We start from the raw sequence: 272,814 nt of genomic DNA on the forward strand, positions 1-272,814 counted from the left end.
GTCAAGTCTTATAAAACATGAAAAAATTCATACCGGAGAGTAGCCACACATGTAAGGACTGCAACAAATCCTTTAATGTGAGTTCAAATCTACAATGCATAAAAAAATTCATGCAGAAAAGAAGCCTTACAAATGCAAAGACTGTGACAAATCCTTCAGTACAAGGCCATGTCTTACAGTGCATCAGAAAATACATACAGGAGAGAAGCTCACACATGTAAGGATGAGACAAATCCTTTTTATTATGAAATCGAAGCTTATGCAGCATCAAAAAATATCATGAAAAGAAGAAAAGAAAAGAAAAAAGGCCATGTCTACAGGCATAAAATACATACAGGAGAGAAGCCTTACACATGTAAGGACTGTGACAAATCCTTTATTATGAAATCGAAGCTTATGCAGCATCAAAGAATTCATACAGGAGAGAAGCCTTACATGTAAGGACTGTAACAAATCGTTTGTTGTGAGGTCACATCTTATACTGGCACCCAGGAGAATTCATACAGGAGAGAAGCCTCACAAATGTAAAGACTGTGACAAATCCTTTACTATGAAAACAACTCTTACAGTGCACCAGAGAATTCACACAGGAAAGAAGCCTTACACATGTAAGGACTCTGACAAATCCTTTGTTATGAAGTCAAAACTTACTCAGCATCAGAGAATTCATACAGGAGAAAAGCCTTACAAATGTAAGGACTGTGAGAAATCCTTTGCTGTGAGGCCAACTCTTAGAGAGCATCAAAGAATTCACACAGGAGAAAAGCCTTACAAATGTAAGGACTGTGAGAAATCCTTCACTGCAAAGTCAACTCTCACACAGCATCAGAGAATTCATACAGGAGAGAAGCCTCACAAATGCCAGGAATGTGACAAATCATTTACCACATGCACATATCTTAGAGAGCATCAGAAAATTCATACTGGAAAGAAACCTTACAAATGTGGAGAATGTAGCAGATCTTTGCTACACCACATATCTTAAAAACATCAGAAAATTCATACTGGTTAGAAACCTTACAAGTGTGGAAAATTTATCATGTCCTTTTATCTAGAGTTTAAATCTTAGAAGACATCAGAAAATCCATACTGAAGAGTAACTTACACATGTCCAAAATGAGAAAATCTTTTACTTCCAAGAAAAAACTAGTACACATCTGAAGGTACATACAAATGTCTGGAATGGACAAAACCTTGACCTACATCAAGAGTTCACACTGGAGAGATGTAAGGAATGTAAGAAGATGTTTTGTAGCTGCTAATATCTAAGAGCATATCAGAGAGAAACTTTACAAATGTTAAGACTGTAGCATATCTTACATCCACCTTTCAAATCTTAGAAGATATCAGAGAGTTTATCCTGGACAGAAAAGACCATTGTAAATCATGTGACATACATAATATTTATACAGTATTCTTGACTTACAAATCCCAGGTATGCATAATGGAATCATTAAGATAAGGAACTTCTGAAAGCCTTTACTGATGTTTTAAACTTAAAAAAAATAACAGAGTTCATATTGAAATAAAATTTTGCAAAAGTAATGTTGAATTCATTTTAATGTGTGTGGGTATCTGGTCTACAAGAAATTCTGTGCACTGTTTGTTGATGACTATGGAGGCCAGAAGAGGGCATAATATTCCCTGAAGTGTACTTAAAAACAGCTATGAGCTATGTATCTAATTCCACATCCAAAAATTGAGAATAACTTCATGCAAGGTGATATACACCTTCAATCTCAGCACTCGGTAGGCAGAGGCAAGTAAATATCTGTGAGTCTTAGGCCAACCTAATCTACATAGTCACTTCTAAGGCTGTCAGGACTTCCCCAATCATCATCATCATCATAATGATATTGACAAAATACAGTAACATAAAAATGTGGCAAATACCTATAATTGGGCTATATATCATGTAACTCATATTTCTAAAAAAACACATAAATTTTTACCATATTTAAAACCTATGTGTCATTGAGCATTAGAAATGATACCCACCAAACACATTCAATGTGGTAAATCCTTTGCTTGGTGCTCAAATTGCTGACAAAAGCAAATTCCACCCAAAACTCAGCACAAAAACTGCCCCATTAATATCTCATTGTTTGCTCACTTTCAAGATCTTCATAGTAGAATTAAACTTAAAAATAGAAGGAGAAAAAGTGTGAAGAGAGAAGATGTCCATGCTAGCACTCACATTTCTGATGGGAATGGTGAAAGACATTAATTAATCCAGCCCAGCATCTTGACCGAGAACAAGCAAAGCTGAGCCACATGGTGCCCTTGACCTGACTTTAGACTTTGATCTCCATATCTTGCATGCTTGGTGTAGTTCATATTTATACATACACCTTGAGGATACTGGATTTATGGAAAGTTGTTATGAATCATTTATGACTTATCCCAGGAGTACTGCTTCTAATATTCCCCAGGAAGATCATGTGCATACTGTTAAACGTAAATTGTGAGGATCCCCAAAGACCCACAGGTAAATAGACTCACCAAGCTGCAAAAGCAGGTTTACTGTTTCATCCGACCATGACAGGGACTCCATCTAGCAAGATGACACAGTAGCTTCCAGAGGGAGTGGAGTTCCTGTTTACTGGCTTAAGACAATCACAGGATTGCATCAGTCGGTAGTGAGGGGCATAGCTTGGATCCTGATTGGTTGACATTTGGGGAAACAATTAGGGGAATTCTCAGAGTCGGGCAACTGGTTTGCTAGCATTTTTGATTGGTTGGGTACAGATGGGAACATTTGCAGTTTCTTTGACTTTTCCGCTACTTTCAGGTAGTCTGTTCTCATTGGTTGGTGCTGGGAGCATTCTATAGTTTTTATGGCTTTGTCTGTCTCTTGGAAGTGGTTTGTTGCTAAACACAGTTTCAGGTATTAACAGGAAGGATGTCTTGGAGCTTTGCTCACAAACACAAGAACTAGAAGCTGGGTTTGTTCTGAAGGCTTTTTCTACAACCTTTATGTTTATATAGTTTCTCTCTAGTATGACTAATAAGAGTTGAATGACTTTGTCACATTTATGCAATTACTCCCATTGTGAATTAGAAGTAAAGCCTTTGAGTGTAGCTTACACCTTTCATTTCCTGCTCTTCTCTATAGGTAACCCAATCCTGGGTTACTAGTGGATTGTCATCTTATCCCTTATGTAAGGGAGTTTTCTTTGAGTTAGCACCAAGAAAGAAGCAGAAGGTTTAGTGTACCTATTTGGACCCTGGAAACAAGATATTCCTCAATTTGGTGTGTTACTTTCCCCTCAAATACCATGTGACTCAGAATGCTGCTAGGTTTGTGTAGTGCCTGGAACAGGAGAGAGTTCTTTCTCTCTCTAGGCTGCTGTGCAGGCTGCTGTACCCCTTGGACCATATTATCCTGCAGATCCCATGATACTTGAGGCATAGGTGGGCAGATAGGGCTGCTGGTTGGAGCCTTTGGCAGGCCCCTATAGGTAGATCAAACAAGAGACTGTAAGGATGGAAAATATAGCCTAACTCTCCAGTGGCCCCAGGAAACTAGAAGTTTAAAAATACTATCTAAAAAACCCTAAAAACCTCAAACTCCAGACTCTGCCCTCTGCCAGTAAATAGGCAAGGTCACATTCCTTGCTGCTTACGACAGACAGGTCCTTGAGTACGTAATCCAAGCCTAGTAAGATATCAGAAAATGAACTGACTAATTGCTTATCTGGCTGCTTCTGAAACCCTGGCCTCAGTGACCTAAGTGGGGCCTTTGTTGTAAACCCTATAAAACTGTCACAATTCTGCCCTCGAGGTCCTCAGGCCTCTACCCTTGTGTGGTGCATGACTGTGAAAAACCCAGGGAACTTGGAATAAACAAGTCCTTTTGCATTTTGAATCAAGACCGCTTCTCATGAGTGATTTGGGGGTATTGCCCTTTCCTGAGTCAGAGCATGAAGGTCCACGCTCTAAGCTCTGAGGGTCTTTCAAGACCACTGGAATTTTGTAGCAAGACTCTATCTGCAGACAACTATTCTCCCAAAGTCAGCTTTAGCCTGACATTGGGCCTTAATGACAGTAAATGGTTGACAATTGGCCACCAAGTTACCACATAACCTGAACTACCCATCATGAACTGGGTGTTATCTGACCCACAATGACATAAAGTAGGACATGAACAGCAGCAATACATTATCAAATGGGAGTGATTTATACATGATCAGGCATTTGAAGGTCCTGAAAGTTATAGGAAGAAGTAACCCAAATGCCTTTGGTTTCTAAGCATGTTATAGTGCATTTTGCTGCCAAACATGATCTATAGTCTCATGGGGTTTACCCTATTAATAGTTGACCAAAGAAGAGCCTGGTTTACTAATGGCTCTGCACATTATAAGGCACCACCCAGAAGTAGATAACTGCAGCATCATATCTCTTCCTGAACAATTATGAAACACAAAGGTGATGGGAAATATACACAGTGGGTAGAAATAGGAAACTACACTGTTATGAGTGGTTTTCCCTGCTGATCTGGTCCCACCACCACGCCGGCTCCAAATAACACACAGAGATGCTGTATTGGATATAAAGCTGTAGGCTAGTTACTATTTTCTTATTGGCTAGCTCTGTCTTATATATTAACCCATTTCTATTAATCTAAGTATTTCTCGTGGTATCATCTTACCGGAGAGAGGGCCTGGACCTCTGTTCTCTCCAGTCTCTACTCCTCGAATCCCCCTTGTCTCCTAGTCCCATCTATCTTGCTTTCCTATTGGCCAACAGTGCTTTATTCATTAACTAATAAAAGAAACATATTTACAGAATGACATCTCCCATCACTACACATCATTATTCAGATTGTTTGGAAGGAAAATAGCCAAATGTGTGGTTGTTCACTGACTCATGGGCTGTAGTCAATGGATTGGTTGGATGGTCAGAGCCTGGAAACAGCATGACTGGAAAACTGGTGAGAAAGGTATCTGGAAAAGTATGTTGGTAGATCTCTCCAAGTGGACAAAGGATATGAAGATACATGTGCCCCCGTACAAATATTCATCAAAATGTCATTTCAGCTCAAGAGAATTTCAGTAATTAAGGGATAGGATAACCCATTCTGAGAATATCCAGCATCTTTTCCAAACCAATGCTTTCTTTACCCAAAGAGAATTACAGACTGCTGTACTCATTTAAAAAATTATATTATTAGTTCTCTAATGGATTTATCTCTCACACAGAGAGAATGTGTATAAAAGTATGTGTGTCTCTGTGTGTGTTGCAAACACCACCCATTCTCATCTTCTACCTCTCTACTATCCTGGTCCACAATCCCAACAAATATCTCTGTTGTGTTCATCTCCATTTATTTTCCTTGGGATCCAGAGATTAACCTGAGTCATCTCTGAGACTGGATTTGGAGCTATGTCTTGGAGGCTGCTGGGCTGAGCAGAGGACTGCGGCTAAAGTCAGTGATTCTTCTCCTACAATCCATCCATAGACAACATTTGAGAGGTTAAGGGTGGGGTCCCGTGAGCCTTTCCCTTTCCTAGACTGACTGTGGTCTAGTGTGAGGTCAGTGCAGGTAGTACAATTGCTGCTGATTACTGATTACAACAGCTGTATGGAGTCTGGAGAATGGCGTGTCTTAGCCCTCCTCCTCTTTCCCTTACTTCCTTTATTCTCCTCGGTGTTCAAAGTTTTTAGGCTGGGGCTACATATCTTACTTATTTTCTGCATCTAGTGCAGCCAAGAGGCTCTTCACTCACCACTACACTATTTTCCCCCTATATTTAATATAAAAGCACTTTTAGCATTAGTCACAAAACAACATGTTTGGGTTAGCAAAATATAAACCAGTCCTGGTCTGTTAGCAATGGGCTGACTACTGACTTCTTGAGACAACTATTTTTTTCAAAATCCAAATTCCTGAAATGTCTCTCTCCAAGGCACAATTGCAATGTCTGGTTCTGGCTTGTCATGTCTGTGTTAGCGATGGGGCGCTGGCATCGAGTTTACCCTGATATCGTTTGTTGTAAGAATGTAGCCTGGGAGGCTGGCAGTCAAATCGACGTTATGCTGTCTTTTGTCTGGAGGTTTCAGAGCTCACTGTGGAGTCAGATACCGGGGTGCAGCGTCCTCCTGGATGCAGTTCTGGTCTAGGCTGGCAGCAAGTGTGTGGGGAGTCTGCGCAGAGCGGGTCCAGGGCAGCCTGACAGCTGCAGCTGTGGGGAAGGCAGGGGGAAGGACCATTCCCTTTGGCTGGGACATTAGAGCGGAAATAGCGGATGGAAGGATGTGACCAATTGGCTGTCAGTAGGGGAAGATTGGGTAATGGACGGGTTTAGAGAAGTGACGTAGCGGAAGGTGGGACAGAAAATGGGCGGGGGGGGAGATGGGAAGGAGCTTGGTCAGCTGTAATGAGTGCCCTTCCTCTGTCATTGTTCGGAGTCCTGCACCTTGGAGGAGTCGCACGGTGCAGATCTGGGTGCGGGAGGACACGGCGGGTGCCGCGGGGACCTGAAAACCCGGAGCCCAGTCTCCACGCTTGCGGCCTGGAAAAGTCACAGTCAGCAGCGCAGTGGCGGGAACCGCAGCCCGGCGGCCCTGGAACCTCCCAGGTGAGAGGAGCTGGGGGGCTGGGACCCAGGAGGGAGGGGACTGGGGGTGCGAGCAGTTTCTCTGCTGTCACTAAGGAAGCCAGCTCTTAAGTTCTTCTGTGAGTGTCTTTCCCTTGGCGTATTTTAAATCATATAGAATAAGCCTATTTTCTCTGTTGATATTGTTTGCCAAAATATTCTTGTAAAAATAATCTAATAGAATATTTGAATTTATCTGTTGATTTTTGCAAGCAAAATTCCTTGACAGTGGTAAAAAGGACAAAGCTCTTGAAACTGTACGATCATCCATACTAACTCCCTTGTTATACACTTCCATATTCAAGAGAGTGGCACATTTACCTGAAGACTTGGATTCGCAGAGAGATTTTAGATTATAGTCATGAAAGGAACGTCTGAATATTTCATTGAATAAGAAAATCCTTTTTTTTTTTTTATTGCGAGTTCCACAGTATGCTTGTAAACATTAACTTTTTAAAGTGTGCTTTTATCCACCGTTGATTTTGCCATCTCGGACATGAATGTGCACACTGTTGGAAACACAGTATTCCGCAAAGTGTCTTTGCCAGGCCTTATGGACCGCTGTCAGTTGAAGGCTAGTAGGGTGTACTTACAGACTTCAAGGATAGTCAGTACTAACAGAAAACCCTGTTTGAGGGGAAAAGACAAATTTAAATACATTGTAGCATAGAATGATATTGGAAGGAATCTTTTGAATAATTACTATAACTAATCTATGTCAGAAAAAAAAATGTCTACAGTAGTCTTTTGTTTCCTTGGCTCAAGAAAAGCCCTCTGTCCATGGACACGTGGGCAAACTGTTTTTTGTTGTTGTTGTTGTTGTTTCTGGTGTTTTCGGTGTTTGAGACCTGAACCTCGAAGTGTTGCTCTGTCTGGAGCAGACCTCACCGTGTAGACCAGGCTGGACTGTAAAACACAGAGTTCCACCCACCTGTTTTCTCCCAAGTAGGAGGATTCTGTGGTCTGTTGATTGCCAGTGGTGTGACTGGGCTTCTCCCAGGTGGAGGGGCAGTGCCTGGACCCTCCCCCTGAGGGCTTTGTACTGGGACTGGATGTTGCAGAATTGCAGAAGTATGTTTTCTGTGTCGTATCCCTTGCTCCTCCTCATTCTGTCTTGACAAAATCTGCAGGTGTGTGAGCTTTGTGTGATTGAGTGTCACATCTCACATAATAAAGTGAAATCCTCAAAGGAAAAAGGAAAATTTCATGAAATGTCTCTTCTTTGTGGGTGTCCCTTTGGGAGGTTTAAGACTATTATTATTGGTTTATGGTCAATTCAGAACCTCACTAGTGTATAATTCTCCTCCCATTCATTCAATATCATTTCTGCTCCTTGGTTTTCGATGAGTTTGTTATTCGAAGTAGGATTCAGGTTATGATGACTAAAAATGCTAATTGTTCTCAGTGCTCTGACAGTGCAGGAGAGTTGGGGAATCTTTTGTATAATCCTGAATTTAGTGTTCTCTTCATCTACTGAGCACAGTACTGTGTTAGACATCCAGGGGCTTCCTGAACAATCTCTTTCTCATGTGCAAGGTTCACTGATCACCCAGACCTGCTCACCTGTGCAGCAGAACAAAGGGGCCTGGAAGGAGAGAGGAGACAGTGGCTAAGGAAGCAGGTGTGGTGGAGGCATTGGTGAAGGAGTGGAAAGGGGATCAAGTGAATGTGGGACATGAAGTCAGTTTTGCCACATTTCGTTGCAGTAGAAATAATAGTTTACGCTCCCATTGAGAAAATCTCAGGGTTATCCTAATGTGGGCATGAGAAGACTTTCTTCAGAATTGATAATGGAGTCAAGCAAAATTTATTTGACTATGCCTGTGAGTGATGCTGTCCTTACCATTCACATCACTGACCAAGTTTTCATACCATTGTTGAATGATTTTCAATTATTTGATTTTAATATGTTATAAAAAATGAGTAGATATTAATACCTTTAGGTTTGTTTATTGTTTTCAAAATTTGGGTCCTTTGGTATTCTAGCACATTCTCTACCTTTTAGTGTTTTTGTCTTCATTCCAAAATAATGCCAGCAGAGTTTTGATCAGAATCAGGAAGTATATTTACAAGCTGCCACACTCCATTTATACTGGCTCCTATCGTCTCTTGGGAATTAGGAGAAAAATTTAGAATACAATAAGTGCTTATGCTGACTTAGGAAAGTAGTGGTTGTAGGTTCTCCTCCAAGATCCATGCCTTTGCTAGCCCTGGAGAAACTGGCTAGATTTCCACTACCAGGCATGTTCTCCCTCTTGTTGAAAGAGTCTTAATCCAATTAGAACCTGTTAGTTACCTATTGATGTTTAATAAGGATCAGGAGAAACTAATAGGCCGAATAGATGTTTGTTCAGGGAGAAATAACTTACAACATAGACAGATGAACACCAGCAGGTTCCTGGTCCGAAGGATGCCTCCAGATGTACTCCTGTCAGACTTAGTTCACCCAGGTAACCTCTGGCCCTGTCTCCACCCCCCAATGGGCGTGGTCTATGCCACAGGTGCAGACAAGGTGAAAACTCACTACAGTTACCACCAAGGTATGTGTGCCACTCTTGTACCCCTAGGGCTGTCATGTAGTACAGATCACTGTTGTGGTTCACAGGTGTCATAGCTGGGTGGGAGTTTTGTTTGGCTCCCTCCTTTGGAAGGTTGTGTGTTGCCTTCTTGTACCATGAAAGCTAGGCACCAGGCAGGAAGATTTGAGGTCACTCAAGTCCTCTAGATTCGTGGTCTGAGGTGTGTGGCTTCTTCAACACTAGGGACTCAACTTCTGCCTATGGGAGGCAACCATGGGCAACAGCAGTAACCTGTAATGTTTGGAATTCCTTGACAACTCTGACCAACAACTTCAAAACAGGCTTCTCACACCTGGTGTTGGTTATTTTGTTAGAAATTCTTTGATTCTGGTGGAGAAGCATCATCAGCGCCGAGTTGGAAAAATTTTCATGTACACTCTAAATGTGTATTCTAAAAGAGACTTATTTTAGGCATTTTTTCATGGATGGATAATGGTCAAGGAATAAATGGATTCCTTATTTGTTTTCCAGGCATCTTTACTGTTATTTTACCCTCCTTGTTCCGTGTTTGTATTTGTGCTTTCTTCATAATTAAATCCTCAACCCTGTTTTCTCTGTTTCGGCCTTCTGATCATTTGTTTCCTATTACTCCTTTCTCTATCACTCCCCCTATGTCCCACAGTGATCTCCTTCCCCGTTTCTGATTACTGCACTCACTTCATGTTGTGTACTGACATATGAAGATTTGGAGGTGGGAAATTTCCTATTAGAAAAAATAGACATTGTCTCTCTTCCTGGGTCTGAGTTACCTCACTCAGTCCATCTGTTTACCTGCAAAGTTCACGATTTCAGTCTCTTTAGAGCTGAGTAATATCCCATAGGATATATGTACCACAATTTCACTCTCCTCTTGTCAGTTGAACATTTAGGTTGTTTCCGTTTTGTAGATATTGTGAGTAGAGCAGCAATGAATGTAGCACAGATTCTAATTCTTAATAATAAAAAGTTTTGGACAGATACTAGGGGGATGAAAGCTGAGAAGTCAGAGAAGCAGAGTGGCCAGCTATTAGAAAGTTCTTACCTCTACTGATGCTTAGACCAGAGGGGCCATCCTGTCCTCAGACTGCTCCTCAGCCTGCTTCAAACTGACTGCTGGAGCTCTTGCCTGCCCCCCCACCCCACCCCCACTTTACAATCCTCTCTCCACCCAGCCTATCACTCCTGTCTCCACCTACCTAGTGCTTGGATTTAAAAACTTGTGATCCCAACTGCTAGGATTACTTTTTTTAAGCTATGCTTATTTTCACTGTTGCTCTTCTTTTTTTATTATTTTTATATTTATATTACTTATTAATCCCAGTTCCCTCACCCTTCCTTCCTCCCTCCTTCCCTCCCTTACTTTTTCCCTCTCTCCCACCTTCTCATGCCCCCACCCACCACCCTCCCCTCTCATTACCCCCCCACTCCACATGTGGGGTGATGCCCTCCAGGAGGGGACAGCTACATCTGTCAAGTCATTTGGAGTAGGGACTAGGACTTCTCTCCTGTCTCTAGGTTAAGGCAGGATCCCTCCATAGGGGATGTGCCCCCCTGAAGTCCTTTGTGCACCAGGGATACATCCTGGTTCCACTGTCAGAGGTCCCTTAGACTGCTCAGTCCTTCTAGCTGAGACCTATGTTCAGGGGGTCATGCGTCAGTCCCATGCTGAATTCCCAGCTATCAGTCTAGAGTCCCATTAGCTCCTCCTTGTTCAGGTCAGCTGTCTCTATGTGTTTCTGCAGCCTAGTCTTGTTCTCCTTCCCTGCATCTGGATTCCAGTTCGGTTCAGTGTTTAGCTGTGGGTGTCTGCTTCTGTTTCCAGATGAGGGCTCCATGATGGTGGATAAGTTAGCCGTCGATCTCATTATCAGGAAAGGGCATTTATGGTAGCCTTTTCACTGTTGCTCAAATTGTTATTTGGGGTCAGTCTTGTAGGTCTCTGGACATTTCTCTAGGTTCAGTTTTCTCTTCAGACCTATAATGGCTCCCTCTTTTATGCTGTCTCTCTCTGTCTCTGTCTCTCTCCTCTTTTTTTTCCTCCCCTTACTCAATCTTCCTAGTCCCATGTGCTTTCCTCTCCCCCCTTCTCTTTCTTCTAGTTCCCTCTTCACTCACTGCCCCCCCACTCCCCATGTGCTCTGGAGATGTTGTCCCTTCCCCCTTCTGTGAGGGACCTTGTATGAATCCCTTAGAATCCACCTTGTATCCTAGGTCCTCTGGCGGTGTGAATTATAGGCTGGTGATCCTTTGCTCTGTGTCTAAAATCTATATATGAGCGAGTACATACCATGTTCCTCTTTTTGTGACTGGCTTAGCTCATTCAGGATGGTTTCTTCAAGTTCCATCCACTTGCCTGTGAATTTCAAGATCCCATTCTTTTGTCATCCCCTGCCCCCGCAGAGTAGTATTCCATTGTGTAAGATGTGCCACAACTTCTTTATCCATTTTTCAGTTGAGGGGCATCTAGGTTGCTTCCAGGTTCTTGCTATTACAAACAATGCTGCTATGAGCATAGTTGAGCATAGGTCTTTGTTGCATGGATGGGGATCATTTGGGTATATGCCTAAGACGGGACTTCCAGGTCCTGTGGTAGACTGATTCCCATTTTCCTGAGGAACTGCCATACTGATCTCCAAAATGGCTGTACAAGTTTGCACTCCCACCAGTGGTGGGAGGAGTGTTCCACTTTCTCCAAATCCTCTCCAGCATAAGCTGTCATTGGTGTTTCTAATTTTAGCCATTCTGGCAGGAGTAAGAATGTATCTCAAAGTTGTTTTGATTTGCATTTCCCTGATAGCTAAGGATGTTGAGCACTTTCTTAAGTGTCTTTCAGCCTTTTTTATTTCCTCTATTGAGAGTTTCTCTATTCAGTTCTGTACCCCCATTTTTTAATAGGGTTATTTGGTGTTTTGTTGACTAGTTTCTTGAGTTCTTTATATATTTTGGAGATCAGCCCTTTGTCAGATGTAGGATAGGTGAAGATATTTTCCTAGTCTGTGGGCTGCTGTTTGGTCTTGTGTACTTTGCCTTACAGAAGCTTCTAAGTTTGAGGAGGTCCCATTTATTAATTATCGATCTCAGTCTGTGCTACTGGAGTTATGTTCAGGAAGCGATCTCCTGTACCAATTTGTTCAAGGGTACCTCCTACTTTCTCTTCTGAAAGGTTCAGTGTCGCTGGATTTATGTTCAGGTCTTTGATTCATTTGGACTTGAGTTTTGTGCATGGTGACAGACATGGGTCTATCTGCAGTCTTCTACACACCCTCATCCAATTGTGCCAGCACCATTTGTTGAAGATGCTTTCTTCCCCCCCATTGTATACTTTTAGCTGTTTTGTCAAAAATCAGGTGTTCATAGGTGTGTGGGTTAATATCAGGATTTTCAATTTGATTCCATTGGCTACTTGTCTATTTTTGAGCCAAAATCAGGCTGTTTTCAGAACTATAGCTCTGTGGTAGAGCTTAAAATCGGGGATGGTGATGCCTCTTGAAGTTCCTTTATTTTACAGGGTTGTTTTGGCTATCTTGGGTCTTTTGTTTTTCCATATAAAGTTGATTATTATCCTTTCAATGTCAGTGAAGAATTGTGCTGGGATTTTAATGGGGATTGCATTGAATCTGTAGATTGCTTTTGGCAAGATTGCCATTTTTACTATGTTTATCCTACCTATCCAAGAGCATGGGAGATCTTTCCATTTTCTGGTATCTTCTTTAATTTCTTTCTTTAGAGCCACAAAGTTCTTATATAGGTCTTTCACTTGTTTGGTAAGCGTTACCCCAAGATACTTTATGTTGTTTTTGGCTATTGTAAAGGGTGGTGTTTCTCTGATTTCTTTCTCAGCCCCTTTGTCGTCTGAAAAAAGTAGGGCTACTCATTTTTTTGAATTTATCTTGTTTCCTGCTAGTTTGCTGAAGGTGTTTATCAGCTGTAGGAGTTCCCTGGTAGAGTTTTTTAGGTCGCTTATGTAAACTATCATATCATCTGCAAATAGAGACAGTTTGACTTCTTCCTTTCCAATTTGGATCCCCTTGATCTCCTTTTGTTGTCTTATTGCTTTAGCTAGAACTTCAAGTGCGATATTGAAGAGATATGGAGAGAGAGGGCAGCCTTGTCTTGTTCTGATTTTAGAGGAAATCGCCTTAAGCTTCTCTCCATTCAGTTTGATGTTGCCTGTTGGTTTACTGTATACTGCTTTTACTATGTTTAGGTATGTTCCTGTTATCCCTGACCTCTCCAAGACCTTTATCATGAAAGGGTGTTGAATTTTGTCGAAGGCTTTTCAGCATCATGTGGGGTTTTTTCCAGTTTTTTATATGGTGGATCACGTTGATAGATTTTCACATGTTAAACCAGCCTGCAACCCAGGGATGAATCCTACTTGGTCATGGTGGATGATTTCTCTGATGTATTCCTGGATTTGGTTTGCCAATATTTGAGTATTTTTGCATCAATGTTCATGAGGGATATTGGTCTGTAGTTTTCTTTCTTAGTTGTGTCTTTGTGTGGCTTGGGTACAAAGGTGATTGTGGCCTCATAAAAAGAGTTTGGTAATGAACCTTCTGTTTCTATTGTGTGGAACAATTTGAGGAGTATTGGTATTAGCTCTTCCTTGAATTTCTGGTAGAATTCTGCACTGAAGCCATCTGGACCTGGGCTTTTTTTAGTTGGAAGGTTTTTGATGACTGCTTCTATTTTGTTAGGGGTTATAGGTCTGTTTAAGTTGTTTGTCTGTTCTTGATTTAATTTTGGTAAGTGATAGTTATCCAGAAATTTGTTCAATTGCTTGAATTTTCAAATTTTGTGGAGTACAGGTTTTCATAGTATGACCTGAAAATTGTCTCGATTTCCCTCAGTGTCCATTGTTATGTCCCCCTTTTCATTTCTGATTTTGTTAATTTGCATGTTCTCTTTCTGCTTTTTTGTTAGTTGGATGAAGATTTGTCTATCTTTTTGATTTTCTCAAAAAACCAACTCTTTGTTGCATTGATTTTTTTTTTATTTTTTTATTTTTTTGTATTGTTTTCCTGGTTTCTACTTTATTGATCTCAGCCCTTAAATTGATTATTTCCTGGCATCTACTCCTCTGGGGTGAGTTTGCTGCTTTTTGTTCTAAGGCTTTCAGTTGTGCTGTTAATTCTCTAATGTGACTATCCTCCGTTTTCTTCATATGGGCACTGAGTACAATGAACTTCCCTCGTAGCATTGCTTTCAAGATGTCCCATAAGTTCAGGTATGTTGTGTCCTCATTCTCCTTGAATTTTAGGGAGTCCTTAATTTCTTTCTTTATTTCTTCTTTGACCCAGGTATGGTGCAATTGCACATTGTTCAGTTTCCATGAGTTTGTAGGGTTTCTGCGATTTGTGTTGTTGAATTCCAACTTTAAAGCATGGTGGTCTGATAAGATACAGGGAACTATTTCAATTTTTTTTTTGTATCTGTTGAGGTTTGTTATGTTGCTAGGATCATTTTTTTGTGAGCTCTGTTTCTCTTTCAAATTGGATCAATTTCATGTAGCCAAGGATGGCCTTGAAATAACAGAAATCATCTACCTCTGTCTCCCAAAAGGCTGGGATTAAAGATGTGTGCCACCATTGCCTGGCCTCTATGCCTAGCTAGTGTGGCTAGGCCTATGCTGTGATCCTCAAGCAAGCTTTATTTGTTGCATCATAAACAAAATATCATGACTAGTCACACTCCTTTAATCCCAGCAGTTAGAAGGCAGAGGCTAGTGGATCTTTATGAGTTCAAGGCCATCCTGGTCTATAGAGCTAGTTCTAGGACAGGTAGAGCTATACAGAAGAAACCCTGTCTCAAAAACAAAAACAACAACAACAACAAAAAAATCACCAGAAATGAACATGGGTGAGCAAGTATCTGTGGGGTAGAATGTCAAGTTCTTTGTGTCTATGCCAAGGAATGGAACATCTGGGTTATGTGCTGAATTCATTTCACATGAGATTTTATTTAATTGAGGATTCTTGGTTTTGATGTTCAGTGTGGCTAGTTTTATTTCCTATGGTTTCATTTTAATGTTGTTGATGGTTGGATTATTGTCTAACATTCTTCTTCTTTTGAGAAATAAGTGGCTTTTCTCTTGCTCATAGATGAATACTTCCCAGTTCTCCTGTATTCATCTATTCTTCCCATGAAATTTATTACTTCCCATGTCCCTCCTGGATGATTTCTCTGACTCTCCTGTGTGTGTTTTGCCTCTAATTTATTGTCTCCAGTGCTGCTTTAGAGAAATCAATTGTGTTCATTGGTGACTATCTTGAAATGCACTTATATCTCCACCAATTTTAAGAGAGCAGTTTTCTTGTGTAACAAAATGCTTGATGATGATTTTTGTCTTCAAGCTTCAAATGCTTTCCATGCTTTCCTGTGTTTGGTATCGTTGACTTTACACCTGGTAGAATTCTGTTGCTTGGGTCTTTTGTATGGTTTGGCATTCTTCTCTATCAACTTTCACTATTAAGTTTAATCCTTTTTTTTTTTTTTTTTTTTTTTTTTGACCCCTTTATTTGAAGGGAAGCAAGGCATCTATTAATTGTTCCTGAAAAAGAAACTCAAAGAAGTCAAACAGTAAGAAATGGCTGATACTCCAGTAAACATGTCGCAGGTCAGTGGTTCTTTACACTTGATATCTAAATATGTTATACTTTGATAGATTAAAAATCTTTAATTTTCTGCTTCTGATAATTTTTTAAAATTTTATGAAGAATTCTGCAAGCAGACAAACAATAAAATCCCTTACTGCAATTAAACAGACCCAAAGACTGTACAACTCAATGTACTTTTATACAGTTAAGAGTCCTCATAGCTAACAGGAGCTCTGGAGCCTCATATGGGTTTTTCTATTTCACAATTGAACATATTTTGATTGACTTATTCACCACCCAAACCCAAAAGCTGCCAGAATTAGAACTAGAAAAGCACTTAGCTTTATGTCCTTTCCCATAACTGGTGTTCATTACCTGCATTCAGTCCCTTATAATTTAACCTTTCCTGTTCTCCTCTCCGTGTTATACTATGCCCACATATACTATTATTACACACACACACACACACACACACACACACACACACACACACACGTAAATTCTGCATATGAGTGAAAATATAGTGTTTTCTAAATTACCCATTTTAGGTCCATCCATTTTCCTGCAAATTTTTATTTTCTATTATTCTCTTTAGCTGAACTTACTCCATTTTATACAGTTTTCACTACACATTCATCTGTTGATAATTAGTTTGACTCCAGTGCTTTTCCTTTGCTGATAGAACAGCAGTAAATATGAGGTATAAATATCTGTGTAGTGGGGTGTTTTGTTTTGGCCAGGAGTAAAAGCTGAATCATATGTTAGTTCTCTCTTGTATTTTTTTTTCAATAATCTCCAAACTGATTCCCATAATGGCTTTATTAATTTGCACCCTCCCCTCCATCAACAGTGAGTAAGGCTTCCTTTCTCTCCACATGCCATCGAACACTTATTGCCAGGTTAATTTATCACAGTCATTCTGTCTGTGATGAGGTAGTATTTCCAACTTGTAATATAAATTAATAAAAGACTGATACTTGGGTTCAGACTTCAAGCTGGAGATCAGAAAAGAAAAGCACTGGGCCACCTCAGGCTGACTGAGCTGATCCTGTCTCTCACCAAGCCTCAAACTGAAACCTCTCCCCAGCATGACTGGAGAATGAATACCTCCTACTGACTACTTTCTCCTGTCTTTTATACCCCCTCTAATGCTGAGATTAAAGGTATGAGCTTTAATGCTCTTTTAGACTGATTCAATCTTGTGTAAATCTGGGTGGCCTTGCACTCACAGACTTCTGTCTACCTCTTAATCCTGAGTCCTAGGATTAACGGTGTATACCAACACTGCCTGATCTCTATAGCTTGAGGCTGACTTTGGTTTTCTGAATCCTCAGTCAAACTTTAATGAATCATAAATAATATATCACTATACCAAGTAGTTTTACTTTGTGTTACCATGGTGGCCTTTTTTGGGATCCTGAGAGCTTTTTCAATGTTTATTGGCCATTTGAGTTTCTGCCTTTGAAAATGTCTATTTATCCCATTTGCACTTTTATTTTCTCGGTATTTAATTAAATTTTGCTAAATTATTATCTATGTTCTAATAAATCAGAATGCAAAGCTAGCCATACTAGTTAGCTATAGAAACGGGGCAGTGGTGGCAAACATTCTTAATCCCAGGATTCAGGAGACAAAGGCAGATGGATCTCTGTGAGTTCAAGGCCATCCAGGGCTACACAAGAATGAGTCTGTCTAAAAGGAGATCTCAGCACTTGGGATCCCATGCTTTTAATCCCAGCACTAGAGAGTATATAAAAAGCTCAGTGCAGTCTCAAAGGGCAGTTTAGGATTCTGAGGCTTGGAGGCAGTCTGCATTGCACTCTGAGGATTCATAGAGACAGGAACACCATTTCTGTCTAAAGTAGAGTTAAGTGCTAGTGGCTGGCTACTTTGCTTCTCTGATCTTCAGCTTGAACCCCAATATCAGTCTCTGGGTTGCTATTATTCATGCTTCAGTAAATCCTTGCTATGACCGTTATTCAGAGTTTTTGATGTGTTATTTGGAGTTCCCTCAATATTTATACTCTTTGGGAATGAAGTGAAATATTCTTCAAACTTCTGAAATTGGTATTTGTCTCTGTATGGCTTATGCATATTCTTGGGAAAATTTTGAATTATATCAATATGGCTGATGCCAATTTTTCTGTTTGTAGTGGCCCAAATATTCTCATAAAATTAATTCCATAGGCTACTTATTTATATGGCAGTGTTAAAAATCTATAGCATGTAGTACTGTTATAATCCTTGCATGTGTGGAAAAAACCCAAAATGCTTGTCTATAAAATCAGTCATAAATTCTGTTTTCCATACCTACCTACCCCTTTGCTGTGCAATGGCGTCATTGTATCTAGAGTTTAAGCATCAAAACTAAGCCTATTACAATATAGTCATTTAAGGCCCAAGTACACATGGGATTGATATGTGTCAGTGTTTTAGCATGATCCACAGACAGCTACAGCATTTAAAGCACATTTCCTTATCATGAATTTTCCTTCTGAGACGTGTATACTGTGATCCTATGGGTCATAAACACAGCATCCATAACAGATAGATAATTTGTCCAGACCTTAAATGTATTTCTTGTTTTATGTATATTGCTTTTAAGACTATTGTTTTATCCTGTTTTCACAGAAAATGTAAAATGCATTCATGATAGAATGTGCCTTTATTTGTCTTACCTCATATACATTCCATCTCCTTATACCTAGGAAAGCACTTACAGGTAGCACTTGGTCAAACCATATTTTTTATTTCAGCTTCTGTTGACATTCAGGGATGTGGCTGTGAACTTCACATGGGAGGAGTGGGAATGCCTGGACTCTGCTCAGAGGGCTTTGTACATTGATGTGATGTTGGAGAATTACAGCAACCTGGTCTTTGTGGGTGAGAACATTTTGCTTGTAGAATCCATAACCTGTCTTTTGTTTGTTTTGATAGCATAGGATGTAAAATCTGTTACGCTGTGCTGAAAAAAAAAAAAAAACAAAAACAAAAACAAAAAAACAAGAGTCAGGCCAAGTTTAGTAGTAGGAAAGACCATTTTACATTTCAAAGTTTTCATCCACCTTTCATTTTGGTTCCAGCCTCAATGCTCTCATATATATATATATATATCAGCTTATTACTATTTGTAATCTGTATTGAAATCCATGTTATAAAAGAGGCAGGGAGACTCATTTTTTTTTTTTTTCGAGTCATAATAGAAGTTTGAAAACCTAGAAATAATTTTGGTTAAAAGCAGTAATATTTCCTTTCCTGTTTAGAAGGCTCTATGTATATAAATTAAAGAGATATCTTCATTAAAATCAGAAGAATTTTAAGTTTTACATTTAAAAAAATGTTCAAATGTTCAAAGGGAATATAAAATACTTTGCTTTTTGGCTAAACAGTATATCTAGCCATACCTTCATAGGGGGCAGTGATTACAGATATTAAATTTAGATTTTGAGATTGTCTTTGGACAGGACTTACTCGGAGAATTGACCCTGTCCTTTTAACAGATAAAGGAAGGCAATTGACTCCAAAGTATATATAACTAAAATAGAAGCCTGGCAGAAACTAGAACAAAGCATAGTTCTGTTTATCATGAGAAGTTTAAACATCTTAAATGGCAAGGGGCTTAAGTAGAGAATTATTTATATCTACAACAACATCTTTATAAATATAGTTTTTAGTACATATATAAGAGAATATATTCAAATATTAATTGAATATATCTGAATACTATGTGATTAGTCAGTAATCTATATTTTTAAATTGTTAGTAGCATATAGATTAAGTAAAATTTTAATTAATAAGTTATATATTTTATAGTTAAAGTAAATTTATTTTTAACAGTTTATCTTTATATAAATTATACATTTATATCACACATATTACATTTTATAGAAATTTTCCAAATGTTATTCAGATAATTAATCATTAGGCTATATTTCATAGTTATCTTTAATAGTTTATGATTTAAGTGAAGGTATTGTTAACAATTTTGCATTAGTTACCTTATATAAACCTGAAACTTTATGTTTTATCTCTGTTAAATTTAGCCTAAAAAATAATGATGTTATCTTAATGTGGAAACAAAAGTTCTTAAACAAAAATACAATATACATAAGGAGACTTAACCAGAAGTGAGGATACTCTTAATCAGAAATATAAAATATAAGGACATTGGTAATTATGAATCTTTTATAATGTATCATAAACAATGAGGCGATTAAAAAGACCAAAGCAGCTGCTTTATGGATAAAGGAGAAGTGTATTTTAAATTGTTACGGATATAACAGGATGATAGAGAGGACAGGTAAACTCAGATATTTAATAAGAAGGCAAACAGACAGCTTAAGAAATAGGTTCATAGTGTTAGGATAAGAGATTAAAATTTTAGAGTTAAGTGGAATCTGTAGAGTTCAGACTTAGACAAAAAGCAAGTAGCAGCCCTGGGATGTTTTAGGTGCTGGCCACCCAGAACAGAAGGGCTCAGAAGAGTGCAAATAATTAAACTTAGAGAACAGAGATGTAAAGAGAGTGGGCTTTTATGGAATTTGAGCCCAGTAGTTGTCTGCAAGTGAACCTAGAAACCCTGTAGAATTTTGCATACCCTGGAGACTGGAGAGAGCATCCTGTCTCCATGAACTGGATTCTGGTGGGGTAACTGGAAGTTCCTATATGTGGCCTCATATTTTGTAAAGAAACCAGTAGCCAGATAGCTTCATCCATTTAGAGAGGAAGGCAGATATGCAGTGTAACAATAGGAGGAAAAGTTGTAAGAGTCAAGCAGCTGAAATAGTCTCTTGAAGCAGCACAGCCTTATGCTAACACCTTGTTAGTGAAACTTGCTCAGTTTTTTAAATGAATAACAGCAAGAGGCTCCAAGGATCTGAACTTCCAGACAGGTCAGAGATTTAAAGGCAGAATTTAATCCTTTAGCTCCCATTCAGAGCAGGCAGGGATCTGAAATAGTAATGCAGGGCAAACATTTGACCCTTGTTTACGTTTTCAGGCAATCTTGTTGAATGATTAGGTGGCCATAACAGGTAACACCAATTAGGATCGCCAAGTATTGTTGTTTCTTTGTTAGACCATGAGTGAAGTAGCAGCTCTGTCCCTTGAAGAGAGAGCCATTATTCTTAATAATAGACTGTTGCAGTGTAGATTTTGTTTGACCCCTAGTAAGAAGGAAGACTGTATAAAGAGAGCACTTAGAGAGGGTGGAGGGGGAGGAAGTTAGTTATCCTTAACAAAACATTTAAGTCCTTGGAACCAATAGTGTTTCATTGGTGAGGGCTCTTTGAGAAGCAGCTAATTAGGAAGTGTCTCTGGGACACTTCCAGAAGAAACATTTTGAGGTGCCTTGGTGGGGCGGATTAAGGGAAATTTTTCTTTTACTCACCACCAAAAGTTCTGGGACTTCCAGTTTTGTAGCAACCTTCCTGGTGAGATAGTGCTGTAGCCTACAATTACTGAGACCTCCAGTGCCAGTCTTCCTGGGGAGACAGTCCCTCAAGGACTGGTCTGAATTTACCTTCCTGATTCCCTGTATTTCAGGTGCCAAAATAAGGAGAGCATTCAAATTCCAGCCTCGGTGCTCTCTTAGGGTCCAGGCTAGAGGCTAGACAGCAGGTGGGTAGGGTTTAAGATGGAGGCTTCCCAAAAAAAAGTTCTCTCTCAAAGCTAATTCATGGCAATCAATTATTTTTTCCATCTCCTTCCAGTTAGAGGTTTTTGAGAAAGATACCTGTTATAACTCACTGACCTTTTTGAAGGCTGTCATGCTGTGTTTGTGAGAATCCATACAATTACAATGATTGAAAGATATTCATTACTGTGAGCTCTAATCTGGAGTTCCAGGTTCACTTACGTTAAATGACAACTTATGGAGACAGTCATTTATCATATGTTTATTATTGGAACAAGCCCTCTTAATCTGAACTATACTCCTTTTCAGAGAAGTATTGCAAATGTGATTCTGTCCATCACCATGGGAAGGCTGAAAAGGAGTGTTGTCGTTGTAATGTGCTTAGCAAAGTGCTTCATGGCCCCCCTCCACGTGTGCACTTTATAGAACAAGTGAAACTACGGACAACTACACATGCAGTAACCACAGGGTTGCCTCTGTTGACTCATCAAACCCAGGTAGACATGAAAGCATGCACACTGGAGAAGAACCTTGCCAATCTAAAGACCGTGAGGAATCTTTAAATTTGTGTTCCAACATTACTGAAGATCAGAGAGTCAACACTGCAAAGAAAGATCACAGGCAGGGAGAACATGATGACTCTTTCAGCTCTGCATACAGGCTTTTGCAACAACCAATCAGTATCGGAGAGAAACCATACGAGTGTGGGATATGCGGGAAATGTTTCAGGACTGCCTCATGCCTCATTGAACATGAGAGAATTCATACTGGAACTGAACCCTCCGAACTCAATGCTTGTGAAAAATCCTTTAACCAGTGTTCAAGTCCTACAGTACATCAAAGTGTTCATACTGGGGAGAAACATTACAAATGTATGGAATGTAACAAGTCTTTTACCCAGAGCTTACAACTTAAAGCACATCAGAAAGTTCATACTAGAAAGAAGCCTTGCAGTTCTCAGGAATGTGGCAAATCCTTTACCTGTTGCTCAGATCTTAGAAGACATGAGAGAATTTATACTGGACAGAGACCTTACAGATGCTTAGAATGTGGCAAGTCCTTTACCCAGGAAATACATCTTAGAACACATCAGAGGGTTCATACTGGAGAGAAACCTTACAAATGTTTGCACTGTGACAAATCCTTTACCTGGTACTCACAACTTAGAAACCATCAGAGTGCTCACACTGATGAAAATGCTTACAAATGTATGGAATGTGACAAGTCCTTTACACATGACTCACAACTTAGAAACCATCAGAGAGTTCATACTGGAGAGATATATTACAGTTGTCAGGAATGTGACAAATCCTTTACCAGTTGCTCAGATCTTAGAAGACATGAGAGAATTCATACCGGAGAGAGACCTTACAAATGCATGGAATGTGATAAGTCCTTTACCCGGGACACACATCTTAGAACACATCAGAGGGTTCATACTGGGGAGAAACCTTACAAATGTATGGAATGTGACAGGTGCTTTACCTGGAACTCACAACTTAAAAGACATCGGAGTGTTCATACTGAGGAGAACTCTCACAAATCTGTGGAACGTGACAAGTCCTTTACCCAAGACTCACAACTTAGAACACATCAGAGAGTTAATACTAGCGAGAGACCTTACAGTTGTCAGGATTGTGACAAATCCTTTACCAGTTGCTCAGATCTTAAAAGACATGAGAGAATTCATACCGGAGAGAGACCTTACAAATGCATGGAATGTGATAAGTCCTTTACCCGGGACACATCTTAGAACACATCAGAGGCTTCATACTGGAGAGAAACCTTACAAATGTATGGAATGTGACAAGTCCTTTACCTGGAATTCACAACTTCGAAGACATCAGCAAATTCACCCTGGGGGGAAATCTTACAAATCTATAGAAAGTGACAAGTCCTTGATCTGGAACTCAAAAGTTAGAACACATCAGAGAGTTCATACTAGAAAGAGACTTTACAGTTGTAAGATATGTAACAAATCCTTTACCTGTTGCTCAGATCTTACAAGACATGAGAGAGTTCATACTGGAGAGAGACCTTACAAATGCATGGAATGTAATAAGTCCTTTACTCGGGAAACACATCTTAGAACACATCAGAGGGTTCATACTGGGGAGAAACCTTACAAATGTATTAAATGTGACAAATCCTTTACCTGGAACTCACAATTTAGAAACCATCAAAGTGTTCACATTGAGGAACAACCTTACAAATGTAGGAAATGTGACAAGTCCTTTACCAAGCTGTCACTTCTTATAGTACATCAGAGAGTTCATACTAGAAAGAGACCTTGCAGTCCTAAGGAATCAGACATTTTTTTTACCAGTGGCACAAATCTTAGAAAACACCAGAGAGTTTATACTAGGGAGAAACCTTACAAACATTCACATTGTGACAAGTCCTTTACCCGGGGCACACGTCTTAGAACATACCAAAGACTTCATACTGGAGAGAGACCTTATTGATGGGAGATGTCATTCTGTAAATATGTTTTTCATGACACCTTATAGTTGTAAGGAATATGACAAATCTTTTACTAGGTCCAAACATCATAGAACCCATCAGAAAATTCATATTGGAAAGAAAATTTCCAAATGCAAAGACTGATGTATCCTATTCCATCTCACATGTCTTAGGAAACATTAGGAAATTCATACTAGAGAAAGACACCATTGTAAATTTTGTGACATAGTGTTTTCTTGTATTCTCTGCTTATAAATCACAACAGTATCTATAATAGAAAGATAAACGTAAGAAACTTGTAGAAATCTTTAATGAGGTTTAAATCTTAGAAAATATCACATAGTATATGCCAAAATAAAATTCCCCCCATGTTACTGTGGTAAAATCTTATTTCTTTTACTGTCATTGTGCTTTGCCTGCTTGTTTTGCTGGCACTACATATAGGTGCGGCCAAAAAGGGTCATCAGATGCCCTGAAGCTGCAGTTACAGATAATTGTGAGCTGCTGGGTATGTGTTGGGAATTGAACCCCTATCCTCTGAAAGAGCAGCCAATGAACTTAAACACTAAGTGATATATCTCCAGCCCCTGGGAAAAGCTGTCATAAAAACATTTATCTTGTTTAACATCCAAAATTAAATAGGTACCAGGCATGATGGTGCAAGCCTTTAGTCCCACACTCAGGAGACAGAGTAGTAGGATCTCTAAGTGTGAGACCATCCTGAACTACATAGTAAATTCCATGACAGCTATGATTACATGAACCCTGTCTCTTATAAAAACAATCATAATGAGGACAAATGTAATAACATAAAAATGTTAAAAGGCCTTGAGTTTTATCTGTAATTTTGCTGTGCATCACAAAATTCATCTTCTGACCAAGCATATCTTTACAATTCCTTTCTTGCTATTCATTGAAAGTTCCATCCCTGGAATGCATTCAATTTGACAAATCCTTTACCTAGTTCTAAATTGTAAACATTAACAACAAAATATTAATGGGTGGTCCTGCCTGTCCTGTATTTTTCATTCTGATGGGGTTGGGAGGGGGGGCGTCCTGGAATGGGTGGGTTTGTGTTAGCAGGGGATTTCTGGTCAAGCTGGAGTTGCCAGATTCATTCCTGAGGAAGCAAGGCTGCCCTAGCTTGGCAGTAGCCTAGGATGGAACTCAAAAACTGTAGGAATTGCTCAGTCGCTGGCTGTGCTGCCCTGGTAGTGCTGCCCTGGTGATCCTGCCTAGCTGTAGGTGCCCTGGATTAGGCCACCATGAGTGTTCTGGCCACTGAGTGTCCTTCATGGTCATCCAGCACTCAGACAGCATCTACTCCTTGCCCAGGTCCCAACACCTGGCACAGTACTCCTTGGGCAGCCACCTCTGCACCTTGGTGCAGGTGGCAGGGCACTTGACCAGGATGGACCAGGAAGAGGAAGACAAGCACTGCATTGAGCCTCTGTGCACCATACCATGCACAGTGGGATCTTGCACGCAGTAGGCTTTCACTTTTTAAATCAATTGATAAAGTGGAGGAAATGTGGAACAACTTGAAACCCAGGTGCCAGTCTCTGTTTAGCCATGAAGGAGGAAGCCACCCCTAAAATGTGGACATGAACTCTAGCAGGTGTCTCTTTGAGAAAAGCATCAGTCTGGGAGACTCCACTCCCCAGCAGCAGAGCAGTCCTTTATGAGGAATTGTTGCCTTACATCTGGGAATAAACCCTTCAAAGATCTTTTCAAGATGAAGCCAAAACTATGCTGTGGAGATCCTGCAGATTGTTGAAATAAGCGTTGAGAAAGGACAATGAGTCAAGTGCCACCAGGGAACAAAGCTTGCTCAAAGAGACTCCTACTCTCACTACACCCCATGGAGAGGGGAGGAGAAGTAGTCCTTTTCCACAAAAGACTCAGAGTTTATTGAATACTGAGAAAAATTTTGGTAGAATGCAAAGCAGCTTTCAGAGGATACAGGCACTGTGGAGTCCTGTGGTTAGGAGCACCTTACTGAGACAGAGGCTCCAGGACACTGGGTTTGGGTTTCCCCATGAGAACTTACACCAGGCAATCAAAGCCTTGCTTTTCCAATAAAAGAAAAATTCATCTTTCTGAATTAATGCTGAAGAAATGTCCTTTTCCTGCTGCCTCAGATTAGTACTAAAGTGACAATAGATTAAACAGTATACAGCTCCTGTGAGCCCTCATTCAACATTTTTTGCTAGATTCGATCCCTCACTGGTGTCTCCAGAAGATAGAGAAAGATAGGCTCTCAGAGAGAAGATGGTTGAGCATTGAAGAAGGGGTGGATCCCCCTCCCAATGCAACAAATACACACATTTGCAGCTAATGCACAGATCAATCCATTGTACAAATTAGACCAAAGTGAGTCCCCTGGGATGATGGAGATAAGTGGTCATGGTTCTTCAGTACCACAAACGAATTGCAACTCAGAAGAGGACTCAACCACCCTGTCCCTGCAGTCATGGACACAGATGCAGCATTAGGTATCCTGGGATCTCCCCTTGCATGTTAGCAGACAGGGAACTTGGAAAGCTCATAAGCAGATCAGTTTCATTCTGTGCCTTGTGCCTGATTTGCTTCAGATCACAGGGAATCCATGATACTGCAGCGTGATGGTCCCATAGCAAGCAGAAGCCTACCTACAAAGTAAACATGAGGACATGGTTTTGCTCAGGGACTCTGCTCAGGCTGACTTCTTTCTGGGACCTTCCCTGCATGCCCAGTTTGAACAGTGGAACTACAACTTCAGCTTTGATGCCCCAACCCTTGTGAATTTCACTCCTCCATTGTCACTGGGCTTCGGGAACATTATAAAGACCCAGCTCTTGCATGTGTTTTGAAATATTTCTTACAATATCACTGAATAGGACTTTTCTTTTCAGACCGCAGTATATCTGCCCTGCAGTGGTCTGCAGGGGCACTATGTATGATGGTATTGGTGAGCTTTTTAAAAAGAGTGTCACTATAAACAGAAAGTTATGGTTTGCTGGTTAGAGTGAGAACAAGTCAAGACAAAGTAACCTCTGTTCCTTTTGTCTGCTCTCAGTAGAATCATTGGAAGCAGAGTTGGCTTCTAGGGTTTTTCACTCAGAATGTGAACTTAGTCATTAGCCTTTATCCAGTGTGATCTTCTATTACACAGACAAAGGTGCCTAGAAACAACACATTGTGTTCAGGTGTCCAGAGCTGTGAAAACACCACAAATTAGTGAGCTGGTTGGTTTTAAATGGCTCTGGTGACTGAGTGAGGCAATTCTGGGGCATTTGCTATGATGAATTCTATTTCATACTGAAAAACATGTTACTAATACTGGATGGGTAGTTGAACAGTGTGACTCATGTTTGAAATTAGTTTTTCTAAGAATTTTTTTATAACCTTCCAAAAGTAGTGATGTTTGTACTTAAGTATAAATCAAGCATTGAAAGTCCAAGACAAGTAAGAAAACAAAAGATTGTCTTCCTTTGGGAGAGAAAAAAAAATGCAATTTTTCTGGCCACAGGTTCAGTCACCATGTGGTTTATGATCAGTGTCCTTTTGTTCTCTACTAAACCAAGGTCTCTAAGATAATTCTTCCAAGGTCAGAGTTACAGGTTAGTACTAGTCTTGTTTCTGGGATGTTGGCTGTGGCTTCAGACAGGTGTGCAGTTGGAGATTCGAATGGGATTTTTTTCTCAGTGGACACATGCAGTCCACATTTTCATCAGAATGGATCTTTTCCTGTGCTCTTGAGCTTGTGAACCTGGAGGGAAACAAGACTAGAAGATGCCCAGACACATCAGATGAGAGTAATTCTGCGAGTTGCTGATATCAAATTATGATAAACTATAATCATTTGGATGGCAGTATTTCTCTGTCAGCTCATAGCTGAATTACTTAAGTACAATTTATAGCATTTTAGTGCAGTTAACTCTTCACAGAAAACCCGAATTGTAGATATAAAAGGTACTGTACAACTGCGATGTCTGTAAATAACATCACTTGCCACCTTTTTGTCACTTAGTATAGGATGTAGTACAGCTTGAGTAATTGTCAGATTCTAGTGTTGCTTCTCAGTGTTGGACTGAGTTCTCAGACATTTGCACTACAGTAGCCAAGTCCAATCTCATTGTCTGTCTCTGTGCTCTGTGCCTGCTGGTGAGCACTGCTGGGTTCCACATCAGCTGCTTCAGGGGTTATTTTATATCCCTCTGTGTATCACCAGGGCTACTAGAAGGGGAAAAAAAAAAAGGCTGTATGCAACACTAACCCTTTTGACTGCCAATGTCTGTTTCAGCTTGCTGTGTCTTGTTCTGATTGGTTTTTCATGCTAATAAAGTGTATTTGGTGTTCTTGAAAATAAAATCATGAAAGTGTATTTGGATTTTCTTTTGGGCTGCCACCACTGCCCAAAATGACACAGAGACTTATTAATTATGAAAGGTTGGCCTTCACCTTAGACTTGTTCCCAATTTATTCTTATAACTTCAATTACCCTGTTTCTACTAATTTACTTTCTATCTTGTGGCCCTTTTCCTTCATGACTTGCTTTGTGGCTCAATGGCTTCTACCAGGCACTCAGATTCAGGTCCAGCTTCTCTTTCTTGCAGGAAGTCCCACCTATTCTCTCCTACATAGCTATTGGCCATTCAGCTCTTTATAAAAGCAATTGGAAGATGCCATTCACACGGTGTTGTCAAATATCCTGTGATGACAGTGTGCTCTAAATAATTCTCATCTTTTGTTTGACTTCAAAATAAACCTTATAGTGAGCCAGAAGGTCATGGTCATGATCACATACAGCTTAGATATACCTAAAGACAAAGGGTGTAGTCATGCATGCTTTTAAAACCACAGCTCTGGAGGCACTTTAAGTGGATATTAGCTATAAAGTAAAGGATAACCCTGCCACAATCCACATGCCTACAGAGGCAAGGTAACAACCAGTGCCCAAGGGGAAATACATGGATCTCCAAGAGAAAGAAATAGAAGAGGTCTCAAAGATGGATTGAGACAAGTGCTGATGGGAACATGAAGGATCAGGTGGGGCTTGGAGGGAGGGTAGGTGAATGGAGGGGGAGTGTACTGAAAGAGATGATTGGAAAGTAGTGGCATTTCATAGTCGGTAGAAACATGGTACAAATGAAACTCCCAGGAATCTACAAGGATGACTCCAGCTTAGACAACTAGCAATGGTGAATGCATAGCCTGAACTGGCCATCTGTGACTGGGGGTACTTTCAGCGGATGGATTGTGACATCTGTCCAACCACACAAACTTTGACCCACAGTTTGCCCTGTCTATCCCTGCAGGGGATAAAGGCACAGAGATTATGGGAGTGGCAAACTAATAACTGGTCCAGCCTCAGGCTCATAGCAAAAGAGTGAGCCCACCCATGAAACTGCCTGGACTGCCAGGACGCAGAGGCTGGATAGCCCAAAGACCTAGGGCAGAACCAAACATGATTAGGAAGAGAAAAAGAAAAGAAAGTCAACATGAAGATTCCTAATGATAGTCTGATATACTCATAGATTGGTGACTACCCCAATTGTCATTAGAGAGCCTTCATCCAGTACCTGATAGAAACAGATGCAGAGACATTGAGCTGAACTCTCAGAATCCTGCTGAGGAGAGGGAGGAAAGATTGTGCCAGCCAGGGGAGGGGGTGGGATGGGGAGTGAGATGTGTGTGTGTGTGTGTGTGTGTGTGTGTGTGTGTGTGTGTGTGTGAAGCACATCACAAAGGAACCCACAGAAATAACTAATCTGGACTCATATGAGCTCAGATTCTGGATCATCAGCCAGGGAGCCAGCATAAGACTAACCTAGGCCCTCCACATATGTGTGACAGCTATATAGTGGGATCTAAATGTGGCACTATTGGAGTGGGAACAGGGGCTGTCCCTCATGCTTTGGCTAGCTTTAGAGAACCTATTCCTCATAATGGTTGCCTTGCCCAGCATTAAAACAAGAGGAGGAGCTTAGTCTTTTTATTTTATTTAAATTTTTATTCTTATTTTACATATTGATCCCAGTTCCCTCTCCCTCCCTCTCTCTCACCCTCCCATGTCCCCCCACCCTCCCATCCCATTCCCTCCCCCACTCCACGTGTAGGGTCATGCCTTACAGGAGGGGTCATCTAAATCTGTCAAGTCATTTGGAGTAGGGACTAGGCCCTCCCTCCTGCCTCTAGGCTAAGGGAGTATCCCTCCATGGGGAAGATGCTATCAAAGTCCTTTCATACACAAAGGATACATCCTGGTTCCACTGTCAGAGGTCCCTTAGACTGCCCAGGCCTTCTAACTAAGTCTCATGTTCAGGGTGTCTGAGTCGGTCCAATACTGGTTTCCCAGCTATCAGTCTGGGGGCCCATTGGCTCCTCCTTGTTCAGGTCAGCTGTCTCTGTGGGTTTCTGTTGCTTGGTGTTGTCCTCCCTCTCTGCATCTGGATTCCAGTTAGGCTCAGTGTTTAGTTGTGGGTGTCTGCTTCTGTTCCCATCAGCTATTAGATGAGGGCTCTATGATGGTGGATAAGTTAGTCATCTATCTCATTATCAGGGAAAGGCACTTATGGTAGCCTTTCTAGCGTTGCTCAAATTGTTAGTTGGGGTCAGTCTTGTAGATCTCTGGACATTTCTCTAGAGTCAGTTTTCTCTTTAGGTCCATAATGGCTCCCTCTTTTATGGTATCTCTCTCTCTCTCTCTCTCATCTATTCCTCCCCTGACTCACTCTTCCTAATCCCATGTGCTTTCCCTCTCCTCCCCTTCTCTTTCTCCTAGCTTCCTCGAAGAGCTTAGTCTTTCCTCAACTTGATATGCATGCTTGGGATATGCATGGGAGGCCTGCCCTTTCTGAACAGAAAAAGGGAGGAATGGATTGTGGAGTGGGTCGGAGGTCGGTGGGGGGAGGGAAGGGAAACTGTATTGGGGAGTTAAAATATATGAATAAATTTAATTAATAAAAAATTAAAATAGCAACAAAAATTCACATGGCTCAGTTCAGTTCATTTTGAAGTACTGAGTAAGACTGGAGAAGTATTAACTCTAAAGTTTAAAATACTACAGTTGTCAGTAGAACTTCATGCAGGTAAAAGAGTCTCATGGGACCCTCCCTCAGCAACAATGAAATGCTAATTGCACCAATCTTACACAATTGCTTGTTCTCAGCATTTTTTGAACTGTTGTGAGTCCCTGCACTGCCCACTACCACCTGTAAGAAGCTTCCTTTACCAAGCTTGAGAGTAGTACAAATTGATAATTGCAATCATAAATATTTAGATTGATCACATGATCATTAACAAAACATCCATAGGCTCTGCCCTTGGACCTATAATTCCTAATTCGTTTTTGGCCTTGTTTACATTACCAGGCATGAATTCCCCTCTGTGGAGCAGATATCAAATGCAGTCATGTAACAGGTTCGTTATGCTCATAAGTGGTCATGCCTCTATTGGATCAGTACAGACATCTTGACTAGTAGGTTGGTAATACAGGATCCTGGGGCCAGGGGTGAATAAGACCATGGGCATCTTTTCTCTGCCAGTAGCCTGACAGGACCTTACAGTGCTACTAAACCTGGTCAGAAGGAAGAGTTCCTTGGTAAGTTCAAGATTTCTCCCTCTCTGTCTTGGAACCAAAGTGTTTAATGTCTTCAGCAACATCATGTACTTACGGTGGTAAGCAAGAGCACAGGTAATGACCTCTTTTGTTTGGGGTGACAATGGGGATTCTATGACCAGTAAGGCCTAGACAGATGACTGGTATGTGGCACCAGTCTGGCAGCAGCATTATTTACACATGCACGGTACCTCTGCTCAGTTTTTAAAATTATATTTACAATTAACTTGTAAGACAGTGGGATTTCATAAAGCTTCACACAATCCTTCCTTTTCATTAACCCACCCACTCTTTCTCCTTTCTTCTGGCCCTATCCACAGTTAAACATCTAGCACACATTATCCAGTGCCTGATTGTTTTATAGCACATGTGTTCTACTACTCTCACTTATTATAACTTTTACGTAGGTTACAAAATGGTAGGTCCTCATGTAGCTTCTTCATGGACATTTCATTTGAGTTGACCTTTCAGTAGTCTCTCTATTCCCCACCATTGCACTACGTATTTGAACCAAGCCGAGCTGCACAGAAGATGCTCCTACCAGCCATGAAGCAGGCAGCAGTCAAGCTGTCTGGGCCAGACTAGACAAGGCAAGTTACCTTGAATAGGTAATGAGTGTCTTGAAAGACACTTTCAAACTTCCTTGAGCTGTCCGAAGCTGTGCAGTGATTCCCAGATTTCCAGCCTCATTAGCCATCACCCTTGCAAGATGATGCAGCTATCACACTTGTAAATTATATCCCAATATAAGTCAATGTTCCTCTGGGCTCAGGGATGATGCAGTGGTTAAGAGCACTCTCTGTTTTTTCAGAAGACTCACTTTGAATTTCCAGTACCCTCACATGAACACTCAATCTGTAACCTCACTCCAGGGCATCCAATGACCTCTTCTGGCTAAAGTGGGCACAAGGAGCACACTTGCTGCACGGACAATTATGCAGACAAAACACCCAAAAAGAGAAAACAAACTGAATAATTTTTTCACCACGTTAGAAATTTTTGATTTCCAACTTTGGTTTGTCATTGGATCCTTATCTGCCATAAGTAAATATCTGTCATGGTTCCACAGGAATAGTGTCACACAACAGTGCTGTAATTGGATCATACAGTCATTTTCTTTCTGTTATTCAGTTTTGAAGAACATATAGACTGATTTCAAAAGTTGATTCTCAAGTTCCCACTCCCACTCCAGTGTCTGCGTCTGCCTCTTTTCCCCATACTTACGCCACTATTAATTATCATTTCTATTCCTGATGATTGACATTATCGCTAGGGCAGCACTGTCTGCATTTCCTGATAGTTATATAGATTGGTGCATTGGTTTTACCTTGGGGTATTGTTATCCTTTATTCATTTGTTTTATTTTTGTCTTCCTTTTTTGACTTTATTAATTTTGAGGTTATTTATAGTTAGAACATTTCTCTTCTTGCTTTCATGACACAGAAATCTTCCAATATATGCTCCCTGCTATCTTTCAAAAACATGTGCCCTCTTTTTTATTAGCACCTAATACATTATATATGAGTATGTATCTGCACACATATCACAAAACTACTCAGTAGTTATAATGTTACTGGTATTTATGTTTCCAAGGCTGACTATTTGATATTCAAGAACCAATTGGTGTTCTCTTCCTGTGTGTATATACACACACAGAAGGATAGATATTCATTCCATTCATTCTGTTACTCTAAAGTACCCCAACTATACTGATTGTCGTTCCAGATATCTCTCTAGAACAACAGAAATATAAGGATGAATCGTGTGTGTGTGTGTGTGTGTGTGTGTGTGTGTGTGTGTGTGTGTGTGTGTGTCTAGAATAAGCTTTTAAGTTTACCAGCACCTACAGGTTCAGAAAGCCTGTCCAGTAACTCCCTCTTCTGGGAGCTTGGAAATTACTGAAAGCCAACGATGTGAACTACATTACAAATTTAAGGTGATAAGTGGATTTTATTATCCTGATTCATCACTTGTGCGTAGCAAATTATTTGGGAATTCTGTATATAAAACTTATGATGGTTTGTGAGAAAGTGGAAATGATGCCACTGGTTTGTTTCAATTAGCAACTCTGGATATGCATGAGTTCAGTGATAAAACTAACCAGTTTCTAGCACTTCAGAATACTATGAGGACAACTAAGAACTTAGTGATAAAATTGACCAGGTACAGATGTAAATAAACAGTCTAAATGTTTCTCAATGTGCCCTGGAAGAGAATCTGTCCAGCAGCCATAGAACTACAGTTGCAAAAACCAAACTGAAGCCCTCATTACATAGTGAGCTAAATTACAACAACAACAACAAAAATCACATCTCAGCCTTAGACAGTATAGGCAGTTTAAGTAAGGGCATTAATTGGTAAAGAATGGGATCCTAATACTCAGGGTGGGCATGTGTGGGAGGACCCTATTTACAGCTGAGAACTTTGAATTCTCAGGTGCTCACTGGTTTATCATACCTGAAGAAGTAGTACCCTCAGCCCCCTTGAAATGTTGCCTTTTCCACATTTGATGACTAAACTATTCCTTCATTTTCTGCTAAACCATAAGTTTTTCTAATTTACTACATCTGGAATTAACTACAGTCCAGAAATGGAGGACACACCTGTGAGAGATTACTTTTCTATGGTTTGAAGTGTGTGAATCCACTATTAGTCCAGACCTTAGCAAAACAAACATCTTCAATCCATATCTTCAGGTGGGAGGACACAGTGTTTGGAAAGGATCATGAGGCTTAAGGATAAATCTGGGTCACTCCTGCTAGAAGCCTATATAATGGCATAGAAGAATGAAGCTTTTGCTCCCCTTCTGCTGTCTGTAGGCTTTTTAGTACATTCATTACTTCAGTGGCATTGGAGCCCACTTCTTTGGAATTCTGAGATATACTGAAATCCACCTGAGATATCCAGCATTGTGGACTGATAACTAGATTCTTGGAATTTCTGTTCACAGCTAGCCATTGTTGGATTAGCTGAACAGCAGCCTATAAATCATATAAATCCTCTGTTATGTGTGTGTGTTGGGAGATGTAATTCTATAAATATGTTTCTCTTATTGGTTAATGAACAAAGCACTGGCCAATAGAAAAGCAAGATAGGTGGGATTAGAAGACAAGGAGAATTCAGGGAGAGGTATGGAGATTCAACATGTAGGACTTGAGAGAACAGAGGTCCGCATTCCCTCTCCAGTAAGATAGGCCATATATAAACACTTAGATTAATAGAAATATGTTAATATTTAAGACATAGCTAGCCAATAAGTAAAGCTAGTAACAGACCAACAGCTTTGTATCTAATACAACATTTCTATGTGTTGTTAGGGGCTGGCGCAGCTGTAGGACCAGGCTGGTGGGAAAACTACTCAGTGTGTGTGTGTGTGTGTGTGTGTGTGTGTGTGTGTGTAAATATATACTTATATGTCATAAATATGTATATGTATTTGGAGATAGAGATTCATTCTATCAGTTCTGTTACTCTAGAGAACCCTGACTAGACACAAGGAGACACAATGTCTAGGCAAACTCCCTGATCCTCTGGCTCTTACAACCTTTATATCTCTTTCCAAAATTTTCCTTTGACTTATATTCAGTTTGAATCCATTGAGCCTGGCATCCCAAACTCTGCATTTTGATTAATTGTGGTTCATATGCAGTGGTCTCAATCTGTTGCAAAGCATTTTCTTGATGACAGGTAAAAACTACATTTATCTATGGGTACAAGGGAATGGTTTATTCTATATTTTTAGGGATTACACTGGTTTACTAAAGCGGTGGTTGTTGGTTCTCCTCCAAGATTCATGACTTATTTTGTAACCCATCTTTGTGGGGCTTCAGTTGGATCCAGCCAACTTTCCCAGTTCATAAATGAAAGGGGAAGTATAGACTGAAAAATAGCATATAAAGACACCAAGAAAAAAAAAACAGAGACACAGGATAGAGTCAAGGGGGCAATCCAGTGAATATTGGACACCTCAAGTTTATTTAGCATTCTTAAGTACCCCAACCAAAAGGGGAACATGGCAAAAGACTTCTTTATCATGTATAAGGAATAAACAGATTTTCTCCAAACATTTGGTAACCACACCTTAGACTCAATTTCCCATTATCTGGCCTTGAAGGTCAAGAGTAAACACACCTCAGACCAAATCTGTTGTTATTTAGATAAGGTATCTACCAATATCAAATATCCTACAATACCATGCCTTAGACCTTTAGGTATTATTACTTTAACATTAGAAGCCTAAGGACAGGTTTGAACTCTCTGACCTTGACTCAAGATGAAGTGGAGCCATTATTAGGGACACAAACTTCACCAGCACTGAGTAGTTAGCCAGGTTTCCAGTACCAGTCATGGTTTTTCTTTTGTTAAGAATTTCTAAAGTCCAATTAGAGAGCTGTTGGTTATCACCAAGGTATGTCTTCTACTAGTGCACTCAGGGTTATTGGGCCATGATGATCATTGGTGAGGTTCATATAAATCATAGCTGGATAAGGCTGTTCAATGGCTTCTACATTTGGAAGCCCAAATGGTACTTCTGTTACCATGAAAGGTACTTTTCCAGGAGAAGTCATCTTTGTTTTTAGACAAGAACTCTCTGTGTATTTCCAGTTGTCCTATATTTACTACTTGGACCAGGCTGGCTGTGATCTCACAGTTTCCCTTGCCCGTGCCCCATGAGTGCTGGGATTAAAAGCTTGCATAACCTTGCAAACTATGAATAACTTTTTATTATCATTTCACAACAGCCTGGTTGATAGACTTGAGTAAACAAGTGGATCTTATTTCTACTGATATTAAAGACTTCTATTTCACTGAATTTGAGACTCAAATTGAAACAGATGTAATTTGAGATCCACATAACATGAAATTTCAACACCATGAAATAAAATGTAAACAGAAGCAGCAATGAGTAATAAAATTCCCCCCAACAACTCCATGACCAGATTGACAGCATTCTATTAGAACTTCAAAGAAAAACAGCTACATAAATACTTGAAAGAAAAAGGAAGACTTCCTGACCCTTGGTATTACCTGATATTAAGCTGATACAACCAAAAAGAAATGACAGACAGCTGTTCTCGTTTTAAAAATGTCTATTATATGTTCTCTCTCTCTCCCCCCTCTCTCTCTCGTGTGTGTGTGTGTGTGTGTGTGTGTGTGTGTGTGTGTGTTTGCCTCAAATGCTTTCTCACTTCCTACATCTCAATTATCCTGGTCCACATTTCCAACTAATCTTTGTTGTATTCATCTTCATTCATTTTGCTTGGGACTCATTGAGATTAACCAGGGCCATCTGTAAGACTGTGGGTTTGGAACTATGTGTTGGAGCCTGCTGGGTTCAGTAGAGGACTGCAGCTAATGGCAACGATTCTTCTCTCACAATCCACCCAGAGCCAGCTTTTGAGAGGTAAAGGATGGGGCCCTGTGAGCCTTTCCCTTTCCTAGACTGACTGTAGTCTAGTGTGAGATCAATGCAGGTAAGTACAGTTGCTGTTGATTACTGATTACAACAGCTGTATGGAATCTAGAAAATGGCATATCTTAACCCTTCCCTTTTTCCCTTATTATTCCTTTTCCTCCAATGTTCACAGAGCCATATATGGGAAGGTGTAACTGACATTTTCAGGGCTGGAACATCATGCCTTACTTATTTTCTGCATCTGAAACAGGCAAGAGTGTCTTCATTCACCTTTGCACTAAAAAATTCCAAATTGATAAAGCCTCCACCAGCCCCCTTAACCAGCACACGGACATCTGCTCTCAGGAAGTTTTCAACAGCAACCATGTCCACCTTTGTGGAGCTCAATACCAGAGTCAAGATGTTCATTGTGGGCCTGCACACCTGGCAGACTTCCTCAGTCCAAGTCAAGGAAGCTGTGAAGGTGGCCATTGATGCTGGATATCGCCATATTGACTGCACATATGTGTATTACAATGAGCATGAAGTAGAAGATCAAAGAGAAGTCTGTGAAGCAAGATTACCTCTTCATTGCCAGCAAGTTGTGACCCACCTGCTTTTAGAGAAAACTGCTAGAGGCGGCCTTCCAGAAGACCCTCACGGACCTGAAACTGGACTATCTGGACCTCTATCTTATTCACTGTCCACAAGGACTTCAGCCCAGAAAGGAGTTATTCACCAAGATGATCAAGGCAACGTCCTCACCAGCAAAATAACGTTCTTGGATGCCTGAGAGGTCATAGTGAAAGCCATGCGCATCTCCAACTTCAACCACTTCCAGATTGAAAGGATCCTGAACAAGCATGGATTGAAACATAAGCCTACCAGGTCAAGTGTCACCCATACCTCACTCAGGAAAAATTGATCCAGTACTGTCACTTGGAGGGTATCACTGTAACAGCCTACAGCCCTTTAAGCCCCACCCCACCCCCAGATAGGACTTGGGCCAAGCCAGAAGACCCCTTCACTCCTAGAGGACCCCAAGATCAAAGAGTTAGCTGCAAAGCACAAGAATACCTCAGCCCAGGTTCTGATTAGGTTCCACATCCAGAGGAATGTGGTGGTGATCCCCAAGTCTGTGACACCAACACGTATACGTGAGAAGTCTTTGACTTCCAGTTGAGTGACCAGGAGATGGCCACTATACCCAGCTTCAACAGAAACTGGAGGGCCTGCCTCTTGTCTGAGACAGTAAACATGGAAGAATATCCCTCCGATGCGGAAGCTAAATCACCTGATGAGGCTTCCCTCTTTGCTGACACACACCTCACTCATTCCTGGAGTGCCATTTGAGCAAGGCCTGCCTGACACCATGCTCTAGGCAACGCTGTACTTAAACCCTCATGCTGATCCAGGGCAGACTGTGTTCAAGGAAATATGACTCTGAGAAGTGAATGGCGAATGGGCATTTCTTTCACTGACTTTATTTGACCGAATGTTTGTCAAAAATCAGGAACTCTAGTAACACTGGAGGACATAAGGATAGAACAATAAAAATCACATTAACAAACATAAAAAAATTCTAAATTGTATCTAAAAAGCACCTTTAACATGAGTCACAAAAGAACTTGTTTCTGAATTACCAAAATGCCCAAGACCTCCATCTACTGATGAGATCAATACAATGCAGGATGAACTCAACCTTGGGTAATAGCCTGACCTCTGACTTCTTGAAACATCTATTTATTTTCAAAATCCAAGTTCCTAAAATGTCTCTCCCCAGGTCACAACTGCGGTACTTGGATTTGGCTTGTCATGTTTGTATTGGCGATAGGACTCTGGCATCTGAATTTAGCATATTTTTTTTGGTGTAAGTTGTAGTCCAGGAGGCTGGTAGTCAAGTCGAAGTTAGGCTGTTTGTCATTTACCTGAAGGCTTCAGAGCTCACTGTGGGGTCAAATACCGGGTGCAGCGTCCTCCTGGATGCAGTTCTAGTCTAGGCTGGCAGCAAAGCCTGTGGGAAGTCTGTGCAGAGTGGGTCCAGGGCAGCCTGACAGCTGGAGCTGGCTGAGAAGGTGGGAGGGACGCTTAAGTGGAGAGGAAACACTCACTAGGAAACAGTGGTTGAGAAGACATGGTCCATTGGCTGGGCATAGGGGGAAGAGTGGAGAGTGGGAGGGGTTGGGGGAGTGTGCTAAACGGAAGTCTGGGACATAATATGAGAGTAAGGAAGTTGGAGAAAAGCCAAGATCGTCAGTACCAAGTCCCCATTCTCTGTCGCTGCTCCGGGTCCTGCACGGTGTGGAATCCTCTGCTGCAGATCTGGGTGCGGAGGACATGGCGGGTACCGCGGGGACCTGAAAACTCCGGAGCCGCAGTCTCCACGCGGGGCGGCCTGGGAAAGTGACAGTCAGCAGCGCAGTGTCGGGAACCGCAGCCCGGTGGCCCAGGAACCTCCCAGGTGAGAGGAGCTGCAGGGCTGGGACCAGGAGGGAGGGGATCAGGGGTGCGAGCAGTTTCTCTGCTGTTCATAAGGAAGTCGACTCTGAAATTCTGCTGTGGGTGTCTTTCCCTTGGTGTATGTGGAATAAGCCTGTTTTGCTTTTTCTCCCTTTTTGTTTGAAAGTTGTTTTTTTTTCCCCCCCCCCCCAATTTTACATACCAACTGTAGTTCTCCATTTCTCTCCTACTGTTCCTCCCCTGCCCCCTAACCATTCTTCAGAGAGGATAAGTCCTCCTATGGGAGGGTAACAAAGTCTGGCACATCAACTTAAGGACCAACTCTCTCTCAGATGTATTAAGGCTGATCAAGGTATCCCTCCACAGGGAATGGGTTCCAGAAGCCCAAACTACACAACTGTTACCCACATTCAGAGGGCCTAGTTTGGTCCTATGCAGGTTTCCCAAGCTGTCATTCGAGAGTCAGCGAGCTCCCACTAGCTGTAATGAGCTGTCTCTTCGGGTTTACAACATCATTATCTTGACCCCTTTGCTAGTATAATCCCTCCTATCTCTCTTTGGACTCTGGGAGAACAGTCCAGTACTTAGCTGTGGATCTCTGCATCTGCTTCCCTCAGCTACTGGATGAATGTTCAACGATGATGACATTGGGGTAGGCATCAATCTGATTACAGGGGAAGGCCACTTCAGGCACCCTCTGCACATTTACTTCCCACTTTCTCTTCTATCCGGTTTTGTGTAACTGTATTTATGTTGAGGACGAGCCTGCATGGGGACGTTCTGATTTCCAGTGTCCAGGCTGATGGCAGATGGGGCATGTCCTTATTTGTGGCTGAGGGTCCAGGCAATAGCTTGTGAGACTGTCCAATGCAGGCTCCTGGCAGAGTTGACTTGCCTTGAGCTCCAGTGGGATGGATCCTCATGGTGGGCGACTTCCCTTGTACACCTTGTGACCTCAGGGCAGCTGCTAAGGCTTAGACTCAGAGCACGGCCTTGTCTTTCAGGAGGATTCGGCTGCCTCCTTTTGGGCATTGAAAACCAGTTCCCATATGGGGAGTTTGGGGACCCCTCCTCAGCTTTTTAAAATTGCTTTCTAGTATCTGCTGCCGACTTAAGAAATGAGATGGGTGGCCAGGACTGTGACTCCCACTGGGGAGGCTAGGTCAAATATAGGACAATGTGTTGAGGGGGACAAGGAGATGGCGTTGAATGATAGGGAGGGGCCGTCAGGGGAAGGGAAAAGAGGAAGGTGGGTAAGGAGGGGGAAGTTGTTTCTCTATCTTTGTCCTGAAGGGGAAGAAGTGGACGGAGGAGGAATGAAAGGAATGTGGGCCACTGAATGAAATGTGTGGCCCTGAAGGGTAGAAGAGGGTTGGGCAGGCAGGGTTGGGAGGTGAGGGAGGGACCAGTGTCTCAGGCAGCAAGGTCAGGGTGGAATTTTCAGGGTCCCAGTTCACAGATAGGCAGGAATGCGGAGGTGCTGTGACTCTAGCTAACATGACCAGTACTGTGAGACACTGGCTACAAAAGGAAGGGCGGGAGTATCCAGAAACCGTGGACACATGGGGTTCTGATCACTGGTCCCCATGCTGGCAAAAACTTTCAAGGGCCTGGGGGATGGAAAGTTCAAAAATCCCCCCTGGTGGCCATTGTGTCCCATTGTCAAGGCCTTAGTTGCACAGAGAAATCAGGTGTTCAGGACATATGGTGTCAGACCACAATTTAAATAGATTTTGTAAAAGGCAGCCCAAGGGTGTTTGGGGATCTGGCTTTGAATGGCAGGTGCCCTTTTCACAAGTCTATGCCAGAACCCAAAGCCTAACACAATGTTGTCCACTGTGGTAGGCTTTGGGTCAAAAACAGACAGGGTGTAGGAGATCCCTTGAACAGAGAATCTTCTGAAGAAGAAGAAGGGTTCCCACTGGACAAGGCAGGCCCTTGTTCCAGTAACAGGTCGGGGGCCTGGTATGGCTGTGTCTTGCCGGACACCTGAAAATTGTGGAGGCCCTGGGGTCTCTAAGGCAGTGACTTGAAAAGGACAACTTAACCCAGTCTAAAGCAGATCTAGCCCGGCAGAGAGCAGGTATGGGGGGAGAAGGATGTTTTCCCACCACAGGGCCCTGGACCAATGGGGGCATAACAGCCCCCTCGGTGGGACCTCCAGACGAAAATTTTCTACATCCCTACAACCCGATTAGCCTCTCCGCCAATGCAGTAATCCGTATCTGACCAAATCAAACTGGATACATGTGTTTTCTGGGGAGGCAGTTTAAATATCCTGTAGGAGTGGGCTTGAGTACCTCTGGGGAGGCGGGGGGAAATCATCATTTGTCGGGCTTTCTGAGATGCAGCAGGGTTTGGAGGAAGATAGGTAAAGGAGGAAATTGGGTGGAACTTCCACCATAACACCTAGTAGGGCAGCATCTCAAGAAGGGATTTCAGGGGAAGCTGACAACCCACAGGGGAGAGAGCTGGCTGTCTGAAAAACACACATGGATTGTGTGCAAGAAACAGCAAGTGTGATTGGAGCTGCCTGAAGGCATACCTAGCTGGTCTAGGGCTGGTAAGCCCTGTGGTGATTGGAGCCCATGAGCTTTTGGAGTCTGTGTGGCAGCTGGAGACTATTGTAGGAAGCCATAACAGGAAAAAATACAAACTTGGTCCTGAGGCTTGGGGAAAAGGAAAAGAAAATCTAACCTGCTTGGCTGTGACTGCAGTGGGAGCCCTCTCATGTACCAGAGGCTGCAATGCCACAGGCAAGTGGCCTTTTCAAGATCCCTGCGGTAACGTTGGTTGCCAAATTGTTGCATGAGTTCTAATTGGTCTTAATAACGAGAACACTTCAGGACAAATGCTGAAAAGGTCAGAGAGGAAGGAACAAGCCACAGACAGCTCTTACCTTGCTAACTCGGCCCCACAAAAAGCTGACCTCCTGTCTCTCCCTGCCGTATAGTCCTCTCTCTGCCCAGCGGTAACACTTGCTCTCTGTCTGTACAGAGACATCTAGACCTCTATGGTGAACTAGTGGCTAACTCTGCCCTCTCATCTTCAGACAAGCTTTACTTGTTAGCGTACAGAGAAGATATCTGTGTCAGAAATCTAGATGCTTTCTGAAGTATCCTTTTCTCATATGCAGACTTCACTGATGCACCTGACCTACTCACCTTTGGAGCAGAACAAACAGGCCTGAGGAGACAGGAGACAGTGGCTAAGTAAGGATCCAGGCTTGGTGGAGGGATTGGTGAAGGTATGCAAAGGGGGTCATGTAAATGAAATCAGTTTTGACACATTCTGTTTCACTAGAAATAATTCTGGAGACACCCACTGAGAAATCGTCAGGATTTTCCTAATGTGGGCATGAGAAGACTTTCTTCAGAACAACTGATAATGGAGTCAATAAAATTTTATTTGACTATGCATGTGAGTGATGCTGTCCTCATTCATTAACATCACAGACCATGTTTTCATACCATTGTTGAATCATTTTCATTTTTTAGATTTTTATGTACTATAAAAATGGTAAAAATTAATACCTCTAGGTTTATTTATTGTTTTCAGAATTTTTTTGAGCTTTGGTATTATAGCTTTCTCTACCTTTTAATGTTTTTGTTTCCAATCCTGAAAATGATGCCAACATAGTTTTGATAAGAATCAGGAAGTATATTTACAGCATGTTAAATTCTATCCATCCTCCCTCTTATTGTCTCCTATTGTCTGTTGGAAATTAAGATAAATAGAGTGCAGTAAGGACTTCTGCTGATTTAGTAAAGTACTGGTTGTAGACTCTCTAAGATCCATGCCTTTGCTAGCCTTGGGGAAAGAGGAGAGGCTTCCAGTACCAGGCATGTTCTCACTCTTGTTGAGAGTGTCTTAATCCAATTACTAGCTGTTGGTTACCACCAAGGTATATGTGCCACCCTTGTATGCCCAGGGCTGCATGCAGTGTTGTGGTCCATAGTTGTCATAGCTGGGTAAGACTATTGTCTGGCTCTGCCTTTGGAAGCTTGCATGTTGCCTTCTCGTACCATGGGAGCTAGTCCCCAGGGAGGAGGCTTTAAGGTCAGTTCTGTCTCCAGTTCTCTAGTATTTGTGTCTGAAGTTTGTGACTTCTTCAGCACTAGGGAATCATCTTCTGTCTCTGGGAGGCAACCATGGGCAACAACAATACCAAGTAATGTTTGGAAGTCTCTCGGACAACTGTGACCAACAACTTCTAAGTAAGCAGGCTTCTTACTGCTGGTGTTGGTCATTTTGTTAGAAAATCTATAGCTCTTGTGAGGATCTGTAGCACGACTTCTATTTGGTCTTCAATATAAAAATCCAGAATCAGATATTAGCAGTGTTATGGTGGAGGTTCCACCCAAGCCCCCCATCTCCCTGCAAACCTTGCTGCATCTCAAAAGGCTCTGCCAAATGATGGCCTCCTCCCCCAGACATACCCAAGACTATTCCCACAGGGCATTTAAACTGCTCTGCAGAGAACAGACTTGTGTTTTTTCCACTCTCCCTTTCCCCATATCCTCTTTGGGTGGGGGGAGCTGTAAGGCCATCCGGCAGTGTTGTATCCAGTAAACGTGGGCCTTTTCTAATTCGTTTTGATTTGGTCTGCTTTGGATTGCTGCATCAGTGGAGAGGCTTATTGGAGTCTAGAGACTTTTCACCTGGATGTCTCACACAGGGGTCTGCTTTCCCACCACTGGTCCAGGGACACATGGTGGGAAAACACCCTTCTCCGACACACCTGCTCTGCACTAGGCTAAAATGAGCTTTGGACTAAGTTGTCCTTTCTAAGTCATTGCCTTAGAGGCTCAGGGCCTTCGAGGAGTTTTCGGGGGTACTGTGAAAGACAAGGGCCCAAAACTGTTAGCGGGACAATTACCTTAGCAAGCAGGTGAGTGTTGAAAGATCAGAGAAGCAGGGCAGCCAGCCACTAGAGTTCTTACCTCTACAAATGCTCAGACCAAAAGGGCCATCCTATCTTGAGGAATCCTCAGGCTGAATGCTCTCTCTACAAAACCTCCTACTGAATGCATTGAGCTCCTCTCTTCTCCAGCCTTGTATACATACCCCTCTCCTCACAGTTATATCAATCCTGGCTCTACCATTCTGGTGATGTGATTAAAGGGGTGAGCTGTGTTTTTCTTTTAGGCTGGTTAAAACTCGTGTAGCACAGGGTGGTCTTGAACTCACAGAGATCTGTACGCCTCTGTCTCACCACTGCTGGGATTAAAGGTGTGTGCCACGACTGCCTGGCCTCTGTGACTAACTAGTATGGCTAGCACTGCACTCTGATCTTCAGGCAAGCTTTACTTGTTACAGCACAAACAAAATATCACCCCCAAGGAGCACCATCCAGTTGGGAAATTTTCATTTATACACTAAATGTATGTGCTTCCACAGGCTTTTATGTACTTACTATACACAAATTTGGCGGCTGGATAATAGTCAAGGAATAGGTGGATTCCTTATAAATTTTCTACACACCCCTACTGTTATCTACCCCCTCACACACTTCTTCTCTTGTTAATATCTGCCCCTTATCCATAACTAAATCCTCACACCTGTTTTTCCATTTCCCCCTTCAGATCAATTGTTTCCTGTTACTCCCTTCTCTACTACTCCCACACACCTCCCAGGGCTGTCTTGTTACTTTTCTGGTTACTCCAGTTACCCCAGGTTGTGTATTCACATCTGAGCATTTGGAGCTAGGAATTTCCTATGAGAGAAATCGTGCAATGTCTGTTTTTCTGGTATGTATGTACTACCACATTTTCACTGTCCATTTGTCATTTGGAGGACATTATGTTGTTTCCATTTTGTAGCTATTGTGTGTAGAGCAGAAATGAATAAGGGTGAGCAAGTATCTTTGGAGTAGGATGTTGAGTCCTTTGAGCCTATGGCAAGGAATGGAGCAGCTGGGGCATGAATTTATTAACTTGAAGGTTTGCTTATTTGAGGATCCTCTTTTGTGATTTTCAGTGTGGCTAGTTTTGTTTTGTTTTCATGGCATTTTCCCAATGGTTTTGTTTTCATGTTGTCACTGGTTGGATTGTTCATAATATTCCTCCTTTTTGGAAAATAGTGAGTGATTTGCTGTATGGCTCGTAGATAATTACTTCCCAGTTTCTCTGTATTTATTCTTCCCATGGCATTTATTATTTCCCGTGTTCTCTTGAATGATTCCTCTGATACTCCTGTGTATTTTTTTTTTTACCTCTAATGTATTTAATGAAGTAAACCTGTTTTAATTGGTGACTATCTTGAATGCCTTTTCTCTCCATCAATGTTAAGAGATTAGTTTTCTTTGTGCAACAAGATGCTTGATGGTGATTTTCTCTTCAAGCTTCAGATGTCTTCCATGCTCTTCTGGGATCATTGACTAGAGACCTGATAGAATACTGTTGCTTGGGTATTTTCATGTGGTTTGACATTTTTCTCTAACAGCTTTCAGTATTAATTTTAACTCTTCCTTTTTGACCACTTTATTTGAAAGGGAAGCAAGCCATGTATTCGTTGTTCCTGAAAGAGGAACTCAAAGAAGAGAAATTGTAAGAAATGGCTGATTCTCCAGTAAAGATGTCCCAGGTCAGTGGTCCTTTTTACTCTTTATCTAAAAATGTTATACTTTGATATATTGAAACTCTTAGTTTTCTGCTTCTGATTTTTAAATTTTTCATTATTAACAATTTGGCAAGCAAACAAGAAAATCCCACACTGAAATTAAGCAGACTCAAACACTACAACTCAGTGTACTTTTATGCAGTTAGAGCTGTCACAGGGAATAGAAACTCTGGAGCCTCACATGGGGTTTTATATTTCACAATCTACTATGTTTTGATTTACTTACCCACCACCCAAACCCCCAAAAGCTTTGACAAAATTAGAACTAGAAAAGGATTTAGTTTTATGTCCTTTTTCATAACTGGTATTCATTACCTGCATTCAGTCCCTGATAATTTAACCTTTTTCTGTTTTCTTCTCCATGTTATACTGTGCCCACATATACGTTGTTTCTATATACATATATTATGGATAGATTCTGCATATGAGCAAAAATTGTGGTATCTTCTTTCTGAAAGTGTATGGCCGCACTTAATGTTACACATTTTGTGTCCATCCATTTCCCCTTCAAATTTTTTATTTTATTTTTCTCTCCAGCTGAATTGTATTCCATTTTATACAATTTTCATTATCCAGTCATCTGTTGATAATTAGTTTGATTCCAATATATTTCCTCTCGTGATAAAACAACATGTTTACTGTTTTATCTCTGTAGTTGGGTGTTTTTTTCTCTGGGTGTATGGCCAGGAAGAACTGGGATACATGTTAGTTCTCTGTAAAATTTTTTCAATAATTTCCAAATTGATGTTCAGAATGGCTGTATTAATTTTTCTCCTCCCCTCCATCAACAGTGAGTAGGGATTCCTTTCTGTCCATATCCACTCAAACATTTCTTGTCAGGTTAATAGATGACAGCCATTCTGCCTGGAATGAGGCCATATGTTTGTAAGTAGGTTTTTTGTTTGTTTGTTTTTGTTTTCTTGTTTTTGGTTTTTTGAGACAGGGTTTCTGTGGTTTTGGAAGCTGTCCTGGTCCTGGAACTAGCTCTTGTAGACCAAGCTGGTCTCAAATTCACAGAGATACGCCTGCCTCTGCCTCCGAGTGCTGGGGCTAATGGCATGCTCTACTACTGCCCAGCTCCAAGTAGTTTTAATTTGCATTTCCATGGTGGTCTTTTTTGGAATCCTGAATGCTTTTGCAATGTTTATTGGCCATTTGAGTGGTCTTTGTCTTTGGAATAGTGTCTGTTTAGTTCATTTGCCCGTTTGTTGATTTATAATTTTATTTCCTCGATATTTAATTAATCAGACTTTTGGTAAATTCTTGCTATGAGCCTTCAAAATGTCACTGGTAAAGGTTTTCTTAGTAGTTTTACCTTAAACATTTTTGGATGTGTTTTAGATTTCCCTCAGTTTTTATGCTCTTTGGGAGTGAAGTGAAATATTGTTTGAAACTTCTGAAATTGTTATTTGTCTGCTGGCTTATGCATATTCTTAGGGAAATTTTGGATTATATCAAATATTGCAGATACAGAAATTTCTATCTCATCTTAGTGGCCCAAATATTCTCATAAAATTAAAAGTGAAAGCATGTAGTGATGTTAAAATCCTTGCTACTATGGAAAAAAACCAAAACTCTTTGTCTATAAAATCCATCATATAGTCTGCCTTCTAACCTACCCATTTGCTATTTAATGGTGTGGCATTGTACCTAGGGTTTAAACATCCCAACTGAGCCTGTTAGAGTAGAGACACATAAGGCCCTAGTACACGCTGGATTGATAGGTGTGAGGGTTTTAGCATGATCTACAGGTACAGCATTTAAATGACATTTTCTCATAATGAATTTTTCTTCTGATACATGTCTGCTGTGATCCTGTGTAACACAAACACAGCATCCGTAACAGATAGACAACTGTGCCCAGACCTTAATTGTATTTTTTGTTTCATAGATACTGCTTGTAAGACTATTGTTTTTATCCTGCTTGCACAGAGTTAGAACATTTGTGATAGAATGTGACTGCACTGGATATCATCTTTTTGAGCAACTACTCATTCATATACATTCCGTCTCCTTATAGCCAGCACTTCCAGATAGCAAGTAATCAAACCATGCTTTTTTATTTCAGGGTGTGTTGACATTCAGAGATGTGACTGTGGACTTCTCGAAAGAGGAGTGGGAATGCCTGGACTCTGCTAAGAGGGCTTTGTGCATTGATGTGATGCTGGAGAATTACAACAACCTTATCTTCGTGGGTGAGAATATTTTGCTTGTAGAATTCCTAACCTGTCTTTTGTTTGTTCTGACTTCATTGGATATAAAATCTGTTAATCTGTCCTGAAAAGAGTTAAAAGGAAATAACTTTTTCATGCTATTTATTTTCTCTTTCCATTTTCCCATTTCAGAGGTGTCATCCTCTCTTCATTTTGGTTCCAAGATTCATCCGTGTAATATTTCCACTTATACTGTAAAGCTCCATGTCGGGTATTGCAGTTGACATGGTTTTAATTGTGAGAAAAATTCAGTGTATACAAACTGAAACTACTAAATATACTGAGGAATTTCATAAAAAATATCAGTCGAGAAATCTTGCCTAAATGCCTCTGCTTTTGTGTTTTCATGTACTGAGTACAGTACTGTCTCAGACTTCTCTGTACTTTCTAAAAGTTCAAGCATGGGTCATTGGCTGTGTGAAAAATCATGTGGATTATTGTGTCAAGGCAGGCATGGCCACCTGTCTGGAAACAATGAGATTGCCCTGGAATGTGGAAAGGAGAGAGAACCACAACTAGGGTGAACTAGTGAATGAGCAGGACAACAGTGAAGGCTGCAAGTGAAAGAGAAAGCCAGAGGTTCAATTCCACTTTAAAGGATTCCTGATCATATAATTTAATGTAGTGTCCTGGTACCTTGTGCATCTTGTCTATTATAGTAACTGTTAAAAGGCATTTTCTGTTATTACACCTGAATTATATAGTGACTTACTTCTAGTATAAAATTCAGTTTTATTTGACCATGCCGAAATTGGATTGGAATAATTTTTATAAAATTTTAAGTATAACATGAGACCATGAAGTAAGCATATTCTATAATTGTCTTCCTTGTATGCATATCTTTACATTATGTCCTTCATTTTCTTGCCGGTGGCAAACATGCACACACCCTTCTGGGAAATAATCTCAGGAGTCATTGTACAGAGTGGACTTGAGAACAACCCTATGAGGAAAGTTAAGAGACAATAAGTGTGTGGAGCTCAGACTGTGGAGGATAGAAATAAACTGCCATCCCAGCCCTGATACAGATGATCTAGAGGCTCTTATGTCTGGCAGAATACTCTCTTTGCATCAATGACTTTTGAAGGACCTAATGTATTTTTCTAGAGAGAAACATAAATCCTTTGATGTTTTAAGTAAGACTTTAATCCATAAAGGAATTGGGTCTTCTGAATAATACTCTTCCATGCTTATCACTTAGTAAGTATAGATACTGTGAACTTGTGATTGGATTAAACTCTTTTCATCAGTTTCTGAGAAGAAATATTTAAAGATAGAGGCATGTATTCTAAATATAACCACTCAGTGAGCTCTACCTCAAAGCTAAATCATAGCCATCAATTACTTTCTATCTTTTTTTCCAATTAGATTTTTTTTATTCATTAATTTTTTTTACAACCCAATGCCAGGTCCCCCTCCTTTCCTGTTTCCCCATGCTCCCCCACCCCACATCCCGTCTGCTCCTCGGACAAGGAGGAGCTCCCCCTAAGAAATCTACTAAGTCTATCCCATCATCTCATTGAGGCAGGACCACTGTCCCTACATCATGCCTAGTCTGGGCAAGGTGTCTCTCCATATACAATGGGCTCTACAAAGTCAGTTTATGCATTGTAGTTAGATCTTGTACCCACTGCCAGTGGCCTCATATATTGCCCCAACCACACCATTGTCACCTGTATTCAGGGAGTCCAATTCAGTCCTATGGAGGTTCCTGAGTTACCAAATAGAGTCAGTGATCTCTCACTAGTTTGGGTCTGCTGATTCTGTGGATTTCTCCATCATTGCCTTGATACATTTGTTCATATTTTTCCTCCTTCCTCTCTTCCATTATACTCCAGGATTTATATTTAGATCTTTCATCCATCTGGACTTGAGTTTTGTCCATGGTTATAAATATGGATCTATTTGCATTCTTCTATATGTCAGCAGCCAGTTACCAGCACCACTTGTTGAATGCGCTTTCTTTTTTCCATTGTGTTTTTTTAGAGTCTTTGTCTAAAATTAGGTGTTCATATGGTCCACCTGTCTGATTTTATGCTAATATCAACTGCTTTTATTACTCTAGCTCTATAAAAGAGCTTGAAGTCAGGGATTATCTTTTATTGTACAGGGTTGTATTGTCTATCCTGGTTTTTTTGTTTTCCTGTATGAAGTTGAATATTGTTCTATCAAGGTCTATGAAGAATTGTGCAGGAATTTCCATGGGGATTGCATTGACTCCATAGATTACTTTTGGAAGGGTTGACATTTTTATGTTGATCCTACCTATCCCTTTTTTGATATCTTCTTTAATTTCCTTCTTTAAATACATTCCTTGTCATAGAGATCTTTCACTTGTTTGGTTAGAATTACCCCAAAATATTTAATCTTATTTGTGGCTGTTGTAAAGTGTGATGTAGCCCTCCTACTGGTTTTTTGAGGTAATTTTGTATCCTGCCACATTACTGAAGGTGTTTATCAGTTGTAGCAATTCCCTGGTAGAATTTTTGGGGTCACTTACGTAAACTGTCATATCAGCAAATAGCGGGAGTTTGACTTTTCTGATTTTATCCGCTTGCTTTCCTTTTATTGTCTTATTGCTCTAGCTAGAACTTGGAGTACTATATTGAACAGATATGGAGAGAGTGAATAGCCTTATCTTCTTGTTCCTGATTTCAGTGGGATTGCTTTGAGTTTCTCTCCATTTAGTTTGAGGTTGGCTGTTGGCTTACTGTATGTATATTGCCTTTATTATGTTTAGGTATGTTCCTTGTATTCCCATTGTCTCTAAGACCTTTATTATGAGTGAGTGTTGAATTTTGTTAAGGGCCTTTTCAGCATCTACTGAGACGATCATGTGGTTTTTCTTTCTTTTTTCTTTAAGTTTGTTTATAATGTTGAACCATCCTTGTATCTCTGCGATGAATCTTACTTGGTCATAGTGGGTGATTTTTCTTGATGTTGATTATTATGTGGTAAGCATGAGGGGCCTTTTTTGTTGTTGTTGTTGTTCAGTCTATTTGGTGTTCTGTAAGCTTCCTGTACTTCCATAGACATGTCCTCCTTTAGGTTGGGAAGGTAGGTTTTCTATGATTTTGTTGAATATATTTTCTGTGACTTTGAGTTGTACTTCTATCCGTATTATTCTTAGGTTCGGTCTTTTTATGGTATTCCAGATTTCCTGTATGTTTTGTGTTAAGGGTTTGTTTGATTTAAAATTTTCTCTGTTGAATCTGTTTCCTCTATCATATCTTCAGTGCCTGAAATTCTCTCTTCCATTTCTTGTATTCTGTTGTTTATGCTTGTGTTTGTAGTTGCTAATCATTTTCCCAGATTATCTTTTCTTTATTGCCTCTAGTTCAGATTTCAAGTCTTAAATCATTTCCTTTACCTGTTTGATTGCTTTTTCTTGGTTTTCTTTAAGATTTATTGATTTCTTCCAATTTCTTGTTTGTATTTTCCTTTATTTCCTTAATGGAGTTTCTCATTTCCTCTCAAAGTGTGTTAATCATCCTCGTAAAGTTATTTTTAAGGTCATTTTCTTCTGCTTCATCTGTGTTGGGTTGTTCAGGTTTTGCTATTGTATCACCACTAGTTTCTAGTGGTGCCATATTGCTTTTTATCTTGTTGAGTGCTTTCTTACTTTTTTGTCTATGCATATCTTCCTCCAATCAGCATAGGTGAAGCTTATGCTTAACGGGGTATCTCTTTCTCCACCTGGTATAGTTGGGGGCTATGGCTCTGTTGACCGCTCCTTTAGTGCAAGCAGAGCAGAACCTTCGGTGATCACTGCTCTTGCTGGAAGTGGGCCCAAGGCACGGGTGTTCACTCCTTGAGTATAGGTGGGATTACAGCTTCCGTTGGATGCTTCTGTTGGAGGCAGGATCACGTTTCCATCGATTGTTCCTTTAGGTGTAGGTATAGCTGGGGTTCCAGTGTTCAATGTAGCTACAGGGTGTCTCAAATGGAGAAATGGCAGTGGATGCTTGTTGGGACACAGGTGTTGTTTTCCAGAGAAATTTGGTGCAATATCTTCTGGAAGCCACTGCTGGAAGCTGCTCCTATTGTTCCCCCAGCAATCACTCCCTGGTTCAGGGCTGGTGGCTTGGATCTCCCTCTGACACTGCTCCTAAGCCCGAGGCTTAACTTCCCTCTGATGGTGCTCTCAGGCCTGAGACTCAGGCCTCTCTCTCCAGTTAGAGATTTTTGATAAAGAGAGATATCTGTTATAACTCACTAACCTTTGAAGGCTGTCATGCTGTGTTTGTGAGAATCCATACAATTACAGTGAATGAAAAATGTCCATTATTGTGAGCTTTAATCCAAACAGTGTCATGTTCATTTATGTTAAGTAACAACTTAGGGAGACAGTCATTTATCATGTGTTTATTATTAGAACAAGCCCTATTAATCTGAACTGTACTCATTTTCAGAGAAGTATTGCAAATATGATCCTGTCCATCACCATGGGAAGGCTGAAAAGGAGTGTTGTCAGTGTAATGAGCTTGGCAAAGTGCTTCATGACCCCTCCACATGTGCACTTTATAGAACAAGTGAAATTACAGAAAAATCTAGTAACTGCATTTGCAGTAACCACAGGGATGCCTCTTTTAACTCATCAAACCTAGATAAACATGATAGCATGCACACTGGAGAAGAACCTTGCAAATCCAAAGACTGTGAGAATTCAGTAAATTTGTGTTCTAACATTACTGAAGATCAGAGGCTCTACACTGCAAAGAAAGATCACAGGCCGGGAGAATATGATGACTCTTTCAGCTCTGCATACAGGATTTTGCAACAACTAATCCATATTGGAGTGAAACAACACCATTGTGAGACATGCGGGAAATGCTTCAAGACTGCTGCATACCTCACTGTACATCAGAGAATTCATACTGGAATTAAACCTTACAAGTGCAATGTTTGTGAAAAATCCTTTACCCAGAGTTCAAGCCTTAAAATTCATAAAAGAGTTCATACTGGGGAGAAACCTTACAAGTGCAAAGAATGTGGAAAGTCATTTCGTCAGTTGTCAGGAATTAATAGCCATCAGAAAAGGCATACTGGAGAGAAACCTTACAAATGCAAGGAATGTGATAAATTTTTTGCCTATTCTTCCTCTGTCAAGAAACATCAAAAAATGCATAGTGCTGGGAGACATTATATTTGTCAAGAATGTGGCAAGATCTTTCTTCTGCTTTCACATTTTAAAAGCCATTTCAGACTCCATATTGTAGAGAAGCTTTACAAATGCAATGAGTGTGATAGGTCCTTTCCCCGCTATTCATCATTGATTAGGCATAGGAAAACTCATTTTCTAGAGAAGTTTCACAAATGTAAAGAATGTGGTAAGTGCTTTCTTAAATTATCACATCTTAAAAGACATTACAGAATCCATACTGGTGAAAAGCCTTATAAATGTGAGGTATGTGGCAAATCCTTTACCTGCAACTCAACTCTTAGAAGACATCAGAAAATCCATACTGGGGAGAAGCCTTACAAATGTGAGGTATGTGACAAATCCTTTACTTGGAAATTGTACCTTACAAGACATCAGAGTGTTCACACTGGAGAGAAACTTTACAGATGTAAGAAATGTGACAAGTCTTTTACTAGCCGCTCATATCTTAGAGGACATCAGAAAATTCATACTGGAGGGAAACTTCACAAATGCAAAGATTGTGACATAACTTTTACCCATATGGCAAAGCTTAGAAAACATCAGAGAGTTCATACTGGAGAGAGACCTTATAGTTGTAAGGAATGTGACAAGTCCTTTATTAGTTGCTCACATCTTAGAAGACATCAGAGAGTTCATACTGGTGAGAGACCTTACAGTTGTAAGGAATGTGGCAAATCTTTTACTAGGTGTGATTATCTTAGAAGACATCAGAGAGTTCATACTGGACAGAGACCTTACAGTTGTAGGGAATGTAACAAATCTTTCACTAGGTATGAACATCTTAAAACACATCAAAAAATACATACTGGAAAGAAAACTTCCAAACTCAAAGACTGACATATTCTATATTCATATTACAAGACTTAGAAGACATCAGAAAAATAATACTAGAGAAAAAAATACCATTGTGAACAATGTGATATAGCATTTATGTTCTATTCTCTGCTTACAAATCACAACTGTGTATATAATAGAAATATAAAGATAAGAAAGTTGTGAAAGCCTTTAATGAGGTCTAAGTTTTAGAAAATATCAGAGTTTACACCAAAATAAAGTTCTCCAAATGATACTGTGGTAAAAGCTGCTCTGTGTGCTTTGCATGCTTGTTTTACTGGCACTGTATAGGTCTAGTGCTGGTGGATGCCAGAGGGTTCATCAGATTCCCTAAAGCCGGAATTCCAGACAACTGTGAGCTGCTCTGTGTGGGTGTGGGTGGGTATGGGTATGTGTGGGTGTGTGTGTTTGGAATGGAACCCCAGACCTCAGAAAGATCAGCCAGTGCTCTTAACCGCAAAGTGCTACCTCCAGCCCGTGGGAAAAGCTGTCATAAAAACATTTTTCTTCTTCAACATCCAGAATTTCATAACAGTGCCAACCATGATGGTGCAAGCCTTTAATCCTACCCTCAGGAGACAGGGGTAGGGGGATTTCTGAGTGTGAAGCCATTGTGATCTATAGTGAGTTCCAAGCTAGCTAGGATGACATGAATCCTGGCTCTTAAACTCATGAGAACCAAATGTAATAACATTTAAAAAAAATGTGAAAAATCCTTGAATTTTTTCTCTAATTTTGCTGCACATTACAAAATTCATCTTCTGAGCAACCATGTAAAAGCATACTTTTACAATTCCTGTTTTGTTGTTTATTGGAGATTCTGTCCCTTAAATGCGTTCAATTTACGGACACTTTACCTAGTTCTGAATTGTTTACATTTTAAAAAGTGATGGTTGGTCCTGCCTGGGAGGATGAGAAGGCATCTGGGAAGGGGTGGGGGCTTGTGGAGGCATCCAACCAATCTGGAATCCCCCTCCCCAGTTCAGTTTTGAGGAAGTGCCCTTACTTGGCAGGAGCCCAGAATGAGACTCCCTAGAGGTGGGACTCACCCTGTGAGCTCCCCCAGCCTATCCTGCCTGGCCACAGGTGCCCTGGATGAGGCCCAGCTGCTTCATGTCCCCTGCCTAAGTGGCAGCCTCTCCTTGCCTAGGTCCCTGTGCCAAGTCCATGACTGACACCGTCCTCCTCATGCTAATACCTTGGCACCTCTGCATAGGCGGCTAGGATGAATCCATCAGGAAGAGAAAGACAAGCTAGGGCATTTAGCTCCTTTGCATTGTGCCATGCATAGTGGGAGCTTGCACGCAGTAGGCTCTCATTCTTCTAATCGATGGATAAAATGGGGAGCAACATGAAACACAGGTGCCAGGTTGTATTTAACCTTGAGGGAGGAAACATCACTGAGAATGTGGACATGAACTCCAGCAGGTTTCTGTCTGTCAAAGAGAACACCGTCAGTCTGGGAGAGTCCACTCCCCAGCAGCAGAGAAACCCTTAAGAGAAAACTTTGCCTTACATCTGGGACTCACTCAGTCCTTCAATGAACTTTTCTAGATGAAACCAAAACTCTGCCTCAGAGATTCCCCCAGGTTATTGAAATAAGCATGGAGAAAGAATGACTCTGTGTCATCCTTAGAACAAGGCTTGCGTGAGGAGACTCCTCTCTGTGGGTTTGTGTTTCCCTATGAGAACTTCTAGCAAGCAGCCAAAGCCTCTGTTTCCAATAAAAGAATTAATGCTTTCTGAATTAATGCTCAATAAATGCCCTTTGCTGCTGGCTCAGATTTAGTACAAAGTGGAATTGGATTAAACACCATACAGCCCCTGTGAGCTCACGTTTAACATTGACACATTTGATCCCTCACTGGTATCTCCAGAAGATGAAGAACATAGGCTCTGAAGGGGAAGATGGCTTAGTATCAAAGAAGGGGTAGACACCACACCTCCTGCAACAAGTACACACATTTGAAGCCACTGCACAGGTCAATCCATTGTACAAACTGGGACCAAAGTTAGCCCCCTGGGATGATGGAAATAAGTGGTGATGGTTCTTCAGTACCACAAATGAATTGTAACTCAGAGGAGGACTCAACCACCCTGTCCCTGCAGTCATAAAGGCAGAGGCAGCACCAAGTGTCCTGGGTCAGCCACATTAGAAGACAGGGAGCTTGGAAAGTTCATATGCAGATATATTACATACACTGCCTTGTGCCAGATTTGCTTCAGATCATGGGGAATCCCTGTTACTGGGTGTGATGGACCCATAGGAAGCAGAAGCCCTTCTGCATGGAAAACCTAAAGGCACGTTTTTGTTTGTTTGTTTTGTTTGTTTGTTTGTTTGTTTTTGCTTAGGGACTCTGAACAGGAGGACTACTTCTCCAGGACCTCCCACCTCCTTGACAAACCCCAGCATGCCCTAATAGAACAGTGGAACCACAACTTCAGTTTCACTGTCCACAACCCCTGTGAGTTTTACTCTTTCACTGTCCCTGGGCTTCTGGAGTATTATAAAGACCCCCAGCACTTGCATATTTTTTGAACCATTGCTTACAAATATGGGTGCCATTATATTTGGGGCATAAATGTTCAGGACTGAGACTTCATCTTGATGGATTTCTTTTTCCTGTGATGAATATAAAATGTCCTTCATCTCTTTTGGTTACCTTTAGTTTGAAGTCTGTTTTGTTTGATATTAGAATAGCTACACCTGCCTGTGTCTTAGGACTATTTGATTGGAAAGTTTTTTCCCAAACACTTTGAGGAATGTCTGTCTTTGAGGTTGAGGTGTGTTCTTGTATGCAGCAGAAGAATGGATCCTGTTTTCCTATCCATTCTGTTAGTCTGTGTCTTTTTATAAGCAAGTTGGATCCATTGATATTAAGTGATATTAATGACCAGTGATTGTTAATTCCTGTTACTTTTTTTTGTGGTAGTGTGTGTATCTGAGTTTGCCTTATTTAGGATTTGCTGGTGTGGGATTATCTATTGCCTGTACTTTCCTGGTTGTAGCTAACTTCCTTAGTTTGGAGATTTCCTTCTACTTCTTTCTGTAGTGCTGGATTTATGAATAGGCATTGTTTAAGTCTGGTTTTTTTTCTGAATATCTTGTTTTCTCTGCCTATAGGGATTGAATTTTTTTTCTGGGTATAGTAGTCTGGGTTGGCATCCATGGTCTCTTAAAGTCTGCATAATTGCATAATGTCTGTCCAGGATCTTTCTGCTTTCAGGGTCTCCATTGAGAAGTCAGGTGTTATTCTGATGGGTCTGCCTTTATGTGTTACTTGGCTTTTTTTTCCTTTGCAGCTTTTAATATTTTTTCCCTTATTCATATATTTTTATGTTTTGATTATTATGTGTCGGGGGACTTTTTAGGGTGTCCAGTCAATTTGGTGTTCTGTAGACTTCTTGTATTTTCATAGACATGTCCTCTTTTAGGTTGGGAAAGTTTTCTTCTATAGTTTTGCTGAATATATTTTCTGTGCCTTTGAGTTGGTATTCTCCCTCTTCTATCCCTGCCATTCTTAGGTTTGGTCTTTTCATGGTGTCCCAGATTTCCTGGATGTGTTGTGTTATGACGTTTTTGGCTTTAATATTTTCTTTGACTGATAAATCTATTTCTTCTGTCATATCTTCAATGCCTGAGATTCTCTCTTCCATCTCTTGTATTGAGTTGTTAATGCTTCCATCTTTAGTTCCTGTTCACTTGGCCAGATTTTTGATTTCCAGTATTCACTCAGTTTGTTTTCTTTATTGCCTCTATTTCAATTAAGTCTTGAACTATTCCCTTCACCTGTTTAATAGCTATTTCTTGACTTTCTTTAAGAGATTTACTGATTTCTTCCAATTGTTCCCTTCAATTTCTTCAAGGAAATTTTTCATTTCCTCTTTGAGAGTCTCTATGTTCTTGATGAAGTTATTTTAAGGTCATTTCTTTTCTTCTCCTTCTGCATTGGGATGTTCAGGTCTTCCTGTTGTAGGAACAGTAAGTTCTAGTGGTCCCATATTGCATTTTAGGTTGTTATGAATATATTCTTGTACTGGTGCCCACCCATCTCTTCCTCTAATTGGTGTAGGCAATGTCTTTGTCTTTTGGTCTGATCATTGCAGTTGGTCTGTGTCTCAGGAAGCCATTCTTGGTCCAGTCAGTGTAGTCACTCTCTATGTCTCAGGGAGCCCCTGAGGCCTCAGGGGATGGGTGGGTTTGGGCTTGGGGTGGAACTTTTAGTTTACCTGATAAGATGGGGGTAAGGGGGTGGAGCAGCCTGTCTGCAGAAGGCTTGTCTGCTGACCAGCCAGTAAGGATGAGACAGGTAAGGGAGGGGCTGGGGTATTTTCCTGGGGCCTAGAGCCTTGGGACTTGGCTGTTCAGCTGGGAGGCTGGTCGCTTACCTATTTATCCACTCTGTGCACTTGCTTTCGGGGTCTCAGGGAGCCACTGAGGTGTAGGGGGAGGGGATAGGTATGTTTGGGCATGGGGTGGGACTTATAGATTACAGGGGGCTGGAGCAGCCTGTCTTGCAGGAGGCTTCTTGCCTTTAATCCATATCTTGAGGTGGGAGGACCCATGCCTTTGAAAAATATCAGGAGGCTGGAAAATAGAACTTTAACCTGGGCCTCCCCTTCTGCTAGAAGCCTATACAAGGATATGGAAGAGTGAACCTTTTGTTCCTTGTCTGTTTGCCCTGGTGTTTTTTTAGCACATTCATCCCTTCACTGACATTGGAGCCTACTTCTTTGAGATTCCATTGTACACTGAAGACCAGCTGAGACATCCAGCGTTGTGGACAGCTAGCCATTTTGGGACGTGTTGGGGAGATTTCAGAGATGTGTTTTCTGGCATTACTTAGGTGTGATGGCTACTTCTGGTTCTCAAATGACTACATCTGCAATGAACTACAGTTCAGATGGAGAGCACACCTGTGATTACTTTTGCTTGGTTTAAAGGGTGTAGTCTGGATCTTTGAGGTGGGAAGGTACACACTTTTGAAAATGGTCTTGAGTCTAGAAGTTACACCTTTAACCTAAGCCATATACTCTCCTGAAAGGAGATGGACAGAGAAGATTGAAGCTTTTGTTCCTTTCCTGTTTGTGGTCTCATTTCCTTGGTATCATATCCATTCCTTCACTGGTATTTGAAGCCCACTTCTTTGGAATTCCAGCATATACTGAAGACCACAAGAGACATACAGCCTTGTGGATAGAGAAACTGCTTGATTTTCTGATTTTCTATTCACAGCTAGTAATTAGCTGGAGAGCAGCCTGTAAGTCATTCCAATAAATCATATACACAGATTTTGGTACCAGAAGTGGCTCTAGAATAGCAGAATTATGAGGATGAATCCTTTAAATATCTGGAATCTTTAAATATGCTTTTCAATTTACCAGCACCTTCAGGTACTAAAACCTGTCCAGTCACTTACTCTTCTGAGAGCTTGGATATTACTGAAAGCCCACGGTGTGGCTATATTACAAAGTTAAGGAGACAAATGCATTTTATTATGCTGATTCACAAATTGTGAGTAGGAATGTATTTGGGGACCCTGTATATGAAACTTTGGATTGTTTGCAAGAAAATAAGGGAAATGATGCACATTTCTCTTAGCAACTCTGGATAAACTGATACAGGATAGGGATGAATTCCATGACAAAACTAACCAAATTCTAGCATTTCAGAATATTGAGAGGGACTACAAAGAAGTTAGGTATAAAATTGACAGGTTCCAGATATGTATAACAGTCTATTGTTTCTAAGTGAGCTCTGGAAGAGAATAATCTCCAGCAGCCAAAGATCATGAGTTGTGGAAAAACAAACTGAAGCCCTTCTTGTAAGGTAGGCTGTGCTACAGCAAAAATTCAAGTCCCAGCCTCAGACAGTGTGGGCAGTTGAAGTAAGGGTAAGGAATGTTATCCTATAACTTAGAGTGTGGATTGTGGGAGGACCCTATTACAGCTGAGAACTTGAATCTTCAGGTTCTCAAGGTTTTGTTTTTACCTGAGTAAGCAGTATCCTCAGCCTCACCCCTTGAACTATTGCCTTTTCCACATTTGATGAGTACACTAATCCTCCATTTTCTGCTAATCCAGAAGTGATTTTCTCTGAAGGAAAGGCCAGGCAAGGTTATACTGATGTTCCACAGGGTCCACCAGTAGTTGCCTCTAGACCTAAAACCAAACTTATAGCAAAGCAGGCTCTTAGAGAGGTGTTAGAAAGTGTAATACATGAGGAGATGTACTACACTACTAAAGGGGTTAATGGTTTTGCAAATTAATTCCAGCAGACATCAGGGAATATGTGTGAGAATGGGTTTTAATGGTGTGAGATAATGTTTGAAGGAACATAAAACTAGATAGGGCTGTTTATTGATAGCCATCTGAGTGGCACTTCTAGGTTTAACATGAAAGTTCGTACAGTTAAAAGGCATCAAAACTTTACTTGAGACCTGGAGACATGGCTCAGTGGATAATAACACTGACTGCTCTTCCAGAGGTCCTGGGTTTAATTCCCAGCACCCACATGGTGACTCATAACCACCTGTCATGAGATCTCGTGCCCTCTTCTGACCTGAAGGCAGACATGCAAAAGTTTACTTGAGTGATTGGCTGAAGCTTTTATTAAAAGACAGCCTCCTGAACGGGAGTGAAGATGCCTGATATACCTTGGCTTCAGTTAAAGAAGACATTTAGGGGAACCTGGGATGATAGAGAGGGTATGTTGTGTAAAACCCAATCCTCAACAATAGGAAGGTGCAGAAAAATGCCCTTCACTAATCCTATAAGATAAAAAATGGTGAGGGGGCATCAGCACATTTGAAGAGTTTTATGGTCCCCCTTGTTCTTGTGCAGATATTACAATGGGAGATACCGAGGCTCCATTGGATGAATAAAATGTACTGGGTTTATCTGGTCTCTGAATCAGTCACAACAGGGAAGGTATTCATTATAATGGGCAACATAGCCAAAACTGTTTATAATGGCCTAGACTTAATGGTCAGGACAAGCAAAGTGAATTTTATGGTGGCATGACTGTTATTAAGCTATGGTACTGGCTAAACAATCATGGTGATGCCAGAAATCAAAAAATAGAGAAGAAGCCTTCTGAATTTTTGTTTGGCCCCTATATGCAGAACTTTTCCCAACAAATGAAAGAAATACTACACTAGATTTTAGCAAAAGGCAGTCTAGGCCAGTGGTTATATCCCATACATGAGCCAGATTGCAAACCCAAAACCACTTAAAAGTGACTGCTGGATTACTCTGAGGAATGACTTCATAAAATACCTAAAAGCTTTACTGTTATCATTTCTCCAGTCCTTCCACAGAGAGACATTGGCCTTTCACCAGATAGCCATATACTTCATGAATGGAAACAACCCTACATTCTGGATTCTATTGTATACAGGTTCTGAATTGATGCTGATTCTGGGAGATCCCAAGAAACATTGTGGCCTTCTAGTTAAAGTAGGGGCTAATGGATACCAGATGATTAATGGAGTTTTGGCTGAAGTCCTAATCACAGAAAGTCTAAAGTGTCCCTGAACTCTGCTGTAGTTATTTCTCCAGTTCCAGAAAGAACAATTGGGATAGATATTCTTAGAGGTTGAAAAAATTCTCACATTGGTTCTCTGACCTGTTCATCAGTGAGAGCTACTATGTTTGGGAAGGGTAAATGGAAGCCTTTAAAAGTTGCCTCCGCCAAAGAAAATAATGAATTAGAAACAGCATGACACCCTTTGTAGAAATTAGTGCTACCACAAAGGACTTGAAAGATGAAGGGGTGATGGTTCCAACCACATCTCCCTTTATCCCTCCTATCTGGCTGGTGCAGAAGATAGATGGATCATGGAGAATGACAGTTGACTCTTAAGAATTCAAAGAGGTAATGACTTATTGTAGCTACTGTACTAGATGTGGTTTCATTTCTTGAGCAAATTAGCACATCTAGTACATGGTATGCAGCTACTTATCTAGCAAATGCCTTTTTCTGAGTGAACCATTAGGAGAAATTTGCTTTCAGTTGTCAAGGCCAGCATCATACTTTTAGAATTTCACATGAAGGATATATTAGCTCTCCAGCCCTTTGTCATACCTTAGAAGATATCTCATTTGTCTGTCTCGTCCCCAAAACATAACATTGCTGTACTGTGTTGTTGACTTCATGCTGTTTGGACCAAGTGAGCAGGAGGGAGCAACCACTCCAAACTCATTGATAACACATATGTGTGCAACAGAATATGAGAGAATATGAGAAATGAATACAACCAAACTTCAATGGCCTTCTGCCTCAGTGAAACTCTTAGGAGTTTGGTGGTATGGGGCATGCTGATATAATCCTTCTGAGGAGAGAGATAAATTGTTGCTCCTGGATCCACCCACCACCCAGGAAAAAACATAAGGTTTTGTGGGCCTATTTAGATTCCGGAGACAGCACATTCCCCACCTGGATGAGTTACTATGGCCCTTATACCAAGTGTGAGAAATCTACTACCTTTGTGTAGGGTCTGGAACAGAAAGTTTTTCAACAGATCCAGGGTGCTGTGAAAGCTGTTCTACCACATGGACCATATCATCCAGCAGACCCTATGCTACAAAGGTGTCAGCGGCAGACAGGGGTGCGGCTTGGAGCCTTTGGCAGGCTGCTATAGGTGAATCATGGAAGAGCGCATTGGGATTTTGGAGCAAGACTATATTGTCATCGGCAGCCAACTCTTCTCCCTTAAACAGACATCTTTTGTGGCCCCTGGGGTAACAAGAGTGAGAGAATTATCCCTGCCTGTAAGTAGCTACAACACACAGGCTAGTGGGCCTGTAATCCATCTGGGCAACACACTAGAGCTGACCCTGTTGTTCTGGTTGCAGATGAGCCATCCCTGAGGGAGTGAGAGCAAAAGAGCTGACCCTGCCACCTCTCATGCTGCCTACAGCAACTGGCAAATAGGGCCCTGCACCTTGCCTGGGCAAACAGTAGAGCTGGCCCGGCAATATGAGTCAGGGGGACTCCTTTGATAGTGAAGACGAGGGAAAGCTATCAAGCTGACCAACTCAGCTACCACCCAGGCCCAGAATCAGTAGTATGAATTGGCTCACCCAAACATCCACCAAATCTATGAACTGTTGTTAGAGCACGTGAAGGGGATGAACCTACAGATCTAAAACAGCAGATCCAACAGGGTTGAAGGCCGAGTTTTCTGTCCCACCAGCCTGCTCCCAAATCAACATACAAAATTAATATTAATTATAAATGCTCAACAGATAGCTTATGATTATTTTTAGTGTGCGTTTACAACTAAGATTAGCCAATGTGTATTCATCTGTTTGCTGCCCCAGGCTCCTTTACCTCATCTATTAACTTCCCATGTTGCATCTTATGCTTCTGGCTGGTAACTTCTCATGACTCAGCTCTTCTTCCCAGTGTGCTCTCTGCCTGAGCATCCTGCCTAGCTATCAGTCAATTATATTTTTATTAACAATGAAAGCAACACAACTTCACAGTGTACAAAATTGTTCCAAAGCACAGGATATCCAAGAGGAGTCCTGATAAGAACTCATTATTATTCTTGGTGGGGTAGCAGAAACTGGTGGGCCTGAGCCAGACCAGTGAATGACTCAGTGGTAACAAACACTTCCAAATACAAGTGAACAGACTAAAGGGTAATCTGTGTCTCAAGGGGCCACACTATAGCTTCCAACACAGGATTGTTCTTTTTGTGTGCTTGTTTTTATTTTTTTATTTACATTTTTTTTTGGTTATTCGGGATCATTTTTTTTTCATAGAAAGGAGTAGATACTGGAGTAGATAGATACTTATTCTTCTCATGCATTTGTCTTTCCTTCATGGGATGCTTCTCCCAAAACCACCATCTGTGAACTATAGAATGCCTTATCAACCATCATGGAACCCCACAGAGCATTGCTTGGGTCCAAGGAACTAACTTCACAGCCTAAGTGCAACAGTATGTCCATGATCATGGAACCCACTGGTCTCACCATGTCGCCCACCATCCTGAAGCAGCTGCCCTTATAGAAAGAAGGAATGACTTTTTGATTAAACAGTTACAGTGCCAATTAGGTGGCAGCAGCTGGAGTGCTGTGGCAGGGTTTCCCAGAAGGCAGTATATGCTTTGAATCAGAAACCAATATATTATAAGGCTTCTCCCTTAGCCAGGATCCATGTGTCCCAGGAATCAAGGGGAGGGAAATGGAATAGTTCATATATCATCCCTAGTAACCCCCTAGGAAGCTTTTTGCTTCCTGTTCCCTCAATCTTAAATTCCACTGGTCTAGAAATTTTGGTTCCAGACAGGGGAGTTTTCCTGCCAGGAGATGGAACTTGACCTAGATGTTCAAGTCTCTCCCTGCTCACTTTTGGCTTCTAATGCCCTTAAATCAATAAGCCAATAAAGGAATAAACATTTTAGGAGGGGTGATTATTCCATGTTACCATGGGAGAAATGCTTTCCTCTCTGTTCATTTTGCTTTTTAACTCACTGGGTAACCAGGGCCACCTGTGAGACTGTGGGTTTGGAGCTATGTGTTGGAGCTTGATGGGCTCAGCAGAGGCCTGCAGCTAAAGGCAGTGACTGTTTACCTACAATCCATCCATAAACACCATTTGAGAGGTTAAGGGTGGAGACCTGTGAGCCTTTCCCTTTCCTAGACTGACTGTGGTCTAGTGTGAGGTCAATGCGGGTAAGTAGAGTTGCTGTTGATTACTGATTACAACAGCTGTATGAAATCTAGAGCATGCCATGTCTTAGCCCTCCCTCCTCTTTTCCTTCTTATTTCCTTTTCCGTCTCTTCCACAATGTTCCCTGGGCCATAGATGGGATGCTGTTACTGACATTTTCAGGGCTGGGACCACATATCTTCTTTATTTTCTGCGTCTGGGAAAGCAAGAGTCACTGCATTTTTGGAAACTTAATTTTTTTTAAAATGTTTTATCTAAGATGTTAAGCATGAGTCACAGATCTTAAGCACAGAGTTTCTAAGTTACATCTTGGACAACCAATAGTCTCTGCATTAACCAATGCATTAAATTTAGCACATTTAGCATAAGTTACAGAACACAAATTTGTTCCTTCGTTAGTAAAATAGCAAGACCACTATCTAGTAGTAAAAGCAATACACACAATATGAATTCAACCCTAGGCTGTTAGCAATGGGCTTGCGACTGACTTCTACCTATTTCTTTTCAAAATCCAAGCTCCTGAAATGTCTCTTCCCAAGACACAACTGCAGTATTTGATTTTGGCTTGTGTTTTTGTTGGCGATGGGACGCTGGCTATTATCATTTGATGTAACCCTGGAGGCTGATTGACAAGTCGAGGTTAGGCTGTCTGTCTGTTCTCTGAATGTTCCAGAGCTCAGTGTGGAGTCAGATACCGGGGTACAGCGTCCTCCTGGGTGCAGATCTGGTCTAGGCTGACAGCAAGCATTTGGGGAGTCTGTGCAGAGCGGGTCCAGGGCAGCCTGACAGCTGCAGCTGTGGGGAAGGCAGCCTGAGATGCAGGGGGAGGGACGGTCCCCCGATGGGGTGGGAACAGTCACCCGGAAACAGAAGTTGGGAGGAGGTAGCTCATTGGCTGGGTGTAGAATAAGGATGGAGAGGGATGGGGTAGAGTGGTGACGTAAACCGAAGCTGGGGTAAAATTTGCGTGAACACTGGAAATTTGAACTGTGGAAGCAAAGCCAGCAGTGACAAGTGCCCATTCTCTGCCGTTGCTCCGGGTCCTGCACGGTGTGGAATCCTGTGCTGCAGATCTGGGTGGGGAGGGCACGGCGGGTGCCGCGGGGACCTGAAAACTCCGGAGTCTCAGTCTCCACGCGGGGCGGCCTGGGAAAGTGACAGTCAGCAGCGCAGTGGCGGGAACCGCAGCCCGGCGGCCCTGGAACCTCCCAGGTGAGAGGAGCTGCGGGGCTGGGACCCAGGAGGGAGGGGACCCGGGGTGCGAGCAGTTTCTCTGCTGTCACTAAGGAAGCCAGCTCTGAAATTCTGCTGTGAATGTCTTTCCTTTATCGGTAAATTTTCGATCGTAATAACTCGAACAATCCTGGATTTTTTTTCTCCCAAATATCTTATGATACTGACATTTTCTTATAAAGAGTAATTGAGTAGAGTGAATTTATCTGTTGAGATTTGCAAGCATGACAAAGCTCTTGAAATTTACAATCATCCATACTTACTTCCGCGTTAAACACTTCCCTATTCAAGAGAGTGGCATTGGATCCGGGGACTTGGATTTCCTGTGGACTTTTAGATACTAATCATGAAAGGAAAGCATGGAAATTTCATTGAATCTGGAAGTGTTTTTGTTTGTTTGGTTTTGTTTTGTTTGGTTTGGTTTTTGCTAGTTCCTCAAGTATGGTTGTAAACATTAACCTTTAAAAATAAACTTTTTAATCCATCATAAATTTCCCATCTGAGACATATGCTCTCTGTGCTGTAAATACAGCCTGGTGGCATACAACTTTAATCCCAACATTCAGAAGGCAGAGAGGTAGGCAGATTGCTTTGAGTTGGATGGAGACCAGAGAGGTCTACAAAGTGAATTCCAGGACAGCCAGAGCTCCATGGTAAGATCGTGTGTCAAAAAAAAAAAAAAAAAAACAAAAAAAAACAAGAAAATTGATACAACAACAACAACAACAAAATAACAGAAAGGGAAAAATAGACAAAGAAAAGCACAGTATGCTGTTTCATGGTGTCAGATCACAGTATTTTCACAGCTAGAAAAGGCGTTATAAACCAGGTAGTGGTGAGTGGTACTTGCCTTTAGTCCCGCCACTGGAGAGGCAGTCTCTTGGATCTTGAAGTACCTTGCTAGCCTGGTCTGCAGAGTGAGATTAAGGACAATCAAAGAAAGAAAAAGAAAAAAAGAAACTAAAAGGTATAATAGTGGTTTCTACTGCTCCCTGAGGCCATGGTGACATTCTAGACCCTGCTGCTTCCCAGGACCATGTCTGGATCTATGGTGCTAACACTACGATGTCTGTGACCCATTTTTCCACCAATGATGATGACCCAGATACAGGTTTTGTTAGGGATTCTTCCCAAACTGCTCTGCAAGTGTGTGAATTTTGTTTGAGTCTCAGCTTGTCACATAGTAAAGTGAAATCCTCATACAGAAAAAGAGAAATTTCACCAAATTTTCTCCCTTCTTCATTTGTATCCCTTTGGGAGGTGTCAGGCTTCATAATTTCTGCTCCATGATGAATTCATAGTGTCACTAGTGCATAATAGTCTCATCCCAATCATTCAGTACCCTATCTGCTTCTGCGTTTTCACTGAGTTGAGCTTGGAAGTGAGATTCAAGGCACAATAACTAAAAACACTTCTGAATTTTTTTTGGTATTCTCACTCTGCAGGACAGTTGGGGAATCATCCGTCTATTCCAATGCTTCATTTTCTATTTATCTCCTGTGCACAGTACTGTATTAGAAATTTGGTTGCTTTCTGAAGAGTATTTTTCTGACCTGCAAGGCTCATCGATCTGCCACAGCTGCTTACTTGTGGAGAAGAACAGAGGCCTGGTAGATGGAGACAGAGGAGACAGTTAAAAGTTCCAGGTATGCCAGAGAGATTGCTTAAGGGATGGCAAGGGGTTTGAGTTAACATATAAGCAGGACATGAAATAAGTTTTGCCACATTCTGTTTCACTAGATGTAACTCTGAAGACTGACACTGAGATGATCTCAGGATTATCCTAATGTAGGTATGAGAAGACTTTCTATAGAAGAACTGATAATAGAGGCAAGTAAAATTGTATTTGACTAAGTGTGTGAGTGATGCTGTTCTTACTCCACTCACCTCATTGACCATGTCTTCACACCATTATTGAATGATTCTCAGCTCTATGATCTTAATATAAAATGATGAAAATTAATTCCTCTAGTTTTATTCATTGTTTTCAGACTTTTGGAGCTTTTGGTATTCTAGCACGTTTTCTCCATTTTAGTGTTGATGTCTCTGTTCCTGAAAATATCGCCAATAGAATTTTGATGAGAATCAGGAAGTACATTTACAGCCTGCTACACTCCATCTGTACTGGCTCCTATTGTCTGCTGGAAATTAGGATAAATGTTTAGAATGCAGTAAGGGCTTATGCTGACTTAGGAAAGTAGTGGTTGTAGGTTCTCCTCCAAGATCTGCGCCTTTCCTAGCCCTGGGAAAACTGGCTAGGTTTCCAGTACCTGGAATGTTTGCATTCTTGTTGGGAAGGTCTTAATCCAATTAGAAGCTGTTGGTTACCACCAAGTTACCCCCAGGGCTGTCATGCAGTGTAGATCATTGTTGCGGTTCCTGGGTGTCCTAGCTTGGTAGGACTGTTGGCTGGCTCCCTCCTTTGGAAGGCTGCATATTTTCTTCTGTGTACCATGAAAGCTAGTCCCCAGGGAGAAGGCTTTAAGATAAGTTCCATTTGGAGTCTAAGATGTGTGTCTGAAGTGTGTGGCATCTTCAACAACAGGGACTCAACTTCTACCTCTGGGACGCCCCCATGAGCAACAATAACAGTATACAATGATTTGAGATTCTCTTGGACAGCTGTGACCAACAACTTCAAAGCAATCTTCTTATGCTTGGTATGTGGTATATTTGTAAAGAAACCAGGAGCCAGGTAGGCTCATCCCTTTAGAGAGGGCAGATTCATAGTAGCGATGGGAAGAAAAGTTTTAAGTATCATTTGAGTTTTTAAAACAGCTGGAACGGTCTGTTTACGCACAAGACTAATGCTATTCTGCTTGTTAGTGAAACTTGTGCTGTTATTTAAATGAGGAGCAACAGGAACTCCGAAGCTCCAGACCTAAAGGTAGTTACTTTGGAGGTTTAAGGCAGAATTGAACTCTACCTCCCTTGAGAAAAGAAAGCTTTTCGGAACAGGCAGGGATCAGAAATGGGAGAGCCTTTGTTTATGTTAGACATAACAAGGAATGCCAATCAGGATTGTAGTGTATTGGTAGTTTTGTTTGTTTGTGGGGTTTTTGTTGTTGTTTTGTTTTGTTAGACCCTGAGCAGCTCTGTCTCTTTAGGAGAGACCACAGAGACTTCAACATGTGATTTATTTATATCATCTCTTAAGCCATTATTCTGATCAATTGACTGTTGCATTGTAGATTTTGTTTGACTATATAGTAAGAAGGAAAATTATATAAAAAGAGCACTTAAAGAGGGCTGAGGGGAAGAAGTTCTTCATCCTTAACAAAGCACTAAGAAGTTCTTATAACCAGTACCCTTCAATGAGGGCTGTCTGAGAAGTGGTTGATTAGCATGTGTCTTTGGGAAGCTTCCAAAAGGGTCCTTTTGGGGAGCTACCTCGGGGAGGGAGGGGTTGAGGAATTTTTCTTTTACTCACCATCAACAAAACTCAGATTCTGCAGTTACTTTCTCAGCGAGATCCTGCTGTAGCCAACAGACTAGGGACTGTCTCTCAGGAAAACAGTATCTCCCAGGACAGTTCCCGAATTTACCTTTCTGATTCCCTGTATTTCAGGTGTCAAAAATATCGCGGGTTCAGGCTGGATGCTTAAAGCAGGTGGATAAGGGTTAAAAGGTCAGGCTGGATGCTTAAAGCAGGTGGATAAGGGTTAAAAGGTCTGAGGGCTAATGAATCAGTTCATACACATATCATTCTTTTCAAATCTCTTTATTTTTCAAGAAATGTTCTTCTCCTCAAAAGTTCTCTCTCTAAAAGCTCTCTTAAAAGTTCTCTTAAGATCTAAAAGTTCCTTCTAAAAGTTCTTTCTCTCGAGGTCCTTCTTAAAAATTCTCCAAAAGTTCCTTCTAAAAGTTCCTTCTAAAAGTTCTCCAAAAAGTTCCTTCTATCCCACAAGGCTTCTAGTTTTTATATCCACACACATACTTAACTCTCTGACTGTAGGGTATGCATAATCTCTTAGAGCCAGACAGGCAGACAGAGTCTTGAGAAGAGCAGGTATCTCTCTACTTGGACATGACTTGTGTACTGTCCTGGCAAACTTAAGTCTCAGGGGGTCATGACTTGCATCACATGCTGTTAACTGATTAAAGGGGAATTCTCAGCGCTATATCAAAGGGAAAAACTAAGGCTATGCAGTGTGAGAACAGGAGGCTGCAGCTCTTACTGCTGGCTCCCCTGTGAGAAGGAATTTCCTTTCTCTGGGGCCTATTAGTGAATATAAAGCACCCAGCATATATTCTACATACAGCCAAATTCATAGTAACAAATACTCTGTAGTTGATGACTAGAATATTAATTGCTACTTCTGTAATAAATGAATAAAGGCACACAGCACTCGTATTTGTCTATTCTTCACATGAAAATTATTTTTTCCATATTCTCATGGATGATTTCTCTGACACTCCTGTGTGTGTTTTGCCTCTAATTTATTGTCTACAGTGCTGCTTTAATGAAATCAATTGTGTTAACTCAAGACTATCTTTAAGTGCACTTGTCCCCATCAATTTTAAGAGAGTAGTTTCCTACTTTCTTAAGCATCTATAAGATGCTTGATGGTGAGTTTTCTCTTCAAGCTTCAAATGTCTTTCCATGCTCTCCTTACTCTGGGATCATTAACCAGACACCTGGTAGTATTCTGTTGCATGGATCTTTTTATGTTGACATTGTTCTCTAACAGCTTTCAGTGTTAATTCTAATCTTTCTTTCTGACCCTTTGATTTAAAAGGGGAGCAAGCCATCTATTCATTGTTCCTGAAAGAGAAACTCAAAGAAGAGAAACAGTAAGAACTGGCTGATTCTCCAGTAAACATGTCGCAGGTCAGTGCTCCTTCCCACTCTCTGAAAATGTTCTACTTTGATACATTGAAAGCCTTTAATTTTCTATTTCTGATCATTTTTAAAATTTTATTATGAAAAATGTTGCAAACAGACAAACCAAAAATCTCACACTACAATTAAGCAGACCCAAAGACTATACAACTCAATGTATCTTTTATACAGTTAGAGTCATCACAGGGAACAGAAGCTCTGGAGACCCACATCGGGTTTTATATTTCACAATCGAATATAGTTTTATTTACTTAACCACCACAACCTGAAAGACCTTTGACAGAATTAGAACTAGAAAAGCACTTAGCTTTATATCCTTTTTCCATAACTGGTATTCATTGCCTGCATTCAGTCCTTGATAATTTAACCTTACCTTTTCTCTTCTCCATGTTATGTTGTTCCCACATATGCATTGTTTCTAACTACATGTATTATTGGGTAGATTCTGCATATGAGTGAAAATGTGGCATCTTCTTTCTAAAAGTGTATGACAGAACTTAATGTTATGAATTTTGGGTCTGTCCATTTTCCTACAGATTTTTATTTTAGTTTGATTCCAGTACTTTCCTTTGGTGATTAAACCAGTAGTAAACATGGGTATAAATCTCTCTATAGTGGGGTGTGTTGTTCTCTGTGGCTATGGCCAGGAGTGGAAGAACTGGGTTACATGTTAGTTCTCTCTTCAATTTTTTTTTTCAGTAATCTCCAAACTGATTCCTATAATTGCTGTGTTAATTTGAATCCTCCTCTCCATCAACAGTGAATAGGGCTTCCTTTCCTCCATATCCACTCAGCATTTGTTGATAGGTTAGATAAGGATAGCCATTCAGCCTGGGGTGATGCATTATTTCCAAGTGGTTTTAATTTGTGTTTCCGTGATGGCGTTTTTTGGGATCCTGAACACTTTTTTGAATTTTTATTGGCCATTATGGTTCTCTCTTCACAAAGTGTCTGTTCAGTTCAGCTGCCTATTTCTCGATTGTCAGCTTTGTTTTCTTGGTATTTAATTTCTATATCCTTGGTAAATGCTAGGTATGAGCCCCTATCCAAAGCATCACTGGTACAGATTCTCTCCCATTACTTATTTTCATATAGTCCCATCTGTTACTACTTAGATAAGTTCCTGTGTTGTTGGTATTCTTTCTAATTAGTAAGTTCTTGCCCATCCCAATATCCTCATGGTATTCCCTATGTTTTCTAGATTTCTGTGTTTCTGGTTTGAAGTAAGGCTTTTGATCTGTTTTGAATGAATTTTGCCCAAGGCAAAAAATAAAAATCCAATTTCATTCTCCTGCTAGATCCAGTTTGGTCATCGACATTTATTGAAGAGGCCATATTTTCTTTAAAGTAATTTTTAAAAATTTATTTAATTTTATTATATGTGCATTGGTGTGAAAGTATTTATGACTACAGATTTATAATATCATTCCATAAGTCCACACTTAATATCACTTTTCTCATTTTTCTGCTTCCCAGATTATCCCTTCTAACCCCAGGGCAAATATATCTCACATGAACTTATGACTAGAAATCCATTATAGAATGTTACCATATTTGAAATGAGCTTTTTGAGTAATTGTATTCGTTCCTCTGCATCCCGTCTCATTGTATTCAGGAAAGCACTCTTCCCGGAATCATGATATCAAACTGTACCTTCTGTTTCAGCGTCTGTTGACATTTGGGGATGTAGCTGTGGACTTCCCCCAGGAGGAGTGGGAATGCCTGGACTCTGCTCAGAGGGCTTTGTACATTGATGTGATGTTGGAGAATTACAGCAACCTGGTCTCTGTGGGTGAGAGCATTTTGCTTCTAGAATTCCTAACTAATCTTTTGTATGTACTGGCATTATATGTTGTTATGTTGTAAACTCTTTGTTAAGCTGTCCTTGAAAGTACAGGAAACTGAGAAATTTTGATAGTAGAACTTTTTCATAGTATTTTTTTCTTTTCATTTTCCATTTTCAAGGTGTCATGTACCATTCATTTTAGATTCCAAAATACATTCGGAAACTCAGCATAAAATATTTCCACCAATTTCTTAAAGCCCCCATGTCCTTCACTGTATTTTACATTGTTTTAATTGTGGAAATAAACCTCTAGATACGCAAACAGATACTTCTCCCTAACTATGCTGAAGATTCTGTCAGGAAATAGCAATAGGCAATCATTCCTGTATTCTTCTACTTTGTGTTCTCTTCGTGTAATGAGCAGAGTACTATGTAAATGTCTGTATCTACAAATTTTAGGATGGGTTATGGGCTACCTCACAGAGCACATGGGTTATTGTATGTAAGGTAGGCCTGTTTGGTCACCTGCCTGGAGAGAATGAGATTGTCCTGGAATATGGAAAAGAATGAGTAATCACAACCAGGGTAGTCTAGTGAAAGAGAAAGCAGGAGCTGAGAATGTTTTTGTGATGTTCAGTTCCACTAGAAAGGGTCTTTTAACTTACTGTAGTGTTCTTGCATCAGGATGCATCCCATCTATTGTAACTGTTAGAAGACATTGTGTCTATTGCACCTGTATTATGGTGACTTCATACTAATACAAAATGTAATTTTATATGACTATACTGACATCAGACTAGAATAATTTTACAAATTATAAGCCTAATGTGAGTCCAAGAAATAGGATTATTCTATAATTGCCTCCCGTGTATGCATATCTTTATATGATATCCTTTATTCTCTTGCCAGTGGAGAACATACAGACACCCTTCTGGAAAATAGTCTCAGGAGTCAGTGTACAGAGTAGACTTGAGAATAACCCTATGAAGAAAGTTAAGAAGCACAGTGGTGGTGTGTGGAGCTCAGAGAGTAGAGGATAAAATTAAGCAATAGCGTCTCATGACATCCCTGCCTCAAACCATATAGTGCCTCTGGTTTCTGGCAGAATACTGACTTTGCATCCATTACTTTTCAAGAGTCTAATGCCTTGTTTTAGAAAATAATAAAATGAAACCTTTGATACTTTTAATAGGCCTTAATCTTAGGTAGAACTGGGCTATAAGTGTGAATACTGTGAACCTGGGATTGGATTACACTCTTTTTCATCAATTTTACAGAAAAAAGTATTTTAAAATATAAACATGTATTTTTAATATAATCAGTCAGTGAGCTGTATCCCAAATCTAATTACTTATTCTCAATTATTTTTCCATGTCTTTCCAAGTTAGACATTTTCAATAAAGAAGTAATGTCTGTTATAACACACTGATTTTTCAGGGTTGTCATGCTGTGTTTGTGAGAATCCATACAGTTACAGTGAATGAAAAAATGTCCATTACTGGGAACCCTAATATAAATAGTTCAAGATTCACTTATTTTAAAAGAGAACTTAGGGAGACAGTGTTTATCAGTGTTTAATCTTGGAACAAACCCTATTAATATGACTTGTACTCATTTTCAGAGAACTATTGCAAATGTGATCCTGTCTATCAACATGTGAATAAAGAAAAAAAGTCTTCTCAATGCAATAAGTCTGGCAAATTACTTCATGACTCCTCCATGTGTGCACTTTATAAAACAAGTGAAACTACAGAGAACCCTAGTAACTACAGATGCACTAACCACAGGGATGCCTGTAATGACTCATCAAACCCAGATAGACATGAAAATATGCACACCGGAGAAGAACCTTGCCAATCTAAAGACTGTGAGAAATTTTTAAATTTGTGTTCCAACATTACTCAAGATCAGAGACTCTACACTGAAAAGAAAAAGCACAGGCAGGAAGAATATGATGACTATTTCGCCTCTGTATACAGTCTTTTGAAACAACCAATCTACATTGGAGAGACACCACACCAGTGTGGGAAATGTGGGAAATGCTTCAGTACTGCCTCAAGCCTAACTGTACATGAGAGAATTCATACTGGAAAAAAACCTTACAAGTGCAAATTTTGTGACAAATCATTTAACCAGTGTGCAAATCTTAAAACACATCAAAGACTTCATACTGGGGAGAAACCTTACAGTTGTAAAGAATGTGGAAAGTCATTTCCTCAGTTGTCAGCTCTTAAAAGCCATCATAAAATGCATACAGGAGAGAAGCCTTACAAATGTAAGGAATGTGACAAGTCCTTTGCCCACTGTTCCAGTTTCAGGAGACATCAGAATATCCATGCTGCTGAGCAACATTACACTTGTCAAGAATGTGGCAAGGTCTTTCATCAGCTTTCACACTTTAAAAGCCATTACAGACTCCATACTGGAGAGAAGCCTTACAAGTGCAATGAGTGTGACCGAGCCTTTACCCACTATTCATCATTTAGAAGACATCAGAAAACTCATTCTCTAGAGAAATTTAATGAATGCAAAGAATGTGGTAAGTCCTTCCTTGAATTATCACATCTTAAAAGGCATTACAGAATCCATACTGGTGAAAAGCCTTACAAATGTGAGGTATGTGACAAATCCTTTACTGTGAACTCAACTCTCAGAACACATCAGAAAATTCATACTGGGGAGAAACCTTACAAATGTAAGGAATGTGACAAATCCTTTATCAAGTACTCACATCTTACAAGACATCAGAGTGTTCACACTGGAGAGAAACCTTACAGATGTAAGGAATGTGACAAATCTTTTACTGAGTTTTCAACACTTAGAGAACATCAGAAAATTCATACTGGAGAGAAACCTTACAAATGTGGACAATGTGACAAATCTTTCATCCAGCGTTCAAATCTTAGAATACATCAGAGAGTTCATACTGGAGAGAGACCTTACATATGTAAGGAATGTGGCAAATCTTTTACTAAGTGCTCAACTCTTCAAGCACATCAGAAAATTCATACTGGAGAGAAACCTTATAAGTGTATGGAATGTAACAAATCCTTTACCCAGGACTCACATCTTAGAACACATCAGAGAGTTCATACTGGAGAGAGACCTTACAGTTGTAAGGAATGTGGCAAATCTTTTACTAGGAGCTCATATGTTAAAGCCCATCTGAAAATTCATACTGGAGAGAAACCATACAAATGCAAAGACTGTGACTTTTCCTTTATCCAGATGTCAAATCTTAGGAGACATCAAAAAATTCATACTGGAGAGAAACAATCCTTTGTAAATAATGTGACATAGCATTTTCCAATATTCTCTGCTTACAGATCACAACAGTATATAAGAGAAACATAAAGATAAGAAACTTGTGAACGTCTTTAATGAAGGTTTAAATTTTTAAAAAGTCCCAGAGTTTATGTTAAAATAAAATTTTGCAAATATAATCATGAAGATAGCTTTTTATTTCTTTCAGTTTGTATGCTATTTTGCCTGCGAGTATGTCTGTGAAGTAATTATATGTATGCATGGTGTAAGCAGTGCACAGAAGGTCCATCAAATCCCCAGAAGCAGGAGGTATGCACTGGTCCCGTGGAAGAGCGAACATTGCTCTTACCTAATAAGCAATTTCTCCAGCTTATACTAAAAAAAAAAAAAGTAATGAAAACATTTATCTTGTTCAACATTCAAAAATTCAGAGTAATGCCATGTGTGCTGGTGCACTCCTTAATTTTCAGCACTCAGGATGAACAGGCAAGAAGATCTCTGTGGCTTGGAAGACTTCATCATCTTTTTTTTATATATATATAATTTTTTTATTTAATTTTATATAACAAAGTCCAATTAAATGAAAACAAACATTTATACACAATATTTGGGAATTTGGGCGTCGTTCTTTCCAAACTACTTCCTGCTGGTAAGGGGTGCTGTCTTGGGGGATTCGAAGAAGATTCAGATATCCTAGCTGTAAAGACTTCATCATCTTAAGTTCCAAGACAGCCAGGACTACATAAACTCCTTGTCAATCCCAAAAACAAATCCTAATAACAAAAAAAAAAAAAAAATGGCAAAACTATTAGTTTTCCTTTTAATTGTGATATCCATCACAAAATTCATTCTTCTGAGAAACCATATAAAGGTAGAATAGATATTCCCCATGTCTTTCTGTCCATGTAAATTAGACCTCCCCAGAAGCATTGAATTTGACAAATCCTTTACAGAGGACTGACATTGCACAGATAAAGGAAATTCACCATGAAAGAAAACACTGGTAAATTCTTTTATTAACCTTCAAATTATTCATACTAGAGTCAAATACCAATTGCAAGAAAATAACTAACTTTCAAGAGATAGGCTGTGAATGTGACATCATTAAAATGCTGGCATACAACTTAGAAATCCCCAAAGACTATGGATGTGGATTTGGTGACCAGCTATCTGGAGGCAGAGATGTATCCCTGTGGGTTCTATCCCAGCATTGTCTACATTGCCAATTCCAAGTCAGCCACAGCTAAACAAAGAAACCCTATCTTGAAAAATCAAACAATAAAAAGAAAAAGCCCTGAGGGCATGCAGGATTTTGTTTTGAAGTACTTAGGAAAACTTGGGAAGAATTTACTTGAAACACTATAATAAAATGATACAGCTTCCATTGACTGCCAGTATACATTCAGTAAGGTAAAGGAGAATTATAGGACCAACCCTCAGCAACGATATAAGAGTAATTGGTAATTGCCCCAATATTACACAGTTGCTTATTCTTGGTATCTTTTGGACAGTTATGAGTCTGTACATTACCAACTGCATATTGCAAGAGAAGACTTCTTTCACCAATGTTGACAGTAGTACAAAGTGGTCATTTTAAATGTGAATATTGAGATAGCAGATTAACTCTCATGGTCATCAATAGGTTCTTCCCTACAACCTTTAGTTCCCAAGTCATGTTCTTTTTGTTGTTGTTGTTTTTCCATGGCATGAATTGCTCTCTGTGGTTTAGGCTCAAAATCCATTCAAGACAGTTTGTTCATGTCCATAAACAGTGGTACCTGTTTGCCCCAGGATACACATCTTGGCTAGAAGGTTGGTGAGATGAGGGCTCTATGATGGCATAAAAGTTATCAATCTTATTATCAGGCAAGGACATTTAAGGTAGCCTTTCCACTGTTGCTCAGATTGTTAGTTAGAGTCATTCTTGTAGCACTCTGGACATTTCTCTAGAGTCAGTTTTCTCTTCAAACCTATAATAGTTTCTCTCCCTCTCTCCTTCTCTCTCTCTCTCTGTCTCTCTCTCTCTCTCTCACCTATTTGTCCCACAACTCAATTTTCCTGGTCCCACATGTTCTTCTCTCCTCCCATTCTCTTTTTCCCAACTCCCTCTCCACTCACTGCCCCCACTCCCAATATGCACAGAACATCTTGTTCCTTTCCTCTTCTGTGAGGGACTTTGTATGAATCTCTTAGGTTCCTCTTTGTATCCTAGTTTCTCTGGTGGTGTGAATTATAGGCTGGTAATCCTTTGCTCTATCTCTAAAATCCATATATGAGTGAGTACATACCATGTTCATCTTTTTGTGACTGGGTTACCTCATTCAAGATGGTTTCTTCAAGTTTCATCAACTTACCTGCCAATTTCAAGATTCCATTGATTTTTTTCACATTGGCATTCCATTGTGTAAATGTACCACATCTTTATCTATTCTTCAGTTGAGGGGTATCTAAGTTGCTTCCAGGTTCTTGTTATTACAAATAATGCTGTTATGAACATAGTTGAATGGACGTTTTTGTTGCATGGATGTGGATCATTTGGGTATATGCCTAAGAGTGGAATTGCTTGGACCTATGGTAGACTGATTCCCATTTTCCTGAGAAACTGGCATACTGATCTCCAAAATGGCTGTACAAGTTTGCACTCCCACCAGTGGTGGAGGAGTGTTCCACTTTTTCCAAATCCTCTCCAGGATAAGCTGTCATTGGTGCTTCTAATTTCAGCCATTCTGACAGGAGTAGGATGGTATGTCACAGTTGTTTTGATTTGCATTTACCTGATGGCTAAAGATGTTGAGCACTTTCTTAAGTGTCTTTCACCCATTTTGTATTCCTCTATTGAGAATTCTCTTTCTGTACCCCACTTTTTAATAAGGCTATTTGGTGTTTTGGTGACTAGTTTCTTTTTTTTTTAGTTTGATATTTTTATTTATTTTATATAACCAAGTCCATTTAAATGAAAACAAACATTTATATACAATATTTGGGAATTTGGGAGTAGTTCTTTCCAAACTACTTCCTGCTGGTAAGGGGCGCTGTCATGGGGGATTCTAAGAAGATGCAGAAATCATGGCTTTAGTCTGTAAGGCTGCTTTCTCCAGCTGTTTTGAATGTAGGATCACGTGGTACTCTGTTTCAGGCTGTCTGGCTGGATCAAACCACATTAGTCTGGAAGGAATCCACAGCTTTTCATTTTCTGTGGAAACAAAAATAGAAATCGTTTTCCCCAGTAACTTGTCCTTGAACTTATATTTTGGAGTCAAAGCATTTTTTTTTTAAATTTAATTTATTATTTTACATGTCGATCCCAGTTCCCTCTCCCTCCCTTCCTCCCACTTTCCCTCTCTCCCTCTCTCCCTCCCTCCTTCCCTCCCTTCCTTTTACCCTCTCTGCCCTCTCACATGCACTCTAACCACCCTCCCCTCCCATCCCCCCACCCCAATTCCATATGTAGGGGAATGCCATCCAGTTGAGGTCATGTAGATCTGACAGTTCATGTGAAGTAGGGACTGGGGCTTCTCTCCTGTCTCTAGATTAAGGCAGTTATCCCTCCATGGGGAATGTGTTCCCAAGGTCCTTTTGTGCACCAGGGATACATCCTGGCTCCACTGTCTGAGGTCCCTTAGACTGCTCACTCCTTCTGGCTGAGACCCATATTCAGGGGGGCCTGAGTCAGTCCCATGCTGGCTTTCCAGCTATCAATCTGGGGGCCACTTAGCTCCTCCTTGTTCAGGTAAGCTGTCTCTATGTGTTTCTGCCGCCTGGTCTTGTCCTCTCCATCTGCATCTGAGTTCTACTTCAACTCAGTGTTTATGTATGGGTGTTTGTTCCTGTTTCCCACAGGCATTAGTTGAGGGCTCCATGGATAAGTTAGTTGTGGATCTCACTATCCGGGAAAGGCATTTATGGTAGCCTTTCCAAAGAAGCTCTAATTTTTAGTTGGCGGCAGTCTTGTAGTTCTCCAGACCTTTCTTTGTGTTCAATTTTATCTTCAAACCAATATTGGCTCCCTCCTTTATGTTCTCTCTCTCTCTCTCTCTCTCTCTCTCTCTCTCTCTCTCTCTCTCTCCTGTCTTCTATTCCTAACCGGGCTCAATCTTCCTGGTCACACGTGTTTTCCTTTCCTCCCCCTCGTTTTCTCCTACTTCTCTCTCCATTCGCTGCCCCCCCCCCACTTCCCCTGTGCTCTGGGGGACTTGTCCCTTCCCCCTTCTGTGAGGGACTTTATGTGAGAATCTTAGAATACACCTTGTATCCTAGTTCCTCTGGTGGTGTGAATTATAGGCTGGTGATCCTTTGATCTAGGTCTAAAATCCATATATGAGTGAGTACATACTATGTTCCTCTTTTTGTGACTGGGTTACCTCATTCAGGATGGTTTCTTCAAGTGCCATCCACATGCCTGCGAATTTCAAGATACCATTATTTTTTTTTCTGCAGAGTAGTATTCCATTGTGTAGATGTGCCACACCTTCATGATCCATTCTTCAATTGAGGGGCATCTAGGTTGCTTCCAGATTCTTGCTATTACAAATAGTGCTGCTATGAACATAGTTGAACAAATGTCTTTGTTGCATGGATGTGGATCATTTGGTTATATGCCTAAGAGGGGGATTGCCGGGTCCTGTGGTAAACTAATTCCCATTTTCCTAAGGAACCACCATACTAATCTCCAAAATGGCTGCATGAGTTTGCACTCCCACCAGCAGTGGAAGACTGATCCCACTTCTCCACATCCTCTCCAACATGAGTCATCATTGGTGTTTCTAATTTTAGTCATTCTGGCAGGAGTAAGATGGCATCTCAAAATTGTTTTGATTTGCATTTCCCTGATAGGTAAGGATGTGGAGCACTTTCTTAAGTTCCTTTCAGTCTTTTTTATTTCCTCTATTGAGAATTCTTTCTTCAGTTCGGTACCCCATTTTTAATAGGGTTATTTGGTGTTTTGTTGACTAGTTTCTTGAGTTCTTTGTATATTTTGGAGATCAGCCCTTTGTTGGATATAGGATTGGTGAATATCTTTTCCCAGTCTGTGGGCTGCCATTTGGTCTTGTCGACTGTGTCCTTTGCTTTACAGAAGCTTCTAAGTTTGAAGAGGTCCCATTTATTAAGTGTTGCTCTAAGTGTCTGTGCCCCTGGAGTTATGTTCAGGATTATCTGATGCCTACATTTTTGTGGGCGTAGTTACCTTCCTTGGGTTGGAGTTTTCCTTCCAATATTTTCTGTAGGGCTGGATTTGTAGATACGTATTGGGAAAACCTGGTTTTGTCATTAAATATCTTGTTTTCTCCATCTATAGTGATTGAGAGTTTTGCTGGATATAGTAGCCTAGGCTGGCATCTGTGTTCTCTTAATACTTGTAGAACATCTATCCAGGACCTTCTGGCCTTGAGGGTTTCCATGGAGAAGTCAGATGTAATTTTGATAGGTCTGCCTTTATATGTTACCTGTCCTTTTTCCTTCGCTGCTCTTAATATTCTTTCTTTATTCTGTATGCTAGGTGTTGTGATTATTATATGTCGAGGGGTATTTTTTCTTTGGTCCAGCCTATTTGGGGTTCGGTATGCTTCTTGTACTTTTTCATGGGCATGTCCTTCTTCAGATTTGGAAAGTTTTCCTCGATGAATTTGTTAATTATGTTTTGGCACCTTTGAGCTGGGCTTCCTCACCTTCCTCTACGCCTATTATTCTTAGGTTTGGCCTTTTCACGGTATCCCACATTTCCTGGATGTTTTGTGTTAAGGATTTGTTGAATTTATGATTTTCTTTGGTTGATGAATCTATTTGTTCTAGTTTATCTTCTGCACCTGAGATTCTCTCTTCGATCTCTTGAATTCTGTTGGTTATGCTTGTGTCTGTAGTTCCAGATCATTTGCCCAGTATTTCTATTTCCAGCATTCCTTCGGTTTGTGTTGCCTTTATTTTCTCTATTTCAGTTTTCAAGTCTTGAACTGTTTCCTTCACCTGCTTAATTGTTTTTTCTTGGCTTTCTGTACTTTCCTTAAGGAATTTGTTCATTTCTTCCACTTTTTTGTTTGTTTTTTCCTCCATTTCTTTAAGAGATTTTCTCACATCTTCTTTCAGGGCCTCTATCATTTTTATGACGGTAATTTTTAAGTCGTTCCCTTCTGCTTCCTCTGCTTTGTTGTTGTGTTCCGTTCTAGTTGGTGTAGATTCCCTGGATTCTGGTGGTGTCACGCTTGTCTTTCTGTTGTTAGGTGTTTTCTTGTATTGCTGTCTTCCCATAGCTTCTTCCAGTAGGTGTTGGTAGGGTCTCCCCCTCTCTCTCTGGCACTTCCCCGGTGGGCTTATATGGGTCAGAGATTCAATATCTGTAGCTCTGGGTGCTCCAAGCTTTCTAGGAGGTCTCTCAGCAGACAGGGCCCCAGGGATGGGATCAGGGCTGAGGATCCAGTAGAAGATGCCACTAGCCAATGGCTCTAGCAAATTGCTGGCGTAAGAGGACAAAGGCTGAGCTGAAACTTGGGAAGTTTCTGCAGGAAACTGGCACTCTCCAGCTGAGGCCTCTTTCTTTAGCAGAGGCCCTGCTTTGGGGGTCAAGGATCTTGCTGGCAGGAACTCAGAGTGGACCCGCAGAGATAGGTGGATCTCTGGGAGGGGCCCGGGACTCCAGCAGAGGACTGGAGGTGGGGTCAGAGACCAAGCAGGTGGGAATTACGGGTGGTCCCGTGTGGATAGGCAGGTCTCTTTTGTTCCTCTGAACTCAGAGAAGTCTCTGAAGTAGTGTGGATTGTTGGCCCCACCCTCTGTCCCAGTGCTCAACCAGAACAGCAGGACTGTGGGCAGGGTAGGGCATAGGGTAGGGGGGGACAGGCTTGCGGTGGGGATGGTTGGGGGTGTATCAGAGCTCCAAGGGTGCTCTCAATGGGGACAGGACACAGGAGCAGAGGGATCAGGGGCCAACCCAAGGGAGTTTGGGGGGGGGGGGAGGTTGTAGGGGAGAAGCTGCCCCGATTGGGCCCAGACTCACCTCTAGCCAATGGCTGGCAGAAGACGACAAAGGCTGAGCTGAAACTTGGGAAGTTTTTGTAGGATAGTTGGATCTCACTGGAAACTGGGACTCTCCAGCTGAGGCCTCTTTCTTTAGCAGAGGCCCTGTTTTGGGGGTCCTGGTGACTAGTTTTTTGAAGTTTTTTTTTTTTTTTTTTTGTATGTTTTGGAGATCAGCCCTTGTCAGATGTGGGGTCGGTGGCTGTTGTTTGGTCTTGTTGACTGTGTTCTTTTTTTTTTTTTTTTTTTTTTTTTTTTGCGTTACAGAAGCTTCTCAGTTCCAGTAGATCCCATTTATTTATTGTCAATCTCAGTGTTTGTGCTGCTGGTGTTATATTCAGAAGGCGATCTCCTGTACCAATTTGTTCAAGCGTACCTCCAACATTCTCTTCTAAGAGGTTCAGTGTGACTGGATTTATGTTGAGATCTTTGATCCATTTGGACTTGATTTTTGTGCATGGCGATTAGACATGGGTCTATCTGCATTCTTCTACATACCATCGTCTAATTGTGCCAGCACCATTTGTTGAAGATTCCTTCCTCCTTCCATTGCATACTTTTAGCTGTTGTCAAAAATCAGGTGTTTGTAGGTGTATGGGTTAATATCAGAATTCGATTAGATTCCATTGGTTTACCTGTCTATTTTTGTGTCAATACCAAGCTGTTTTCAGGACTATTGTTCTATAGTAGAAGTCAGGGATGGCGATGCCTCCTGAAGTTCCTTTATTGGACAGGTTGTTTTGGCTATCCTGGGTCTTTTGTTTTTCCATATAAAGTTAAGTATTGTTCTTTCAATGTCAGTGAAGACTTGTGCTGGGATTTTGATGGGGATTGCATTGAATCTGTAGAATTCTTTTGGCAAGATTGCCATTTTTAACATGTTGAATCTACCTATCCAAGAGCATGGGAGATCTTTCCATTTTCTGGTATCTTCTTTAATTTCTTTCTTTAAAGACACAACACTCTTGCTGTATAGGTCTTTCACTTGTTTGGTAAGCGTTACCCCAAGATACTTTATGTTGTTTGTGGCTATTGTAAAGGTTGATGTTTCTCTGATTTCTTTTTAAGTCCCTTTATTTTCTGTATATAATAGGCTACTGATTATTTTGAGTTTATCATGTATCCTGCTAATTTGCTGAATGTGTTTGCCAGCTGTAGGAGTTGTCTGGTAGAGTTTTTCAGGTCACTTATGTAAACTATCATATGTTCTGCAAATAGTGACAGTTGAACTTCTTCGTTTCCAATTTATATTTCCTTGATCTCCTTTTGTTGTCTTACTCTAACTAGAATTTCAAGTACAATATTGAAGAGATATGGAGAGAGTGGGCAGCACTGTCTTATTTCTGGTGTTAGAGGAATCCCCTTAAGCATCTCTCCATTCAGTTTGATGTTGCCTGTTAGTTTACTGTATATTGCTTTTATTATGCTTAGGTATGTTCCCGTTACCCCTGATCTCTCCAAGACCCTTTTCTTGAAAGGGTGTTAAATTTTGTTAAAGGATTTTTAATCATCTAGTGAGATGATCATATTTTTTTTTTTTATTTTTCCGTTTCTTTATTGGTGGATCACATTGATAGATTTTCATATGTTGAACCATCCCTGTATCCCTGGGATGAATCCTACTTTGTCATGGTGGATGATTTCTCTGATGTTTTCTTGGATTTGATTTGCCAGTATTGTATTGAGTGTTTTTGCAACAATGTTCATGAGGGATATTGGTCTGTAGTTCTTTCTTAGTTGTGTCTTGGGTACCAAGGTAATTGTAGCCTCATAAAGAGTGTTTAGTAATGAACCTTCTGCTTCTATTGTGTGGAAAAATTTGAGGAGTATTGGTATTAGCTCTTCTTGAATTTCTGGTAGAATTCTACACTGAAGCTAATTGGCCCTGGTTTTTTTTTTGGGGGGGGGGAGGATGCTTTTGATGACTGTTTCTATTTCATTAGGAGTTAGAGATCTATTTAAACTTCTTATCTCTTCTTGATTTAATTTTTGTAAGGTATAGCTATCCAGAAATTTGCCCATTTCCTTTGAATTTTCAAATTTTTTGGAGTACAGGTTTTCAAAATATGACTTGAAAATTCTCTGGATTTCCTCAGGGTCCATTGTTATGCCCCCCCCCCCCGTTTCATTTCTGATTTTGTTGATTTGCATGTTCTCTCTCTGATTTTTGGTTTGTCTATTTTGTTGATTTTCTCGAACAACAAACTCTTTGTTGCATTGCTTCTCTGTATTGTTTTCCTAGTTTCTACTTTATTGATTTCAGTCCTCAAATTGATTATTTCCTGACAGCTACTCCTCCGGAGTGAGTTTACTTCTTTTTGTTCTAGGGCTTTCAGTTGTGCTGAATTGAGACTTTGTGTTGATGGATTTATCCTGTGATGAATATGAAATGACCTTCTTCATCTCTTTGGATTGATATTGGTTTGAAGTCTAACTTGTTAGATATTGGAATAACTACTCCTGCTTGTTTCTTGAGTCCATCTGATTGGACGATCTTTCCCCAACCCTTTACCCTGAGGTAATGTCTGTCTTTGAGGCTTAGATGTGTTGCTTGTGTGCAGCAGAAGGATGGATTATGTCTTTGTATGCATTCTGCTAGCCTGTGTCTTTTTATAGGCGAGTTAAGACCATTAATGTTGTGGAAAAGTAAAAACCATTGTTAATTTTTGTTTATTTTACATTTGTTGTTGGCGGTGGTATTGCGAGTAAATTTGTCCAGCTTTTTTTTGGGGGGAGGGGGGTTATCGTAAGGTGGAATTATCTATTACCTATGTGTTTGTGAGTGCAGTGAGATGAGGTTATCTATTACCTACATCTTTATGGGCATAGTTAACTTCCTTGGGTTGGAGTTTTCCTTCCAGAACGTTCTGTAGGGCTGTATTGTGGATATGTATTGTGAAAATCTGGCTTTGTCATTGAGTATCTTGTTTTCTCCATCTATAGAGATTGAGAGTTTTGCTGGGTATAGTAGCCTGGGCTGGCATCCGTGGATTCTTAGTATTTGTAGAACACCTATCCAGGACCTTTTGGTCCAGTGCTTCCATGGAGAAGTCAGTTGTAATTTTGATAGGTATGTCTTTATATGTTACCTGTCCTTTTCCCCTTTTTCCTTCACTGCTCTTAATATTCTTTTTTTATTCTGTATGTTAGGTGTGTTGAGTTTTGATGATTATGTGTCCAGGGGTCTTTTTTGTTTTACTACTTTTTTTGTTGTTGTTGTTCAGTGTATTTGGTGTTCAGTATGCTTCTTGTTCTTTCATAGGCATGTCTTTCCTCAGATTGAGAAAGTTTTCTTCAATGATTTTGTTGAATATGTTTCCTGCACCTTTGAGCTGGGCTTCTTTGCCTTCTTCTATGCCTATTATTCTTAGTTTTGGCCTTTTCTCAGTGTTCCACATTTCCTGGATATTTTGTATTAAGGATTTGTTGGATTTAAGATTTTCTTTGGTTGATGAATCATTTTCCTCTAGTTTATCTTCAGTGCCTGAGATTATCTCTTCCATCTCTTGTACTCTGTTGTTTATGCTTGCATCTGTAGTTGCTGATCATTTACCCAGTTTTTGTATTTTCAGCATTCCCTCGGTTTGTGTTTTCTTTAGTGTCTGTATTTCAGTTTTCAGGTCTTGGACTGTTTGAATTGTTTCCTTTAGCTGTTTGATTGTTTTTTCTTGGCTTTCCTTACTGCCTTTAAGGGATTTGTTCATTTCTTGCATTTGTTTTTTTTGGGGGGGGTTGTCTTTTCCTCTATTTCTTCCAATTTTTTTTGTTTCTTCCATTTCTTTAAGCGTTTTTCTCATATCATCTTTGAGGGCTGTATTATTTTTATGAAGTTATTTTTTAAGTCACTCTTCTGCTTCATCTGCTTTGGTGTGTTCAGGTCTAGGTGGTGTAGAGTCCCTAGAGTCTGGTGGTGTCATACTGGTGTTCCCATTGCTGGGTGTTTTCTTGTATTGCCATCTTTCCATCGTTTCTTCCAGTGGGGGCAGGTGGAGTCTCTCTCTCTACTCTGCTCTCCCGATGGGTGTAGGTGGGTCAGGAGTTCGAGATCTGTAGCTCTGGATGATCCAAGCTCTCTTAGAGGTCTCTCCTCCAGCAGAGGGCTGGGGTTGGGGCCCAAAGATCAGGTGAGTGAGCCCTCAAGGAGGTCCTGTATGGATAGGTGGGTCCAGTGTGCTCAGAGATGACCCAATTAGTTCCAAGGAGGTGGATGGGGTATTGAACCTACACTCTGGCCCAATGCTCACCCCTAGCAGCGGGCCCAGCAGGACAAAGGATGAGGGGAAAACAGGTGGTGTATGAACCAGAGTACCAGGATTGTACCATCCAGGACAACGTTATAGTGTGGGGGGGAGGGTGCGGGGGAGTTTCCAAGGAAGGATGTGGGGGAGATTTGGCCTGAACTGATCCCAAACTGACCTCCGGCAGAGGGCAGGCGATGGGACCCAACGATCATGTGAGTTTGGCCTCAAGGTGGTCCCTGGTAGATAGGCAGGTCCAATGTGCTCAGAGCAGATCCAGGAAGTTCCACTGACATGGAGGCGTTGTTGGACCCACCCTGGCACCACTTTTTATGCACACAAGCAACCTCTCTCTTGATTAGATTTCAAGCATGTACCATAGAGAGAATTTATGCTATGGTTAAAAAAAAAAAAAACAAAACAAAAAACAAAGGCCAGGTGGATGTGGTGCAAACCTTAATCCCAGTACTCAGAAAGCAGAAGAAGGGAGAGCTCTGTGAGTGCAGGATCAGACTCTTCTACAGAGCACGTTCCAAAAACTGGCTCTATAGCTCTGAGAAACATGGTCTTTTTTGTTTTGCTTTTGTTTTTTGAGGCAAGGTTTCACTGTGTAACAGTCATGGCTGCCCTGGAATTTACTTTGGAGACCAGGCTGGCTTAGAACTCAAGGACATCCACCTGGATGCTGGAATTAAAATAGTGCCCCACCACCATCCAGGTGAGAAACTAAAAAAGCAAAAACAAACAAAATATTCAATTTGGAAACTATAGTTTGTAGAATAGAAAATATTAATATTTTGATAAAGATGAACATTAATCTGATATCTAAACATTCATGTTTAAAATTAGCACTGTGCAGTAGATAGTTGGTAATGCATAGAATCATAACTGTTCAAAAACTACTAAGAAAAACTGTATAAGACAGATAATTACCATTTCATCATGGCTGAGGGTGGGTCCTACAAGTCTTTTACCTTAGTGGAAGTGTACCTGCAGTCAATGGAAGCTGTATCATGTAGTTTCAAGTAAATTCTTCCCAAGTTTTATTAAGTAATTCAAAATGAATGCCTGCATACACTGAGGGATTGCTTTTTTTTTTTATTGTTTTGGGTTTTCAAGATAGGGTTTCTCTATGTAACCATAGCTACCTTGCAAGTTGCAGTGTAGACAGTGCTGGCTTAGAACTCACAGGGATACCCCTTCCTCTGCCTCCAGAGAGCTGGGATTAAAGGTATGTGTCACCACTTTCTTAGCCTTTGAGAATTTTTAAGTTTATGTTATAATCCCAGTGATGTCACTTTCACAGCTTTTCTTTTCACAGTTATTTACTTTCTTGCTATTTGTTTGGTTTGACTGTACTATGAAGATTTTGATGTGAGAGAAGAATTTTTCAGCATTTTCTTTAACAATGAGTTGCTTTTTATCTCTGAAATTTTATCACTATGTAAAGGGGTTGTCAAATTCAATGTACTTGGGGATGTGTGATTTCCAATGGACAAAAAGACATGGGGAATATATATTCTTTACTTTTATATGGTTTCTTAGAAGTATGAATTTTGAGACATACAATACAATTAGAGAAAAAACTAAAGGTTTTCTAATTTTATGTTACTTTATTAGGATTGTTTTTTGACAAAGAGTTTATGCAATCCTGGCTAGCGTGGAAGACAGTATGTTTATGGTGATGTCTACCAAGTCAGAGATCTTGTCTGTGTCCTCAGTGCTGGAATGGAGTGTACCACCCCACCTGACATTATTATTATGAATTTTTGGATGTTGAATAAGATACAAGTTTTTATTACTTTTTTTTTTTTTAAACCAGGGACTGGAGACATGGCTTAAACATGAAGTGCACTGGTTGTTCTGTCAGAGGACTAGCGTTCAATTCCCAACACGCAGAACAGTTTACCTGCCAGCCAAACATGCATACACATTAAAAGAAATAGCGCTTTTCCCACTGTTATATATGCAGAATATTATTTTAATATACACTCTAGGAAAATTTAAAAAACACAAACCTTTATAAAACTTCAACCAGTTTCTTATGTTTCTATTTTGTTTTTTATTTAAAAATTTTACTTTTCATTTTACATAGAAACCCCAGTTAACCCTCCCTCACCACCTCCCACCCCCCCCCAGCTCCCCACCGCCTATCTAGTCCTCAGAGGGGGTAAGGCCTTCCTTGGGAAAGTCAACAAAGCTCTTCCTCCTTGAATTAAGGCTGAGCAAGGTATCCCACCATAGGGAATGGGCTCTGAAAAGAGAATTCATGCACCTGGGAAAGGTTCTAATCCCACTACCACCCCATACCCCCTCAACAGATCAGGCCACATAACTATTCAGAGGAACTAGTTTGGTTGCATGCAGTTCCCCAGCTCTCTGAGCTCCTACTAGCTTGGGTCAGCTGTTTCTGTGGTTTTCCACATCATGATCTTGACTCCCCTCCCCCTTGCTCATATGATCCTTTTTCACTCTCATCAACGAACTTCAGTAGCTCAGCCCAGTGCTTGGTTGTGGATTACTTCATCTACTTCTATCAGTTACTGGAGGTCAGTTCTATGACAACAATTAGGGTAGTCACTAATCTGATTAAAGAGAAGGCCCTTTCAGACATCCTCTCCATTATTGTTAGGAGTCTTAGCTGGGGTCACCCTTGTGGTTTCTTGAGAATTTCCCAAGCACAAGGTTTCTCTCTAAATCCATAATGGCTTGCTCTATCAAGATATCTCTTTCATTGGTCTCCCAAAGTATTTTGTAAACTGTTGTGATTTGTAAGCAGAGAGTAATGGAAAATGCTATGTCACATTATTTAAACAGTTTCTCTCCAGTATGAATTTTCTAATGTTTCCTAAGATTCGAATTCTGGATAAAGGATACATCAGTTTTTGCATTTGTATGGTTTCTCTCCATTATGGGTTTTCTGATATCTCCTTAAAGCAGAAGAGTGGACAAACGATTTTTCACATTCCTAACAACTGTAAAGTCCACATCCAGTATGAACTCTCAAATATCTTATAAGATTCAAGTCCCCAGCAAAGGTCTTGTCACACTATGTACATTTGTAGGGTTTCTCTCCAGCGTTAACACTGTGAGGCCTTCTAAGATTTCAGCAACTGGAAAAAGGATTTGTCACATTCTTTACAACTGTAAGGTCACTCTCCAAACTCTCTGATGTCGTCTAAGACATCAGATATAGGATATATCACAATCTTCACATATGTCAAGTATTTCTCCAGTATGATGTTTCTGATGTCTCCTTAAAAGACAAGATTGGGGAAAATATTTGCCACAAACATGACAACTATAAGGCCTCTCCAGTATGTAAACTCTGATGTTTTCTAAGATGTGAGTCCCATGTAAAGGATTTGTCACATTCCAAATATCTATAAGGTTTCCCCCAAGTGTGAACACTCTGATGTGTTCTAAGACTTGAGCAACTGGTAAAGGGTACGTCATGTTCCTTACAACTCTAAGGTCTCTCTCAAGTATGAACTCTCTGATGCATTCTAAGTAGTATTCATCTAGTAAAGGATTTGTCACATTCCTTAAAACTCTAAGATCTCTTCCCAGTATGAACTCTCTGGTGTGTTTTAAGTAGTGTGCATCTGGTAAAGGATTTGTCACATTCCTTACAACTGTAAGGTCTCTCTCCAGTATGAACTCTCTGATGTGTTTTAAGATGTGAGATCTGTGTAAAGGATTTGTCACATTCCTTACAACTGTAAGGTCTCTCTCCAGTATGAACTCTCTGATGTGTTCTAAGTAGTGTGCATCTGGTAAAGGATTTGTCACATTCCTTACAACTGTAAGGTCTCTCTCCAGTATGAGCTCTCTGATGTGTTTTAAGATGTGAGACCTGTGTAAAGGATTTGTCACATTCCTTACAGCTGTAAGGTCTCTCTCCAGTATGAACTCTCTGATGTCTTCTAAGATGTGAGACCAAGGAAAAGGATTTGTCACATTCCTTACAACTGTAAGGTCTTTCTCCAGTATGAACTCTCTGATGTCTTCTAAGACTTGCAATATGGATAAACGATTTGTCACAATCTGTACATTTAAGAAGTTTCTCTCCAGTATGAATTTTCTGATGTTCTCTAAAATATGAGGAGGTAGTATACGATTTGTCACATTCCTTACATCTGTAAAGTTTCTCTCCAGTGTGAACACTCTGATGTCTTCTAAGATTTGAGAGTTTGGTAAAGGACTTTTCACATTCCTTACATTTGTAACATTTTTCTTCAATATGAATTTTCTGATGTCTTCTAAAAGTTGAGTCCCAGGTAAAAGATTTGTGACATAATTCACATTTGTAAGGCTTTTCACTGGCATGGATTCTGTAATGTTTTTTAAGAAGTGATAATTTAAGAAAGGACTTACCACATTCTTTACATTTGTGAAACTTCTCTAGAGAATGAGTTTTTCTATGCATACTCAATGATGAAGAGTGGGGAAAGCATCTGCCACACTCCTTGCACTTGTAAGTATGGCTTTTCTGATGGCTATTAATTCCTGCCAAGTGACGAAATGACTTTCCACATTCTTTGCACTTGTAGGGTTTATCCACAGTATGAAGTCTTTGATGTGATTTAAGATGAGAACACCGCATAAAGGATTTTTCACAAACACTGCACTTATAGGGTTTCTTTCCAGTATGAATTCTCTCATGTACATTGAGGCGTGTAACACTACTGAAACATTTCCCGCATATCCCACAGTGGTGTCCTTTCTCTCCAATATGGATTGGTTGTTGCTGAAAACTGTATGCTGAGCTGAACGAGTCATCATGTTCTCCCTGCCTGTTCTCTTTCCTTGCAGTGTAGACTCTCTGATTTTGAGAAATGTTGTTGGGATACAAATTTAAAGATTTCTCACAGTCTTTAGATTTGCAAGGTTCTTCTCCAGTGTGCACGCTTTCATGTCTATCTGGGTTTGATGAGTCAACAGAGAGATCTCTGGGATTACTACATGTGTATTTATTAGAGTTTTCTGTAGTTTTACTTGATCTATAAAGTGCACATGTGGAGGGGTCATGAAGCACTTTGCCAAATTCATTACACTGACAACACTCCTTTTCAGTCTTCCCATGGTGATGGACAGGATCACATATGTAATAGTTCTCTGAAAATGAGTACAGTTCAGATTAATAGGGCTTGTTCCAATAATAAATGTGATAAGTGGCTGTCACCCTAAGTTGTCATTTAACATCAGTGAACCTAGAACTATTCAGATTAGAGCTCACAGTAATGAATATCTTTCAATCACTGTAATTGCATGGATTCTCACAAACACAGCATGACAGCCTTCAAAGTTCAGTGAGTTATAACAGATATCTTTATCAAAAATCTCTAATTGGTAAAGAGAAGGAAAGCATAATTGATGGCCGAGAATTAGCTGTAGGACAGAGATCATGGAGTGATTATATTTAGAACACATGTCTCTATCATTAAATATTTCCTCTCAGAAATTGAAGAAGAGGAGTTTAATCCAATCACGGTATTTATAGAAGTGATAGGCAATAAAGACTACTATTCAGAAGACCTGATTCCTTTAAGATTAAAATCTTACTCAAAAGCATTACAGGTTTAATTCTTTCTCTAGAAAAAAAAAAAAAACACACACATCAGCAAAGTAATGGATGCAAAGGCAGAATGATGCCAGATATCAGAGAGGCTCTAGCTGATTTGAGGCAGGGCTGTCATGGGTAGCTATTGCTTATTTCTATCTTCCATTGTCTGAGCTCCACAACTGCTGTGTTCTTAAATTTCCTCATTGGGTTGTCTCAGGTCCATTCTGTACACTGACTCCTGAGATTATTTTTCATAAGCATGCCTGTGTATTTGAACTGGGGAAAAAAAGGACAAAATATGAAAATATGTGTACAAGGAAGGCAATTACAGAATAATCCTACTTCACAGACTCATGATAAACCTAAAATTTTGCAAAATTATCCCAATCCTACTTCAGCATAATTACATAAACATCATTTTGTACTAGTATTAAGTCACCATATTCAGGTGTAATAAGACTTCTAACAATTACAACAGACAGGTTGCATCCATGGGCAAGGATACTACACTAAGTTAAAAGGTCAGGAATATTTTAAGTTGAATTAAACATCACAAAAACATCCTCAGCTCTGGCTTTCTCTTTCCCTTGCAGCCTTCACTGTTGTCCTGCTCATTCACTAGTTCACCCTAGTTGTGGTTCTCTCTGCTCTCCACATTCCAGGGAAACCTCATTCTTTCTGTGCAGGTGCCCACACCTACATTGTATACAATAATCCACATGTTCTTTCAGGAAGCCCCTAACCCATGATAGAACTTTTAAAAAGAATACAGAAGTCTAAGCCAGTACTGAGTGAAGTAAATGAAAATACAAAAGAGGAAATTAAACAGGATTTCTTGATTGATGTTGGGCAAATTTTTGGGTATAATTAGTATTTTCAGTTTGGGTATCTTGAATTTTCCTCATAATTGTAACTAGGTAAATTGCAATAATGGACATGGAGCTTTCAGATATGAATAGAAATATTATATGCTACTGAATCTATGGATGAATCCAAATGAAGGATGGATGACAGCTGGGAAATGGAAAGTAGAAAGAGAAAACTAAATAGCATGGAAATGGGCTTTCCTATTATTAAATTATGCCTTGGCTTCTGTTGTTATTTATTTCAGCACAGCCTAATAGATTTTAGATTCCATTAAGTCAGAACAAACAAAAGATGGGTTAGAAATGCTACCAGCAAAATGTTCTCACCCACAGAGAGCAGGTTGCTGTAATTCTCCAACATCACATCAATGTACAAAGCCCTCTGAGCAGAGTCCAGGCATGCCCACTCCTTCTGGGAGAAGTCCACAACTATATCCCTGAATGTCAACAGACCCTGAAACAAAAAAGTATGGTTTGACCACTTGCTACCTGGATGTGCTTTCCTGGATACATGGAGATGAAATGTAGATGAGCGAAGATAATTACTCAAAACTCATGTAGTCATATTCTATCATGTATATTCTAACTCTGTGAAAACATGATGACACAATAGTCTTAAAAGAAGTAAACAAGCTGGGCAGTGGTGTTGCATGACTTTAATCCCTGTATTCGGGGAGGGAGAGGTAAGCAGGTCTCTGTAAGCGGATCTCTGTGAGTTCGCGTCCAGCCTAGTCTACAGAGAAAGTTCCAAGACTGCCAGGGCTACATAGGAAAACTCTGTCTTGAGAAAAAACAAAACAAAACAAATAACCCACCATGGGATACATGATAACCTGTCTCAATAAACAAACAAACTGGCAGTACACATGAAACAAGACACACATTTAAGGTCTGGACAGTTATCTATCTGTTATGGATGCTGTGTTTATATTACACAGGATCACAGCAAACATGTCTCAGGATACTTCATGATGAGCTTTAAATGCTGCACTTACAGATCATGCTAAAACACTGACACAAAGAAAGCTTATGTTTACTTGGGCCTAACATGACTCTATTTTAACAGGCTCAGCTGCGATATTTAACTGTTGGTACAATGCCACATCATTAAATTACAAAGGGGTAGGTGTAGAAGGCAGAACATATGACTGATTTTATAGGCAAGATTTTGGTTTTTTCCACAGTAGCAAGGATGTAATAGCACTAGACATTGTCAATTTTAACATTAATATATAAGATAAGTAGTTCATGGAATTAATCTGATGAGAACATTTGGGCCATTATGAAGAGATAGAAAAATCTGTATCATCCATATTTGATATAATCTATTTTTTCCTATGTATAAGCCAACAGAGACAAATAACAATTTCAAAAGTTATGAAGAATATTTCACTTCAGTCACAAAGAGTAAAAAAATTGAGAGAAGTCCAAAAGCACATCAAACATTGCTTATGGTATACCTAAGAAATCTATAACAGTTACAACTTGGATAAATATCATTGCAAGAATTAACCAAAATTAAAATAATTAAATTCACAAGAAAAAATATCACAAATCAACAAATGTAGGAATGAACTAAATAGATAATTTTCAAAGACAGAAACTCAAAAGGCCAGTAAACATTACAAAAGCTTTCAGAATCCCCAAAATGCCACCATGGAAATGCAAAGTAAAACTACTTGGAAATAGTGGCTCACCCCAGGCAGAATGGCTATCATCAACTACTAACCTGACAATAAATGTTTGAGGGGATATGGAGATAAAGCATCCTTATTCACTGTTGATGGAGGAAAGGGTGCAAACTAGAACAGATATTGAAGGAACCAATTTGGATAGCACTGAAAAAATTGAAGAGAGTACTAACATATGACCCAGCTCTTTCACTCTGCACCATATACCCAGAGAACAACTCAACGCACCACAGAAATACTCATACCTCATGATTACTGCTATTTTAATCACCCAAGGACAAGTACAGCAATCAAACTAATTACCTATCAACAGATGAATAGATTATGAAAATTGTATAAAATAGAATGCTATTCAGCTGAAGAAAAGAAAAAAATATAATAAAAGGTGGCAGGGAAAAGGAAGGACCCCAGATGTGTAATACTGACTGAGGTCATACACTTTTAGAAAAATGACACCAAATTTTTGGTAATTTTTATAATCTACCAAATAATACATATCAGAACAACATATATGTGGGTATAGTATAACATGGAGAAAAGAAAACAGATAAGCATAAATTATCAGGGATTGAATGCAAGTAATGAACACCAGTCATGAAAAAAAGATATAAAGCTAAGTACTTTTCTAGTTGTAATTCTGTCAAAGGTTTTGGGATTTGGGTGGTGGATAAATATATCAATATGTATCCAATTGAGGAATATAAAATCCCATGGGAGGCTCCAGAGCTTCCCTACGACAACTGTATCTGTATGAACTAGGTTGAGTTGTATAGTCTTTGGGTCTACTTCATTTCAGTGTGTGAGTTTGTTGCTTCTCTGTTTGCAGAATTGTTCATACTAAAATTTCAAAAAATTACCAAAAGGTTTCAAGATATAAATGCACTACATCTGTAGATAAAGAATGGAATGGACCACTGACCTGCAACAGGTTTTCTGGAGAATGAGCCATTTCTTATGATTTCTCTTCTTTGAGTTTCTCTTTCAGGAACAATGAATAGATGGCTTGCTTCCCTTTCAAATCAAAGGGTGAAAAGGGAAGAGTTAGAATTAATACTGAAAGCTGTTGAAGAGCAATGTCAAACCACCTGAAAATATGAAACCAACAGAATTCCACCAGGTCTCTAGTCAATAATGCTAAAGTAGGAGAGCATGGAAGACATCTGAAGCTTGAAGAGAAAATCACCATCAAGCATCTTTTTATACAAAGAAAACTACTCTCTTAAAATTGATGGAGACAAAAGTCTATCTCCTGGTAGTCACCAACAAACACAATTGATTTCACTAAAGCAGCTCTGAAGATAATAAACTAGAGGCAAAACATACACAGGGGAGTCACAGGAATCATCCATGAGAAAGAACACTGGAAATAATAATATTCATGTGAAGAATAGATAAATACAGGAGAAGTTGAAAAAAATCATCCACGAGCAAGACAGCAAATCACTACTTCTCAAAAAAAAAAAAAAAGGAAAAATACTACCAATAATCCAAACAGCTACAATATAAAAACAAAACCATAGGAAATTAAAAGGCCATGAACAAAAAAACTAGCCACAGTGAAAATCAAAATAGAGAATCCTCAATTAAATAAACAAGCCCTCAAATTAAATCAATTCAGCACCTGGCCCAGTTGTTCCATTTCTTGGCATAGGTTCAAAGTACTCAACATCCTACTCCATAGATACTTGCTCACTCATGTTCACTGCTCTGCTCACAACAGCCACAAAATGGAAATAACCTAATGTCCTTCAGCTAACAAAAGGACAGTGAAAATGTGATATATATATAAATACTATGGAATACTATTTAGCTATAAAGAAAATTGATATCATGAGCTTTGCATGTAAACAAATAGAAAAATGGACTTGGAAAAGATCATACTGAGTGAAGTAACTCAGACCCAGACAATGCATTTTTAATTCCTAGCTCCAAATCCTCAGGTATGAGTACACAACCTGGAGTCTGGAGTCACTGCCATAACCAAAAAAAAAAAAAGGACCAGAAAGAAAACCGGGGAACAAATGATCTTTAGGAAGAAATGGAAAAATGTGGGTAAGGATTTAATTATGGAGGAGGGACAGATATAATCACAGAAAGAAAGAGGGTAAAATAAGAGTATGGCTGTTTGGAAAATTCATAAGGAATCAATATATCCATCCACAAAAAAAAATGCCCAAAATATACCCAAGTTTCTATAAACACATACATTTAGAGAATGAATGATCATTTCCCAACTGCTCTGATGATGCTCCTCACAAAGCCATAGAATTTCCACCAAAACAACCAACACCAGGTATAGAAAGCCTGCTTTGAAATTGTCAGTTGTCCAAGAGACTTCCAAACACCAAAGGGTACTGTTGTTGCCCATGGTTCCTTCCCAGCAGACACAGAAGGTGAGTTCCTAGTGCTGAAGAAGTCACACACCTCAGACACAAACACCAAAGGACTGGAGATAGAACTGATCTTAAAGCCTCCCCGCTGGGGACTAGCTTTCATGGTACCAGAAGGCAACATGCAAGCTTCCAAGGAGAGACCAGCCAACAGTCTACCCAGCTATGACACCTGTGAAACACAACAGTGATCTGTACTGCATGACAGCCATGGGGGGGGGCAAGAGTGGCACACATACCTTGGTGGTAACCAACAGCTTCTAACTGGATTAAGACACTCTCAACAAGACAATAGTCATGCGGGTTTGGAGCTACGTGTTGGAGCCTTCTGGGCTCAGCAGAGGACTGCAGCTGAAGGCAGTGATTGTTCTCCTACAATCCGTCCACAGACAACATTTGAGAGATAGAGTGGGATCCTGTGAGCCTTTCCCTTTCCTAGACTGACTGTGGTCTAGTGTGAGGTCAATGCGGGTTAAGTACAGTTGCTGTTGCTGATTACAACAGCTGTATGGAGTCTAGAGAACGGCGTGTCTTAGCCCTCCCTCCTCTTTCCCTTCTCATTTCCTTTCCTCCTCCTCTTCCTCGGGGTTCCCAGAGCCACAGATGGGATGCTGTCACTGAGGTTTTCAGGTCTGGGACCACATACCCTCCTTATCTTCTTCATCTGTGGTAGTCAAGAATCTCTGCATTCACCACTGGATTTTTCCCCTATACTTTATCTAAAGGGACCGTTAGCTTGAAATCACAGACTAACCTGTTTTTAGTTAGTAAAATGACAAGATCACCATCTAGTGGTGAGAGCCACGCAGCATGGGATGAATTCAACCCTGGGCTGTTAGCAGCTTTGCGCTGACCGCTGACTTGTGGAGACACCTATTTCTCTTCAAAGTTCTTGAAATCTCTCTCCTCACGGCAAAGTTTCAGTATTTGAAGTTTGTGTGTCATGTTTAAGTTGGTAAAGGGACCCTGGCATTGAATTTAGCCTGTTACCGTTTGCTGTAAGAACGTAGCCCGGGAGGCTGGCAGTCAAGTCGAGATTATGCTGCCGGTCTTTTGTCTGGAGGGCTCAGAACTCACTGTGGGGTCAGATACCGGGGTGCAGCGTCGTCCTGGATGCAGTTCTGGTCTAGGCTGGCAGCAAGCGTGTGTGGAGTCTGCAGAGCGGATCCAGGGCAGCCTGAGAGCTGGAGCTGTGTGGAAGGCAGCGGGAGAAAGAGCTGAAAGGATCTGTCTAAATAAATCTGGCCATCCACCCGGAAACAGCTGTTGGAAGGAGGTGGCCCATTGGTTGGGCTTTAGTGAAGTCTAGAGCGTGGGAGGGACTGAAGGAGAGGGGACCGGAAGCTGAGACCCAAGATGAGACTAAGGAAGTTGCTGGGGAGCCAAAGTCAGCAGTGCCCGTTACCCATCCCCTGTCGCTGCTCCGGGTCCTGCACGGTGTGGAATCCTGTGCTGCAGATCTGGGTGCGGACGGCACGGCGGGTGCCGCGGGGACCTGAAAACTCCGGAGCTGCAGTCTCCGCGCGTGCAGCCTGGGAAAGTCGCAGTCAGCAGCGCAGTGGCGGGAACCGCAGCCCGGCTGCCCTGGAACCTCCCAGGTGAGAGGAGCTGCGGGGCTGGGACCCAGGAGGGAGGGGACCGGGGGTGCGAGCAGTTTCTCTGCAGTTTGGCTGTGAGACATTATTGGGGATGTCTTTCCTGTCTTTTTCTTTATGTATTTGAAATCATATCGAATAAACCTTATTTTTTTCCAGTGATCTTCTGATTACCAAAGTATTGTTAAAATAGTGTAATTTTTACTATTAGACTATTAGAATTTACCTGTTGAGATTTGCCAGCATGATTCTCTTTGCTAGGGTGGAAACGCCAAAGCTCTTTCCATTTACAATCATCCACACTAACTTCCATGTTGTGCACTTCGGTATTCAAGAGGGTGGTGCATGGAACTGGAGGTTTGGATGCGCGGAGGGCTTTGAGATAATAGTCATGTAAGGAACGGCTGCAAATTTCATTAAATCTGGAAGTATATTACTTTTGCTAGTTCCACGGTGTCCTTGTAAACATTAACTTTTAAAATTAAACTTTTATCCACCATTAATTTACCACTTGAGACATGTGCACACTGTAATATAAACACAGGGTTCTCCGGGGTGTCTTTGCCAGGCCTGGTGGCACTCACAAGGCAGAGGCAGGTGGATTGTAGTCAGGTGCAGTCTGGCAAGGGGTACATAGTGACTTCAAGGACAGCCAGCACTACACAGAAAAAAACCCTTTCAGGGAAAATAGAAAATGGTAAATAAATTCGAATGCATTGAAGTATGGGATAATATCTGTAAGCATCTTTTCAATAATCACGATAACTCACCTATATCAGAAAATGTCTACAATATTATTCTCCTTGGTTCAAAAAAAAAAAAAAAAGCACTCTGTCCATGGACACATGAACAAACTGTTCTTTTTAGTTCTTATATTTGCTGGGTTTGAGACTTGAACTCAGAGCTATGCATTGCTTTGACAGTTCCCAAACTAACCATGTAGACCAGGGTGGACTGGAGAATACAGAGTTCCACCCACCACCATTTTCTCCCAAGTGCTAGGATTAAAGGCAGCCACCACCAGGAAGATTCAAACTTTTTTTTTTTTTTTTTTTAAATCTGTGGTCTATTGAAAGCCAGTGGTGTGACTGTGGACTTCTCCCAGGAGGAGGCTTCTTGCGGTCTTCTTTGCTACTCCTCAGTATTTCTTGACCAACTAATCTGCAAGTGAGGAGGCTTTGTGGGAGTGAGTCTCACATCCCCCGGAATAAAGTGAAATCCTGAAAGGAAAAAAAAGAAAATTTTCATGAGATGTTCTCTCTTCTTGTGTGTCCCTTTGGGAGGTGTAAGGATCCATCATTATTGGTCCAAGATCAATTCAGAATCTCACTAGTGTGTGATACTCTCTTCCTAATCATTCAGTACCATTTCTGCCCCTGAGTTTTGAGCTATGATTGGAAGTAGGATTCAAGTTATGATAACCAAAACTGCTTTCTGATTGTTCTCAGTGCTCTGACAGTGCAGGAGAGTTGGGGAATCTTTTGTATAATCCTAAATTTAGTGTTCTCTTCATTACTGAGAACAGTACTGTGTTAGAAATCCAGGGGCTTCCTGAACAATCTCTTTCTCCTGTGCAGGGCTCACTGATCACCTAGACCTGCTCACCTGTGCAGCAGAACAAAGGGGCCTGGAAGGAGAGAGGAGACAGTGGCTAAGGATGCAGGTATGGTGGAGGCATTGGTGAAGGAGTGGAAAGGGGATCAAGTTAATGTGGAAGTGGGACAGGAAATCAGTTTGGCCACATTCTGTGCCACTAGAAAAAATTCTGGAGAGTTTCACTGCCAAAAAAAACTCCTCAGGATTATCCTATTGAAGGCAGGAGAAGATTTTCCACAGAAAAATTGATAATGGAGTCAATAAATTATTTTTTGACTATGAATATGAATGATGCTATTCTTAATCCTTCATATCACAAATCATATTTTTAAACCATTGTTGGTTAATTTTCATTTCTTTGATTTTAATATATTATAAAATGATGAAAAAATGATACATTTAGTTTATTTATTGTTTTCAGAATCTTGGACCTTTGGTGTTCTAGCACATTCTGTACCTTTATTTAGTGGTTTTGTTTCCATTCCTGAAAATAATGCCAGCACAGTTATGATCAGAATCAGGAAGTATATTTACAGCCTGCTACACTCTATACTTTCTCCTGTTGGAATTTAGGAGAAATATTTAGAATGCACTAAGTACTTATGCTGACTTAGAAAGTAGTAGTTATAGGCTCTCCTCCAAAATCCATGCCTTTGCTAGCCCTGGCTACGATTCCAACACCGGGCATGACTATTGTCTTGTTGAGAGTGTCTTAATCCAATTAGAAGCTGTTGGTTACCACCAAGGTATGTGTGCCACTCTTGCCCCCCCCCCCATGGCTGTCATGCAGTGCAGATCACTGTTGTGTTTCACAGGTGTCATAGCTGGATAGGACTGTTGGCTGGTCTCTCCTTGGAAGCTTGCATGTTGCCTCCTGGTACCATGAAAGCTAGTCCCCAGCGGGGAGGCTTTAAGATCAGTTCTATCTCCAGTCCTTTGGTGTTTGTGTCTGGGGTGTGTGACTTCTTCAGCACTAGGAACTCACCTTCTGTGTCTGCTGGGAAGGAACCATGGGCAACAACAGTACCCTTTGGTGTTTGGAAGTCTCTTGGACAACTGACAGTTTCAAAGCAGGCTTTCTACACCTGGTGTTGGTTGTTTTGGTGGAAATTCTATGGCTTTGTGAGGAGCATCATCAGAGCAGTTGGGAAATGATCATTTATTCTCTAAATGTATGTGTTTACAGAAACTTGGGTATATTTTGGGCATTTTTTTTTTTTTTTTTTTTGTGGATGGATATATTGATTCCTTGTGAATTTTCCAAACAGCCATACTCTTATTTTACCCTCTTTCTTCTGTGATTATATCTGTCCCTCCTCCATAATTAAATCCTTACCCACATTTTTCCATTTCTTCCTAAAGATCATTTGTTCCCTGGTTTTCTTTCTCTAGTACTTCCCCACATTCTCTGGTCCTTTTTTTTTTTTTTTTTTTTTGTTATGGCAGTGACTCCAGACTCCAGGTTGTGTACTCATACCTGAGGATTTGGAGCTAGGAATTAAAAATGCATTGTCTGGGTCTGAGTTACTTCACTCAATATGACCTTTTCCAAGTCCATTTTTCCATTTGTTTACATGCAAAGCTCATGATATCAATTTTCTTTATAGCTAAATAGTATTCCATAGTATTTATATATATCACATTTTCACTGTCCTTTTGTTAGCTGAAGGACATTAGGTTGTTTCCATTTTGTGGCTGTTGTGAGCAGAGAAGTGAACATGAGTGAGCAAGTATCTATGGAGTAGGATGTTGAGTACTTTGAACCTATGCCAAGAAATGGAACAACTGGGCCAGGTGCTGAATTGATTTAATTTGAGGGCTTGTTTATTTAATTGAGGATTCTCTATTTTGATTTTCACTGTGGCTAGTTTTTTTGTTCATGGCCTTTTAATTTCCTATGGTTTTGTTTTTATATTGTAGCTGTTTGGATTATTGGTAGTATTTTTCCTTTTTTTTTTTTTTTTTTTTTTTTTTTTTTTGAGAAGTAGTGATTTGCTGTCTTGCTCGTGGATGATTTTTTTCAACTTCTCCTGTATTTATCTATTCTTCACATGAATATTATTATTTCCAGTGTTCTTTCTCATGGATGATTCCTGTGTATGTTTTGCCTCTAGTTTATTATCTTCAGAGCTGCTTTAGTGAAATCAATTGTGTTTGTTGGTGACTACCAGGAGATAGACTTTTGTCTCCATCAATTTTAAGAGAGTAGTTTTCTTTGTATAAAAAGATGCTTGATGGTGATTTTCTCTTCAAGCTTCAGATGTCTTCCATGCTCTCCTACTTTAGCATTATTGACTAGAGACCTGGTGGAATTCTGTTGGTTTCATATTTTCAGGTGGTTTGACATTGCTCTTCAACAGCTTTCAGTATTAATTCTAACTCTTCCCTTTTCACCCTTTGATTTGAAAGGGAAGCAAGCCATCTATTCATTGTTCCTGAAAGAGAAACTCAAAGAAGAGAAATCATAAGAAATGGCTCATTCTCCAGAAAACCTGTTGCAGGTCAGTGGTCCATTCCATTCTTTATCTACAGATGTAGTGCATTTATATCTTGAAACCTTTTGGTAATTTTTTGAAATTTTAGTATGAACAATTCTGCAAACAGAGAAGCAACAAACTCACACACTGAAATGAAGTAGACCCAAAGACTATACAACTCAACCTAGTTCATACAGATACAGTTGTTGTAGGGAAGCTCTGGAGCCTCCCATGGGATTTTATATTCCTCAATTGGATACATTTTGATATATTTATCCGTCATCCAAACAGCAAAAACCTTTGACAGAATTAGAACCAGAAAAGTACTTAGCTTTACTTTGCATATATATATATATATATATATATATATATATATATATATATTGTGTGTGTGTGTGTATATATATATATATAATATATATATATTATATATATATATTTTTTTTTTCTGGTGCACACTTGTTTATTATACTAAAATCAGGCAATGACTGACAGCACATTCCTTACGAAAGGAATACTGTTAAACTTGACTTACATGATGTCTAGCCTCTTTTGCAATGTTTATTGGCCATTTGAGTTTCTGTCTTTGAAAAGTATTTAATTTGTTTACACATTTGTTGATTTGCAATTTCCTTTCTTGTGAATTTAATTATTTTAATTTTTGGTTAATTCTTGCTATGACCTTTATTCAAGGTGTCACTGGTATAGATTCTCTTAGGTGTATCATAAGCAATGTTTGATGTGCTTTTGGACTTCCCTCAATTTTTTAACTCTTTGGGATTGAAGTGAAATATTCTTCCAAACTTCTGAAATTGTTATTTGTCTCTATTGGCTTATCATATTCTTAGGGAAAAATTGATTATATCAAATATGGCTGATACAGATTTTTCTATCTCTTCATAATGGCCCAAATGTTCTCATCACATTAATTCCATAAACTACTTATATGTTAATGTTAAAACTGACAGTGTATAGTACTGTTACATCCTTAATACTGTGGAAAAAAAAACAAAATCTTGCTTATAAAATCATTCATATGTTCTGCCTTCTACACCTACCCCTTTGTAATTTAATGATGTGGCATTGTACCAACAGTTAAATATATCACAGCTGAGCCTGTTAAAATAGAGTCATGTTAGGCCCAAGTAAACATCAGCTTTCTTGGTGTCAGTATTTTAACATGATCTATAGGTACAGCATTTAAGATACATTATTTTATCATGAATTATCCTTCTGAGACATGTTTGCTGTGGTCCTGTGTAATATAATCACAGCATCCATAACAGATAGATAACTGTGTCCAGACCTTAAATGTGTGTCTTGTTTCATGTGTACTGCCAGTTTGTTTGTTTATGAGACAAGGTATCATGTATCCCATGACGGTTTGTTTGTTTTGTTTTGTTTTTTCCTCAAGACAGAGTTTTCCTGTGTAGCCCTGGCAGTCCTGGAATTTTCTCTGTAAAGAAAGCTGACCTCAAAATCTGCTAACCTCTCCCTCCCCGAATACAGGGATTAAAGTCATGCACCACCACTGCCCAGCTTGTTTACTTCTTTTAAGACTATTGTGTCATCATGTTTTCACAGAGTTAGAATATGCATGATAGAATATGACTACATTAGAAATTATATTTTTGAGTAATTATCTTCACTCATTTACATTCTATCTCCATATATCTAGGAAAGCACATCCAGGTAGCAAATGGTAAAACCATACTTTTTTGTTTCAGGGTCTGTTGACATTTGGGGATGTAGCTGTGGACTTCCCCCAGGAGGAGTGGGAATGCCTGGACTCTGCTCAGAGGGCTTTGTACATTGATGTGATGTTGGAGAATTACAGCAACCTGCTCTCTGTGGGTGAGAACATTTTGCTTGTAGAATTCCTAATCCATCTTTTGCCTGTTCTGACATCATGGGATCTAAAGTCTGTTAGGCTGTCCTGAAAAAACTAACAGAAGGCAAGGCATAATTTAATAGTAGGGAAGACCATTTTCATGCTATTTAGTTTCTTCTTTCCATTTTCCATTTTGCAGCTGGCATCCACCCTTCATTTGGGTTCCAGAATTCATCTGGAGACTCAGTAGCATATATTTCTATTCATAACTTACAGCATCATATCCATTATTGCAATTAACATAATTTTAATTGTGAGGAAAATTCAAGGTACCCAAACTGAAAATACTAAATATACTGAAGAATTTGATAAGAAATATCAATGGGGGGATCCTGTTTAAATTCCTCTTCTTTCTGTTTTCATGTACTGAGTACAATACTGTCTTAGACTTCTGTATGCTTTCTGAAAGTTGTAGCATGGGTAATCTGGTTGCCTCAAAGAACATGTAGATTATTATGTCAAGGCAGGCATGGCCACCTGTCTGGAAAGAATGAGATTGCCCTGGAATGTGGAAAGGAGAGAGAACCACACTAGGGTGAACTAGTGAATGAGCAGGACAACAGTGAAGGCTGCAAGTAAAAGAGAAAGCCAGAACCGAGAATGATTTTTCAACGTTAAAATCCTTTTTTTCCCTCTTTTTCCATTAATTACAAAATTTAATTGAAAGAATTAAGCAATGTTTTTGGTCAAATCAATCTACTTTGGTAGCTCTAAAGTGTACAGATGCAATTTGTAAACACAGGTGACAAATACCAACTCAGCTTTCCTAGTACTTCTGGATGTACATAAATGTGATTCTACACGTATGGCAGAGAGAGTGGCAGTGCAAGTCATCAACAATTCATTCAAAGGCATGATTTTCCAAACAACTTTTAGCAACAAATTATGACTTTTTAAGTGTCTATATTACACAAAATCCAAAATGATCTATTTTTATACCTGAGATCAAAACAAGTTTTCTTTTTTCATATCTAAACCTAATTCTTAGTATTTGAAGTAAATATGAATTCATGTTTCCCCAAAATTTTGAAACCCTGCTTTAGTGAGGAAGTCTCATATTTTACATATATGTACATTTTAAAAGAATAATGACAACTTCAGGAGGTTCATAAGCCTACAATGGGACCATGATATTACTTGTAATACAAGAATAAAAGGCACTCATTTATACAATATTCCTGCATGTGCAAAATGAAATGGGATACTAAAATATGTGTACATACACAAATCACTACGAATTCAGAAGTGAGGCTCACTTTAAGAAAACCTATTCTCCTTTGGAGCAGAAGCTGCAAATTAGTGATACAAAACAAAATGCATGAGTAAGAGGTCCCATACCAGGTATTAGCCTGTTTTGTTTTGTTTCTTTGAAGTTCAGTTCCTCTCGGAAGGAGTCCTGATCATTTAATTTAGTGTAGTATTCTGGCCCTGGGTTGCATCATGTTGTTATAATAACTGTCAGTAGGGTTTGTGTCTTATTACACATCAATTATGGTAACATAATACTAGTACTAAATGCAGTTTTATTTGACTATTCCGAAATCAGATTGGAATAATTTTACCAAATTTTAAGTCTTAACCTAAGTCCATGATGTACCATTATTCTGTAATTGCCTTCCTTGTATGCATTCTTCATATTATGTCCTTCTTTTTTTCCCAGTGGAAGATAACACAGACACCCTTCTGGGAAATAATCTCAGTAGCTGATGTACAACAACAAAAAACAAAACAAAAACAAAAACAAAAAAAAAAGAAAAAAGAAAAAAGGAAAAAGAAACACAGCAGTGTGTGGAGCTCAGACAGTGGAGTATAGAAATAAGCAATAGCTGCCCATGACAGCCCTGCCTCACATGATGTAGGGCATTTAGTGTTTATCACAATGCTATCTTTTCATCCATTACTTTTAAAAAATCTAATGTGTTTTTCTAGAGAGTAAAATAAACCCTGTGATGCTACTGAGGAAGACTTAACTCTTTAAAGGAATTAGGTCTTCTGAACAGTATTCCTCATTGCCTATCACTTAGTATAAATACTGTGAACCTGGGATTGGATTAAACTCTGCAATACCTATTTCTGAAAAGAAATTTTAAGATGCAGACATGTATTCTAATTATAATCACTCAGTGAGCTCTACTGCAAAGCTAATTAATCAAACTAAATTATTTTTTACTTCCTTTTTCCAGTTAGTGATTTTGGATAAATATGAGATATCTGTTATAACTCACTGACTCTGAAGGCTGTCATGCTGTGTTTGTGAGAATCCATACAGTTACAGTGGAAGCTCTAATCTAAATAGTTTCAGATTGACTTATCTTAAAAGAACTTAGGGAGATAGTAATTTATCACATGCTTATTATTGGAATAGACCCTATTAATCTGAACTGTTTCTTTTTCAGAAAACTATTGCAAGTGTGATCCTGTCCATTACCATGTGAAGACTGAAAAGGAGTCTTGTCAGTGTAATAAGCGTGCCAAAGTGCTTCATGACCCCTCCACATGTGCACTTTATAGAATAAGTGAAACTACAGAAAACTCTAATAACTACGGATGCAGCATTCACAGGGATGCCTCTGTTGACTCATCAAACCCAGGTAGACATGAAACCATGCACACTGGAGAAGAAACTTGCAAATCCAAAGACTGTGAGAAATCTTTAAATTTGTGTTCCAATATTACTCAGGGTCAGAGAGTCCACACTGCAAGGAAAGATCACAGGCAGGGAGAACATGATGACTCTTTCAGCTCTGCTTACAGGCTTTTGCAACAACCAATCTACATTGGGGAGACACCACACCGATGTGAGAAATGTGGGAAATGCTTCAGTACTGCCTCCTGCCTCACTGTACATGAGAGAATACATACAGGAATTAAACCTTACAAGTGCAAAGATTGTGAAAAGTCTTTTACCCAGTGGTCAAGTCTTAAAACACATCAAAGACTTCATACTGGGGAGAAACCTTACAAATGCAAAGAATGTGGAAAGTCATTTCCTCAGTTGTCAGCATTCAATAGCCATCAGAAATTGCATACTGGAGAGAAACCTTACAAATGTAAAGAATGTGACAAGTCCTTTGCTCACTATTCTAATTTCAGGAGACATCAGAAAATGCATACTGCTGGGAGACACTATAGTTGTCAAGAATGTGACAAGGTCTTCTATCAGCTTTCACACTTTAAAAGCCATTACAAACTCCATACTGGAGAGAAGCTTTTCAAGTGCAATGACTGTGACAGATCCTTTCCACACTATTCATCATTGAGCAGGCATAGGAAAACTCATTTTCTGGAGAATGTTCACAAATGCAAAGAATGTGGTAAGTCCTTTTTTGAATTATCACATCTCAACAGGCATTACAGAATCCATGCAGGTGAAAAGCCTTACAAGTGTGAGGTATGTGACAAATCCTTTACCTGGAACTCAACTCTTAGAACACATCAGAAAATTCATACTGGGGAGAAACCTTACAAATGTAAGGAATGTGACAAACCCTTTACCAAACACTCAGATCTTAGAAGACATCAGAGTGTTCACACTGGAGAGAAACTTTACAGATGTAAGGAATGTGATAAGTCTTATACCAGCTGCTCATATCTTAGAGCACATCAGAAAATTCATACTGGAGAGAAACTTCACAAATGCAAACAGTGTAACATATACTATATTCATATTGCAAGTCTTAGAAGACATCAGAGAGTTCATACTGGAGAGAGACCTTACAGTTGTAAGGAATGTGACAAATCCTTTACCAGTTGCTCAAATCTTAGTAGACATCAGAGTGTTCACACTGGGGAGAAGCCTTACAAATGTATGGAATGTGACAAGTCCTTTACACAGGACTCACATCTTAGAACACATCAGAGAGTTCATACTGGAGAGAGACCTTACCGTTGTCTGGAATGTGACAAATCTTTTGTCCACTCTTCTGGTTTAAGGAGACATCAGAAAATCCATAATGGAGAACAACCATACAAATGCAAAGACAGATGTGTCCTTTCTCCAGATTTTGAATCTTAGGAGACATAAGAAAATTCATATTGGAGAGAAACATACCTTTGTAAATAATGTGACATAGAATTGTCTGGTATTTTGTGCCTACAAATTACAACAGTAGTAAAATAGAGACATAAAGATAAGAAACTTGTAAAAGGCTTTGATGAAGTTTTAAATATTAAACATCATCCTAGAGTTTATATTAAAATAAAATTCTGCAGATGTAACAATGGAAAAGCTTTTTATTTCTTTTAATGGGTATATATGCTTTGCCTGCAAGTATGTCTGTGCTACATGTATACTTAGTGCTGGTGGAGGACAGAAGGTGTCATCAGCACCCCTAAAGTGCAATTATAGATCACTGTGAACTGCTGTACATGTGTTGGAAACTGAAATCTGGTCCTCTGGAATAGCAAACAGTGTTCCTACCCACTAAGTCATGTCTCCAGCATCTGGTAAAAATGTAATAAAAACAACAATCATGTTCAACATCCAAAATTTCATAATAATGCCAGGTGTGGTGGTGCACTCCTTTGTTTCCTGTACTCAGTATGCACAGGCAAGATGATTTCTGTGAGTGAAGGACATCATCATCTACATACTGAGTTCTAGGACAGGCAGGACTACATAGTCTCCTTAACAAAAACAAAACAAAATGCTAATAAAGTCATATAAAAAAATAAGGCAAAACCTTCAGTTTTCCCTCTAATTGTGATATACATCACAAAATTCATACTTCTGAGAAACCATATAAAGGTATAGAATACATATTCCCCATGCCCTTCTGTCTACTGGAAATTAGACGTCCCCAAATGCATTGGATCAACAAATCCTTTACATAGTGCTGAAGTTGCAAAGATAAAAGAAATTTCATTATTAAAGAAAACACTAATAAAATCATAGATTTTATTCACCTCCAATATCTTCATAGGATAGTCAAACCACCTGACTTCAAAATGATAGGTTCCTACATCACTTCATGGTCACCTCGTTTGGTTGAACTTTCAGGAGCCCCTTCTCTTCACTAATTATTTGAAACATTCTGCCCACGCCCAAATCTCACTTTCAAATTCATATCACCTATATTGTACTACCCACCCCCTCTCCACTAATGGTCCATTTCTAGATTCCTAGTTTCTGCATGTAGTGTTAGAACACACAGATTGTAGCTTAAGACACATATGTGAGAGAGCATGTGATGCTTGACTTTTGGGTCCTAGGTTTTTATATATACCTGAATAATATGTTGAGTATATAGATAAGTATCACTTTTTCAATTACCCATGTTTCTGTTCATAGGTATCTAGTTTGATTCCATGTCCTAGATAACAGTGAATAAAGCAACATGATGGGCAAGTGCTCATTAGTAAAATGGCAAGTCCTTAGAGTTCATGCCCAGTAATGGGTATTGTGTATCAGTTTCCTCTTGGATTAAATCTTTCCATCTTGGAGGAATTGCCTTCAAACACAGAGCATGAAAAGAGAGGTAAAGGGATGGGATGTCCTAAGGCAGTGGTTCTCAAGCTTCCTGATGACATAGCGCTCTAATGAAGTTCCCCATGTTATGATCCCCTTCCATAAAATTATTTTGTTGTTTCATAGCGATAGTTTTACTACTGTGAGAAATTTTAAATATCTCATGCAAGATACCTGATATGAGACCCCCCCCCCAAAGGGATCGTGGCACAAGGGTTGGAAGACACTGCTCTAAGGGGAGGTGATACATTCAGTCATTCAGAAGCTCCTAAGGCTCAGGAATAGAAAACTCAATAGCTTTGGAAAGTCACGGGAACTGGCAACACTCAACCAGTGCCCTTCTACCTCAAGCATATATAATTGGTAAGGACTGCTAACACTGTCAGACAAGCTGAACTGCACAGAAGATACTCAAACCAGTCACGAAGCAGATACCAGTCAAGCTCCTGGACCAGACCAGACAAGCTGCCTAGAGAAGGCAGTGAGCAGCTTTAAAGTCACTTCTAGCCTCTCTTGAGCTATGCAGTGATCCACAGGTTTCCAGCTTCAATACCTTATACAACTCTCATAGTGTGATGCAGCTGTCATTGAGTCCTTTGTGCTTCTATAAGTAGCCCCTCACCCACACTCTTGTAAATCACACCAATAAAACTCACTTCTGCTTTAGGGAGGACTCAGTGATTAAGAGCACTTTCTGCTATTTCAGAAGACTCATTTTGAATCCCCAGCACCTTCACATGGGCATTCAATCTGTAACCTGAACTCCAGGACATCTAAATCCCTCTTCTGGACTTAGCAGGCACAAGGAAAATACACATGCATATGCAGGAAAAGCTGCCAAAGACCATGTCATAACAACAGCAGATGACAATATTCAAGGTTTCAGCCCACCAGGTAGATACTCTCTGGTAGGTAAACCTCATTAAGAAAGGCCACAAGGCTGTAGACTATGGAATATCTTTTGCTTCAGTGTGTAATTTCACATGTGCTATTGCAAGTTTCCCCTAGAAGCTCTGGGGAATCCCCCAGCCTCTATCATAGTGTGTTACCTCATGAATACATACATCCCTATCTACTGGGTATTTTTATCTATGGGTAGTCGATGATTCTTTAACCTCTATTTTCTGTGGATTATCAAGAAGGTGAGTCTTTAAGCTCTATTGTCTAATGTTAATAATACTAGCTTATACAGAGTTTTAATCAACAAAAATTAGCACAAAGAAATGCTACACAGTTTGGGGCTTACAGATAGTTTTTTTTTAGATCACAGATCAGGTTTACATTAGGAAAACAGTTGCATTTCCCTAGTTGCCAAGACAGCTGTATACTATTAGCTGATATAAAGCTTTAAAACTGCTTTAGATTAGACCAGATGCCTTGCTAATGGTTTTTAAGATAAGCTACTTCCTGAAAAGCATTCTACCTTACAAGAACATATAACTAAGATGTCTAAATTTTTTAGCCTAATTGCTGCATGCAGTTTCCTTGCTAGGAAACTTCCTGGCCAATAGCCTAGGGCAATGATTAACTCTCTGCACAGATTCCTGACCTCAGTTTTATGATATAGGTATGTAACTGATAGACTCAAGGTTCAGCTAACTAACTTTTTTTTTTTTTTTTTTTTTTTTTCTGTTGGGTCCTTAAATTGCACAAGTTACAGGGAACAGTTAACCAAGGTCTAGGAAATGAGGAAACATTTCTACCTGGCCAGGACTACAGAAAATAAGTTGACTTCATAGCTTTGAGAAAGTTACAAGTTTCTTTTTCATGGTCAAAGGTTACACACAGGGCAGAAAGTTCATTTTCAGATATAAAGCACTGTACCTTAGGAGTGCCAATTGAGCTAATACTAATAGATTTATGGTAATCTGAGCCCAAACTAAAGAATTTATGATACAACTCTCTTTGTAAACAGGGCAATCCAAGTCAGAGAAAGCCCAGAATTTTATGACTGCTGATCACAGAATGTTAGTTTAAAACAATTATACACTCAGAAGTATAGTATATAGTACACAATTTCCTTATTCTTCTTACACTGCTCAGTAGTTTAGTGTTGTAACTCCTTTAGAGGACTACCTCTCTAGATAGATAACAAAATGACTGATTCTTTATTTGCAGCTGAAAGTTACAGACCATCAATCAGGGAGCTAATTGAGAAAAAAATGCTCCTTCCTTATTCTGTTTCAAGTTATTTAGATTTATTGAATGTGAGCTGTTTGAATGACTTTTTTTTTTTTTTAACCATTTACTTAACACAGTGGATAATAAACATTTTGCTCATTGTTGGCTTATAGGCTCATATCTTTGCTACCCAGTCATTGCTTTGCTGGCATTGAAACCTCCTTCTTTGGTATTCCATTATATACTGAAGACCAGCTGAGACATCCATCCTTGTAAACTGAGGACATGGAATCATGGTCCTCAGCCATTGTCATTAGCTATACAGCAGCCTATAAGTCATGCATAGAAGTGTGTGTGTGTGTGTGTGTGTGTGTGTGTGTGTGTGTGTGTGTGTTCGTGTAGCATGATGTCTAATTGGTCTTAATAATAAAATTCTGGAGTCAGATATAGGGGTAAATGTTGAAATATTAGAGAGACAAGGAGCAAGCCAGAGGTAGTTCCTACCTCACTAACTCTTCTGCCTGAAAGGGGCTGAGCTGTCGTCTCCTCCTGCATTATATTTGTATCTCAGCCAAACCATATCACTCCCTGTCTGCCTGTACAGACCTCCAGAAATCTATGGTTAACTGTTAGTGACTCTGCCTTCTGATCTTTAGTCAAGCTTATTTTTTGTTAGAACACAAATAATATCACCACATGCACATATGTGTGTATGTCATGAGATATATATATATATGTATATATATCATATATAAAATATATATACAACATGTGGTAAAAGAGTATATATAATTCATATCATATATTATTTGTATAGTATACAGTACACATATATGATATATACATATATCATATATATATACATACATATATATATATATATATATATATATATATATATCCATTCTATCAGTTCTGTTACTCTAGACAACATTGACTAACACATAATGAGACACAATTTCATAGCAAACACCCTGATCGTCTGGATCTTACATCTTTTATATCTCCTGCTTCAAAATTTTTTCTTGAGACTTATATTCAGGAGTGTTTTATTTGTGTATCCATTATCCCTGACATCCACAACTCTGCACTTTGCTTAGCTGTGGTTCATTTGCAGTGGTCTTAGTCTGTTGCAAAGAGAAGTTCCTTGATAACAGGTAAAGACTGCAATTATCTATGGGTATAAAGGAAAGATTTACATTTTTGTTAGGGATTACGCTGGTTTAGTAAAGGGGTGGCTGTTGGTTCTCTGCCAGGATTCAGTGACTTCACATGCACTGAGTAGTTAAACAGGTTTCCAGTACCCAGGATTGCTTCTCTTTTATTAAGTAATTCTTAAGTCCAACTAGAAAGCTAATGGTCACCAGCAAGGTATGCTTGCCACTACTGCACTCAGGGATATTGTATCATGAACTAATGTAGTTTATGGACATCCTAGCTGGATAAGACTGGTCATTGGCTTCCACTTTAGGAAGTTTAACTGGTGCCTCTGGTAGCTATTCATTCCATAGGGAGAAGTTATCTTTGCTTTAAGACAAGGACACTGTATTTACTATCAGTTATCACAGACTCACTATGTAGCCCAGGCTGCCCATGACCTCACAGCTTCCTTTGCCCCTGCCCCCTCAGTGCTGGCATTAAATGCTTGCATGACTTTGCAGACTATAAATAATTTGGTATTGACATATCATGACAGCCTGCTTGACAGTGCATCTTATTTCTACTTGTATTAAAGACCTCTAATCCACTGAATTAGAAAATCCACATAAATACTAAATTTACACAACATGAAATAAATATGTAAACACAGTATTAATGAAACTGAAACATTAATAAAATGCTCCCTCAAACAACACCATGGCCAGATAGACAGTATCTATCAGTACTTCCAAGAACAGCAAAACTACATAAATACTTGGAACAAAAAGCAAGACTTCCTAACTCTTAGAATTTTATCTGATATTAATACAGAAAATGATACAACCAAAGAGAAATTACAGATTGACTTACTCATTTCAAAATTTTTCATAATAGGCCCCTGTCTCTCATCTCTCTTTCTCTCACAAATACACATACACACACTCTCTCACATACACAAATACACTCAGGTGTGTGTGTGTGTGTTTCAAATACAGTCCATTCTCCCCTCCTACCGCTGTATTATCCTGGTCCGCAAATACAAGGAATCTCTATTGTGCTCATGTCCATTCTTTTTGCTTTGAGACCACCGAAATTAATCAGAGCCATCTGTGAGACAGTGGGTTTGGAGCTATGTGTTGGAGCCTGCTGGGTTGACTGCAGCTAAAGGCAGGGATTTTTCTGTTTCAATCCATCCATAGACAACATTTGAGAGGTCAAGGGTGGGGCCCTGTGAGCCTTTCCCTTTCCTAGACTGACTGTGGTCTGGTCTAGTGTGAGGTCAATGCAGGTAAGTACAGTTGCTGTTGCTGATTACAACAGCTGTATGGAATCTAGAAAATGGCATGTCTTAGCTCTCCCTCTTCTTTCCCTTCTCATTTCCTTTCCATATTCTCCTTAGTGTTCACAGAGCCATGGAAAGGAATGAAGTAACTGATGTTTCTTAGGGCTTAGGCAAAATCCTCTGTATTCATCATTGCATTAAAATTTTTTCGTATACTTTATTGTGTAAATGTACCTTTAACATTACCCACAAAAGAACTTGATTGACTTAGTAAAATAACAAGACTACCATCTAGTGTTGAGAGCCTTACAGTGCAGGATGAATTCAACTTTGGGCTGTTAGCAAGTGGCTGACCCCTGACTTCTGGAGACACCTTTTTCTTTCCAGAGTCCAAGTTCCTCTCCCCAAGTCACAGTTGCAGCGTTTGATTTTGGTTTGTCATGTTTCTGTTGGGTACGGGATGCTGGCATCTGAGTTTATTACAGTTTGCTGTAAAAATGTAACCCAGGAGGATGGTTGTCAAGTCGAGGTTATGCTGTCTTTTCTCTGAAGGGTTCAGAGCTCGCTGTGGGGTCAGATACTGGGGTGCAGCGTCCTCCTAGATGCAGTTCTGGTGTAGGCTGGCAGCAAGCATTTGGGGAGTCAGTGTAGAGCTGGACCAGGGTAGCCTGACACCTAGAACAGTGTGGAAGGCAGCCTAAGACAGTGAGAGGGACCGGTCTCAGTGGGGCGGGGACACTAAATGGGAAATAGCAATTAGGAGGGTGTGACCACTGGCTGGGTATAGGGGTAAGAGTGGAGCACTTTAGAGAAGTGAGTGCACCAAAGCTGTGAGCACCTTCAAGTTGGAGAGGAATTAAGGTCAACTGTGCTCAGGGCCCATTTCCTTCCGCTGCTCGGGGTCCTGCACTGTGTGGAATCCTGTGCTGCAGACCTGCGGAGGACACTGCGGGTACCACGGGGACCTGAAAACTCAGGAGCCACAGTGGCGGCCTGGGAAAGTCACAGTCAGCAGCACAGTGGCGGGAACTGCAACCCTGCAGCCCTGGAACCTCCCAGATCAGAGGAGCTGTGGGGCTGGGATTAAATGGGGGATGGGAGAATGGGAAGGGTAACTGGAGTTGCTATGTAAAATAATAAATTAAAAATTTTAAATAAAAAATGGAAACAAAGATAAACTGGTAATAATCGTTTTGAATGTTTATGTTTTACATAATTTCCTAGAGTTTATAGTAAAATAAAATTCTGCATATATGCCAATGGGAAAAGCTTTTTATTTCTTTTAATGTGTATGCATGCTTTGCCAGCAAGTATGTCTGTGTTTTACATATTTGCCTGGTACAGGTGTAGGCCAGAAGGGTCATCGGATCCCCTGAAGCTAGAGTTACAGACAATTGTAAACTGTCGTGTTATGAATTGAACTTTAGTCTTCTGATAGAGCAACCAGTGAACATCATGCCTAAGCCTGGCCAAAAAAAAAAAAAAAAAGTAATAAAAATATGTATCTTATTCAACATCCATTCCAGCACTTCAGTGCACTCCATTCCAGCACTAAAGATATAGAGACCAAAAGATCTCTGACTTGGTAGACATCATCATCTACATACTGACTTCCAGGACATCTAGGACTACAGAAACTCTTTGGCAAAAAAAAAAAAAAAAAAAAAAAAAAAAAAAAAAACCACAATGCTAATAAAGTGACATAAAATTACACAACCTTTAGTTTTCCCCTAATTGTGCTGTATATCTCAAAATTCATACTTCTGAAAACCCCTATTAAAGTAGAGAGTGTGTATACTCCCCATGTCCTTCTGTCCATTGGAAATTTCACATCCTGAAATGCATTCAATTCGACAAATTCTTTACATAGGAATGAAATTTCAGAGGTGAAAGAAAACTTACCATTAAAAAAAATGCTGGTAAATTCTTCTATTCACCTTCAAAATCTTCATACTACAGTCAACCAAATGAATACAAGAAAGTAAATAGCTCTGAAGAGATAAACTCTGAAAGTGACATCACTGGAATTATGGCATAAACTGAAAAAAAACCCAAAGGCTAAGAATATGGTGACATACACCTTTAATCCCAGCTCTCTGGAGGCAGAGGAAGGGGTAGTCCTGTGAGTTCCAGGTAAGCATTGTCTACATTACAAATTGCATGTCAGCCATGATTACAAAGAGAAATCGTATCTTGAAAGCACAAAACAGTAAGAAAAAGCAATCCCTGAGTGCATGCAGGCATTTGTATTGAGGAAGTCAATATACATTTGGAAGAATTTACTTGAAACTACATGATACAGTTTCCATTGGCTGCAAGTATACCTCCACTAAGGTAAAAGACTTGCAGAGATATTGGTCTGTAGTTTTCTTTCTTAGTTGCGTTTTTGTGAGGCTCAGGTACCAGGGTGATTGTGGCCTTGTAGAAAGAGTTTGTTACACAATATCCTGCCTAATTGTATCCTGCCTAAACAGTTATTGTTTTGTCCTATGTAATCATGAAAGTTTTGTAATCTGGTGACTTTCTGTGTTTTGAACTCTCCCTTTAAAAACCTCCCTTAGCTGTAAGCAGTGTTCTGTTTTGCTCCCAAGCCAAAGGAATCCAAGCTGTACCTTGCAATAAATGACACCTTTGTTCATGGAAAAAAAAAAAAAGAGTTTGGTAATGAACCTTCTGTTTCTATTGTGTGGAACAATTTGAGGAGTAGTGGTATTAGCTCCTCCTTGAATTTCTGGTAGAATTCTGCACTGAAGCCATCTGGACCTGGGCTTTTTTTGGTTGGAAGGCTTTCAATGACTGCTTCTATTTCATTGGGGATTATAGGTCTATTTAAGTTGTTTGTCTGTTCTTGATTTAATTTTGGTAAGTGATAGTTATCCAGAAATTTGTCCATTTCCTTTGAATTTTCAAATTTTGGGGAGTACAGGTTTTCAAAGTATGACCTGAAAGTTGTCTGGATTTCTTCTGTGCCCGTTCTTATGTTCCCCCTTTTGTTTCTGATTTTGTTAATTTGCATGTTCTCTCTCTGCTTTTTTGGTTAGTTTAGATAAAGGTTTGTCTATCTTGTTGATTTTCTCAAAAAACCAACTCTTCGTTGCATTGATTTTTTTTTTTTTTTTTTTTTTTTTTTTTTTGTATTCCTGGTTTCTATTTTATTGATTTCAGCCCTCAAATTGATTATTTCCTGGTGTCTACTCCACCGGGGTGAGTTTGCTACTTTTTGTTCTAAGGCTTTCAGTTGTGCTATTAATTCTCTAATGTGGCTATCTTCTGTTTTCTTCATATGGACACTTAGTGTAATGAACTTCACTCATAACACTGCTTTCAAGGTGTCCCATAAGTTCTGGTATGTTGTGTCTTCATTCTCATTGAATTTTCAGAAGTCCTTAATTTCTTTTTCTTATTTCTTCTTTGACCCAGGTGTGGTGCAATTGCACATTGTTCAATTTCCATGAGTTTGTAGGTTTTCTGCAATTTGTGTTGTTGAATTCCAATTTTAAAGCATGGTGGTCGCCTATTCTCTTGTATTTGTTGAGGTTTGTTATGCCACCTAGTATGTGGTCAATTTTAGAGAAGGGTCCATGTGGAGCAGAGGAGAAGGTATATTCTTTTGTGTTTGAATGGAATGTTCTATAGATGTCTGTTAAACCCAATTGAGACATAACTTCTGTTAGTTCTTTTGTTTCTTTGTTGAGTTTCTGATTGGTGGTCCTTTCTAGTGGTCAGAGTGATGAGTTGAATTCTCCCACTATAAGTGTGTGAGGTTTTATGTGAGCTTTGAGTTTTAGTAGCGTTTCTTTTATGAATGTGGGTGCCTTTGTATTTGGGGCATAGATGTTCAGAATCGAGACTTTGTGTTGATGGATTTCTCCTGCAATGAATATAAAATGACCGTCTTCATCTCTTTTGATTAATTTTGGTTTGAAGTCTAACTTGTTAGATATTAGGGTAGCCATACCTGCTTGCTTCTTGAGTCCATTTGATTGCAAGATCTTTTCCTAGCCCTTTACCCTGAGGTAATGTCTATCTTTGAAGCTTAGATGTGTGTTTCTAGTATGCAGCAGATGGATGGATTTTGTCTCCATATCCATTCTGTTAGTTGTGTCTTTTTATAGATGAGTTAAGACCATTAATGTTGAGGGAGAATAAGGACCATTGATTGTTAATGCAGGATCAATGGAAAAGTCCTCTTTAGTTATATCGTAAGCACAGTTTCAAAAATTGTGCAAGAGCTGGGTCCTTTATGTTTCAGAATCCCAGTGACAGTGGAGGAGTGAAACTCGCAAGGGTTGAGGGCATCAAACCTGAAATTGTGGTTGAGCCATTTGATTCAGGAATGCAGAGTTCTGATGTAGCAGCTGAAACTCCTGAAGGAGAGGTAATCACCCTTTAGAGCCCCTGAGCAAAAATGGGTCTTCAGGTCTCCCATGCAGAAGGGCTTCTGCGTCCTATTGGTCTATCACACCACAGTAACATGGATTCCCTGAGATCTGAAGCAATTCTGGCACAAGGCAGTTTATGTTAGTGATCTGCATATGAACTTTCCAAGCTCCCCCTCTGCTAATGTGCAAGTGGCAGTCCCACGGCTCCTGGTGCTGCTTTGTCTCCTTAAATACAGACACATGATAAGTAAATCCTCTTCTGAATCACAATTCATTTGTGGAACTGCAGAACTGTCTACACTTAGGTCAACCCAACTGGATAACTTTGGTTCCAGTTTATACAATGGACTGATCTGTGCAGCAGTTTCAAATGTGCATACTTGTTGCATTGGGTGGGGTGTGACCCCTTCTTCAATACTAAACCACCTCTAATATAGCCTGTCTTCTCCGTCTTCTAGAGATATTAGAGGGGCATCAAATGTGTCAAAAAATATTGAATGTAGGCTCACAAGAGCTTTATGCTATTTAATCCAATGCCACTTTTGTGCTAAATCTGAGCCAGTAGGAAAGGGCATTTCTCCACCATTAATTCAGAAATATGATATGTTTAATTGTTAAGACAGGATTTGGCTGCTTGCTATAAGTTCTCATGGGGAAACACAGACCTACAGAGAGTAGGAGTCTCCCCACACAAGACTTGTTATCAGAATGACACAGAGTCACTATTTCAACAACATAAGGGAATCTCTGAAGCAGAGTTTTGGTTTCATGTTGAAAAGGTCTTTGAAGGGCTGAGTCCCAGCTGTAAGGCAATGTTTTCTCTTAAGGGATTCTTTGCTGCTGGGAAGTGGACTCTCCTAGACTGATGCTTTTCTCTTTGTCAGACACCTGCAGCAGAGTTCATGCCCACACTCTCACTGAGAATTCCTCCATCATGGCACAATAGACACTGATACCTGAATTTCAAATGTTGCAGGTTTCCCCCACTTTATCCATTGATAAGAAAAGTGAGAGCCTACTGCTCACAAGCTCCCACTCACTATGCAAAGCACAGAGCCTAGAGGCTCAAAGCCCAGGCTTGTATCTACCAGGGGTATCCATCCTAAGCTTTATCCCTATTGCCTGCATTAGTGGGCCAGGCATCTGCCCAAGGATGGGACCCCAGAAAGGACAGGTGACAAGCAGGACAACCTCAGGGTACAGTCAGCAATAGGGGCATGCAGGGCAGCTTCATCTAGGATACCCTTGACCACTAAGAAGTCTCTAGGCTCCTGCAAGGCAGGACAGCCTTGCTTTCTCAGGAAGGAACCTATGGAATCCAGCTGAGCTGGACACCCCTCCAGAGCCTACCTGCTCCATGTTGCCTGACCTATTTATGCCTCCCAAATTCCACTCCCCAAGTCCCTCACTAGAATGGAAAATAAATCCCTGGGCAGCTGTTTGTACTCAGGCAACTGTATTTGTCCTACCCTTTGGGTTCCGACAGGCTTTGTCCATAGCTACAACTACCAAGAGTACCACCTGTGCACATTCCCTCTGCTTCTTGGCCTCTGTCTCCATCTCTCTCTCTCCATCTTCTCTTCTGCATCTCCTATTAACAGAGGCTGTTTTCCCTCTAACCCACCCCTAATAAAAATAAAACCCTACAAAAAAGCTGTTTCATGTGGTACCTTTCACTGGAGTATTGCTTTTAAAATTGAATTGGTGGAGGGGGAGGGGATGGTCTATGGGGGGGGTTACCCTTGAGGTTTTGTGTGTGTGTGTGTGTGTGTGTGTGTGTGTGTGTGTGTGTGTGTGTGTGTGCCTAATTTTGGTACTACATAAAGAAAGGATCTATCAAATTAAATGCATTTCATGGAGATCACATCCAATAAACAAGAAGACAGGGATTATAAGTGTGTTTTTATATGGCTGGCAAGAAGCACAGCAAAAGACACAAAATTAAATTTTGTCTGCATTATGCATTTTTTGGAAGACACAGGGTTAGTGCAATCCTTGTTATCTTGGAACTCACTCTGTACTTCACGAAGGCCTTAAACTCAAACACATAACCCTGTCTACTGAAGGTACAATTAAAGGCTTGCACAATCATGCTTGGCACTGTTACGAATCTTTGGCGGTTGAACAAAAGATGTTTTATGACAGCTTTTCCCGGGGCATGGAGATAACACTTACTGGCTGCTCTTTCAGAGGACACAGGTTTGATCTCCAATACACACAGCAGCTCATAATTGTCTGGAACTCCAGCTTCGGGGATTCTAGCCTCAACCTTCACCAGGACTTCGTGGAGTACACAGTAAAATAAGCAGGCAAAACACCCATACACAGTAAACAAAATAAGAGAATTTTAATTTGAATAAACTCTGTGATATTTCTAATTTTTAAATCTCATTAAAATTTTCACAAGTTTATCTTTATGTTTCTATTATATATATTCTTGTTATTGATAACCAAAAAACCAAGAAAATGGTATGTCACAGTATTTCCTTGGTGTTTTTCTCTGTATCTCTAAAGACTTGTAATATGGATACAGGATATGTCAGTCTTTGATATGAAAGTTTCTTTTCAATATGAATATTCTGATGTGTTTGTCTAAGAAGTTTGCATCTAGTAGATTTGTCACATTACTTACAACTCCAATGTCTCTCTTCAGTATGGAACCACTGATATTTTATAAAATGTGACACATTGGTAAAGGACTTGTTACATTTAATACATTTGTAAGGTTTCTCCTCCGGTGTGAACACTGATGGCTTTTAAGTTGCAAGTTGTAAGTTCTAGATAAAGGACTTGTCACACTGCATTCATTTGTAAGGTTTCTCCAGTATGAACTCTCTGATGTCTTTTAAGACTTGAGGCCCTGGTAAAAGATTTATCACATTCAATACAACTGTAAGGTTTCTCACCAGTATGAACTCTCTGATGTGCTTTAAAATTAGACACTTTGGTAAAACACTTGTCACATTCAATACATTTGTAAGGTCTCATTCCAGTGTGAACTCTCTGATGTGCTATAAAATCTGAATCCAAGGTAAAGGTCTTGTCACATTCCATACATTTGTAAGGCCCCTCCACAGTATGAACTCTCAGATGCCTTCTAAGACTTGAGGCCCTGGTAAAGCATTTGTCACATTTCATGCAACTGTGAGGTTTCTCTCCGGTATGAACTCTCTGATGTCTTCTAAGATGTGAAACCATGGTAAAGGATTCGTTACATTCCATACAACTGTAAGGTTTCTCTCCAGTATGAACTCTCTGATGTCTTACAAGATATGTGTGCTTTGTAAAGGACAGGTCACATTCCATGCATTTGTAAGGTTTCTCTCCAGTGTGAACTCTCTGATGTATTATAAAATCTGAATGCCAGGTAAAAGACTTGTCACATTCCATACATTTGTAACCTCTCTCTCCAGTGTGAACTCTCTGATGTATTATAAAATCTGATTCCCAGGCAAAGGACTTGTCACATTCCATACATTTGTAAGGCTTCTCTACAATATGAACTTTCTGATGTGTTCTAAGATTTGAGTGATGCATAAAGGACTTGTCACATTTCATGCATTTGTAAGGTCTCTCTCCAGTGTGAACTCTCTGATGTTTTCTAAGATCTGAATTCCAGGTAAATGACTTGTCACATTCCATACATTTGTAAGGTCTCTTTCCAGTGTGAACTCTCTGATGTCTTCTAAGATCTGAATTCCGAATAAAGGACTTGTCACATTGCATACATTTGTGAAGTTGTTCCCCACTATGAACTCTCTGATGTCTTCTAAGATCAGTGAAAATGGTAAAAACTTTGTCACATTCTGTACACCTGTAAGGTCTTTCTCTAGTATGAACTCTCTGATGTCTTCTAAGATATGAAGAGCAGTTAAAGGATTTGTCACATTCCACACATTTGTAAGGTTTCTCTCCTGTATGAACTCTCTGATGTCTTCTAAGACGTGAGATACGGGTAAAGGATTTGTCACATTCCATACAACTGTAAGGTTTCTCTCCAGTATGAACTCCCTGATGGGTTCTAAGACCTGAATTGCAGGCAAAGGACTTGTCACATTCCATACATTTGTAAGGTCTCTCTCCAGTATGAACTCTCTTATGTCTTCTAAGATGTGAGACCTGGATAAAGGATTTGTCACATTCCTGACAAGAGTAAGGTCTCTCTCCTGTATGAACTCTCTGATGTATTCTAAGAAGTGAGACCAGGGTAAAGGATTTGTCACATTCCAGACAAGTATAAGGTCTCTCTCCTGTATGAACTCTCTGATGTATTCTAAGAAGTGAGACCAGGGTAAAGGATTTGTCACATTCCAGACAAGTATAAGGTCTCTCTCCAGTATGAACTCTCTGATGTATTCTAAGAAGTGAGACCTTGGTAAAGGACTTGTCACATTCCTTACAACTGTAAGGTTTCTCTCCAGTATGAACTCCCTGATGGCTTCTAAGGCCTGAAGTGCAGGCAAAGGACTTGCCACATTCCACACATTTGTAAGGTCTCTCTCCAGTATGAACTCTCTTATGTCTTCTAAGATGTGAAACCTGGGTAAAGGATTTGTCACATTCCAGACAAGTATAAGGTCTCTCTCCTGTATGAACTCTCTGATGTATTCTAAGAAGTGAGATCAGGGTAAAGGATTTGTCACATTCCAGACAAGTATAAGGTCTCTCTCCTGTATGAACTCTCTGATGTATTCTAAGAAGCGAGACCCTGGTAAAGGATTTGCCACATTCCATACAACTGTAAGGTCTCTTTCCAGTATGAACTCTCTGAGGTCTTCTAAGGTGTGAGTCCTGTGTAAAGAACTTGTCACGTTTGACAGATTTGTAAGGTTTCCCCTCAGTGTGAGCACTGAGGTGTGTTCTAAATTGTGAGTGCCAAGAAAAGGACTTTTCACATTCTATATGTGTGTAAGGTTTCTCCACAGTATGAAGGCTTTGTTGTATTTTACAACTGGAATGCTGGGTAAAGGATTTTTCACTATTGTTGCACTGGGAGGGTTTAAGTCCAGTATGAATTCTCTCATGTTCAGTGAGGCTTGAGGCAGTCCTGAAGCATTTCTTGCATTTCCCACACTGGTGTGGTTTCACTGCAATGTAGATTAGTTGTTGCAAAAGACTGTATGCAGAGCTGAAAGAGTCATCATGTTCTCCCTGCCTGTGATCTTTCTTTGCAGTGTAGAGTCTCTGATATTGAGTAATGTTAGAACACAAATTTAAAGCTTTCTCACAGTCTTTGGATTTGCAAGGTTCTTCTCCACTGTGCATGCTTTCATGTCTATCTGGGTTTGATGAATCAACAGAGGCATCCCTGTGATTACTGCATCTGTAGTTATTAAAGTTTTCTGTAGTTTCACTTGTTCTATAAAGTGCACATGTGGAGGAGTCATGAAGCACTTTGCCAAGCTCATTACACTGACAACATTCCTTTTTAGTCTTCACATGGTGATGGACAGGATCAATTTTGCAATATTTCTCTGAAAAGGAGTACATTTCAGATTAATAGGCCTTGTTCTAATAATAAACATATGATAAATGACTGTCTCCCTAAGTTGTCATTTAACATAAGTGAACCTGGAATGATTTAGATTAGAGCTCCCAGTAATGGACATTTTTCATTCACTGTAATTGCTTGGATTCTCACAAACACAGCATGACAACTTTCAAAGTTCAGTGATTTTATAAGAGATAGCTCATCTTTCTCAAAAATCTCTAAATAAAAAAAGACGAAAGAAGAAAATAATCGATGGCTGTGAATTAGCTGTAGGATAGAGCTCATTGAGGGATTCAATTGAGAATATATGTCCCTATCTTTAAATAATTCTTCACAGAAACTGATAAAGAGGAGTTTAATCCAATCCCAGGTTTACAGTATTTATAGTTACTAAAGACAATATTCTGCCAGATATCAGAGGCTCTAGCTTTTTTGAGGCAGGGCTGTAATGGGCAGCTATTGCTTATTTCTGTCAGTTAATCTCAGTGTTCCACACAGCACTATGCTCCTTGTCTTTCTTCATAAGGTTATTCTCAGGTCCACTCTGACTCCTAAGATTACTTCCCAGAGGATGTCTGTGTATTCATCACTGGGAATAAAATGAAGGATGTGATATAAGATATGCATACAATGAAGGCAATTACAGAGTAACATTACTTCAAACACCCAAGTTAAACTTAAAACTTTGAAAAATTGTTCCAGGTCAATTTCAGCATTGTCAAGTAAAATTGCATTTTGTACTGGTATTAAGTCACCATAATACAGGTATAATAGGTCAGGAGGCCTTCTATCAGTTATTACAACAGACAGGATGTATCTTGGAGCCAGGACACTACACTAAGTTAAATGATCAGGAATCATTACAAGTGAAATTGAATATTAAAAAAAAAAAAAAGAAAGAAAGAAAGAAAGAAAGAAAAAAAAAAAAGCATTCTCAGCTCTGGCTTGAAGCCTTTGCTGTTATCCTGCTTATTCACTAGTCCACCCTATTGTGGCTACTCCATTCTCTCCAGATTCCAGGGCAATCTCATTCTTTCCAGACAGGTGATCACAATTATCTTGCATACAATAATCCACCAGTTCTTTCAGGCAGTCCATAACACATGCTAGAATTTTCAGAAATACAGAAGTCTAAAACAGTACTGGGCTCAGTATATGAAAACATATAGCAGAGGATTTTAAACAAGTTTCCTGGATTGATATTGATTGTCAAATTCCTCAGTATATTTAGTACTTTCTGTTTTATTTCTTTTGAATTTTTCTCAGATATAAACACGTCTATTGCAATAATGGACATGGAGCTTTAAGATATGAGTTGAAATATTATATGACACTGAGTATATGAGTGAATCTTGGAACCAAAATGAATGGTGCATGACACCTTTGGAATGCAAATTGAAAAGAGAAACCAAAATACCAAACTACTAAATTAGCCCTGTCTCTTGTTTGTTTGTTCAGGGCATCTTAACAGATTTTTGACAAAGTATTACACTGTAATTTGTTGGGAATTAGCAAGCAAAATGTTCTCACCCACAAAGACCAGGTTGCTGTAATTTTCCATCATCACATCAATGTACAAAGCCTTCTGAGCAGAGTCCAGGCATTCCCACTCCTCTTGTGGGATGTCCACGGCTACATCACTGAATGTCAACACATCCTGAAATAAAAAAAGTATAGTTTGACCAAGTGCTACCTAGATGTGCTTTCCTGGACATAAGGAGACTGAATGTAGAGGAGCTAAGATAATTACTCCAAAATATGATTTTTCAATACAGTTACATTCTATCATGAATTATCTGATTCTGATAAAACAGATTGGAAACAATAATCTTACAAGCAATATGCATGAAACAAGAAATACATTAAGGTCTAGACATGGTTATCTGTTATGGATGTGGTATTTATGTTACATAGGATGACATTGTACATGTGTCAGCTTTAAATGCTGTACCTGTAAATCATGCTAAAACACTGACATACATCAATCCTGTCCGTACTTGTGCCTTACATGAATATTCTAACAGACACAGGTGGGATGTTTAAACTCTAGGTCCAATGACACACGGTCAATTAGGAAAGAGGGCAGAATATATGACTAACTTTATAAACATGAGTTTTGTTTTTTTTCCACAGAGGCAAGAATTGTAACAGTATTACACACTGTAAATTTTAACATTGACATATAAGATAAGTAGCCTATGGTGTTAATTTTATGACAATATTTGGACCACTATCAACAGAGAAAAATTTGGACCAGAATGAACAGAGAAAACTCTGCATCTCAATATTTGATTTAGTTCAAAAATTCTCTGAGAGTATGTGTAAGTCAATGGAGAAAAATGACAATTTCAGAAGTTTATGAGAATATTTCATTTCACTCACCAACAGTACTAAAAATTGAAAGAACTCGACATCAAAAAAAATGTTAAAGGTAGAGTTAAGAGAATCCATATCAGTGACACTTTGAATGATGCTAATAGCAAGAACTTACCAAAAATTAAATTAATTTAATACCAAGAAAATAAAACTGCAAATCAATAAATGGGCTAAACAGACACTTCTCAAACACAGAATCCAATAGACAATAAACATTGAAAAATGATCAGGATACCAAAAGGGCCATTATGGAAATGCAAATTAAAACTACTTGGAAATACTGACTCACCCCAGACAGAATGGCTGGCATCAACTAAACCAACAAGAAATGTAAGATGGCATAGGAGAGAAAGGAAGCCTTGTTCACTGTTGACTGAGGGGAGGGTGTAAATTAAAAAAAAGCTATTGTGGGAATCAATTTGGAGATTATTAAAAAAAACAAAAGAAACAAAAGAAACAACAACAACAAAAAAACTGAAGACAGAATTAACGTATGGACCCAGCTCTTTCACTCCTGGTCATATACCCAGAAAAAAACACACCCCACTACAGGGTGTTTATCCCCCACCTTTATAGCTGTTTTATAACGAAAGGGAAAGGACTACAATCAAAGCTTTCCTTATCAACAGATAAATATTTTATGATATTGTATGAAACTGTGTACAATTCAGCTAAAGAATGGTCCAGGGAAGAAATTTTTCAGGAAAATGGGCAGACCTAAAATGTGTAATAAGTGCAGTCATACACTTTTAGAAAGAAGACATCATGATCTTGCTCACATCCAGAATCTAGCCAAACATTTACATACATACATACATACATACATACATACATACATACATACATATAAACAATGTATATGTGGGTACAGTGTAACTTAGAGAAAAGAGAACAAGTAAGGATAAATTATCAGGGACTGAATACAGGTAATGAACACCAGTTATGGAAAGGATATTAAGGTAAGAGCTTTTATAGTTCTAATTCTGACAAAGGTTTTTGGAGTTTGGGCAGTGGATAAGAAATTCAAAATATAATCAATTTCTAAATATAAAATCCCATGTGAAATCACAAAGCTTCTGTTCCCTGTGATGACTGTACCTGTATAAACTACACTGAGTTTTATATTCTTTGGTCTGCTTATTGCAGTGTTTGATTTTATTGTTGTCTGTTCACAGAATTGATCACAATAAAAATGTTAAAAATCAGAAAGAAAAAATTAAAGGTTTCTATTATTTTTAAGTATAACATAATTAAGTAAAGGGGGGGAAAGGACAACTGACCTGAGACATATTTACTGGAGAATTAGCCATTTCTTACTGTTTTTCTTCTTTGAGTTAATCTTTCAGGAACAATGAACACATGGCTCATTTCCCTATAAAATAAAGGAGAACAATGTCAAACCACATGAAAAGACCTAGGAAAAAAAATATGAGCAAATGTCCAGTCAATGATCTCAAAGACAGGAGAGCACAGAAAGACATTAGAAGCTTGAGAAAAAAATCACCATCAAGCATCTTGTTGTACAAACACTACTCTCTTAAAATTGATAGAGACCAGGATAGTCATCAAACAACAATTGATTTCACTAAAATAACAGACAGATAATAAATTAGATGCAAAATAAACACTGGATAGTCAGAGGAATCCTGAATGAGAACATGGGAAATAATAAGTCTTTTTTTTTTTAACATATCGATCAAAGTTCCCTCTCCCTCCCTCTTTCCCTCTCTCGACCCCTCACATGCACCCCAACCACCCTCCCCTTCCATCCCCCCTGCCCACTCCACAAGTAGGGTGTCGTGATCCAGGAGGAGTCATCTAAATCTGCCAAGTCATTTGAAGTAGGGACTAGGACTTCTCTATTGTCTGTAGGTCAAGAGAGCATCCCTCCATGGGGGATGTGCCTGCCTAGTCCTTTTGTGCATGAGGAATACATCCTGGTTCCACTGTCTGAGGTCCCTTAGACTGCTCAGGCCTTCTAGCTGAGACCCATATTCAGGGGATCCTGAATTCAGTGAGTCCCATGCTGGATATCCAGCTATCAGTCTGGGGGCTCGTTAGCTCCTCCTTCTTCAGGTCCGCTATCTCTATGTATTTCTACAACCTGGTCTTGTCCTTTCTCTCTGCATCTGGATTCTACTTGGACTCAAAAGTGTCTAGTTGTGGGTGTTTGCTTCTGTTTCCGACAGGTACTAGATGAGGGCTCCATGATGGTGGATAAGTTGGTTGTTGATCTCATTATCAAGGAAGGGCATTTATGGTAGCCTTTCCACTGTTGCTCAAATTGTTAGTTTGCAACAGTCTTGTAGGTCTCTAGACATTTCTTTAGGTTCAGTTTTCTCTTCAAACCTATAATGGCTCCCTCTTTTATGCTCTCTCTCTTTCTCTCTTTCTCTTGTCTATTCCTCACCTGACTCAATCTTCCTTGTCCCACGTGCTTTCCTCTCCTCACTTTCTTTTTCTCCTAGTTCCCTCTCCCCTTACTGCCCCTCCCTTCCCATGTGCTCTAGAGAACTTTTCCCTTCCCCCTTCTGTGAGGGACCTTATATGAATCTCTTAGAATTACCAAATTAAATCAAGAACACACAAACAACTTAAATAGACCTATAACCCACAATGAAATAGAAGCAGTCATCAAAAGCCTTAAAACCAAAAACAGCCCAGGGCCAGATGGCTTCAGTGCAGAATTCTGCCAGAAATTCAAGAAAGAGCTAATTAATGTCAATACTCCTCAAATTGTTCCGCAAATACAAACAGAATGTTCATTACAAAACTCTTTTTACAAGGCCACAATCACTTTGGTACCCAAGCTACACAAAGACACAACTAAGAAATGAAATTACAGACCAATATCCCTGATGAACATCGATGCAAAAATACTCAATAACATACCGGCAAACCAAATCCAAGAATATACCAGAGAAATCATCCACCATGACCAATTAGGCTTCATCCCTGGATTGCAGGGATGGCTTAACATATGAAAATCTATCAACGTGATCCACCATATAAACAAACTGAAAAAGAAAAACCATATGATCATCTCCCTGGATGCTGAAAAACCCACACACCTATGAACACCTGATTTTCAACAAAACAGCTAAAATTATACAGTGGGGAAAGGACAGCATCTTCAACAAATGGTGCTGGCACAATTGGATGAGGGTGTGTAGAAGACTGCAGATAGACCCATGTCTGTCGCCATGTACAAAACTTAAGTCCAAATGGATCAAAGACCTCAACATCAATCCAGCCACACTGAACCTCTTAGAAGAGAAAGTAAGAAGTACCCTTGAACAAATTCGTATAGGAGAACCCTTCATGAACATAACTCCAGTAGCACAGAAACTGAGATCGACAATTAATAAGTGGGATCTCCTCAAATTAGAAGCTTCTATAAGGCAAAGGACACAGTTGACAAGACCAAAAGGCAACCCACAGACAGGGAAAAGATTTTCACCAATCCTACATCTGACAAAGGGCTGATCTCCAAAATATACAAAGAACTCAAGAAACTAGTCAACAAAACACCAAATAACCCTATTAAAAAATGAGGTACAGAACTGAAGAGACAATTCTCAATAGAGGAAATCAAAAAGGCTGAAAGACACTTAAGAAAGTGCTCAACATCCTTACCTATCAGGGAAATGCAAATCAAAACTTTGAGATACCATCTTATTCATGCCAGAATGGCTAAAATTAGAAACACCAATGACAACTTATGCTGGAGTGGATGTGGAGAAAGGGGAACACTCCCCCACTGCTAGTGAGAGAGCAAACTTATACAGCCATTTTGGAGATTGGTATGGTGGTTCCTTGGCAAAATGGGAATGACTATAACACAGGACTTGACTATCCCCCTCTTAGGCATATAACCAAATGATCCACATCCATGCAACAAAGACATGTGCTCAACTATGTTCATAGCAGCATTATTTGCAATACCAAGAACCTGGAAGTAACCTAGATGCCCCTCAACTGAAGAATGGATAAAGAAGATGTAGCACATCTACACAATGGAATACTACTCTGCAGAAAAAAATAATGAAATCTTGAAATTCTCAGTCAAGTGGATGGAACTTGAAGAAATGGTCCTGAATGAGGTAACCCAGTCACAAAAAGAGGAACATGGTATGTACTCGCACATATGTGGATTTTAGACCTAGAGCAAAGAATTACCAGCCTATAATTCACACCACCAGAGGAACTAGGATACAAGGTAGATTCTAAGGGAAATAATAAGTCTTATGTGAAGAATAGGTGAATGAATACACGAGAGCTGGAAAGTAATTATCCATGAGCAAGACAGCAAAGCAGTAATTCTCAAAAAGAAAGAAAAGGGCTACTAACAAAATTCCAACACCAACAACATAAAAACAAAACATAGGAAATAAAAGAGACATGACAAAAAAAAAAAAAAAAAAAAAAAAAACTAGCCACACTGAAAATCAAAATACAGAATCAACACTCAAATTAATAAATCCTCAAGGTACTCAACATAGTACTCCACAGATACTTGGTCACCCATGTTCGTGGCTGCTCTGCACACAATATCTACAAAATGGAAACAAACTAAAGTTCATTAACTGGATGAATTAATAGTGACAGTGTGGTAAACTTACACTATAGAATACTACTCCGCTGTAAAGAAGATTGAAATCATGAGCTTTACAAGTAAACAAATGAACTTAGAAAAGATCATTCTGAGTGTGGTAACATAGCCCAGAAAGAAAGACAATGCATGTTCTCTCTCATAGGAAGTTCCTAACTCCAAATCTTCAGATGTGAGTATACAACCTGGAGTGACTGCAGTAGCCAGAAAAGTAACAAGACAGCACTGGGAGGTACGAGATATTAATAGAGATGGGAGTAACAGGGAACAAGTGATCTGAAGGGGGAAATGGAAAGACAGGGTCAGGATGTAATTATGGAGAACAGAAGGATACAACAAAAGAATAATATAATAGAAAGGATGTCTGCAAAATTCATAACGAATCCACCTATTCCTTGACTATTTTCCATCAATGTGGTGGTATTGTGCTTGTACAGATAAAGCCTGTCTGAGGGCTAGATGGTCCTAGTTTACTGATTACATTCCTAGGCTGTGTGAGACAGTTTACCTCGATCAGCCCTTGTTCCCCTCTCCACTGCAATTGCAGAGATTTGCCTTCCTGCAATTACCTACATAGACAGGCATATGGCCAGTGTTTAGGGCCCAAGCAAAATCATCCCATCTAAAACATTCCAAGGACATGGAATTGCTGCATGTGCAAAGTTGTTGATTCATAGCTGCCTAGACAGATAGAAAAAATAAGCATACCCCTTGGCTTTACCTCACTAGCAGATAGAGAAGCAATAACCTAAACTAACCCTAAAAGAAAAAATACTCAAATTTCTTGTTTTATTAACTCAAGATTTTAGCTCAGAGATTCAGTGTTTCAATCACTTACGCTAGAGCATAACTACAAAGGTAATCAGTCCATTTGCTCAATCTCAGGTTTCCTGAAAACCTGTGCCACCACTGAGGCCAGAGCATTGAAAATCACCAGGTTTAGTTTCTTTTGGAAATTAAACTTAGACCCTCTCTTTCACCTACAGTTCTAATTACCTGAGGCTAAAAGTTTCTCCTAGCAGTTTTAGTTTACTGTTCTCTGTGTAAATCTTACCTACCTTGCTAATCCCAACAAACTCAACCCTCACATTGTATTGTAAAAAGAATCACTGTTGCAAATGTATATGTCCTTGTACCTCCACGAACTGGGGTAGACAAAGAATTTGAGAGAGAAAGAAATGGAGAGATAGAAACAGAGAAACAGAACAGCAAGGGAGCAAAAGGAGAATAAGGAACATGCAGAGGAGCAACTGTGTGTGAGTCAATTCCTTATTCCCTCGGATTTTAGTTCCCTCCATTATTTCAAGTTCCCTTTTGTGAAACCTGATTGAAAATTTTAGAAGCTGGACTTCAAAATAGACACAAAAAGAAAAAAAAAAAAGTAGAGAATGTGCTAGAATACCAAATGTACAAAGTTATGAAAACAATAAATAAACCCAGAGGTATTAATTTTCAATCATTTCATAACACATTAAAATGATGTGAATAAACATTATTCAACAATTGTATGAAAACATGGTCAGTGGTTTGAATAAGGGCACCATCAGTCACAGGCATATTTAAATAAAACTTGATTTGACTCCATTATCACTTCTTCTGAAGAAAGTCTTCTTCTGCCTACATAAGGACAACCCTGAGGAGATAAATGATAAATCTCAGTGGAAGTCTCCAAAATTATTGCTAGTGGCAAAACAAATTTCAAGTCACACTTCCACATTCACTTGATCCCCTCTCCAGTCCTTCACCAATGCCTCCACCACACCTGCATCATTAGCCACTGTCTCCTCTCTCCTTCCAGACCCCTTTGTTCTGCTGCACAGGTGAGCAGGTCCGGGTGATCAGTGAGCCCTACACATGAGAGAGAGATTGTTCAGGAAGCCCCTGGATGCCTAACACAGTACTGTGCTAAGTAGATGAAGAGAACACTAAATACAGGATTACACAAATATCATTCAATTTGTCACAATACTGATAATAATTAGAAAGCATTTTTAGTTAGCATCTCTTGAATCCTACTTCCAATCACAGCTCAGTCAAAACTAAGGGGCAGAAGTGGTACTGAGTAATTATCCAGGAAGAGAATGTCATGCACTAGTGAGGCTCTGAACTTAATATGCACCAATAATGATGGAGACTTACACCTCCCAAAGGGACACACAGAAAGCAGGGAGAACGTCTCATGAAAATTTTCCTTTTTTCTTTGAGGATTTCACTTTATTCTGTGGGATGTGAGACTCATTCACACAAAGCTCACACACCTGCAGATTAGTTTGTCAAGACATACTGAGGAGCAGCAAGGGAGACTGTAAGCAAACAATTCTTAGCCACAGAAAACATACTACTGCAATTTTGGGGCATCCAGTACAAAGCCCTCAGGGGAGGGTCCAGGCATTGCAACTCCTCCTAAGAGGAGCCCACATTCACACCACTGGCTGTCATCAGACCACAGAAGAAAAACCAACAGTTTGAATACTCATGTTGGTGCACAGCTTTAATCCTAGCACTTGGGAGACAGAGGTTGGGGGGATTTGGTGCTTTCCAGTCCAGTCTGGTCTACCTGGTATGTTTCAGCCAGATAGAGCAACACTTGAGTTCATGTCTCAAACACAGCAAACACCACAAACAAAAAAATTAACAGCTTCACTGTGTGTCCATGGATAGAGTGCTCTTCTTGGATCAAGTGGGCAAATGAATATTACATTTTTCAGACACAGATGACTTACATAATTATTCACAACATGATTTATCATTCTATACTATTATGCATTTGAATTTCTTTTGTTGTTTTCTTTTGTCCTCTGACACAGGGTCTTTCTGTGTAGTGCTAACTGACCTTGGAGTCGCTATATGTACCTTACCAGCCTCAGCATTCTGAGTGTTGGGTTTAAAGGCAGGCAGCCGTAGTGGAACACAACTTTAATCCCAGTACTTGGGAGGCAGATGAAATCTGATCTCTGTAGGCCAGCCTGGTCTATAGTGTTAATTCCAGGACAGGCTCTAAAGCAATACAGAGAAAGCTTGTCTCAAAAACAAAACAAAACCAAAACCAAAACAAACAAACAAAACAACACTAAACAACAAACATGTTCCACCAGGTCCCCCAGCAAAGACATTTATAATACAGAATGATGTATTTACACACGGTGGGTGTTCATATGCCTCAGATGGAAAATTAGTGGTGGATAAAAGTATGCTTTTTAAAGTTTATGTTTACCAGTACATTGTGAGACTAGAAAAAAAAATATATAAGTTCAGATTCAAAGAAAATTTGAGGCGTTCCTTGCCAATATCCTAAAAGCTCCCTGAGAATCCCAGTCTTCCATTTCCATGTGCCACTCTCTTGAATATGGAAATGTACAACACGGATATTAGTATGGATGACTGTAAATGTCAAGAGCTTACTCGTTTCCACAGTAGCAAAGAGAATCGTGCTTGCAAATCTCAGCAGAAAAATTCACTCTACTCAATTATTTTTATAAGAATATTTCAGTATCCGAAGCTAATGGGGGAAGGGGCAGGACTATTCCAGTTATTGTGATCCAAAATTTACCGACAAAGGAAGAAGACATCCACAGCAATGTCTCTCAGCCGGCTTCCTTAGTGACAGCAGAGAAACTGCTCGCACCCCCGGTCCCCTCCCTCCTGGGTCCCAGCCCCGCAGCTCCTCTCACCTGGGAGGTTCCAGGGCCGCCGGGCTGCGGTTCCCGCCACTGCGCTGCTGACTGTCACTTTCCCAGGCTGCACGCGCGGAGACTGCGGCTCCAGAGTTTTCAGGTCCCCGAGGACCCGGCTGGATCTTCCTTACCCGGATACAAACAACGATGCTCTCTGAGTCCAAGAGCGAATGGTCGAATTTCCGGTTCCCTCAGTCTGGTCCCTACTAGACGGATCCTCCTGGACTCTCCCTCTTAAGAATCCACTTCCGGTCACGTGGGTGCGGAAATCGATTAGTGGGCGGGGCTGAACGGCTCTTTTCTTGGTTAGTTTCCCAAAGCCGACCCCGGATACTTTTCCTGGAACATCCTCTGATTAGACCGTGGTCCCTGCCCCATCGGGGACCCGCCTCTTCCGCCGGTTCTCAGGCTGCCCTGGACCCGCTCTGTGCAGACTCTCCACATGCTTGCTGCCAGAGCATAGACCACAACTGCATCCAGGAGGACGCTGCACCCCGGTATCTGACCCCAACAGTGAGCTCTGGAACATTCAGAAAGAAAAAAAAAGAAAGAAAGAAAGAAAGAAAGAAAGAAAGAAAGAAAGAAAGAAAGAAAGAAAGAAAGAAAGAAAGAAAGAGGCAACCTAACCTTGACTTGGCTACCACCCTCCGAGCTACATTCTTTTATACCAAATGGTAACAGGCTAAATGCAGAAGCCAGCATCCGATCGATCACATAAACATAACAAGGCAAAACCAAATACTTCAATATGGACTTGGGGAGACACCTTTTAGGAATTTGGATTTGGAAAATAAATTGGTGTCTGCAGAAGTCAGTGGTGCACCCATTGATACAAGCTCAGTGTTGAAGTCACCTTGGGTTGTAGTGACTCACGACTAGATGGAAGTCTTGTCATTTAATTGCCTCCAAAACAAGTTAGTTCTTTTGATGCATGCTAAAGATGCTTTCATATAAAATATAGGAAAAGAACTTATTAATGGAATGGTGAGTGTGGAGACCCTTGCTTTCCCAGATGCAGAAAATAAGTAAGTTATGTAGCCACGGCCCAGAAAATGTCAGTTACACCTTCCCTTCTATAGTTCTGTAACACTGTGAGGAGAATAAGGAAAGGGAGTAAAGGAAAGAGGAGGGAGGGCTAAGACACCCCATTCTTTATAGACTCCATACAGCTGTTGTAATCAGTAATCAACAGCAAGTGTACTTGCCTGCAGCATTGACCTCACACTAGACCACAGTCAGTCTAGGAAAGGAAAAGGCTCACAGGACCCCACCCTTTACCTCTCCAATGTTGCCTATGGATAGATTGTAGGAGAAGAATCACTGTCTTTAGCTGTAGTAATCTGCTCGGCCCAACAGGCTCCAAGACATATGTCCAAACCCACTGTCTCACACATGGCCCTGATTAATCTGAGTAGTTCTCAAAGCAAAAAAAAAAAAAGCACAAGAGAGATTTCTAGTGTTTGTGGACAGAGATAGTACTCCCATAGTAGGTGAGAATGGAATGTATTTAAGACAGACACATACACAAACACACACACTCATATGCAATATATATATGATTTATATGGATGACTTAAAGCCAATCCAACAATGGCTTGCGATGAACAGAATGCCCTACACTCTAGTAATTGTCAGTCCACAAGGTTGGATGACTCAGCAAGTCTTCAGTATAGGATATGATCACAAAGAAGCAGGATGGGTGCCTGTGAAGGGATGGATGTGGTTAAAAAAAAAAAAAAAAAAAAAAAAAAAAGCTAGGGCAAGCAGACAAGGAACAAAATCTTCCTTCTTCCTTGTCCTTTTATAGGCTTCTAGTAGAAGGTGTGACTCAGAATAAAGTTCTAACTTGCAGCCTCCTGATCCTTTTCAAGAGAGTATGTCCTCCCACCTCAAGATATGGATTAAAGGTGTTTTGTCCTCCTACCTCTAAAGTCTGGACTAGGAGTGGTTTCACATCTAAGTTACAGAATCAACCTAGACATGCATCAATGGAATTCTTCATAGCAAATGCCCCAGAGTTGCCTCACTTAGTCACCACGGCCACTTAAAATCAAACTGCTCACTAACTAGACGTGTTTTCCCAGCCCTGGGCACCTGCAAAGCATCTGTTGCAGACACCTTTGTCTATTGTAATAGAAGATTCCACTGGATAGAAGCTATTAATCTCTGGATAGAGATGATTAATCTCACATTGTTGAAAAATCCTAGAGGGCCGCTCTGTGCTTCCTATGTCTGTACTGTCTGATGAACTTGAGAGAAGACCTAGGCAATACCTACCCTTTGGGGACAGAGGTTACTTTTTCTTGACTGATTTCTCTCTTAAACCTGCAAATCCTATCTTTCTGTCTATAGTGCTACTCTTCTTTTAAAAAAAAAAATATCCTGTACAACTGGTGGCAGAGGCTGTTCACAGATCTCATCATATACATTGCCCTTGCAGATTACTGCAGGACAGATATACTGCAGGGTGAAAGGAAAAGTCCTGTTCAGTGATATAAGCAATGCTTCAAAAAACATGCAAGAGCTGAATCTTTATGATGTTGCAGAAGCCCCGTGACAGTGGAGGAGTGAAACTCGCAAGGATTGTGTGCATGGAAGCTGAAATTGTTCCATTATTTGATTCCAGTGTGTAGGGATCTGTTGAGGAGGCAGAAGCTTCTGGAGAAAATGTAGCCCACCTGAGCAGAGTTCCTGAGCAAAACTGTGCCATTAGCTTTCCCTTGCAGAAGGGCTTCTGCTTCCAATTTGTCTTTCACACCACGGTAACAGGGAATTCCCTGTGATCTAAAGCAAGTCTGGCACAAGGCAGTGTATGCAATAGATCTGCATATGAACTTTTCAAGCTCTCTGTCTGCCAAGGTGCAAGTGGCTGTCCCAGGATACCTGACACTGCATCTTTCTCTGTGACTAAAGACACAGGGTAGCTGACAATGCAAATTAGGATAGAAGGTGAATTAGGTACATTTTGGATTTACCAAGATAGGATAGATAATGGAGTATTTGCTCTGAATTTGTCAAAAGCCAATGGAGCAGACATTGTTGATGTATTTACTGCCTGTATATAGTTATTGTCCTCATTGTATAGTTTCCCTTTTATTAGTTATAACCTTCTCTTTTTTACTTTAGACAAAACAAAAGGTGGGGGGATGTGGTGCTTTTTTGTTTGTGCTCTAACAAAGCTTGCCTGAAGATCAGAATGAGGGGCTAGCCATTAGTTACCCATAGAGTTTTTTACACAACAGATAGGAAGTGATATGGTTGGGCTGACAGAGGAAGTGATAAGGCATGGTAGAGACTGGAGCTAGGTCTCTTTTTGATTTGAGAGTTGTAGAGGTAAGACCTCTAGTGGTTGGCTGCTCTACATCTCTGATCTTTCAGCTTTCAACCCTTAATATCTGACCCCAAGTTTTTTATTTATTAAGACCAATTAGAATTCTCGATACAGCATTTCTCCAGCATTAATGATGAATTTTTCTTTTATTGGAAAAGAGGCTTTGACTGCCTGCTGTAAGGTCTCACAGGGAAAACAAACCACAGTGTTCTGAAGCCTCTGCCTCAGAGAGGGGCTTCTGACCACAGGGCTGGAAACACTGCCTGTGCCATGCATGGAACTGACTCCATAGTGCCACTCTCTCCTCCTAAGGCTGCTTTGAGTGCTACCAAACTTTTACTCCAATGAACTCTGGGTCTTTGTGGAACAGTAAAGTTGCTTCTTCTCTCCCCACGGGATGTGTGGAGAGTAGGAGTCTCTTTGCACAAGTCTTGTTCCCAGGGTAGCACAAGAGTCACTGTTCTCGGAGATTATGGCAACCATCTGAAGGAACTCTGTGGCAGTTGCAGTTTGGTCTTGAAAAGGTCTTTGGAGGGCTGAGTCCCAGCTGTAAGGCAATGTTTTCTCTTAAGAGACTGCTCTGTTGTGGGGGAGTGAACTCCTGCAGATTGATACTTTTCTCTTTGTCAGACAGACACCTGCTGGAGTTCATCTCCATACTCTCAGTGCAAATTTCCCCTTCATGGCACCTGTGTTTCAAGTTGTTCTACATTTCCCCCACTTTATCCACTGATTAGCAGAACCAGAACCTAATACATGCAAGCTCTCTCTTCTTGCGATATGGCATGCATGGGCTAAATGCCTGGACTTCTCTTCTTCCCAGTCTTTCCATCCAGGGCCAAGGGCTGTGCTACTTGAGTGGAGAATTCCAGGTGGACTGTGCCGGGTGTGGGGACCCAGGCAAGGATATGTGGACTTTTGGGGGCATCGGGCAAATGTGGGGGACACTCAGCAGTCAAAACACACCTCATTCAGGGTACCTGCCAAGCCTGCTGTACCTTACTTCCTCCAGTGGGAGCCTGGGAACTCCAGCTAAGACAGATGCTCCTGCCAACCCTCACCAGTTCCTGGAGGCACCTCCCTTTTTCTCCTCCCTCCCCCTTAACCCTCCACCACTCAAAGGGAAAATACTACGACCTAGGGCAGGGGGCCAGGTGGAGCCACCTATGTATTTTTTCTTTTATATATACAATTTCAGAACTAGATAAAGGACCTGTCAAGTTGAATGCATTTCAGGGAGAGCTGCTCTTTTGTGGACTGGGATTCAATTCCCAATGCATGCAGAACAGCTAACAATTGCCCACATGTAGTGCATAGTAAGACAGGCAAACACAGTGCACATAGACATTAAAAGAAATACGCTTTTGCCACAGTAACATTGAGACAATTTTATTTTGGCATAAACTCTGACATTTTCAAAGAATTAAACCTAATTAAAGGCTTTCACAATTTTCTTACTTGTATGTTTCTGTTTTACATATTGCTGTGATTTCTAAGCAGAGATCACCAAAATGCTGTCACAGTATTTACAATGGTGATTTTCTCTCTAGTATGAATTTTCTAATGTCTCCTTAGACTTATAAAGGATATGTCAGTCCTTACATTCCTAAATGAATTTTCTGATGTGTTCTAAGTTGATCCCACTTTGCAAAAGATTTGTCACATTCCTCACAACTGTACGGCCTCTCTCCAACATGAACTTTCTGATGTCTTTTAAGATCTGTGCAACTGATAAAGGATTTGTCACATTCCTCACAACTGTAAGGTCTCTCTCCAGTATGAACTCTCTGATGTCTTCTAAGGTGCGAGTCCTGGGTAAAGGACTTGTCACATTCCATACATTTGTAAGGATTCTCATCAGTGTGAACTCTGTGATGTGTTCTAAGTTGTGAGTGCCGGGTAAAGGACTTGTCACATTCCACAGATTTGTGAGGTCTCTTCCTGGCATGAACTCTCTGATGTGTTCGAAGATTTGAGAGCTGGCTAAAGGACTTGCCACATTCCATACATTTGTAAGGTTTCTCCCCAGTATGGACTCTTTGATGTATTCTAAGACTTGAGGAAGTGGTAAAGGATTTGTCACATTCCTTACAACTGTAAGGTTTCTCTCCAGTATGAATGCTCTGATGTGTTCTAAGATGTGAGTTGTGGATAAAGGATTTGTCACATTCCTTACATTTGTAAGGTTTCTCTCCAGTATGAAGTTTCTGATGTGCTCGAAGAGATGCAGGTGTAGTTAAACATTTGCCACATTCCTTACATCTGTAAGGTTTATCTCTAGTATGACCTCTCTGATGTGTTCTAAGTGTTGAGTACTCATTAAATGACATGTCACAGTCTTTACATTTGTAAGGTTGTTCTCCAATATGAATTGTCTGATGTGTTCTAAGATATTCGTATCTAGTAAAAGATTTACCACATTCCTTACAAGTGTGAGGTCTCTCTCCAGTATGAACTCTCTGATGTCTTCTAAGATGTGAGCAAGTGGTAAAAGATTTGTCACATTCCTGACAACTATAAGGTCTCTCTCCAGTATGAACTCTCTGATGTAGTTTAAGACTTTCAATATGGGCAAAGGATTTGCCACAGTCTTTGCATTTGTTAAGTTTCTCTCCAGTATGAATTTTATTATGTTTAATTAAACTATAATATTGGACAAAAGATTTGTCACATTCTTGACAACTGTAAGGTTTCTCTCCAGTATGAACTCTCTGATGTGTGCTAAGATTTGACATGTGGCTAAAGGATTTGTCACATTGCATACATTTGTAAGGTTTCTCTCCAGTATGACGTCTCTGATGTTTTCTAAGACTTGCAATATGGATAAAGGTTATATCACAGTCTTTGCATTTAGGAAGTTTCTCTGCAGTATGAGTTTCCTGATGTTTTTTAAGATCTGAGTGTTTTGTAAAGGATTTGTCACATTCCATACATTTGTAAGGTTTTTCCCCAGTATGAATTTTCTGATGTGTTCTAAGAGTTGAGTCCCAGGTAAATGATTTCTCACATATGTCACATTTGTAAGGCTTTTCACCAGTATGGATTCTGTAATGCCTATTAAGAAGTGATAATTCAAGAAAGGTCTTACCACATTCTTTGCATTTGTGAAATTTCTCTAGAGAATGAGTTCTCTGATGCCTTCTCAGTGATGAACGGTAGAGAAAGGATCTGTCACAGTCATTGCACTTGAAAAGCTTCTCTCCAGTATGGAGTCTGTAATGGCTTTTAAAGTGTAAAAGCTGTTGGAAGACCTTGCCACATTCTTGACAACTATAGTGTCTCCCAGCAGTATGCATTTTCTGATGTTTCTTGAAAGTGGAACAGTAGGGAAAGGATTTGTAAGGTTTCTTTCCAGTATGCAATTTCTGATGGCTATGAAATGCTGATAAAAGATGAAATGACCTTCCACATTCTTTGCATTTGTAAGGTTTCTCCCCCGTATGAAGTCTTTCAAGTATTTTATGAATTGAATGCTGGGTAAAAGATTTTTCACAAATGTTGCGCTTGTTGCGTTTAATTGCAGTATGAATTCTCTCATGTACAATGAGACCTGAGACAGTTCTGAAGCATTTCCCGCATGTCCCACACCGGTGTGATGTCTCTCCAATGTAGATTGGTTGTTGCAAAAGACTGTATGCAGAGCTGAAAGAGTCATCATGTTCTCCCTGCCTGTGCTCTTTCTTTGCAGTGTAGACTCTCTGATCTTGAGTAATACTGGAGCACAAATTTAAAGATTTCTCACAGTCTTTGGATTTGCAAAGTTCTTCTCCAGTGTGCATGCTTTCATGTCTATCTGGGTTTGATGAGTCAACAGAGGCATCCCTGTGATCACTGCATCTGTAGTTATTAGAGTTTTCTGTAGTTTCAGTTGTTCTATAAAGTGCGCATGTGGAGGGGTCATGAAGAATATTTCCGAGCTCATTACACTGACAAGACTCCTTTTCAGTTTTCCCGAGTTGATGGACAGGATCACATATATAATAGTTCTCTAGAAAATAAGTACATTTCAGATTAATAGGGCTTGTTCCAGAAATAAACATGCAGTAAATGACTGTCTTCCTAAGTTGTCATTTAACATAAATGAACATGGAACTATTTAGATAGAGCTCCCAGTAATGGACATTTTTCATTCACTGTAATTGTATGGATTCTCACAAACACAGCATGTCAATCTTCAAAGGTCAGTGAATTATAACAGACAGCTCATCTTTCTTAAAAATCTCTAGAGAAAGGAAAAAATAAATGATGGCCATGAATTAGTTTTGGGGTAGAAGTGACTGAGTTATTATATTTAAAATACTTGTCTCTATCTTTAAATATTTCTTTTCAGGAGAGGAGTTTGATTGAACACCAGCTTCACCAGTGTTTACACTTCCTAAGTGATAGGCAATGAAGAGTACTGTTCAGAAGACACAATCCTTTAAAGTGTAGTCTTACTCAAAAGAATGACAGGGTTCATTTTTCTCTCTAAAAACAGAAAAGATTCCTCAAAAGTAATGGAAGCAAAGGCAGTATTCTGATAAACATCTCAAGCTCTCAATCACTTGAGGGAGGGCTGTCATGGGAAGCTATTGGTTGTTTCTGAATGCCGCTGTCTGAGTCACGCACACTACTATGCTCCTTACATTTCCTCACAGGGTTAACCTCAAGTCTAATCTGTACACTGACTCTCGGGATTGTTCCCCAGAACTGTGTGTGTATGTGTAAGAAAATAAAGGATATAATATGAAGACACATATGCAAGGAAGGCAATTACACAGTAATCTTACTCCATGGACTCACATTAGACTTAACATTTTGTAAAATTATTCCAGTGTGATTTCAGCAGTCATATAAAACTGCATTTTGTACTAGTAGTCACTATAATTCAGGTGTGATAAGACATGACACCTTCAAACAGGTACAACAGACAGGAAGTATCCTGGGTCCAGGAGACTCACTGAATTAAATGATCAGGAATCATTTGAAGAGGAATTAAACATCACAAAAACATCCTCAGCTCTGGCTTTCTCTTTCCCTTGCAGCCTTCACTGTTGTCCTGCTCATTCACTAGTTCACCCTAGTTGTGGTTCTCTCTCCTTTCCACATTCCAGGACAATCTCATTGTTTCCAGACAGGTGACCATGCCTGCCTTGACACAATAATCCACATGTTCTTTCAGGCAGCCCATGACCCATGCCAGAACTTTTAGAAAGAATAGAGATGTTTAAGACAGTACTGTGCTCAGTACATGAAAAAGGAAAACAGAGCAATTTAGTCAAGATTACTTAATTGGTATTTCTTCCAATTCTTCAGTATTTTTGTATTCTCAGTTTGTATATCTTGCATATTTATCACAATTAAAACCATGTCAACTGGGCTGGAGAGATAGTTCAGAGGTTAAAATCACTAGCTGCTCTTCCACAGATCCTGAGCTCATTCCCAACAAGCACAAGGTGGCTCACAACCATTTGTAATGAGATTTGGTGACCTCTTCTGGCCCACAGGGGTAAATGCAAGCAGAACACTATATAGATAATAAATAAATCTGAAAAAAAAAAAAAAAAAAACATGTCAATTGCAATAACGGACATGGAGCTTTAAGATATTAGTGGAAGCACTATATGCTACTGAGTCTACAGATGAATCTTGGAACCAAAATGAAGGGTGGATGACAGCTTTGAAATGGAAAATAGAAAGAGAAAACTAAACAGCATGAAAAACTTTTTTCCTACTACTAAACCTTGCCTTGTCTCCTGTTGGTGTTTTCAGGACCGCTTAACAGGTTTTACATAGTATAAAGTCAGAACAAACAAAAGATGGGTAAGGAATTCTAGAAGTATATTGTTCTCACCCACAAAGACCAGGTTGTTGTAATTCTCTAACATCACATCAATGCACAAAGCCCTCTGAGCCGAGTCCAGGCATTCCCATTCCTCCTGGGAGAAGTCCACGGTCACATCTCTGAATGTCAACGGACCCTAAAACAAAGAGAGTATGTTTTGACCATACTCGCTACCTGTAAGTGCTTTCCTGGATGAAGGAGACAGAATTTAGATGAGTGAAGATAATTACTCAAAAAGATGATTTCCAATACAGTCACATTCTATCATGAATGTTTTAACTCTGTGAAAACATGATGACACAAGAGTCTTGCAAGCAGTATATATGAAACAAGAAATACATTTAAGGTATGGACACGGTTATCTATGTTATGGATGCTGTGTTTATGTCCCACAGGAGACATTTCTCAGAAGGCAAATTCATGATGAGCAGATGTGCTTTAAATGCTATACCTGTAGATCACACTACAAGACTGACACAAATCAATTCTGTATGTACTTGGGCCTTACATAACTCTATTCTAACAGGCCAGTTGGGAATGTTTAAACTCTAGGTACAATGCCACACCATTAAGTAGCAAAGGTGTAGGTATGGAAGTCAGAATATATGAAAAGTAACAATTTCAGAAGTTTTGAATGTTTCACTTCACTCCCAAAGTGTTAAAAAAAAAAAAAAATTTAAGGTATAGCTAAGAGAATCTGTATAAGTGAAAATTTGGATACAGCTCATAAGAAGAATTAACCAAATTTTAAATTAATTAAATACCAAGAAAATTAAACTGCAAATCAATAAATGGGCAATGAAATAAATAGACACTTTTCAAAGATAGAAACGCAAGTGGCCTAGAAACATTGTGAAAGTGCACAAGAACCCAAAAAGGCCGCCATGGAAATGGAAAATATAACTCCTTGGAAATACTGCATCACCCAAGGCAGAATGGTTGTCACGAACTACTAACCTGACGATAAATGTTTCAGAGCACATGGAGAAAAGGAAGCCCTACTTGTTAGAATTCAGGCATCTGTACTGGCCTGTCCTTGGGTGCTGACAGGATAACACCCTCAGCTGCAGACACTAGGAGCACCACCTGTGCATGTTCACCTTTTTCCCTTTTAAAACGGCCCTGCGCACCTCCCATCCTTCACTCACTCTGTTTCCCTCCCTCTCTCTGCCCCATCCCTCCCTACTCTTTTCTCCAGAGGCTGGTATCCCTCTCTTTCACTTTCTGCTTTTCATGGTCCCTCTCCCCAATAGAAACCCCTCTGCTTGAATCCTTTCGTATGGTGTCTTCCTCTCACACACTGCTTTTCTTAAATTACAACATTACTCACTGTTGACGGAGAGGAGGGTACAAATTAATATAAGTTTGGAGATTATTGAAAAAAGTTGAAGCGAGAACTAACATATTTCCCAGGTCATTCTCTCCTGGCCATATATGCAGAGAAGAACACAGCCCACCACAGAGACATTTATGTCCCATGTTTACTGCTGTTTTAATCACCAAAGAAAAGTACTAGAATCAAAAGAATAAGTGAACAGATAAAAACTGTATAAAAAAACTTTGCAGGAAAATGGATGGACTCAAAATGTTTAATATTGAGTGCAGTCATACACTTTTAGAAAGGAGACACCACGTTTTGGGGGCTTGTGTTGTGGATAAGTAAATGAAAACACACTTGATTGTGAACATATGTAAGAGAAAGTGAGGCTCCATAGCTTTTGTTGCCTATGTCTGCTCTAACTGTAAAATGTAAATTGAGCTATCTGGTCTTTATGTCTGCTTAATTTCTGTGAGTGATTTTATTGTTTGCCTGATTGCAGAATTCTTCATAATAAAATTTAAAAAAAAGTATCAGAAGCAGAAAATTAAAGGCTCTTAATCTATCAAAGATTAACATATTTAGATACCAAGTGGAAACGCCCTCTGATCTTTGACATATTTACTGGAGAATTAGCCATTTCTTTCTGTTTCTCTTCTGTGAGTTTCTCTTTCAGGAACAAGGAATAGATGGCTTGCTGTCCTTTCAAATAAAGGGGGAAAAGAGTAAAATTAATAGTGAAAACTGTTAAAGAACAACATCAAACCACATGAAAAGACCCAAGCTGCCCCCCCCCCAAAATACAACCAGGTGTCTAGACAATGATTCCAAAGACAGGAGAGCACAGAAAGACATTTGAAGCTTGAAGAAAAAAAACCATCAAGCATACTGTTGCACAAAGAACACTACTCTCTTAAAACTGATGGATACATGAGTGAATTTCAAGAAAGTTACCAATTAACACAATTGATTTCACTAAAGCAGCATTGCAGATAATAAATTAGAGGCAAAATAAACAGAGGGGAGTCAGAGGAGTCATCCATGAAAACATGGGAAATAAATTTCACGTGAAAAAAACACAGAAATTGAGGAGAATTGTAAATCAATCATCCATGAGGAAGACAGCAAACCACTATTTCTCAAAAACAAGGAAGAATACTACCAATAATTCAAACCGCAGCTACATAGACACAAAGAAAATAAAAAGGCCATGAACAACAACAACAACAAACTAGCCACACTGAAAATCAAGAGAAAACCCTCAATTACATAAACAAACCCTCAAGTTAAATAAATTCAGCACGTGGCCCAGCTGTTCCATTCCTTGGCATATGCCCAAATGAATCAGCATCGTTCTTCACAAATACTCAATCAGCCATGTTTATTGCTGCTCACAACAGCTACAAAATGGAAACAACCTAATGTCCTTCAACTGACAAATGCATACTGAAAATGTGGTACATATACACTATGGAATAGCATTCAGTTGTAAAGAAAATTGAAATCATGAGCTTTGCAGCTAAATGGATGGACCTAGAAAAGATCATAAGGAGTGAGGTAACCCAGACCCAGAAACACAGACATTGCATGTTCTGTCTCATAGGAAATCTCTAGCTCTAAACCTTCAGATCTGAGTACACAACCTGGAGTGACTGCAGTAACCACAGGAGTAAAAAGAGCATGAGTAACAGGGGGAAAGTGATTAGAAGGTGGAAATTGAAAATGCAGAGGTGAGGATTCAATTAGGAGGAGACAGACATAAACACAGAAGGAGGAGGGTAAAATAACAGTAAGGATGTCTGGAAAATTAATAAGGAATCTATCTATTCCTTGACTATTATCTACACATCAAAAAAAAAAAAAAAAAAAAAAAAAAAAAAAGCCTCCAAGTCTCTGTAATATACATTTAGAGTGTAAATGAAAATTTCCCAACTGCCCCCGATGATGCTCCTCATAAGAGCCATAGAATTTCCACCAAAACAACCAACACCAGGTGTAGGAAGCCTGGTTTGAAGTTGCCAGTCACAGCCATCCACACCAGGGTATTGTTGTTGGTCATGGTTGCCTCCTAGAGTTAGAAGCTGTGTTCCTAGTGTTGAAGAAGCCACATACTTCACACACAAACCCCAGAGGACTTGAGATGGAACTGACTTTAAAGCATCCTCCCTGGCGCTAGTTTTAATGATACCAAAGGGCAACATGCAGCTTTCAAATGGAGGGAGCCAGCCAAGAGTCCTACCCAGTTATGACACCTATGAACCACAACACTGAATGATGACCCTAAGGGTGCAAGAGTGGCACACATACCTTGGTAGTAACCAACACCTTCTAATTAGATTAAGACCCTTTCAACAAGAGGGAGAACATGCCTGGTAGTGGAAATCTAGCCAGTTTCCCCAGGGCTAGCAAAGGCATGGACCCTGGAGGAGAACCTACAACCACTACTTTCTGAGTCAGCATAAGTCCTTACTGCATTCTAAATGTTTATCTTAATTTTCAACAGACAATAGGAGCCAGTATAGATGGAGTGTAGCAGGCAGTAAATATACTTCCTGATTTCTTATCAAAACCTAGTTATTAATTTTTATCATTTTTATAATATATTAAAACCAAAGAAATTAAAATGATTCAATAGTGGTGAGAAAACATCATCTGTCATGTGAATGAATAAGCATCAGTCACAGGCATATTCAAATAAAGTTTTATTTGACTCCATTATCAATTCTTCTGAACAAAGTCTTCTCATGCCCACATTAGGATAACGATGAGGAGATTTTTACCAGTGAAACTAACTCTCCAGAATTATTGCTACTGAAACAGAAGGAGGACAAACTGATTTCATGTCCCCCTGTCTCCCTTTCACAGTCACTTACCACCTTTCCACCCCTACAACAATCCCTCCACCACACCTGCATCCTTAGCCACTGTCCCCTCTCTCCTTCCAGGCCTCTTTGTTCTGCTGCACAGGTGAGCAGGTCTGGGTGATCAGTGAGCCCTGCACAGGAGAAAGAGATTGTTCAGGAAGCCCCTGGATGTCTAACACAGTATTGTGCTCCGTAGATGAAGGGAACAGTAAATACAGGATTATACAAATGAGTCCCCAACTCTGCTGCACTGTCAGAACACTGAAAATAATTAGAAAGCAGTTTTGATTATCATAACTTTAATCCCACTTCCAATCACAGCTCAGTCAAAACTCAGAGGAAGAAATGGTCCTGAATGATTAGGAAGAGATTATCATATACTAATGAGGTTCTGAATTTAACATGGAACAATAATGATGGAGCCTTACACCTCCCAAAGGACACACATGAAGAGGGAACATCTCATGAATATTTTCTTTTTTTCCTTTGAGGATTTCACTTTATTCTGTGGGATGTGAGATTTCATGCACACAAAGCTCACACACCTGCAGATTAGTTTGTCATGAAATACTGGGGAGGAGCAAGGGAGACTGCAAGCAAACAATTCTTAGACCCAGAAACCACACTGCTGCAATATCCAGTCCCAGTATAAAGCCCTCAGCAGAGGGTCCAGGCACTGCCCCTCCTCCTCAACAGACCACAATAGAAAAGCAACAGTTTAAATCCTCCTCTTCATGCACACCTTTAATCCTAGCACTTGGGAGGCAGAGGTGGATGGAACTCTTGTATTTTCCACTCCAACCTGGTCTACATGGTGAGGTCTGCTCCAGAAAGAGCAACACTGTTGAGCTCACGTCTCAAACACCAGAATCAAAATATACGTTTGGTCATGTGTCCATGGACACAGTGCTTTTCTTAGACTAAAAACTATTGTAACTATTCAAAAGATGCTTTATATTATTATTCTATACTGCAAGGCATTCGAATTTCTTTTTTCCTTTCTATTTTCCCATGAAAGGTTTTTTGTTTTTGTTTTTTTTTTTTTGGCTGTCCTTGATGTCACTATGTACACCTTACCAGGCTCAAACTGTCGGTGATCCACCTGCCTCAGCCTTCTGCATGTTGGCATTAAAGGTGTGTGTCACCAGGCCTGGCAAAGTCACTTTTCAGAATGCTGCATTTACATATCAGTGTACATATGTCTCAGGCAGAAAATGAATAATGCAGAAAAGTATACTTTTAAAAGTTAATGTTAACAAATATACTGTGCAACTTGTAAATACACACACACACTCTCTCTCTTTCGGTTCAATGAAATTTCAGGTGCTCCTTTCATGACTATTATCCAAAAGCTCTCTGCGAATCCAAGTCTCTAGGTAAATGTGCCACTCTCTTGCACATGGAAGTAACACGTAAATTAGTATGGATGACTATAAATTTCAAGAGGTTTTCACCATAGCAAAAAGAATTATGCTTGCAAATCTCACCAAATAAATCATAATGTTCAATTAGATTATTTGTACATGAATATTTTGGCAATCAGAAGACCAATTGAAAAACACCAGGCCTATTACATGTGGTCTAAAATACACCAAGGGAAGACATCCATAGCAGAATTTCAGAAGGCTTCCTGATGAACAGCAAGGAAATTGCTCCCATCCCTGGTCCCCTCCCTCCTGGGTCCCAGCCCCGCAGCTCCTCTCACCTGGGAGGTTCCAGGGCCGCCGGGCTGCTGTTCCCGCCACTGCGCTGCTGACTGTGACTTTCCCAGGCCGCCCGGCGCGGAGACTGCGACTCCGGAATTTTTAGGTCTGGTAAAAACACGATGGATCTTCATCCCCTAGTTCCACACCACAGGGCTCCTTCCTGCAGCATTGCCAAATTGATTGGAGCAGCTTCTCCTGGGCCCTCCCACTTAAAATCCATTTCCGGTTACCTAGCTTTTGCAAAACCGCTTACCGCAGACTCGGGTTTTGTTTGTTTGTCTTGTTTTTCCGAAGTCCACTTTTCCCTTAATAACCTCTGATTAGACCATTGTTCCTGCCAGCCACATCGGAATTCCTCCCTCTCAGTCTGCCTTTCACACAGCTGCCTTGGACCCGCTCTGCACAGACTCCCCACAGGCTTGCAGCCAGACTAGACCGGAACTGCATCCAAGAGGACGCTGCACCCTGGTATCTCACCCCACAGTGAGTTCTGAATCCTTCAGACAAAAGACAGGCAGCCTAACCTCGACTTGACTACCAGCCTCCTGGACTACAACTTACATTAAACGATAACAGGTTAAATTCAGATGTCAGATTGTTAGTTGGGGTCATTCTTGTAGGTCTCTGAACATTTCTCTAATGTCAGTTTTCTCTTCAAACCTATAATGGCTCCCTCCCTCTATTATAGTATCTCTTTTCTTGCTCTCATCTATTCGTCCCCCAACTCAATCTTGAAACCGCACCACCAGCTCAAGACCATGAGCAGCTCTGGATGCCTTCACATCACATCCGTAACACTGCACAGGGATGCTGTTTGACTCATGGTGAAAGCTTCATGATGGGGCCAGATGACTCTCTGATACTTGATTTACTTTTCATGGTGGCTAAAGATGTTGAACAATTTCTACACATTTTCGAATGCGTGTATTTCATCTTTTGAAAATCGCCTTTTTAATTTTTGTTTGTTTCATTTTTTTAAAATAGATTCTAGATATGTACCAAATTTCAGGCTAAGGTTCTCTCAAATTCTTTAGGCTGATTCTGCACCCTATGTTTTCCTTTCCTGTTCAGCAGAAGATTTTTAATTTCACACAGTTCATTGTCATTCTTCCAAATTTCTGGGCTATCTACAGACTTTTTTAAAGAATTGATTAGAATATATCTCACTGAAAATAAAAATAAATAAATTCAGATGGCAGCGTCCTATCGTCAACACAGACTTGGCACGCACAAGCCAAATACTGCTTGCTGTACGTTCTCAGGGGGAAACACAAACCCAGTGTCCTGGAGCCTCTGCCTCAGAGAGGGGCTCCAGACAGCAGGGCTGGAAACACTTTTCATATCTTTGATGGAGATGATTCCATAGCCTCTGAAGGCCGCTTTCAGTTCGACCAAACCTTTTCTCAGTATTCAGTCAACTCTGAGTGTTTGTGGAACAGGAATGTTTCTTCCTCTCCCACAGTAGGGATGTCTTTGCACAGGCCTTGTCCCCAGGTTGGGACACACGTCTTTCTCAATGATTAGTTCAACAACCTAAGTGATCTCCATGGCATACTTTTGGTTGAGTCCCTGCTGTAAGGCAAAGTTTTCTCTTAAGGGACTGCTCTGCTGCTGGGGAGTGAACTCTCCCAGATTGATGATTTTCTCTTTGTCAGACACACACCTGCTGGAGTTCATGTCCACAGTCTCAGTGATGCTTCCTCCTTCAAACAGAACCTGGCACCAGTGTCTCAAGTTGTTCCACATTTTCCCCATGTCATCCACTGATTAGAAGATTGAGAGCCTACTGTGCACAAGCTTCCACTATGCACCATAGAGTGTGCAGGAACTCCAAGCCTTGGCTTGTCTTTTTCTTTCTGGTTGATTCATCCCTGGCAAGCCCTGCAGTCTGCAATGAGGTGCCCAGGCACCCGACCGAGGACTGAGCTGGGCACGCTGGGCAAGGAGTGGTTGCTGCTTGTGGGAGCTGGGAAACTCAGCAGCCAAGACACACATGCTGGCCTCATCCAGTGAACCTGGAGTCAGGCAGGATGGTCCCGGCCAGGGTAGTCAGTGACAGGGTAAAGCAGAATACTTGTGAGTCTGCCAAGCAGAGCAGCCTATCTTCCTCAGGAAGGAACTAGGGGAATCCATCTGGGATGGATGCCCTCATAGGCCCTACAGCTTCCTAGCCTACTGCCCCTCCCTTACTCACCCCCCCCACCAGAATGGGTGTTAATCTGTACTGGTCTGCCCTTGGGGATTCTGGCAGGCTGTCTTCAGCTGCACTCACTAAGAGCACTATCTGTGCACATTCACTACTTTCTCTTTTAAAATGGCCTCACCTCCCATCTTTCTCTCGGTGTCTTTGCCTATCTCCCTCTTTCTCTCTGCCTCTCTTCTCTCCTGCTGCTCCTGTCCCTAGAGGTTGGTTTCCCTTTTTCCTATTCACTTTCCCCTAATAAAAATCCCCTCCACCCAAGATCTTTCACATGGCTTTATTTGAATTACTACAGTATGTGGGGGCTTACAGGTGTGGTTACCCAAGAATTTTTTTTATGTGCACATTTCAGAACTAGGTAAGGACTCTGTTAAATTTAATGCATTTCTCTGTCTCGTCCTGCGGGGCAGTCAAAGATGAACTGGGAGACACCTAGGGGGAATAGAAGGGTAAAGGAGGAGAAGAACAGCAAGTCCATATTCTGATCAAGCTGTCAAACTTTATTTTCTCAGGGGAGGCTTATATAGGACCATGGGTAGGATGTGAATGGGGTTTGCAAGTGGGCAGAGTGACAAGGTCAGTAGAAGAAATGCCCTGAACTAATCTTTAACTGGCTGTAAAACTGCAGCAGGAGGAATATCCTGAGCTATTCTTTAATTGGTTGTAAAGCTGCAACAGGAAGACTATCCTGAGCTATTCTTTAACTGGTTGTAAAACCACAAGCCTGTATCTAGGAATGCTCTGCTAAACATTCTGCTTGCTTACTTCTTAAGAGGCAATAATTTTCTATCTCAGAGGCCTGAGGTACTGAGAATGGTGATTGTCCACAACACATTTCAGTGAGGTAACCTTCAATGAAGAGCAAGACAGGAATTATAAGACTATGCTTTTATATGGTTGGTCAGGAGCATGGATTTTGTGATAACATAGCAAAATTAAGAGATAAAACTCAAGGACTTTCCACAGTTTTTGTGTTGTTAAATTTTGTCCTCATTATGTTTTCTTTTTTCTTTTTTTGGAGATAGGGCTAATGTAAACCTTGCTGTCATTGCACTCACTATGTAGATCAAGATGGCCTCAAACTCAGACATTTCCCCTTACCCTTGTCTCCTGAGTAAGGGATTAAAGGCTTGCACCATCATGCCTGACATTGTTACAAATCTTTGGATGTTGAACAAGATCAATGTTTACATGATAGCTTTCCCTAAGGGCTGTAGATATCACTTAGCATTGGCTGTTCTTTCAGGGGCCTTGGGGTTCAATTCCCAACACACAGCTGCAGCTCACAATTGTCTAGAACTCCAGCTTCAGAGGATCTGATAACCCTCTGGCCAGCACCTGCACCAGGTCATCATGGAGTGCACACACAGTAGAACAAGCAGACAAAGCACACATACACATCAAAAGAAATAAGCTTCTGCCACAGTAACATTTGGAGAGTATTATTTTGGCATAAACTCTGTGATATTTTCTAAGATTTAAATCTCATTAAAGGTTTTCACAAGTTTCTTATTTTTGTTTCTACTGTATATACTGTTATGATTTATAAGCAGGAAATACAGGAAAATGCTATGTCACATTATTTACAGTGATGATTTTTTCTCTAGTATGAATTTTCTAATGTCTCCTAGGATTTGTAATATAGATACAGGATATGGTAGTCTTTGCATTTTTAAGGTTTCTTTCCAGTATGAATTTTCTGATGTGTCCTAAGATGTTCATACCTAGTAAAAGATTTGTCACAGTCCTTACAACTATAAGGTCTCTCTCCAGTATGAACTCTGTGATGTCTTCTAAGATCTGTGCAACTGGTAAAGGATTTGTCACATTGCTGACAACTGTAAGGTCTCTCACCAGTATGAACTCTCTGATGTTTCCTAAGATGTGAGCAACTGGTAAAGGATTTGTCACATTGCTGACAACTGTAAGGTCTCTCTCCAGTATGAACGCTCTGATGTGTTCTAAGTATTGAGTGTTCATTAAAGGACATGTCACAGTCTTTACATTTGTAAGGTTTTTCTCCAGTATGAATTTTCTGATGTGTTCTAAGATGTTCACATCTAGTAAAGGATTTGTCACATTCCTTACAACTGTGAGGTCTCTCTCCAGTATGAACTCTCTGATGTCTTCTAAGATGTGAGCAAGTGGTGAAGGATTTGTCACATTCCTGACAACTGTAAGGTCTCTCTCCAGTATGAACTCTCTGATGTATCCTAAGACTTTCAATATGGATAAAGGATATGTCACAGTCTTTGCATTTGTGAAGTTTCTCTCCAGTATGAATTTTTTGATGTTTCCTTAAGCCATAAGAATGGGCAAAAGATTTGTTACATTTCTCACAGTTGTAAGGTTTCTCTCCAGTATGAACTCTCTGATGTGTTCTAAGTTGTGAGTCCCAGGAAAAGGATTTGTCACATTCCGTACAACTGTAAGGTCTCTTTCCAGTATGAACTCTCTGATGTTTTCTAAGATTTGCAATATGGATAAAGGATACGTCACAGTCTTTGCATTTAGGAAGCTTCTCTCCAGTATGAATTTTCTGATGTGATCTAAGATATGAGGAGCTAGTAAAAGACTTCTCACATTGCTTACATCTGTAAAGTTTCTCTCCAGTGTGAACTCTCTGATGTCTTCTAAGATATGAGTGTTCAGCAAAGGATTTGTCACATTCATTACATTTGTAAGGTTTCTCACCAGTATGAATTTTCAGGTGTCTTGAAAGGTATGAGTTCCAGGTAAAGGATTTGTTACATACCTCACATTTGTAAGGCTTTTCACCAGTATGGATTCTGTAATGCCTGTTAAGAAGTGATAATTCAAGAAAGGACTTACCACATTCTTTGCACTTGTGTAATTTCTCTAGAGAATGTGTTTTCTGATGCTTTCTCAATGCTGAATAGTGGGGAAAGGATCTGTCACACTCACTGCACTTGTAAGGCTTCTCTCCAGTATGGAGTATGTAATGGTTTTCAAATTGTGAAAGTTGATGAAAGACCTTGCCACATTCTTGACAACTAAAGTGTCTCCCAGCAGTATGTATTTTCTGGTGTCTCCTGAAATTGGAATAGTGGGCAAAGGATTTGTCACATTCCTTACATTTGTAAGGTTTCTCCCCAGTATGAAGTCTTTGGTGTATTTTAAGACTTGAATGCTGCATAAAGGATTTTTCACAAACATTGCACTTGTAAGGTTTAGTTCCAGTATGAATTCGCTCATGTTGAGTGAGGCTTGAGGTGGTACTGAACCATTTCCCACACTGATGTGGTGTCTCTCCAATGCAGATTGGTTGTTGAAAAAAAGTGTATGCATAGCTGAAATAGTCATCATATTCTTGTTGTCTGTTCTCTTCCTTTGTAGTGAAGAGTCTCTGATCTTGAGTAATACTGGAACACAAATTTAAAGATTTCTCACAGTCTTTGGATTTGCAAGGTTCTTCTCCAATGTGCATACTTATATGTTTATCTGGGTTTGATGAGTTAGTAGAAGTATCCCTATGATTACTGCATGTGTAGTCATTAGAGTTTTCTGTAGTTTCACTTGTTGTATAAAGTGCACATGTGGAGGGGTCATGAAGCACTTTGCCAAGGTCATTACACTGACAACATTCCTTTTCAGTCTTCACATGGTGATGGACAGGATCACATTTGCAATAACTCTCTGAAAATGAGTACAATTCAGATTAATAAGGCTTGTTTCAATTAATAAACATGTGATAAATGACTGTCTCCCTAAGTTGTCATTTAACATAAATGAATGTGGAACTATTTAGATTAGAGTTCCCAGTAATGGGCATTTTTCATTCACTGTAATTGCATGGATTCTCACAAACACAGCATGACAGCCTTCAAACATCAGTGAGTTATAAGAGACATCTCATCTTTCTCAAAAATCTCAAACTGGAAAAAATAACTGAGGGCCATGAATTAGCTTTGGGATAGAACTCAACAAATGATTATATTTAGAATACATGTTTCTATCTTTAAATATTTCTTCTTAGAAATTGATGAAGAGTTAATCCAATACCAGGTACACAGGATTCATTCTAAGTGGTAGGCATTGAAGAATACTCTTCAGAAGACACAATTCCTTTAAAGATTAAAGTCTTACTTAAAAGCATCAAAGGGTTTATATTTCTCTCTAGATAAACACATTAGAGTCTTCAAAAGTAATGGATGCAAAGAGAATATTCTTCCAGACATCAGAGGCTCTGGATCATTTGAGGCAGGTCTGTTATGGGCAGCTATTGCTTATTTCTATCCTCCACTGTCTGAACTCCACACACTGCTGTGTTTCTTAACTTTTCTCATAGGGTTATTCTCAAGTCCACTCGGTACAATGACTCTGGAGATTATTTCCCAGAAGGATGTCTGTGTATCCATCATAGAGAAGAATATAAAGGATGTAATATAAAGACACATATACAAAGAAGGCAATTATAGAATAATCCTACTTCATGGACTCACTTTAGACTTAAAACTTTATAAAATTATTCCAATCCAATTTCAGCATAGTCAAATAAAACTCCATTCTGTACTAGTATTAAGTCACTAAACCACAGGTGTAACAACATGCAATGCCTTGTTGCAGTTATTACAGCAGATGATCAGTTAAATGATCAGGAATTCTTTCAAGAGGAATTGAACATTTCAAAAATATTCTCAGCTCTTGCTTTCTCGTTCACTTGAAGCCATCACTGTTCCCTTGCTCATTCATTAGCCCATCCTAGTTGTGGAACTCTCTCCTCTCTACATTCCAGGGCAATTTCATTCTTTGTAGACACATGACCACACCTTTCTTGCATACAATAATCCACATGTTTTTTCAGGTAGTCCATGACCCATGGTAGAACTTTTAGAAAGAATACAGAAGTCTAATATAGTACTGAACTCAGTACATGAAAAGACAAAGCAGAGGAATTTAGTTAAGGATTCTCCGCTGATATTTCTTGTCAAATTCTTGAGTATATTCAGTATATCTTAAATTTTTCTCACAAATAAACTATGACAATTGCAATACAGACATGGGGCTTTAATATATGAGTGAAAATATTATATGCTATTGAGTTTATGGATGAATTTTAGGACCAAAATGAAGAGTAGATGACACCAATGAAATGGAAAATGGAAAGAGAAAACTAAATAGCATGAAAAACTTATTTCCTACTACTGAACTTTGCCTTGTCTCTTCTTGGATTTTTTGAGAATGGCTCAACAGATTTTTCATCCTAAGAAGTCACGACAAACAAAAGATAGGTTAGGAATTCTACAATCAAATTTTTCTCACCCACAAAGACAAGGTTGTTGTAATTCTCCAACATCACATCAATGCACAAAGCCCTCTGAGCAGAGTCCAGGCATTCCCATTCCTCCTGTGGAAAGTACACAGCTACATCCATGAATGTCAACAGACCCTGAAATAAAAAAAACATGGACTGACCAAGTGCTACCTTGGAAGTGCATTCCTGGATATAAGGAGATGGAATGTAGATGAGCAAAGATAATTACTCAAAAAGATGATTTCCAATACAGTCACATTTTGTCATGGATGTTCTGAGAAAATAGGATGACACAATAGTCTTACAAGCAGTATACATGAAACAGGAAATTCATTTAAGGTCTAGACACAGTTCTCTATCTGCCATGTATGCTCTGTTTATATCCCACAGGATCAGAGTGTACATGTCTCAGAAGGAAAATATATGATGATGAAATGTGCTTTAAATGCTGTACTTATAGATCATGCTAAAACACAGAGATAAATCAATCCTGTGTATACTTGGTCTTTATATGACTATATTCTAATAGGCTCAGCTGGGATGTTTAAACTCTTATGTCCAATGGCACACCATTACATAGCAAAGGGGTAGGTATGGAAAATAGAATATATGACTGATTTTATAGACAAGAGTTTTGTTTTTTTCACAGTAGCAAGGATTGTAACACTACTACATATTGTCTATTTTAACAATGAAAAATAAGATAAGTAGTCTGAGAAATTAATTTTATGAGAAACTCAGAGACATTACAAACAGAAAAAAAATCTGTATCAGCCATATTTGATATAATTAAAAATTTCCCTAAGAATACACATAAGACAACAGAGACAAATAACAATTTTAGAAGTTTTACAGAATATTTCACTGAACTCTCAAAAGTAATAAAAATTGAGGGAAGTCCAAAACATACATCAAAAAAATTTGCAAAGTAGAGTGAAAAGAATCTTTACCAGTGATACTTTGGATAAGGCTCATAGCAAGAATTTACCAAAAATTAACTTAATTAAATACTGAGGAAATAAAACTGCAAATTAACAAATGGATTAAATAGACACTTTTCATAGACAAAAACTCAAAATGGCCAATAAACATTGCAAAAATCACTCAAGATCCCAAGAAGGCCACTGTGGAAATACAAATTAAAACTATTTCAAAATATAGTCTCACCCCAGACAGAATGTCTGTCATCAACTAATCTGACAGTAAATGTTGGAGGGGATATGAAGAGAAAGGAAGTCTTATTCCCTGTTGATGGAGGGGAGGGTGCAAATTAATAAAGCTATTGTAGGAATCAGTTTGGAGATTATTGAAAAAAATGAAGAGAAAACTAAAAATGACCCAGCTCTTTCACTCCTGGCCATACACCCAGAGATGAATGGATAATGAAAATTGTATAAAATTGAGGTTTAAAGGATTATTATTTTTTAAAGTTTTATACAAAAACTGTTCACCTGAAAAGAAAAATATAATAAAACTTGGAGGAAAATGGACAGACACATAATATGTAACATTAAGTGTGGTAGAAGACATCCCAGTTTTGTTCCTATACAGAATCTATCTAATAATATATTTATATAGAAACAATGTATATGTGGTCACCGTATATCATGGAGAAAAGATAACAGGAAGGTTAAATTATCAGGGACTGAATGCAGGTAATGAACACCAATTATGAAAGAGGATATAAAGCTAAGTACTTTTCTAGTTCTAATTCTGTCAAAGGTTTTTGGAATTTGGATGGTGGATAAGTAAATCAAAATAATCCAATTGTGAAATATGAAATCCCATGTGAGGCTCCAGAGTTTCTATTCCCTGTGATGAGTCTAACTGTATAAAAGTACATTGAGTTGTTTAGCCTTTAGGTATGCTTAATTGCAGTGTGAGATTTTGTTCTTTCTGCTTGCAGAATTGTTCACAATAAAATTTTATGTTAAAAAAAAAAAAAACTATAAAAAAAAAACAGAGAAAAGAAAAGCCAGCTAGAAACAAAGCAATCTCAAGCCAGGCACTGATAAGTAAGAATAAGCGTCTCTGTTATTTATTTGGGAGCTGGTTGGTAGGGCCCCCCCCCAAAAGAGCCAGAAGAGCTAAGAGTAAAAACAACCAACAACAATATCAATTTGTAAATATAAATTTAAGTGTGAGCTTCTTAAAATCCATAAAAATAAAATATGTTTGTATCTACTAAAAAATTTTTTTTAAAAAAATTATCAGAAACAGAAAAGTAAAGCCTTTTAATCTATCAAAGTATAACATTGTGGAAAGGCCCACTGACCTGCGACATGTTTACTGGAGAATCAGCCATTTTTACTGTTTCTCTTCTGTGAGTTTCTCTTTCAGGAACAATGAATAGATGACTTACTTCCCTTGGGAGGGTTGGGGGAGAGTCAAAAAGGTAGAGTTAAAATTAATGCTGAAAGCTGTTAAAGTAACAATGTCAAACAACATGAACAGACCCAAGCAAATAGAAAGAAGTTTGAACCTGAAGAGACAATCATCATCAAGCATCCGATGAAACTATTCCTTTAAATTTGATGAAGACATAAGTGCATTTCAAGACAGTCACCAATCAACACAATTCATTTCACTAAAGCAGCACTGCAGATAATAAATTAGAGGCAAAACATATACAGGAGAGTCAGAGGAATCATCCATGAGAACATGGGAGTAATAAGTTTCATGTAAACAATAGATAAATACAGGAGAACTGGGAAGAAATCATCCATGAGCAAGACAAGAACCACCATTTCTTAAAAAGAAGGAAGAATGCTACCAATAATTCAACTAGGAACAACATAAAAACAAAACCATAGGAAATAAAAATGCTTGAACAAAAAATAAAAACTAGCCACATGGCAAATCAAAATAGAGAATCCTCAATTAAATAAACAAGCCCTCAAGTTAAATAAATTCAGCACTTGGCCCAGCTGTTCCATTCCTTGGCATAGGCTCAAAGGACTCAACATCCTACATCACAGATACGTACTCACTCATGATTACTGCTGCTCTGCTCACAATAGCTACAAAATGAAAACAACCTAACTATCCTTCAGCTGTCAAACTGACAGTGAAAGCATGGCACATATACACTATGAATAATAGTTGTAGAGAAAATTAAATTAAAATCTTGAGCTTTGCAGTAAACAGATTTATCTAAAAAAGATCATACTGGGTGAGGTAACCCAGACCCAGACAGACATGTTCTCCCTCATAGGAAATTCCTAATTCCAGATCTTCAGATTTGAGTACATTACCTGGAGTGACTGCAGTAACCATAAAAGTAAAAAGAGAACACTGTTGAGTGTGTGAGAGTAACAGAGACAGGAGTTACAGACATGAAAGGGGGAAATGAAAAACAGGGTTGAGGATTTAATTATGGAGAAGGGACAGATATAACACACAGAATGAGGAGGGTAAAATAACAAACAGTAAGGTTATCTTGAATTCCAAGGAATCCATCTATTGCTTACCTATTATCCATCCACCAAAAAACAAACAAACAAAAACAAAACAAAACAAAACAAAACAAAAAAACCCCTAAGCCTAAGTCTCTGTAAGCATGATAATTTCCCATCTCAGTTGATGATGCTCCTCACAAGAGCCATAGATTTTTCTAACAAACCACCCAGACCGGCCTGCTTTGAAAATGTTGGTCACAGTAGTTGTGCAAGAGATTCCCAAATATTACAGGGTATTGTTGTTACCCATGGTTGCACCCCAGGGGCAGAAGGTGAGTCCCTAGTGCTGAAGAAGCCACACACTTCAGATACAAATACTAAAGTACTTGGTATGGAACTGACCTTAAAGCCTCCTCCCTGGGGACTAGCCTTCATAGTACCCGAAGGCTGAACACACAACGTTTCAACGGATGGAGCCAGCCAATAGTCCTACCCAGCTACAACACCTATGAACCACAGCAATGATCTACACTGCATGATAGCCCTAAGGGTGTTAAGAGTGGCACATATACCTTGGTGGTAACCAACACCTTCTAATTGGATTAAGACTCTCTCAAGAGGGAAAGCATGCCTGGTACTAGAAACCTAGCCAGTTTCCCCAGGACTAATGAAGGCATGGATCTTGGAGAACTTACAACCACTACTTTACTAAATCATCATAAAGATATTTATCCTAATTGCCAACTGATAATAGGAGACAGTATAAATGGAGTATAGAAACCTGTAAATATTACTTCCTAATTCTTATCAAAACTATGTTGGCATTATTTTCAGGAACATGGACAAAAACACTGAAAGGTAGAGAATGTGCTAGACTGTGAAAGGTCCAAAATTCTGAAAACAATAAATAAACCCAAAGATATTAATTTTCAAAGATTTTTACAATATATTAAAATGATATTAATGAAAATGATTCAACAATGGAATGAAAACATGATCAATGGTGTGAATGAATAAGGACAGCATCACTCACTTGCATAGTCAAATACAATTTTATGTGACTCCATTATCAATCCTCCTGTGGAAAGTCTTCTCCTGCCCACATTAGGATAATCATGAGGAGATTTTTGCCAGTGAAACTCTCCATAATTATTTCTAGTGGAACAGAATGTGGCCAAACTGATTTCCTGTCTGATTTCCACATTCACTTGATCCCCTTTCCACTCCTTCACCAATGCCTCCACCATACCTGCTTCCTTAGCCACTGTCTCCTCTCTCCTTCCAGGCCCCTTTGTTCTGCTGCACAGGTGAGCAGGTCTGGGTGATCAGTGAGCCCTGCACATGAGAAAGACATTGTTCAGGAAGCCCCTGGATTTCTTACATAGTTCTGTGCTCAGTAGATGAAGAGAACACTAAATACAGGATTATACAAATGATTCCCCAACTCTCCTGCAGTGTCAGAATACTGAAAAAAATCAGAAAGCAGTTTTGATTATCATAACTTGAATCCCACTTTCAATCATAGCTCAAAACTCAGGGGCAGAAATGGTACTGAATGATTGGAAAGAGAATATTATACACACTTGTGTGCTTCTGAATTGATCATGAACCAATAATGATGGCTCCTTACACCTCCCAAAAGATATACAAGAAGAAGAAGACAGAACATTTCATGTAAATTTTCTGTTTCGTTTTGAAGATTTCACTTTACTCTTTGGGATGCAGGACTCATTCACATAAAGTTCACACACTTGCAGAGTAATTTGCCAAGGAACATGAGGAGGAGCAAGAGAGGCTGCAAGAAACGATTTACAGAGACAGAAACCATACTGCTGCAATTCTACAACATCCAGTCCCAGTACAAAGCCCTCAGGGCAGGGTCCAGGCATTGCAACTCCTCCTGGGAGAAGCCCACAGACACACCACTTGTCAACAGACTACAAAAGAAAAACGACAGTTTAAATCTTCCTCTTGATGCACATCTTTAATCCTAGCACTAGAGAGAAAGAGGTTGGTGCAACTTGGGTGTTTTCCAGTCCAGCCTGGTCTACAGAGCAACACTGTGAGTTCTGGTCTCAAACACAGCAAACATCAGAACCAAAAAAATACCATTTTGGCAATGTGTCCATGGGCAGAGTCCTTTTCTTGGACCAAGGAGACAAGAGACTAGTGTAGACATTTTTCTAATATATATGTTATTGTAAGTATTCAAAAAGATGCTTTAAAAATATTATTCTATATTATAATGTATTTACATTTCTTTTTTTGTTATCTATTTTCCCATGAAACAGGTTTTTTTTGAATAGTGCTGATTGTCCTTAAAGTCACTATGTACACCTTGACAGCCTCCAACTGATCCACTTGGCTTTGCCTTCTGGTTAGAGGCCTGTGCCACCAAGCCTGGCAAAGCCACTGTTCAAAATCCTGTATTTACATCCCACTGTGCATATGTCTCAGATGAAAAGTTAATTGGGGCTGAAAGGTTAATGTGTATGAGCAAACGGTGGAACTCACACAAAAATATACTTTAAGATTTAATGAAATTTGCAGGCGTTGTTTTCATGACTATTATCTAAAAGCTTTGGTGAATTCAAGTCTCCAGGTAAATGTGCCACTTTCTTGAATATGGAAGGGTATAACACAGGAATAAGTATGGATGACTGTAAATTTCAAGAGCTTTGTAGTTTCTACAGTAGCAAAGAGAATCGTGCTGGCAAATCTTCAGATACATTCAAATATCCTATTAGATTATTTTTACAAGAATATTTTGGCAATCAGAGATCAACATAAATAAACTGGTTCGTTCCATATGATCTTAAATATCAGGGAAAGACATCCACAGTAGAACTTCAGAGCCGGCTTCCTTAGTGACAGCAGAGAAACTGCTCCCATCCCCGGTCCCCTCCCTCCTGGGTCCCAGCCCCGCAGCTCCTCTCACCTGGGAGGTTCCAGGGCCGCCGGGCTGCGGTTCCCGCCACTGTGCCGCTGACTGTGACTTTCCCAGGCCGCCCCGCGCGGAGACTGCGGCTCCGGAGTTTTCAGGTCCCCGCGGCACCCGCCGTGCCCTCCGCACCCAGATCTGCAGCACAGGATTCCACACCGTGCAGGACCCAGAGCAGCGACAGGGGATGGGCCCGCGGCACTGCTGGCCCCTATTCATCTCCAACTTCCCGGCGCTCACTTTGTGTCCCAGCGTCCGTTTACGTCACTCCTCTAAGCCCTCCCACTCGCCACTTTTCCACTAACCCCAGCCAATGCGCCACACCCTCCCAACCGCTGTTTCCGGTTTAGTGTCCCCGCTCCACTGAGACCCGCCTCTTCCCCACAGCTGCAGCTGTCAGGCTGCCCTGGACCCGCTCTGCACAGACTCCACACACGCTTGCAGCCAGCCTAGACCAGAGCTGCATCCAGGAGGACGCTGCACCCCGGATCTGACCCCACAGTGAGCTCTGGAACCTTAAGACAAAAGAGAGGCAGCATAGCCTCGACTTGACTGCCAGCCTCCCGGGCTACATTCTTACACCAAAGGATAACAGCTAAACTCAGATGCCAGGGTCCCATCGCTAACAGAAACATGACAAACCAAAACCAAACGCTGCAACTGTGACTTGGGGAGAGACATTTCAGGAACTTGCATTTTGAAAAGAAATAGGTGTCTCCAGAAATCAGCACGGCTCTCACCACTTAGATGGTGGACTTGTCGTTTTCTTGATTCGAACAAATTTGGCTTCTCTGACTCAGGCTTAAAGATTTTAGGTAAAACAAAATAAATAACTAAAATTTTGAAAATGCAGTGTTGAATTCGGAGACTCTCGCTGTCCCAGCTGCAGAAAATAAGTAAGGTATGCGGTCCCAGGCCTAAAAATGCCAGTTAAATAGAAAACTGAGGAAGAGGAGGAGGAAAGGAAATGAGAAGGGAAAGAGGAGGGAGGGCTAAGACACGCCATTCTCTAGACTCCATACAGCTGTTGTAATCAGTAATCAACAGCAACTGTACTTAACCCGCATTGACCTCACACTAGACCACAGTCAGTCAAGGAAAGGGAAAGGCTCACAGGGCCCCACCCTTTACCTCTCAAATGTTGTCTGTGGACGGATTGTAGGAGAAGAATCACTGCCTTTAGCTGCAGTCCTCTGCTCAGCCCAGCAGGCTCCTACACATAGCTCCAAACCCACTCACACATGGCCCTGGTTAATTTCAGTGGGTCCCAAGCAGGCACAACACTACATAATAAATAAATATTTTTAAAAAAAGACCTTCATTAAAGGCTTTCTCTAGTTTCTCATCTTTATGTGTCTATTATGTATAAGTTGTGATTTGTAAGAAAAGAATACCTGATAAATGCTATGTCCCATTACTTACAATGATATTTTTCTCTCCAGTATGTATTTTCTGATTTCTTCTAAAATTCAAATGGTCACAGTATGCATTTGTAAAGTTTCTCCCCTGTAAGAAGGAAAGATTTGTCACTTTCTTTACATATGTAAGGTCTCTGTCTAATATGAACTCTTTGATTTGTTGTGTGAGTTAAGGGTAAGGTTTCTCTACAATATGAATTTTCTGATGTTATCTAAAAGTTGAGGACTCAGGAAAAGTTTTGTCACATTCCTTGCATATGTAAGGTTTCTTTCCAGCATGAACATTCTGCTATATTCTAAGATGTGAGCACTTGGAAAAGGGTTTGCCACATGGTGGTTTGAAAGAAAATGGGCCCCGTAGAGAGTGGTCCTATTAAGAGGTGTGACTTTGTTAGAATATGTGTGACCTTGTTGGAGGAGGTGTGTCACTGTTGGGGTAGATTTTGAATTCTCCTATGCTCAAGGTATGCCCAGTGTGACAGACTCCTGCTGCTTGGTGATCAAAATGTAGATCTTTCTGCTACTAATCTGACACCATGTATGCCTGCATGCCACCCGCCATGATGTTAATGGACTAAACCTCTAAACTGTAAGCTAGCTCCAATTAAATTTTTGTTTGGTTTTGTTTTGCTCCCTTACAAGAGTTGCCTTGGGCTAGGCATTGGTGGTGCATACCTTTAATCCCAGAACTTGGGAGGCAGAGGCAGATATATCTCAGTGAGTTTGAGGTCTGGCTTGTCTACAAGCAAGTTACAGAGAAACCTGGTCTCCAAAAAACAAAACAAAACAAACAAACAAAAAACAACCAGTCAACCAGCAGCAACAAAAAACAAACACGAATTTCTTTGATCATGGTGTTTTTCACATAAATAGAAACCCCAACCAAGACTGGGGTTTTGCTGTGATAGGTCAGATGTGTTTTTGCTTGAAGGAATATGTACTTTGGTACTTTGGGTTGGGAAAGCAATGGATGCATTAAGTTGGATTGAGTGGTCCATCCTAGTAGGAACAAGAAAGACAGTAGTGCTGAGGCTGTTTTAAACTGTGGGGGCCTGGCTTAAGAGGATTTAAAGGAGAATTTTAGTATGTTGCCTAGAGATCATAATTGTGATATTTTGCTGAAGAATGTGACTGCATTTTTCTCTTAGCCAAATAATCTGACTGAGGCTAAAGTGAACAGTTTTTGTATTAATTCCATTGTCAGAGGAAATCTCAAAAAAGCCTATTATAGACCCTGTTGTTCTCAACCTAATGAAGATTTATAATGAAAATGAACAACGTAAGAAAGTAAAAATATAAATTTACAATTTGAGGAGAGAAGGGGTACCGGGAAATGGAATGGAGGGAAATCTTGTGATCAAGGAAATAAATGAATTAAAAAATGGAATAAAGGGAGTGGTGACCTAAAGGCAAGGCCCCACTCAGTTTAGCTTCAACCTTCTGAAAAATAATTAAAGACCAGCTTATGATTATTATAGGTGTGATGGTGCAGGCTTTTTTTTTTTTTTTTTTTCTTCTTCTTCTTCCTAACACTCAGGAGAATGAGGCTGGTGGATCTCTGAATTTGAGGCCAGCCTGGTCTACATATTGAGATTTATGACTGCCAAGCTCAGGCATCAAAAACAGAAAGGTTGAGAAGTAATTATATGAAAGGACATAGTCCAGCTCCAACAAGCAGCAGAACTTGGAAGCTTTGGGCATGTGGCTTTGGATTTAGAGGCAAGAATAAAAGGGGTTATGAAATCTCCACAACTGAGGAAAGCCACTGAGGCCAGCATGTGTCAGAGGTATCCCTATATGGAGGCATAGATAAGCCATTGTGTGAAGCTGTGACAGTGAAGTCTGGATTGCCTTGAAGACCCCAAAATGTTATTGATGCCAGAGCCATGGGATATCTATTGAGGAGAGAGAGCTCCTAACAGGGAAAGGAAAGAGCCTAGGAAAAAGAAGTGTGTTGCAGGAAAAAAAAATGCTGAAAGAAGTTGGAGATCTGAAGAGTGCTTTGACATTGACAAGAAGATGCAAAGTTTGGAGTTTGCCTAGCCAGTTTTTTCAGTCTTGCTTTGGTCCAGTATTTTCTCAATATGCTTACTTCCCTACATTTTGGAATGGTAATGTATACCCTGTGCCATTTTATGTTGGAAGTATGTGATCTGCTTTTTTACTTTGATTTTAAAGGGGATTACAGCTAAATGATTACATACACCTGAGAACAGACTTTGAACTTTAGACTTAAATATTTAAGTTTGAGACTGTTATAGTTTAAGGGGGACTCTTCATGTTGAACTGAATGCATTTTTTGCATTATGATATGGCTATAAGACTATGAGGGTCAGAAAATGGAATGTGGTGGTTTTAAAAAATGGCCCCCATAGGGAGTGACACTATTAAGAGGTGTGGTGGTTATCTTGAACATACAAGACCTCAAAGCCTGCCTCCACAGTTATACATTTCCCTCAACAAGACAACATCTGCTCCGACCCTCTCCTCTCTCAGCTCATCCTCTAGCACCATGTCTGCCTGCATGCTGCTACATCCTGCCATGGTGATAATGGACTAAACCTCTGAAATTGTAAGCCAGCCCCAATCAAAGGTTTTCCTTGGTAAGAATTTTGGTGGCCACAGTGTTTTCACAGTAATAGAAACACTAAGACAGACTAACTATTTCCCTATTTTCCTCCAGTTACTTCAAAAGTAATTTCTGCATGCCTTTAGGGATTTCTTTCTTTTTTTCAAAATAGGCTGTCTTTGTGTAACCTGGTTGTCTTTGTATTTGCTTTGTAGACCAAGCTAGCCTTGATCTCCCAGAGATCAACTTGCCTCTACCTCTAGCATCCAAGGATTAGAGGCATGCTGTATCATGCCCTGAGACCTTGTGGATTTTTAATAAACAAACAAACAAACAAATAAAATAAATTGTTTTTTCGAGACAGGGTTTCTCTGTATTGCTTTGGAGCCTGTCCTGGAACTAGCTCTGTTAGACCAAGCTGGTCTCTAACTCACAGAGATCCACCTGTCTCTGCCTCTCGAGTGCTGGGATTAAAGGTGTGCACCACCAATGCCCAGCTAATTAATTAATTTTATATATATGAGTGTTTTTCCTGTATGTCTGTGCAGTATGTGCATGATGTGCCTACAGAATCCAGAAGGGATCAGGTACCCTAGTACTAGAGTTACATACAGTTGTAAGCTTCCAGGTAGGTGCTGTGAATCAAACCAGGTCCCATGGAAGAGCAAACACTGCTTTCAATCACTACACCCTCTCTCCAGCCCCAACCTGGGGATTTGTAAACTGTATGTGAGCATGTGCATGTTGTTACATTCACAGTCTTTTTACATTTCTCAACTTTTCCCTATTTGTATTGTTTGATTTTTGAGGGTGGATAAATTTATTGGAGCATTTGTGTGTGTGTTTTCTTTCATTATGAATTTCATGTTTACTATTTCAGCGCTATGCAAAGGATTTGTCAAATTGAATGATATTTGTGTGTGGGAGCAGTGGAACTTCCAATGAACAGCAAGACTTGGGGATTATATATGGTGTACTATGTATTTTTAGAGGCTAAACAAGAAATATGTTTTTAATTATAGCTTTTCTCAGGGGCTTGAGGAAGGACTTAGTGGTTGAGAGTGAGCTCTGGCTCCTCCTAGAGAATCAGGGTTCTGTTACCAGCACACATATAACATCCCACTACTGTCTATACCTCCAGATTTGGGGATCTGACACCCTCTTTTGGCCTCCACAAGCAGGTAGCATGCATGGAGTGCAGACATGCAAGCAGTCAAAATTCCTACACTTTTTTTTTTAAACAATAAACACAATATTTTACAGTTAAGACTTGCAGGATTTTCTTTGAATATAAATTCTCATAGCTTTTTAATATTTAAACCTCATTAAAGGCTTTCACAAATTTCATATCTTTTATGTTTCAAATACTGTTGTGATTTGTAAGCAGAGAATAGCAGATAAAGCTGTATCACAGTATTTACAATGGCATTTTTTCTCTCCAGTATGAATTTTCTGATGTGCTAAAAGAGTTGAGCAATTAGAAAGATTTTTCATATTCTTCACATCTGTAAAGTTTCTCTCCAGTATGAATTTTGTGATGTGTTTTAACAGTAGGGGTCCTAATAAAGGATTTATCATATATTTCACATTTCTAAGGTTTCTCACCTGTATGGTTTCTGTAATGCCTTTTAACATGTGATAATTTAAGAAAGGACTTACAACATTCTTTCCATTTGTATAATTTCCCTAGAAAATGAATTTTCTGCTGCCTTCCAAATGATGAACCGTGGCTATTCATCTGTCACACTCATAGCAGGTATAAAGCTACTCTCTAGCATGCCTTTTGTTTGTATGCATTTTTTGATGGCTATTAAGTGCTGATAACTGAGGAAATGCCTTTCCACACTCTTTGCACTTGTAAGGTTTTTCCCCAGTATGAAGTCTTTGATGTGTTTTAAGACTTGAACATTGTGTAAAGAATTTGTCACAAACATTACACTTGTAGGGTTTCTCTCCAGTATGAATTCTCTCATGTTTTGTAAGAGTTGACTTTAGAGTAAAGGATTTGTCACAGTCCTTACATTTGTAAGGCTTTTCTCCAGTATACATTTTCTGATGGCTTTTAAGTGCTGATAAGTCATGAAATAACTTTCCACAATTTTTGCATTTGTAAGGTTTTTCTCCAGTATGGAGTCTTTCATGTGTTTTAAGATGTGAACACTGATTAAAGGATTTATCACAAATGTTGCACTTATAGGGTTTCTTTCCAGTGTGTATTCTCTGATGCTTTGTAAGAGTTGACTTCACAGGAAAGGATTTGTCACAGTCCTTACATTTGTAAGGCTTCTCTCCAGTATGCACATTCTGATGGTTTTTAAGTACGACCAACAGGCGAAATGATTTTCCACACTCTTTGCATTTGTAAGGTTTCTCCCCAGTATGAAGTCTTTGATGGGTTTTAAGACTTGCACTCTGGTTATAGGATTTTTCACAAATGTTGCACTTGTAGGGCTTCTTTCCAGTATAAATTCTCTGATGTATGGTGAGGCTTGAGGAGGTACTAAAGCATTTTCTGCATTTCCCATATGAGTGTGGTTTCTCTCCAGTGTAAATTGTATGTTTTATAAGACTGTACGCAGAGCTGAAAGAGTCATCATGTTCTCCCTGCCTGTGTTCTTTCTTTGCATTGCAGACTTTCTGATCTTGAGTAATGCTGAAACACAAATTTGAAAATTTCTCATAGTCTTTAGATTTGTAAGATTCTTCTCCATTGTGTATGTTTTCATGTCTCTCTGTGTTTGATGAGTCAATAGAGGCATCCCTGTGCTTATAGAATCTGTAATTATTACAGTGTTCTGTAGTTTCACTTGTTTTATAAAGTGCACGTGTGAAGAGATCCTGAAGCATTTTGCCAACCTCATTACATTGACAAGAATCATTTTCAGTCTTCACATGTTGATGGACAAGATCAAATTTGCAACAGTTCTCTGAAAATGAGAAAAATTCAGATTAATCAGTCTTGTTCCAAGATTAGACATTTCATAGATGATACTCTTTAAGTTCTCTCTTAAGATAAGTCAACTAGCAACTCTTTAGAATAGAGCTCCCAATAGTCAACCTTATTCTATCACTATAATTACATGGGCTCTCACAAAAAGAGTGACAGACTTCACAGAAGATAAAACAGATATTAAGTAATCAGTAATTAGCCTTGGGATGAAACTCACTGACTGATTATATTTAGAATACATGTCTCTATTTTTAAATATTTATTTCCTCCGATAGTAATCAAAGAGTTTAATCCAATCCCAGATTTACAGTATCTGTATTTCCTAATGAATAGCAATGAAAAGTACTGTTGAGAATTTCTTTTAAGAAAGCAACTATTCTTCCAGACACCAGAGGATCTAAATCATTTGAGGCAGGGCCATCCTGGGCAGCTATTAGCTATTGTTTATTTCTGTCTTCCAATCTCTGAGGTCCACACACTGCTGTGCTTCTTATCTTTCCTCGTGGGTTATAATGGGATCTACAGGATTACACAGTAGATCACAACTGACATTTAGAAGGCTAATCCACACCTGTTCGAGGATAAAGCTCATAAGGCACACCCTGTGAGGAATACTACCTTTTGAACAGCTGCTTGCCAACATTGCTTGGGTAACCAAGGGCCAAAGACTAGACAGATCAGAGAACAACAGTAAAACTAAAAACTACTGGTGTTAAAAAAAATTATCAATAAAATGAGTCCTAATGATATTTTGCTACACTCACAGATCAGTGCCTTACTCAGTCATCAGATGGATTTCTCCGGCAGCAGAAGGGACAGATGCAGAGACTCACAGCCAGACAGTATGTAGAGAGAGTTTATATGGGATGTCTCCATCAAATCCCTCCCCTCAGAGCTCAGGGAACCATGCAGAAGAAGAAGTAAAAGGAATGCAAGAGCCAGAGGCAATGGAAGATGACAGAAGAACAGTCCTCTTTGAACCAACTAGCCAAGTGCAAGTGAGTTCAGAGACTGAAGCAGCAGGCACAGGGCCTACAAGGTTCTGTGCCAGGTCCTCTGCATGTGTGTTATAGCTTAAGCTTAGTATTATCATGGGAGTCCTGTGTGTGAAAATGAATAGATCCCTGTTCTTAGCAGTCTTTTCCTTCTGTTGGGTTACCTTGTCTAACATCAACATGATGGCTTTTGCTTCATCTTATTATATTTTATTTTGTCATGCTTGGCTTTTATCTCTTAGGAAACTGTTATTTTCTAATGAGAGAAATAAACAGAGTGGGTATTGAGGGAAAGGGATATAGGGAGGAACTGGGAGCAGAGGGAGGGGAAAGTATAATCAGAATATACTGTTTGAGAAAAGAATCTATTTCAATAAAAGGAAATAAATAAAAAAGAAGATATGGGTGCAAATATTATATGCTACTAAGTTTCTGAAGGCATCATGGAACCAAAAATGGGGAGTGTATGACAGCTCTAAAATGGAAGGAAAAAAATTAAATATTGTGGAAAAGTTCTACTACCAAAGTTTGCACAGTCCCATTGTTTTCAAGACAGCTTAACAAAGAGTTTCCGACCTATAAAGTTGGTACATACAAAGGATGAATTAGGAATTTTACAAGTAAAATTTCTCACCCAGAGAAACAAGGTTGCTGTAATTCTCCATCATCACCTCAATGTACAAAGCCCTCTGAGCAGAGTCCAGGCATTCCCATTCTGCCTGGGAGAAGTCTACAGCTACATCCCAGAAAGTCAGAAGATGCTGAAATAGAAGAGCACAGATTGATCACATGATACCAGACAGAGAGCTTTCCAGGATATAAGGAGACTTGAAGAAATTTGGGATGTAGATGAAAGAACACAATTATTCAAAAAGATTATTTCTAATATGATCACATTGTATAATGAATGTTCTAACTCCGTGAAAATAGGTTAACACAATCATTTCACACACAATATTCATGAACCAAGGCACATTTAATGTCTGAACATGAATATCTATCTGTTATGGATGCTGTGTTTCTATCTCACAGGATTACAGTGTACATGTTTCAGAAGGAAAATCTGTGATGAGGAAATGTGATTTTAAATTCTTTACATGTAGATCATGCCACAATGGATCAAAACCCATATTCAAAATGAGAATCACAGCAACCTATAGAACATAGGAAATACCCTCAGGATATGGGAAGGGCAATAACTTTTTGAGTAGAAAAAGCACAAACAGAACCAGAACTAACCCCAAGTATCAACAGATGAAACTATGTGAAAATAAAAAGTTTCTGTTTATCAAATGAAACAATCAGCAGAGCATACAAACACCAACAGAGTTGGAGAGTATCAGTACCAGCAACACTCTGGGTATGGGCTCATATCTAGAATTTACTGAGAATTAAAAAAAATTAAACTCCAAGGATATAAAACTGCCAACCAATATATGCACAAATGAGTTGAATATATACTTTTGTGAGGAGAAAGATACAAATTGACAAGTGTAATTCCTAAAACGCCATCATGGAAACTCAAACTAAAACTACTTTGAAATACTGCTTCACCCCAGGCAGAATGGCTGTCATCAACAAATCTGACAACAAATGTTAGAGAGGATGTGGACAGAAAGATACCCTTATTCACTGCTGGTGTGTGTGTGTGTGTGTGTGTGTGTGTGTGTGTGTGTGTGTTATAATTTAATACAACCATCATGGAAACATGGAAATCAGATTAGAGATTGTTGAAAAAAATTAAAGATAGAATTAATGTACGAACAGCTCTTTCATTACTGGGCATATGCCCAGGGAACTCCACACCCTATTATTGAGCTATTTATACACCATATTTCTTACTGGTTATTCATCAAAGCAAAGAATTGGAATTACCTAACTGTCTAACAAAAGATGAATGGATAATGAGTATGGTATACAAAATGGAATATTATACAGTCGAAGGGATAAATAAAAAAAAAAAAAAAAAAAAAAAAAAAAAAAACAAAAGCAGGATAATGTGATTGAACTTAGAATGTGTAATAGTGAGGTCATACAAGTTATAAAGAAAGAAACTACATTTTCCCTCATACATAGAATCTAGCCAATGATATGTGTATATAGAATCAATGTACATATGCACACTGTAGAACATGGAGAAAAAAGAACAAGAAATGTTAAATATCAGCATTGAGGTAGGACTGAATGCAAGTAATGAACAGCAGTTATGAAAAATGATATAAACCTAAGTGCTTTTCTAGTTCTAATTCTGCCACATGTCTTTTGGCTTTGGGTGGTGGATAATTACAACAAAACATATTAAATTATGAAAATATAAAATCCCATGAGAGGCTCCAGAGCTTCTGCTCCCAATGACAACTCTAACTAAAAGTATTTAAATTGTACAGCCTTTGGATCTGGTTAATTTCAGTGTGTAATTTTTTTGTTGTGTGTTTGTTTGGGATGAATTTTATAACAAAGTTTAAAAAAGCCAGAAGCAGAAGATTAAAGGCCTCCTATATCTCAAAATATAACGTTTCTAGAAAAAAATAGGAGATATTGCCCACTAACCTGGGACATGTTTACTGGAGAATCAGCCATTTCTTTCTATTTCTCTTCTTTGAGTCTCTCTTTCATGAACAATGAATAGCTGGCTTGCTGACTTTTCACATAACAGGTCAAAAAGAAAATGCAAAAATTAATACTGAAAGCTGTTAATGAAAAATGTCAAATCACATGAAAAGACCTAATAAACAGAATAATACCAGGTGTCTGGTAAACGATTCCAAAATCACAAGAGCATGGAAATACATTTAAAGCCTGGAGAGAAAATTATCATCAACCATATTGTTTCAACCAGAAAATACTCTATAAAATTGATGGAGGCATAAGTACATTACAAAATAGGCATTAATTAACACAAGTTACTTCAATAAAACAATGCTGCAGATAATTATACAGGAAAAATATACAGAGGGGAATCAGAGGAATTATTCATGAAAACATGGAAAATAATAAATTTCATATGAAGAATTGATAAGTACAGGAGAAATAAGTAATCATTCATGGGCAAGATAGAAACAAGAAGTAATCATTCATGGGCAAACCACTAACTGTTACAGTAAAGACATAAAACTACCAATAATCTAACCAGCAACTGCTGGGTTGTACACTGTCAAGCTTTGTTATTATGATTAGGTTAATAAAAAAGTTGATTGGTCATAGTGGGACAGGATAAGGCTAGGAGGAGAAACCAAGCCGAAGATATTGGGAAAAAGAAGGGCGTCATTAGGAGAGTTGCCAACCAGACAGAAAACGAGTCAGACACACAAAATGGGATTGAGGTAAAGGCTATGAGCCCTGGGACAGTACATGGATCGAAAGAAATGGGTTAAATTGTAAGAGATAGTAAGTAATAAGCCTGAGCTATTGGCCAGACATTTATAATTAATATAAGCCTCTGAGTGGTTATTTGAGAGCAGCTCCAGGACAGGGAAACGTGTGCTCACAAACAACATTAAAATCAAAGCCATAGTAAATAAAAACCTATGAACAAAAATTCTAGCCACTCTGGGAATCAATACAGAGAATTTTAAAGCAAATATACAGATCCTCAATTTAAACAAATCTAGTGCATGACTCCACTGTACCACTCCTTGGCATATGCTTAAGGGACTGGACATCCTACTCACAGATACTTGCATCAGTCATGATTATTGCTGCTCTATTCACAATAGCTATAAAAGAAACAACCTAAATGTCCTTCAACTGATAAAAGGATAGTGAAAATATGGTTCATATAAAATATGGAACAGTATTTATCTGTTAAGGAAACGTGCTTTGCAGGTACATGGATGGACCTGGAAAAGATCATATTGAGTGAGGTAACCCAGACCTAGAAAGACAGACATTGCATAATCTCTCTCATAGGAAGTTTCTAGCACCAAACCTTCAGACGTGAGTACACAACCTGGAGTGAGTGCAGTAACCAGAAAAGAAAAAGACAGCAATGTAGGGTGTGAGGGAGCAATAGAGATGGGAGTAACAGGGAACAAGTGATCTGAACAGGGAAATGGAAAGACGGCAGGGGGGCTAATAATGGAGAAAAGACAGGCATAAACAGAAAAGGAGGGTAAAATAACAATAAGGATGCCTAAAAAGTCATAAACAATCATACCATTACCATCTATCAATAATGCGTATAACATATAAGTCTGCGTATCCAGTTACAGTTAGAATATAAATGATAATTTTCCTATCTGGGCTGATAATACTCCTCACAAGAGCCACAGATTTTCTAAAGAAACCACCAACACCAGGTATAAGAATCCTGTTTTAAGTATTGGTCACAATTGTCCAAGAGACTTTCAAACATTGTAGTCTACTGTTGTTACCCAGAGTTGCCTCCCAGAGGTAGAAAGTGAGTCCCTATTGTTAAAGAAGTCATGCACTTTAGACACAGAATACAGAGGCTCCAGATGGAACTGACCCTAAAGCCTCCTCCCCGGGGACTATCTTTCAAGGCACCAGAAGGAAACATGTAACCTTCTAAAGTAGGAACCAGCCAACAGTCCTACCCGGCTATAACCTATGAACCACAACAATGATCTATACTGCATGATAAACCTAAGGATACAAGAGTGGCACACATACCTTGGTGGTAACCAACAGCTTCTAATTGGATTAAAAACCTCTCAGCAAGGGGGAAATCATTATTACTACTGGAAACCAAGCTAGTGTTCCCAGCGTTAATGAAGTCAATGATCTCAGAGGAGAATCTATAACCACTAACTTACTGTATCAGCCTAATCCCGAAATGCATTCTAAATATTTTCCTTATTTCCACAGATAAATGTAGTCCTGACCTCTCATCAAGAAAAGCTATTTTAGCAACATAGGGATATTGTTAGAGAAAAGCACAATCAGTCAAAATGCAGACTTGTGACGCTCAGTTCCCACTGACACATAAACAACACAACTCCTTCACCTCAGGCTCAGGGATCACTGAGTAAGAGGGGAGGGAATACTGTAAGAGCCAGAACAGGATGTTTGCTGTGAGATTGTGTATCCTAGAAATGTCAGAGAACCTACATGCATGAAGTCATACAAACATGGCTGCATAAACATGAGCAGAAAAAGGCAAGCATCAAGAGACATGCTATCATGGAAGGGAGAAAGCTCATTAGGCTTCAACCCTAGTCAAACACTAAGGAATGCTGAGAGCTGGAAAAAAAGTCTTCACCAGAGAAGAGTACACCATATGGTTACCCAATACCAAATGTTAATCCCTGAAAACATACAGACTGTGTACTTTATATCTTTATGTTTAGAAACACACATGAACATACAATGACAATGAAAGGGAAAATTATCAAGAAATAATAAATGCCTCTGTTAGGACAGGATTTTAGGGCATCTACATAAAATGTCTATAATGGCCTTATACCATTTTCTTTTATTGCTACTCACATAAATAAAACAATATGAGCTAGAGAGATAGTATATGAGTATGAGTGTCTGTTACTGTTTTAGAGACCCGGGTTCCAATCCCAGACCCCAGGAAGTAGCTCCCATCTGTTCATACATACAATTCTAGAATGCACATAATACAGTCATACATGCAGCAAAACACTGATGGCAAAACTGATTTCCTGTTCCACTTCCACATTCATTTGATCCCCTTTCCACTCCTGCACCAATCCCGCCATCATCCCTACATCCTTAGCCACTGTTTCTCCTTCCAGGTCCCTTTGTTCTGCTGCACAGGTGACAGGTCTAGGTGACCAGTGAGCCCGGCACATGAGAAAGAGATTGTTCAGGAAGTCCCTGGATTTCTAACACAGTATCGTGCTCAGTAGATGAAGACGGGAATCTACTAATGATTTCCCAATTGTCATGCAGGGTCAGAATTCTGAAAATATTTAGAAAGCGTTTTAAGTTAGTGTCACTTGAATCTCACTCCCAATCACAGCTTAGTCAAATCTCAGGGGCAGAAATGTAAGTGAATGACTGGGATGAGAATATCACACACTAGGGAGGTTTGAAGAGAGAAAATTCCATGAAAAATTTCCTTGTTACTCTGAAGATTTCACTTTACTCTGTGTGATGTGAGTCATTCACACACAGCTCACACAAATACAGAGGAGTTTTACTGGGAACCCTAAGGAGCAAGGGAGACTGCAAGCAAACTATTCTTGCCCACAGACTGCGGCAGTTCTGCAACAGCCAGTCTTTTACAAAGTGCCCTGAGCAGGGTGGAGGGCTTGCCCCTCCTCTAGGGAGAATTCCACAGTCACACCACTGGCTGTCAACAGACCACAAAATAAAAAAACAACAGTTTGGCTCGTCCTGTTGATGAACACCTTTAATCCTAGCACTAGGAAAAAATGTGGGTGGAACTCTTTGTTTTTCAGTTCAGGTTGGGCTACAGGGAGAGTACTGGGCCAGACAGAGCAACAAAGGTTTCTTGGGTCTCAAACAAAACAAACACAGGAACCAAAGTTAATAGTTTTGTTATATGTCCATGGGTAGAGTGCTATTCTCAGATCAAGGAGACAAAAGGCTACTGTAGACATTTTTCTGATACAGATGAATCATCACAACCATTCAAAAGATGCTTTCTAATATCACCCCATATCATAATGCCTTTTCTTCTTTAGGAGAGAGGGTTTCTCTATATAATATAATCCCAGTGAAGGAGAGTAAAGATCATTCATTACCCAAATTCTTTGGTCAAATTATGCAAGCTTTATTTTCTGTCAGACAGGGCTATATACCTAATGTAGGGTGTGAAAATACAGTATTTAACAAAGGAGAAAGTGGGGCTTATACATTCCCCAAAACTGCAGGGTGAGGGTGTTTTCAAGGGCTGGTGGTTTTCCAGGGGAACTTTTGTTAAGTAGGAACTTGGCTGAACACTTGACACAACATCTTATCAGGTTACGTTCAAGCTGTGAGTCAAACTCCATAGGTTGGGGATCATGTCAAATTCCAGAAATGGCTTAAGGTATAGTCAGCTTGAATTTGGCAGCAAACAGAAATGAACGGGTTCTGACTTTATAAGAAACTATTTTCCTTCCTTATGATGGAGTCAGGCAGGCCCATCATTAAGCCCTGGCTGTCCAGAAAGTCGCTCTTTTTGTTTGTTTGTTTGTTTCTTGTTTTCTTCCAGACAGGGTTTCTTGGTGCAACAGCCCTGGCTGTCCTGGAACTCCAAACTTTGTAGACCAGGCTGGCCTCAAGCTCACAGAGATACTCTTGTCTCTGCCTCCCGAGTGCTGGGATTAAAGGTGTGTGTCATCATCACCTGGCTCATAATACCTCTTCTAACTGTGAAAATAATGTGACCTGACACCCTCAAACATCATACACTGCCTTTCATACTTCAAGGTGCAACACCAAGAACCCAGCACAAAAAGACACATGTAATTTTTCCTTTCTTCCTGTCTCCTCTCCTCTCCTCTTCCACCTCCTCTTCTCTCCTTTCCTCCCTCCCCCTCTATTGTTTGTTTGAGACAGAGTATCTAACCATGTAGGTATGGGTGTCCTGGAACTCATTCTGCTGGTCTCAAACACAGGGAGATTCACCTGTCTCTGCCATTGGGGTGCTGCTATTCAAGGCCTGTGCCATGTTCCAGGCCAGCCTGGTCTACTGAGTGAGTTCCAGGACAACCAAGTATACACAGAGAAACCCTGTCTCGAAAAAACAAAAACTCTGTAGCCATTTGTGACTAATACCTGAAAGCTCTCCTGGACAGCTAAATCCCCAAGTCCCCAGTTAAGAGGAAAGTTAGCATGATGAATGTAAATTTCACGAGCTTTGTCCTTTCCACCATAGCAAAGAGAATTGCGTTTGCAAATATCAACACACAGATTCAAATATTCTACTAGAGCGATTTTATAAGAACTTTTTGTAAACCAGAGGGTGTGAAAATACAGTATTTAACAAAGGAGAAAGTGGGGCTTATACATTCCCCAAAACTGCAGGGTGAGGGTGTTTTCAAGGGCTGGTGGATTTCCAGGGGAAAAGAAAAATAAGATTAGTCCACCTCATATAGTCTAAAATGTTTCGAGAAAAGTAAGACACTCACAGCAATGTCTCTCAACCGGCTTCCTTATAAACAGCAGAGAAACTGCTCACACCCTGGGTCCCCTCCCTCCTGGGTCCCAGCCCCGCAGCTCCTTTCACCTGGAGCCGCCGGGCTTCGGTTCCCACCACCGCGCTGCTGACTGTGACTTTCCCAGGCCGCTCCGGAGTTTTCAGGTCTCCGCGGTACCCGCCGTGCCCTCCGCACCCAGATCTGCAGCACAGGATTCCACACCATGCAGGACCCGGAGCAACGACAGGGAACGGGGACTGGGCACTTCTATCTGCTGCTCCTCAGTCCACTTCCTGGTCCTTGCTCATTAGGTCTCCCAGCTTCCGTTTACGTCACTAATCTAAACCCATCCATTTTCCATCCTTCCCCTATGACCCACCAAAGTGCCGCATCCTCCCAACCGCTGTTTTAGGACTAGTGTCCCCTCCCACTGAGACCTGTTCCTTCCACACAGCTGCAGCTGTCAGGCTGCCCAGGACCCGCTCTGCACAGACTCCACACACGCTTGCTGCCAGCCTAGACCAGAGCTGCATCCAGGAGGACGCTGCACCTCGGTATCTGACCCCACAGTGAGCTCTGAAACCTTCAGACAAAAGACAGGCATAACCTCGACTTGACAACCAGCCTCCCAGGCTTCAAGTTGCACCAAAGGATAACCGACTAAATTCAGAAAGGTGGGTCCCAAAATATCCAATATCCCAGTTGTGACTGGGGTAGAGATATTACAGGAACTTGGGATTTGAAAAGAAATAGGTGTCTCAAGAAGTCAGTGGTCAGTGCATTGCAAACAGCCCAGGGTTGAGTTTATCCCTCTCTGTACATCTTTCATCAACTCATGCTTAAGGTTCTTTTGGATAAAACTTTTTTTTTTTTTTTTTTTTTTTTTTTTGTGGTGAATACCTAGACTCTTTGCTGTCCTAGAGGCCAGAAATAAGTAAGGTATGTGGACCCAGTCCTTAAAAACATCAATTAATCCTTCCCATATGTCTAAGGCTCTGGGAATATTGTGGACGATGACCAGAAAAGGAAATAAGAACAGAAAGAAGGAGGAAGAGCTAAGACATGCTCAGTGGTAAAGAGCACTGACTGCTCTTGCAGAGGACCTGGGTTCAATTCCCAGCACCCACATGACAGCTAATAACTGTCTATAACTCCAAGATCTGACACACTCATGCAGACATACATGCAAATAAAAATAAAGTATAAAAAACTAAAATAAAACAAATGAACAATCAATAAAACCGTAACAAACAAATTATGTACCGATCAGGGAATGCAGACTAGGCATTCTTTAAGCTTCCATATCACCCTAATTAAAATGGCCAACATTAGGAATAGAAATGCTAAAGAAGGTTGGTATAAATGTGGGGAAGGAAGCCATATACTGCTGTGGGAGTGAGAACCAGAAAATCAATATCTGAAATCAGTCTAGATGTTTAAACAAATAAAATGAATAAGTGAAATAAGAAAAAGTACTGTGTGACCCAATTATGATAGATATGTGACACTATTCCTGTGGAAACCACGGCAAATCAAAGTGGAAACCAACAGTCTAATTGGTGAACCAATGACAATTGTTTCCCTTTTTTTTTTTTTGGGTGTTTATCTGTATGTATGTCTGTGCAGCATGTATGTTCCTAGTTCTAACAGACAAAGAAAGGAGCACTGGATGCCCTGGAGATGAGATTACATATTGAATGTCCGTGTGATGGTGCTGGGAATTCAAAGTGAGTCTTTTGAAAGAGAAGACAGACAGTGCTCTTAATCACTGAGTCATCTCTAAAGACAAGTTGACCAGTGGGTTTTACTGGGGAAACTTGCAAGAGTGTGGGTGAGGAGTTACTGATAGAACCCTAAAGGACCCAATGACAGCAGCATCACCCCGTAAGGGTGATGGCTAATGAAGCTGGAAACCTGGGGATCACTCCAGGCAGCTCAAGGGTGGTTGGAAGTGTCTTTCAAGCCACTCACTACCTCCTCCAGGCAGCTTGTCTTGTCTCATCTGATCCAGACAACTCAACGGCTGTCTGCCTGGTGACTGGTCTGAGCATCTTCTGTGCAGGTCAGCTTGTCTGACAGTGTCAGCAGCCCTTACTGATTATGTATGATTGAGGCAAGAGGGTACTAGTGAAACTTGTCTTTTGTGTGACTTCCTGAAGCTATTAAGCTTTCTATTTCTGTTTGAGGATGTTTTCTGCAGGATGGAATATTTGACCTTCCCTTTTTGCCATGGCACTCAACCTTGTGTCATGTTCCCTTTGGGGTCGCATATCAGATATCCTGTTTATCAGATATTTACAGTATAGCAGCAAAATCACAAATATGAAGGAACAAAGTACTTCTATGATTGGGTGTCTCCACAACATGAGGAACTGCATTAAAGAGTTTCAGCATCAGTAAGGTTAAGAACCACTGCTTTAGAGCATCCTGTTCTTTTACCTCTATTATAATATCCTTTTTTAAGGAGATTCCTCTGAGGAGGAAAGGTGCCTTTTTGCTTTTTTTTTTTTTTTTTTTTTTTTTTGAGATGGGGTTTCTCTGTGTTACAGCCCTGACTATCCTGGAACTAACTTTGTAGAACAGGCTGGCCTCCAACTCACTGAGATACGCCTGCCTCTGTCTCCCTAGTCCTGGGATTAAAGGCATGTGCCACTACTGCCCAGTAATGACTTGCCATTTTACAAATGAGCACTTGCCCATAATGTTCACTGATGCTTTATTGACTGCTATGAGGTAAGGAATCACCCTAGATGCCTATCGACTGACACATGGATAAATAAAACTTTTGTGTACTGGCCTTAAACTTTTGTTTTGTGCATTCTAGTCAGACTACATGTAGAATCCAGGAAACTAGGGATGGATTAGTAATGCAGAGATGCAGGAAGAGTGGTGAACATAGGTGATATGAAATTAGAGAGTGGGAATGCTGGGGCCAGAATAGTTCAAATATGTAATACAGTGGTGGAGAAGAGAGGGAGCTGCTGAAAAGTCAACTCAAATGGGATGTTCATGAAGAAGCTACCTAGGAACATATCATTTTGCAGCCCAAGTAAAATATATAATGAGTATGTATTAAATGTTTAACTTGGGATTGGGCAAGAAGAAAGGAGGAAGAATGGGTAGGCTAAACAACAACAACAAAAAGATGTATGGAGAAGCCTTATGAAATTTCACTATCTTACAAATTAAGTACTGGTTATCTACCTAAGAATTACTGGTCAGAGAGGGCCCCATTGTCATTCCAAACAAGACAAGTTCAATGCCAGTGCTCTTTTTTGTTGCTGAAGTCACCAAACTCTTTGGTTGCACAATGGATAAAGCACAGTCTTGAACTTAACAGGGAGCTCTCCCTGCTGGCCAGCATTGTAGCACTGTAAGGTCTTGTGTGGGCTCCTGGCAGACAAAAGATATCAATGGTCTTATACCTCTGGACCTTGCATCAACAATACCTGACACAACTACTTATGGGCATAACCATCCAATCTCTTGATATGATTGACATCAATTCCACAGAAAAGAATTGTTGCCTCATACAGTAAACAGGGTCAAAAACCACGGGATGGGAATTACAGGTCCAAGAGCAGAACCTATTTATATTTTAATGATCATGTTAGTTAATCTGAAACCTAAACATTCTTGTTTATACTTATCAATTTATATTACTCTAAACCTTGGTAAAAATGTCTCCTTGTGAAGCTGGTGGCAGGTGATTCAGAGTTGAAATAGGTGTTCATAAAGCAATTAGAAGGAACAGCTGGTCAGCAAGTAAGACTCCTGTAGGTGGGCGGTTCTACCATCCATGGGACTCTGTAGCATACAAGACCCACTCTATCCCCAAAACCCACCTCACACACCATTCCCTCATCCACATTCCCCTATTGCATTGGCAGCCAATTACATTTGTAGAATTTTGTTTTAATATAAACTCTGATACTTTCCTAATATTTAAACCTCATTAAAGGTTTTCCCAAGTTTCTCATCTTTATGTTTCTATTTTGTATACTGTTGTGATTTGTAAGCAGAGAATACCAAATAAATGCTACATCACACTATTCACAATGTCATTTTTCTCTCCAGTATGAATTTTCTGATGTGCTCAAAGAGTTGAGGACTTAGTAAAAGATTCTCCACATTCCGTACACATGCAAGGTCACTCTCCACTATGAACTCGGCAATGTGTTCTAAGATTTGAAAGCTGGATGAAGTATTTGTCACAATCTTTACATTGGTAAGGTTTCTCTCCAGTATGAATTTTCTGATGTACTCTAAGATATGAGCTTCTAGTAAAAGATTTGCCACATTCCTTACAGAAGTAATGTTTCACTTCAGTATGAACTTTCTGATGTTTTCTTAGATTTGAGTACTGAGTAAAGTATATGTCACAGTCTTTGCATTTGTAAGTTTTCTCTCCAGTGTGAATTTTCTGATGTTCTCTAAGAGTTGAACACTTAGAAAAAGATTTGTCACATTCCTTACAACTGTATGGTTTCTCTCCAGTATGAACTCTTTGATGTCTTCTAAGATGTGAGTCCTGGGTAAAAGATTTGCCACATTGCATACATTTGTATGGTTTCTCTCCAGTATGAATTTTCTGATGTGTTCTAAGTGTTGAGGTTGTAGTAAAGCACTTGTCACATACCTCACATTTGTAGGGCTTTTCACCTGTGTGGATTCTGTAATGTGTTTTAAGATGTGATAATTCAAGAAAGGACTTACCACATTCTTTGCATTTGTATAGTTTCTCTAGAGAATGAATTTTCTGATGTCTCCTTAATGATGAATAGTGTCTACAGGATCTGTCACACTCATTGCATTTGTAAAGCTTCTCTCCAGCATGCCTTTTGTCTGTATGCATTTTCTGATGGCTATTAAGTGCTGATAACTGAGGAAATGACTTTTCACATTCTCTGCATTTGTAAGGTTTCTCTCCAGTATGAAGTCTTTGATGTGTTTTAAGACTTGAGCACTGACTGAAGGATTTGTCACAAACATTGCACTTGTAGGGCTTCTTTCCAGTATGAATTCTCTGATGCTTTGTAAGAGTTGACTTCACAGTAAAGGATTTGCCACATTCCTGACATTTGTAAGGCTTCTCTCCAGTATGCATTTTCTGGTGGTTTTTAAGCGCTGACAACTGACGAAACGATTTTCCACATTCTTTGCATATGAAAGGTTTCTCCCCAGTATGAAGTCGTTGATGTGTTTTAAGATTTGCACACTGGTTAAAGGATTTGTCACAAATATTACACATGTAGGGTTTCTTTCCAGTATGAATTCTCTGATGTACAGTGAGGCTTGAGGCAGTACTGAAGCATTTCCTGCATTTACCACACTGGTGTGGTGCCTCTCCAATGTAGACTGGTTGTTGCAAAAGACTCTTTGCAAAGATGAAATATTCATCATATTCTCCCTGCCTGTGCTCTTTCTTTGCAGTATAGAATCTCCAATCTTGAATAATGTTGGAATACAAATTTAAAGATTTCTTGAAGTCTTTAGATTGGCAAGGTTCTTCTCCAGTGTGCATGGTTTCATGTCTATCTGGGTTTGATGAGTCAACAGAGGCATCCCTGTGATTACTGCATTTGTAGTTATTAGAGTTTTCTGTAGTTTCACTTGTTCTATAAAGTGCACATGTGGAGGGGTCATGAAGCACTTTGCCAAGTTCATTACACTGACAAGACTCCTTTTCAGTCTTCACATGGTGATGGACAAGATCACATATCCAATAGTTCTCTAGAAAATGATACAATTCAGATTACTAGGGCTTGTTCAAGATTGAACATCTGATAAATGACTGTCTCTTTAAGTGTTCTGTTAACCTGATATTGTTTCAAATAGAGCTCCTAGTAGTCGACATATTCTTTCACTATCATATGGATTCTTACAAAAAAAGAAACCAGAGTGACAGCCTTCGTGGAAGATTAAACAAATATTTGAAGAATCAGTAACTAGTCCTTGGGATGGAAATTACTGACTGATTATATTTAGAATACACATCTCTATTTTTGGATATTTATTTCCTCAGGTATTGATTTTAAAAAAGTGTTAATCCAATCCTAGGTTCACAGTATTCAAACCTACTAATGAACAGCAATCTAGACTACAGTTCAGAATTCCTCTTAAGATTAAAGTCCTATCTAAAAGCATCATAGGGTTTATTTTTCGCTCTAAGAGATACACATTAGATTCTCCAAAAGTAATGGATGCAAACACAGTATCCTGACAGACATCAGATGCTCTAGATCACTTGAGGCAGGATTGTCATGGGCAGCTATTGCTCATTTCTATCATCCACTGTTTGAGCACCACACACTGCTCTCCCTTCCTCCCTCCCTCCCTCCCTCATTTCTTCTCCCCCTCCCTCCCTCCCTTCCTTCCTTCCTTTTGTTTGTTTTTTTGAGACAGGGTTTCTCTGTATTGCTTTGGAGCCTGTCGTGGAACTCTCTCTCTGTAGACCACGCTGGCCTTGAACTCAAAGAGATCCACCTGCCTCTGCCTCCCGAGTGCTGGGATTAAAGGCGTGCACCACCAACACCTGGCTTATACTGCTGTTTCTTAACTTTCTTCATAGGGTTGTTCTAAAGTCTACTCTGTACACCAGTTCCTGAGATTATTTCCCAGAAGGGTATCTGTGTATTCTTCACTGGGAAGAAAATGAAGGATATAATATAAAGATATGCAGAGAAGGAAGGCGATTACAGAATAATCCTACTTCATCTACTCACATTAGAATTTGTAAGATTATTTCAGCTCATTCAAATAAAATAACATTTTGTACTTGGATTAAGTCACCATAACTCAGGTAAAATAAAGCATACATGGCCTACATGGGTCTGCACCAGAACCTCTGCATATATTATAGCTTTAAGCTTAGTCTTAGCATGGGACCCCTTAGTGTGAGAATGAGTGGATCTCTGATGTTTGTGCCTGTTCTTAGGAGTTTTCCTTCTGTTGGGTTACCTTGTCTAACTTCAATATAATGGTTTTTGCTTTATTTTACTATATTTTACTTTGTCATGCTTGGTTGTTATTCCTTAAAAGCCAGTTCTTTTCTAATGAGAGACAGAAAGGGAGTGGACTATGAGGAGAGGGGATATTAGGATAAATGCAAGTTGAAGAGGAAGGGAAAAGGATAATCAGGACATGTGGTGGTTTGAAAGAAAATGGCCTGCATATGGAGTGGTACTATTATGTGTGGCCTTATTGGAGCAGGTATGGCCTTGTTGGAGGAAGTGTGTCACTGTCGGGCGAACTTTGAGGCCTCATATATGCTCAAGCCTATTGACTGCAAAGTATAGTATTCTCAGCTGCCTCTCCAGCACTGTGGCTGCCTACATGCTGCCATGCTCCCAGCAGCCATGCTCCCAGCAGCCATTGTCACCAGCCATGGTGATAACAGCCTAAACCTGTGAAATGCTTTTCATCTTAAGAGTTACTATAGTCACAGAACTAGAAACCCTAAGGCAGAAGTTGGTACCAGGAGTGTGGTATTGCTGTGATAGACCTGAAAATATGGTGGAAATATTGTATGCTATAGAGTTTCTGAATGCATCTTGGAACAAAAATGAAGGGTACATGACAACTCTAAAATGGAAAATGAAAAGAAAACAAGAAATACCAAGAAAAAGTTCTTTTCTATTACTATAACTTCCCAAGTCTCCTGTTTTTTCCAAGACAGCTCAACTGAGAGTTTATAACCTATAAAGTCAGGATACACAAAGGATGAATTAGGAATTCTACAATCAAAATGTTCTCACCCACAGAGACCAGGTTGTTATAATTCTCCAACATCACATCAGTGTACAAAGTCCTCTGAGCAGAGTCCAGGCATTCCCACTCCTCCTGGGAAAAGTCCACAGCTATATCCCAGAAAGTCAACAGACCCTGAAATAAAAAAGTACAGTTTTACCACATGATTTCCTGGATATAAGAAGACTTACGGAAATTAGGGGTGTAGATAATAGAAGAAGATTATGCAAAAAGATGATTTCTAATATAGTTACGTTGTATAAATGGCTTTTCTAACTATAAAAACAAGATAACACAAAACAAGCAGTATACATGAGACAAGACACACATTTAAGGTCTGGACATAGTTATCTATCTCTTATGGATGCTGTGTTTATGTCCCACAGGATCATGGCATATATGTCTCAGAAGGAAAATCTGTGATGAGGAAATGCTGTACTTGTATATCATGCTACAGTGGATCAAAAACCATTTTTAAAAGCAGAAACACAGAACTCTAGAAAACATAGGGAATATCTTTCAAGATACAGGATCGGAATAACTTTTTGAATAGTAAAAACACCAACAGCATAGGAACTTATCCCAAGTACCAACAGATTGGACTACATGAATATAAAATATTTCTGTTTATCAAAGGAAATAATAAACAGAGCACACAGACACCCACAGAATGGAAGAGAATCTGTACCAAAGACACTTTGAATAGGGGCTTATTCCTAGAATTTACAAACAATTTCAAAACTAAAAACCATGGAAATAAAACTAATAATCAGTAAGTGGGTAAATGACCTGAATAGGCACTTTGCAAAAACAGAAACACAAATGGCCAATAAATATTGCAAAAAGTGTTTAGAGTTCCTAAAATACCATCATGGAAATGCAAACTAAAATTATATTCTCACCCCAGTAAGAATGGCATCAATCAATCTGACAACAAATGTTAGAGAGATGAGGAGAGAAAGATACCCTTATTCACTGCAACTGTGTGTGTGTTGCAAATTAATACAGCCATCATGAAAATCAGTTTGAAATTATTGAGAAAATTGAAGCTAGAGCAAATGTATGATAAACTCTTTCACTCCTGGGCATATACCAAGGGAATTCCACACCTCAGTTCAGAGATGTTTATACCACATGTTTATTGCTGCTTTAGTCACCATAGCAAAGTATTGTAATCAATCAAATCATCTATCAATAGATGAATGGATAATGAAAATTATATATATATATATGTATATATATATATATATACACACACACATACATACATACATATTCAGATAAAGAGAAAAATGTAATAAAAATTTTAGGAAAATGGTTGAATTTAGAATATCTAATGAGTTCTTACAGTGTCAAAAAGAACAAATACACATTTTCTCTCATATGTGGAATCAAACAGTGTACACGGGGGTGGGAGGTGGGGACACAGAAGAACATGGAGAAAAAAAGAACAAGAAAGGTTAAATACCAGCAGTTGAGGTAGGACTGAATGCAGGTAATGAACACCTGTGATTAAAAAAAAGAATGATATAAAGCTAATGGGTTTTATAGTTCTAATTCTGTCCCAGGTTTTTTTTTTTTTTTTTTTTGGTTTTGGATGGTAGATAATTACAACAAAATATATTTGATAGTGATGATATAAAATCTCATGTGAGGTCCCAGAGCTTCTGTTCCCAATGACTAACAGTAAAAAAAGTACATTGAGTTGAATAGTCTTTGGGTCTGCTTAATTTCAGTATGTGATTTTTTTTTGTTGTTGTTTGTTTACCACCCTTTTTTGTTTCTTTGCTTGTTTTGTTTTTATAACAAAGTTTTAAAAAATCAGAAGCAGAAAATTAAATGCTTTCAATGTATTAAACTCTAACATTTCTATAACAATAGTAGATATAACCACTGACCTGGGACATGCTTACTGGAGAATCAGCCATTTCTTTCTCTTTCTCTCTTTTCAGTTTCTCTTTCAGGAACAATGAATGGATGGCTTGCTGCCCTTTCATGTAAAGGAATTCAAAAGAAAAAGGGATAATTGATACTGAAAACTGCTAAAGAACAATGTCAACCCACATGAAGACCCAGATAACAGAATCTGGTCAGTGATCTCAATGCCAAGAAAACATATAAATACATAAAAAAAAAAACTGTAAAGAAAACCCACCATCAACCATATTGTTACAATTCAAAAAATACTCTCTAAAAATTAATGGAGACATCAAGATAATCCCAAATTAACACAATTGATTTCACTAAAGATGTACAGCACATATTAACCTTGAGGGAATTATCCATTAGAACATGGAAGTAATAAATTTCATGTGAAGGATAGATAAATACAGGAGAACTGAGAAGTACTCATCCATGGGGAAGACAGTAAATCATTATTATTCACAGAGAAGGCAGAAGAATATTCCCAAATATCAAGCCAACAACAACAACATCAAAAACAAAACCATATGGTACAAAAAACTTTTCAACAAAAATTCTGGCCACTCTGGAAATCAATATGGAGAATCCTCTATTAAACAAACAAACAAACAAACAAACAATCCCTCAACTTAAATAAGTCTAGCACATGACTCAGCTGTTCCATTCCTTGGCATGTACTCAAAGGACTCAACATCCTACTCCACAGATACCTACTTGCTCAGCCATGTTCACCGCTGCTCTACTCACAATAGCTACAAAAAGGAAGAAACCTAATGTCCTTCAACGGACAAATGGACTGTGAAAATGTGGTACATATCACTATGGGATAGTTCAGCTCTAAAGAAAACTGAAATCAGATAGACTTAGAAAAGATCATATTGAGTGAGGTAACCCAGAACCAGAAACACAGCAATCACCAGAACCAAAAAATAACAGTTTGGTCATGTGTCAATGGACAGAAAGCTTTTCTTGAATTGAGGAGACAAAAAACTAATGCAGATATTTTTCTGATACTATAATTCCTTTTTGTTCCTTTTGAGACAGATTTTTTTTTCTATGTAATATAAGCCCATCGGACAAGAGTAAAGACCATTAGCCAAATTCGTTGGTCAACTTAAGCAAGCTTTATTTCCTATAAGGCAGGAGGGTTATCTCCCTAAAGCAGGGTTTGAAAATAAACCATTGAATAAAGGAGAAAGTGGGGCTTATATATCCCCCCAAACTGCAAGGCTTGAGGGTTCTGAAGAGCTGGTGGGTTTCCTGAGGATTTTTGTTAAGTAGGAACTTGGCTGAACATGATTAATTATCTGGCAGAGCATTATCTTATCAGGGTACGGTCAAGCTGAGAGTCAAACTTCATAGGGTGGGGAGCATGTCAAATTCCAGAAACAGGTTAAAACACGGTCAACGTGAATTTGGCAGAAAACAGAAAGGAACTTCTTCTGACTTTACAACAAAATGGTTTCCTTTTCTTAAGATGGAGTCAGGTTGGTTCATCATTAGTCCTAGCTGTCCTGAAAGTCACTCTTTCAGGCTGGCATCAAATTCAAAGATCTGTGTCAGCCTCCAGGGTGCCAACATCACCTGGCTCATAATGCCTTTTCTAACTGTGACACCTCAAACATACCGTGTCCTCCAGACCTCAGAGTACACTAAGCTTTTCTCAAATTCACAGAGATCTACCAACCTCTGCTTCCCGAATGCTAGTATTGAAGACCTGTGCAACCAGGTCGGGCCAAGATACTTTTCCGAATGCTGTGTTTACATTACAGATTGGGTATGTCTCAGATGAAAAATTACCGAGAGGTAAAAAGTTTACGTTTAAACGTTAATGTTAACAACCAACTCGCCAATAGATATTTTCATACTCAGTTACACCTGCAGCCATTAATTTCATGATTAATATCTAAAGACTCTCCAGAGATGCTAAGTCCCCAACTATAACATGGGAAGTTAGCATTAATGTTAATTTTTGAAGAGCATTGTCTTTTCCACCACAGCAAAAAGAATTCCGTTTGCAAATATCAAGAAATGAATTTTAAAAATTCTACTAATATTCTACTATTTTTATAACAATATTTCCACAATCAGAAGATCGGTTTTAAAAACCAGGCTTATTCCACATGATCTATTGTATACCAAGGGAAAGACACTCACAGCAGAACTAAAGAGCCCACTTCCTTAAGTGACAGCAGAGAAACTGCTCGCACCCCCGGTCCCCTCCCTCCTGGGTCCCAGCCCCGCAGCTTCTCTCACCTGGGAGGTTCCAGGGCCGCCGGGCTGCGGTTCCCGCCACTGCGCTGCTGACTGTGACTTTCCCAGGCCGCCCCGCGCGGAGACTGCGGCTCCGGAGTTTTCAGGTCCCCGCGGCACCCGCCGTGCCCTCCGCATCCAGATCTGCAGCACAGGATTCCACACCGTGCAGGACCCGGAGCAGCGACAGGGAACGGGGACTGGGCACTGCTGTCTGAGGCTCCTCAGTCCAACTTCCCTGGTCTCCCTCACAGTTTTCAGCTTTCCACATTCTTTCCGGACTTCTGTTTCCGGTTTAGTGTCCCCTCCCCACTGAGACCGGTCCCTTCCACACAGCTGCAGCTGTCAGGCTGCCCTGGACCCGCTCTGCACAGACTCCCCACTCGCTTGCAGCCAGCCTAGACCAGAACTGCATCTGGGAGGACGCTGCACCCTGGATCTGACCCCACAGTGAGCTCTGGAACCTTAAGACAAAAGAGAGGCAGCATAGCCTCGACTTGACTGCCAGCCTCCCGGGCTACATTCTTACACCAAACGATAACAGGCTAAATTCAGATGCCAGCGCCCCATCGCTAACAGAAACATGACAAACAAAAACCAAACGCTGCAACTGTGCCTTGGGGAGAGACATTTCAGGAACTTGGACTTTGAAAATAGGTGTCTCAAGAAGTCAGCGGTCAGCCCATTGCTAACAGCCCAGGGGTGAGTTCATCCCTCGCTACGCTGCTCTCACCACTAGATGGAGGTATTGTCTTACTAACTCAGAAACGAGTAGATTTGTGCCTCATGATAAAGGTTCTTCATAGCTAGAATATAGTTTTTTTTTTTTTTTAATGCAATGGTGAATGCCGACTTTTGAAAGGTATGTGACCCCAGTCCTAAAAAAGTCGGAGACTGGGGGAACACTGAGGACGAGGATGAGGGAAGGAAATGAGAAGGAAAAGAGGGAGGGCCAAGACACGCCATTCTCTAGATTCCATACAGCTGTAATCAGTAATCAACAGCAAGTGTACTTAACCCGCATTGACCTCACACTAGACCACAGTCAGTCTAGGAAAGGGAAAGGCTCACAGGACCCCACTCTATCTCTCAAATGTTGTCTGTGGACGGATTGTAGGAGAACAATCACTGCCTTTAGCCACAGTCCTCTGCTGAGCCCTGTTGGCAGCTTTCCTCAGCAGATATCCCATGACTCTGGCATCTCTAACATCTTCGGGTCTCCATGGCAATCCAGGCTTCTTCTTCACAGCTTCACACAATCTCTCTGGTCCTCCATTCAGGGACACCACTGACACATGTCTGGCTTCAGTAGAGGAAGTTTCCACAACTACTTTCTTCTATCCTTGAAGCCAGAGCTATTAGGGCAAAGGTGCCTAGTTCTCTTTCTTACTGGGGCTGGAACATGGCCATGGCCCCTTCTTTAAATTACATCTTCACCAGCTTTATGTATTTGATAGTCTCCTTTACTGCTTAAGGTTGTCTGTTCTAGAACTTGCTCTGCAGACCAGACTGGCATCAAACTGAGACATCTGCTTGCCTCTGCCATCTCTGTGCTAGGATTAAGCTTTCCTTTAATTCCATTTCAGTTAGAAACTTTTCTGGGTGGGATCTTGCTCTGAGGTCACCACTCCCTTTTATTCCATTTCTTAATCTATTTATCTCCTTGAACACAGAATTTAATTCTATTCAGGGTGCTCCTTTTCATTATAAATCTTCTCTAGAATTATAGAGTCTATGCTAGGCTGTTTTGAGTTTTCTTCTGCCACCCAAATTAATGCAAACTCTTTACTCTCTTGCAGAATCTTTGGATAAGGGCAAAAGGCACATTCTTTACCAAAATATCATAAGAACAATCTCAAGGCCACATACTAACATCCTTCTTCACAGTACCACTGTCTTCTATTCTCCTACAAGGATGCCCCATTAATCAGCACTTAAAACAGACAATTGCTTTCCTAACCCACAATCCTAAGGTCTATATTCCTTCAAACAAAAGCACTCAGGCCTCTCCCAACAATATCTAAGTCCCTGGTATCAACTGCTATCTTAGTTAGAGTTTCTATTGCTGTTAAGAGACCCTATAACCATGTTACAATGGGAAACATTTAATAGGGATGGCTCACTTAATAGTTCAGAGGTTTAGTCCATTATTGTCACTATGGAAAGCAAGGCAGCATGCAAGTAGAGGTAGTACTGAAGGCAAGAGTCCTTAGATCTTGATCCAATGGCAAAAGGAAGTGGACTCAGACACTGGGTCTTATCTTGAGCATATGAGACCTCAAAGCCAGCCTGACCAGTGATACTTCCTCCAAAGAGACCACACCTACTCCAATAAGGCCAGACCATACCTTTTGTGGACATTTTCTTTCATATCACTACAACCACCATGTCTGGCATTACTATGAAACTTAGGATATTGAACAAGATGTTTTTATTATAGATTTTCCCAGGTAGTTGGATGGTATAGTGGTTAAGAGAACTGGCGGCTCCTCCAGAGAACCAGGTTTTAGTTGCCAACACATACAGCAGACCACAATTATCTTTAACTCCACCTCAGTGGATCTGATACCCTCTTTTGGATTGCACAGGCAGGGGGCATGTATATGATGTACAGACACACATGCAGTCAAAACATCTAGATATTTTTTAAAAAAGATTTTCACACAGAATTGCAGAATTTTAATTTAATACAAACCATGGTACTTTCCAAGATTTAAAACTTTAAAGGCTTTTACAAGTTTCTAATCTTTGTTTCTTTTATGTATACTGTTATGATTTGTAAAAACAGAATACAAGATAAATGCTATGTCATTTAATTTACAACAGTATTTTTCTCTTCAGTATGAATTTTTTGATGTGCTCGAAAAATTGAGGACTTAGTAAAAGATTTGCCACATTCCTTACAGATACAAGGTCTCTCTTGAGTATGAACTCTGTAATGTGCTCTAAGAGTTGAGCACTGGGTGAAGGATTTGCCACACTCTTTACATTTGTAAGGTTTTTCTCCAGTATGAATTTTCTGATGTACTTTAAGATAAGAGTTGCTAGTAAAAAATTTGCCACATTCCTTACAGAAGTAAGGTCTCTCTTTAGGATGAATTCTTTGATGTTTTCTCAGGTTTGAATACTGGGTAAAGGATATATCACAGGTTTTGCATTTGTAAGTTTTCTCTTTAGTATGAATTTTCTGATGTGCTTGAAGAGTTGAACACTTAGTAAAAGATTTGTCACATTTCTGACATCTGTAAGGTTTCTCTCCAGTATGAACTCTCTGATGCCTTTTAAGATGTGCATTCTGAGTAAAGGATTTGCCACATTCCCTACATTTGTAAGGTTTCTCTCCGGTATGAACTCTCTGGTGCATTTTAAGACTCGAGTTCACATTAAAGGATTTGTCACATACTCCACATTTATAAGGCTTTTCCCCAGTATGAACTCTCTGATGTCTTTCAAGATTTGAGCACCAGGTAAAGGATTTGTCACAAACATTGCACTTGTAGGGTTTCTCTCCAGTATGAATTCTCTGATGTAAAGTGAGGCTTGAGGTAGTACTGAAGCATTTATCATATTTACCAAACTGGTGTGGTTTTCTTCCTATGTAGATTGCTTGTTGCCAAAGATCAAATGTGGAGTTGAAATAGTCATTATATTCTCCTTGCCTGTGCTTTTTCTTTGCAGTGTACGTTCTTAGATCTTGAGTAATATTGGAACACAAATTTAAAGATTTCTCCCATTCTCTAGATTTGCAAGGTTCTTTTTCATGTCTATCTGGGTTTGATGAGAAAAGAAAGGCATGCCTATGATTACTGCATCTGTAGTTATTAGAGTTTTCTGTAATTTCACTTGTTCTATAAAGTGCACATGTGGAGGGATCATGAAGCACTTTGCCAAGCTCATTACACTGACAAGACTCCTTTTCAGTTTTCACATGGAAACGGACAGGATCATATTTGCAATAGTTCCCTGGAAATAAGTAGAAGTCATATTAATAGGGCTTATTCCAAGATTAAATGACTGTCTCCCTAAGTTCTCTCATGATATCAGTCACCAGCAACTATTCAGAATAAAGCTTACTGTAGTTGACCTTTTTTTTCACTATAATTATATGGATTTTCACAAAAAGCAGTAATAGCCTTTGGAGAAGATGAAACAAATGATTGAGGAATCAGTAATTAGCTTTGGGATAGAGGTCAGTCATTGATTATGTTTAGAGTATGTTTCTATTTTTATGTTGTTTTCTTTTTCTTTTTCTCGGAAATTAATGGAGAAGAGTTTAATGCCATCCCAGGTTCACAGTGTTTGTACCTACTAATGAACAGCCATGAAGAGTACTGCTCATTTTAAGATTAAAGGCTTACTTAAAAGAATCAAAGGGCTTATTTTTCTTTTTCAGATACCATGAAACAGTTCTTTCTTACTATCAAACTTTGCCTTGCCTCCTCTTATTTGAGAGCTCACAACCTTTGAGTCAGTACAAGCCAAATGTTCTCACCCACGAAGACAAGGTTGTTGTAATTTTCCATCATCACATCAATGTACAAAGCCCTCTGAGCAGAGTCCATGAGTTCCCACTCGTTCTGGGAGATGTCCACAGTCACATCTCTGAATGTCAACAGACCCTGAAACAAAAAATATAGTTTGATTGGAGAGAGCTCTTTTTCGACATAAGGATATTTAAGCAATTAGGGATGTTGATGAGTGAAGACCATTACCCAAAATGATGATTTCTAACATAGTCACACTATATAATGAATGTTCTAACCCCGTGAAAACAAGATGACACAATAATCTTACAAACAATATATACAACACAAGAAACACATCTGAGGTCTGGCTACGGTTGTCTGTTATGCGTGCTATGTTTGTGTCATGAGGGATAAGAATGTACATGTCTCAGAAGGAAAATATGTGATGAGAAAATGTGCTTTTAAATACTGTACCTATAGGTAATGCTACAATGGATCAAAACCTAACTGAAAACCAGGAACAAAGAAACCTACAAAACATAAGGAATACCAAGGAGAACACCGGGATGGTCAACGACTTCTGGATTAGAAAGAACACCAAAAGCACAGAAACCGACACAAATGTCAAAAGACGGAACTATATGAAAATAAGGAGTTTCTGTTTGTCAAAGGAAACAACCAGCAGAGCACACAGACACCAATAGAATAGGAGAGAATTTGGGCCAGTGACACTTTGGATAGCAGCTCATACCTAGAATTCACTGAGAATTATAGAAATTAAATTCCAAGGACACAAAACTGCCAATCAACAAATGGGCCAATTAAGTAAATAGATACTTTTCAAAGACAGAAACACATGGCTAGTAAATGTTGCAAAATGTCTTCAGGATCCCTCTAATGCCACAACAGAAATGTAAACTCACACTATTTTGATAGACTGCTTCACCTCAGGCAGAATGGCTATCACCAACCAATCTGACAACAAATGTTAGAGAGAATGTGACAAGAAAGGAACACTTATAAACTGTTGTTGTGTTGTATATGTGAGTGGGGGAACAAATTAGTAAACTCAAATGAAAATCAGCTTGAAGATTATTAAAAACTTAGAAACAGAACTAAAAAATGACCCTAGGTCTTTCACTTCAGGACATATACCCAGAAAACTTGATAGCCCACTATAGAGATATTTACTCCCCATGTTTACTGCTGCCCATTCAGCATAGCACACTAAACATCCATCAACAGATGGATGGATAATGAAAATGGAACAATGAATGGATAATGACAGTGCGATATTAGTCAGCTAAAGAGAAAAGTATAATAAAATGTGAAGGAAAATGTATGGATTTACAATGTGTAATATTGAGAGGCCATCCAGTCAGTGTTAGAGGAAATTATGATTTCCCTCATATGCAGAATCTAGCCAATGATATGTGTTTATGGAAACAATGTACATGTGGCCACAGTAGAACATGGAGAAAGGACAAGAAAGGAGGCTCCAGAGTCTCTGTTCCCAATGACTATTCTAATTGTATAACTGTATAAAGTACATTAAGTTGTATAGTCTTTGTGTCTGGTTAATTTCAGTATATGACATTCTTGTTATTTGCAACTTATTTTATAATGAAATTAAAAAAATATCAGAAGCAGAAAATTAAAGGCTTTGATGTCTCCAAATACAACATTTCCAGAAAACATAATTGACATGACCAATGACCTGGGACATATGTCCTGTAGAATCAGCCATTTCATGTTGTTTCTCTTCATTAAGTTTCTCTTCCAGGAACAATAGATGGCTTTCTGAATTAATATCTTGCTGTCCTTTCATATAAAGGAGTTAAAAAAAAAAGCAAAAATTAGTAAGCAAAGCTTTTACATAACAATGTCAAGCCACATGAAAAGTCCCAAGAAATAGAATACTACCATGTATCTGGTCAGTGGTCCCAAAGCCAAGGGAGCATGGAACCATATTTAAACCTTATGGAAAAAAAAAAAAATCACTGTCAACCATACATATTGCTGCACCCAGAATAATACTCTCTTAAAATTGATGGAGACCACAGAGACAGAAGACCTGAACAAGGGGGAGCTAATGGACACACAGACTGATAGCTGGGAAACCAGCATTGGACCGACTCAGATCCCTTGAACATGGGTCTCAGTTAGAAGGCCTGGGCAGTCTAAGGGACTCTGACAGTGGAACCAGGATGTATCCTGAAAGGACTTTGGGTGCACATTCCCCATGGAGGGATACTCCCTTAACCTAGAGGCAGGGGTGAGGGCCTAGTCCCTACTCCAAATGACTTCATCCCTCCAGGAAGGCATCACTCACCCTGTGGAGTGGGGGAGGGTGGGATGGGGGGTAAGGGAGGGAGTGAGGGAAGAAGAGGGAACTGGGATCAATATGTAAAATAAAAAAAACAAAAAATTGATGGAGACCTAAGTGCATTTGAGGATAGTCATGAATTAACATTGGACAATTCAATTCACTAAAGCAACAAGCTTTAATAAATTCAAAGACATATATACACAGGAGAATCAGAGGAATTATCCATGAGAACATAGGAAATAATGAATTTCATGTGAAGAATAGATTAATACAGGAGAAATGGAAAGACAGCAAACCACTAATTTTCACACAGAAGAAAAAAAAAAAAAGGACCCCCAAAACCAACCTGTCACAACACCAAAAGCAAAAGCATAGGGAATAAAAACCCTAGCAGCAAATTATCTAGCCACTCTGGAAATCAATATGAAGAATCCTCAATAAAATAAACAAACTCTCAAGTTAAATAAATTCAGCACATAATCCAGCTGTCCCATTCCTTGGCATATGGTCAAAGGACTCCACATCCTACTCCACAGATACTTGCTTGGCTATGTTCATCACTGCTCTACTCACAACAGCTACAAAAAGGAAATAACCTAAATATCCTCCCACTGACAAATTGATAGTAAAAATGTGGTACATTTACATTATGGATTATGATTCAGCTGTATAAAAAAACAAACAAACAACAACAACAACAAAACAAACAAATCATGAGCTTGGATGGAAAGAAAATATTGAACGAGGTAACCTGAATAAGAAAGACAATCATTGCATAATCTCTCTCATAGGAAATTCCTAGCTCCAAATCTTCAGATGCGAGCACACAATCTGGAGTGACTGCAGTAACCAGAAAAGAAAAAAAAAAAAAAAAAAAAAAAAAAAACAGATCATGGTGGCATGTGCAGGACTAGCAGGGATAGGAGTAAGAGGGAACAAGTGATCTGAAGGAGGAAATGAATAAACATTGGGGGGGGATGTAGAAGGACAGATATAAACACAGGAGGGTAAGGATGTCTAAAAAGTCATAGGGAATCATACTATTATCCATGTACCAAAAAATCAGCCTAATCTCTAACTCCATTCTAAATATTTACCCTTAAAGTCACAGATAACTGTAATCCTCAGCCTTTATCAAGGAAAATTACTTTAGCAACACATGGAGATTATTACAAAATATATCTTTTGTACCTAAGGCTCAAGGATCACTGAGAAAGAGGGGTGGGAACATTGTAAGAGCCAGAGGAACATGGTATTTGTTGAAACTGTATTCTAGAAATGCCAGAAACAAAACAGAAAAAAAAAAAAAAAATGGCAGAAATAGATAATATATGCCTGTGTAAAGTCACGATTTTGGATCACCTACATGAAAATACAAATGACCAGAATGGCTTTATAATATCTTCTGTCATTACTAGTCACATCCTTTTATAATACATTAATAGAAATGAAAACCATTTAATATTGGCACGAAGACATGATCAGTGATATAAATGAATATGGGCAGTATGACTCACATGCATACTCAAAATTCCATTTGCCTTAAGTATCAATTATTTTGCAGAACCTTCTCCTTTCTACATACCTTTGCTTCATACCAATTACAGGTATGCTACATCAGGACAATAAGTAGGTTTTATGTAGTAGAGGCTTCCAGAATTATTTCTATTGAAACATAATGTGTCAAAACTGATTTCCTGTCCCACTCCCACATTCACTTGAACCTTTTTCTACCCCTTCACCAATCCTACACCATACCTGGATTCTTAGCTACTGTCTCCTCTCTTTCCATCTTCCAGGTCCCTTTGTTCTGCTGCACAGGTGAGCAGGTCTGGGTGATCAGTGAGCCCTGCATATGAGAAAGAGATTGTTCAGTAGCCTGGATTTCTTACAGTGTTGTGCTCAGTAGATGAAGAGAACACTAAATAAAGGATTATACAAATGATTCCCCAATTGTATTCATTTTCAATTAGTGTAACTAGAACCCCACTTCCAATCACAGCTCAGTCAAAATTTGGGGGCAGAAATGGAACTAATGATTGGGATAAGTGTATTGTACACTAGCGAGGTTCTGAATTTATCATAGACCCGAGATGATGGAAGCCTTCACCTCCTAAAGGGACACACAGGAAGAAGAGAGAACATTTCATGAAGATTTTCATTGTTCCTCTGGGGAGTTCACTATACTCTGTGAGACAAAGCTCACACACTTTCAGACTAATTTACCAAGAAACCTTGAGGAGCAGCAAGGGTGACTGCAAGGAAATTATTCTCACCCAAGAAAAGAGACTGTTGCAACTCTGTAACATCCACTCTCTGTAGAAAGCCTTTGGGGTTTGTAAGCTGTATGTGACATCACATGCATAGCCTATCCCTTTACAGTCTCTTACCTTCTTGCTATTTTTAAGGTTTGACTCTAGAATGAAGATTCTGAGGGTAAGTTTTATTAGAGCATTTTCTTGTTTCTTTCATAATGAATTCTTTTTATGACTACATTTCAGAACCAGGTAAAGGGTTTATCCAAATGAATGCCTTTCAGGGGTGGAATTTACAATGAACAGCAACACTTAGAAATTATATATACATGGTACACTTTTATATGGTTCCTCAGAATTATGAGTTTTGTGATGTACAGCAAAATGGGAGTACTTTGTCACTTTTTTTTTGTTAATTCATTTTGTCCTTATTATGAATTATTGTTGTTGTTATTGGGATAGTTTATGTAGTCCTGACTGTCCTGAAACTAACTATGTAGACCATAATGGCCTCTGACTCAGAGATCTTCCTGCCTCTCTGTCCTAACTGCTGGGATTAAAGGTGTGTATTACCTCACCTGGCATTATTATGAATTTTTGGATGTTGAAAAATATAAATGGTTTTATTACAGAATTTTCCAAGGGCAGGAGATAAGGCTTAGTGGTTAAGAGCAGTGGGTGCTCTTCTAGAGGATGGGGTTCAAGTCCCGACACACATAGCAGCTCACGATTTCTGTTAATCCATCTTCAGGGGACCTGATGTACTCTTCTGGCTTCATATATGCCCAGGCACCAGGCAGACATGCACAGTACAGAAATATTTGCATTCAATGCCACCATACACAGAAAAAAAAAAAAAAAAAAACAAATCCAAAACAACAATAAAAAAACCCTTCTGTAATTTTGCAGAATTTAATTTTAATATAAACCTGTGATATTTTTATAAGATTTAGTACTTCATTAAAGGTATTCATGTCTCTTTATGTTTTTATCATGTATATGTAAGCAGAGAATTCCAGACAACTGCTATGTCACATTCTTTACAATAATATGTTTCTCCCCAGTATGAATTTTCTGGTGTGCTCTGAGGTAGGAGCACCTAGTAAAAGACTTGTCACATTCCTTATTAATGTACTGTCTTTCTCCACTATGAACTCTCTGCTGTGTTCTTTTAAACTATGAGTTTTATATATAGGTAAAGGAGTTTTCATATCCTCTACATTTGCAAGGTTTCTGGTATTCATTTTCTAATGTGCTCTAAGAGTTGAGTTTAGAGGAAAGGATTTGTCAAATACCTCGCATTTCTCTCCAGTATGGATTCTGTAATGCCCTTTAAGGCTTGACTTTTCAATAAAGGACTTTCCATATTCTTTGCATTTGTAAGGCTCCTCCCCAGTATGCAATTTCTGATGGCTCTTAAATCCTGACAACTGACGAAATGACTTTCCACATTCTTTGCATTTGTAAGGTTTCTCCCCAGTATGAAGTCTTTGATGTATTTTAAGAGTTGAACGCTGAGTAAAGGATTTTTCACAAAAGTTGCACTTGTAGGGCTTCTTTCCAGTATGAATTCTCCGATGTACACTGAGGTTTGAGGAAGTACTGAAGGATTTTCCACATTCTTTACACTGGTGTTGTTTCTCTCTAATACAGATTGTTTGTTGCATAAGACTGTATGCAGAGCTGAAACAGTCATCATATTTTCCCCGCCCATGGTGCTTCTTTGCAGTATATAGTCTATGATCTTGAGCAATGTTGTAGCACATATTTAAAGATTTCTCACAGTCTTTAGGTTTACAAAGTTCTTCTCCACTGAGTATGCTTTCATGCCTATCTCGGTTTGATGAGTCAACAGAGGCAATCCTGTGATTACTATATGAGTAGTTATTAGTGTACTCTGTAGTTTCACTTGTTCTATGAAGTGCACATGTGGAGGGGTCATGAAGCACTTTGCCAAGCTCATTACACTTGCAAGACTCCTTTTCAGTCTTCACATGGTGATGGACAGGATCGCATATCCAATGGTTATCTGAAAATGAGTACAAGTTAGATTAATAGGGTTTGTTCTGAGATTAAACATTTGGTAAATAACTTGCTGCCTAAGTTCTTTCTTAAGATAAATAAACCAGCAACTACTTTGAATAGAGCTCACAGTAGTTGACTCATTCTTTCACTATAATTATAAGCATTTTCACAAAAATAGAGGGATAGGCTTCAAGAAACTTGAAACAAATAATTGAGGAATCAGATATTAGCCTTGGAACAGAGTTCATTGACTGATTATATTTAGAATACATGTCTCTATTTTTAAATATTTTTTTTCTCAGAAATTGTTGAAGAAGAGTATAATATAAGCCAACCCCAGCTTCAGTCTTTGTACTTACTAATAAACAGCAATGAAGATTATAGTTCAGAAGACCCAACGCCTTTTAAGATTAAAGGCTTACTGAAAAGCAAAAGGTCCTCCCCCCCAAAAAAAAATTCCACTTAAGATTCTTCAAAAATAATGGATGCAAAAGGAAGGATTCTGCCAGACTCTATCAGAGGCTCTCTAGATCAACAGTTTTCAACCTGTGGATCATGACCATCTAAATACTATGTATTTCCAATGATCTTAAAAACCGAGGCATCACTTAGTAGCAAATTTTTTCAAGAAGTAGTACTCAAGATAATTTTATGGTTGGGGGTCACCACAACGTAAGCAAGTGCATTATAGGGTGGTAACATTACCAACACTGACAACTGCTGCTCAAGACCATTTGAGGCAGGGCTGTCACAAAAAGCCACTGCTTACTTCTATCCACTACTGACATGTAAGCAGGTAGGCAACTACATAATTATCCTACTTCACATTAGGCTTATAATTTGTAAAATTATTCCAATCTAATTTTAACACTGAAATAAAATTGCATTTTGTACAAGTACTGTTACCATAATTCAGGTGCAATAGACACAATGTCTTCTAACATTTTCAACAGGCCACATGCATCCTGGGGCCAGGACACTACACTAATTTAAATTATCAGAAATCCTTTCAAATGAAATTGAATAAAGCAAAAAACATTTTCAACTCTTGTTTTCTCGTTCACTTGAAGCCATCACTGTTTCTTGCTCATTCTCTAGCCCACCTGGTTATGGGCTCCTCTTCACATTCCAGGGCAATCTCATTTGCACCAGACAGGAGTCCAGGTCTACCTTGCATACAATAATCCATGTGTTGTTGTGTGAGGCAGCCCATGACCCATCCTAGAATTTTTAGAAAGAATACAGTTGTCTAACACAGTACTGTGCTCAGTACATGAAGAAAACACACAGTACAGGAATATAAGAATGATTTCCCAATGATATTTCCTATCAGGATCTTTAGCATATTGAGGGAGAATTTTAAGTTTCCACATCCTCAGTTTTCTCACAATTAAAACAATGTCAAGCACAATGATGAACAGTGCGCTTTAAGATGGGATGGAAATACTACTATATGCTACTGAGCTTCTGAATGCATTGTGGAACTAACATGAAGTACATGACATCTCTGAGATGAAAAGTATTTTAAAAAAGCAAAAACCAAATACCAAATTCCAATAAAAAGAACTTGTTTACTAATACCACACACTTCCTAGTCTCCAGTTGTTTCCAAGACAGCTTAACAGACAGTTCACAACCTATAAAGTTCGTACATACAAAGCCTGATTTAGGAATTCTATAAACAAAATGTTCTCACCCACAGAGACCAGGTTGCTACAATTCTCCAGCATCACATCATTGTACAAATCCCTCTGAGAAGAGTCCAGGCATTCCTTCTCCTGGGAGATGTCCACAGTCACATCCCTGAACGTTGATAGACCCTGAGACAAAAGGTAGAGCTTGATCAAGTGACACTAGGCAGAGTTCTTTTCTGGATATAAGGAGACTTAAAGAAATTAGAGATGCAAATAAGCAAAGCAAAAAAGATTACTTCTAATACAGTCACAATCTACAATGAATCTTCTAACTCTGAAAACAGGATGACAAGAAATCTGGCACTAGGGAAATGTCTAGAGACCCACAAGGATGATCTCAGCTAAGAATCTAAGCAATAGTAGAGAGGCTACCTTACATGCCCTTCTCCTATAATGAGACTGATGACTACCTTAATGCCCATTTTCTATGGAGGGATACTCTCTCAGCCTAGACACACAGGGGAGGGTTTCTATACAACATCAGAAACAATCAGCAGAGCACAGAGACATTTTCCCACATAATGGGAGAAAATCTGTACCAGTGACACTTTGTTACCAACTTTGTTATATATTCACTAAGAAATATAGAAATTAAATTCCAAGGATATTAAACTTCTAATCACCAAATGGGCAAATGAATCAGATAGACACTTTTCAAAGACAGAAACATAAATGGCCAATGAATATGGCAAAAAAAAAAAAAAAAAATGTTCAGGATCCCTAAATTTCCCCCAGATAAATGCAAACTAAACCTACTTTGATAAACTGTCTTACCCCAGGGATAATGGCCATCACCAAATAACCTGACAACAAATACTATAGAGGCTAAGGAGGGAAAGATATGCTTATTCACTGTTGGTGTTGTAAAGGGGTGTGCAAACTAATACCCTCAAAGGGAAATCAGTTTGAAGATTAATAAACAAAGATAGAACTAATGTATGTTCCAGCTATTTGACTCCTGGACATTTATCAGGAAACTCCACAGGCCATCATAGAGATATTTATGCCTGATGTTAACTGCTGCTTATTCACTGAAACAAAACATAGGAATCAACCTAAATGTCTATCAATAGATGAATGGATAATGAAAATGGTATCGATATATAGTCAAATACCATTCACCTGAAGAGAAACATACAGTAAAAATATGCAAGAAAATGGTTGGACTTTGAACGTGTTAATAGTGAGGCCATACAGCGTCAGAAAGAAATTACATTTTCCCTCTTATACAGAATCTAGCCAGTGATATGTATTTATGGGCAAAATATACATGTGGACACAGTAGAACATGGAGAAAAGAGAACAAGAAACATTAAATGTTAAATCAGGGGTTGAGGTAGGATTGAATGCAGTTATAAAAAAGGCTATAAAGCTTTTCTAGTTCTAATTCTGTCACACTTTTTTTGTTTTGTGGTAGACAAATACATCAAACACATATTGGATATTAAAACTATAAAATCCCATGTGAGGCTCCAGGCTTCTGCTCCCAATGACAAACTGTATAAAAAAAGTACACTGAGTTGTATAGGCTTTAGGGCTGGTAAATTTCAGTATGTGACATTTTTGGTTGTTTGTATGTTTGTAATATTTTTAATGAGAAAGTTACAAAAATGTCAGAGGAAGAAAATATCTCAAACTATAACATTTCCATAGATAAAGGAGACATGACTACTCACCTGGGGCATGTTTACTGTAGAATCAGCCATTTCTGTTTCTCTTCAATGAGTTTCTCTTTCAGGAATAATGACTAGATGGCTTGCTGCCCTTCGATATTAAGGAGTCAAAAAGAAAAAGAAAATTAATACTGAGAGCTGTTAGAGAACAATGTCAAACCACATGAAACGAGACATGAAGCAGAACATCATGATCCAACGGCCAGGAGAGCATGGAAAGATATGTAGTGGCATATTGCCTTGCCAGTGAACTTGTAGTAGTGGCCACACCCTTTGGGCATGGTTTTAGGTGCTGCCATGACCCCTGGAAGGCAGAGGAGCTTAGGGCATGCTCTCTCTCAGATCACAGAGAACACTGGAAGGGCAGAGACTGCATTTTCAGGAGCAAGAAGGCCACAGTGGTTATTTACTCTTATTTGTGTAAGTTGTTCCCCAATAAAAAGCCTACTTATCAATTATCTTGGGTCTAGTGAACTCATTTTTTAACATCGCCTTCAAAGATATGTAAAGCTTGTAGAGAAAATCACCATCAATAGTACTGTTGCAAAGAAAAATTCTATCTTAAAATTGGAGACATGAACACACTTTAAAAGTCATGAATTAATCAAATTGATTTCACTAAAGCAGACCTGCAGATAATAAATCAGAGACAAAATATACATAGGAGAGTCAGAGAAATCATCCATGAGAACATGGGAAATAATAAATTCCATGTGAATAGATAAGTACAGGAGAACCTGGAAGTACTCATTCATAGGCAAGAGAGCAAGTCACTAATTCTCATAGAGAAAGAAGAGAGTTACTATACATAATTCAACTAGCAACAACAACAACAAAACAGCATATATAATTAAAACTTTATGAACAATAAAATTTAGGCACTCTGGAAATAAAGACAGAGAATCCTCAATTAAATAAGAAAATTTTCAAGTTACATAAATTCAGCATGTTGGCCCAGCTGTTCCATTCCTTGGCATAGTCTCAAAGGACTCAACATCCTACTGCAGAGACACTTGTTCAGCTATGTACATTGCTGCTCTATTCACAATACCTACAAAATGGAAACAATCTAAATGTTCTTTACCCGACAGATGGACAGTGAAAGTGTGGTACACATACATTATGGAATACTATTCGGCTGTGAAGAAAACTGAAATAATGAGCTTTGCAAGTAAATGGATGGATGTGGATGGAAATAGTGAGTGAGGTAACACAGAGCTAGTACTGTGCTCAATAGACCAAGAGAAAACTAAATACAGGATTATATAAATGATTCCCCAACTCTCCTGCAGTATCGGAATACTGAAAACAATTAGAAAGCATTTTTAGTTATCCTAACTTGAATCCCACTTCCAATCACAGCTCAGTCAAAACTAGGTGGGGGGCGGGGCGGGCAGAAATGGGACTGAATGACTGGGATGAGGTCCTGTGAGGTTCTGAATTCATCACAGACCCAAAATGATGGAAGCCTCAGACCTCCCAAAGGGACACAAAGAAGAGAGAACATATCTTGATTCCCCCCCCCCTTTGAGGACTTCACTTTATTCTGTGAAATGTAAGACTCATTCACACAAAACTCACACACACAGTTTGTCAAGAAATACTGAGGAGGAGCAAGGGAAAGTGCAAGCAATCAGCTCATAGACACAGAAACCATACTTACTTCTGCAACTCTGCAACATCCAGTCCCAGTACAAAGTCCTCAGGGCACTGCCCCTCCTCCTAGGAGAAGCCCAGTCACATCACTGGCTGTCAACAGACCACAGAATAAACAACAGTTTGGACAGGTGTATTGGTGAACACCTTTCTTTAATCCTAGCCCTCAGGTGACAGAGGTGGGTGGAATCTTAGTTCCAGTCCAACCAGTTCTACACGGTAAGTTTTTGGCCAGGCAGAGCAACACTGTGAGTTCAGGTCTCAAACAAAGCAAACACAACAACCAAAAAAAATAAATAAATAAATAAATAAAAGTTTGGTCATGTGTTCATGGACACAGTGCTTTTCTCGAACCACCGAGAGAAAAGACTAATGCAGATAATGCAGACATTTTTCTGATCTAGATGACTGCACACAATCTTTTAATATCATCTTTATTTCCTTGTGTTTTGTTCTTTCTTTTTTGTTTTTTTCAAGACAGGGTTTTTCTGCATAGTCTTGGTGTTCTGAAACTTGCTCTGTAGACCAAGCTGGCATTGAACTCAGAGATCCACCTACCTCTGCCTCTCTAATGATGGGATTAAAGACCTATGCCACCACTGGGTTTATGTCTTTTCTCACTGTGAAAATACTATGACCTGACATCCTCAAACAGCATACTGTGCTTTCCATAATCTAAGTTGCAACACTAAGAACTCAGCACAAGAAGACACGTTTCTTTTTCTTTTCTTTCTTGTTCTTTTGAGAGGGTCTCACCATGTAGCTATGGGTGTCCTGGAACTCACTGTGTACACCAGGCTGGTCTCGAAATTACTGAGATCAGTCTGTCTCTGCCTCCTGTCTGAGTGCTTATACTCCAGGCAACAAAGAAGTCTGGCAAAGACACTTTTCAGAATGCTGTATTTACATCAGAGTGCGTAATCGAAGATGAAAGATTAATGATGGATTAACAAGTTTGCTTTTACATGTTAATATTTACAACCATACCCGTGGAGCTAAAAAAAAGTATATTTACATTTTCAATCAAATCTGTAAGCATTCCTTTAAGGACTATTATCTAAAAGGTCTCCAGGAAGGCCAACTCCCCAGGTTCATATGCCACTCTCTTGAATAGATAAGTAGCTTAACAGGGAAGTTAGCATGATGAATGTGAATATCAAATGCTCTTTGCTCTCCATAGCAGCAAAGAGAAACGCGTTTGCAAATATCAACAGATAAATTAATATATTACTAGAGTATTCTTACAAGGAACAGTTTGGCAACCAGAGGACTGATGAAAAAAAAATCTGGATTGGTGTATTTCATATTATCAAAATTGACCGACAAGAGGAAGACATTCACAGCCGGCTTCCTTAGTGACAGCAGAGAAACTGCTCGCACCCCCGGTCCCCTCCCTCCTGGGTCCCAGCCCCGCAGCTCCTCTCACCTGGGAGGTTCCAGGGCCGCAGGGCTGCGGTTCCCGCCACTGCGCTGCTGACTGTGACTTTCCCAGGCCGCCCCGCGTGGAGACTGCGGCTCCGGAGTTTTCAGGTCCCCGCGGCACCCGCCGTGTCCTCCGCACCCAGATCTGCAGCACAGGATTCCACACCGTGCAGGTCCCAGAGCAACGACAGGGAACGGGGACTGGGCACTGGGCACTTCTGCGTTTGGCTCCGCAGACCACTTCCCTGTCCTCATCCACTAGATTTCCTCGCTTCCGCTCACGTCACTCCAATTTTGCAACCTTCATCTACACCCACCTAAGGTCCAACTTCCTCCATGCACTGTTTCCGGTTTAGTGTCCCCGCCCCACTGAGACCCTTCCCTTCCGCACAGCTGCAGCTGTCAGGCTGCCCTAGACCCGCTCTGCGCAGATTCCTCACACGCTTGCTGCCAGCCTAGACCACAACTGCATCCAGGAGGACGCTGCACCCCTGTAGCTCACCCTCTTTATCCCGAGTTTTGACCACTTCATGTTGAAATTGTTCAGTCTCATGCCTCATTTTAGGTTTCCAGTTCCCGGTCTATACAGAAAAAGACAGCAACCACTCGAAATACTGATGTGCAGCTTCCATAACAAAAACACAAACTAAGATGAAGTAGTGCTGTCAAAAGTCATCATTTTCATAGCTAGGGTTAGGGGGTTAGGATTTGGTTTCATCTAAAGCAGATGAAACAGGAGAAACTTGAAAACACACACACATACCCATCAGTATTTTCAATGAGGTCAAAGTACATGAAGAGGAATCAAGACCCTTGGTGTCAAAAGAGGACAAGAACAAAGTGATTGAAGGGCAAGAAGACACAAGCAAATGGCTTGTCCTCGAAGAAGGAGGACGATTCAGGCTATGAACGCTGAATTCAACAAGGAGTTAGAAAGTCCAAACTGAAATGAGAGAAGTGAAAGAAAAACACAATAAGCATAACAGTAACTCAATGAAAAGCCTCACCACCGAATAGATCAAGCAGGAGACAGACGACCAGGGCTTGTAGACAAGCTAAGAGGATCTGCATCACTCAGTCAAATAAGGTGATAAATTAAAAAAAAAAAAAAAAAAAAAAAAAAAGTCAGACGCTCGAAATTCCAACTGCATCTTCTATGTTGATAGAAAACATTCTATAACTGTCCCCATAGAGAGATTTCGTGGTTAATAAAGATCAGGATAAACAAATAGGCCCCCTGAACATGGGTCTCAGTTAGAAGGCCTGGGCAGTCTAAGGGACCTCTGACAGCGGAACCAGGATGAATCCCTGGTGCAGGAAAGGACTTTGGGCGCACATTCCCCATAGAGGGATACTCCCTTAGCCTAGAGACGGGAGGGAGGACAGATTTTGATGACTTCTCCTGGAGGAAGGCATCACCCTCCCTGTGGAGTGTGGGAGGAACGGGATGGGGGAGTAGTGGGGGACATGGGAGGGAGGTAGACAGGGAATGAGGGAGCGGGAACTGAGATCGATCGAAAGAAAGAAAGAAAGAAAGAAAGAAAGAAAGAAAGAAAAAAAGAAAGAAAAAAAGAAATCATTTCAGAGGTTTCAAAACCCTAAGTTTGAACCACCATATCACATACCACATCAAACACTGAGTAATGTACACACCTCTCAAAGGTCTACCATAGAATAGACACATACAGAGTTATTGTTACACTGTTCACAAGAGATAAGAAATGAAACCAGCCTAGATGCCCAGCAACAAGTTAATGGGTCAAGAAAATAGATTGAATTTACATGATGGAATTTCACTTTGCAGCAAAGACAACTATAAGCATGATAGTTGCACTAAAATCAACAGAAATGAAAATAATATTAATTGAAGTATTTCCTAGTAGCAAAGAAAATTTTGGCACATTTTACCCCATGTACTGATTTCATATTTTATTTTCATACATTCCAGTGTAGATACAGGTCTTGGGAATGACTCTAGACCAGTGGTTCTCAACCTAGGGGTCAAATGAACATTTCACAGGGGACAAATATCATGTACCCTGTATATCAGATATTTACATTACAATTCATAGCAGTAGCAAAATTATGAAGTAGGAACTAGATAATTTTATGATTAGAGATCTCTACAACATGAGGAACTGTAGCATTAAGGGTTGACAACTGGGATTTTGACCATGCTCCAATGAGTATATGGACAAAATGAATTGGACTTGGTGTATTTTTTTTTTCTTCTTCTTCTTATGTGGAAGGCAGACCTGAGAAGAATGTGGTTGGGATGCATTGAATAAAATCCCAAATAATTAATAAAAATGTTATGTTGGGAAAAAGTAAATAAATCTGAAAAAAAACCCCACTGTTTTGACAGAGAAACTTCAGAGGGGATAAAGAGCTCTTGATGGAGCTAGAAGTAAAGGCAAAGTAATGTTATTGTGAGAAAGGGCCTAGAAACCACAATGTCGATGTGACCTTGAGTCAAGAAAGCATCACCAATGAACAAGGCAGCACTGTGTTCTTCCTGTCTCACCTATAAGACATGCTTATTGACAACGTTACCATCTCACAAATTATAAAAAAGACTGTTTCCGTATTGACAGAGGGCAGGGCGATGCTGTGTGTTCTCAGGATAAACACAGAAATCATCTCCAGCAAGAACATAACAGCCTCAACTCCAAATAGGCTTCATCATTGAAAAGAAAAGAAAAAAAAAAAGTCAAAATCAAAACTATCAAAAGATAGGCCATGGATGTGGCTAGCAATAAAGACGAGAGTTGGCCATGGTAATGGTAGAAAACAGAAGAGGCTTATTAAAAAATTAAAAACTTAAAAATAAAAAAAGATAGTAACAAATGATAAATGTTTCCATTCACAATCACTTCTAATGAAACATGATGAAATTGACTTCACTTCATATTTCTACTGTCACTTGAAGTGACCCACCCCCCCCATTCAATTCCTGCAACATGCTTGGATTCTTAGCTGTCTCCCCTCTCTCCATCTTCCAAGCCCCTTTGTTCTGCTGCACAGGTGAGCAGGTCTGGGTGATCAGTGAGCCCTGCACATGAGAAAGAGATTGTTTAGGAAGCCCCTGGATTTCTCACACAGTACTGTGCTCAGTAGATGAAGAGAAAACCAGTGCATTCTGCAAAGAATTCACCAACTGTCATGCAATGTCAGAATACTGAAACTATTCAGGAAGCATTTTCAGTTAGTGTAACTTGAGTCCCACCATGTCTAACCACAGCTAAATTCAAAACACAAGGGCACAAATGGGACTGAATGATTGCAATGACAATTCTGTACACTAGAGAGTCTCTGAATTTACGATGGAAGAAAAACAAAAAAAAGCCTGATGCTTCCCAAAGGACGCACATGAAAAACAGAAAGACTACCGTGTAACGCTTACTTCACTCAGGATTTCACTTTAGACTGTGAGGTGCGGAACGCATTCACACACAGCTCGCACACTTGCAGAGTAATTTTCCTAGGAAGCCTGCTGAGGATGAAGGGAGACTGCAAGCAAACTGTTCTTACCTACAGAAATCCGATGGCTGCAATTCTGCAATATCTAACCTCTGCAGAAATCCCGCTCCCTTTTCTGGTGAAATGTCTACAGCTACAGCATTATATGTCAACAACCTTGATAGAAAAGAACCGTTTGCCTTGTGTCCATGGGCAGAACAACAGGATTGTGAGAAAACCGTCCTCAAGAACCGCACTAGAGGCAAAGGATTACCAGCCTACAATCCACACTTCCAGAAAAGCTAGGAAATAAGGAGGACCCTAAGAGAGACATACATGCTCCCTCCAAGGGTAAAGGAACAAGATCTCCTGAGAAAATTTGGAGCATAGGGAAAGGGGAGAGGGAATTAGGAGATAGAGAATGGGAGGAGGGGAAAGGAGAACATGAGGGAGCAGGAAGACTGAGTCTGGGGGAAAATAGAGGAGAGCAAGAAAAGAGATAACATAACAAAGAGAGCCATTATAGGTTTAAAGAGAAATCTGGCACTAGGGAAATGTCTAGAGATCTTCAAGGATGCCCCCAACTAAGAATCTAAGCAATAGTGGAGAGGGTATCTTAAATGCCCCTCCCCTACAATGAGACTGATGACTACCTTATATGCCATCCTACAGCCTTCATCCAGTATCTGATGGAAGCAGAAGCAGACACCCATAGCTAAACACTGAGCCGAACTCCTGGAATCCAGTTGTAGAGAGGGAGTAGTGATGAGCAAAGGGGTCAAGACCAGACTGGGGAAACCCATAAAAACAGCTGACCTGAGCAAGCGGGAGCTCATGGACCACAGACTGACAGCTGGGGAATCAGCATAGGACCAAACTAGGTTCCCTAAACGTGGGTGGCAGGAGGCCTCTGCTGTCTATGGGGCCTCTGGTAGTGGAACCAGTATTTATTCCTAGTGCAGGAATGGACTTTGGGAACCCATTCTCTACGGAGGGATACTCTCCCAGCCTAGGCCCAGCACAAATGATGGACAGACTTTGGTGATCCTCCATGTAAGGCCTAGCCCTCCCTGGAGAACAGAAAGGGGATGGGGTGGGGAATAGTTGAGGGGAGGACATGGGAGGATGGGAAGGAGAGGGAACTGGGACTGATATGTAAAATAAGATTGTTTCTAATTAAAAAAAAAAAAACAAACATCACTAGAGAAAGTGATCATATTCCTGGTCACCTCCCTGCTGTGTCTCAGCCCTGCAGCTCCTCTGATCTGGGAGGGCCCAGGGCTGCCAGCCTGTGGTTAGGCCACTGGCTGCTGACTGGTGACTTTCCCAGGCTGCCCCAGGGGCCTCCTGAAGCTGACAGGATTTTCACATTCCTGCCAGACCCTGGCCAGGAAGATGGCTCAGGATGTGTTACTATCCAAAAGTTGCTAGGGCCTCACGAATTTCTTTTGGGAAATAAGATAGTGGCCACAATCCAGTGCCAGAGAATCAGATCTGTAGTTGTTGTTTTGCTTCTACTGGGTGATCAGAGTTAATATTGAACCAGGAGAGAGAAATTCTCTAGAATTCCAGTGTTAAACTGGACGAGGAACAGTTCAAATGATCATATTTATGGAGGTCAAAAGTATTGCTTCCTCATACTCAACATGTAATATTTTTCTTATATAGAGAATTAAGCAAAGAACACCAGGAGTTGTGCTATGTTTTATATGGAGAATGAAATAGGAAACACTATTTTAACCAGTATTATTTTCATACCATGATCATTATCTCCTAAATTTTCTTTGTTTTAGATATTGAACAGAATAATGTGCTTCTGTCTAGACCACACATAATATATGGACCACTGCAACTAAGGACTTTAGTGTTATTAATTTAACACTAACAATGACATAATCTTGTACATCTGTTGCTATTCATTTGTCTTACAGGAAGTCTTAGCTACATGCCGATTAGTGGCTGCTTTGGAAAGAAGTTAGGTTTGGACTGTTGAATTGTAATGAACTTAAATGTTGTATTTCTTTGGCATCTATCTTTACAGAAAATATATACATACATATATGTATAATATGGAGTTATAAATATGTTTATTTTCCACATTTGATGATATACCTTCTGCTTGTATTTACTTACTTTTTTTTGCCTATACATGTGGACTCCATGTATGCAGCACATGCATAGGCCAGAAGAAGATATGGGATCCCATGGGAGAGAGTTAGACAATTGTTAGCAGTGATGTAGATACTGGAAATGGAATCTGGGTTATCTAGAAGAACAGACATCGCTTTCAACCCCTGAGCCATCTCTTTACACCTCTTCTGCTTGGTGTTTAAATATTACAGCTTACACCACTAGAAATTGAAGAATAATGAATGAATAAAATTTTAGCATCTTAACATGTGCATGTGTATATACATGAAATGATTTAGCATTTTAAAGATGGATTTAGTATAAGAGAATAAATACTTAGGAGAAGAAGTGCTTATCTTAATTCTTTCCCAATGGCACATTCAAAGTCAGATTAACACCCAGAATTATACCTGCACATTATAGACTTGAGATTTCATTCCTTCTTAGAACTAACTCCAATCACCTTTACCTGAGAGGTTTACATTGTAAACCTTAGCACTGTAAGTATTCAGTTCAGGATGTGTCTAGGAACCCTATCCCTAGACACAGCTCTACAATATCTGAGGGAATCACTCTTTCTACCTGTGTGGCTTTGTTGAAATATCAGCCTGAGCCCCACAAGAATGTCATTTTCAATCAAGAGTCCTTTCTTAAAACCCTGTTACTCCTTTCCTCCCTTTCTGGCTCTGCCTGTCAGTTTGAAAGAGAAACCCTCATCTGCCTCCCCCTTCCCTGCTGTGAGTGTGATTCTTTCTGGGTAACAAGAGGTGGCCCATGGAGAGGGAGCAAAGATAAACATGGATTGTCTGTGACCTCACCTCCCTTCAGAATATAAATGAACATTTCCCTGTGGCATTAATGACACTGAAGTGTTTGCATTGTATTTCTGAAAGTTTCCTCTAATCCCAAATACCTACAATTAAAAGTTTCGGGATGCTGCCAAGAATCTCTGTAGAGTCATAAATGTTTGACAAGGTATTAATGTTTCTAATGACTCTGGGGCAGAGAATGTCCCAGTGGTAAACAGCACTGAATGCATGGGTCTGAGGCTTTGATGACTCACACTAGAGAGCAATGTTATCAATTACGTACATTGTCCCTTTGGGTTGTGTGCATCTGTGAGAAAGTTTCTGTCCTGCAGACTTTCCTCCTATGGTTTGTCACAGCCTCATGAATTACACAATTCTATGATTAGGGATATGGAACATGGAACGTCAAGTGAACAGCACGATTAGGAATATTGTGCCCAGGAGTATTAATCAAATCTATTAAAGAATGTTTATGCACATCTATACAAACTATTTGTAAAGTATGTTTGAGAGGAGCAATTCTAAATTGGGGAAACACTGGCAACACAGATTCTCTTAATGATTCAATACTTCTCTGGAGATTTCACCAAAGGCAGTTTACCATGGAAAGTAAAGGTGGTAAATCATTATAGATTTTAAAGTTCAAATGACTATGTAGAAAGTATATACATATAACTATATTGATATGTTATATATACAAGTATGTAGACACACACATATATATGTACAGTTTTATATACATAGGAGCATATATCTATGTATACATATTTGTGCACATATTTGAGGTATATATCATGAATAGAAAAGATTTTGTAACCTTAAGGTCTAAGGGGATTAAACATGGACATATAAAAATAATGGTATTGACTTTTCTGATAAATGGTGTTTGAAGTTTGCCTTAACAAATCAGACATTCAACTAACTTGTAGTTAAGTCAAAATGTGTTTGGGAAGCTGGGCAGTGGAGGTGCATGCCTTTAATCTTGGCACTTGGGAGGCAGAGGCAGAAGCAGAAGCAGGAAGATCTCTGTGAGTTCAAGGTTAACCTGGTCTACAGAGTAAATTCCAGGACAGGCTCCAAAGCTACACAGAGAAACTCTGTCTTGAAAATTAAAAAAAATGTGTTTGGAATCATTTAGGATTAAATACTCATTTGGCTAACATACTGTGGACTCAGCAACATCCTTAAAACTAATGGACCTTCAAAGAAAACAATGCAATCAATATCACTACGCTTTGGATTCCTGATGTATTTCTTCATGGCTTATTCATGTTCCCAATTCAGAACAATGTCTGAGTGCAGTGACTACACTAAAGAACACACACACACACACACACACACACACACACACACACACACACTGTGACTTTCTGTGTTTATCTGAGTTAATGGGGCCACAAAACATTTTTTTTTCCTATGTGAGACTCTTTTAAAAGATTGGGTAAGAAAACAATCATTTGTTCAATTTCAATGTCCTGTTTGCTGTGCTGGTCAAAAAACAGAGAGAGTGGTCTCTGTGCAAGAGATCTGAACTCTTTAGATTCTTTGAAACGGATTAGACCCAATCTTGTGGAAACTATAGCAAGGGTCAATTTCTTTTATTTCACTTCATATAACAGCAGTTCACAAGGGCATTTTATATACCATATGTTATAGAAAAGCTAAAAACAGAGCAACATTATAGTATATCTACAGGAGGAAAAGTCACCGAGGATCCTCTAGGAACCTAAGTTGGATTAAATAAATAAATAAAAGATAAGAGTAAGAAAAAAAGGTATACAAAGACAATTTACCTTGTTTCCCCAGGAGAAATCATATAAGTATATATGTTTTAAAAATGTTTATGGGGGACCATGTGTGTGTTGGATCCACACAAATTACATCACCTCTAACTTTCATTGAAAAGTAGTGTAACATTTGCCTGAATGGAATTAGACATCGATGTGTTCAGAGGTCATAGAAATCATCAGATACGTTGAATTCCATGGCAGTATTGTAAAAATAAAAATGTTATTGAAACAGTCTCAGAGTATAGAAAACAAGTTTATTATAAATTGCAAAGAGAAAAGAAATATTTATTAAGTGTAACACAAAGCTTATGTTGTAACCCCTAAATCTGTCTAAAATAACAATGTGATTCTGCTTAGCAGTTTAACCAGAAACTTCAGAAATAGTAGAACATACTTCATATTCGTTAGTAGTGATGAGAAGGAATATATAACAAAAGCAGATATTTTTACTTTTTTCGTAGACTGAAATTAGTTTTGAAGTTGCAGGGCTCCATAACAGTGGAGGAGGTGTGGCAACTGAAAACACAAAGCAGAGAAAACAAACTGGAAATGGAATTTGGAGTTCATCCCCCAAATCCTGCTCCCAGTGAAATACTTCCTCCAGCAAGAGTTTGTCTCCTAAATGCTCCATAACCTGCCTAAAAACTTCACTAACTGGAGACCAAGAACCTCAGCCTATTGAGGGGGTGGCATTTCATATATATATATATATATATATATATATATATATATATATATATATATGATTCTTATTTTTATTGATTCTTTGGGGATTTCCCATCATGCATGCCAAATCTCATGTTACTTATCTCCTTGCTTCTCAAATCTACCCACCGTCTTTGCAACTTCCCCTCAAATCAGAACCAAATATAAAATCCAAGAACAAAATAAAACAAAGAAAAATGAAACAAACAAAATGGCAAAAACAAAAACAGAAAAAAAAAGAGGAATCTTGTGGAAGCTGTAGTGTGCCTCATTGAGTCTCCCAGTTTCCTGTTTAGTCAACTCATCTTTACTTGCAAGTGCTCATTGCCATGGGTCATTGGTTTGACTTGAGTGCTCTAGCTTCTGCTAATGGGCTCTCCCTGGGGCTCTTCTTGGATATCCTGTTGTTGTCCTGTGTCACGGAGATTCTGCTGTTCTAGATTTGTAGGTTTGTCCCCTTCATATGCTCCAACAGTTTATAAATGAGGTGGATTTTGGGGTGGTCCAACTCATAGTTCTAGTTCTGGGCCTGGTTGATAGGTGGGTTGGTCAGCTTTCTAGCTTCCCCTCATCATCACTGCCCAGACAAGCTCTCCAGTATTGCCTCAGCTGTTTCATCTGAAGCAGCATACAGCAGGGAGCCAGAAGTTTCTATTGCTCTTGGACCCTCAGATTCAGGTCTCCCTTAGGGCCAGCCCTACTCTTAACCAGGCAAGGTGCAGGGCCCTCTCTCTTGAAGGCTGTGTGAGCCATATGAGGAGGTAGAAGTGTTGGCTCTTCTGCTCTCATATCTTCAGGGCTGGATCACCTGCAATGCTGACAACAGAGTGAGTTCTATTGTGCTGTCTAGGTGGGGTACAGGGTCCAGTCTCCTGTCTTATAGCTGGTGGGGCAGGGCTACTTCTTTCACTTTCATGATACAGAGGTCAACTCTTTTACCTACCACAGGTAGTGTGGGGTGGAGGAGGGAGGCCATCTTTCCCCCACCCATGCCACATGGCAGATGAAGGGGAAAATGCATCAGCTCTCTTATTATCTTTCTCTTCCTGACTTCATACCCTCATGGTTGGGTCACCTGTGCTCCTGACCACAAGGTCAGCTCTAGTGTGCTTCACAATTGAGGTGTACACCTATGGTGAGGGGTGGGATCATCTTTCCCAATTGCAGGGGTGAGCTCTCTCTTGTAGAATATTATTTTAAGGTGTGACACACTTGTTCATGCTGTTGGTTATTTAATGATGCAAAGAGGTGTTGCATTATTTTATGTTGCATTTGTTTAACTCTGTGAAGCTGTGTTACTTTGCCTGTCTAAAACACCTGATTGGGCTAATAAAGAGCTGAAGGGCTGAGACCTGGGCAGAGAAAGGATAGGTGGTGCTGGCAGGGATTGATAATAAATAGAATGAAAAAAAAAAAGAGCAAGATAAGGAGAAACAAAAGAATAAGGAGGGGAGGATGCTAGGGGTCAGTCACCCAGCCACACAGCTAGCCACAGAATAAGAGTGAAAGTAAGATATAAAGATGTAAGGAAAGGAAAAAAGCCCCGAGGCGAAAGATAGAAAGGATAATCTAAGCTAAGGAATACTGGCTAGAAATAAGCCAAGATAAGGCTGGGCATTTATAAGTAATAATAAGCTTTTATTTGGGAGCTGGGTGTGGGCCCCTTAAAAAGCCAGAGAGTAAAAATAACCAAAAACAATCTCTTGAGGCACAGGGTCAGCTTGTTCTCTGCAGTTTCTGTAAAGGATATGAGACCTTCTCCAGCCCCCTACTCAGAATTTGAAAGGTAAAATGCCTCCCTTGGATCAAAGGAGGGGGTAAAAGATTTCTAAAGTAACTTCACACACAATCTGAGAGTCATGCTCTTTATTGTTTTGCAGTTTGCTCTCATAATCCCATGCTACTTCTAACTTCTCCATGCTGCTTTCTTCTTGAGTCTAGTCGCTAAGAAAAATATCTTTATTGTTTTCTATTCTTTCTTTTATCCTAATTGTCTATAATGTCTATAATGTCTTAGCTCTAATTCTCAGTCTCAATTCTATTTCTTTCCTCCTCCTCTTTCTCCTCCTTCAACTTTTTTCCCTACATACTTATTTTTCCTACATTCATATCCTTTTACATTTCTACTAATTTTTACCAGCTTCTCCCTCCAACTACTACCTCTATAGTCTCATCTTTTGAAAAATATCTCTTTCCTGAGAGGCTTGAAGAAAAAGAAAAAGAAAAAGTTACAAGGATTTCTGTCATTCGTCAGAAGCACATTCCTAGGCAAATCAATAAAGGCAGAGCAATTGCCATGGCAATATAAGGTCCCAAGGCCATAGGAGCAAAACCGTGATCAGACAGGGAGGGCACAGTGCCCAGGGACAACTTTAAGACACAGATATATTGTTAGTAGACTGGCAAGTGAAGTATTGTAAGGTTTTTCTTAGTAACCTTGTACATGGCTGTAAGGTTTTAAACTTATGTTCTATTTACAAAAGCCTTAGTCTCATCTGAACTTGCTCTGAAGTGAAAGTGAGCTAATTGTGTGCAGTAAGTCCGAGAAAGAGAACAAGGCAGGCTGTCCTTGAGGGATAAATAGATTCGGTTATGTGACATGTCCCAGTATATATTCTATATATCAGAATTATATAGCTAAATGAAAAGTAATCTTTTAGACCCTCCACAGACCTATGTGCCCATCAGATGGAATATTTTCACGAGATAAACACACAAGCAGTGGGAAAACACCCAGAGCTATTCTAGGGAACAAATGAAGTGACATATGATAGAAACTGGAGTTACATGCAACTGATTTTCAGAGTCAGTGTTCTTATAGTCCTGGCAAGACAGGATTATCTCCATCAGATTCTGGTGGGTTGACACCCGAATTATCAATTGCCATATGCTGCATATTTCCACTGCCCCCAACAGGTTCCAGTGAGGGGCAGGGCCAATTGTTGAAAGAAAAAGATGACATGCAACAGAATTCAAGTGGAGGATTTAAAATTAAACAAAAAGTATTTATTACAGTATGTTCTACCAGTATGTGTGTATGCCTGCATGCCAGAAGAAGGCATCAAATCTCATTATAGATGGTTGTGAGCCACTGTGTGGTTACTGGGAATTGAACTCAGGATCTCTGGAAGAGCAGCCAGTGCTCTTAACCTCTGAGCCATGTCTCTAGCCCCATGGAGGGTTTTTCTCTTAGGGGATAAGGATCATAGAAAGAGGAGGGGGAGACCCACTTCCAGGGGCAGGAGCAATGGGAGGAGAGAGAGAGAGAGAGAGAGAGAGAGAGAGAGAGAGAGAGAGAGAGAGAGAGAGAGAGAGGAGGTGGGCAGGCCCTTTTAAAAGTGAACATTGAATGGGCACAGGTGGTATTCTTAGTAGCAGCAGCTGTATCAGAACTCCAAAGGCAGGCCAGTACAAATGCCTAAATACTAACACCCACCATTCCAGGGCCAGTAAAGTGCAGGGCTGGCTCAGCAAAACATGGTTGCAATGACCCCTGGGCTAAGATGGGCCATGGACATCACCACAGACTGGAGCTTCAGTAGGATTATGGACACAAACATGGTCTATTAGTAGCAGCTTAGGGCCAGACACAATCACAGCTGTGGTGGTAGCACAGGCCACTCAGATCAGCACTGTCCCCAGTGACAGCATGATCCCAGGTGGCTAAGTAGACCTCAGACAAAGCCATCGGTGGCAACTGAAGTTACCAATACCACCCAAGACTCCATCTTCCACAGGGTCATTACCCAGACATGGCCCTAGGCAGTGGACTGCACTCAGATGTGTCCATGGCTCCAAGTGGCAGCACCTGACACTCTGATAAGCTGGGCCCCAGGTGTAGCATGGTCCTTGGACACCAATATGGTCCAAGGTGACTGATAAGAGCAGATATTTTTTTGCTTTGCTAAAATGTTGATAATCTCATGTCCCAAAAATATATCTGCAGGTGCAGCATACTAAATGGAAATGGATTATCCCAGCTCAATTTCTGTTACTGTGACAAACACCATCACTAAAAGGAACTTGTAGAAGGAAGGATTTATTTCAGCCTATAGCTTACAGTCCATCTTGGAAGGAAGCTTGGCCAGGAACATGAAGACAGAAACTGAATTAGAGACCATAGCAGAATTCTGCTTACTGGCTTTTTTCTTCCTGGCTTGCTCTACCTGCATCCTTATATAACCCATGATGCCCCAGGGACATTTCTGTTCATAGTGAGCTGTATTCTCCTACATCAATAATCACCCAAGAAAATGTCCCACAGACATGCGTACCAGTCAATATGATGGAGGCAATATCTCAATTAAAGTTTCTCCTTTCCTGATGATTCTAGCTTGTGTCAATTCAACAATAGTAACACCAAGAGCAACAAACACTCCCACCAGCAACTAAGCAGTACACTATTCTATTTATAAGCCTGTAACTGAGACAGGATAAACTGGGAGGAGTATAGGGAAGGAAACTATAATCAGGATATTTGTATGAGAAAGACTAAATTTCAAGACTAACTCTACCATTCTCAAAGTGTTTGTGAAGCAACTCCATGATGACATGGATGATTCTGTTTCAGAGTTATCTTAAATGGAAAAAATAAGAGAAAGTAGAGTTTACTTATAGGGGGTTGGTTGTTAACAGTTTGGTGTCATAATGTGGGTTTTGGCTCATGAAGATGAGGCTACACTAAAGTTAATGTTGAGACATTTGGGTGCATGCAGAAGAATGGTCTTTTGGAATGGACACTATGGTGTGTATATATCAACAGAGAAAGAAGGGCTTTGAGTTAGGGGATTTAGGGCAATTTAGGTTCTTAGGTTTTCCTGAAGTTCATTTCAAACTTAATACAGAGAAAGACATTTAAGTTGGTTGCAGGGAAGAGGTGCTGCATGCAAGCTAATAAAACTGTGGAATGTTTGGAAGTTGAGCATAAGGCAAAAGCTAAAATATAGACAAATGGAAATTTTAGGATGTGATACCAAAGAAACTTGACTAATGAAGTTTGCAATGAAGGTGATGGTGAAGGCACCATTTATTCAGTCCTTTAATTTTCATTTCCCTCCTTCATGGCCAAATATAATCTAATTGGAATTTTTCACAGTTTTAGCTCAGTTGAATAAATATTGTTCTCATAAATTATCACTGAAAATTCATATTGGCCACATCACGATCTCAGAATGCACAACTTTCAAGCAAGTACAGTTTGTCTGGCCTTGTGACAGAGTTTGAGATTTTCTACTCAAGCACTCTGCAGATATGCTTTATCCACAGGAACCCACAGCTCATTTACTTCCTTCCCATTCTCTGACGCATACATTCTGATTGTGTTTCATCCCTTTGTTTGTGTTTGTGCAGGATGAATGTCATAGAGCAGCTATGTTTGTATAATATCAGGGAATGACAGGTATACCACATGCAGAATTTTATTAATTTCCCCAAGATTAGCAGAAGAGTTTCCAGAGTCCTTTAGCATTGTGACATTTTTATTGTCCTGTTTTGAATTTACTTCTATGAGAAAAAACTATACTAATAATGAGGTTCAAAACACAACTGAAATTCACAACAGGAAACAATATACTTTTGGAGAATTTAAGCTGTATACACTTTGAATTCTTGCATCTGACATGATGGGCTGACAGACATTCAGGAAAATGGTACTGACAATGGAAAGTCTCTTGCCCACTCTGGTGATTAATTAAAGTCCTTTGCATCCAAAAATTTTGAGGGAGTGTTTTCAAGCAAAAGCTGCCATTGTCTGTAATATTCCTTAACATAGGAGAGTTAAGCTGACTACAATTGAGTGCATTAGACTTCAGTCTGTAGACTTTAAAGTACTCTTTGTAAAGCAAGGAAACAGCAGTAGAGGAAAGAGAAATTGCCCAGAACTCCTATGATCACAGCATTGGCTGCCAGGTTATCTTTCTGTCTGCTTCTGGTGTTTAAGTCTCAGGTTCTCCTGCATGGAAGACAAGTCATGGTCTGTATGTGATAGGTTCCTTGAAATCCACCTTAGTCCATTTACCATAGGAACTCTATAGTACTATTTACTCAATGTTTTTCTTAGTAAAAAGATCCCAAGACTTAAAGTTTATAGAGCTTTGTCAATGTACAAATCCCTATTATAAAGGTAGCAAGAAGAAAACTTTTCCTGTATTCACCACATATGCAGAATTTGACACTATGATGAATTTGATTCTTAAGATGAAGGATGAGGAGAAATGAGTTATGCAGCAAAATAGAGTGTAAGTTTCATCTGATTAAAGTGGAGCCTTGAGCCTGGCTGCTTCCTAACAAACATGTTCCAAAGGCTTTTTGGAAATGAATCTATGTGGGAGCTTCTGATTACCTGTCCTAATCCTTTTATTTTGTCTTTATGCATACCTATTCTCCTATAAAGTGGGTATGCTTATTATTTTTACTGTAAGTCCTTTTCACATTTTTGTGAATGTTTACAATACAGGTAACATCAGTTATGAGTGTTGAAGTGTTTTAATGAAAATTGATGCATGGAAGGAAGCACAATTTACTTTTGCATGTCAAGTGCATTGATGTAATGTCTCAATATTAGCATAGTAAGTTTATGACTAATATGGATTTGTGTCAAATACATGAGTTTATTTAATAGCATGAAACAATCTAGAACAATAAAATCAATATTATTAGGAAGAAATTAAATTATTGCTGAGTTGAGATGACCCATCCATGTGACAATATCAGTGTTAGTAAAAATATTAGCAATGAATTAACACAATTAACACAGCTAAATGACAATAAAAACACACATGCAAACATATTTAATTCCTGTGTTACAGATGTGATATAAACAGGGTAAAAACAGAAAAGTGACATTCTTCAAAGAAGTCAGTGTAGAAATTCATGGTAAATATATCAATTTTTATTAAAAAAAATCACTGATCTCTCCAAGTTTGTTTTCGTGATAGTGCTTTATCACAGCAACATAAATCTAACTTGGACACCTTGTAAGGTGCCTTACATTAAAACAGAACCACTAAGAGAAAAAAAATCTTCATGGATATCTTGTTAAAGATATTTTGTTTCTCAGTAATCCTTTTAAAAGGATTGTTTGCAAATATTTCCCAAAGCTGAGTAGGTATACACTTTGATATAGCAAGTTATCTAAGACAAATGTATTCAAGATAAATTCATAAAGGATTCCAAATATGTTGTGATCAATTACTGCAGAACTTATCATTAATTGCCAAACTGATATTCTTTGCCTATTGTAAACATTTACTCAGAATTCTAGAACATCTATCTTGTGGACCTTTGAAGAAAGCAGAAATGTATATCCTAGGTTTATATGTCAAGAGTATCATAACCACATGTACATAGCTAATGGCCAGGACTTCAGAACAGATAGAGTCTTGGTGGAATGGAAAGCATACTGAAGATTTCCCAGGACTAGACAGCAATCAAAGTGAGTTGATTCATGTGACTGTGCTTTATAAAACACAGTCCTGTGTGAAATAACACTCTGCATGGGATGAGCTAGACCTAGAATCCTTCTCCTGAGCCAAACAGCATGAGTTTCCAAAATCAGACCAAGCTTGCCTGACTAAATACATCGAATACACTCAGACCCAAAGCACACATGCCTCAGGAGAGCAAAGCTTAAACTGAGTATCTAACGAATTCCAGCACTGATAGGAAAAAAATACACAAAACTTGAAACACACAGGGAAATTTAAGACAATATAAAACTTCCCTTCACTAATATGAAGGTCTGTGCGGTGACTTTAATAATAAAAGCTACAGAAGTTATACATAAGAAAAGCACATGAGGAGATCATTTGAGACTGACAGCAGTGTGTTACCATGTGTAAGCAGCATGAAGAGGTGTGTTCAATTTTGGAAAAGCCATTGATCAATTTATGGTTGACTCTTACAAAAAGGTTAAACACATACATATCATAATTTTAAAGGTCCAGTGTGAAATTGAAATCACTATGAACTAATGTGCTAAAGTATATTGTTGGAAAATAAGCCCATTAATAAAGCATTAAGTATGATTATTATTTCAAAAACTGAATGCAGCATTATGAAAATAAGCTTTAAATGGAGAAACGAACAGATAAAACAAAGTAGAACAGGAAACTAAAGGAGACATAATAGATATAAATGTTCATTTGATTGTGGTATAAAACTCAGGAAAGCTGTTTAAAGCACATATTGCCTGATGAAATGCACCTCAAAAATAAACCTAAAGGCAAATGAAAATAATTTTCTTTAACATGCTTATCACCAAAAATAGCAATCAAATCCAAAATAAGTTACTTTTTTTGTTACAGCATTATATTTATCTTTTATTTACTAATGCTCTAAAACATAAAAATTATGTTTTTATTCTCTTTATTTAACAATTCAAACATGTGAGTTGTGCCATGCTTTTGGTAATATTTAGTGAGGGATAATGAATGCCACATTAGTAAATACATGTTAACCTATATAAATATATATATAATATATACTTACACACACATGTACATATTCATAATATAAAGGCTCATTTTAATAAACCACCCATATTCATATTAAATGACCAATCAAGGCATTTTTCCCATTCCTTATTGAGATAAAGCAGAAACACCTGGACACACCAGATTCATGGCTCAAGAGCAGGAAGGGGCTGATAGTGGGGAGACACCCAGCAAATAATACAGACACATCCTGCACGAACAAGCTGTGATGAATAGAAAGTATTAAACAAATGATAAAAATGCAGGAGAGTGTGTGAAAACATAAAAAGGTGCTTACCAGGAGAAGGATGGTTTGGGTAGCTCTGGTCTCAAGGGGAAATCTGGAGGAGACCTTGGCCTTGGGCTTGTGCTACATCCCCTGCTTCTGCCTGTGCAGGATAAAAACCATGGAGCTGCTGGCCCAGACCATGAGCCCCACAAATAGCAAGTCAGGAACTGATATCAGTGTTGCATGCAATATGCCACTGGTTCTGTCAGCAGGAGTGTTAGTATAGTATCCCAGATCTTTCAGGTTTCCTGTGTTGTTCTTGCTGTGTTTTGCTCTCACATGTCGAAGATGTAAACTACTGACAAGATCCAATTCAGGTACACAGAAGAACCAATATGTTTCTGTCTTCTTCCTTTAAGCTCTGTCCATCTGAATTCCATGGGGCTGATGGTGATGGGTTCTAGTTCGACTCAGTGTTTATGTATGGCTGTTTGCTCCTGTTTGCAACAGGCATTAGATGAGGGCTCCATGGAGAAGTTAGTTGTTGATCTCACTCTCTGGGAAGGGCATTTATGTAGCCTTTTCACAGATGCTCAAATTGTTAGTTGGCGGCAGTCTTGTAGTTTTCTAGACCTTTCTTTGTGTTCAATTTTATCTTCAAACCAATATTGGCTCCCTCTTTTATGTCCTCTCTCTCTCTCTCTCTCTCTCTCTCTCTCTCTCTCTCTCTCTCTCTCTCTCTCTCCTGTCTTCTATTCCTAACCCGGCTCAATCTTCCTGGTCACACATGTTTTCCTTTCCTCTCCCTCGTTTTCTCCTACTTCTCTCTCTATTCGCTGCCCCCCTACTTCCCCTGTGCTCTGGGGGACTTGTCCCTTCCTGGTTCTGTGAGGGACTTTATATGAATCTCTTAGAATACACCTTGTATCCTAGTTCCTCTGGTGATGTGAACTATAGGCTGGTGATCCTTTGATTTAGGTCTAAAATCCATATATGAGTGAGTACATACTATGTTCCTCTTTTTGTGACTGGGTTACCTCATTCAGGATGGTTTCTTCAAGTGCCATCCACTTGCCTGCGAATTATTTTTTTCTGCAGAGTAGTATTCCATTGTGTAGATATGCCACATCTTCATTATCCATTCAATTGAGGGGCATCTAGGTTACTTCCAGGTTCTTGCTATTACAAATAGTGCTGCTATGAACATAGTTGAACAGATGTCTTTGTTGCATGGATGTGGATCATTTGGGTATATGCCTAAGAGGGGGATTGCCGGGTCCTGTGGTAAACTAATTCCCATTTTCCTGAGGAACCATCATACTGATCTCCAAAATGGCTGTATGAGTTTGCACTCCCACCAGCAGTGGAGGAGTGTTCCCCTTTCTCCACATCCTCTCCAACATGTGTCATCATTGGTGTTTCTAATTTTAGCCATTCTGGCAGGAGTAAGATGGTATCTCAAAGTTGTTTTGATTTGCATTTCCCTGATAGCTAAGGATGTGGAGCACTTTCTTAAGTGTCTTTCAGCCTTTTTGATTTCCTCTATTGAGAATTCTTTCTTCAGTTCTGTACCCCATTTTTAAATAGGGTTATTTGGTGTTTTGTTGACTAGTTTCTTGAGTTCTTTGTATATTTTGGAGATCAGCCCTTTGTCAGATATAGGATTGGTGAAAATCTTTTCCCAATCTGTGGGCTGCCGTTTGGTCTTGTCCACTGTGTCCTTTGCCTTACAGAAGCTTCTAAGTTTGAAGAGGTCCCATTTATTAATTGTTTCTCTCAGTGTCTGTGCCCCTGGAGTTATGTTCAGGAAGCAGTCTCCTATACCAATTTGTTCAAGGGTACCTCCTACTTTCTCTTCTAAGAGGTTCAATGTGGCTGGAAACAGCTTACCTGAGCAAGGAAGAGCTAACTGGCCCCCAGACTGATAGCTGGGAAGCCATCATGGGACTGACTCAGGCCCCCCTGAATATGGGTCTCAGCCAGAAAGACTGAGCAGTCTAAGGGACCTCAGACATTGGAGCCAGGATGTATCCCTGGTGCACAAAAGGACCTAGCTAACACATCCCCCATGGAGGGATAACTGCCTTAACCTAGAGACAGGGGAGAAGCCCTAGTCCCTACTTCACATGACCTGTCAGATCTGCATGACCCCAACTGGATGGCATTCCCATACATATGGAATTGGGGTGCGGGGGATGGGAGGGTGGTTAGGGTGCATGTGAGAAGGAAGAGAGGGTAAAAGGAAGGGAGGGAGGAAGGGAGACATGTAAAATAATAAATTAAAAAAATGTTCTGACTCAAAATTTAAGTTCAAGGATAAGTTACTGGGGAAAAGGATTTCTATTTTTGTTTCTACAGAAAATGAAAAGCTGTGGATTCCTTCCAGACTAATGTGGTTTGATCAAGCCAGACCTCCTGAAACAGAGTACCAAGTGATCCTATATTCAAAACAGCTGGGCAAAGCAGCCTTTCAGACTACAGCCAGGATTTCTGCATCTTCTTCGACAGCACCCTTTACCAGCAGGAAGTAGTTTGGAAAGAACGATGCCCAAATTCCCAAATATTGTCTATAAATGTTTGTTTTCATTTAAATGGACTTGGTTATAAAAAATAAATAAATAAAAAGAGGGTCTATTTTGGTCTCATGCAGGTTCTCTAGCTGAAAGTCCATAGACTGTGATCTCCCTCTAGCTCAGGTCAGCTTTCTCTGTGGATTTTTATGCCATGGTCTTTGCTTCCCTTTGTTCATATGATCCCTCCTCACTCTGTTTAACTGAACTCCAGGAACTCAACTTAGTGCAGAAGAAAGTGTAAATTGGAGGTCTCCATCATTTCTATCCCAATGGAGATCTGAGATCCTGAAGAAGAAGGAAAGACAGATTGTAGGACTCATAAGGAACCAGGAAAACATGGTCCACTCAATCAAGTAAGTAGGGCTCACATGGGCTCACAGACACTCAAGTGACAATCACAAGACTATGTGGGTCTGCAACAGTTCAACTGCATATATATTACAAGCATTCAGTTGGTGTTTTAGTAGGAGTTCTAATAGCAGGCTCCTCAAAGCTTACAATGACACCTCTCTATTATAAATTAAAACAGGTGAAGATGATTGAAGACCCCACTGGTTAAAATTGTAGTACATTATGCCCAGACAGCTCTCTCTCTCTCTCTCTCTCTCTCTCTCTCTCTCTCTCTCTCTCTCTGCACAGTGTAAGATAGAAGGACTCCTTATCCCAAAATAAGCTTCTGGATCTCTTCCTGACATTATTTGGAGACTGACCCTGAACCTTGATTGCTGACTTATCTGAGGCATGACTCTTGACACATTCCTATGTATATATGTATATACACATATACCAACCTGCTAAGGGCTTTCAGTGTTGTCCTGCTTATATTTGTTTCTGTGGATGACCACATGGTATTGGATAATGAGAGAACAGGATAACTCCTGGACAAGACTGGTTCTTCTTCACTCTGTGGCAAGCAATCACCTATTCCCCTTAATATAGTATTAGGTCATATGAAAATATCCCCATTCACGTTGGGAAGCCAACTAGTGTCATTATTCAGGTCTCATCAGAATTCATGCATGCAGCTTTCTGGCCTTAAGTATAAAATATTATCTCAAAGCAGGCATCCTGCTTTCCTGACTATTATGATAATTTTATCCCTTATTTTGTGATATTCCCTTAATCTTATCTGTGGGAATTATATTGTAAATGTATTAGTTTATGCACCTTATGGCCAATTGTTTTCTGTACTTTGATCAATTGTGAAATTCTATAGTGGTTTCAACCTGCTTCAACCAGAAGTTTCTTTCTTGAGGGGGTGAGAGCAACATTTTATCTGTGTGTATACGATAGTAAGTATTGAAAAATGCAGTTTGGAATTGTGCTGGTTCATAAAAGTGGTAGGAAGTGGTTATTTCAGTGGTTTTATGCCATAAACAACCATGCATAGTTTGCAATATTTAGCTTGGAATCTATGCAGGTGAATGTGATGTGCCATCACATACATCACTGTGGTTATGCATGGACTCTGTGAGATAGGATGTGGAAAAGCATTGGTGTGAGGGTGACAATGTTCTGTTTCACGGACATCATCATTTCTGGGAGATGTGTGCATAACCAATGAAATCTCAGTGAGCTGACTAATCATGGTATGAGTAGTCATGGTTAAAAAACATGCCCATTAAAGATTACAAATACACTGAAGGATGGTAAATGATTGTGTATTCTGTCCTTTACTTGTGAAGAGTGATGGCTAAAATTTCATGAAAGCTTTACAGTATGGTTAACTTTTAAAATCACTCTAAAATATAAAAATTAAAATTTAAGAAACAGAAAATATATAATACCACATAACACAGAAAAAATGTGGTAGTATCAAAATCAGTTCTACATAAGAAATGAATACAGAAATAAGAATAAAATAAAACAGATAAATGCAAGCACATTAGTCTCTTGAAAATTATTCTTATTATGTGCATTATTGTTTTAGAATGAGTAACTTTTCATTGGCAAATTGTTCTAAAATAGTGCCATCATTTTATTAACACAAGTGGCTCTCCTTTTGAGGGCAAAGATTAGCAATTTTGTAAAAACTGTCTGTTCATGAGCAGAAGAGAAATCACACATATTCAAGCCTATTTAATTCCTTTCCAACAGAAGAGCTAATATAAAGAATCATTAAATTTTAACTGCTTTATCAAGATGACTATCAAGTAAAATTTGATATACAAGTCAGATTATCATTGTTTAATAGTATGATATGTCTATAATTTATATCAAAGAAATGATGGTCCTTCCTTGTAAAATATTATGAGATATACAGAATAATATGTAATTCAGTTGTAAAGATGTTTGTATATGTGCCTGTGGCTAGTCAGACTCATATTTATGATGTGACAGTTTCATTATTGTACTACATGTATTTTAGACATTGAAGACAGAATCAAACATTACTTAGAAACAACAAATTTACTTGTTGCCTATATGGTTATTTTTTTTCTATTCTTTGCACAAGTAAAGCAGAAAGGGTTTTCATGAGAGTCATTGTTCATAAGCAGAAAGGGAATCACAGTTGGGAAACACCCAGAGACAATTGTAGCCATGTTCACCAGAAGCCAGCCTGGGTCATTCATAAGAGCCAGACTAGCATGTAAGAGGCAAGAAAGTGTGTAAAAGCAGACAAAGGTGCTCACCAAGAGCAGAATGGTCTTTGTGGCTCTGGTCTCAAGGGAGGACCTGAGGGAAAAGTTGCTCCTATGAATGTGCTTCATTCTCTGCTTGTGTCTGTAGAGGATGCTAACCATGGAACTGCTGGACCACAACATCAGGCCCATGAACAAGACATCAGGACTTGAGAGTAATGCTACATACAGGATGTTAGTAGTTTTGTCAACATATACAGCAGAACAATATCCATACTCTTTTAGATTTGTCATGTTTCTTTGGCTCCATCTTGCAGTCATGTTCATAGGAATACTGATGTTTGCTATGAAGGACAGGATCCAGCTCAAGTACACACAAGAAGAAATGAAACATGGAGACTTGACTTTAACCTTTGCCCATCTGGAGCATTTAGGGCTGATGGTGATGGCCTGAAAGACACCCAGGAAGCTGGTGCTGCTGATGGACACACCTCTCCCTACTCTGTGAAGATAGAGGAGAAATTTGCACCCAAAATCATCAAGAAAGTCTTTCAACCCAAAATCTGCTATTGTCTCAGGAATTCCTTTACATATGAGAGTTAAGAAGTTGGCTACAACCAAATGTTGTAAAATCCAGTCTGTGAACTTTAATCTGCACCCCATGATGTAAAGCAACAGATAATGGTAGGCTAAAAAGGAGTTGCCCAGTACTCCAAACACAACCTGTGTTAGAAAGATCACTCCAATGGCCACCTCACTAACTTCCATGCTGTTGGTTGTTGTTTGCTGACCATGAGGATGTAAATGGGAAGGGTAGGTACAGGCTGCATGTACTGCGTGAAATCCAATCTTTCAATATATAGTTAGTCACTTGGTGTTCTTCTAAAACTTATGATAAGATTTTAGTTCAAAATATTGTTTCATAACTTTAGAAATTCCATTTGTAGATGTTTATGCTATGAAAGCTGTATATATAGCTTTTCCGCTAGTTTCAGTGTGAAGACAAGCACTCTGAACCATATAAAAAGGTAAGGAAAAGTGAGACAAATTCAACTCCATCAAATATTTGTAATTCCTACTTAATTAATGGTGAAATTATGTTATTGTAGCAATTGAATGAAGGTGCTGAAAGTATAGTAATACATCAATATCTGTAAAACACCTCAGGTCTGTTTTAAAAGTAAAGAGCATATCACTGTGATTTATTTTATACAATTAGATGGCCTTAACACAAGCTGTATAATTTTAATAGTTCATATTTGGATATAAAATTAAATTTAGCAAATATTGATGTATGCTAATATAATGAAGAAAATTGAACTGGAAACAGCCTCATGGCAGGTAATTGGGATTGATTGAAAATGGTCATAATACATCTGTTCAACTATGTTCATAGCAGCATTATTTGTAATAGCTAGAACCTGGAAGCAACCGAGATGCCCCACAACTGAAGAATGGATAAAGATGATATGGTCGTTTACACAATGAAATACTACTCAGCAGAATAAAACTATGGAATCTTGAAATTCACAGGCAAATACATGGAAATTAAAGAAACCATCCTGAGTGAGGTAACCTATTCACAAAAAGAGGAAAATTGTTTGAACTCACTCATATATGGATTCTAGACTTAGAGCAAAGGATCACCAACCTACAATTCACACCGCCAGAGAAACTAGAATACAAGGAGACATACAATGTTCCCCACAGAATGGGAAAGGAACAAGATCTCCTGAGCATATTTGGAGCAGGGGGTGGCAGTGAGTGGAGAGGGAGTTAGGAGGAAAAAACGAGAAAAGAGGAGGGGAGAGGAGAACATGAGGGGCCAAGAAGTTTGAGTCTGGGGATGAATACATGAGAGCAAGAAAAGAGATAACATAATAGGGGGAGCCATTATAGGTTTGAAGAGAAAACTGACACTAGAGAAATGTCCAGAGACCTACAAGGATGATAGTAACTAACAATCTGAGCAATAGTGGAGAGGCTACCTTAAATGCCCTTCCCTGATAATGAGACTGATAACCAACTTATTTGCCATCCTAGAGCCCTCATCTAGTTGCCGATGGAAACCCACAGCTAAACACTGAGCTGATCCCTGGGATACAGTTGCAGAGAAGGAGGAGTGATGAGAAAAGAGGTCAAGACCAGGATACAGAAACCCACAGAGACAGCTGACATGAACAAGGGGGAACTCATGGACCCCAGACTGATAGCTGGGAAACCAGTATTAGACAGACCCAGAACCCCTGAATGTGGGTCTCAGTTAGAAGACCTGGGAAATCTACGGGACCTTTGACAGTGGAACCAGGATGTATCCCTGGTGCATGAAAGGACTTAGGGAGCACATTACCCATGGAGGGATACTCCCTTAGCCTAAAGACAGGAGGGAGGGCCTAGGCCCTACTCCAAATGACTTGCCAGATTTTGATGATCCTTTCTGGAAGACTCACCCTCTCTGTAGAGTGGGTGGGGAATGGGATAGGAGGGGTGTTTTGGGGGAGCATGGAAGGATGAAAGGGAGAGGGAAGTGGGATCAACATGTAAAATAAGAAAAAGTAATAATAAAAATAAATAAAAAAGAAAATGGTTGTAATAAAACATAGGTATCTAATGACTTATTTACTATTATGCTACAATTGCAAGTAAAATAAATGTATTAAAACAATGCAAATTAAATAATATTGCTGAAAGCCTTACAGACTACAGCCAGGATTTCTGCATCTTCTTAGAATCCCTCATGACAGCGCCCTTACCAGCAGGAAGTAGTTTGGAAAGAACGACGCCCAAATTCCCAAATATTGTCTATAAATGTTTGTTTTCATTTAAATGGACTTGGTTATATAAAATAAATAAATAAAAAATAATATTTATGAATTAGCACAAAGAAGAAATAACCCAATATTAAACTTGGGAAGTATGCACAACATCATTATTGATGGGATGAAACAGAAGTGCTGTTTGACTTTTTTTTTTTAAGCAATGAATTTTTGTTGATAAATAGCATTTCTGTCGTGGTCATGTGTGATCCTGCACAATGTTTTCATGAAGTGTTTTCTTATTATAAAATTGAAATAATGAATCTCTTTACATAAAACCAAGCTTAACTCCTGTAAATGTTTTAGATTCACAGCTATATTGTGCAGCATAAAAAGATATTCATTCAAATGTGCCCCTGGACTCAAATAGCCTCTGACTAACATATTAGGTGGATATTGTAATGACGGAAAGGGAGACAACTCATTAAACAAGTAAGAATGAGATGATACACAAATAATGTGATGTTGAGAGTGCATTATACCAATGCTAACTTTAACCTGAATTGAGTAAACCAAAAGAAGGAATCAGCAGCCTCAGGAGCTCAGACTGCAAGTTTTCATTGTAGATATAAATCCCATGTCCCTGTCTGTTGAGTTAAAGAGAACCCATCACTCAAGTATTATATACAAATTTTAGACAGGACTATATAGGGTTACTTTAGTTTCTTCCACTTGTTCCCAGCATGCATGGAGGCATTGTGGGACCAGCTCCTGGTAAACTGACAACTCAAAAGGAGATACCTTGGGATATTGAGAAATAGATGGTTTTAAAACGACTCTCAGCACTTTGAAAATCAGGTTTAATTATCACTCAGATTATTACACAGCCGTTTGAATGGGGGGGTCTCATCTACTTAGATGAACATAGGACCTTATGGGTCTTAGGACCTCAGTTTTCTGTGGATAGGTAGTCTTGCTCTAGATTTCCTAAGTTTAGTTAGGTATTGGCATTCAATTGATTTTTGGAGTGGTCATCTACCTTGAGTCTTGTGATGGCCTTGTATTCTGGACTCTGCCTCAAGGTCTGCAGTTGGAAGCGATCCCAGTGCTATTCTACTTGAAGGAATGCTGTTCTCAGTGTCATGGTCTCTGTGACAAGGAGGTGAGCTGAAGGGATGAAGCCAGTGCCTGAGATATGGGTATTGATTCTGTGACCTCACCTCCTGTCAGACCTGCAATTACCTTTTCACTTGCACTGGCAATGGGCACACAGGACTGTGGTGCCACAAAGTTTTCTGAGTAATGCTTCCCCTTGGGTCAGTATTCAAAAATAATGAGAAAGTTTCTTGGTGTCACCGCTTAAAGGAAAATTACAGAGCTTGTTGAAACTGTCCTGTGTTGTGTTCCATAGAGGTAGGTTAGGTCCAGTGTGTACTATCAGGAGATCCATATAGGATATACCATTGAGATATGTATATGTCATGACATTTCTTGATTCTCTGAGGTGTTCATGAGTAAAATACTTACATTGCAACATAAAGAAGTAATTAAATTATAAAACTTCAATGTTGGTATTTTCAGATTGACAATATAAATCACAGATACTATTAATTCACACTGGAATTTTCAGTCAATTATAATTACTCAAATTAATACTTTTGCATTTGTGTTTACCATACATTCTTATGAATATTTTGTTAATTTTTTCACTGTTAGAAAGGAAAAGGGAATTAAAATCCACATGGGAAACATCATGCTGTAACTGAGTGCTGTGCAAATAACATCTGCAGTGAGAAATGATCACCATACACCCATGGTTTTAGATGAAGCTACAGTAAGCTAATGAGTTTAAGAAGATATTTTTGGGTGGAATCATTCCCCTTCTATTTTTCTGTTTTCTGTCTATGTTGAATAGAGCTTTCACAGGTATTCCAATAAAAAGTTACATAATATAATGGTGTCAGAACATGGACTTTCAGATTGAAACATAAATAATGTGAAAACAGGTGCATGGCTTCTATGATGGATAACAGTTGACAGTGATGCTTATCTTGTTGAGATGTGAGTATTCACTAGGTCAATTCTACTATAAATACCTGCCCCTGTGTTGTATGGAATAGTATACCTACCTAATGTAGTGACAGTTGTGTGCTCTGTGTGATGGGTGATTAAATATATAATCAAGGGTAGATGCTTTAGAAACAGAATCCCAAGAATCCTATATTCCTTTAAATTGTGTGGAATGCAATGCTTTTTGTCAGGGTTGCTCCCAATCTGCAGATTGTCTAGGAGGTTTATCTTAGTCTCTGAAATTAGAACATTGAACACTGACTATATGTGGTAGAATGTGTCCCGCAGGCCATGATGAAAATACTCATACAGGGGAGAAATTATCATGAGGAAGAGATACTTGTGTGCCCATCACCATAGCAACCTATGATTTGGAGAAAAAAGATAACATGTCTATTTATCTTGCCCTCTCATAGCTATTCTAAAAAAGAGGACCAAGTAAGTCGGTGCTAACAATATTTCCTTGAGCTCAAAGATGGGAAAGATATAAGAGGAGGAAAATAAAGTAGAAGTTTATGAGATGCATCTCTCAGGAATGAACTCAAGAAAAGTTTTAGAAAACTACCCTTTAATACACAATCTTGGTTCCATAAATGAGACACACCAACAGAAAGTATGGTAAAACCAAGAAATACTCCAACTACTGTTTTTATTAGAAAAGACATTTAAGCAACAAAAGAAACTACCACTCACAGTATTGCTTATGAGGTAGAAGGGCATAGGGTCAGGTTTAATCAGTCTTGGTGTCATGGAGGTAGGGAAACTGAATAACAATCTGCCTATACCTCCTTGAGAAAGTGGTTGTGTAACTTGAAACAGCATATGGGAGATCATATCTTAGTGGACTGGGTCATATGAGCTAAGAGGGACTTTTGATCAATACCATCTAATGTTCACATGAATAACACATATGCGAGGATGATAGATGATGAGAAACACTAGGAATGTAATTAAGATGTATTGAAACAGATGCAGGCAATTATATAAGGTGAAAACCAATAAAATTGTAGAATTGTTGATCCCAGTTCCAACTGATAAATTTACAATAAATACAATTTCCACTCATAAAGTTCCAGTTTCATTAAGGAACATGAGACAAAAAGACTGTAAGGCCTGGAAGCCAGGGAGATTTCTGTGAGATTATGTCTCTTAGAAATGTCATACATTTCCCATTAGGACACATAAAGCCTGATCAACATGATTTCCTAAAAATGAGCTGAACTAGGACCAAAGCAATAGACATGCTGATATGAATGGGAAATCTCATGAAACTTCAACCATACAAGGACTACAGGGAACAAAGTAATACTGTCAGAGGGAGAAAAATATTCCATGAGACTGAGCAAACTAAATAATATGGAAGACAATATGGTATTCATATATAATTAGAATTATATATGAAATATCCAAAAACATATAAATTTTATATTATGAATTACAATTATAGGTTCTATGTGTATAAAATATAAGTTATATATTGTGTATAGAAATATATATATTCCTAAATATATTCACACACATTTATATGTATATATTTAATAACTTTTTAAAAAAAGAGCAATAAGTTTGTAAGAGAGACAGATGGTTATACAGAAGTATTTAATGGGAGAAAAGAGAAGAGAAAATTTATTTAATTTTTTATAATCCCTCAAATAACAATGCTTTTCTATTACTTTGCATTTAAATTTGAAATATAATCTATGTATTTAAAGTTGGTCTTCTATTTTCCTTACTAAGTAATTAATTAGGTTCTGAAATGATCTTGAAATTATTATCAATCTTATTTTAAAGAGTTGTTTTCTAAAATAGACTAGTGAATAAGTTAATTTTCTCTTTAATGACCATGAATGCTTAGAGATATTTTTTCTTACTCTAAAGTTCAATTTAATAGCAAAAGTTGAGAATAAAATTTCTCACAGTGTAGATATTTTTTCTTTTTACAAACATGTTGAGCATAATATATTGACTTTATTATGGGACCTTTATCATGAAAGAGTGCTGAATTTTGTCAAAGGCTTTTTCAGCATCTAGGGAGATGATCATATGGTTTTTCTTTTTCAGTTTGTTTATATGGTGGATCACTTTGACAGATTTTCGTATGTTAAACCATCCCTGCAACCCAGGGATGAAGCATAGTTGGTCATAGTGGATGATATCTCTGATGTATTCTTGGATTCGGTTTGCCATTGTTTTATTGAGTATTTTTGCATCAATGTTCATGAGGGACATTGGTCTGTAGTTCTCTTTCTTAGTTGTGTCCTTGTGTGGCTTGGGTACCAAGGTGATTATGGCCTTGTAAAAAGAGTTTGGTAATGAACCTTCTGTTTCTATTGTGTGGAACAATTTGAGGAGTATTGGTATTAGCACTTCCTTGAATTTCTGGTAGAATTGTGCACTGAAGCCATCTGGCTTTGGGCTTTTTTTGGTTGGGAGGCTTTTGATGACTCTTTCTAGTTCATTAGGAGTTATAAGTCCTGGAGGATAGGCAGGTCTGCTGTGCTCAGAACAGCTCCAGGAAGTTTCCTGAAGGTGCCAGGATTGTTGGATCCTCCCTCTGTTCCAGTGCTCAACCAGAGGTTTGGAACAGAGGGCAGGGTATGGCACAGGGTGGGGGAGGGCAGGCTCTTCATGGGGAGAGGTTGGTGGTGATGTGGGGGATGGGGGTATGTATCAGAGCACCAGAGCACCAGGAGTGCTCTTGCTGGGGGGAGGGGGAGGACAGGACAAAGCGGGGGAGGGGGATGTGATTCAGGGTCAATCCAGGGAGTTCCCTGGAAGGGTGTATGTGGAGGGGTATTCAACCCAAACTGGTCCGACACTCAACTCCAGCAGAGGCCTGGTGGTGGGGGTCAGAGATTAGGCACGTGGGGATTCAAGGTATTCCCCTGTGGATAGGCGGGTCTAGTGTGCTCAGAGCTGCTCCAGGAAGTTCCTGGAAGGTGGTGGGATTGTTGGATCCGCCCTCTCCATCAGCGGACTGGGGACTGGTGGTGGGGGTCAGATATAAGCCAGGTGGGGACTCTGGGAATTCTTAAAGGAAGCAATTGTTCAAAAGATAGGATTTCCCCCCTACATTATAAAATGAAAAAAAAAAAAACTATTCCAATAAAGATTTATGTCTCTGTATGATTGTTGGACAGTTTGGAAATGGAGCAATTAAAGGATGGTAATTAACAATTTATTTATTTTTTTAGATCAACCACCATTAACCTTTGAAATTAGAATACAAATAAGTGGATATCCTTATGGTATTTTATTACATATATATCATTTTGTCTGTCCATACACATTGACCTCCCCATCTCCCCTTCCCTCTGCTTGTTTTCTGATCTCCTACAATGTTAGGAGCTTCCTTTTCCACCCCAGTGGCTTTACCACTTATACATATCTAAATCTCCAAATCAGGTGTGTGTGCCACCCAAACTTTCTGGTTCTTAGTCTCAACCAACTCTCTTCATCTTATACCATGAAGGGAGTGAGCTGAGCATATTTCTTTTTTTAAATCATTATTTTCATAGTGTTATTTCATGTTTTAAACATTGTTTCCAATTCATTTTTATTAAACAATGTTTATAATTCATCTTTTAATTTTTAACATTGAATTCTTGATTATGGATATTTTAATTTTTGAAATAAAATTCCTATTGCATATAAAAAAGGAGCCAGGATGTATCCCTGGAGCACAAAAGGACTTTGCAAACACATCACCATGGAGGGATAACTGCCTTAATCTAGAGACAGGAGAGAAGCCCTAGTCCCTACTTCACATGACCTGTCAGATCTACATGACCCCAACTGGATGGCATTCCCCTACATATGGAATTGGGGTGGGGGGATGGGAGGGGAGGGTGGTTAGATTGTAAGTGAGAGGGCAGAGAGGGTAAAAAGGAGGGAGGGAGGAAGGGAGGGAGTGAGGGAAGTTGGGAGGGAGGGAGAGGGAACCGGGATCGACATGTAAAATAATAAATTAAATTAAAAAAAAATGCTTTGACTCCAAAATTTAAGTTCAAGGACAAGTTACTGGGGAAAAGGATTTCTATTTTTGTTTCCACAGAAAATGAAAAGCTGTGGATTCCTTCCAGACTAATGTGGTTTCATCAAGCCAGACCACCTGAAACAGAGTACCAGGTGATCCTACATGCAAAACAGCTGGACAAAGCAGCCTGACAGACTACAGCCAGGATTTCTGAATCTTCTTCAAATTCCCCATGACAGAGCCCCTTACCAGCAGGAAGTAGTTTGGAAAGAACAATGCCCAAATTCCCAAATACTGCCTATAAATGTTTGTTTTCATTTAAATGGACTTGGTTATATAAAATAAAAAAAGAAAAAGAAAAAGAAAAAAATGACATACCCACATAATAAAGTACTTAAAGATACACGTTTGTTCCTAAAAGTATACAAATAATTTCTTAAGGAAAGATGACTGATTAATTGATTTAAATGTTTAAAAGAAAGCTAAATACTAAAAGGCTAACATAATCTAAAGCATTCTAAATTGATTAGCAAATAAAATACTGTACTCATATTGTTTCTTATAACAAGGATTACAGTTAGGTGGACGTGGCAGGGAACAATTCTCTAATTTTTTTGGCGTTTACACTACATAGTTACTTTTTGATAATATTTTTATTTATGTTTGCAACAAGCTTGTTTTACGTGTCAATCCCAGTTCCCTCATCCTCCCCTCCTTCCCTTTCCTGCCCCCAACCTTCATCCTATCCCCTTCCTGTTCCACATGGAGGATGAGTTCTTCCATGGTGGATGATCAAAATCTGTCATATTATTTGGAGCAAGGCCTACACTCTCCCCCATGTGTCTAGGCTGAGAGAGTATCCCTCTATGTGGAATGGGCTCCCAAAGTCCATTCATATACTAGGGATAAATACTGATCCACTACCAGAGGCCCCATATGTTGCTCAGTCCTCCTAAGTAACACCCACATTCAGGGGTCCTAGAATGGTCCTATGCTGGTTGCCCAGCTATCAGACTGGGATTCACTAGCTTTCCCTTGTTCAGATCAGCTGGTTCTGTTGGTTTCTCTAGCCTTGTCTTGACCCCTTTGCTCATCAATCCATCCTGTCTGCAACTAGATTCCTGTAGTATAGAGCTGAACATATTTCAACCACCTTTCCTTGCTGGAAATCCAAAGCTACATACCATTATCCTCATATCCCCCCCCTTACCTACTCATAACTGCTTACTAATACACTTAGTAGTAAGATTCAAGTTTTGTTTTTACAATGTTAAAGTTGTTGTTCAGGAAACAGTGTGTCTATATAAAGTTAATGGTTGATTTCCTGACCATTCTGAAATGCAGGAGATCCTGCCTCATAAAATCATGACTGTGAAATAGAAGTAAACAAATGGTATTAAAGAAGTCTCAATGGTTCACACCAGTAGATTTGGCCAGTATGGTGCTATAGATGTAGAAGAGTTCTCCAAGGTTAGATAGATAGAGGCCAGTTTGTTACACAAGTTGAAATATCTCAAAAAGAGAGAGAGAGAAATCAATGTGTTGTGCAAACTTATATCTGAACATCCCAATATCTGAACAAGTTGATAAACAAGTATTTAGCCAGAAGGGGACACTATTGACGTTCAGACCAACTCCAGGAAACCAAATTACAAACATAAATATATAGAGCAGTTTATAATTACTTAAATTGACTGGTTACTGCATTTAAAGAATGGATATGAGTACAGAAATCGTTCATTCAAAACAGTATGCAGAGGAGCAGCTCCCTCCATAAATGCTGGGATATGTCTCAGATGGATTAATGTCTGTTTAATATGCTTGAAGGCAGGCTTTAAATTAGCTTCTTAATAAATGGACATAGGAATGCATCCGCAATCCCAACATGGTGGAGAGAAAGACAGGTGGTGAGGATCCAGGTCACCCCACCCTCCTTGATAGGGTATATGAAATCCTGGCTCGAAAACTCCAGAAAATGTAAAATAAAAATGGAAATGAATCTTTGTTAACTTTCAGGGCAAATTATGTCCCAGGGAATGACTGTCATGGCAGGCTAGGGACTTGTCTCTAATCAATGGGACACAGAGCATATGGCTTCACATAATGTTCAGTGTACTGGGTGGAAGTGGTATGCAGTGTGCTCAGATCTCAAGAACTGATGTTCACCTGGGAAAGACTGGGATGAGGGGACAGGAACTTTCTGAAGTCAGAACACATTTTGTGCATTTTTATATGCCTGAGGTGAGAGATATTTGAAAATTTGTCAATGTTGCTCTTCAAAGGGCTGATTACTTAGTGTGTCTCCAGAATGGCAGTTGTAAAGGAAAATTTAAATAGTGCACACCTGATTGGGATCTGATAATAGTCCTCACCTGTGGCTGATCTGTTTAGCTGGTTCCCAGGTTAAAAGTCAGGGAAATCCTGTGGCTTTAAGTGTTGAGATAAAACACAGCCTTTTCATCAATGGGCCTGAAGCTCCAGAACACTTCTGAATTACTACATGTTGGAATGTTGCTGTTCTGCCCCTCCAGCCAGCCCTACAATGCATCTTTCTTGGGTGTCTATTCAATGAAGTGTGTGCAATGAATTTTCAATCCAATGAGAAAATACAGGTCTGTTCTTCTAAGAAAGTGGTTTCAGTTTCACAGGGAATTACATTCCAGATTATTCAGGGTTGATGCTGTGAGGTTCCATCAATTATGACTGAAAATAAAGAAAGCATAAAGCAAAGGTAGTATACTTGAACAGAAACTGCTTAGAATTGTTATCATTCCTGACAGAGAAATGAATATAAACTATTGATCAGAAACGGAAACATGTCCCATGAATGGCCATGTGTGTTTGGGATGGCAAGATGCATTGTTTTGAGTATGATGCATATGTTAAGGTGTGTTGAAGTCAAAAGCATTTTCACAAGATGGGAGTGTGCATAACTCAAAATCAAATGGATCACCACCTAAGCTATTACCTATGAATTCCTGCTTCAAGTAGAAAGTTTCAGTCTATCACTGTTCTTATAGGCAGGGATCAAAATGACTTCTTGGATTGTTCAGAAGGCACAGAGTGTTAATTGTGTTCCAGATGATATTATCTCAGTAAAGTAGCTGAATGCCTTTCTATACTTGATTCTTCTTTACTTGGTGTTTCAATTTACTAGAAGATAGTAACATTTTAGAGCAATCCAGGAAGAGCAATAGGGTGTGGCTCTTTGCAAGTGTTCCTTTCTTCAGCCAGATTGCCTGAGTGAGGTCAAGTCCTCAGGCTTCACACTGAAAATGTAACAAGAATTAATTAAAGACCAAGATACAGATATTGGGATCTAAGTTGAAGATCTGGAAGAAAAGTAGCTAAACTGCCAGACAGCTGTTATGTGTAACAGGGCTGGCTGGTGAGTTCCTATTCTCCAAGTGATGGTGAATGAATACCCTTAAAGAATACTAATTTTTATCTCTCTCCACTGCTGGGATTAAAAGCATGAGATCTGTTACCCTTTTAGATTGATTCAATTTTGTGTATCCCCCATGTGGCCTTGAACTCAGAGAGTCTACCTCTTAACCCAGAGTCCTAGGATTAAAGGTTTGTAAAGCAGCTTTAGGCTACTTGGATTAAAGGTTTGTATCTGGCTTCTGTGGCTTGTTGCATAACTTGCTTTCTGATTCCTCAGACAGGATTTAATAAATCATAAGGAATATATCACCACAGAAAATATTTAAGCAATGAATTCACTATGAAATGCACATGCATACCAATTATATGTAGCATACACATAGAAGTGTGTAATACATTGTAGTTAAAAGCAAATAGTAAAATCCATGTCCATTTGCATAAATCCCTCATCCTAAGGCATCACAGGCCCAAAGTTTCTTTTCCTAAGAGTATTTCCACTTATTTTCTAACTACTTATAAAAGTGACCAAGAGGAATCCATGATTGGATTCAAGGTTAAAATAGTAGTAGCAATGTAAGATGAGAATAACTTGGCATAATGGATTGATAACCAGTCAGCCTTGGTGGCCCAAAAGTATCCCAAAGGCAAGATAAAAGGAATTCAGAGAACTAACACCCCTAATACTATATTTCCAAATGTAGAACTCTATGCCCTTTATTTTTTATTTTATATTTTATTGATACCCTAACCTAAAAGAGAAATAAGACATCAATATGACCTAAAGGATTCTTTCTTACATTATGAAAATTTCATGGTGGATAGTCAAGGATATTTTATATTTGATTGCTTTTTTAAGTCAGGACTTTTTAGGAGTCAGGACCAACACCTGCCTTTACCAATCCTTGGGAAGTATGAGTCAGCAAGATTGCAATGCATTTGAGGTCAGCATGTACAGAAATTATTTGGTCTCAATAAACAGACATGTAGATTTCTTGCTTTCTGAGTTAGTTTCCTTCCCATTATAAATTCAGTTTTGAAGGTGAAGGTCTTCAAAGCTGTTTATTTCTTTCTTTGTTTCTTCATATCTAGATAAATGTCATCCTGTTTTAAAAAAACCTTTGGTACATTTCCTACACATATTAAAAATTATTCATGAAATATGTGAAACACATGCCTGAAGTCCAGAAAGCCTTCCCTTATGTGACATGATCCAAGGATAAAAATATATATGTACATATTCTATTAATGAGTAAAATCAAAAGACCAAATGGAACAAGCCCAGACCTATAGTGAGAGGTCTTGAAAATACAAAAGTAAAGAACTTTGGTCACTTTAGCATATTGGGAAAGTGGAGATTTGAAGGAATTTTCCTCTTGGGAGATATATTTCTAATCATGTAAGGCCACCTGGATTTACACAAATTGACCCACTGTAAAAGAAACAGACCTCACACAAAGGTAATCTCAACATTCGGAACCTCCCACCTTTAATCCCACCACTAGACCAGAATATAAGGCAGGAGGAGACTGGAGCTCAGTGCAGTGTGAGTCAGTTTGAGGAGCAGTGCAGTTGGGAGCAGTAAAGCTTTGGTGGATCGCCCCTTCGGTCTGAGCATTGGTAGAGGTGAGAATTGTCATGTGGCTTGCCGTTTTTCTTCTCTGCTTTTCACCTTTAACTACAATATCTGCTCTGTGTTTTTATCATTTGTGTTACATATATACCCACAGATGCTTAGGTTTGGAGAAATTCTGGCAATCTCTGTTTTCTTGATCCCATACTATTTACAAACACTCATTAAGATATACAGCATATGGGAGATATTTTAGTGTTGTTCTTGGGTTGGTATCATGCTTGTTATGTGGTACTTAAAAGAAGATATTCACAAATCAGACATGTCCTTCTGATTGGTCTCCAAGGCAATCATGAGCTTTAATTCTGGTAGTTTCTGCTGGATGAAAATAACTGTCATAATGATAAGGAGCAAATTTTGGTTGATGTTGAGAGGACAGAGGAAATTAGATGAAAAAACAAAAGAGGGGGCTAGAGGAGTAGCTCAGTCATTAACTGTGCTGAATAATGTCCTAGAAGACCCAGTTAGATTCATAGGAATCCCAGGCCAGGAATATTTGAAGATTTTTTTTTCTGGCATTTATTGGAAGTGCACACACCCATTACATATCATAAAAATCTAGGTAAAACATTCCGAATAAAAGAAGCTCAAAATATATTTTTTACAAAAAAATTTCTATCACAGGGCATTAATGTCTCATGGCTCTCATTCCAGCACTTGAGAGGCAGGTGTTTCTCTGTAAGTTCCAAGCAAGCCTGGTTAAGTCCAGGATAGGCAGGACTGTTGCACAGAGAAACCATGTCCAAAAATGTAAAAAGAATTCATAATTCAGTTGAGTATAAATTAAAATCATGAGGGATATGATTGAATCAGTGATTTTTTTGACAGCATCCCATGTCCAACAGGATGGCTTCATGTTTGCTTTATAGCTTTAAATGACCTTGAATTTGGCAAACTCCTTAGATTAGCTAAGGGAAGGAAAATCCATTTTAATTGAAGAACTACTTTTATATCACTGATTGTTTATATTACATGTTGAACAATTTGAAACTTTTGGAATGCAAATACCAATTAGTATGTGATTCAGAAATACCTACTTGCTATAAAAATAATCGGTGGAAAAGGAAAAAAGTATTTGTTTGTTCAGATCAGGGTGGAGCAAGATAATTCAGTCACACATGATTACATTATGTTAAATCATTACAAGGACTTGGGCAGAGAAGGAGTATAAATCCAGGTGTCAGTCTGAGGCTGCCTCTTCACTCAGTAGCAAAGGAGCCCTGCGTTTCACAGTGGTCTTGCTGTTAGGGCACATAACTAAACAACTATAATCAAGAAAGACACCTTGGTAAATTCCTGTAGGAATAAATGGATTCTCACAGAAATTTTCAGGAGATGTCTTAGGACAAAATCCTCAACACCGCTTCAAATAGCAACACCCACTGAACTCCAAGCACTCAAATAGCTGATACTATGATGTGCAGGCTTGTTTGAATCTAAAAAAAATGCAGATTCTAAACTCTAAAATTTTTCTATATTATTATTGTTTTGACTTAGGCATTTAGATGAACAATCATAGGTTGAATCTCAGAAGTTGGAGGACTCTGTACATATTGAATTCCTTTGAAACTCATAATAGGAGTAGCTTTCCCTGAGTCTAATACCATAAAATTTGAGGGCCCTTGATTAATCTGTACGCATTTCGAGTTGCTAACAGTGGAGCAGCTAGTGAAGAATCTCTTGGTTTTTTTGTCTTCCTATTCCTCACCCCCATTAGTGCCATTTAGGACATATAGACAGTTTTAGTGGAAGAATGAGGAGATGAGTTACTAAATGGAGATAGTTGAATATTTATCACTGGGGAGATTTTAGTAAGAAGCACTGTGTGATTTTTTTCTAAACTCTAGAGGGAAGCCGAGTTCCTGGAAGGGTCCAACAGAGATGGATCCGAACAAACTTTCAATGGAAGAGGGCAAGCAGTTCCTAAAACAGTGTGGGATCCCACAAAGAGATGTAAGTATGGGTGTGGTTGGGTAAAAAGAAGTACATGGAGTGAGGTGGAGTAGGATGTACAGTTCCCTTGAAGCAGCATCATATTCCATGCCCTGAGTGTGTACAAACTGTATTCTCAGGAACAAAGCACCTGGACAGAGCTACCAATCCAGGGAATACAGCAGGCACAGCACCTACAACAGTGATCGTTTCCCCAAGGGACCATTTCCATTACCCCCAGAATCTCCTTTTTAACTTCTCATTATTTGAAATGCACTTCTAAAGTTCTGGTTTGCTGTGGTGAGAAGGATTTTAGACTGACAATCCTGAAAGATAGAAGGAACTGGACAACTATCTATCTCCTCCATGAAAGGCTTCTTCCCCCACTATGGAACACCAACTAATTTTCTCTTTCTTGTCCCCAGATCGACTTGATGACGGAGAAATGGGTAGTTGTTGCCTCTGTGGAGGTTTTGCTTCGATTCCCTCTGCTGCCAGGGGAGGACCCCACAGCCCGCTGTGTTTCTAATAAAAACAGTCAGACTTCGGTGCCCAGACCAAATCCAGTCCCACAAAATCTTGAAGACCAAGAAAAGAGGTAGGAACTGACCTACATTGGGTGGGCACATCGGGAAAACAGCTGCCTATGGCATGTAGCTGTGAACCACATTTTTTAACCTTGGCTTACCTGAGGACTTTTCATTGATGAGTGATTTTGTTTTCTTAAATTGTCGACTAAACTTGAACATTTTGCGTCAGGAATTACTTCAAGCTTCAGCTACACCAGGACACAAGACAAAATTCTTTTTGTTTAATTTTGATGCTGATTTTTGCTATGTAGAACACTACCACAGAGAAAGGCCCTGAAGTTGAAATTACATTGTCATAAGCTTCCTAAATATCGATTACCTATCTGTGTCATCTAGCATATGTTCATATGGAAAGTTATTTGTTAATTGCTTGATATGAAATTTCACAGTACATCAGCTTGCATAGTCATCCTCAGCTTGTCTGTTCAGGTGTGAGTTTGAGAAAAAGTTCAAATGAAAATAGATACAAAATTATGAATTTCTGTTAGTGAAGTGTAACTATCAGCTACATATCAGAGTTTTACAATTCTCATTTGAAGCTTATAGATGAAATTGTATATAAAAAGTAAACAGAAAATATTTTTTCTCAAATATGATGAAAAAATAATTTGCTTTTCTTGTAAATTTATTTCTTTGAAAAATAATCTAAGCAACATCTTCTTAGGAATTGGTATGGTGGTGTATGCTTTTATTGCTAGTAAATATGGTTGAAAAGGAAACGGATTTAGGTAAATCTTGTCTGAAACCTAAATTAGAACCTAGTTGTCATTAACTGAAATTTAGTTTTCAAAAATTAATAGGGTTTAGAAAGATGTTTATGTGTCTAGAAGCATAGACAGCTCTTGCAGAATGCTTGGGTTCCCTTTATTGTATTCATAAAGACCCTCAAAAAATACATCTCATTCCTCTCTCAGGGGGTCAGACACATTCTTCTGGTCCTTGTAGGCAGCAGGTACAAACAGGGTGCATGGTCATAGCAGAATTCAAAACATGGAAAACTAAATCAAAATATAACATCTTAAAACTAAAGTAAAAAACGAATTGGAAAGAGTAGGAAGCAACAAAAAAATTTTTTAAAAGAGAAAATTGGTGGGAATATCTTGGAAAATTTCAGAACCCACTGTATTTTATGCAGTCCTACACATCTTATTTCGGCCCTATTAAGCCTGACAGTATTTTCTCTGGAGGTTAACTGTTCTTTGAGTGTGACATTCTGGAAATAGGCATGTAAACTCTGAGTGTTCTAGGGTACGATGTGTGTGACTCTGGTCAGCAAATCCTTCTCATTTCTGCATCTTAAAGTAGAAAGCAAAGATACTTATCAATATAACTTCTCTTTCTTTATTCCATAACTAGGAAGTACAATAATCAATTAAAGAAAAATTTTGACAAGAAACCAAATGTCAAAAAGCAGATGACTGATCATCACATACAACCCCCTGCTGAGAGACCACCTGGAGACAAAACTCAGAAGAAAAAATGCTTTGGAACAGTGAGACCAAAGACTCCCAGAGAAGAGGAGGAAGAAACCAAGGTCAATGCACTTGAACTTTTGAGAATTTTTGCTCTATATGTATTTTAGAAAGTGGATTTAACCATGTTGCTAGGTGTCTGTATCTCATATTCTCTAATAGAAGCTAATCTAATTTGAGCAGTTTTCTCTCAAGTTGAGGGCATCTAAGGAGCTCCCTTGTATACACTCAATACCATGAGCAGCCTGATATTCCTGGATTTTTCTTAGCACAGAGCCATTTTCCATATTGGTGAATTATATCCAAATATCCTTATCTTGAGCTGTATCTCCAACATTCATTTTACTTTTTGTATTTAGATCCCATGTAAATAATTTTCATAGGCTGACCTGGATCTATCTGCATAGACAAGGTTTTTCTTAAACCCATGTTCCTCTACCGGAATCTTCCTGAGTGCTAGTTCAAAGTTGGGAGTCACAACATGATACCCACTGTAATCCTTTTGACACAAATTTATTTATCTCTGCAATGCTCTATAAAATGCACCCTATGAATGATTGTAGAATCCTGTCTTACTTGGCAGATAATGGAGTATTGTTTGAGGCTACATCCTACAAGCAAGGTTGAATCTCACCTAAAAGAATTTTGTGGAACTTTGATACTTATGTGAAATTGTAACTAAGTATGTGTTCACTTCTCTGTCAACACAGGTGACATGCAAGAACTGTGGAGCCTTTGGACATACGGCAAGGAGCAAAATGTGCCCCATGAAACGCTGGGCTGAAGCCCTTCCTGTCCAGCCTCTGGGGTCAAACAAGAAGAAAGAGAAAACGGAAACAATGACGGCCGAGCAGCTCCAGACTCCAGGAATATTTAAAAAGACTGATAAAGAGGAGAAAGAAAGACAAATGTGAGCATGGGACACATCCATAATTATTCACGTGCATGGTAGATGGTATTGGATGTTTGTTCATTGAATACAGACATGTCAGGACACAGCTCCCTCCCCCCCCAAAAAAACCATCAGATTCAACAATCAGAGAATAGTGCACTCAGCTCATGTAGTGTTGAGATCATTAAAAAGCAGGGAGGGATATTGCTAGGAATGTTGCCCACTGTTGACAGAACAGAAGTAGCATCAAAGGAAAGAATGCAGTGCTGGGCTATGGTCTTGATCAGGGGCTTGTGTATTATAACATACATGTACACTTGTTTTGGTTCCATCACAACTATATCAATATGCTTGTGCATACCTGGAAATCCAGCAGAGGGTAGACTGGCAACAGTGGATATGAATTTCATGGTCTCCCTCAGTTGTCTTCTGTTTTAGAGGTTAGCCTGAATTACAGGATACTATGTATTTACTATAAAGACATATGCAAATCTAATCCCTGGGCGTGGAAAATTTCAGGTGTGTTTCCAGATTCTGAGGTAAAAGATGATCCTAGCTCAGTTAATCAAATCTCACTATGGCTTTAATACCTCCTCACTCCAAACAATGCCAGCATTAACTTTCAAGATAGAGATCGCTTTTAGTTCTTCACATGCAGAAATTCTTCTGATCCTAACATTTAATACTATGTGCTGCACTGCAGGCAAGAATTGCTTCCAAGGAAAATTCTGCCACAGAAATTTCCCACACACTCTACAGAGAAGAAGAGGAACAGTTTGGAAGAACCAGAATCTTGTTTCTTTTTGAGGGTGAGTCTTCCTTACTTGCTTGTTGTGTTTTTCTTGGATCCAATTTCTGCTGCTCTGCTATATACCTGGTGTTGGTATTGTAAGGAAAGCCAGGCAAGCTTATTGCACTTCTCTACCAGCTTCTGCTTGATTGACCTTTCCATTTTCTTCAATTCTTCACCTGCTGTTTCTTGCCCTTTAGTTACCCTCCCCTCTCTTATTCCCCCTTACATTTCTTTTCCTATTCTCATGCCCTCCACTTTTCCTGTTCCCTCTCCCTCTCTGTATCCTATGGTAGCATTCTTAGCTCCCTATTCCTCTTCACTTCCCATTGTTTCTTCTCTCATTTCATTCTCTTTTGCTTCTTTGGAACAGACACTTATTCAGCCTGTGCTGACCATGATCATGTTCTTCGGCATCTCCACATTCTCATTGCCTGGCTTCCCAGATACTAGGATTTCAGGTGTATAAAGACATGTCTAATATGTTTTCATTTTGTGGATTTTGGATATGTAGCTTAGCATTGTCTGGAACCTGACATGACTTTTCTTTACTGTTACATGTTCTGGGATCACTGATTTGCAGCACCACATATGGCTTTCTGTATCTTCATTTGAATATGCTCCTTTATCTTGAGCCTGGGCCAACAAATATGGAGGATGTATGTGTATGTGGGAAATGCTTCCTCTCATGCTGAGTGATATTGCACCAGTCTGGTGTCTTCCATGCTTTTCCAGAGTCTGCCTGTCTGCCCATGAAAGGAAGCTTGTCATCCAGACTTATCACAACCATGAGAAAGTGCTTTGTTCATTTTGTCTATGTTATACACATAGACAAAATGAATTTTTTGACATCCCCTTCTTAATTGATAGTCTCAGAGTGACATCTCCTAGGCTTAAAAATCTCATTCTTATGTCAAGTTGTGTTTTTATTTTTTGGTTCATTTTATTTAGTGTGAATGAGTGTCTTGCCTGTTGTGTTTATGACTTGTGTGTGCATATATCTAGTGGCATAGGAGATCAAAACAATATATCAGATTTCAAAAATTTCAAACACCGAACTTACAGACAGTTGTGACTTTCTAGGTAGGTCCCAGGAACTGAAAAGCAACAATCATTCTTATTCACTTAGATATCTAAGTCCTAGGTTCAAATGTTTTTTTTTCCCACATATTCTACTGTACAAATGACTGTAGACATACTTTGGGTATTTAAAGGGTTTAATCCCCCTCACACATACACAGATTAAGTTCAGTGTCCTATCTCCTTTGGTTGGCATGGCTTCTGTTTATCTGAATTAGGAAGAATCCTAATGTGTTTATTGTTCTGTTCATTGTTCTCCCATATCCCTTCATCTAGCCCTGTTCATTATGTTTAGTTCTCTATCACTCACTGCACAATATTGGGCTTTGTTATGACACTGTCTTGCTCATCACTATTACACATTTCCTTGTACAACCTATAGCCTATATAAATATGTTCCACCACCTTACTCTCCACTGGTCTTCTCTTTAGTTCTCAACGGTCCTACTTTTCCATGCATTTGTTTAGCCTACATATTTGCTTCACATAATTTCTATGTGGATAATTTTAATTAGAGAGCTCGTCACACAGGATGGTAATTTAACTGAGATTTTTTTTCTTAACAGAAACCTACCAGGCCATCACTTATTTGCATGACCAAGAAGAAAACTTCATTGGGTCCTGTCTCCAATGGTCTCCCACTATGCAAGACACCCAATGTGAGAGCAACCACATCCTCATGTTCTTACAAAAAAGGACAGGAAAACACTTATGGATTAGTACCAGCACATGATATGGGATTCTCAGATACCCTGAAGTCCAATTGTGGGGACCGCCAGGATTCTTCCCCCAGCTCCATGTTGACATCCCGTGGGGCTGTTGTTTCTCCCAAATGTGCTCTTGAACCTGATGTGAAGACAGCTGTTTCAGTGCATGACATTAAACTCCAGACAAATAAGAAACATCATGGTACACCTTCAACTTCCTGTGTACAATCTATGAGACCAAAGTATGGACAGGACTCTGAAGGCAGAATCCAGGCTCCTGGAAAGAAACCTCTCCAAATCACCAGCAGGGAGAGTCAGCATCACCCAAAGAAACGTCGAATCAGCTCCTGTCTGAATCCCACCATGAGAACTCTAGTATCTGAGTTGGAGGATGTCCAGATTTCTCAGCCATCTCTCAGTACAAATGCATGTCAATCCAGTAGGCACCCAAGATGAAACCAAAGAAACCAGCATTGAAGGCCAGTGTCCAAATACAGCTTCTGGATGGCTCTTTTTATCCAAGAACTATCAAGAACACAACAGTCTCCTGGTGCACACATTCATGCAGGATAATGGGGATGCAACACATTTGGAAATAGAAAAACAACAACCATGCTTTAGGATCTCATTGACTCCTGTGACTAATTCTTGTGAAAAGATTAAGTCTGTATCTCAGAGTTGCCTTGTTTTAAAGAACCCTAAGATATTTGATCCCAGTACCACAAGAAATGTCTTTTATGAAGTCTTTGTTGTATCATCCATCTCAGAAGACAGTGATGAGTAGAGTCACATATGATTCAATATAGAGGACTTTGGTGTAAGCAGAACTGACTGCAGGACTAAGCAGAAGAATCCAGAGAAGCCATGTTCTGAATTTGGAGTATCCCCTGATAATATTGGGATAAAGTCACTGAATATATATAATCTGAGATGAAGACAATGTTAAACTAAGCTACTTGAGATGACATGTCTTAATAGAGCTGAAGTATTTATCTGTCCAGGATACTGATTTGAGGTGTCAGAATCACAGAAAGAATAGACCTTGCCTCTAGGCTCTAAGACTGTGAAGTTTATTTCTCTATGATGATTCTTTGTAAACCTTCCCACTGAACCCCTCCTCTAGCCATAAACCTTCTAGCCAAAATATGCAGTTTTATTTAATAAAAGATTCTCTACCCAATTACACTTGTTTTGGATTGTTGTTTATATGAATTGGAATAGATTCACCCAGGAATAATCTGTATTGATGATCAGGGTATCATGCAACTGATCCAACCTACAGACAATGAGTTTCTTAGTTATGCATCTCTGTTCTTAGGTTTTTAAATCTTTGAGATGATTTTTCACAGTGTGCCTAAGTTTACTGGAACTCACTGTGTTACCCAGACTGGGTTGGAACTGTCAGCAACTCTTCTGCCTCAACCTGGTATGTGCTACATTATGAGATGCCATATATGTCTGAGTATTACTCATATGTAGATAATAGAGTTCTGAGAGTGAATTGGCTCAGGGATGTAGAAGAATGTTGCCCTTGAAACATCTGAAACACAAATATCAGAAGATCATTGTTAATGGATCTATGTGGTGTGGCCTGATCTCTGTCTTGAGCCTGTACAGCAATTTAGGAGCTATGCTGTTTCCTGGCACAGGCAACTGATATGCCATATTTCAGAAGACTGAGGCAAGAGGATGGTGTGAGGTTATTCCACTCATGACAGGGATAGTGGGGATGCAACACATTTGATAGAGCATTTCCCTGGCATGTGAGCTTTGATTGTAATAGGATGCAGAGGATACTTTCAAGTGTGGGTGAGAGATAGCTTGTCCCTTAACTGATGGAAGCAGATACAATGATAGACAGACAAGCACTGTGCTGAGCTCTGAGTATTTTGCAGAAAAAAGGGAGGAGTTCTTCTATGAGGCACGGAGTCCTGCCTATGGGTTACACACATAGACAGTTGACCTGAGATCTTGGGAGATCATGGATACTGGACCAAAAGAATTGGAACCTGCATGTGATATCCCTCAGCCTTCTGCATGTGTGTAGCTTGGTCTCTTAGTAAAGCTTGTAACATGAGAGCTGGACTTTTCTGTGACATTTAGCTGATTTTTGTTCATCTGTTCCCTCTGCTGGGTTACCTGGTCCTTTTTGAGGTAAGGAGAATATCTTGGTCCTGCCTCAACTTGATGTGCCATGCTTAGGGCAAGCCCATGAAAGGACTTAACTTTTCTGAAGGAGATGGACGAGGAGTGGATGGAGAGTGGTTAGTTGGGAAAGGGAGCTATGGGAGGAGAGGAAGAAGGGAAAATTGGTTGTGAAAGACCCGCAGAGGGCTCGAACCCTCACGTCCCGACTCAGAAAAGGCGACCCCCCCCCAAATCACTCATGGAAGCGGTCTTGATGCAAAAGTATGAGGTCTTTTATATTCCAGTGCACTGGGGTCCACAGCCATATTCCACGTGGGGTAGAGGACTGGGAACCCTGGGTACAGGGTTTAGACAGCTTTTATAGGGTTACAACAAAGCCTGCGCATCACAACCCAATCATCTCATAGTATCCAGTGCAGACCAATCAATTTGAACTATTCAAGCCCGCGCTTAGCCCAGGAAGTCTGCTTTCGCTAGGGCTTCTGGGTAGTGTGGCACGGCTCATTTCCTGTTCTCATTCACTAAACCACCCTGTCATAAACAGTCAAGAATGACCTTTTGCCTACTCACTGCTAGTGGGCAGAGTCTAGGGAAAATTAGGCTAAATTTTTCCATCCTTACAGTTAACATGCAAAATAAATGATAAAATGTTATTTAAATAAAATAAAAAAGAACCAAAAATTAAAAAAGGCCAAAGTAATACAATTTTAAAAATTTACACAGTTGAAATCCCTGGATAGACATTGGCTTCAAAATGAACAAAGATGAATATCTCTTTGTTTATATTTCTTGGAGTTTTGGAACCAGGCTAACCCAGCTAGGAAACCAGTCTCTGGTCCTCCATCTTCTTGTCAGGAGTGGAGGGTTATAGGTTTGCACCTGGTGTCCCATATGTGGAGTTCTCAGATACAATCAAGGCTTCATGTGTGCTAGAGAAGCAGTCTACCATCTGAGGAACATCATAGCATTTTTATTGAGCAGACTTTCGTTTCGGTATTTCTATGTACAAAGTGTGTAGTGATATCTCTCCTCAAACAACAGAAAGCAGTGCGTTTTGACTCCAGGTCATTTTAAGTAAGTAATCAGCTATGGCGTTATTTTATTGATGTAATTTGGTTTTCTGAGTATGGCCTTCAAGGGAGTATATAGTTCAGCCTTGCTGAATACTTTTTATCAACTTGTCTCAGACAGTGGTATATGGCCATCAAAGATCAACACCACAAAACTTTCCTCACTTTTAGATATGGAGTCTTATTCTGTAGCACAGACTAGCCTTTAACTCACTCTGCAGACTAATTTTCCTGCTTGAGCTTCTCAATGCCTAAAACTTCTGCTTGAGAGCCTCTGAGAAATCTTTGATGTCCTTTGTTTGCCTTCATTTAACAGTCTGTTTTTCTGAGACATGATCTCCTTTGGTTCAGATTAGCCCGGAGCTTTCTAAGTAGCAGGTGTAGCCCACACACTTTCTCAGTGTCTGACTTTGAAATTGTAAAGAAAAAAGGAGAATCATAAACCCAACAAGGAGACAGACCCACTGATCCAAATGCACAAGGTTGATTGATTGCTCTATCCTTCCGAGGGAGGGACCCTGTCCAGCAAGCTGATGCAGCAGCCTCCAGAGGGTGTGTCCTCTTGGTTTCTTGCTATGTTTTTTTAAAGGAAAAATTCAGGGTTACATCAGCAGGAGGGGAGGGGAGCAGGTGGGCTCCTGATTGGTTGACATTTTGGGAATAATCAAGAAATTTTTAATTTATTATTTTACATGTCCATCCCAGTTCCCTCTCCCTCTCTCCCTCCCTCCCTCTCCCCAGCCCTCCCTCCCTCCTTCCCTCCCTTTTACCCTCTCTGCCCTCTCACATGCACTCTAACCACCCTCCCCTCCCATCCCCCCACCCCAATTCCATATGTAGGGGAATGCCATCCAGTTGCGGTCATGTAGATCTGACAGGTCCTGTGAAGTAGGGACTAGGGCTTCTCTCCTGTCTCTAGATTAAGGCAGTTATCCCTCCATGGGGGATATGTTCCTAAGTCCTTTTGTGCACCAGGGATGCTTTGACTCCAAAATTTAAGTTGAAGGACAAGTTACTGGGGAAAAGGATTTCTATTTTTGTTTCCACAGAAAATGAAAAGATGTGGATTCCTTCCAGACTAATGTGGTTTGATCACGCCAGACCGCCTGAAACAGAGTACAAGCTAATCCTACATTCAAAACAGCTGGACAAAACAGCCCTACAGACTACAGCCAGGATATCTGAATCTTCTTCGAATCCTCCCAAGACAGCGCCCCTTACCAGCAGGAAGTAGTTTGGAAAGAATGACGCCCAAATTCCCAAATATTGTGTATAAATGTTTGTTTTCGTTTAATTGGACTTTGTTATATAAAATAAAATAAAATAAAAAAATTGAAAAAAATTTTTTATTGTCATGTTTTTGAGTGTAATACGTGTGTACCCATTATTCTCATAGGTTGGTGCTGGAAAGGAACATTCTGTGGTTTTTATGGCTTGCGGTGGCCTATTGTACTTATTTCAGAACTGAATTTCCTGGAGAATACAGGGGAGTTTCTTTTGCAGTCAAACAATCTCCAGGGTCCAAGTATTTAGGAGGCTAGAGCGTCTGGAGTTCCTTTGTGTTCAGCTTTGGCCCTAGGTCTGTTACATACAACATAGTCTTTAGGAGCCAGGGCTGGGGGTGGGGGGAGAGTTGACCTGGAGTTATCAGCTCTTCAATACTCTTGCAGGTTAATGGCCCAGGTAACTGAGAGTTGGCAACTGAATCCATTAGCAACACATAGATCTGGACAGTATCACAAGAACAAGGCTCAAACAAGGTAAAATGGGAATTAGTTTACCACAGTACCCAGCATAAATGCCCTTCCTGGATAGTGAGATCAGCAACTAACTTATCCACCATCATATGTGTCAGTTCATAATGTAGCACATATCAGGTTGAGATGGGAGAGTTGCTGACAGTTCCAGCCCAGTCTAGGTAACACAGTGAGTTCTAGGTATCTTGGGAACACCGTGAAACATCATCTCAAAATTAAAAATAATAAATAAATAAAAAACAACCCGTAGGACAGAGATGCATATCTAAGAACTCATTATCTGTAGGTTGTATCAGTTGTATGAGACCCTTAGCATCAATACAGATTACTCTTGGGTGAACCCAATCCAATCCACCTAACCAACAATCTCAAAAGGTGTAACTGGGTGGAGAATCATTTATTGAATAAGACTTCAGATTTTGGCTGGAAGGTACATGGCTAAAGAGGGAAAGGTTCAGTGGTATGGCTCACAAAGAATCATCATAGAGAAAGAAACTTCAGAGTCATGAAGCCTAGACACAAGGTCTGTTCTTGCTTAGATTTTGACACCTCAAATCAGTGTCCTGATCAGATAATTCCATCAGCTCTATCAAGACATCTCATCTCAAGTAGCTTGATTTAAGATTGTCTTTATGAATACAAAGTGTCTTCCTCCCAATATTATCTGGGCTTATTCAAGCTTCATAACATTGGTTCTCTTGATTCTTCTGCTCAATCCTGCAGTCAATTTGGCTTACACCTAAGTTTTCAGTATTGAAGATGTGGTCCTACCCATCACTATCTTCTGAGGAGGATGATACTAGGAGGTCCTCATGAAGGACACTTCTTGTGGCATTTGAGTCAGGCATCTCAAAGTCCTCTAAATGAAGGCAGCTCTGAGAAACAGACTTGGTATTTTCAGAAGGTTTAGTCTTGGGTGCCAAGGAGATCCCAAAGCATGGTTGTTTTTTGTCCATTCCCAAGCTGATAGGTGTGATGTGCATGCCTGAATTTGTACACTGGGTGGCAGTTGTGTCCTTGATAGAACTTGAATAAGAAGAACCAAGCTTCTTTTGGCCACTATCTTTTAGTTCTGGTTTCTTTGGGCTCACCTTGGGTGCCTGTTGGATATGACATTCATTTTTACTGAGAGAAGGCTGAGGAACCTGGACAGCACCCAACTCAGGCAACAGGTTTCTCATTGTGGGATTCAGGCAAAAACTAGTTTGAGATGTATTTGGGTGACCTTGGCTCTCCTGGCTGGTGAACTGGAGAGGTTTCTTTCCTGGAGCCTGGATTCTGACTTTAGAGTCCTGGCCACACTTTGGTTCCACAGGTTGTACACAAGAATCTGAAGGTAAACCAGGATGTTTCATATTTGTCTGGAGTTTAATGTCATTGACCAAACCAGGTGGCTGAAATGCACCCTCACGAGAAACAGACTCCTGGGCTGTCCTCCTGCAGCTGGGGGCAGAATCCTGGCAGTTGCTCAAATTGGACTCCAAGATGTCTGATAATCCTGTATCATGTGATTGAACTAATCCATAATTGCTCTCTTCTTGTTTGTTCTTGTAAGAACATGAGGGGGTGGTTGGTCCAGTACTGGGTGTCTTGACTACTGGGAGACCAATGGAGACAGGACCCAGTGAAGGTTTTTTCTTGGTCATGTGAAAAAGCGATGGTCTGTTAGGTTTCTGTGAAGAAAGAAAAAAACTCAAATTACACTCCTTCAAATCAAATTCACCCACATGTATGAATAGCTCTCTAGTCAAAATTTATCTAACTAGAAATTATGTGAAGCAAAAAAGTAGGTTACATAAATTCATGGTACAGACCATTAGGAAGTAAAAAGAGGCCCAGGGGAGAGGGCTGTGAGAGAACATGTTTACATAGGTTACAGGTTGTGTAAGGGAAAACACAATAGTCACACACACATAGTGTCAAAATAAAGTGATACACAGCTAAACATAATGACCAGGGCTGGATATGGGAGAACAATGAGCAGAACAGATGACATGCCAACAAAGGAGATAGGACACTGAACTATAATCCACAGGGGTTGGGAGGGATAAAAACCACCTTTAAGTGCCCAGAGTAGATCTGCAGTCATCCATGCATCACAGGATGTGCAACAATACAATTTGAACATGGGATTTAGGAGATGGTTAAGTGAATAAGAGCAGTTGATGCTTTTTCAGTTCCCAGGACCCATCTAGTAACTCACAATTGTCTGTAAGTTCAGTTTGTGAAATCTGATATGTTGTTCTGACCTCCTCAGCCACTAGATAAATGTACATACTCATATATACACACAGTCAGGTAAAACACTCATACATACTTAATAAGATGAACCTAAAACTAACAACACAACTTAATATAAGAATGAGATTTTTTTTTGCCTAGGAGATGTCACTTTAAGTCTACCAATTAAGAAGGGGATGCCAACAAGTTCTCTTATTTAGAGGAAATGAACAAAGTGCTTCCTCACAGTTGTGATCAGTTTGGATGACAAGCATTCTTTCAAGGGCAGATAGACAGATTCTGAAGAAACATGAATGACAATAGCCTTGTGCAATATAAATCAGCATGAGGAGAAACAATTCCCATATACACATAAATTCTCCATAACATTTGTTGGCCCAGACTCAAAAGTGAATGAGCATATTCAAATAAAGATACAAAAAGCCATATGTGATGCTGTGAGTCTGTGATCCAATAACATGTAACAGTAAAAGAAAGTCATGTCAAGTTCCAGACAATGCTAAGCTACACACCTTGACTTCACAAAAATAAAAAACATGCTAGGCATGTCTTTATACACCTGCAATCCCAGTATGTGAGAAGCCTTCTAGGTAATCCAGAGATGCATGCCAAACTGAGCCAAAGAGCATGATCATGGTCAGCATAGGCTGAATAAGTGCCTGTTCCCAAGTAGCAAAAGAGAACAGAAAGAGAGAGGAAATAATGGGAAGTAAAGAAAAAGGGAGCTAAGAACTAACAATTTGAGCAACCATGGAAAGGCTACCATAAATGCCCTTCCTGGATAGTGAGATCAACAACTAACTTATCCATGGAGCCCTCATCTAATACCTGTTGGAAAGAGAAGGAAACACCCATACCTAAACACTGAGTCGAACTAGAATCCAGATGCAGATGGAGAGGAAAAGACCGGGTTGCAGAAACACATAGAGACAGCTGACCTGAACAAGGAGGAGCTGGCGGGCCCCCAGAATGATAGCTAGGAATCCAGCATGGGACTGACTCAGGCCCCCCTGAATATGTGTCTCAGCCAGAAGGACTGAGCAGTCTAAGGGACCTCAGACAGTGGAACCAGGATGTATTCCTGATGCACAAAAGGACCTTGCGAACAGATCCCCCATGGAGGGATACTGCCTTAACCTAGAGACAGGAGAGAAGTCCTAGTCCCTACTTAAAATGACCTGAAAGATTTACATGACTCTACCTGGATGGCATTGCACATGTGGAATTGGGGTGGGGGGATGGGAAGGGTACATGTGAGGGAGCACAGAAGGTAAGAGGGAGGGAGGGAGAGGGAACTGGGATCGACATGTAAAATAATAAATTAAAAAAAAAAATGAATGGAACCATAGGGATACAGAGAGGGAGAGGGAACAAGAAAAGTGGAGGGAGTGAGATTAGGAAAAGAAATGTGAGGAGGAAGTTAGAGAGGGGTGGGTAACTAGAGGGCAATAAACAGTAGGTGAAGAATTGAAAATGGAAAGAGCAATCAAGCAGAAGCTGGTAGAGAAGTGCAATAAGCTTGCCTGGATTTTTCTGTAATACCAACACCAGGGATAGAGCAGAGCAGTTGATGGGAGATGTCATTCTGTAAATATGTTTCCCATACTGGTTAATGAATAAAGCACTGTTGGCCAATAGGAAAGCAAGATAGGTGGGACTAGGAGACAAGAAGGATTAGAGGTAGTAAGGAGGAGTCAAGATGGAAGATGGAGAGAGCAGAACGCCGTCGACCTCTCTCTCCGGTAAGATAAGACCACGTGGAAGTACTTAGAATAACAAAAATGGGTTAATACTGAAGACAGAGCTAGCCGATAAGAAACTAGTACCTGGCCAACAGCATTATATCAAATACAGAGTCTCAGTGTGTTAATTGGAGCTGGCATGGTGGCGGTACAAGAGCAGCAGCAGGCAGAAAAACCTTGCTCCTTACAGAGCAGCAGATATGGGATACAAGAAAAACAACGGGCAAGCAAGGAAGACTCACCCTCAGAAAGAAGCAAGATTCTTCTGGTTCTTTCAAGCTGCTCATCTTCTTCTCTGGAGTGCATCTGGGAAATTTCTGTGACAGAGTTTTCCTTGGAAGCAATTCTTGTCTGCAGAGCACATAGCATTAAATGTTGGGATCAGAAAAATCTCTGCATGTGAAGAACTAAAATCAATCATTATCTTGACAGTGAATACCAACCTTGTTTGGAGAGAGGAGGTATTGAACCTAAAGTGAGATTTTTCTCATCTAATCTAGGATCATCTTTTATCTAAGGATCTGGTAACACACCTGAAAGCTTCCACACACCCTGGGATTAGATTTGCACATGCCTTTATAGTAAATACAAAGGAATATTATTTAACACAGGCAAACCTCTAAAATGCAAGATAGTTGAAGGGATCTTGAACTGCTGGTCCACTCTTATCCATGTCCTACTGGATTTCAGGGTTTGCACAAAGTTGTTAATATGATTGTGGGGATGGAACCCAGACAAGTGTGCATGTTAGAATAATACACAAGCCTCTGATCAAACTCACGTTTGTCTTTCTTTCTCCTCTTCCTCAGCCTTTTTAAATATTCCTGGATTCTGGAGCTGCTGGGATGTCATTGTTTTCATCTTTTCCTTTTCTTTGTTTGACCCCAGAGGCTGGACAGGAAGGGCTTCAGCCCAGCGTTTCATGGGACACATCCTACTCCTTGCCAAGTGTCCAAAGGCTCCACAGTTCTTGCATTTTACCTGTGTTGACAGAGGAGTGAACACATACTTAGTTACAATCTCACATAAGTATCAAAGTCCCACAAAATTCTTTTAGGTGAGATTCATCCTTGCTTGTAGGATGTAGCCTCAAACAATACTCCACTATTTGCCAAAGAAGACAGGATTCTACAGTCATTAACTGGGCCCAATTCATTGAGCATGGCAGAGATAAATTTGTGTCTAAACAATTAGAATGGACACAATATTTTGGCTCCCAACTTTGAAACTAGCACTTACGAATATATGGCTAGAGGAATGTAAGTTTAAGAAAAACCTTGTCTGTATAGATAGATCCAGGTCAGCCTGTGAAAAACGATCATATTGGGACTCAATGCAAAAAGCAAAATCAAGGCTGGAGATACAGCTCAGACATAGAGCACTTGGATATACTCCTCCAGCATGGTAAATGCCTTTGTTTTAGGAAGCAGCCCAGGGACACACCAGTAAAGTCTGGGTTTTACTTAAGCAACTTGCTTAGCATGTATGAGGTACTAAGTTCCATGCTCAGTCGGTAATGAATGAACAGCTAAATATATGTGATTCAATAAACTGCAAGTGGCAACCTGGGCAAAATCAGGCTGCTCATGACATTGGGTGTCTACAAGGGAGTTCATCGGATACTCTCAGTGGGCTGGTAACTTGAGAGAATACTGCCGAAATTAGATTAGTTTCTATTAGAGAATGTGAGTTATAGAAACCCATCCCCATGTCTAAAGTACACATAGAACAAAGAATCCCAAAAGTTCCAGGTGCACTGACACTTGTATTTTCCTCTTCTTCTCTGGGAGTCTTTGGTCTCACTGCTCTGAAGCATGTTTCCTCATGAGTCTTGTCTCCAGGGGGTCTCTCAGAAGGAGGTTGTATGCAATGACCTGTCATCTGTGTCGTGATTTTTGGCTTCTTGTCAAAATCTCTCATTGATTGATTATTATACTTCCTAGTTGTGAGATAAGGAAAAGGAAGTTATATTGACTTGTGACTAGGATGCAAAGGTGTGAGGGATTTGCTGACCAGAGTTACAGCCACTATACCCCGGAATGATTTACCATTCCTTAATTGATTCCCAGAATCTCACACTCAAAGAACAATTAACCTCCTGAGGAAATGCCATCTGCATTAATATGGCTGAAATAAGATTTGTAAGTTTTAATAAAATACACTGGGTTCTGAAATTTTCCAAAATTTTCACTGCTATGATTTTGCAACATGTTTGTGCCTGCTGTTACAGATGCCAGAAGAGTGTGTCTGGTCCCATGGAAGAGGAACTAGAAGTCCTCGTGAGTGTGTATCTGAGTTCCTTAAAGTGAACCCACGCAAAGTGCAAGAGCAACCTATTCTTTTAGCCACTAATCCAGCTCTCAAAGCCTATTAATTTTTTTAAACTAAGTTTCATTTAGAAACAACTGGGCTTTCATTTAGGTTGTAGGCAAAAACTATCTAAATCCATTTCCTTCTCAATCCTGCATATTAAAGGCACTATATCACCTCCTAAGTAGATGTTTCTCAGATAATTTCTCAAATAAATAAATACACAACCAAATATATTTTTCACCATAGTTGCTTAATATTATTTTTCTGTTTACTTTTTATATACAATACCAGCCATAGAACCCAACCAAGAATTGTAAATCTATGATGTGCAACAAGTAAATAAAATTTTACTTCACTATCAGCAAACCATAGTCCTATATCTATTTTCATAAGGACTTTTACACAAACCCACACCTGGACAACCAAGCTGAGGATGACTATGCAAGCTAACGTACCACCCTATTCCTATCAAACAATTAACAAATAAGCATCCATAGGGACATATGCTAGATGACACAGATCTTTAATCTCATAAAATAGGGAGAGTGTGACAACATGATTTCAAAGTTAAAGCCTTTCTGATTGATACAGTTCAATTTAGCAAAAATCACTCTCAAAATTTATTAAAACGAACTTTATCTGGTGTCATGGTTTATCTTAAGCTTGGAGTAATTCCTGACACAAAATGCTCTAGTTTAATCTACAATTTAAGAAAACAAAATCACTCATCGATGAAAAGCCCTCAGGCAAGCCAAGGTAAAAATGTGGTTCACAGCTACATGCCATAGGCAGCTGTTTTCCTGATGTGCCCACCAAACACAAGTCAGTTCTTACTTTTCTTGGTCTGCATGGTTGGTTGGTATTGAATTTTGTTGGGACACAGAAGTCTGAGTATTTTTATTAGAAACACAGCGAGCTGTGGGGTCCTCCCCTGGCAGCAGAGGGAATCGAATCAAAACCTCCACAGAGGCAACAACTACACATTTCTCTGTCATCAAGTCGATCTGGGGACAAGAAAGAGAAAATTAGTTGGTGTTCCATGGTGGGGGGAAGAAGCCTTTCATGGAGGAGATAGATAGTTGTCCAGTTCCTTCTATCTTTCAGGATTGTCAGTCTAAAATCCTTCTCACCACAGCAAACCAGAACTTTAGAAGTGCATTTCAAATAATGAGAAGTTAAAAGGTGATTTTGGGGGTAGTGGAAATGTTTCCTTGGGGGAAATGAGCACTGTTGCAGGTGCTGTTTTCCCTGGATTAGTAGCTCTGTTTCAGGTGTTTTGTTCCTGAGAATACATTTTGTACACATTCAGGGCATGGGATATGATGCTGCTTTAAGGGAACTGTACATCCTACTCCACCTCACTCCATGTACTTCTTTTCACCCAACCACACCCATACTTACATCTCTTTGTGGGATCCCACACTGTTTTAGGAACTGCTTGCCCTCTTCCATTGAAAGTTTGTTTGGATCCATCTATGCTGGGCTTTTCAGAGACTTGGTTTCCCTCTAGAGTTTTAGAAAAAAAAAAACATGCAGTGCTTCTCATTGAAATTTCCCCAGTGGTAAACATTTAACTATCTCCATTCAGTAATGGAGTTTTTAATTTGGCTTTGTGCTATATACCACTAACCAGACTTAGCTCAACTCCTATGATGTCTCTTGAAAATTTCTTTGAGAATCCATTTGTTCCTCCTGGAATTTACCAAGGTATCTTTCTTGATTATAGTTGTTTAGTTATGTGTCCTAACAGCAAGACCACTGTGAAACCCAGGGCTCCTTTGCTACTTAGTGTGTCAGACTCAGACTGACACCTGGATTTATATTCCTTCTCAGCCCATGTACTTGTAATGATTCAACACAATGCAATCATGTGTGATTGAATTATCTTGTTCCACTCTGATCTGAACAAATATTTTTCTTTTCCATTGATTGTTTTTATGTATCTTTTTTATTGCAAGTGAATGCATCTGAATCACATACTAATTGGTGTTTGCATTCCAAAAGTTTTATATTGTTCAGCATGTAATATAAACAATCAGTGATATAAAAATATTTCAATTAAAATGGATTTTCCTCCCCTTTGATTATCAGAGGAGTTTGCCAAGTTCAAGGTCATTTAAAGCTATAAAGCAAACTTGAAGCCAGCATATTGGATATGAGATGCTTTCCAAAAGAAAAACCACTAATTCAATTATATAACTCATGACTTCTAATTTACACTGAACTCTATTTTGGAATTTTTTTCATAATTTTTGGACAGGGTTTCTCTGTGGAATAGTTCTGGTTTACCTGTGTAACAGTCATGCCTATCCTGGACTTAACCAGGTTTGTTTGGACTTACGGATTAACACCTGCCTCTCAAGTGCTGGGATGAGAGCCATGAGACACTTTTGCCCTGTAATAGAAATTTTCTTGTAAAAATATTTTTTAAGTTTCTTTTATTCAGAATGTTTTACCTAGTTTATATTTTTTTATGTAATGGGTGCATGCACTTCCAACAACTGCCAGAAAAAAAAATCTTCAAATATTCTGGGCCTGGGATTCCTAAGAATCTAACTGGGTCTTCTAGGACATTATTCAGCACAGTTAATGACTGAGCCATTCCTCTAGTCCCCTCTTTTGTTTTTCCATCTAATTTCCTCTGTCCTTTCAACATCAACCAAAATTTATTCCTTATCATTACGACAGTTACTGTCCCAGACACTCATCCACCAGAAACTACCAGAATTAAAGCTCATGATTGCCTTGGAGACCAATCAGAAGGACATGTCTGATTTGTGAATATCTTCTTTTAAGTACCACATAACAGACAAGCATCCTATCAACTCAATAACAACACTAAAATATCTCCCATATGCTGTATATCTTAATGAGTGTTTGTAAATAGTATGGGATCAAGAAGACAGAGATTGCCAGAATTTCTCCAAACCTAAGCATCTGTGGGTATATATGTAACACAAATGATAAAAACACAGAGCAGATATTGTAGTTAAAGGTGAAAAGCAGAGAAGAAAAGCGGCAAGCCGCTTGAGAGTTCTCACCTCTACCAACATTCATACTGAAGGGACGATCCACCAAAGCTTTACTGCTCCCATCTGCACTGCTCCTCAAACTGACTCACACTGCACCGAGCTCCAGTTTCCTCCTGCCTTATATTCTGGTCTAGTGCTGGGATTAAAGGTGGGGGAAGAGGGGTTCCAAATGTTGAGATTACCTCTGTTTCTTTTACAGTGGGTCAATTTGTGTAGATCCTTGCAGTAGCAGAAATCTACCTCCCAAGGGGAAAATACCTTCAAATCTCCACATTCCCAATATCCTAAAGTGACCAAAATTCCCTTCCTTTGTATTTTCAAGACCTCTCATTGTAGCTCTGGGTTTGTTGTATTTTGTCTTTTGATCTCGCTCATTAATAGAATACTTTTTCATCATGGGATCATGACACAAGGACGACAGGCATGTGTTTTACATCATATTTCTTGAATAATTATTAACATGTAGAGAAAATGTACCAAAGGATTTAAAAACAGAATGACATTTTTTTAGATATAAAGAAAAAAGATGTAAACAGCTTTGAAGAACTTCACATTCAAAAGTGAATTTAAAATGGGAAGGAGATTGAATAACTTAGAAAGCAAGAAATCTGCTTGTCTGTTTGTTTTTTGAGACCAGATATTTACTGTACATGTTGACTTCACATGCATGGCAATCTTGCTGACTCATATTTCTCAAGGTTTGGTAAAGGCAGGCATTGGTGCTGACTCCTAAAAGGATTTGCTTTGCTCAAAAAGGCAATCAAATATAAAATGCCTTTGACCCTTTACCATGAAATTTTCATAATAAAGAAACAATCTTTAACGTCATATTGATGTCTTTTTCTCTTTTAGGTGAGGATATCAAATAAAATATATACTAAAGGGCATAGAGTTCTACACTTGGAAATATAGCATTAGGGGTTGGATACAGAAGAAAAATGAATTTGTAGTCATACAAACACTACAAGTTTGATAGAAGCCTGGTTTACATGAGACCTTCCTAAAAATTAAATGAAAGAAATAAACCCCAAGTAAGTGATTGGATGATGTCACAGTCTCTTCTCAATCCATACAAGTTGGAATTTTATTTGTCTTATGGCAGTATATTGAATCAACTGATTTCTTCATAAGTTAAGATTGATTTTAATAACTATCCAACACAAGACTCAGACCTCATTTCCCAAGTCTTTGGATTAGTATCACCAGAAACCATTAGCAGTATGCACTGATTTTCCTAGTCAAGAAATTTGTTGTGTTGGTTATATTAGGCAGACTATATAGATTGCCAGGAAAACACTTTATCACTGTGCAATATCCAAGCAGTAACTTTGAGTGGGATATAGTCATGCCATAATTCCAAATGAGACTTTTAGTTCTCTGAGTTCCTTTTGTCTTGCCTTTGTGGCATGAAGAATTACACTTTGGGGCCACCAAGGCTGACTGGCTATCAATCCATTTTGCCATGTTATTCTCATCTTACATTGCTAGGGGTATTTTAACCTTGAATCCAATCATGGATTCCTTTTGGTCACTTTCATATGTAGTTAGAAAAATAAGTGGATAGACTATTAGAAAAAGAAAATTTGGGACTATGATGCCTTAGGATGAAGTATGTATACAAATGGGCATTGGTTTTACTATTTGCTTTTAACTGTAATCTATTACACACTTATATGGGTATGCTACATATAAATATTGGTATTTGTGTACACTTTATAATGAATTCATTACTTAAATATTTACTGTGGTAATATATTCTTTATAATTTATTAAATCATGACTAAGGATTTGGAAAGCAATTTATGCCACAAGCCACAGACACCAGACACAAACCTTTAATCCAGGCAGCCAAAAGCTAGGTGGTGTGACACACCTTTAATCCTAGGGCTCAGGGTTAAGAGGTAGACAGGTAGACACAGCTCTCTGGGTTCAAGGCCACATGGGGATATATAAAATTGAATCAGTCTAAAAGAGTACCAGATCCCATGCTTTTAATCCCAGCACTAGGGATATATGAATATTAGTATTCACCAATCACTTGGAGAAAAGGAATTCACCAGCCAGCCCTGTTACACATAAGAGCTGTCTGGCAGTTTAGCTACTTTTCTTCCAGATCTTCATCTTAAATCCCAATATCTGTCTCTTGGTCTTTAATTATTGTTACATTTTCAGTGTGAAGCCTGAGGACCTGACCTCACTCAGGTAATCTGGTTGAAGAAAGGAACACTTGCAAAGAACCACACCCTATTGTTCTTCCAGGATTACTCTAAAATGTTACTATCTTCTAGTAAATTGAAACACCAAGTAAAGTAGAATCAAGCATAGAAAGGCATTCAGCTACTTTACTGAGATAATATCATGTGGAACACAATTAATACTCTGTGCCTTCTGAACAATCCAAGAAGTCATCTTGATCCACTACCCAACCCATTCCACCCTGCTTATGTTCAGAAAAGGTCAGACCTCCCATGGATATTGACAAAACATGGCATATCAACCTGTAGATAAGACTTAGCATCTCCTCCACTATTAAGGCTAGGCAAGGCAACCCAGTATGATGTAAAGGGTCCCTAAACTCTATAATATAGTTGAAATAGCCACTGCCAACACTTTTTGGAATCCCACAAGAAGATCTAGCTACTCAAGTGTCACATACATATAGAGGGCATAAGTCAGTCTCATGCAGGTTCCCTGGCTATTGGTCCAGACTCTCAGCTCCTATGAGGCTAGGTTAGTTGTTTGTGTGGGCTCCCCTGTGATGTCCTTGACCCTCCTGGCCCCTACAACCCTTCCTCCCTCCCTTCATCAGTATTACCCAAGCTCTGCCTGGGGCTTTCATGTAGGTCTCTGCATCTGTTTCCATCAGCTACTGGATGAAGACTTTCTGGTCAAAATTGGGGTAGTAATCAATTTTTAATTGATTTTATTAATAATATCAGAATATCATTATGGTGAAGATTTTTTTCTCCAGTTGTGTTTAGTTCTATTCTACATCTGTGGGCCATCCAGCCTCTGGGTCATGGCACTCTCGACAATGTCATAGGCGGCCTCACTCCCATGGCATGGGTCTGAGTGAGGCTAGAACAGTCATTGGCTGGCCACTCTCACAATCTCCAAGCCACTCTTACCACACACACCCCCTCCCCCCCTGCACATATGCCTCCTAAAGACAGGACAGACTGTAGGAAATGTTATGTGGCTGGACTGATATCCCAGTTCCTTCTCTGGAAGTCCTGCCTGGTCACATGACATGGCCAGTTCAGGCTATGCATCAAGTATTGCTAGGATTCTTAGCTAGAGTCATTCTTGTGCATTCCTGGAAGTTGCCACTGTACCCCCACTCCAATCATCTCTTTCAGTACACTCCCCCTCCTTCACCCCAACCTGATTCCTCATGTTACCATCTCCATCTACCCCTGTCCCACTTCATCATCTCTTTTGTGATGAGGGAGGGGTTGGGCATCAGAGTAGGTCTTGGGGGAACAGAATCTGGGGTGTGACTGCAAACTAGCTGGCAGGTGTGTCACTGACTTTCTTATTCAGTGGTGAGTACTGCTGGAGCCTACTGTTTTAAATCTCATCACTGGTAATTATTCAGTTCCTCTGCATGAATGCAAACCTGTTCAAATTGTCGTATTTGAGTAACTCAGTTGACAAAGTCATAGTGAAATTCTGGAGTTAGTGAGGTGGCTCAATATTTAAAGAAGCTCGTCATCAAACCCATGTGAGTTCCATTAGCAGAACACACATGGTAGAAGAGAATGTGATCCTTTACATTTTGGTTTAACTAGCTCAGTGGAGGCATGCACACACTAACTAGGCTATAATAAAAATAATAAAAAATTAGTAAAATTTTATGTGCAAATATATGTTACTAATATTGGTTTTCCATAGTAGCCAGAGTCATACAACTACATTCATAAGAGAAACAGAAGATTCCTGGGAGTTGTTCACAAAACCATCCAAACCTATGTTTTAAAAGGTCAACCCTTACACTTTGGAATGTATCAGATAATCTATTAATAGCCCTAAAGAATCCGTTGATCAGTACAGGCGTTTTTTGTTATTGTTGTTGTTATTTTTTTGTTTTTTTTTTCTTTTTTGTTTTTGAGATGGCAGGCGAAGATGCCTATATTTTCAGTGTTTATATTACTTACCTTTCTTTAGATACCAAAAAAAAAAAAAAAACCCATAATGGGTTCCATTATGACTTTCCATCAGCTTTTGTACCCTCTCTTGTTTTCTCCCTCCCCATCTCTTTCAGCAGGAGGTAGTGGGAACCAAGAGAAAATATTAGAGAATGAAAATGATCAATGTTCATCATCTACTCAAAAGTGAATTTTGCATCTGAA

General features: G+C 39.6%; 11 protein-coding genes, 2 long non-coding RNA genes and 4 pseudogenes across 16 annotated transcripts; 9 read left to right on the top strand and 8 right to left on the bottom strand.

Annotated features, from left to right (window-relative positions):
- Window positions 1-15,767: 15,767 nt before the first annotated feature.
- Window positions 15,768-24,052, top strand: LOC127239086 (zinc finger protein 54-like). The gene is given in 5 exon segments (XM_051207879.1): window positions 15,768-15,776; window positions 18,513-18,639; window positions 21,701-21,792; window positions 21,795-22,842; window positions 23,177-24,052. Coding segments are annotated over 5 exon segments (1,956 nt in total). The 3' UTR covers window positions 23,857-24,052.
- Window positions 24,053-25,119: 1,067 nt separating this feature from the next.
- Window positions 25,120-28,207, top strand: LOC127239087 (suppressor of cytokine signaling 5-like; annotated as a pseudogene).
- Window positions 28,208-37,237: 9,030 nt separating this feature from the next.
- On the top strand, window positions 37,238-38,205 carry LOC127239088 (aldose reductase-related protein 2-like; annotated as a pseudogene).
- A 931-nt stretch (window positions 38,206-39,136) lies between these two features.
- LOC127239121 (uncharacterized) lies at window positions 39,137-42,729 on the top strand. Its single transcript, XR_007835962.1, has 3 exons — window positions 39,137-39,313; window positions 42,449-42,524; window positions 42,616-42,729. It is a non-coding gene; the product is annotated as an uncharacterized LOC127239121 (long non-coding RNA).
- Window positions 42,730-45,730: 3,001 nt separating this feature from the next.
- On the top strand, window positions 45,731-54,359 carry LOC127239117 (zinc finger protein 54-like). The gene is made up of 3 exons (XM_051207909.1): window positions 45,731-45,897; window positions 48,002-48,128; window positions 52,559-54,359. The coding sequence occupies exons 1-3, from the start codon at window positions 45,868-45,870 to the stop codon at window positions 54,145-54,147; spliced, it is 1,746 nt and encodes a 581-aa protein (XP_051063866.1). The 5' UTR covers window positions 45,731-45,867; the 3' UTR covers window positions 54,148-54,359.
- Window positions 54,360-55,474: 1,115 nt separating this feature from the next.
- Window positions 55,475-56,726, top strand: LOC127239089 (suppressor of cytokine signaling 5-like; annotated as a pseudogene).
- Window positions 56,727-70,537: 13,811 nt separating this feature from the next.
- Window positions 70,538-109,493, top strand: LOC127239116 (zinc finger protein 54-like). The gene is given in 5 exon segments (XM_051207907.1): window positions 70,538-70,892; window positions 72,570-72,696; window positions 74,312-75,306; window positions 108,664-109,253; window positions 109,255-109,493. Coding segments are annotated over 5 exon segments (1,812 nt in total). The 5' UTR covers window positions 70,538-70,883; the 3' UTR covers window positions 109,346-109,493.
- LOC127239115 (zinc finger protein 54-like) lies at window positions 90,753-192,739 on the bottom strand. 4 transcript variants are annotated; one of them, XM_051207906.1, is made up of 5 exons: window positions 164,672-164,858; window positions 162,983-163,068; window positions 96,243-96,334; window positions 93,960-94,086; window positions 90,753-92,318 (listed from the first exon to the last, which is right to left on the bottom strand). In XM_051207906.1, the coding sequence occupies exons 3-5, from the start codon at window positions 96,270-96,272 to the stop codon at window positions 90,754-90,756; spliced, it is 1,722 nt and encodes a 573-aa protein (XP_051063863.1). In that variant the 5' UTR covers window positions 96,273-96,334; window positions 162,983-163,068; window positions 164,672-164,858; the 3' UTR covers window position 90,753. The 4 variants fall into 4 exon arrangements, with proteins under 4 accessions (XP_051063863.1, XP_051063860.1, XP_051063861.1 ...); XM_051207903.1 differs by lacking the exons at window positions 90,753-92,318; window positions 93,960-94,086; window positions 96,243-96,334; window positions 164,672-164,858 and adding exons at window positions 154,482-156,717; window positions 158,344-158,470; window positions 160,611-160,701; window positions 192,613-192,739; XM_051207904.1 differs by lacking the exons at window positions 90,753-92,318; window positions 93,960-94,086; window positions 96,243-96,334 and adding exons at window positions 154,482-156,717; window positions 158,344-158,470; window positions 160,611-160,701 and having other exon boundaries at window positions 164,672-164,829.
- On the top strand, window positions 99,046-101,985 carry LOC127239122 (uncharacterized). Its single transcript, XR_007835963.1, has 3 exons — window positions 99,046-99,311; window positions 100,886-100,971; window positions 101,876-101,985. It is a non-coding gene; the product is annotated as an uncharacterized LOC127239122 (long non-coding RNA).
- LOC127239069 (suppressor of cytokine signaling 5-like) lies at window positions 119,445-121,023 on the bottom strand (annotated as a pseudogene).
- Window positions 123,111-150,947, bottom strand: LOC127239084 (zinc finger protein 54-like). Its single transcript, XM_051207877.1, is given in 7 exon segments — window positions 123,111-123,500; window positions 123,502-124,035; window positions 124,204-125,138; window positions 126,686-126,812; window positions 128,812-128,903; window positions 149,200-149,285; window positions 150,860-150,947. Coding segments are annotated over 5 exon segments (1,908 nt in total). The 5' UTR covers window positions 128,842-128,903; window positions 149,200-149,285; window positions 150,860-150,947; the 3' UTR covers window positions 123,111-123,218.
- On the bottom strand, window positions 140,511-152,615 carry LOC127239085 (zinc finger protein 54-like). Its single transcript, XM_051207878.1, has 5 exons — window positions 152,416-152,615; window positions 150,860-150,965; window positions 144,982-145,108; window positions 142,492-143,136; window positions 140,511-141,333 (listed from the first exon to the last, which is right to left on the bottom strand). Exons 1-5 carry the CDS (start codon window positions 152,613-152,615, stop codon window positions 140,747-140,749), a joined length of 1,665 nt encoding a protein of 554 aa, XP_051063835.1. The 3' UTR covers window positions 140,511-140,746.
- Window positions 170,325-181,288, bottom strand: LOC127239090 (zinc finger protein 54-like). Its single transcript, XM_051207880.1, has 4 exons — window positions 181,188-181,288; window positions 180,726-180,885; window positions 173,241-173,367; window positions 170,325-171,588 (listed from the first exon to the last, which is right to left on the bottom strand). Exons 1-4 carry the CDS (start codon window positions 181,286-181,288, stop codon window positions 170,426-170,428), a joined length of 1,551 nt encoding a protein of 516 aa, XP_051063837.1. The 3' UTR covers window positions 170,325-170,425.
- Window positions 184,576-186,208, bottom strand: LOC127239091 (zinc finger protein 160). The gene has a single exon (XM_051207882.1). It carries the CDS (start codon window positions 186,206-186,208, stop codon window positions 184,835-184,837), a length of 1,374 nt encoding a protein of 457 aa, XP_051063839.1. The 3' UTR covers window positions 184,576-184,834.
- Window positions 192,740-195,274: 2,535 nt separating the features above from the next.
- LOC127239113 (zinc finger protein 54-like) lies at window positions 195,275-210,317 on the bottom strand. The gene is made up of 8 exons (XM_051207901.1): window positions 210,134-210,317; window positions 207,055-207,142; window positions 205,381-205,504; window positions 202,955-203,688; window positions 201,163-201,253; window positions 198,793-198,896; window positions 197,102-197,228; window positions 195,275-196,572 (listed from the first exon to the last, which is right to left on the bottom strand). The coding sequence occupies exons 2-8, from the start codon at window positions 207,082-207,084 to the stop codon at window positions 195,422-195,424; spliced, it is 2,361 nt and encodes a 786-aa protein (XP_051063858.1). The 5' UTR covers window positions 207,085-207,142; window positions 210,134-210,317; the 3' UTR covers window positions 195,275-195,421.
- Window positions 210,318-232,715: 22,398 nt separating this feature from the next.
- LOC127239092 (vomeronasal type-1 receptor 4) lies at window positions 232,716-233,645 on the bottom strand. The gene has a single exon (XM_051207883.1). The coding sequence runs from the start codon at window positions 233,643-233,645 to the stop codon at window positions 232,716-232,718; it is 930 nt and encodes a 309-aa protein (XP_051063840.1).
- Window positions 233,646-248,577: 14,932 nt separating this feature from the next.
- LOC127239093 (protein FAM90A27P-like) lies at window positions 248,578-254,615 on the top strand. The gene is made up of 6 exons (XM_051207884.1): window positions 248,578-248,649; window positions 249,054-249,226; window positions 250,575-250,752; window positions 251,401-251,600; window positions 252,286-252,391; window positions 254,019-254,615. Exons 1-6 carry the CDS (start codon window positions 248,578-248,580, stop codon window positions 254,613-254,615), a joined length of 1,326 nt encoding a protein of 441 aa, XP_051063841.1.
- Window positions 254,616-272,814: the final 18,199 nt, after the last annotated feature.

This window comes from Phodopus roborovskii, unplaced genomic scaffold (assembly GCF_943737965.1).
Source record: "Phodopus roborovskii unplaced genomic scaffold, PHOROB, whole genome shotgun sequence".
Taxonomy (NCBI): domain Eukaryota; kingdom Metazoa; phylum Chordata; class Mammalia; order Rodentia; family Cricetidae; genus Phodopus; species Phodopus roborovskii.

Bases quoted from the DNA above. Each gene is read 5' to 3' on its own strand.
- LOC127239117 (XM_051207909.1), top strand. From the start codon at position 45,868: ATGGCTGATTCTCCAGTAAAGATGTCCCAG. The intron at 45,898-48,001 runs GTCAGTGGTCCT...TTTTTATTTCAG, and splicing joins CTCCAGTAAAGATGTCCCAG to GGTGTGTTGACATTCAGAGA. The intron at 48,129-52,558 runs GTGAGAATATTT...ACTCATTTTCAG, and splicing joins CAACAACCTTATCTTCGTGG to AGAAGTATTGCAAATATGAT.
- LOC127239085 (XM_051207878.1), bottom strand. From the start codon at position 152,615: ATGGGGAAAATGTGGAACAACTTGAGACACTGGTGCCAGGTTCTGTTT. The intron at 150,966-152,415 runs GTATGCCATGGA...TGTTTTTACCAG, and splicing joins CAGCAGGGACTCAACCAAAA to ACCTAAAAATTCCGGAGTCG. The intron at 145,109-150,859 runs GTGAGAGGAGCT...TCTTTGTTTTAG, and splicing joins GCGGCCCTGGAACCTCCCAG to GGTCCGTTGACATTCAGAGA.
- LOC127239115 (XM_051207903.1), bottom strand. From the start codon at position 160,640: ATGGCTGATTCTCCAGTAAACATGTCGCAG. The intron at 158,471-160,610 runs GTCAGTGGGCCT...TTTTTATTTCAG, and splicing joins CTCCAGTAAACATGTCGCAG to GGTCTGTTGACATTCATGGA. The intron at 156,718-158,343 runs GTGAGAAAAATT...ACTCATTTTCAG, and splicing joins CAACAACCTTGTCTTTGTGG to AGAGTTATTGCAAATGTGAT.
- LOC127239090 (XM_051207880.1), bottom strand. From the start codon at position 181,288: ATGCCTGTCTTTTGTCTGAAGGTTTCAGAGCTCACTGTGGGGTCAGAT. The intron at 180,886-181,187 runs GTGTGTGGAGTC...CCTGTGCTGCAG, and splicing joins GGTCTAGGCTGGCAGCAAGC to ATCTGGGTGCGGAGGGCACG. The intron at 171,589-173,240 runs GTGAGAAATTTT...TCTCATTTTCAG, and splicing joins CAGCAACCTTGTTTCTCTGG to AGAACTGTTGCAAATTTGAT.
- LOC127239091 (XM_051207882.1), bottom strand. From the start codon at position 186,208: ATGCACACTGGAGAAGAACCTTGCCAATCTAAAGACTTCAAGAAATCT.
- LOC127239113 (XM_051207901.1), bottom strand. From the start codon at position 207,084: ATGGCTGATTCTACAGTAAACATGCCCCAG. The intron at 198,897-201,162 runs GTATGGTGTAGG...TTTATATGAAAG, and splicing joins GACAGTAGCTAAGAATCCAG to GACAGCAAGATATTAATTCA. The intron at 196,573-197,101 runs GTGAGAACATTT...ACTTATTTCCAG, and splicing joins CAACAACCTTGTCTTCGTGG to GGAACTATTGCAAATATGAT.
- LOC127239092 (XM_051207883.1), bottom strand. From the start codon at position 233,645: ATGGAAGTTAGTGAGGTGGCCATTGGAGTGATCTTTCTAACACAGGTT.
- LOC127239093 (XM_051207884.1), top strand. From the start codon at position 248,578: ATGGATCCGAACAAACTTTCAATGGAAGAGGGCAAGCAGTTCCTAAAA. The intron at 249,227-250,574 runs GTAGGAACTGAC...TTCCATAACTAG, and splicing joins CTTGAAGACCAAGAAAAGAG to GAAGTACAATAATCAATTAA. The intron at 251,601-252,285 runs GTGAGCATGGGA...GCTGCACTGCAG, and splicing joins GAGGAGAAAGAAAGACAAAT to GCAAGAATTGCTTCCAAGGA.